The sequence below is a fragment of the Mustelus asterias genome, chromosome 10, assembly GCF_964213995.1.
Source record: "Mustelus asterias chromosome 10, sMusAst1.hap1.1, whole genome shotgun sequence".
Classification (NCBI taxonomy): domain Eukaryota; kingdom Metazoa; phylum Chordata; class Chondrichthyes; order Carcharhiniformes; family Triakidae; genus Mustelus; species Mustelus asterias.
In genome coordinates this window covers 89,087,419-89,331,211 of record NC_135810.1, presented here as the reverse complement: position 1 = coordinate 89,331,211, position 243,793 = coordinate 89,087,419, and the positions used below count along the sequence as shown (strand labels likewise).

The 243,793-nt window shown below is 41.0% G+C and overlaps 3 protein-coding genes across 6 annotated transcripts; 2 read left to right on the top strand and 1 right to left on the bottom strand.

Annotated features, from left to right (window-relative positions):
* Positions 1–328: 328 nt before the first annotated feature.
* nup58 (nucleoporin 58) lies at positions 329–48,426 on the bottom strand. Of its 4 annotated transcripts, none has more exons than XM_078222147.1 (16): positions 48,030–48,426; positions 41,781–41,932; positions 40,390–40,425; positions 40,070–40,213; positions 37,651–37,785; positions 35,031–35,141; positions 34,038–34,068; positions 29,278–29,343; positions 29,007–29,181; positions 27,601–27,680; positions 24,215–24,333; positions 20,239–20,321; positions 17,292–17,490; positions 13,885–13,983; positions 7,832–7,927; positions 329–1,454 (listed from the first exon to the last, which is right to left on the bottom strand). In XM_078222147.1, the coding sequence occupies exons 1-16, from the start codon at positions 48,095–48,097 to the stop codon at positions 1,279–1,281; spliced, it is 1,770 nt and encodes a 589-aa protein (XP_078078273.1). In that variant the 5' UTR covers positions 48,098–48,426; the 3' UTR covers positions 329–1,278. The 4 variants fall into 4 exon arrangements, with proteins under 4 accessions (XP_078078273.1, XP_078078274.1, XP_078078275.1 ...); XM_078222149.1 differs by lacking the exon at positions 329–1,454 and adding an exon at positions 4,268–4,438; XM_078222148.1 differs by lacking the exon at positions 7,832–7,927.
* Positions 48,427–52,995: 4,569 nt separating this feature from the next.
* On the top strand, positions 52,996–101,075 carry mtmr6 (myotubularin related protein 6). Its single transcript, XM_078222146.1, has 14 exons — positions 52,996–53,091; positions 57,965–58,087; positions 68,617–68,779; positions 71,970–72,127; positions 73,040–73,168; positions 78,599–78,733; positions 80,522–80,654; positions 83,711–83,820; positions 86,462–86,587; positions 90,947–90,996; positions 91,863–92,063; positions 93,581–93,715; positions 93,803–93,929; positions 95,079–101,075. The coding sequence occupies exons 1-14, from the start codon at positions 53,068–53,070 to the stop codon at positions 95,340–95,342; spliced, it is 1,878 nt and encodes a 625-aa protein (XP_078078272.1). The 5' UTR covers positions 52,996–53,067; the 3' UTR covers positions 95,343–101,075.
* Positions 101,076–129,346: 28,271 nt separating this feature from the next.
* On the top strand, positions 129,347–131,364 carry amer2 (APC membrane recruitment protein 2). Its single transcript, XM_078221448.1, is given in 2 exon segments — positions 129,347–131,177; positions 131,180–131,364. Coding segments are annotated over 2 exon segments (2,016 nt in total).
* The last annotated feature ends 112,429 nt before the right edge of the window (positions 131,365–243,793 follow it).

The following is a 243,793-nucleotide window of genomic DNA, read 5'->3' as shown; positions in this document are numbered from 1 at the left end:
AAAAGGATATAATTCAGTGATTTCAAACTGATCCAAGATTAATGTTGCAGAATTGAAATAATTTTGACTGTTTCCTGGGAAATACATTTTTATATTGGTCTGCATGTGGAGAAAGATGTGTCAAAGCCTTTGACAGCATGTACTGGAGTTCTGACAAACATTAAACAACCCAAGTGGCAATTTTCCTTTTCTTAAAGCAATATGCTGAAAGGGGTAAAATGCAAGTGAACTTGCACAAGACCACTATTATTATAATGACTGGGTGTCTAGTCAGTATCATTATCCCCAGTTTTAGCAGGAGGCCCAAAAAAGTACAGCAAGACAAGACTTGTGAAAGACATTTTATTTTAACCAAATTACCATTTTCCCCAAATACATTTCAATTTTCTTTGAAGCCAAAACTTACAACAGTCTTCAAATACATTGTCATATTAGTGACTATTTCACTACACAGTTCTTGAAACAAATGTATAAATAATGTGAAATCACAAAGAAAACAATTTTCAAAAGATCTGGCCTTCAAAAGTCACTGAAAGATGAATCACAGGTCAAGTCTGCACAATGAAGGTCCTCATGCAAACACGTACATAATGAAATTCAGGACAGTGACATTCCCTAACAACTTCATTCAATCCAACAAATCTCAACTTCCTTGCTGTTTCCTCCAATCTTATAAAAATAGACATGAACTATGTGTTAAAGGAAAGTCACCACTACTAAAGCTTTCATCCAAAGTACCTTGACAACTCATCATCAAAAGTATGACATTCTATTTTCTTCTCAACTGCAGACAAATATTGGGCAGTACCTATTGTATAAAAAGTGCAATGTTTAAAGGCTATGATAGCTGTGAATTTCCATATTAAAACTTGTACATCACTGACTTTACACAAATGAGTTTTGCAGTTATGCAGACATCTGCAGCACCCATGGTTCAAACTCACTTACATAGCAGCTGTTCTTAGATAAATTTGTAACCAATTCCTGAAGTAGAAAACAGATACACTATGCATTTATGTATTTATGAAATTATCCAGGTACACGATCCACCTTGCTTTACTTTCAAAAATATAATCTTCAATTGTTAAAACTGATCACTATCAGAATCCTTTCGGAAACTGAGGAATTTCTAATTAAAGCTCACCTGCTGAAATATAAACGTTCTATTTGTCGGTAGTTTTGTATCTACAACTAGTAAAAAAAATATTTAGGACATAGAACCACATGAGTCATGCCTAATTTAAGAAAATATATCCCCCTTCCCACGTTGACAGTTCCCTATCTTTTGCCTCGCTTGTTTCCAGCTGGAGGTTTCTTCAGTTGCAGAAGCTGTCCCCCTAGATTATTGGCAAAGCCTGATGTTGAAGGATTGGACACACCAAAGGTCAGGCCAGCAGATGCTGTGATCCCAGGGTTATTGAAGTTAAATCCAGATGTAGATGAGCTGCCAAAGCCTTGCACAAGAAAATAAAAACAAAAAACTACTCATGAAGTATTTGACAACATCGAAGCAAATCATTGTGATTGTGAAATATTAACAGGTTAAGGTCCATTTAGGGATTTTCCATACTACTACACATTAAAGATCTAAAAATGAAATCATAGAACTGAATAAGCTTGGCTCAAGAATACAAAATGTTTAAAGCAAATACATTACAAATGCATTCTAAAAAGCACACAGATACATTGGGTGAAATTTTCTCCAAAAATGGCAAACTGTCGGGTTTTGACAAAGAATCGGTATGTTTCTCCCCAGAGAAGCAACTAGGTTTTTTTCAGATCTTCTGACATTGTCAAAAAAAAAGCATGGGGGGTGCAGGGGCATGTTCTGTACCTTCAATCTTGAGGGCAGGGCCGACTCCATAGAAGTTGGGGCGCCAATTTTAAAGGGCACCTCAATCTCGACTTATAGACAGGCCCTACTCACCTCCCCCAACAGATATCAGCACTGCCAGGACACCATACTGGCCTCTCTGCCCCCAGAGTGATCATCTCAACTGCTGCATAGCAGTAGTGATTCCCACCAGCATGACATCACGTTGGTGGGCAGAGCATCTGACCTCCGGGAGATACAGCGATACAGCGTAAAGCTGGGGTTGGGGGGGGGGGGGGTGACACATCTGACGGCCCTGGAAATTACAATGTGAAATGTATTAAAATTGATGGTGATCATGTTTGTGCTCCAACTGGGTGTGAACCTGATTACGCCACTGGCGGGAGGCAAGGAAGATTTCTTTCTGAGATCTCCCAGTGTAAATCCTATTATGGCCCTCGAGTGGCCAGAACAGGGCTCGTGTCCAGGCATAGAGAATCCCGACCATTATCTTTCAGTATTCTATGGATCTGGTTTCATTTCAATTTTTGAATACTTGACATAATGACCTGGAATTTGCTGTCAACAAGTTTATCGAATGTATAACTAAGCCACACAGGCCAGGAAGGTCTGATCTCTTTACCCTTTTTTTGGGTTTTCATTCAGACCAGGGAGGTGCCAGTTATGTGCCGAGTTAGTTGGTCTTAGCCAAAGGGATGGCCGAAATGCTACCATGGATGAGGGAGGTGAAATAAATCAGCCAAGGTTCCCCTCCAGTTCTGCTGATTCAGATTCCTGCTGAATCTGCATGTGTGATCACAGGCAGGGTGAGGGTCAAATATGTGGCTGACAAACATCGCCTGGGCGTGCAATGAAAATGACACCAAAAGCTCATGGAGCTGTATAGCAAGACTAAAAAAATCAACTCCTTTGGGAACAACAGGGGAAAATAAGTTTGTGAAAAACAAATTAAAAATAGACCCTCAGTCACACGAGTATCTTCAATATCAGCGTTTGCTGCTAAATCTAAAATTCAACTAAAAAAAAGGAAATCGTACTGTTAATCATAATATGTTGAATCCCAATAAGATCCCTGATAAGTATTTTTCAATCTATTGTTTTTGATCAACATACACACTACTCAAGAAACAAAAGGTTAATTTTATCCCAATGAACAACTTGAAAGAAAACATGCCTTTCCTAACCGGAAGAAAATTTGTAAAAATTGTTATGGTGTGTGGGAACAAATAGAAAATTTAGCATAAATTTTGTTCATAGATAGATGGTCTATAAAGCTCTGAACTACTATGGTAAACTGTCCAGACTTTTTCTGCTATAAGTATAGCAGTTTCCAGTTTAATATATCCGAAGTGTTCCTCAAAAGAATATTTCAGTGTCAAGAAAATGGCTGTCCAATTAGTAACTTTTGGCTGAAGATGAAAATGAAACCAATCACTGAAAAAACATCTACTCTGAGGAATATTTCTGAACTATAATGGACTAATCAACTTTCAACAATGCCTCTTGAGGAATATAACCCAGATTGGATGTACTAAATAAGAAGACAAATAGGGCCTTTTGTGAGTAATGTTATAGGATGCTGAATATGCTTGTACAAAATTACCATGTCATTTTGGGATGGGGATGCTAACATGTTTATTTGAAAGAGTTTAATAACTTGGTAAAGTACTAGAGAGGGAAACAACTGCAAAATAGGAGTCAAAGAAATTTGGTACAAATCTGGTAAGCATTCATATAACATTGTTCACAATTTTCAAACTCAAGTCTTCTGCCTCACTTTCTGCTTTTCCATCACATTCTGCCCCACGCCATTAGTTCTCATTGTGCTGGAGATAACTTTATTTATTCTGGCTTGCTATTGCTACATGAGCTGTCAGATACCTTTCTTAGACCCGTTTCATATACAAATTTGCATTAGATTTGATCTGTTATATGTTATTGTCATGCATCGTTATTCTGGCTTTGACTGGATAAAAGTTGCTAGAAATGTGGATTTTAAGCAAATCAAACCCACATTTTTGAAAGTTACTCCCTTTTTAAATGAGAGGATACAGATAAGGAGAAAATGTGATAAAGAAGTTAGAAAGTTTAAAGAACAGATCTAAGATGTATTAAAAATTGCACAGAGTATTTATTTGTAGTTTGGTATAAAGAATAATAGCAATAATAAGCAATTGAACAGAGGTACCTCTGACATTTGACTAGTTTTATTACAGTAGCTGTTTGTTTCAGACTAACAGCACAAGCTGAAAACTATCTTCTTTAAAAAGTAAAGAGACCCGTGGGATTTCACTGCACATATTAGCAATGAGGGTTAAGAGTTAAAAGCAAAAATTACAGAAAACAGCGATTTTGAGCAGTAAGGTTTCCTCAAAAATTCATGGAAAGATGATCTTTTCCACCTCCAAGCTAAAAAGTTGTAAAATCCTGCACGTTTGTTAGTCTCCGAATTTCAGTGACTGAGCCGCCCAAAGCGGAAAGCAATAACCAGCAAGCAATGCTGGGAAACCACTTATCAACATTTCTTTTACTGTAGAAAAACACCTGACCAGGAGGCTAGGCATATGGTGATGAACCTTCAATCATAGATGAGTGTTTGCTGAGCTGAATCAAGAAGAAAATCAAGGGCTTCAAATTCTCAAATGGAAGACGACAAAGCAATAGCACAACTTAGAAGCTGTCAGAATAAAACTCTGATACAGGATACTTACCAAACTCCAGATATTGCAAAGAAAAGTAACACCTAAACTCTTCTATACATTAAAAATATTACCAATTACAAGAACAAACAAGTGTACAACTCGGGATAGATATTAAATGAATCTCCAGGATACACCCTCCATTTAAAAGGCTGACATTTCGCTAACAATAAACAGAGGAAAACATATTTCAGTAGTTAGAAATTTTATTGGTCAGCTTGGTGCGTAGCACCAATATAAACCCATCACCATGCTTAATTATGTGGAATTATATAGAAATTACAACACAGAAATAGACTCTTTGTACAAACAGTTATGGTTTGCATTTATTTGCCACATCAGCAGCAATCCTAATCCCATTTGCAAAATCTGTTCCTATATTCTTTTATTTCTCCTTGTCGCCACCAAATCTAAACAAGAAATCCACACAGAAGACTTTTTCTTGCCTGACGTGTATATATATATTATATATATATTATATAAATAAATGTCTTGCCTCAGAAATATATATTCCATGGTTGAGGGCCAACAACAGCAGCAGAATTGTATACAACCACAATCTGTATCTTATGGCCAAGCACATCCCCCACTCTTACCACTACCACTAAGACAGCGGATCAACCCTAGTTCAATGAAGAGTTCAGGTGGGCATGCCAGGAACAGCACCAGGAATACCTATGAGGCATTAACCTAGTGAAGCTGAAACACAGGACTACTTGCATGCTAAACAATATAAGCAGCATGCAATAGACAGAGCTAAGCATTCCTACAATCAATTAGATCTTAGGTTTGCCGTCATGCCAGATCCAGTTGTGAATGGTGGTGGACAATGAAACAACTAACTGAGGAAGAGGCTCCACAAATATCCTCATCCTCAATGATGGGGGAGCCCATCACATCAGTGCAAAAGATAAGGCTGAAGCATTTGCAACAAACTTCAGCCACAAGGGCTGAGTGGATGATCCATCTGTGTGCCCTCCTGAGGTCTCCAGCATCACAGATGCTAGTCTTCAGCCAATTCAATTCATTCCATGTGATCTCAAGAAATGGCAGAATGCACTGGATACTGCAAAGGCTTAGGGCCATGACAGCATTGTAGCAATAGTACTGAAAACTTGTACTCCAGATCCAGCCAAATCCTTAACTAAGCCTCTATAGATAGTTAAATGGGTACGATGGGTATAGAGGGATATGGGCCAAATGCAGGCAATTGGGATTAGCTTAGGGGTTTTAAAAAAAAAGGCGGCATGGACAAGTTGGGCCGAAGGGCCTATTTCCGTGCTGTAAACCTCTATGACTCTAAGGCGTTCCAGTACAGCTACAACATTGGCATCTACTCACCAAGTGAGCAATTGCCCAGGTATGTCCCGACTGTGAAAAGCTGGACAAATCCAATTACTATCCCATCAGTTTACTCTCAATTGAAAGGTGATGGAAATTGTCATCAACAGTGCTATCAAGTGGCACTTAGACAGCAATAGCCTGCTCACTGATGTTCAGCTTGCATTCTGCCAGGGTCACTCAGCTCCTGATCTCATTACAGCTTTGGTGCAAACGTGGACAAAAGAGTTGAACTCAAGATAAGGTTAGAGTTACTTTCCTTGACATCAAGGCAGCATTTAACTGAATGTGGCATCAAGGAGCCCTGGCAAAACTGGAGTCAATGGAAATCAGGGGGTAAACTCTCTGCTGGTTGGAGTCGTGCTTAACACAAAGGAAGATGGTTATGATAGTGAGGTCAGCCAGCTCAATCCCGGACATCGCTTCAGAGTTCCTCAGGGCAGTGTCCTGGGTCCAACTATCTTCAACTGCTTCATTATTGACATTCCCTTAATATGGTTAGAAGTGGGGATGTTTGCTCATGATTACACAATGTTCAGCATCATTTGTGACTCCTAAAAGGCTGGTTCAGTCTGTGTCCTTATAAAGCAAGACTTGGACAAAATTCTAGCTTGGGCTAATGAGTGGCAAGTTACATTCACTTCAAGAGTGCCAGGCACTGACCATCTCCAATGAGAGAGAATCTAACTCTCTCTCCTTGACGTTTATTACCATTGCTGAATTCCCCACTATCAACATCCGGAGGGTTACTCTTCACCCTGAAACTGAACTGGACTAGCCACATAAACGCTGTGGCTACAAGATCAAGTCTGAGACTAGGAATCTTGCGAAGAGTAACTCATCGCCCGACTCCCAAAGCCTGTCCAGCATCTACAAGGCACACTTGCCTGGATGAGTGCATCTCCAACAACACTAAGAAACTTGACACCATGCTGAACAAAACAGCCCACTTGATTGGCACCCCATTTACTAACCTCAAAATTCACTCCCTCCACCACCGACACAGTGGCAGCAGTGTGCACCATCTACAAAATGCACTGCAACAACTCACCAAGGTTCCTTCAACAGCACTTTCCAAATACACAACCTTTATCACCTAGATGCACAACATCAGCAGATGCCTGGGAACACCAAAACCTGCAAGCTCCCCTGCAAGTCACACACCATCCTGACTTGGAACTATATCAACCTTCCTTCATTATTACGAGGTCAAAATCCAGGGACTCCCTTCATTTCTGTCCTGTGGGTGTGTCTATACCAAACAGACTGCAGCTATTCAAGAAAGCACCGCATCACCATCTTCACAAGGGCAATTATGAATGGGCAATAAATGCTGCCTTAGCCAGGGATGCCTACACCCATGAAATAATAAATAATTAAAAAAGCTCAGAGAATTTAGATGCAGGTGTGCAAATGCCAAGAGGTTAGGAGCCCCAAGAGTACAAAGGGGCAGTGGTGGAAACCCAAATTCTGACCAGAAGAGAATTGGTAAAGTTATCATTTCTTATCCAGCCATGACCACCCTACCAATTAGGACACTAAAGCCAAGTGGAAGAATTCTAGTCCTCAACAAAAGGTTTTATCCATCAGATAGGCTGTTTGGTCAATTGACAGGTTCGCAAATACCACCATGTCATTTTTGAGACAACTTACCCCAAAGGGCAAGCAGTTTTATTTTAAATGACAATGTCCAATATTTTCAGGATAGGGCAAATCTACAAGCTAGTTAATCTGTATATTTAGTTTCATTGCGATGCAATTTTGCTATTGTGCAAAATGTTTAGTACAACTACAGCTAGGCCACGAGATCAGGATTCAGGATTTGTATTTCTTTCATCAATGCATTTGAAAGCTCAAACATTTCCTGCTATACCGTGCAAGAATGAGTTACTTCAAATCAATTCCTGACCATCCTATCCACAGCTGAGCATTGACAGATACAAAATTACAAACAAACCTGCACTGAGGCTTCCTGAGGGTTTAGTGGCTGATCCAAATCCAAATGAGGTGGTGCCTGAAGTATTACTTCCAAAGCCAGAAGTACTTCCAAATCCTACAAGAAAGTACTGAACACTTAATATAATTTGTGCTAAAGAAGTCACAACATGAAAGATCATCTAATATGTAACCAAATAGGAATGAACCAATTTTACTTTACAAAATTCCATTAAGAATTGCAGCCGCAACAAATAACTCAAATACCATTTCATGTGGTGTATTTCCCAGTAAATTCAAAATTTAAGAGGCTTAAAAAAAGCTTTCCTAAGACTTCGTAAAACACACAATAGCACACCACAACATATATTAAAAGGGAGTTAAAAACTAAAATGAGAAATTTGTGCACCTTTAATCAAGTGTTTGTGCCAAAGCGTTTGCAACAATGACCCCAATTTGGCATGGTATTGGGCAATGTGTTGGTGGAAAAGGAGGGGGGGAAAAAATCTGAATGCGGGCAAAAAAATTACAGAAACTTGGCATTTTTACAATACATGAATGAAATTATAATAATGCTATGAGGCAAGATTTACAGACGAGGAGAGTTTGTATCCCGATCATACTTGATTCTTTCTCATTATTAAAAAGTGTGTATATCTATATTTAATATATATTTACATCCTTGTGTAACTTTATTATTAGATGTACATGACAAAAAATATGAAAGCAAATGTCATAGTTTTAACACAATACAGTTCAAATTTTTAGATTTAAATATAACCTCCATCTTTTGTGATTTGTTGTTGAGTTTGATTTTTCTCGAAGTTTTCTTTCTACTGCTATCATTTTCAGTTTCAGCATTATTAACAGATGAAACCGATTGAAAGTTTCAAAAGATGATGATGAACTGCTGGAAAAATGATGCAGCAAAAGATGCTGATTACCACCCGGAAATTTGAACTGTGCTGTGGTTTAAACCTTATGAATTACGCTTTCGCATGCTGTTTATAATTTGCTGTCATGTGTACATCCAAAGGTATTAAAGGTTAAAATTGCACAATGACTTAATAAACATATGTACACACACTACTTTAAAAAAAATTAATGCTTCCTCTTTCAGCACCTCACTTTCCATTGATATCAGCGGAAAAAAGACATTGGGTGGGATTTTCCAGCCATGCTCGCCCCAAGGCTGAAAATTCCTGCCCAAGGTCAATGGACCTTTGCATGGTCTGCCCCCGCACACTACGATTCCCATGGCAGGCGGAACAGGAAAATTCCACTTATTGTCTTGCGGCTCGGTAGGCACGTTCTAGGTTCAAGTCCCACTCAGCCTGAACCTGCTGGCCACAGGAGGAGCATTCATGACACCATTCAAATAGGTTAAAAAAAGTGTGCAAAGACATGAAACAAAAATGAATGTATTTATTTCCCATTGTAATTTATTTTCTCTACTGTAGATTTGGATTTTTTTCACTAAGCCTCTTCTATTTGAGAACTGAGTGCATGATGACATCTAACAGCTCCTTCTTTAAGGTCTAAGGCTGAATGACTTCAAAATAAACCTGAGCTTTGCCATCTTGTTTTTCTCTCAATTTCAGTTTTAAATTTTCTCTCGTTTTTGGCTTTTTTTCCTCTAGTCCATTTATATTGGAATCGGGTATTTTCAATGATTATTTAATTGTTCTCTACTGAATACCAGATAATTCACAATCAACACATATATACTGAATGAATGATGATCACTCATGTGCCAATATAAATTGAAGAAATTGCACAATTTAGTAAAAAAATCAACTTATTTGATAGCACTTCGCTATCAAATAATATTACAAGTGCTTTTAGGAGATTCAAATGGCTATTTATTTGATCAATTACAATTTTGGCCAAAGAAAAACTTAAAGATCATTCATGCGGTGGCACAGCGGTTAGCACTGCTGCTTCACAGCGTCAGGGACCCGGATTCAATTCCTGTCTTAGGTCACTGTCTGTGTGGAGTTTGCACATTCCCCCTCGGGTCTCTGTGGGTTTCCTCCGGGTGCTCCGGTTTCCTCCCACAGTCTGAAAGACGTGCTGGTTAGGTGCATTGACCCGAACAGGCGCCAGAGTGTGGCGACTAGGGGAATTTCATTGTAACTTCATAGCAGTGTTGATATAAGTCTTACTTGATAATAATAAATAAACGTTTTACTTTTGCTTTATTGTGAACAGAAACTAGTCTGCATCTCACGGTAAGATGATAAACTGAAGCAGAGATGCCCTAGATTTTCTGATCAACTGCTGTTAACTCAGATTTGGAGTCAGAGTTGACAAATGTAATGCGCAATTGCTTCATGATCCAGTGTGTCACCCGAAGCTGTGCTCATCTTGACTTGGCATTTTCAAGTGACCCTAACAATATACAGAAAATGGAAATAGTGATCTCTTTGGGGGACAGCAGCCACAGAAAGAAAACAGTTCAACATGGGCTACAGTTCAGAAATACCAAAGAGCAGAAACCAAGTTTAAAATGTCCAACTTCACCAAAATATGGTACAACTTATGCAAAGGCCCAGATTTTTGCCAAGTTGGGATCCTCTAAAAACAGCAACCAGAATCTGGATGTAGAAGTCCCACCCCCAATTCCAGCAGATCCTATTTTTGGCAGGAGGGGGAAGGGGCAAGGGTATGAATTTCACAGACAGAAAACCCAATTCTGCTGGGCCATTTGAAATTAGTGCGGAGTTCAAACAGACCCCATTTTGGCTGTTCCAAGGGCCTAAATGCAAAGTTTGAGAAGTATGATCTTATGAAGATATAAACCTATGTGAAGAGTGGATTTAAGATCCGTCCAAGTGTCATGATCTGAAGTGATTTAATTCCCCAGCCAGTTCAGTTTCTGGTCAATGGTAACCCGCAGGTAGTGGAGGATTCAGTGATGGTGATGCCATTGAATGTCAAGGTGTGATAGCTAGATCCTCTCTTGTTGGAGATGGTCATTGCCTGGCACTTGTGTGACATGAATGTTACTTGCCAATTGCCAGCCCAAGCCTGGATATTGTCTAGGTCTTGATGCATTTGGAGATGGATTGCTTCTGTATCTGAGGAGTAGCGAATGATGAACAGTGTGCTGTCATCAGCAAACATTCCCACCTAAGGCCTTATGATGGAGAGACGGTCATTGGACACTGAGGAATTCCTGCAGTGATGTCATGGAATTGAGAAGATTGACCTTCAACCACCACAAGCATAGAGTGGTGATGTTGGGGAGCTTTTTAATTACACAAATGGCAATTGGGATAAGAATGGAATGAAGAGAGGACTTTCCGAAATATGTTTGGAACTTTCTAGATCTGTATGTTCTTGGTGCAGCTAGGAAGGAGGCATGGAGGTGTTGCTGGATCTGGCACTGGGAATGAGTTGGGCAAAGTGTTGGTGAGGGGAGATTTGAATAGACAATCAATCACTTCAAAAGGAAAATGGATAGACAGAATGGAAATAACATTTTCAAGCTGCATGGATATAGTTGGGGATGGGAATGACTAGATGGCTCTACAACATGCCATAATGGATTTGTCGCCCTCTTGCGCCAATATGATTTTATTATACAAATGGGAAAAGAAAAAGCTTCAAATAATTAGGGGCAAATTTCTGCAAGGCATGGCATTTAACGTGGAGAAATGTACAAGGAAATTCATCCCCATAAATGTTTGAAACAGAAACTGTGCAGAATAGTTAATATTCTGAATGATTAATTCCTCTAAGTGTTCACAAGGGACAATATGCCTCTGAAAATAGGAATAACCCAAAGATAAAAATATTGGCTGATACTGATCAAGTGAAAGCCCTACGCAGTGTAAAAGGGCTCAAAAACCAATAAATCTGAAGCAACAGTTGGTGTCTATTCCTGACAATTAGAGAGATTGGATTGTTGATTTGTGTGGCATTGATAATCATTGTAAGGGACATAGGGAGATACTGGTCAATTGGAATTAGGTTAACACGATGCCCATATTTTAAAAAAGGTAAAACAGATCCAGGCAACTAGATATCCATTAGTTTTACTTAAATCTGGTGTAAAAATAGTGAAACCAAGAGTAAACGGTATAATTATTTATACAATAATAACTTAGCATGGAACAGTCAACTTATATTCAGAGCTGGAGGATCTGTTTTGAGAAAGAGACAGCCTAACAGGATTGTGTAAAGATCTATTACATGTTGCATGCACCTTGACTTCCAAAGGACATTTGGGAGGTCTCCACATAAAGTTATTAGAAACATATGAAAATGTCAGGCAGGAAAAGATCAACTGGTCCATTTTAACCTGTTCAAACACTTGTAATGTATTTTGTTATAGTTAATAGTTATGATTAAAGCTGTAGAAATTGAGTTGAAACCTTGGAAAGGTTGAAGCATAGAAACCAAGCCCACTTATTTAGAATAATTATGCTGCTGTGGGAGATGGAGAAAGAGTACTAAGTGGTGTCTTCTGGGATCATTTGAGCCATTGCTATTCCTAATATACATCAGTAGTCGTGAATGGATCTTTAAACTAGAGGAAGTGTGCAATGGTCACCCAGGGGCTGGGACCACTGCTGTTTTTAATATATGTTATTAATTTGGGCAACATAGACAGAACCTAATTTAAAGGTTTGCAAATGACACAATCAGAAATATAGTAACAATTGAGAATAGTAGCAGACTTCAGGAGGTCACAGACAAACTGCTGAAATGGACAGATGAAATTAAATGCAGACAAGTGTGAAGTAATCAATTTTGATAGAATGAGAGGTAATATGAACTAAAATTGTACATTCCAAAGAAGACGCAGGAACAGAGATCCAGTGGTGTGTACACACAATTCCCTGCAGAGGTTAACTTGAGAAGGTTATTAAAAAACACAAGGGATCCTTGGCTTATACATATAGGTATAGAATGCAGCAGCGAGGAAGTCATGCTGAACTTTTATAAAACACTGGTTAGACCCTGGCTGAATTACTCTAATGAATTCTGGGCACCATACTTTAGGAAGGACGTCAAGCCTTTAGACAGGATGCAGAGGAAAATTACCAGAATGGTGCCAGGGATGAAAGAATTTAAGTTATGTGGAGAGACTAAATAAACAGTGGTTGTTCTCCTTAGATAGCGCAAGGCTTTCAGGAGAGATTTAATAGAGACATTCAAAATTATGAAAATTATGAACAACAAAAATAAATAGTGGACCAATCATCAAATGATGATGTTAAGTTGTTTTTATCCCTCGGTTCAAATATTGACAGACCGTTGTATATTTCTATTGTTTTCAGCTTTTATTTCAGTTGGCTGGTCAGCTCTAATGTTGGTTATTTGTGATTGTAATGTTTTTCAGAAAAGAAATAAGGAATAAGGAGAAGATATAAAGATTGCAATTGCCTTAGAGTTAGAAAGCAATTTTAAATGACTAAAAAGCCAATTCCACCATATCAGATTTCTTAAATAAATTCTGCATCTGTTGAAAGTACTTCAAAAAAATGTTTAAAACTAAATTAAGTATAATTAATGAAATCACAAATTTGTAATGGGTACAGAAATGATCAAGTAATTTTCAAATTGCCCTGATAATGGAGGGCCAAATTGTGAAAATCACAAAAATATATAGATATTTTTTTTAATTGAGTTGTGCGATTGTGCCCAAATATGGTCAATTAACAATTACAAAGCCTATGATATTGATAGTTCTCATTGACTTGTGCACAATACAAAGGGGAGATTACTCGTCAAATTTAGTGAAAGCCTTAAAAAAAATGGTTAAGGTGACACCCATTTTAAAAATGACATGGAAATAAGGCAGTTCCATACCCAAATTCTAGATATGCTACATATCAAGCCAGTTTAAACATTTAATGTTACTATTGTGATAATCAAGTTCTCACAGAACAAACATAACTAACACCCCTTTAAAGAAAAAGGATTTTTAAAAAAATGTTCTACAGAAGGAATCTTTGTATTTTGGATCTATTTCGTCGTCACCAATTGATCAGTGCATTTGAAAACTGACATTTTCAAAGCATTAAAATGGAAAATTATACATTAAAAAGGGTTTTAAAATGGTACCTCCAAGGGTTGAAGAACCTAAGCCACTTGACTGCAAGCCTGTTCCAATACCTGAGACAAACGGTGTTCCAAAATTAACGCCCAGAGGTTGTTGCGGTCCTAGTACAGAAAGATCAGAAAATTTGCCTTACTCTTAGATATAGCTTTATTGAATATATAAAACTCTCCAGTATGAGAACTTTTCACACCTGCTATTCTTAAACAATGGACAAGTGCATCAAACAGTAATGTTCAGACTTAAAATCTAAAAATAATCAGTTTAAAACTGAACCAAAAATTGTTAACCAAAAAGATGTTAAAAATAGATTGATCCATATTCATGCTATTTAAGTTTTAACTCAACTCTTTGTCTAGGCCAATTAATCTACTTTAACGGTATACAAACTGAATATAAAACCCTATCAAAACTATTCTACCAACTACTTTCTCCCTACGATTTCATAAGATGTGTTAGTACTATAGCACACAAATGGTCAGCATAAGCTAATGGTGTGTTCTAAACGTTACTTTTTAAAATCAGCAGCTTAGATCCAGTGACAAACCCCAATAGATTTTACACATGCATTACGCTTTGTGAATCAATTTAGTAATATTTTTTAAATGAACAAAATACATAAAGAAGCAAGACAATAAGATCTTTCATGGCTCAATTTATTGTTTAGTTTTGAAACATCTCAATTACATGGCAACATAACAATGCAATTTTCATTTTTTTAAAAATCATAACTGCTATAATCTCAATTTTAGTGCACTACAGTTTGAAATTAGGCAACCTTTTATAAACTGAGGGAATAAATCATCCATGTTCTCAAGGCAGTTACAAATGAGAAGTGAATTTCTTTGCGTGCGCAGTTCGAAAAGGCACCACTGATTTTACACTCCAAATGTAGGTTTAAACACATCCATACTTTCACAGTTCAAACACACTACTTATTTTGCCCTGCTTAAAGGTAGAACATAATATTGCTTTTGTAGTCTGATATTCTAGAAGACTTTTAAGTGTCAAAGAGAGAATTTGGTGCGGAGAACTAGAAAATTGTAAATTAAGCCAAAAGAAAAGCCAGGAAACATAAGCAAATTATGGATCAAATCCTAAAGTAAAGAGACAGCATCATTTTATGTGCCTATTTAGGCTTCATCTTAACACTTCTGACAATTCTTACACAACTATAAACTTTATATTATATACAAAATACTTTTTTAAAATTGCTGTGGCTAGCAAAAAATATTTTAAGTTAAAAATGGAGTTCATATGCAGGAAAACATTTTTGAATATTCAAATAAGGAATACTAGTATCTACTTTTTTTTAGATATTTGTTAGTACGCTAATTAAAAGATGGTTCAAGTTGAAGAATTTTAAGCAAATTTGATCTTTCCCATTATTCAGCCCCCATATTAGGTCAAGTAAACTGAAACTGTCTCTTTGTATCATATAGATTTCAATGAACAACGATAAGAGCCAAACGCACAAATGATTTTAACATAACAATTTTACAGATATTGCAGTATTGTATAATATATAATTTACAAAGACTGATTTCATAATCAAACCAGCGTCATAATCTAGTGTTATACGGAAGGCAACTGTGGCACTGTATGTTTGTATATAAAAGAAATAGTGTCGCATAGTGCGTTTGTAACATTACAATACCAGGCAGATGTGGATTTTTTTTGGCCATTAAGACACCTTACTTTTCAGTAGAACAACAATTTTATTACTGCTTCATCAGAAAGCAAAAGTTATAAAAATTGTATTTACTGATTAAAATTTAGCACGTTAAGTGCACGAACTTACCTGCACATTATTCTAGCAGCCTCATTTTGTAAATACCTTAGCAACTTAAATTAAATGTTTATATTGCTGTTAACTCCAGTTAATAACAGCAAATACTCTATGATTACTTTTCACATTTGATTAAAGAACCTTAATTTTGATTTATCACACATACTAAACGCCCAGTTTTACTGGTGGGGGATGGGGTTAACAAGTTAATAAATATTTAAAACTGTACAAAACTGAAAGATTAAGTGGTTGAGATTGGCAAATTCAGTTACTTGCATTTTAAATGCTGCTTTGGAATATGTTAAACAAGGCAGAATCTTATTGGTGCAAGTATAAGAAAATGCAGCATGTTAATACTGATTAATTACTCCTTTACCTCCTTTCTTTTGTAAACATAATTTACTTTCTGTTGTGCCTAATTACATTTTATTTTAAAAAACACCTACATGTATTAATACTATTGTAGAACCTGCCTGGTATAAACTTCTGTTGCACCTTCACAGAAGATATACACAAGGTATTTTTATTCACTGTACTTTCTTAAAATTATATCCCTGAAACTTCAATTTAAAGAAAAAAATGCCAGTTTAATTTTGTACCTCTGGCACCTATTTGTACTTGGAATAGGACCTGCAACGGGTATTGAGGAGTATTTTACTCAAACACAAACACAGCCGTTTTAAAATTCCCGGTCAACCCAGTGTGCCACTGACAATAAAAGAAGATGGGCATCTGATCTGCCATGGCCTGTGACAAGTTTTCCATGCTGTCGACTGGGTTGCAGGAGCAGTTAGGTTGGAATGAACCACTCCTCAAAATGATATCCTTGTGGAAAAGTGCCCAGCCTCTGCTCGTCACCTTTCACCTCAGATCAGGAATATATACCAAGTGGGAATCCAAGCACAAATCCATATCTTGCAGAGAACATTGTTATACCAATATATTATACAACACTCTTTTTGAATAAATGGGGAAAAAAATACCTCATTGTATAAATATAATGGATATGGTATGTAATATTGTCCTTCAGTAGTATGAAGCATATGGGTTAAAGCAAAATCAAACCCAAAACAACTCGGGACTAAAGATGTCCGAAATTCACCCATTAGCCAACCTTTAAATTTATATTTTGATCAAGTTTTTTTGAACAAAAACATTAATTATAATAAATATTCTAAATTTTCTGCAATTCGTCAGAATTTGGCGACTCGACAATTCAACACTCAAAAGCCTCACTGGTCACTTCAAACTAAATTCTTAGTCATGTTTACAGTATAAAAAGTCACTTCACATTTTCTAAATTACTGTAGTAATGATCTTCGAAACATCAATTTAAGAGATTAAGTACTTTGTAGCTTTAAGATTATTGCTTTGTATACCCTGCATAATCATAATCTAGTAGTTTTATATGCAGGTATCAATATTTAATTTTATCTCAATCATTTTATTTAAATACAAAAAAAAGTACAAAGTCTTAGTTGCTTTCTAATACAGCAGTAAGACCACGGAGATGTATCCAGGAAGACAAGAAAGAGCAATATACTTGTTCACTATAGGGTATGACCCATTGTAACCAGATATTTGTCTCAACACTATTCATCTATAACTTGAAGACATTCAGACCTGTAGCAGGCTGTTGCTGCTGTGATAATGTTGCAGCCATGGCAACTGCCGCTGCATTTGGTATGCTGAAGGGAGTTGGCCCAGTTGTGACACGTGGAGCGTTTTGCCATTTCTTAGTTTCAGCACGCCTTGCTTCAAAGACATCAGTAGCATCTCCAAGGAATGTTTTCCGATAGCCAAGATACTGTTCTCTTAGAATCTGAAGAAAAATAAGTTTCACCATTGCATAACTCCAAACAATATTACAAGTAAAACAAGAAGCTTACTTTGTTGTTGAGGATAATAGAATGAAAGCAATAGATTACTTATTGCTGAGCTAACAAATAAAGGATATTACAATACTTGATCACTCTTAAATACATCTATTCCATCATTGAAAACAACTACATTATGACATCAATCACAAGTCTTTAATAGTATTTCACTACAAAATAACAAACTGGGAATTTGGTGCGCAAAGAAACAACCAACCACACTGCATCACCATTCATATCATGACTAGTTGATCTTCCATGGCATTGAACATAGCTAGAAAAGACCAAGTGCAATGTACAGGCCAAGATGAGTTATTTGGAGAGGAAAACTGGAGTAAGAGGAACGAGTGTAGGAGAGAGATGAGAGGGGAGAATGAGAAACAAGGGGAGGGTGAGGGAGCAAATGGAAGATGCAAAGGAGCAATGAGAGGGTAAAAGAGTAGATGGGAGGAGGGAAAGCAGCAAGTGAGGGACTCAGTCGGGATAGTTTGTAAATGTATTACAGCAGAGGTGGTTAGGGAAGTCCCCAAATGGGATATGTGCATTTAGAAAAGTGAGTGTTGGAGTACCTCTGTGGGTGGAAATGGGGCAATTGCACATCAGGTGAAGAGTTCCTAATTTTAGCAAAAATTGCATGGTCTCCAATTATAATTAAAGATCGTGATCTCATAACTTTTAAGTAGCGTCTTCTCCTCTCCCTTTCACTCCATTCCTCCTTCCCAACCCCATACTCTCCAAACCAGTTTCTCCCTCCACACCCTCTAATGCTGCTTGACCTGCATAAGCACTTGGTCTTGACGAATCATGTGTAATACCATAGAAGACTAATTAATCACGACTGTGAATGATGGTGCTGTGGGTTTGTTATGTGCAGATTCAGTTTCTCCCTTCCCAAATGGAATATAACCAAATGTAGAAAATCATAAAATGATACAGCACAGAAAATGGCCATTTGGCCCATTGTACCTATGCTGGCTCTTTGAAAGAGTTATCCAATGAGTCTCACTTCCCTGTTCTTTCCATCATTCTGCAAGTTTTCTTCAAGTATTTGTCAAATTTCCTTTTGAAAATTATTAATTTGCTTCCAGTGGATTCCTAATCCTAACAACTTCGTGCAGATAAGTTTTTCCCTCATGTTGCCTTTATTTCTTTTACCATTTACCTCAAATCGGTTACTGATCTTTATGTCACTGGAAACCATTTCTCCTTATTTGCTCGGGTGCCTATTCATTAAGATGGATCCTCAAAAGTTCTCATGGCTGCTTTTTAGAAGTGTAATTGACTATCATTTTAGGAACATTAGTCCTTCAACGAGGCCTTGCATAGTTCAGTGCCAAGGAGGCTCAATTGTACAAGCACTGGCTTTTTCAAAACCCAAGAGATTCCGTTTTTAACAGGACTGCAATCATTTTGATAATGAAACATCCAAATTTATTTATAAAAAACTGAAAGCCGTGAAACACTAAACAATGAGTATTCCTTGCACAGCAGCTGATACCCAAGGAGCAAGGCAAATATTTTCTGTAGAGCCACTCAATAGCAAGGATGTGAATAGGGCTTACAAACTGAGACCCATTCCATATCATGGCTGTTATTACTGTCATGATGTGGAGATGCCGGTGTTGGACTGGGGTAAGCACAGTAAGAAGTCTCACAACACCAGGTTAAAGTCCAACAGGTTTATTTGGTAGCAAATACCATAAGCTTTTGGAGCACTGCTCCTTCGTCAGATGGAGTGGATATCTGCTCTCAAACAGTGCACAGACACAGAAATCAAGTTACAGAATACTGATTAGAATGCGAATCTCTAAAGCCAGCCAGGCCTTAAATGTACAGACAATGTGGGTGGAGGAAGCATTCAACACAGGTTAAAGAGATGTGTATTGTCTCCAGACAGAACAGCTAGTGAGATTCTACAAGCCCAGGAGGCAAGCTGTGGGGGTTACTGATAATGTGACATAAATCCAACATCCCAGTTTAGGCCGTCCTCATGTGTGTGGAACTTGGCTATCAGTTTCTGTAACCCCCACAGCTTGCCTCCTGGGCTTGTAGAATCTCATTAGCTGTTCTGTCTGGAGACAATACACATCTCTTTAACCTGTGTTGAATGCTCCCTCCACCCACATGGTCTGTACCTTTAAGACCTGGCTGGCTTTAGAGATTCGCATTCTAATTAGTATTCTGTAACTTGATTTCTGTGTCTGTGCACTGTTTGAGAGCAGATATCCACTCCATCTGACGAAGGATCAGTGCTCCGAAAGCTTATGGTATTTGCTACCAAATAAACCTGTTGGACTTTAACCTGGTGTTGTGAGACTTCTTACTGTTATTACTGTGGCATTACAGCACCACCTTCAGGCATTGGTTTTTAGTGACACAAAGTAGTTGCTATAGGGTTTTTAAAAATGTATTTTTAAATGGAATATGGTGACATAACCATTGATTTTAATACACAAACACATTAAATCAAAGCTCAGCAATATTTTCTTCTGAGGCAACATAACTTCCTGTGATAGATTTTTCACATATCTCGGTTGTGTTCACGAACACATGCTAAAAACAGAAGTTAGCACACTATCCCTTTCTATCCTACTAAATATTATCAGTAGCTACTACATATTGCTAGTCCTCAAAAGTATGAGCTGTTTTAGGATTTTTGAGACTATAAGCAAATACTCAAACTCAAGCCCTACCTTTGCACTTTCATGTATTGACTGGAGTTGGGCAGCCAGGGCAACAAACGTCTGATATACTTTCTGCATTGCAAGAGACAAGTCTGTAGGAATGACAAAAATGGTTAAACAGCAAAAATCAATAAAATCTTTTGTTCATCTAATGCTTATTACCGTATGTCCTCCTATCCTCTCCAAAGGTGCCAATTTCTTGCTGAGTCATGGTTCATGGGAACACTCCAAATGATTCATTGGTCATTATTCAGGTCCAAACATTGCTAGCTATTTTATCGTGACAGGAATGGTAGCCAAATACAACTCTATTTTAATCAACATCCATACATTTCACAAGAATGACACCAACTAATTATTATACTGATTTCTTTTTCTATTCAAGGAGAAAGTAACTTACAAATAATTGGTCGCTACCTACTGAGAGCTTCTCTCGTCTCAAATCTTCACTAGTATATATTATTTTATATTTGCTAAAATAGCTCCTTTGTGAAGTTAGGCCAAACCATTGGATTCTCCTGTTCAGGGTGTTAGTTTCCCATCTACTGACACAGCGAAGTTTTATTTTCCCCTCAGTTCCTGACAGAAATCGACACAAGGCACTATATTGGGAAAATGGAAGGTTTACTCTTGTAAACACACTCCTACCTCTGACCGGGCACGACCTGATATTGATAATGGAAACAGGAGTAAACGTATACAAACCTTAGCATTGATTTCCCTCAAATTCAACAAATAGCTTTTTTCTCAAATTATAAAATTTGTCTCTGACAAAACCAATGTGCAGGTCTCCATTTGAACAACTGTTCTAAATAAATTCTCTATCTGGAAAATACATTCTACAAGCTGCTATCCAAGAAAATTTCCAAGACTTTATAAAGGAGTCAAACAATTAAAGAAATTTACTGCTCAGAAGGAAGCCACTTGGGCCATCACGTCCGTGTCAGCCAGAAGAGAGCTATGTCTCTTCTCATTTCCAGCTCTTAGTCTTTCACCCCACTAGCCCATGGGTTAAAAAGTTTTCAACTTCCCTTTAATCCTTCTACCAATTACTTTCATTCTACACTGTTCCTATTGACTTCTCTAAGGGAAATAGATCTATTGAGGCTTTTCATAACTTAATACAATTATATCTTCCCTTTTATTTTTGGTCTCCTTACTTGAGAAAGGGTATACTGGCAATGGGGAGGGTACAGAGGAGATTCACTAGGTTGATTCTGCAGTTGAGAGGGTTGGGGCTTATGAGGAAAGACTGGGATTATACTCATTGGAATTTAGAAGAATGGGGGGATTTTATAGAAACAGATACATTTATGAAGGGAATAGATAAGATAGAAGCAGGGAGGTTGTTTCTACTGGTGGGTGATATCAGAACTAGGGGGCATAGCCTTAAAATAAGGGGGGAGCAGATTTAGGATGGCGTTGAGGAGGAACTTCTTCACCCAAAGGGTTGTGAATCTGTGGAATTCTCTGCCCAGTGGAGCAGTTGAGGCTACCTTGTTGAGAAAATGCTGGAAAATCTCAGCAGGTCTGGCAGCATCTGTAAGGAGAGAAAACAGCTGATGTTTCGAGTCAAAGCTTTTAGCTTTGGCAAAGGGTCGTCTGGACTCGAAACATCAACTCTTTTCTCTCCTTACAGATGCTGCCAGACCTGCTGAGATTTTCCAGCATTTTCTCTTTTGGTTTCAGATTCCAGCATCCGCAATAATTTGCTTTTATCCAGAGGCTACCTTGTTGATTGTTTTTAAAGCAAAAATAGATAGATTGTTGAACAGTAAAGGAATGAAGGGTTATGGATAGTGGGCAGGTAAGTAGAACCGAGTCCATGAAAAGATCAGCCATGATCTTATTGAATGGCGGAACAGGCTTGAGGGGCCAAATGGCTTACTCCTGCTCCTTGCCTTCTCAACCCATCCAATATTTCCTCACAACAATCTCCAGTCTTGAAAACATTCTTGTAAACCCTCTGTAACACAGTGATCAGAACTCCACACAGTATTCAAATTATGGTCTAACTAGTGCTTTATACAGTTCCAGCATAACATCCCTGTTTTTTATATTCTATGTCTTGGTTAAAAATATCCAGTATGCCTTCTTAACCTTTTTGAATTTTTTCCAACATGACAATTAAATTACCCCTCAACCTTCTAAACTCAAGGAAATGCAAGCCAATCCTCATAATTTAAGCTCTGGTATCATTCTGGTGAATCTACATTGTGCCACTTCCAAGGCTGGGATGACTATCCTGATGTATGATACCTAAAATTGAATGCAATATGTCAGCTCGATGTAATCAAAGCTCTTCATACAGGAGTCATCACTTTGTCACCTTTGAATTCCAACCCCCTTGAGATAAAGGCTAACATTCTATTAGCCTTTTAGATTATCAGCCTTTAATGATGCGCACATGAACACGAAACCTCTCCGCTCATAGTCCCTAGTCTCTCAGCATTAAGAAAATATTTCACCCCACCTTTTCTAGATTTAAAATGGATAATAACATTTCCATAGCTTTGCACACTCATCTAGTCTGACCATGTCCCTTCCTGTTCCCATCCACACAACTTACTGCACCTCTCAACCTAGTGCTATCTGAAAACTAGAATGTAAATCTCTGTATGTTCATTCAAAACACTAATAAATAGTGAAATTCTGAGACACAAGTACAGACTTGTACAAACGGCCAATCGGAGCTGAATAGGTTCCTTCTGCTGCAAAAAGGTTTGTGGTCCTATAAGGAGCATTAAATACTACTGACAAGCTGTCCTTAAATGTACAAATGCTAAACAATTATTTTTCTTCTGCTCCCCAACACCAACTCCATTGAGAAAGAGCATTTGATTAAAAATTCGAACAGAAGCAAGGATACTTTGGAGAAGAATGAGAGCAATTCTGAGACTTAAGATTTTAAATTATAATGACAACTGAAAACGTTTTCAGGAGAAAAAACATCGAGAGGCTGCCAAATTTAACTGAATGATAAAAGTGATGGACACGATCAATACAACGATGTTTTAAAACTGTCACTGCAAGGTAAAAACATAAATACAAAATAGGGCCAATTGTTATGCAAGGCTAAAGCTTTTTTCTTCCAAGGGTGGCTGTGTATACTTGGACACAAATTACAAGGATATGTTGCATGGATGATCAACAGGTTCCGATGAAGGATCAGAAACCTGTAATGTTAACTCGATCATCTTCTCTCCACAGGTGAGACCTGATCACTGGAGTGCTTCCAGCATTTCATTTTTTATTTTAGATTTCCAGTTTCATAGTATCTGACATTTCATTCAGGATTTGACAAAATCTGGAGCTCGTTTGTTGTGTGGTTTTTGAAGTTTTATCTGAAAAGTCTCCCTCTGGAAACTGAAATATCATAGAGGAAATACAAATTGCACTTGTCAGAGGGGTGGGGGTGGAATGAGGAAAGGGGTTCAATGCCCTGAATTTCCTTTTTGCATTTGACGCTGCTCTTTCTTAATCACAATTCCAGGTTACTTAATGTGTGTTTCAACTTAACCCTTGATGAGGGAAAACAGTATCTAACTCCACTACTGCAAACAAACCTGGTTACATATGAACCTGCACTGCTTCCTCAAAGAGCCAGGGACCCAGGTTTGATTCCTGGCTTGGGTCACTCGATGCGTAGTCTGCATGGTCTCCCATGTCTGTGTGGGTTTCCTCCGGGTTCCTCCCACAGTATGAAAGATGTGCTGGTTAAGTGCATTGGCCATGCTAAATTCTCCCTCAATGTACCCGAACAGGCCCTGGCGTGTGGCAACTAGGGGATTTTCACAGTAACTTCATTGCAGTATTAATGTAAGCCTATTCGAGACACTAATAAATAAACTAAACTAAAACTAAACCTATCCATTGCGGAATTCAGATACCGTATTGTAAAATAGTAGAACATATTGCTTTGTGAACATTCATCACTATGCTACCCTGTACTGCAAAACATTTGAACTTTTTTAATAATCCAAACCTTGGGGAGTCATATGAGAACTGTTAGCCTGAGTAGCGAGGTGATTTTCCAATTCCTCTATTTGTTGTCGGTACTGCTGTAACTGAACCTCAAACTGTTCAACCAGTTGTCTGAAATAGCTGTCAAAATATAATTCAGAATTAGGTGAGGTTCGATGATATTCACTATAGTATGACCATATTCACATACATGACTATTTGTCTACACAAGTTTGAAAGGCTACTTGGCAAATGGAGAACCTTGGTGAGATACTAACTGCATCCATAATGTTATTTAAGAGAAACAAATAATTTCTAAAGGGTGAAGGGATGGGCTGAGGTTGAAGAAACAAGGTGAAGGAACAAAATTACAGGAAACAATTGATGGTGCTTACTCAAAGATCTCAAAAGTTTACTCTGAATTTTTTCGGAGTCTGTGAATAATCCTGGTAAGGCCAGATGTCGTGTCCATTGATAGTTTCCATAAGGACACCAAGGTCTGATTTTAATACTGCAAATGTTTTGAAGGAGTTAAAATCTTGCTCCAAGAGACAACCAGTAATTTTCCACCAAATTACCATAATTAAGTCCACAGTTTGCTAGTCCTGTATCTTAACTACTGTGCTATGATATCTGAAGAAAATTGTGTCCCGAATTTGTGCATGACTTCAAAGGCTTTATGGATGCTGTTGAAGAGGTGACCAAAAATGTTGTCGAAAATGGACGAAAAACTCAAATGAGACAGTGCATCAGAGGGTGATGATGAGTTGCTGGCACCACATTCTGAAGAATTAGCTGATGAGGATCTCATTGAATTGGAACAGCAAAAAGTGGCAGAGGAAGATGATGTACCCACAGCTGAAGAGATTCATCCTCATAAGGCTTAACAGCACCCGTGTTGATGAGGCATTTCAACATTTGAAAGTTGCCATGTCCTGTTTGAGGAACATCACCCCAACATTGAATGCAGTGCATCAGTAAATGGGGACATAAACAGAGAAATTTACAAGGAAAACAGGAAAAGATTTGTCCAAACCTCCTTGGGTACTTACTTTAAGAAAGCCGAGAAGAATCCAGAAAAATCTGAAGCCAAGAATCCCAAGAAGATTCCAGCCAATGACCCTTCAAAATCTTCAACCAAAGTCCAGACCCACTCACGAGCCCAGTAATGAAGACAACAAATTACTGTAAGGTTTCAAAAGCTTGTCTGTACTTTTTAGATCATTTGCAGTTAATGTACAGCAGACGGTACTGTATATACCTATACATTTGTTTTTTTATATCAATATGTTACAGTTGATATATTACTCATCTATAATTGACCGAGTACAAAATTATGGGTTATTTGGTTGAAATTAGGGTATTGAGCCTTGGTTCAGGAACAATCCTCCATTTATAACAAGGGAAAATCAGTTCTAACTTAATGTTTTGACTTGTGATGCATTTTTCAGTAGTGTTGCCAGTTCAAGGACTGCCAGTACTTAAGTTCGAAGCAATTCCGTTCACTAGACTGATTCCTGGGAAGGGTCTGTCTCATGAGGTTGGGCCGATATATGAGGAAAGGTTAAACAGGTTGTACCGATATTCATTGGAGCTTAAGAGAATGAGAGGCGACCTTATTGAAACATGTAGATTCAGAGGGAGTTAAATAGGATAGATGCTGAGAAGATGCTTCCCCCTTGTGGAGGAATCTAGAACAAGGGGATACATTTTCAAAGTAAAGGTATTCCATTTAAAACGGAAATGAAGAGGAATTTCTTCTCTCAGATGGTTGCTTGTTTTTCAAATTCTGTTCCAAAGTGGCGGAGGCCGTGTTACTGAATATATTCAAAGCGGAGTTAGACAGATTTTTATCCCCAAAAAGGACTCAGAGTACAGGGGCAGACAGAAAAGTGGAATTAAGGCCACAAACACATCAGCTATATTATTGAATTGGGGAGCAGACCAAAAGGGGCGAATGGCCTATTCATTCTCCTATTTCTTTCAAGATCAACTAGCAATTCTTTACTAAGTTACAAATTTAAACTGCACTTGCTATGTTATTAGTGCTGCTAAAAGAGGAAAGAAATAGTTGGATACCAAGCACAAACTTGAGCATTTTAAAAAAATCTCTTTAGCACCACTGTATATTCAGAATATTTTAATTACTACTTTATGGCTTAGTTGGTGCTAATAAATAATGTAGAGGCCTGAATGAAAAGGTAAAATTATATTTAACTGGACTAGGCCAGAATTTAGCAAATAAATTTGTAGGCTCCCTTATTCTTAAAACCTGGTATCGAAATTAGCCCATTACTTAACCGATATTGCATTGTATCAAATTGTATTTAGGTGAAACGTTTATCAAAATGAGATTTTAAACAAAATAGAACGTATTGAGGGCACAATCATTTTGTAAAAGTTAACAAAACTTAGAACATGATTCATTATCTACAAAATAGAATAGATTTAAATTGAAGACCCAATAGAAACATTTGGTTTTAACCATTGCTTGGGATCCCTGATCAGTATATTTTGTTAAAAGTTGCAGTTTTTCCCCAATAGAGTCTGCTCCGAAAAATGTAGTTGATATAAAACATAATCCAAGGGACTCATTTCAAAATCTATAACGTTAGAGTACAACATGTTTTATCAGTATTTCATATTCAAACTGAATGCAAGTCCCCAAGACCATTTAGAAATGAAGCTTCTCTTTAGTAAATAATCATGTAATTTTAAAAGCAAAACAGAGGCTTAGAATGGATCTGGAATGAACAGGACCAGACAACAGCTTAAGGATGCACTGAGCAATTTTTCTCCCTTCTCAATCCGATTTGTATGCATGCTGTGATACCTGCCATTTGGCATATTGAATGCAGAACATCAAAGAAGCCTGCAAAGACCCAGGTCCGGAATTCAAAGGTCAGCAGAAAAGGTGCTGTAGTTTTTTTCTGGAAAAAGCTCTTCGGAACCCTCTTCCCCAGCATGTCTCTGGTCCCAGTTCTGCAGGTCTTCACAATGAAGGCTAGGAGATATTATGTGCAAGTGACCACAGGATAGGAAATTTACTGGGGATCAGGCAGCCATCTCCATGGAAGTCAAAAAACTCTCCCCTTGCTCCAGAGCCACACACAATCAGATAGAAAGCCTAGGTTGTGATTTCTTACCATGGTATTTTCCTAATGTACAAAGTCTCATCTCCTCATCAGCTGAAGTGACATAGGCAGCTTATTGCTTCTGTCACTTCACTTTGCACTGACAGTGAAACTGGACTATGCAACAAAGAGCAGACTGTGGCCAATTAGTCAATTTATCTGCAAAGCAGTAACATTACTACCGATGTATCATTAAGCACGCTTTACCACAAACATCATTTCAGTTGAAAATTGTTCAATCATATCCTAGTTGATAAGAAATTCACGAACTTACTCTGCTGGTGCTGTATTTTCATGCTGAAGTCCTGGTGGTATTTTCTGTGTTCTTAGCGCTATTTCAGCATTTTTAAGCTCCTACAAGTAAATTCAAAAGATTGACAAATTTAAAGTTGCTTTCCTCTGACCTTCGGTTCTCCAATCTATGCTAGTTTCAGAAATTTTTCATTTTGCCATTAAGTACTTCTGGAAATATGATTGAGAATTTTCTGTTTGGTGACTATGTGAGGAAGGCACTTACACCCACCCAAAGAATATGCTGCTCATGCTGGCAAATTTCTTAGGGGCAGTAAGAAGTCTCACAACACCAGGTTAAAGTCCAACAGGTTTATTTGGTAGCAAATACCATAAGCTTTCGGAGCTTGCTGCTCCTTCGTCAGATGGAGTGGTCTCTGTTCTCCAACAGTGCACAGACACAGAAATCAAGTTGTCTGTGCACTGTTGGAGAACAGAGACCACTCCATCTGACGAAGGAGCAGCAAGCTCCGAAAGCTTATGGTATTTGCTACCAAATAAACCTGTTGGACTTTAACCTGGTGTTGTGAGACTTCTTACTGTGCTTACCCCAGTCCAATGCCGGCATCTCCACATCAAATTTCTTAGGGCCAGGATAATTTAGTATTTCTTGGCGGACCCAAGTAGACTTTCCACCTACATACAGCAGCTTAAGTGTTTTTCACCAGACCAGGATAAAGCATCTGACATCTGCATTATCCCACATAGTGGTCATAGGAGATATCACTCAACTGTTCCTCTGCGGGGAGTCATTCTTTAAATTTTCAAAAGGACGCCAGTTTTTGTGGCAATACTAGATAACTGTTGGAGACAGGTATTCTTACACCCCATGTTGCTATAACTATTAATATAGCATAGTATACCATTCCATTATGATTACATTACCTGGATAAGGAATGAAATCACAAGATTACTATGGGACAGAATGGTTTGGAAGCTTTGTGAAACAGATGTCTATTTAATATTTCACCCATCTTAAGTCACAACAAATATCTGTGTAACTGAAGAGGAAAACCTTCCCTATGGTATTTCTAAGTATTGTCAAGAGAGATCAATGACTGCCTTCTGTGCTGGACCTTTCAAAAATACAATTAATGTTATTAGAGAATAAAAGGTACTTCTCAACGTCAGCATGCTAAAATTATTTTCACAATTATTTTAATGGAAGCATTTACCCAGTTAAAATCATGCTTCCATTAAAATAGAGAAAAAAACGAATACAGCTCAATAGTCATTTGCAAAGTATTACTGACTGGAATCAGTAATTGAAGTTGTAAATGCATCAGCTTTCACCTCTTTGGCAGCTTAAATGATAGTGAGTATACTTTCTTTCTTCAAACTGATCCTATTACATTCCTACATGAAAAAATTCTGGCAATTCTCATCTACCTGTGCAGATTCAATCTTGAGTTTGTCAATGGCAAGTGAATCTCTCTGAAGTCCACTGGCAACTACTGTTAACAATTGTTTCAATGCCTTAATATCCTCTTGTACTTTCAGCATAGCTTTAAACGACATTCGACTAATTTCTTCTTGGACCTGCTTTTGTTCTTTTACAAACTTCCTGCAGATGTGTAAACAGAATGCACAACATTAAATGCTGATACATTACAAAATGGTGAATTAATGATTGCTTGGATGTCAAATCTGGCACACTCACTGAAATTGCTCCACATCTTGACAGATAACAGGTGGCAGATTTTCATCCTTCAGGGCCTTGCTATCACTGTGAAACAAAGAGGGACTAAAATATTAACATCTTCGCAAAAGAATGCTCCACATGTCCATGTTTATATCAACATTTGAACACTATACATATATTAAAAGTAGAATCACAGTCAACCTACATCCTACAGTTGTACTTGTACTTGAAAGTTCATCAGCCATGCTACAATAAATTTGTCACACATATTTTTCAGCAAAACTCGGAGTGTCAGTCAGACAATATTATTTCACTGTGCTGTGTGAATCCTTATTTAGCAGACGTAGCATCAAGTTAAATACAAAGTATGCTTTGTAATCAAAATTATAGTTCTGAGCCAGACTTGCAAAATATTTAGAAACTGTGGCAAGATGTGCATGGTCTATCCATTCCATGAAAAGACCTTTTCTATAATTTTATGTAATGCAGCAGTGTGACTTTTGCACCATGTTAAAACTACAGCTGTTACTAAACTGTTATTGCAATACCGAAAACACTGCATTAGTTTACACAGGTACTTTGATGACATCCAGCTCTACCTTGCCATCACTTTTGACTCCTCCACTGCTTGTCTGACATGCAGAATTTGATTTGATTTGTTTCTTGCACGCTATACAGATAAAGCATACCATTCATTGAGAAGGAAAGAAGAGGGTGCAGAATTTAGTGTCACAGCCATAGCTAGGGTGTAGAGAAAGATCAACTTAATATAAGGTGTGTCTATTCAAAAGTCAGACGTTTGTATCTTTTTCCTGACTAAAGGTGGAAGAGAAAATGCCCGGGTTGCGTGGGGTCCTCGATTACGCTGGCTGCTTTTCCGAGGCAACGGGAATCATTGAATCCCTACAGTGCAGAAGGAGGCCATTCACCCACCGAGACTGCACCAACCTCAATCCCACCCAGGCCCTATTCCCATAGCCTGACATATTTACCCTGCTAATCCCCCTGACACTAAGAGGCAATTTCGTATAGCCAATCAACCTAACCCGCACATCTTTGGACTGTGGGAGGAAACTGGAGCACCCGGAGGAAACCCACGCAGGGAGAACGTGCAAACTCCACACAGACTGTCACCCAAGGCTGGAATTGAACCCGGGTCCCTGGCATTGTGAGACAGCAGTGCTAACCACTGTGCCATCGTGCTGCCGGAAGTGTAGACAGAGTCAGTGGATAGGAGGCTGGTTTGAGTGATGGACTGTGCTTTGTTCACAACTCTTTGTAGTTTCTTGCGGTCTTGGTCAGAGCAGGAGTCATACCAAGCTGTGATACTACCAGAAAGGACGTTTTCTACGGTGTATCTGTAAAAGTTGGAGAGAGTCGTAGTGGACGTTCCAAGTTTGCTCAGCCTCCTGAGAAAGTAGAGGCGTTGGTGGGCTTAAGTATAGTGTCAGCGTGCAGCGACCAGGACAAGTTATTGGTGATCAGAAATTTATTCCAATTAAATATCAAGAAAATGGAAGCCATTCTATTTTGATTGTTGCTATAAACCCCACTCCCCCTCTCTGACAGATGAATAAGGCTAACTCAGACTTTTGCAACCTTGGTCTTGGATGTGTCTCCAGGATGAATTTCTGACTACATATCTGCAACAACTGTGTCCCTGCCTCAGCTCACTCGTTACCGAAACCTCCAATGGTAGCTTTGTTTCCTTTAGAGTGGACACTTTTGTCCAGCCTCCCCCATTCTACTCTCCGTAAACTTGAGGTCATCCAAAGCCCTGCTGCCCACATCCTAACTTAGCGTTCACCTAGCACCCCTATGCTCACTGACCTACAGTGGCTCCTGTTTAAAGAAATACCTCGATATTACAATTTTCATTTTGGTCTTCAAATCCCACCATGATCTCACCTCTCATCTCCTTAGTCCCACAACATTCCAAAGATATTAAGGGGAACAGATAAGGTTGAGACAGAAACTATTGTTGCTGGTTTTGAAATCTATGACAGAAGGGCAATCTAAAGGTTAGAGCCAGGCCTTTCAGGAGTGGAATTAGGAAGAGAAGTTTGTTCTAACGCCTCAAGACCATATCCCTAAACCCTTTCATCTCTCTTTCCTCTTAAGATGCTCCTTAAAATCTAGCTCTTTGATCAAGCTTCTGGTTCCCTGCCCTATTATCTCCTTATATGGTTCAGCATCAAAATGCTACTTTATGACGCTCTTCTGAAGCACCTTGGGAATTTTTCATCGTAATAGAGGTGCCAAGTGAATACTGTACAAGTCATCCCTAGTTCTTAAGATAGTGGTGAGCTTCTTCCTTGAAGCACTGCAGTCCTCAAGCCAGTAAGGAATTGTAGGCTATCAAACCAGTGACAAAGCAACAATGTATTCCAAAGTCACAACATACGAGTGTTTCCATATTACTATGCTTATCGTTCACCATAGGAGAGCTCAAGGGAATAACTGTCAAAATAAACTTCTAAAGAAGAGCCCTTGGAATTCCTTTCTATGGCAGATTCTCAGATTTACAATATATTTCCAGCGTTTCTTTATTTTAACTGTCCTAATGCATTTCTCAGGCATAAGTCATAACTAAATAAATGCCAACTCAGAAGGATTTAAGATCAAAAGTCTAGATGAAGCTATTCACTTTAAAGGAAATCTTAAATGAAGAGAGGAAAATTGAGAGGTTGCGGGTTTAGGCAGAGAATTTGAGAGCCAGAAGGCTGTGAGCTTGTGGACATAGCTGCCAATGGCAAGGAGGTGTGGGTGGGACATGGAGGGCCATGAAAATGCAGAGATGGTCAGAATCAGAGAAACAGAGTTCGGGAGCAAGCATCAAGGTTTCAAGGACTGGAGGTTACACAAATAGGCAGGGGCAAGGCCACAGAAATAATTTAAACAGGAGAATGAGACTATAAATTAGGGCTGATAGAGGGCCAGGAGTCAATGTAGGTCATCAACCAGTGAGCAGGACTTGAGCACAACATGGCCATCAGAGTTTTGGATGAACTAAAGGATGCAACGCAAGCAAGGAGAGCTATTGGCTGGTATTTTACGACCTCACTTGGGTGAGGCTCATAACACCCTGCCCAAGGCCAACGGAGAATTCTGTTCTGCGAGCCACGCCCGCCCCAGAATCTGGTAAAATTCTGGCCATTGTGTGAGATGTTACAGAATTGGAATTAAACAGTCTTTGTGATGGGGACGATATTCTTATATTTCAGAAGGCCAGGTAGTGGAGGACAGAACTGGAACAAATTTTAAAAACATTTTATAAGCATTTATAAATAAAAGTACAAAGATACATTGCTTAATCCAACCACCACAGTTTGGTTGTTCCCATTAATAGGAGCACAAGTGAATCTGGAATTAACACCCACCAACTGCATTCAACAGATATGGAGTCAGAAATTCTACTTGGGGTGTGAAGAAATATTCACCACTTTCTTGGATGGGTGAAGTTACAAGAATGCAAAAAATCTGGGACTGCCAGGATGGAGCAGTTTGTTTCAGCAGCCCCATGCTATTGAACAGTTATTCTCTGACACAGCGTGGATATGATATATATTACCTGCAGGAAGCGGTGCAACAACTCATCAAGATGACTTCAATAGATTGCGAACAGTTTGAACCAATCTGAGATAGTGGTGGGTGAGGGGTTGGGTGGAATCAGCAGCAGGCGAATGGAGTTTTTGGCAGAGACCGAAGTTATCACATCTCATTGCCCTTTTAAAGCATCTGGCTTTCGTCTTTATGAAAATTCCAGAACTTTAAACTTTATTTATTAGTGTCACAAGTAGGATTACACTAACACTGCAATGAAGTCACTGTGAAAATCCCCTTGTCGCCACACTCCAGTGCCTGTTCGGGTACACAGAGGGAGAATTTAGCATGGCCAATGCACCTAATCTGGAGCACCTGGAGAAAACCCACATGAACACAGGGAGATTGTGCAGATTCCACACAGACAGTGACCCAAGCTGGGAACGGAATTCGGGTCCCTGGAGCTGTGAGCCAGCAGTGCTAACCACTGTGGCACCCCCCTGCTGGCTGCAGGGAAGAAGCGGTTTTGTAACATTCATATCACATAACAGAATGTTTTAATTTTGCTTTATTGAAATTAACAAGACCAAAAGAATGCACAATGAAGACATGGGAAAGCCTTCATCTTAATTTTACTTCTTTCAAATATCACCCTTTCAGTCTTGTTTCGCCCATTTGCGTAAACTTAATTACCTCTGGTGCTTCCCTTTAATTTTCTTGCCTCCTGTGTACACTTGATTTTTTACTCCTTTTGAGTATTTTTTTTAAATAATTGGTTTGCCTCAGCAATCTCCTTCATTAGTTTTACTTACAGGTGATATTTTGCAGCTTTGCACCTCTCCCCATATAATTTACATTTCAACTCCATGGAATGCGCATATATCTGATTTATTATTGTCACATGTATTGGGATACAGTGAAAAGTATTGTTTCTTGTGCGCTATACAGACAAAACATACCATTCATAGAATACATAGGGGAGAAGGAAAGGATGGGCGCAGAATCTAGTCTTGCAGTTACAGATAGAGTGAAGAGAAAGATCAGCTTAACATGGGACCGTTTAAAAATCTGATGGCGGCAAGGAAGAAGCTGTTTAGTAACTCATAATAATGTTTCAATTTTGTTTCACTGAAATTAACAAGGTCAAAAGAATGCATGAGTTTTAGAAGTAAATTAACTGCAGCATTTTACAAGATGCTCAAGATCTTAAAAAATAAATACACAAATATACTTACTCAGGCCTAACTCCAGCTGAACATTTATCGTCTGTAAAGGATAAATATACAATTAATGCATCCAAATGCAATTGTAAAAAATGATAAATAAAACTAATGTAGAGAACACAGCAATCCATTTTTCTTCCAAAGGAATCAAAAACATCCACGCAATTTCATTAATACTGGGGACAGCAATCAATGGAATGCAAAGCCAATAGCTGGTTGCTCCTTGAGCCTGATTGGAAGTTAAAATGCAGAAATTACACAGGTATGTTTTGTATTTACCTGTTTCACCTCACAAGATGCATCAAAAATCCCTCATTTGCATGATTTACACCTCCACAATACACTTTTCATTTGTCTACAGCAATTTTACATTTTTAAAATGTCCCCATTCATAGTTGTTTTCCTGTGCTTTTTCATTGCTGTTCATCCCTTTAAAATCTCAGTTATATGAGCATGGACAGCACTAAACAAACATCTCTCTCTCCCACCAATTGGTTTCTAAATACTTTTGCAACTATGCTGAGCGGGAATACAGTTGCTACTGTGATGTAATCTTTGGGAATATTGACTAAAGAATTTCGGGAGCACTCGCTCACCTCCCACAATAATCAATCATGAGCAGCACTGAAAATGTAATTTTGACGAGGGGTTGGTGGTGCTCCCCAGATCAGAGTGTGTGTGTGTATATGTATGTGAGGGGGGGGGGGAATCTTTTTAAGGCTGAGGTAGAAAGATTCTTGACAAACAAGGGGGTGGAGGTTTATCGGGGATAGGCAGAATGTGGAGTTGAGGTTACAGTCAGAACAGCCTTGATCTTACTGAATGACAGAGCAAGCTCAAGGGCCTTAGTAGTCTACTCCTAAATTTATATGTTCATATGAATCTTCCATCTGATATTCAAGACATACACATATAAAGATCTTATCCCAGAACTGCTATTTCATCTCAGATTAATTTAGCTGTTGTGCAATTAAAAAGATATGATGCAATTCAGTTATTACTCACTTTTCTTATCAGACGATCCACTGAAATCTATTCCACCAAGTCCTTCACTAGCTGTAGTGGTTGGGACAGCTGTAGTTACTCCAAGGTTCAATCCCAGTGACTGACCAATTCCTAAATTTGAGCAAATCATTTGATTACTGTCAAAGCTTAGAACTGTTTAACTTAATTATGAAAGCTTCAAAAATTGAGAGTTAGGATCTAAAAACACAAAATGAAACATGCTACCCAAATCTGATCAATGCACTTCCCATTATTCTAATCACCCGATAGCTACTGCAGGATACTAATTACCATGAGGAAGCAAATCCAGTTACAATACTTCTGAAGTTATTCTAACCAGACTCTCATCTTTGTAATTAATGCTCATGCTCCTTAGTAGATTCCAGACTCCCTTCCATCATGGTCGTTGCCCTGGTATGGTCTCTACTTTTGCTCCATAAACTCCAAAGGGCACAAACTTCAATGTATATGGCACACAGTTAGCTTTCCCATTTATCTCTGCTAAAACTACTCATTGCTCCATTATCCTGGAATGCCAGGATAATCTTGGGCTTCTTGGCTCCATTAACAATGATTTCTTTAAACATCTCTTCCCTGCCCCTTTCACTCTCTCCTCAAGCAACAAAGCAGCTGTGTACTTTGACATTAAGATTGAAACTATCCATTCAACTGCCTCTGCCACATTCCTCCCTTCCTGTTGCCTACCAAACCAAAGATTCCTCCCCAGCCTCCCTCAAGCTCTGAATTTGCATCATTCTCTGGTTTCTCTCTTAATTCCTCGCGTCTTCTTCAAACTCAGCCATGAAATCCATCTCCTACTCCTTGATCGCCCTTTCATAGGGACACTAATCCTCTGCTATCTCTCAATCAAGTTACCACTCTTCACACCTGTGCTTCTACATGACTGCCAATAAATTATTTTCTCCAAGACAGTTGACAGCTGAACCTAGCTTTCAAGTTCCACTAACCTGGGTACAAGCACACCTTTAGCAAAGCCAGTAGTGGGATGAGCAGAAAATACATAAGGATCAGTATGAACCTACCACAAGATCGAATTCAGTGTCACAACATTCCATATACCTACCATTAAGTCACAGTCTATAGCATTCTACTTTTTTTTTAAAAATGAAAGAACTGGTTTGTTTTAATACTGTGCTATCAGGACATCCCAAAAGTTAGTAAGGAAGTAGTCACTTGACGTTAATGCATTCTGAAGCCAGTTGGTAAAGTAGGAAACCCGACACCAATCTTTTACTTAATACTAGATTTATTTACAGAATTCAACATTACAAAATGTCAACCCAACCAACAGTGTCTCAGAAATCTCTCTTTTCATGCTCTTTTGAAAATGTCTCTCTTTATATGTGCTCAAGGTCCTTAAAATCAATGCTCTCCACCTGTATATTCGTAACAATACTATTAACATACTATTAATACTTGATGTGCAGGCAAGTTTTCACAAGGTCCCACAAATAGTAAATTAAATTAATGATCAGTTAATAAGTTTTTGATAGTATTGATTGAGCAACAGCACTGGTCAGGAAATTAGGACAACTATTTTTTCTTTGAAAAGTGTCATGTGATCTTTCATATCCATCAGAAAAGGCAAATTGCACCTTGTTTTAACATCTAATACGAAAGACAGCGCCATGGGAAATGCAGGACTTCCTCAGTCCAACTACAAGCAACAACTGTGTCTTGCATTTATACAGTACATTTATGCAGTGAAACAATCTCAAGTGCTTCACAGCAGTGTTGTCAAACAAGATTTGACACCAATCTACATGGAGATATTAGGGTAGGTGGCCAAAAAGGTAGGCTTTGAGGGACTGTCTTAAAGGAGAGGACTTGGTTAGAGAGGCAGTGAGGAGTAGGGAAGGAATGGTCACCAGTGATGTTCAAGATAAAGTTATCAATGTGCAAGAGACCAAAATTGAAGGAGCACGTGGATCTCCAAGGTTTGTAGGACAGAGAGAGGTTACAGGGGATAGGGAAGAGTGAGGCCATAGTGGGGATTTGAGAACAAGAAAGAGAATTTTAAAATTGAGGTGCTGTCAGAACGAGAGTCAATGTAGGACAGTGAGCACAGGGTTGATGGGCGAATGGGACCTAGTGTCAATTAGGATGCGAGCATTTGGGTTTTCGCTGAGTTTGAGATCATGGAGAATGGATAACGAGAGACTGACCAGGTGAGGGTTGGAATTGTCAAGTTTAAAGCTATTTCAGCACTGTGGCAGAGATGAATGCTGATTGGAGGTAACTTCCAAAACTTGATTATGTACGTTCAAGACCTGGAGTGGAGTTTCTGCCAACAATCGTGTGTCTCAGGGGTCATGCCATCAAATAAAATGTAACAAACTTCTATGCGAAGACCAATTACCACGTAGCATGAAATGGTTATTAACTGAAATGTGTGAAAACAGTAAAAGTAACATTAAAAGCACAAATTTCACATTGTGAAATTTCCAAACTGTGGATTGAAACTAACTTCAAATCCCATCTCTCTGAACAAAGTAGAAAATGGTTCAACAGTTTAGAAATTCATTTTCAGCTACAACTGATATATTTGACAAGTAAAATGCACACGCAAAGCTCTGTCAATCTATTATAGCATACTGACCTGTAGTGGAGGTGCCTACACCCTGAAAGAGGCTGCCACCTAAACCAGTCAAAGCTCCTCCCAATGTTAGGCCTGTTGGCACTGATGCAGCGGATGTGGGCACTCCACCTAAATTTAATGCAAATCCTGTAGGACCTGCAAAGAATAAGTTATTGCTAAATTCAGAAGGACAATAAGTAAAAGTAACCAAGTTGGCTTTTAGAACCTTTTCTCCAAAGACAATTACTTGTGAACATTTTCAATGGTGCAAAACCAAAATTTAATGCAAAGCTATCAGCAATCGATGTTTATGACTTAAATTTATATTGGCCCAGATCTTCCAATCAGCAATGCTACAGTGATTTCTACTCACTACAGTTAAAAGCATGCCCTCCTTCCAGCCGAGCCTTCCTGTCCAGGCAAGGTAGCAAAGGGATTCAACAGGGTGACTGTGAGAAGGAGTAGCAAGTTCGCTCCCCCTTCTGATATCACCAGATGAGATAACTTGCCTTAAGGTCAGCAAGATTGCAATGTTTTTCTTAAAGTCAAGTTTCATTTAACTACTTTTAATACTTAAGACAATTAATTGTTGATGTGCTTGCTGTAGAGGGAATGAAGTCAGAAAGAGTGCAGGGAGCACTGTCAGGAGGAGCAGGCAGTGTTTTTTTTTAGGCTTTTCCTATACAGCTGCTACAGGGAGGGCTAAATATCTAGGTTTACCACATCAAGCACAAGTCTCCAACACTATGCTAAGCATTGAAGACATCCTCAGAGGGACCTGGTCAACGTAATTCTACCCATTGAAAGTTTAAGCTTACCGATTAAATATTACATATGCAGTGGTCAGAAGTTCCTCCAGATACACATTCATCTAATTCTTAACATCTGCTGTTGCCTTTGGAAGATCCAAGCCATTTTTAAAAAAAAACTTTTCCACGATTTATATTTTTGTGCTTTCAATTTAAATTTACTCCCAGACTTGCTCATTAGTGTACTCTTTGTGCTTTGTGTATGGGTAAACCAAACTTTTGTGCCATACTGCACAACAAATGAATGTGTGACCAACTTTGGCAACCCATCCAATACGGAATTACGTGATAATTGGGTTAACAGCATTCTAACTATAATGCATACTGGCATGATAGTCACTGGTAAGGTTGCTCCAGTTGCCAAGTCCAATAGGTTGGGCGGCATTGTGGCACAGTGGTACAGTGGTTAGCACCTGGGACCCGGGTTCGATTCCTGACTTGGGTCACTGTCCGTGCGGAGTTTGCACGTTCTCCCCGCGTCTGCATGGGTTTCCTCCAGTTTCCTCCCACAGTCCAAAGATGTGCAGGTTAGGTGAATTGGTCATGCTAAATTCTCCCTCAGTGTACCCGAACAGGCGCCGGAGTGTGGTGACTAGGGGATTTTCACAGTAACTTTATTGCAGTGTGAATGTAAGCCTACTTGTGACTAATAAAACTTTAAACATGTGTTTGGTCACGATTGTGTGCAATCAGACCAACTAAACAATTGTTGCTACTTGGTATAGAGTAATGTAAGCATGGAAGATCATGTTACTTTATGCACAACGTGTCTGGATTATTGAAGGTGACCTAGTAGTACAATTTCCAGATTACAAATGTGAAAGAACCTGCAAAGATGAACATGTTAACACCAAGGAAATCAGGTGTGACAAGTGGAATTGCCTTTAAGCATTTTACAACCTACCTTCATAGGGAGAAGTAAGGCACATTAAAGAGTCTATTATTTTTGGAATGCATGCTTGTACCTGTTGGTATTTTATTACATGTTGCTTTATAAAGTTCAAATTTCAGTTAATTATAAATGAATTGAAACTGCTGACAAATAAGAGGTCCAATAAGTGTCCAAATTACACAACTAAAATTTGTGTGCACTGCAATTTATATGAAAAAACTAGATATCCTGACTTCTTTCCAGAAACATTTTACCAGAAGTTTCAGCAAAAGAAATCTACTGATATCGTCTACTAGGACTAGGGTGGCACCATGGCACAAGTTAGTACTGCTGCCTCACAGAGCCAGGGACCTGGGTTCAATTTCGGCCTCAGTAACTTGCCTGCATGGATGGAGTTTGCACATTTTTCCCATGTCTATGTGGGTTTCCTCCGGATGCTCCGGTTTCCTCCCACAAAGATGTGCAGGTTAGGTTGATTGGCCACACTCAATTGCCCCTTGGTGTCAGGGAGGTTAGCTGGGTAAATATGTGGGATTATGGGGAAAAAGCCTGGGTGGGATTGTTGTCGGTGCAGTTTGATGGGCGGAATGGCCTCTTTCTGCACTGTAGGGATTCTATGATTCTATGACTCACCTTTTTTTCTAAAAGCACTCAGCCTGGGAAGATAAAGGAGGAACAAGAGTGTAAACACAAGCTTGACGACCAGGAAGAATGAAGTTTAACATCTGCAAATCTTTACCTGCTGTAGATGTTGGCAGTACAGACGAAAGGCACAGTCCTCCTGCTGTAGAAGGTGCAATAGGCATTGCAAAAGGTGTTGCTGAACCAGCTGGTTTGTTGAATCCTAAACTAAAACCAGTTGAAGTTGTAGTTGCAGGTGCTCCTGGAAGATAAATTGATTAAAACCTAGTATCAAATAGAGCAATTAACATTAGAATACATCAAGTCATTAGGATGACTAGATTACAAATTGTCATATTAAATCAAGAAATGTACTGAAAGCATTTATCAAAATAATTTCTTAACCAGCTTATCATTTTGCCACTTGATTGAACTTACCCAAAGTTAGTCCTGTCGATGCTGTTGTTGTAGTTCCTGCAATTTAAAACAAATGTCACACGGCAGAAGTAATCAGAGGCAGGAAACTTTTGCTCTCCCTAATCTAAAGATACAAAGATCAAATCACAGTCACCCAGACAGATCAGATAATCTAGCACAGACCAAGAGTGGAATGTGAAGTCTTCCAATCCATGCAGTTCAGCAACCAATAATTATTTTACGGTTGAACTCTTCAGTTATGTTTTTCTTTCAATATATTATGACATAATAATTCAGAGGATTTTATCTGCAGCAACATTAAATATAAAACAAGGTAGTAATGAAGATTTGTACAGGACATTGATTTGACATCAGCAAAGTGCTCACATGTAGATTTTGGAACCTACATTATGGAAAGTTTGTTAACAATATTATGACATTATAATATTATAACATAATTATGGAAAGGGTAGAATGTAGAATCATTAAAGAGGATTTAACCATTCAAGAAATTTCAAAAACTGTGGTTGTACTGTTGAAGTGAAGAAAGTTCCAGGATAGTGTAGCTTTTCAGAAGGTAAAAAAACAAAAGATTATTTCCACTTGTCCATGGTGTTGGGTAGAATAACTAGTTTTCATGTAGAGAACTGCCATAACATGGAATGCATTCAGCATTCTGAAGGGGTTCCCTCCATGACAACATGGTACATTCCCCCATCACTACATCTCCTCCTCTCTGGCCACTATTTTCTGAAGTCATGCCATTCATTTCTTCCCATACTACCATCTTGGACCCCAGCCACTTTCTTTAGTAAAAGATCAGGAATAAAAAGCTCAAACTTAATGTCATTAAACCCAAGTTCCTCTCTCCACAGATGTTTCCTGATTGACTGTTTCCAGTTTTTTTTGTGTCAAAATTCTAGAACCTGCAATATTTTGCTTCCCATTTGGTTCTAAATGACATGATGAGCCAAATGGCCTCTTACTCTGCTGAAATTTCTAAAATCACAAGATGTGATTTGCCCTCAAACCTTTTGTTCACCAATCTACTTCCAGAATATGCAATTGCAGAATGTATGTTATTCCATCCAGTTGTTTCTTCTTTGAGTCAATGTCTTGGCTTCAAACACACTATCCAGCTATGGAAGAAATTTGCAAGCAAATGTACGGGGTTTGAAGGCAGAGCGTAGACAGAGCACTAGGATAATAAAATTCATTCAGCAAAGGGCTCCCAGACTAATTTTTGAATAAAACCAATTTACATGTTCCGATCAACGCTCTGCTGCTATAGCATGCATTTGCCACATTAGCGATAATCTTGCTAGGCCTATTTCTGTGGTATAAAAATTACATCAGTAATACAGCTGAGCATTAATTTGGGGTCTAAAGCTACAATAATAATCCTATCCTACCTGCTGAGGTAGCTCCAAATGAAAATCCTGTAGCTTGCTTCTGCCCAAACAGTCCGCCACCAAGGCCCCCAAATGGTGATGCAGTTGCGGTTGTGGTTGGTGCTGTGGCGCCAAGATTTCCAAAACTAAATCCTCCTGTACCACCAGGATTACTGTAATAAAATGGATGGTAAACTGTTATTCATCGGAAGGTCACCTACTTTTGTGACCAGCCAGTAAATGTCTCTACATCCAGTTTATACCCTTCTGGCAGTAAGCATTTCGACAGCTGTTTGCAGTATGGATTAGAAAAAATAATCTCCATTTCCTGGTTTCAGTCATTCAGATCAAATTTTGAGAGAAACGAGTAAAAGCTTTTCATTAGCTCTACCAGCAATCTTTGAATTCTAAAACTGACAAGGCATTTCCCAACAACATAAAGAATGAATGGATATTCTGCAGCCATCATGGTATTTTATGATGCATCTTCTTCTGTTTATACAAGTTGGACGAGGAGAAAAAATTATATCATGTAGCAAACAGCTGCAAACGCTGAGTATCTGAAACAAAACCAGAAAATGCCAGAAATATACAGGAAGTCAGTATGCAGCTGTTGTGAGAAAAGACAGGTTTTAATTTCAGGAAGAACCCTTCTTCGGAAGTGAAAGGTTCTGAACACCAGATGAAACAACACCAATGAAAATTAAAATTCAAATGAGGGGAAATTAAAATGTGGCCTGCAACATGCTTAAACAAAGAGCAAGGCATTTTTCAATTGTATAAAAGAACACCACAGACAGGAAAACATTAAAGGAAACAAAGGAAAGTGGAAAGGGACAAAAAAAAAGAAAAGCATATAAACAAGCGCAGGAAAAAGAAAATGGGTTGGAGCAGGGTGGAATCTACGAAGAGGAGAAATGAAAATGCAACAAATCAGTTATCGTCTCTGAATTAGCAAAATGTTAGAATGGTCACGAAAGGTAGCCATTAACTAAGACATATTTTACAAATAAACCAAGGATATTGAGGGAAGTGACAGTGGAAATTGCAGAGGAACTTGGCCATTATTTTTCAGTTTTCCTTAGTCTCGGGTGGTGTCTGGAGAATTTAAAATATCACGCCCTTGTTCAAAAAAATTGTATAAAGAGAAATCTAGATATCAAACCTGTCAAACTTTGGTGGTGGGAGGAACTTCTAAAGAAAGGATAATCCTGAACAAAATTAAATCATGTGGACAAATGCGGGCTCATTAAGGAAAACCAGCATGGGTTCCTTAAAGGAAAATCATGTTCAATTAACTCGCTGGAGTAGTTTGAAGAGGTAACCGAAGGTTGATGAAGTCAACGCCATTGATGCTTTGCTACATTTCTGAAGAAGGGTTCTTCCTGAAATTAAAACCTGTCTTTTCTCACAACAGCTGCATACTGACTTCCTGTATATTTCTGGCGTTTTCTGATTTTGTTTCAGATACTCAGCATTTGCAGCTGTTTGCTACATGATATAATATTTTTCTCCTTGTACAACTTATATAAACAGAAGATGATGCATCATAAAATACCATGGTAGCTGCAGAATATCCATTCATTCTTTATGTTGTTGGGAAATGCCTTGTCAGTTTTAGAATTCAAAGATTGGTTAATGGATGCTCTTTCAAGCAGGAGGGAGATTTGTAATCAAGTTCCCCTGGGGCTGGTGTTGGGACCCTTGCTTTTCCTGGTACATATTAATGATCCAGACTGTTCAGTTCAGGGCACAATTTCAAGGTTTGTGAATAATACAAAACTTGGAAGAGTTGTAAACTGTGAAGAAGACCGTGTAGAACTTCAAAAGGACAGAAGTTGGTGGAATGGGCAGACAGGTGGCAGATGAAAATTAACGTGGAGAAATGTGAAGTGATTCATTTGGGAGGAAAAACATGGACAGACAATATGAAATAAAGGGCATAACTCTAAAGGGGGTGCGGGAGCATAGGAACCTGGATGCATATGGGCATAAATCAATGAAGGTGGAAAACAGGTTGATAGGGCTTTATTAATAGGGTCATGGAGTACAAGAGCAAGGAGGTATGAGATATTCAAAATCTTGTGGGGTCAGGATAGATAGGGAGAAACTGTTCCCACTTGTGAAAGGATTGAGAACGAGAAGGCAAAGGCAAATGGCAGCGAATGATTAAGCTTTAGAAAGCACTGTCTAAGATTGTAGTTGAGGCAGATTCGATCAAAGTATTCAAAAGAGAATTAGACCGTTATCTGAAAAGGCAGAACACAGGGTTTCAGGGAGAAGACAGGAAAATGACAATAGGTGAATTGCTCTTTCGGACAGCCAATGCAGATACAATGTGCAAAATGGCCTCCTTCTGTGCTGTAACAACTGAGTGAATTCTATGATTACTCAATGGGAGCACACATCAATATCTTCCACCTGAATTAAAATAATTCATACTTATTCAGGAAAATATTTTGCAACAGCTGCTGAAACTCTCCACATTACTATTTGGTAATGCAAAATATTATAAAGCACAGTGATGTTGGATTAATGGGAAAAGCTTCCACCTCCACAGTCATAAAGACACAATGGATGATGGTCATTGCTAACACAAACCAATCACTGCAATCCAAGTCATGCTGCAGGAGTTTAAAGGAAACCTATTCAGTCCAACCTCCAACTGTTTCATCTATCACCTTTCCTTCGACATAAAGTCAGGAGTGGGGCTGTTGGTGGTAACGTGCAGTTCCATGCACAACTCCAATAATTAAGTCGTGGTAGTTTTCAGCAAGACCTGGACGACGTCTAATCTAGAGCTGACACCAAACAAGTGGGAGGTCATCTCCAAAAACAAATGGCCAACCAACCACTATCCTCTGACTTTCAATATTGTCCAATCCCTGTACCCCACATTGTACAAACCTTACCCCACCTCCATCACCACTTTCTGTATGCCAGAGGTTATCAATGATCAGAGATTAAGTGAGACAGCCAAGCAATGCATGGTTATAAGACCAGAAAAGGGGCTGGTTACCAGTCATCTGAATAAGGGAGCAGGAATGAGCAAATAACACCAGGAAAGTGGGATTTGATTAACAGGAACCTTGAGAGCTGGAGATGAAAAAAATTGAAGAACAACAACATGGAGAAAACCTAGGCAAACAGAATCAAAGAGAGGAAGCCAACTATCATTACCATGTAAACACAAACCAGGCAAATCACATTTATCAGCATTGATTCAAAGTCCTGCCAAGCAAACACACATCAGTCACAATCCTATCTGTAGCCAATGAGATTGCTGGAAAAATAAAGCAGCAGGATGCAGACTGACCAACAATTCATGTAAAAATTTGAGAGTTCATCCTTGCTGACCAATGAGAAGTGATGAAAGTTTGAAAAGATGACAATCATTACTGACTAATAAGATTAGTCAAATTAAACCAGTTTTATATTTTCTTTGAAATTTTAAGATTGAAAGTAATTACTAATTTGCAAAAATAGCATTACTTTGTGGTACTCACCAATATATATGATTTTCACTTGTATACATTACTTAAATAGATAGATCTTGCATTTACAATTATCTAAAATTCTTTATTCAAACTACTGCCACATTTCAAAACTGGCAGAACTCTTAAAGGAAGAGCTTTTTATATAACCTGTAAAGCCTAGTTAGACCATGAACAAACATTTGTTTTACAATTATAATACTTCTGATCAACTGGAACGATAAAGCTTAGTCAAAGAGGCAAGTTTAAAGGAGCATCTTAAAAGAGGAGATGGAGAACTTTAAAAAGATTGGACTTTTGCAATGCTCTTCTGGGTCATCTCCCATCTTCTATCTTTCTGAGCTCATCCAAAACCCTGCTGCCTGTATTATAACTCGCACCAAGTCTTGCTCACTTATCTCCTGTATGCCTACTGACCTATACTGGCAACTGGATCACCACCACCACGGATTTTAAAATCCTCATCTTTGTGTTCAAATCCCTCCAAAGACTCATCCCTTCCTGTCTCTAGAACCCCCTCCTGATCTACAACATTGAGAATTTTGCAATCTTCCAATTCTGGCCCCTTGTGCATCCCACATTCCCATTACCCTATCTTTGGCGGCTACGCCATCAGTGCTAAACTTTAATTCCTGCCTAAACCTCGCCTCAAAATTTTACTCTTTAGGGGCGACAGTGGCATAGTGGTAATATCACTGGACTGGTAATCTAGGGGCCCATGTTAATGCTCTAGGAACATAGGCTGAAATCCCACCATGGCAATGGGTAATAATATTAAATTCAATTAATAAAATCTGGAATTGAAAGTTAACCATCAGTAATGGTCACCATGAAACCATCATCGCTGTAAACATATCGGAAAAACAGGTTGTCTGTTATGGCATAATAAAGTCCACACAGCAGGATTGAGTTATACTAAACTATTGCTTCTAGTGTTTCGGATTCCAATAATACCATCACAGAACACAAACCATTGAAGAAAACTGCGGACTGGACTAGATGGGGAAAAAATTCCAAAACCAAAAGTCACTTCAAATGCTGAAAATATACAGCAGTGTTGGCAGCACTAGTAAAAAGATGCTTGACAATCTCTTTAGTGGCTAATTAGCTTGCTGTGTACTTGTAACATTTTCTCTTTTTTATTTCAGATCATTTCATTTGTTTCTTTTCTGACTTCTGTGTGGCATGGATTAAGATAGATTCCATTGTTTCATCTGCTTTAAATCAGAATAAGGCAAAGCAGAACCTTTTGCAAATGCAATATCAACAAATTTAAATAATCTATATGCTTTAGGAAGGATGTAAAGGCATTGGAAAGGGGTGCAGAAAGGATTTACAAGAAAGGTTCCCTAGGGATGTGACACTTTAGTTACATGGTTAGATTGGCAAAGCTAGAGTTGTTCTCCTTAGAGAAGCAAAGATTGACAGGAAGTGTGATAAGAGGGATATCATGAGGGATCAGGACAGAACAGATAGTGAGAAACTATTCACATTAGCAAGAAGATTGAGAACCGGGGGCTGATGTAAAGAACCAAGGGCTACTAAGAAAACACATTTATAAACAATGAGTGGTTAGGATCTCATAAAAGAATGGTGGAAGCAACTTCAATCGTGACTTTAAAAAGGAATTGGAAAATTATTTGTGGAAACAAAATTGTAGATGGAACTACTGTACCACCAGGGGCTTGGGGGGGTGCAGAAGTTAGATGAGCTGAGTTTTACTTGTAGGGAGCCAAGAATACAAGGGGTCAAATGGCCTGCTTCTGTGCTGTAGCGTTTTATGGTCATTTTTATTCAATATGGGACATGGGCATCATTAGATGGACAGCATTTCTCACTTATCCCCTAGTGGCCTTCAAGAAGGTGGTGGTGAGCTGCCTTCTTGAAACACTGCAGTCCATGTGCTGTGGGTTGACCCACGATGCCTTACAGAGGGAATTCCAGGATTTTGACCCAGCGACTGCAAAGGAATGGCAATATGTAGGCAGCACGGTAGCACAGTGGTTAGCACTGCTGCTTCACAGCTCCAGGGACCTGGGTTCGATTCCCGGCTTGGGTCACTGTCTGTGTGGAGTTTGCACATTCTCCTCGTGTCTGCTTGGGTTTCCTCCAGGTGCTCCGGTTTCCTCCCACAGTCCAAAGATGTGCGGGTTAGGTTGATTGGCTATGCTAAAAAATTGCCCCTTAGTGTCCTGGGATACGCAGATTAGAGGGATTAGCGGGTAAAATATGGGGGTAGGGTCTAGGTGGGATTGTGGTCAGTGCAGACTCGATGGGCCGAATGGCCTCTTTCTGTACTGTAGGGGTTTCTATGATATTTCCAAGTCAACGTGGCGAGTGACTTGGAGAGGAACTTGCAGGTGGCAGTGTTCCCATGCAGCTATTGCCCCTGTCCTTCTAGATGTAAGTGGTCAAGGGTTTGGGAAGGTGCTGCCTAAGGATCTTTGGTGAATTTCTTTCATCCATCTGCCAAACCTCATAAGAAAGCTTTGCCAATTTAATGCACAGGAGCAAGTCTGGTGTATCAGTTCATAATGTGTACAAAATTTAAAAATAAAAGTAAGACGATCAGCGAGGTGGTGGGATAAGATGATTTAAAAACTCATCAATGCTTTGCATGCGCCTACTTACTGGAATGCTGTTTATTTTCCTGTCAAATGCACGTGTTGGTTAATTTATTTACTCAGAAAACCCAAATTGGCTCTCAGCCTCAACCCGCCAGCTTAATCCCGTTTAGAAATCTAACAGAACAAAGCCCTGCACCGCCATTAATCACCTGGAAGCTCCGAGGGTGAAGCTGCCGGCGTTAGCGGCCGGAGTACCGAAACCAAACCCAGTTGTCATCCTGTCTTGATGGACGAGTTGAAGCTAAGGTGCGTGGCCTTGATTTCCGCTCGCCCCGCTCCGGGCGGCGCCGCTTTCTCCCCGGTTACAACCGCACTCAAAAAAAGCCGCAGGCCTGCCCGCCCGCCCGCCTCCCTCAGGGGGAGAGGGAATGCAATCCAACCGCCAAAAGAAACCCCCCGCTCAAAGGACAAAATATCCGCCGGCCAACCGGAATACTTAATGGGACACACAAGCCGCCGATTAGTCCGTTTAAATGCAGCATCCAGTCCGCGGCTTTCCTCGAGCTCAGATCAGGCGGCGCGGAAGCTACTGCGGCATGTCGGGATACTGGAGGACTGAACAGGAGTCGCCGCTCCTGGAGTGGGTGTGACATGTCATGGGGGGGCGGGGCTATGACGCAAGGCCTTGTGAGCAGGCAATGGCAAGCATGACCTGTTGGGGATGGATGAGGAGCAGTTGTGGGCAAATACAGTAAAGGACCAAGTTAGGACAGCAGGGGGTAATACCAGTGCAATAAAGTCGTGCAATGTTGGTCTGAGAAATCGGGTGCTCTCCTACGGTGCTGATTGGAGTCAGTGGACTGGTCAGTATTTTAAAACTCTGCAATCAGCCTGAACCAGTACGCCACTACAGTAACTGACTTCACTAGTAAGTGTGTAGAAGACTGTGTGCCAAACAAGCAAATCCGTATGTTCCCCAACCGGAAACCATGGATAAACAGGGATATCCACTGCTTGCTTGAAGTCCAAGTCTGAGGCGTTCCAGGCGTCAGGTGACACTGACCAAGAAAGCCAGATACGATCTAAGAAGATCCATCAAAGATGCCAAAAGACAGTACTGGACCAAGCTAGAGTCCCAGGCTAGCCACACCGACCCCCACTGACTATGGCAAGGTCCGCAAGACATAACAGGCTACAAGAGGAAGGCATGTAAAATCACTGGCTCCAACACACCCTTCCCTGATCAGCTCAATGCATTCTACGCCCGTTTTGAGCAAGACGTCAGTGAGAGAATACCCTCCACCCTGGAAGCCCTGGATGAACCTGTATCTGGGGTCACCATTGCAGATGTCAGAGCAGCCTTCTCGAAGGTCAACCCACGGAAAGAGACTAGCCCGGATAGGGTACCAGGACGAGCCACTCAGATCCTGCAACCCTGGAACACCTAGATAACAAGGACACCTATGTCAGTCTCCTATTTATTGACTATAGCTCAGCCTTCAACACTATTATTTCCACGAAAGTCATCTCCAAACTCCGTGACTTGGACCTCGGCACCTCCCTCTGCGACTGGATCTTGAACTTCCTAACTCACAGACCACAATCAGTAAGGATAGGCAACCTTCTCCACGATCATCCTCAACACTGATGCCCCACAAAGCTGTGTTCTCAGCCCCCTATTATACTCCCTATACACATCAACTGTGGCCAAATTCCCTTCCAATTTGATTTTCAAGTTTGCTGATGACACCACTGTAGTGGTTCGGATCTCAAACAATGATGAGACAGAGTACAGGAATGAGATAGAGAATCTGGTGAACTGGTGCAGCAACAATAATCTCTCCCACAATGTCAACAAAACAAAGGAGATTGCCATCGACTTCAGGAAGCGTAAAGGAGAACATGCCCCTGTCTACATCAACAGGGACGAAGTAGAAAGGGTTAAGAACTTCAAGCTTTTAGGTGTCCAGATCACCAACAACTCGGCCTGGTTCCCCTATGCCGACACTATAGTTAAGAAAGCCCACCAATGCCTCTACTTTCTCAGAAGACTAATGAAATTAGACATGTCAGCTACGACTCTCACCAACTTTTACAGATGCACCATAGAAAGCATTCTTTCTGGTTGTATCACAGCTTGGTATGGCTCCTGCTCTGCCCAAGATCGCAAGGAACTACAAAAGGTCGTGAATGTAGCCTAATCCATCACACAAACCAGCCTCCTATCTATTGACTCTGTCTACACTTCCTGCTGCCTCAGCAAAGCAGCCAGCATAATTAAGGACCCCACGCACCCAGACATTCTCTCTTTCACCTTCTTCCGTCGGGAAAAGATACAAGTCTGAGGTCACGTACCAACTGATTCAAGAACAGCTTCTTCCCTGCTGCTGTCAGACTTTTGAATGGACTTACCTTGCATTAAGTTGATCTTTCTCTGTACCCTAGCTATGACTGTAACACTACATTCTGCACTCTCTCGTTTCCTTTTCTATGAACGGTATGTTTTATCTGTATAGCATGCAAGAAACAATACTTTTCACTGTATGTTAATACATGTGTTGACAATAATAAATCAAATCAAATCAAATAAAGACAGAAAATGCTGGAAAAACACAAGACCAAGTCAGGATATTGTGGGACTTGCAGAGGAACTTACAGGTGGTGGTGTTCCCATGTGCCTCCTATCTGTGTTCTTTTGGGTTCAATGGCCACAGGTTTGGAATGTGCTGTCAAAGAATCCTTGACAAGTTCCTGCAGTGCATTTTGTAAATGGTACCTACTTTAGGCATGATGCATCTGCGGTAGAAGGAGTGAATGTTTCAGGTGGGGATGGGGTGCCAATCAAATGGGCTCTTTTTTCCTGGTTGGTGTCAACCTTCTTTGAGTGATGTTTGAACTGCACTCATCCAGGAAAATGGAAAGTATTGCCTTGTAGATGTTAGAAAGATTTTGGGGAGTCAGGACATAAGTTGCTTGCTGCAGAATTCTCAGCATTTGACCTTTTTCAGCTACAGTGTTTATATGGCAGCTCCAGTTAAGTTCCTAGTCAATGATGACCCGAAGGATGTTGATGGTGGGGCATTCAGTAATAACAATCTTGTTGAATGTCATGGGAAAGCGCTTAGAATCTCTCTTGTTGAAGATGGTCATTATCTGGCACTGAGTGGTGCGAATATTACTTATCGCTATCAGCCCAAATCAGAATGTTGTCCATGTCTTTCTGCATGCAGCTACAGACTGCTTCATTATCTGAGGAGTTGCAAATGGAACTAAACAATGTGTAAACATTGGCGATCATCCTCACTTCTAACATTATGATGGAGGGAAGGCCATTGATAAAGCAGCTGAAGATGGTTGAGAATAGGCCACTTGTTACAAATATGCAGTTGATAAGATTGTGCTTCAGGCACGTTTATTTAATTTAGAGCAAAATTAGAAATAAAAGGGGATCACGTGATCTGTTCTGAATTGTGCTGACAATTGTGGGCGTTCATACAGATTAGGTGGAGTGAATTACTGTGGATATTTTTAAAGATTGGAAGATTTGCCTAGCTTTGGTTAGAGGGGAGAATCTCCAAAAAATTATGAGAAATCTTTTCTCTCAATATGCGGAATTATTTTCCCCAGAAAGAATTGGAGCTGGATTATTGAATTTATTCAGGGCAGTGTTGGCCAAAGCTTTGATAAACAGGGGAGTCAAGGGTTATTGGGGACAGACAGCAGTGTAGAGTTGAGAAAACAGCCAGATCTGCCATAATATTTTATAATATTGACTGGCAGAGCAGGCTTGATGGGCTGAATGGCCTATTCCTGCTCCCATGCCCAATGTTGCTCACTGTGAAACAATGGTAGCCATGATGTGGAGATGCCAGTGTTGGACTGGGGTGGGCACAGTAAGAAGTCTCTCAACACCAGGTTCAAGTCCAACAAGTTTATTTGGAATTGCGAGCTTTCGGAGCGCTGCTCCTTCATCAGGTGAGTGGGGCCATTCTTACTATGCTGTGTCTGGGACACTACACAGTGTGCTCAGTCTGAATGCCAGTTGTGGGATTAGGAGCTACCTGACTGAGAGCAAAAAAGGGAGGAAACCCTTGGGAGCTAAGAATCACTTTGGACTGATCCCAGGAAAATAGGGTGTCTCCTTAAGGTTAGAGTAAAGTATGGGGCTTCTTGGTCATTTTAAAAGTTAATGGGGACCAACTAGTCACTGGAGAGGGGGCTCAGTTCCAGCCTATCGGTCACTGGAGAAGGGGCTCAAGCTCCAGCCTATTGGTCACTGGAGAGGGGGATCAGTTCCAGTCTACTGGTCATTTGGGAGGAGGGGGGGGGGTGGTGTTCAGCTCCAGCAAAGAGCCTATTGGTCACTGGTGAGGTGGCTCAGCTCCCTATTGGACACTGCGGAGGGGGCTTAGGACATATTGGTCACTGGGGAGTGGGCTATTGGTCAGTGGAGGGGGCGTGGTGTTCAGCTCCCTATTGGTCACTGGGGAGTGGGCGCCTAGTGGTCACTGGAGAGGGTGCTGCTATTGGTCACTGGGGAGGAGGCTCCTATTGGTCACTGGAGAGGGGGTTCAGCTTCCTATTGGCCAATGGAGAGGGGGCTCCTATTGGTCAGTGGAGAGGGGGTTCAGCTCCTTATTGGTCACTGGAGAGAGAGTTCAGCTCCCTATTGGTCAGTGGAGAGGGGGCTCCTATTGGTCAGTGGAGAGGGGACTCCTGTTGGGCCAGTGGAGAGGGGGCTCCTATTGGTCACTGGAGAGGGGGTTCAGCTTCCTATTGGTCAATGGAGAGGGGGCTCCTATTGGTCAGTGGAGAGGGGTATCAGCTCCTTATTGGTCACTGGAGAGGGAGTTCAGCTCCCTATTGCTCAGTGGAGAGGGGGCTCCTATTGGTCAGTGGAGAGGGGGCTCCTGTTGGCCAGTGGGGAGTGGGCTCCTATTAGTCACTGGGGGGAAGGGGGCTCCTATTGGTCACTGGGGAGTGGGCTCCTATTGGTCACTGGGGGAAGGGGGCTCCTATTGGTCACTGGGGAGTGGGCTCCTATTGGTCACTGGGGGAAGGGGGCTCCTATTGGTCATTGGGGAGGGGGCTCCTATTGGTCACAGGCTGTAGGGGACGTGGTTGAGCAACAGCGACCGGAACCGGAAAGGTTATCTGTCAGGGGGTTGGCGCAGGCGCCGTGGGTTTCGGGGAGGCGGTGTTTGCCGAAAGGACAAGTTTCATCTGCCTGTGTTTACCGCAATTAAAATGGAGCACATCAGGACCCCCAAGGTGGGTGACTGAAGCAGTGTTTTAAGTTATATGGTGTTTTACAGCGGTTTTTCTCAGTGATAGTTTATTCTGGGCCCTGTCAAGAATGTCAGGTTTAAGGTGAATAAATCGGTGTAATGGTGACAGAGAGAGAGAGAGAGGCAGCCAGGGCGTTACTGACTGCATCTGGGAACTTGTTGAACAGGCAATTCAGAAAAGACTGTAGAGGCAGCAATTACAATCAGGCAGTGCATATTTCAGCTCCCTGTGCGACTTCACTTCAGGTAAGGTGGTGACATGAGGGCATAGTCTGTGTTGTATACATCAGCTCTGCGTCTGTACTGGTTAATGTGTTACTGATAGATACATATTGTGTATTGGAAATGTATTGTGGAGCTGGCAGAATTGACAAATTTGTAGTTGCTTTGTAACTTGAGCTAAGCTGGTTTTATGTGTGGCATGGTGGACACAGTGGTCAGCACTGCTGCCTCTCAGTGCCAGGGACCTGGGTTTGATTCCTAGGTTGGGTCACTGTCTGTGCGGAGTCTGCACATTCTCCCTGTGTCTGCATGGGTTTCCTCTGAGTGCTCCAGTTTCCTCCCACAGTCTGAAAGATGTGCTGGTTAGGTGCATTGGCCTTGCTAAATTCTCCCGAACAGGTGCTGGAGTGTGGCAACTGGGGGATTTTTGCAGTAACTTCATTGCAGTGTTAATGTAAGCCTACTGTGACATTAATAAGTAAACTTAAAACGTTTGCTGTTTTTAGAGTTGAACAGTTTATGCAAACCAGATTTGTGAAGTAACTTATTCCTTTCAGTTATCTCTCTGTTTTTATTTGTACTTTCATCACTTGTCATGTTCCAAGTTTTCTGTTAGCACCTTTCCCCTTTGCTTCCTACAAATTGACAATAAATGGGAACAAGTGCCGCACAACAAACTTGTGAGCAAAGTTATAACTCATGGACATGGATACAAAATTGGCTGAATAACAGGGAATATAATAATTACAGGATTTTTTTGGACCAGTGTGAAGTTTATAATAGAGTTTTTAAACTGTAGAAACCCTATAGTGCAGAAGGAGGCCATTCGGCCCATTGAGTCTGCACTGACAACAATCCCTCCCCATGCTCTATCCCCACAACCCCACACGTTTACCCTGCCAATCCCTCCAACCTACACATCCTGGGACATATGGGGCAATTAAGCATGGCCAATCAACCTAACCCCCTGCACATCTTTGGACTGTGGGAGGAAACTGGAGCACCCGGAGGAAACCCACGCAGACAATGTGAAAACTCAATACAGGCAGTGACCCAAGCCAGGAGTCAAACCCAGGTCCCTGAAGCTGTGAGGCAGGAGTGCTGACCATTGTGCTACCGTGATCTATATGAATGAGTTAGACCTTTGTACAGGGCACAATTTTGTGGATGATACAAATCTTGTGAACGGTGAGGTGGATAGTGTAGAATTTCAAAACAATATAGACAAGTTGGTAGACTGAGTGGACAAGTGGCAGATGAAGTTCAATGTGGAAAAGTGTGAAGTGGATCATATTGATAGGAAGAATATGGAGTGACAATATAAGATAAAGGGCACAATTCTAAAGGGGTTGCAGGAACAGAGGGACCTGGATATGCGTAAGTCTTTGAAAGTGGCAGGACTGGTTGAGAAAACAGTTAATAAAGTATACAGTATCCTTGGCTTTGTTAAGCTGGCCATTGAGTACAAAAGCAAGAAGGTAATGCTAAACTTTTATGAACACTGGTTAGGCCTCAACTGGAGTATTATACACAGTTTTGGGTGCCACATATTAGGAAAGATATGACGGCATTAGCGGAGAGTGCAAATTTACAGCGTATTTTCAGGGATGACAAACTTCAGTTACATAGCTATATTGGAGAAGTTGGAGCTGTTTTCTTCAAGGAGAAGTTTGAGAGAAGATTTGATTGAGGTAGATAATGAGGGGTCTGGATAGAATAGATAGGGAAACACTGTTCCCATTGTTGGAAGGATTGAAACAGGGCACAAATGAAAAATAATTGGCAAAAGGAACAATGGCGACATGAGGAAAAATGTTTTCTCACAGCTAGTAGTTTCAATCTGGAATGCACTGCTTGAGAAAATTGTGGCGGCAGATTCAGTTGAGGCAATTAAGAGGGAATTGGATTATTATCTGAAAGGAGAGAATAAGCAGGGGAATGGCAGTAGGTAACTTGTTCCTTTGGAGAGCCAGCACAGACATGATGGGCTGAATTGCCTCCTTCTGTTCTGTGATTCTGTCGTTTTGAAGTAACCTATCAAACCAGCCTATTTTGAGAAGGACTAGGCAAAGAGTGGACTCCTCTCTGAATATAGTGATACCTGTCTTAAAGTAACATCATATTATACAGTCCCAAAGTGCCTCACAGGATTATACAGTCCCAAAGTGCCTCACTGTAAAGATACTTTATTGTTTTTGAACACCATAGGCTGAATATAATTGAAGAACTATCAACAAATGGAGTTAGTAAATAGTGAACTGAAATAATGTCCAACTCATGCAAGATCTTGGATATCTTAAATTCCCTTTGCCTCTAATTAGTCTTTGTATTTTAATGCCATATTAGATGCAGGTCTCTTTTAGGATTATTCAAAATACTTGTCTTCCTTTTGTGTTGACGTGTGACACTGCACTGAGTCACCAAGAATGGGAGAGTGGGTTATGATCACAACATGAATAAAACTTGAGTAATTTTTGTAACGTTACAACTTTTGGATCTACATGTGTAATTCTTAAAATAATATGTCTCTATTTTCCTCCTTTTTTAAGCTTTTCTGTTAGAATCCGTATCTCATCTTGGAAATGCAGTCATAGAATTAGGGAAAGATTAGAGTAGGAGGTCTTTCAGCCTGTGTCTGTGCAAGCACTCTGTCGTGCAATCCAGTCAGTCCCATTCCTCATTCTATCCTTGTAACCCTGCAAGTTTATTTCTCTCAAGTGCTTATCAAATTTCCTTTTGAAATCATGGCCTCAAATTTCTATATATTAAATTCTATCTGCCCTATGTCTGTCCTTGCTGCGAGTCTATCTACACCTTGTTGTAATCGATTGGTATCGTCCTCTCATTTTGCTATACCTTCACATTTGATAGCATGGGCAAATTTTTATTTTGTATTCCAGTATCCTGACCCTGGGTGGGTTGCAAAACACCATTGTCTACTATACTCCAGTCTGGAAAAACAAACATTTACCATGATTTGCTAGTTTTTATTCTTGAGCCAATTTTATTTTATCCAAGATGACGTAGACCGTACTATTCAAGAAGGTCAATTTTGTTTCTAGCCTTTTATTTGGTACTTTGTCAAATATTTTTCTCTAAAATCCATATAAACAACACCCACTGCGTTATCTAAAGGACATTAATGAACCAGATGGGTTTTTATGACAATCAATGTTAGTTTTGTGGTCACCATTACTGAGAATGTATTAATTGAACTTAAATTCCACCAGCTGATTTGAACCTAGGTAGCAAGAGCTTGCCAGGGCCTCTGGATTATTAGATGTACTACACTATGTCTCCTTAGACTCTTAAAACAAAAGTATTTACCTAACTACTTCTACAGAACAGTTGCTAAGCTTTACACAATATTTTCAATGTTATCTTTTTGACATGATAATGTTATTGTTCATATTGAATATTTTACAATTCTGATACTGTTACATTTTTACGGCCACAGGCTGAGATGTGGTGGTTGTTTGGTGAAACTAGCTTTTTAAGTGTGTGTACATACCTCCAAGAATAGCACATAATTTCTTCCTTCAAGATATTTTTGTCCTGCTTCTCATCTGTTAATTATAACAATCAGTATGTTTGTGCGCTGTTACCACTCTTGGTTGCATGTTCCTTCAGCTCTGAGGTAGATGGTGCTGTGTCCTTCAGTCCTGCTGCTTTCAGTTTACACAGTAACTGATACTATGCTCTTAGCACTGTTATACCGCTGACCCATTCAGTTTCAGACATCGCTGCAGGAATTCCCTAGTGTATTGTTCTTGACCCAGCCATCCAGAACTGCTTCATCAGTGGCCTTTCCTACATCATAAGGTCAGAAGTGGGAACTTGGCACATTTCGAAATGTAATATTTTTAGAAAATCTTACAAGGATTATGTGTTTTTAAACTGGGTGGCAAGATCCCCTTTAGTGCTTTCTAATGCTCTTCTACTTTCTGTCCATATCTGAGTTATGGAACACTGACAACTGAACGGTGTTTATGCCATTCACGATTCCTTGGATACTGAAGCAGTCTGTGTCCACAGGCAGCAAGTACTGGACAACATCCAAGCCTGAGCTGATAAGAAGCAAGCAGCATTCCTGCCAAAAATGCCAGCACTCCATTTTATCTGTTGATATATTTGGAAGGTTAAAATACATAAAACTGCATATTACAAATTGGATTTTAATATTGCGTGACTGATGGGACCTACCACACAAATGGCACCATTTGCTATTGAAGTAAAATGGGACTTTTCAACATGTTATTGAAGGCACTGGAGACTTTTAAATTTGAGAGTTGGAGAGAAAGACGTCTCAATCAACCGTCACCACGTCTCAAATGAGTTGCCTGGCACAGCCATCTGTTCTCTTTTACCTTTTCCTAGTTCCACCCTGAGTACTTGGTCTCATCCACTCTCTTGTAATTCCCATCACTGATACTTTGAGTGTGTAATATTTCTTAATCTTTGTGATAGTTTTGCTACCCAGAATTAAAACATCATAGAATTCCACACACTGAAGTCCATCTGGCCCATCATACCTGGTTGTACTGCATTGTGGGGTGACTGTCTAGTACTTAATCCTATATTTCCATACTACCATGCTTCATATGTCATATTTGTTTCTCAAATTGTTCTTGCAGGTGGAGCAGGTGAAGTGCTTAGATCGCTTCAGCAGTAACAAGTCAACAACTGGAACCTTGCATCTTACCACAACCCACTTAATTTATAGGGAGTCAACCACAGTCAACCCTAAGGAAATTTGGGTTTGTATTTAATTTGTAAATACACAGTTGTGCCACATTATGTTTAAAATTTGCATTTTAGGAAGAGTGAAGGACACGTGGTGGAACATATGGCCTGAGCATGTTGCAAGCTTGGGATGTGCAAGGTTGTGGAGTGGCCTGTACATGTGGACAACGTTTTAATGTTTGAAGTTCAAATTACAAGCAAAGAGGACATTGAGATCTTGTTGAACTGAGGAAGTAATTAGCAGGATAATGAAATTGGGAGCTTGGGTGTAGAAGCTTTGATAACTTTTTTAAAAATTTATTCATTCGTGGGACATGGCCAGCATTTATTGCCCATCCCAAGTTGCCCTTGAGACGATGGTGGTGAGCCACCGCCTTGAATTGCTGCAGTTCATGTGCTGTGGGTTGACCCACAATGCCATTAGAGAGGAAATTCCAGGATTTTGACCCAGTGACTGTGAAGGAACAGCGATATATTTTCGAGTCAGGATGGTGAGTGGTTTGGAGGGGAACTTGCAGGTGGTGGTGTTCCCATGTATCTGCTGCCCTTGTCCTTCCAGATGAAAGTGATTGTGGGTTTGGAAAGTGCTGTCTAAGGATCTTTGGTGAATTGCTGCAGTGCATCTTGTAGAAAGAAGACATTGCTGCTACCGGGTGTCGGTAGTGGAAGGAATGGATGTTTGTAGATGTGGTGCCAATCAGGCCGGCTGCTTTGTCTTGGATGGTGTCAAGCTTCTTGAGTGTTGTTGGAACTGCATCCATCCAGACAAGTGGAGAGAATTCCATTACACTCCTGACTTGTGCCTTGTAGATGGTGGATAAGCTTTCGGGAGTCAGGAGGTGAGTTACTCGCTGCAGTATTCCTAGCTTCTGAACTGCTCTTGTAGTCAGTGTTTATGTGGTGAGTCCAGTTGAGCATCTTGGTAACTCCTAGGATGTTGACGGAGGATTCCGTGATGCTAACACCATTGAATGTCAAAGGACACTGTCGTTGCCTGGCATTTGTGTGGTGCGAATGTTACTTGCCATTTGTCAGCCCAAATCTGGATATTGTCCAGATCTTGTTGCATTTGAACATCGACTGCTTCAATATCTGAAAAGTCATGAATGGTGCTGAACATTGTGCAATCATCGGCGAATATCCCCACTTCTGACCTTATGACGGAGGGAAGGTCATTGATGAAGCAGCTGAAGATGGTTGGGCCTAGGACACTCCCCTGAAGGACTCCTGCTGAGATGACTGACCCTCCACTATCACAACCATCTTCCTACGTATCAGGTATGACTCCAACCAGCTTAGAGTTTGCCCCTTGATACCCATTGATTCCAGTTTTGCTCCTTGATGCCACACTCAGTGGAATGCGGCCTTGAGGTCAAGGGCTGTCACTCTCACCTCACCTGGAATTCAGCTCTTTCGTCCATGTTTGAACCAAGGCTGAATGAGGTTAGGAGCTGAGTGACCCTGGCGAAACCCAAACTGGGTATCAGTGAGCAGGTGCTGCTTGATAGCATTGTTGATGACCCCCTCCATCACTTTACTGATGATCAAGAGTAGACTGATTGGGCGGTAATTGGCCGGGTTGTCCTGCCTTTTGTGTACAGGACATACCTGGGCAATTTTCCACATTGTTGGATAGATGCCAGCGTTATAACTGGACTGGAAGAGCTTGGCTTGGGGAGCGGCAAGTTCTGGAGCACAAGTCTTCAGTACTATTGCCAGAATGTTATCAGGGCCCATTGTCTTTGCAGTATCCAGTGCCTCCAACTGTTTCCTGATATCATGTGGAGTGAATCAAATTGGCTGGAGATTGGCATCTGTGATGCTGGGGACCACTGAAGGAGACTGAGATAGATCATCCACTTGCGTTCTGGCTAAAGATTGCTGCGAATGCTTCAGCCTTATCTTTTGCACTGATGTGCTGGGCTCCTCCATCATTGAGGTTGGGGATAGTTGTGGAGCCTCCATCTCCAGTGAGTTGTTTAGTTGTCCACCACCATTCACGACTGGATGTGGCAGGACTGCAGAGCTTAGATCTGTTCTGTTGGTTGAGGGATCGCTTAGCTCTGTCTATCACTTGCCGTTTCTGCTGTTTGGCATGCAAGTAGTCCTGTTTGGCAGTTTCACCTTATTTTTAGGTATGCCTGGTGCTGCTCCTGGCATGCCCTCCTGCACTCTCCATTGAACAAGGATTGATCCCCTGGCTTCGTGGTAATAGCTGAGTGGGGGATATACCGGTCCATGAGGTTGCAGATTGTGGTGGAGTACAGTTCCGCGCCTATTGATGGTCCACAGAGCCTCAGTGTCTTGAGTTGCTAGATCAGTTCTAAGTCTGTCCCATTTAGCACGGTGATAGTGCCAACCTGATGGAAGTTATTCTCTATGTGAAGGCGGGACTTTGTCTCCACAAGGATTGTGTGGTGGTCACTCTTACCAATACTGTTGTGGACAGATGCATCTGTAGCTGGCAGATTGGCAAGGATGAGATCACGTATGTTTTTTCCTCTTGTTGGTTCCTTCACCACCTGCTGCAGACCCAGTCTAGCAGTTATACCCTTTAGGCCCGATCAGTAGTGCTGCCGCCGAGCCATTCTTGGTGGTGGACATTGAAATCCCCCACCCAGGATACATTTTGTGCACTTGCCACCTTCAGTGCTTCCTCCAGGTGTTGTTCAACATGGAGGAATACTGATTCTTCAGCTGAAGGAGGACGGAATGTGGTAACCAGTAGGAGGTTTCCTTGCCCATGTTTAACCTGAAGCCATGAGACTTCATGCAGTCCAGAGTCGATGTTGAGGACTTCCAGGGCAACTCCCACCTGACTGTGTACCAGTGTGCCGCCACCTCTGCTGGGTCTGTCCTGCCAGTGGGATTGGACATATCCAGGGATGGTCATGGTGGTGTCTGGGGTGTTATCTTTAAGGTATGATTCTCTGAGGGCAATTATGTCAGGCTGTTGCTTGACTAGTCTGTGAGATAGCTCTCCCAATTTTGGCACTAGTCCCCAGATGTTAGTAAGGAGGACTTTGCAGGGTCGACAGGGCTGTTTGTTTGGTCGTTGTCTTTTCCGGTGCCTAGATCGATGCCAAGTGGTCGGTCTGGTTTCATTTCTTTGTTGAGACTTTGTAGCGATTGATACAACTGAGTGGCTTGCTAGGCCATTTCAGAGGGCAGTTGAGAGGCAACCACATTGCTGTGGTTCTGGAGTCACATGTAGGCCAGGCCAGGTAAGGACAGCAGTTTTCCTTCCCTAAAGGACATTAGTGAACCAGATGGGTTTTTCTGACAATCAACAATGGTTTCATGATCATCAGTAAACTCCTAATTCCAAATATTTTTTATTGAATTCAAATTCCACCATCTGCCGTGGCAGGATTTGAATTTGGGTACCCAGAACATGAGCTGGGTTTCTGGATTAATAATCTGGCGATAATACCACTAGGCCATCGACTCCCCTGAACAGAACAGAATGCAGAGAACCTAAATTTGTTCCTGGCTTTAGCATTACTACAGGGAGTAGAGGGGCATTAAGTATTTAATAAGATCATAAGTAATGGGAGCAGAAGTAGGCCAGTTGGCTCCTGGAGCCAGCTCCATTCAGTAATTAGTCATAACTACTCTTTCCTGCCTGTTCCCCATTAACCGTTGGCTCCCTTGTAAATAAATCTGGTTAACTCAGCCTTGAATGCATTCAATAACTTAGCATCTATTTCTCTCTGTGGAAGAGAATTGTGAAGACTAGCAACCCTGAAAGAAGAAAATCTGCCTCATCTCCATTTTAAATTAAAGATTTTTTTTTAAAAAACTATGCTCCCAGTATCTACTCATTCAGAATCTTATGATTCACATCACCCGTTATTCTTCTAAACTCCAATGAGTATAGGCCCAAAATGCTGAACCTTTCAATTTTAAAATATTTTATGGTATATAGGTGTCGCTGGCTAGGACAGCGTCAGTTGCCCATCCCTAATTGCCCTTGTACTGAGTGGCTTGCTAGGCCATTTCAAAGAGTCCACCACATTGCTGTGGGCCTGGAGTTGCGTGTAGGTCAGATCAGGTGAGGACGGCAGATTTCCTTCTCAAGGGCATTCGTGACAATAGACAATGGATTTCATAGAAATCCTACAGTACAGAAAGAGGCCATTCGGCCCATCGAGTCTGCACCGACCACAATCCCACCCAGGCCTTACCCACGTGTCCCTGCATATTTTACCCACTAATCCCTCTAATCTACGCATCCCAGGACACTTTTCTATCTTTCCTGCCAAAGTGGACAATCTCACATTTTTGCACATTATACTCCCGTGTGCCAGATTTTTGTTAATTCACTTACCCTATCAATATCCCTTTGTAGACTCTTTGTATCCTCCTCACAATTTCCTTTCCTATTTATTCTTGCATCATCAGCAAATCTGGCTACAATATAGCTTGTCCCTTCAAGTCATTAATATAGATCGGAATAGTTTTGTTTCAACACTAATCCTTGTAGCAGTCCATTGGTTACTAATTTGCCAACCTGAAAATGTTCCATTTATCCCAACTCTGGTTCCTGTTAGTGAACCAATCCTCTAATGTATCATTCGAATATATCACCACTAGTACTTGAGCTCTTGTGTAGTAACCTTATCGAATGCTTTTTGAAAATCCAAGTACAGTGGGGCAGTTTTTACGGCCTCACTCGAGTGAGATGGGATTCTGGGGGGGGGGGGGGATGGGATTCTGGCCACTATATTTACTGGTTCCCCCTTATCCACTCTGCTTATTGCACTCTCAAAGAACTCTAATAAATTGGTCAAATACAATTTCTCTTTCATACAATCAGGCAAAGTCAACATGATATTATGATTTTCTACATGTCCTGCTATTATCTCCCTAATAATGGATTCCAGCCCATGACCGATGTTAAGCTAACATTGCAAAAAAGGCTCAAATCCATTATCAATGGTCAAGAAGCTTGTGCACTTGATCAAATAGACAACATAGCGATGGCATCAGATTTAAAATGCAAAATTTATATTTTCCTTTACACGGTAACATGGAAACTGCCTACCAGACTATTGTGGGTAGGTCTCAAGCCTGTTGCAATAAAATTCACCTGCTACCCCCGCCCTCCAACTCCAATCTGTTGGAATGCCTGGTGGAGGCCAGAAAATTACCCAACTTCAGAAAGCATTCTTACATTAGGTGAAGTCCCACTCTCTACATTTCCACTGACATAACATTTGAACAAAGATTTAGGCCCAATTTCTTTCAGTTTTAGTTCAGATTTAAAGCTAACCCCCTTTAAATTTCTAAAATACAACTTATTAAGGCTTGATTAGAAATGCTTTTCAAATCCTGTGTTAATTGTATTGAATATTTATGGTGCTGAATACCATATATAATGGATGGATACTATGATGACGCCATTCAGTAACTGTTGCTGAGCAGGTCGTCAACCTGCTCTCAAGCTTGAAATACTGCTATAAGGAAGTGAACAAACATTTTCTCATAGAATCATAGAAACCCTACAGTGCAGAAGGAGGCCATTCGGCCCATCGAGTCTGCACCGACCACAATCCCACCCAGGCCCTACCCCCACATATTTACCCGCTAATCCCTCTAACCTACACATCTCAGGACACTAAGGGCAATTTTTTTTTTTAACCTGGCCAATCAACATAACCCACACATCTTTGGACTGTGGGAGGAAACCGGAGCACCCGGAAGAAACCCTCGCAGAGACGAGGAGAATGTGCAAACTCCACACAGACAGTGACCCGAGCCGGGAATCGAACCCGGGACCCTGGAGCTGTGAAGAGGCAGTGCTAACCACTGTGCTACCGTGCCGTAATTCTGTGTATAATTACATTATTTCTTCATTAAATTTATTCTCTGTAGAAAAATGCCTGATTTATATTTGGCAATAAAGCAGCTGCCACTGATCTTGGCACATCCAACCACTCCATAACAGAATACATAGGTGCGGCCTATAATAATTACATTTAGTAATTACAACTGTAACTGCAGAAAGAATGTAGCCCTATGAGTTCCTTGAACACATTTCAGAAGGACTGCTGTGATGTCAAAACTGGAGAGTGCCATAATAATTTTATTTTTGGAAAGCACTGTATTTACTCTTAAAAGGCATTTATTAGCCCATGCTGAGGATCATGGGCTATGTCGTGGACCACACTCACGGTCTTCTCCACAATGTGAGTTCATGAAGTATTTATTACCCTTGTCTAAAATTTTTTGTGGCAACAATTTCTGTTGTCATTCTGATTTAAAGTATGATCTCATTTGTTAGCTTTCAGCAGGTTCCCTTGACATTTGGGATGTGTGCAGCTCTCACAGGAATAAATCATTCCTGATGACTGTTGCAGAGTTTCAGCACCAACTTTAAATTGTCTTTTGCTCAATTCCGTTCTCGATTCTAATCTGAACAAATTAATGTGGCACTCTACTGCTGTCACATTTGATTAATTGCAAATTTGAGATCATACCTGTTAATCATTTTAACTATATTAGTGTTTGTTGTAACAATGATTGGCTGTTGGGACACAGATGTCATCGCTCAATGTATTGTTGACACTGATGCCTCCAATCTCAGCCCTGCATGAGCCTACCCCAAAGGCATATTGAAGCTGCAACAAATCTCAGGGTAGTGTTTGGCACCATTTGTATGTTAACGAAAATAGATTGGAGCAGATGCTGTGTTTTTACTGGCACCATGCTGAAACTCGTTGTATCTCATGCCCAACCCTCTATTGAGGAGTGGCTGCTTCAACACACATTAGCAAAGAGATCCTGATGGATAAGGTAATTATCATTGTGGTGTGTGTACATTGCCCGCATTAAAAGCATTGAGACTTGTAACTAATTTCATTTATTGACTCATTTGGTTCATTTAGGAACTTGGGAAAATGAGTTGACCATTCAATTTCTGTCCCACTGTTTTATTCATTACATCTGATCTACACATCAATTCTATTTATCTGTCATTGCTTCATAATCCTTTTTATTGTTAGCAAACAAAAATCTAGCAATCCCAGTCTTAAAAATTTCAGTTAATTTCATACCCAGTCTTTTTGGAAGACACCAAATTTCCACCCCAAGTCGTTGCAGAAAAATGCTTCCTGATTATGCTCTTAAATAATCTTGCTCTAACTTTGAGATTGTGCCGTTCTGTTCTGGGATCCTTTGTCAGAGGAAGTAGTCACTTGGTATCAAATCCCAATTAAACACACAAATTAAATTGTCTCTAGGAAATACAAACATAGCAGGAGTAGGCCATTTAACCCCTGGAGCGTGCTCCACCATTCAATAAGATCATGGCTGAATTTGACATTCCACCTACTCCTGATAACCTTTGGCTCCCTTGTTAATCAAGGATCGATCTACCTCTACTGTAAAAATGCTCATTGACTCTGCCTCCACTGCTCTCCGGGGAAGAGAGCACTAAAGATTCATGACCCTCTGAGGGGAAAACAAAAACTTCTAATTTCCTTAAATTGGAGACGCCTTGCTTTTTATACTGTCCTCTAGTTTTATGATTTCCCACAAAGGAGATACTAGAACCCTTTCATTCTTTCGGTATCCAAAACAAACTAACTTAATGCAACCTGTAATCAATTTAACTCTTTCAGCCTGAATGTCATCCTGATGAATCTGAGCTGTACCCTCTCTAAAATTAATATATCCTTCTTGAGATTTGGTGCCTAAAATCAACATAATACTCCTGATGCCTGAAGTGTGACTTTCTGCCCTTTTTTGTATTTTCGTCCCTGGAGATAAAAAGCCAATGTTGCAGTAGCCTTTTTGATTACTTTATGCCCCTGTGCGCTAACTTTCAGTGATTTGTTTGCATGGGCACCCAAATCCCTTTGAACTTACACAGTTTAACTGTTAAGAAAAATATTTGTGATTTGTACATCTCGGAACTAAAGTGGATGATCTTGCATTTCCTGACATTAACTTCTGTCTACCATAGTTTTGTATATTTGCTTTGTCTATCTGTCCTAATTTAATGTCATCTGCAAACTTATATGGACATCACTCTATCCAAGCCATTGATACATTTGGTGAAAAGCTTTGGCCCCGATCCAGATCGACAGAGAATATCACTTGTCATGTCCTTGTCATGTCATATCCAAATCTGATTACGTTTCTCTTATTTCTATATTTTCTACCTACCAACTGATATTTGTCAGTGATTTCTATGCCTGATGTACTTCTAACGCTGCTTTGTTGAGAAATATTTTGGCCTGCGATTTCCCGAAGGCATACTTAAGATCTTAGTTTGTAAGACTTTTTCTTGACACAAAAATCAAAAGCAACCTCATCTACATATTTCTGCCAGACTAATGATGTAGTTGTATAGAGGGTTGTCAGTTAAGTGTTGGAAGGGATGCAGCTTCTGATGTGCTTTTTATCTTGTAGAAAAAATTGATGGAAACTTGCAGGTACTTTAAATATGCACAATACTACCTTTTTAATATTTGAAAATTTCATTTTCAGTATTTAGGGATGGAGTAACTTGAAGAATGAAAAGATTGAGTCATAGAGGTTTACAGCATGGAAACAGGCCCTTCGGCCCAACATGTCCAATGCCGCCCTTTATTTTAAAACCCTAAGCTAGTCCCAATTGCCCGCATTTAGCCTATCTCCCTCGATACCCATCGTACCCATGTAACTGTCTAAATGCTTTTTAAAAGACAAAATTGTACCCGCCTCTACTACTACCTCTGGCAGCTTGTTCCAGACACTCCACCCTGTTTGTGAAAAAATTGCCCCTCTGGACCCTTTTGTATCTCTCCCCCCCCCCCCCCACCTTAAACCTATGCCCTCTAGTTTTAGACTCCCCTATCTTTGGGAAAAGATATTGACTATCGAGCTGATCTATGCCCCTTATTATTTTATAGACCTCTATAAGATCACTCCTCCAGAGAAAAAAGTCCCAGTCTATCCAGCCTTTCCTTATAACTCAAACCATCAAGTCCCGGTAGTATGCTAGTAAATCTTTTCTGCATTCTTTCTAGTTTAATAATATCCTTTCTATAATAGGGTGACCAGAACTGTACATAGTATCCCAAGTGTGGCCTTACCAATGTCTCGTACAACTTCAATAAGACATCCCAACTCCTGTATTCAATGTTCTGACCAATGAAACCAAGCACTTTGAATGCCTTCCTCGCCACTTTGTCCGCCTGTGACTCCACTTTCAAGGAGCTATGGACATGTACCCGTAGATCTCTTTGTTCTGTAACTCTCCCCAATGCCCTACCATTAACTGAGCAAGTCCTGCCCTGGTTCAATCTACCAAAATGCATCACCTTGCATTTATCTAAATTAAACTCCATCTGCCATTCGTCAGCCCACTGGCCCAATTGATCAAGATCCCGTTGCAATTGGAGATAACTTTTTTCACTGTCCACTATGCCACCAATCTTGGTGTCATCTGCAAATTTACTAACCATGCCTCCTAAATTCTCATCCAAATCAGTAATATAAATGACTCGGATGAGCACTGATCCCTGAGGCACAGCGCAGGTCACAGGCCTCCAGTTTGAAAAACAACCCTCTACAACTACTTTCTGGCTTCTGTCATCAAGCCAATTTTGTGTCCATTTAACTACCTCCCCCTGGATCCTGTGCGATTTAACCTTATGCAACAACCTACCATGCGGTACCTTGTTAAAGGCCTTGCTGAAGTCCATGTAGACAACATGAACTGCACTGCCCTCATCTACCTTCTTGGTTACCCCTTCAAAAAAACTCAAATTAAATTTGTGAGACATGATTTTCCACTCATAAAGCCATGCTGACTGTCCCTAATTAGTCCTTGTGTCTCTAAATGCATGTAGAACCTGTCTCTCAAAATATCTTCGAACAACTGACCCACCACAGATGTGAGGCTCACTGGCCTGTAGTTCCCCAAGCTTTGCCCTGCAGCCCTGTTTAACAAAGGCACTACATTTGTCACCCTCTAATCTTCAGGCAACTCACCTGTGACTATCGATGATTCAAATATCTCTGCTAGGGGACCTGTAATTTCCTCCCTAGCCTCCCACAATGTCCTGGGATACACGTCTTTAGGTTCAGAGGATTTATCTACCTTGATGCGCTTTAAGACTTCCAGCATCTCCTTCTCTGTAACACATACAAGATGTTTAGAATATACTGATAAATTGAATACCCATTGGTTTGCACAACTCAGCAATGTAAATGACAGCAAAAGTGTTAAGGGCACTGCCTATTAGTGCAATATTTTGCAAGCTTAGATCACAAGATTTAAGTGCAGAAAGAGGCTCTTTATATTTCTGCAGATGTGAGCTCTTTAACTGGTGTCATCTATGGCAATCCTATTTCATTTGCATCCCATCGTATTTTCTTTACAAATGTATCCTACTGTAATGATGTATTCAATAAGTGAACATTCTAAGTACCTTTGAATTGTTTTTCCCTGTTCCTTCTCCTTCCTCCAAATGGTTAGACAACATAAATTAATTGCATATTGCAATGTTTGAACATTTAAACGATTCTATGTTTAATTGCTATTCTTTAGATAATGCATCATCACATTGCCGTAGTAGAAAAACTTTCCCTGACAGCAGTTGGATGTCCGCTAGTAATACAGTGCAAGAATTTTCGGGTCATTCACTTCATCATTCCCAGAGAAAGGGACTGTCATGACATTTACAACTCCTTACTCAAGCTCTCGCGACCAGGTAAGCAATGCATGTTGGTAAATAAAGATCTTCAAAAAAAATGTTTTTAAATTTAACTCGACACAGTTATTGCCACTTACTACATATCCTATCTTAGAAATAAAAATACATGTACTCACCTGCTTGGTATGATGCTCTGCATCTAAGATTTATATGTAAATTCTGTTAAGTTGGGCAATAATAACTTTTAATAGCTCTGACCTGAAACAGTTTGCAATTAGAATGTGGCCATTGTCTCATATGACTATTTCTAATCGTCTGTAGCTGACTTGCATCCAGTCCTGTGTCAGTGCACCACTACAAGGCTCCAGCTAAAGAAACCCTGAAACTATTTGCTCTGAACTGTAATATGTTAATCAACTTGTTGAAAAGAACAGTTTGTAATGCATAGAGCACTTAAGAAAATCTTCCTGTCTCCTTACTTTTGTTAACTATTTTTGTGAATGGGCTAGAAAGTTAGTCATCCTTGGGTGCAAACTCACTTTTTAAATCTAAAGTATTTAACTCGATGGACCTGCACAATGGTCAGTATGGGTTAGATGAAACCTACTGCTCAATGGTGCAAAGTGGTAATGGGAATGAGAGCAGTTGGGTGTATTCCTCCAACCCCTCCCAGTGTACCAGTTAAAGCTGAGTGATGCAGTTGATTAACTCATTGCCATTTCATACTTGGGACCTATTACTTAATTTAGACCAGTGTTAGGAAAACAAAAGTAGTTTTAAGGGAGTTATATTTGTATTGGTAAACATTTGAAATAAGGTATAGTTTTAAGTGAGTTTAATTTAATGTTTCTGTGCCTGGAAAGGTAAAATCTATTGTTGGATTCATGCTGGCCAAAGGTGTTTGCATGTATGGGGGTTGGTTCAGTTCCAACTGCATTTCTATCGTGTTAGAGAGGGCTGCTGCATGAAGGGTAAATAAACTAGCAGTGGTTGCTTAGCAACTGTAAAGCAGAAAAGCTTTTAGGTTGTAGTTTTAGCTGGATATATTGCAGTTGAAGACAGGACACCAGGGAGTGAACATCTGTCAACTCTGCCAGGAGAAAAACAGTAAGAAGTCTCACAACACCAGGTTAAAGTCCAACAGGTTTATTTGGTAGCAAATACCATAAGCTTTCGGAGCGCTGCCCCTTCGTCAGATGGAGTGAAAATCTGTTCTCCAACAGTGCACAGAGACACAGAAATCAAGTTACAGAATACTAATTAGAATGCAAATCTCTACAGCCAGCCAGGTCTTAAAGGTACAGATAATGTGGGTGGAGGGAACATTAAACACAGGTTAAAGAGATGTGTATTGTCTCCAGACAGAACAGCTGTTGGAGAACAGATTTTCACTCCATCTGATGAAGGGGCAGCGCTCCGAAAGCTTATGGTATTTGCTACCAAATAAACCTGTTGGACTTTAACCTGGTGTTGTGAGACTTCTTACTGTGCTTACCCCAGTCCAACGCCGGCATCTCCACATCATGACTACCATCAACGGAGAAAAACTGGACAGGATGGGAGCTACAAAGAGGCAGGCTTCCCAAAGTACCAGTTACTGTCCAGTTAACCAGGGAATTGGGATATAATGTCTTAATACAACTGAAATAAAGTTTGATACTCTTTTAATAGAGACTGAAAATCAAGAGTTAAAGCAATTGTGAACAGTTTGTACAGCGGTCAAGACATCCTAAAGGGAAGGTGTAAAAACAGGATTCTGGATTCAGTGTTAAAAGTGGAGTGAAAGCTTTGTTTAAAGGAGTCATCTGGAAAACCTGAACTGGGTTTCTGGATGCAAACTGCTGATGGTGTGAAAGATTTTTGTGTGTTTTGAGGGTGGAGTTTGGAAACACTCATGTGAGTCATCTGGGGGAATTCTGAGGGGAAATTCGTAAACATATACTCTGAACCTGAAGTGAATTTGATCACAGTGATCTTGTGTGTTTAAAGTGACGTTTTACTGCTGTAGCTGAAGATATACTTGGTAATCCATGTTAATCTTAAAACCTGTGTATTTAAATTAAGAGGGGAGTAGAAGGAGTATCGTATCATAGTCCAATTCTTTCATGTCTAATAAATGTTGTTTTTCTTCAAATGTTATGGGGAGAAAGCAGGATTAGGCTATTGAGTTGGATGATCAACCATGATCGTAATGAATGGCAGAGCAGGCTCGAAGAGCCATATGGCCTCCTCCTGCTACTATCTTCTATGTTCTATGTTTCTGTGTTCTTGTTATTGACACTAATTAGCAGTCCTGTGACTCTTCTCCATGTTTTATAACAAAAGCCAGGGTTCCATTCTGGAATCTTCCCATCAAGTCATAACATCAACTAGGATCGTAAAACCAGACAGATTGAGTTGAGCAATGTGAAAACAGTTAGGATAGTCTCAGCTGGGTTCCTAGATGCTTTGAACCCAAATCATTGAAATGTTCATAATTCTGAATCTCAAAGAGAGCTGCCATAGGAAATGAGATTCTTCATGCCAATACAAGCAGGGGTGCTTTTTTTTCTAAAGAGTGGAGTGGGTTTTATTATACTGAAGTTTGTACTAAATGCGATTTGATTGTACTTAACGAACATCCAAAATGTAATGAGCTGAAAATCTTTTTTTCTGTTAAACCACATGAATGCCTTTATGCACTTTTTTAAAATTCCCCCCCTCGGACATTCATCAAATGGTCAGCTGGGTTAACAGCTTCTGTTCTTCTACAAATGCAGCTCTTGAACAACCACTGGGTGGTGTGCAAGAGCAGCCCATTGTATTTAGGTCTTTGTCTCTTATTACTTCATCCTTATCTGTAGGAGAAACACTTGGTTTCAGTTCTGCTTCTTGCAGCAACAAACCTGTCATTTTGAACTCGCCATGTTGGAAAGGAAATAATGTAATTTAAAATGTTGTCACTGTTTGGCATAATGGTGGATACGGCTCTTGCGATTCTTGGATGTATCTATACTTATTGTATTCATGATCTCTAATTGCAATTTTGATTCTGCAGTATTGTAATTTTGTAATTGAATATTGCACATCATTTTTCCAGTTATTTTAAATGTATAGTTTAATTTTCTTTAAAAAAGACCAATGCTTTTATGTTTTGCCAAATTATCGCTTGGATTGAGTGCATGTGAATATAAGTTAGAAATAAAAGGCAAAAAACTAACAAGTACTTGTAGATTTCATAAACATTTAAATGTATTCTCTATTTCAGTTACATTTAATGACCTGTATGCATTCTCATATACCCCTAAGAAGACTGAATATGAGAGGGCTTTGGGGTGGAATGTCATTAATTTAAGTGATGAATATCAACGTATGAAAATCCCAAATAATACCTGGCAGTTAACTGATGTAAACAGAGGTTACAAGGTAAGAGAGAATTGGAAAAGATAGTGTGTATAACATTTATTGGAACTGTTCCTACAAAGAGGAACATTTACTCATTCATTAGCTTTCTGTCCTCTTACAGAATATCTTTCTGGGCATATTTCACTAACAGGAACACTGAGGTGAAAAAAGCTTGTGTACACATACTTGCTTCATTGTGGTCTGGTTGGTTCCAGTAACCTCTGCCTCAAGTGTCTGCCTATAGTGGTCATTTGCAAAAAGGCGACGAGACGATGTACCTATTTCTCTGACAGTGCTGGCCTTGAACTCACCACCCAGGAGTGCACAATGACAACTGGATGAGATACTCTTATTCTTGCTTGTGATTATTTTGTATCATCATTTTCCTACAGGAGATGTTTATTCTTTGTTCTGCTCTTCTCTTTCCTCAACACCAAAGTGCAGCCAGGATTGGAAGTTTTTTATTTTGGGTATTTGCATGCATATATTCCAGGACTACTTATTGTCTCACCTGAATAGTTTTTTTTTTAAGTGTCTGTAGTTCACTTTTTCATTTTGCATAATATGTAATTATTCCATTAAGAGACTGTGTACGTATTTGATACACAATTAAAAACACTTTTTCCTAATTAATAATTTGCATAGCAATTCCCCTTTGGAAGGTGAGCCAACAATATTGAATATTCATTGTAACACTTTTGTGATGTTTTCTTTTTTTAGATGAATTTGATACTGACATGCATTATAACATGTTTGTTTTCAGAAGTAAATAAAAATGCTATTTCTACTTGTTTAAAATATTTTATTATTTGATAAAATTAAATTTCATGTTGCCAAATATTTATTTTAATGATGTGGATAGTGGACATTTCTTTACATGGGTGTCTTTAGCATTTTTATTTCATTAATATTCATGTTCTCTTCTACCAATAGATTTGTGATACATATCCAATAGACTTGTATGTTCCCAGAAGTGTGAGCAAGCCCATTATAGTTGGGAGTTCCAAGTTCAGGAGCAAAGGAAGATTCCCCACGTTGTCCTACTTTTTCCACCAAAAGCAGGTATGGTTATTCAAGTGTATCCATGTTCGTTGTCATTATGTCTCTAGCATGCATACTATTGACAAGGTTACCTTTTTTTTTAAGAACTGGCTGATTAACAGATTTGTTAATAGATTAACAAAACAGTGCAAGAAAAAAAGCAAATTCTACAAATATATGCAGAGAATGGTGAGAGAAGCAACAGAGAATTATATAGGGTATATTTTCTTTTAGAAATCAAAAAGAACAAAGAGGAAACTGAAAATAAGCTGAACTGCAGAAGTCAAATGATCTTGTCCAGCTAAATCTGATATTGGGTGGTTAAATAATTTGCATGCTTGATTATATTAAGTGTTGCCTGTTTGACTTGAAGGTGGGGCTGTACCATGGGTAACAACCAGGATGGGAGAGAGTAAGTGTTTTACTGAGGGCATGGTGTCAGAGGTGAGGATGTGCTCAAGCAGATTGATAGCTGTAGACTTATGATGGTGACTGGGAAAGCTAGACAGGCCAAAGCTAGATAGTTGGCAGCTTGAAAATGCAAGTGATTTGGGAAGGTATGTTTCCAGATGGACATAGAACCTGAATGGAAGTGGGGAAAAGGGAATATAGATAGTGATGTGTACAAGGAAGTGTTTGGAGATGGCCTTGGTTATGATTGTGGATATGTCAAACTCGGGTGAAAGCCAATGTCTGCTTTGGTTTAGTGATGGCATTGTCGTCTGAGTCAAAAAGTCATCAGATTAGTGCCTTTGCAGCATTTGATTGCATTCATTAAAGTGACACATTGCAATCAGGCAGGGGAGTGCTACATAATGGGAGGAGCCATCTTTTGAATGAGATTTTTACTGCATTAAAGATGATATGTAAATGCAAGTTATTGTTCAGTGTTATACTTGTGGACTTGAGATATCCCTTGATGCTACTTGAAGAAGAAATACGATACTCTCCCTGTGTCTGTCCTGCATGTCATTGAGCCAACACTAATGATTACATCACCAGTCCTCCTCTTTGCGGTTTGTGGGACCTCGTTATGTGCAAATTGGCTGCCTTGTTTGCTTTTTGAACATTGACTATGCTTTAAAAGTAATTCATTGCCTGTGAAGTGCTTTGGAATGTCTGGAGGACATGTAAAGCATATATAAAATGTGGTGTTTTAAGAAGATAGGAAATAGGAGCAGGAGTAAGCCAATTTGACCCTCAAGCCTACTCTGCCATTCAGTATCATCTGATTATGATTGTGGCCTTGCCTGTCCCTATACTCTTCAACACCCTTGTAACCAAAAATCTGTCCAACTCCACCTTGGATATGTTCAGTGACCCATTCTCTACTGGTCTCTGCAGTAGAGAATTCTTTGAGAGCAGAAATTATTCAACTCCATATAAAATGGGAGACCCCTTATTTTTAAACTGTGCCCCCTAGTTCCAGATTTCCCCATGAGAGAAACATCCTCTTAGCATTCACCCTGTCAAGAGTTGCAGTAAGATCACTCCTCATTCTTCTGAACTCCAATGAGTATAGCCCAACTTTCTCAACCTTTCCTCATGAGGCAACCTTTTCATCTTGGGAATCAATCTAGTGAAAAATCTTCTCGACTGTCCCCAATGTAAGCAAATCGTTCCTTAAATCAGGAGACCAAAACTATGCACACTACTCTAGGTGCTGTCTTACCACTACCCTGCACAGTTATAGCAAGACATCACTACTTTCATACTCCACCTCTGTGGTCCATGATCTAAGAATGTGTGTATGTGTTTGTGTTATGAGTTCAATTTTAAAATAACCCAGCAGACGAGCTTTAGTTTTAAATGAGGTAAAAGTTAATTTATTACAAAAACTACTGCTGAAAGTTACTTGGGTAAAAGTGATAGTTATTAATGAAAATACAGATATGATTAAATGCAGATAAAGATATACATAAAAGGTAAGATCTCAAACTTCTTTCCTAAATGAAGAGGTTGAATCTTGAGGTTTGGTTTAGCTGTAATGGGTTCTGTGGTCAACTATTCTGAAGTTTACCCGTTCAAGCGGACTTCGTAAATCAGGAGGGTACAAAATGAAAAAAGCAGAATATTATTTAAATAGAGAGAGACTGCAGAAAGCTGTGGTACAGAGAGATTTGTGTGTTCTGGTACACAAATCGCAGTCATAAAGCAGGTACACCCAGTAGTTAGAAAGAAAAAATAAAATGCTGGCCATTAATGAAAGGGGGATTACCAAGTATAATTATGATGAGGGGATTGCCTACTGAGGTAATATGAGCTGAAGTTAGAAATAGGAAAGGAGCGGTCATGTTGTTAGGAGTTTTCTATAGGCCCCCAAATAGTAATAGAGATGTGGAGGAAGAAATTGCAAAGCAGATTATGGATAGGTGTGGAGGTCTCAGGGTAGTTGTCATGGGTGACATTAACTTTCCAAATACTGATTGGAACCTTTTATAGGTCGAATAGTTCAGATGGGGCAGTTTTTGTACAGTGTGTGCAGGAGGGTTTCCTGACACAATATGTGGATGGGCCGACAAGAGGTGGGGCCACATTGGACTTGGTACTGGGTAATGAACCGGGCCAAGTGTTAGATTTGTTTGTGGGAGAGCACTTTGGAGATAGTGACCACAATTCGGTGTCTTTCATTATTGCAATGGAGAGGGATAGGGCCATACGGCAGGGCAAGGTTTATAATTGGGGGAGGGGTAATTATGATGCGATTAGGGAACATAAGATGGGAACAGAAACTGTCAGGGAAAGGCACAAATGAAAAGTGGAGCTTGTTGAAGGAACAAATAGTGCGTGTCCTTGATAGGTATGTCCCTGTCAAGCCGGGAGGAAATGGCTGAGTGAGGGAACCATGGTTCACAAAAGAGGTTGAATGTCTTGTCAAGAGGAAAAAGGAAGCGTATGTAAGGATGAGAAAACAAGGTTCAGTTGGGTTGCTTGAGGGTTACAAGGTAGCAAGGAATGAGCTAAAAAAAAGGGCTTAGGAGAGCTAGGAGGGGGCATGAAGTCCTTGGCGGGTCGGATCAAGGAAAACCCCAAGGCTTTTTACTCTTATGTGAGAAATAAAAGAATGACCAGGGTGAGGTTAGGGCCGGTCAAGGACAGTAGTAGGAACTTGTGCATGGAGTCAGAAGAGATAGGAGAGGCGATGAATGAATACTTTTCTTCAGTGTTCACCAAGGAGAGGGGCCATGCTTTTGAGGATGAGAGTGTGATACAGGCTGATAGGCTGGAGGAGGCAGTTGTTCAGAGGGAAGATTCTTTAGCAATTTTGAAAAATCTGAGGGTCGATAAGTCCCCTGGGCCAGATGGGATATATCCTAGGATTCTTTGGGAGGCAAGGGATGAGATTGCAGAGCCTTTGGCTTTGATCTTTGGGTCTTCACTGTCCACGGGGATAGTGCCAGAGGACTGGAGAGTGGCGAATGTTGTTCCTCTGTTCAAGAAAGGAAATAGGAATGATCCTGGTAATTATAGGCCGGTTAGTCTTTCTTCGGTGGTCGGTAAGTTAATGGAAAAGGTCCTGAGGGATAGGATTTATGACCATTTGGAAAGATGCAGCTTAATCTGGGATAGTCAACACGGATTCGTGAAGGGAAAGTCTTGCCTCACAAATTTGATTGAATTCTTTGAGGAGGTAACTAAGTGTGTCGATGAAGGTTGATGTCGTATACATGGATTTTAGTAAGGCGTTTGATAAGGTTCCCCATGGTCGGCTCATGAAGAAAGTAAGGAGCTGTGGGATAGAGGGAAATTTGGCCGATTGGATAAGTAACTGGCTATCTCATAGAAGACAGAGGGTGGTGGTGGATGGAAAATTTTCAGACTGGAGACCAGTTACCAGCGGTGTACCACAGGGATCAGTGCTGGGTCCTCTGCTATTTGTGATTTTTATCAATGACTTGGAGGAGGGGGCTGAAGGGTGGGTCAGTAAATTTGCTGATGACACCAAGATTGGTGGAGTAGTGGATGAGGTGGAGGGCTGTTGTAGGCTGCAAAGAGACATTGATAGGATGCAGAGCTGGGCCGAAAAATGCCAGATGGAGTTTAACCCTGATAAGTGCGAGGTGATTCATTTTGGTAGGACAAATTTGAATGCGGATTACAGTATTTACCAGGATGCTGCCTGGTTTGGAGGGTAGGTCTTATGAGGAAAGGTTGAGGGAGCTGCGACTTTTCTCTTTAGAGCGGTTGAGAGGTGACTTAATAGAGGTTTATAAGATGATGAGGGGGATAGATAGAGTGGACATTCAGAGACAATTCCTCGGGTGGATGTAGCTGTTACTAGGGGGCATAACTATAAGGTTCATGGTGGGAGATATAGGCGGGATGTACGAGGTAGGTTCTTTACTCAGAGAGTGGTTGGGGTGTGGAATGGACTGCCTGCTGTGATAGTGGAGTCGGACACTTTAGGAACTTTCAAGCGGTTATTGGATAGGCACATGGAGCACACCAGAATGATAGGGAGTGGGATAGCTTGATCTTGGTTTCGGACAAAGCTCGGCACAACATCGAGGGCCAAAGGGCCTGTTCTGTGCTGTACTGTTCTATGTTCTATGAATGTATAAATTTATATTATAGATTTTAAGGACAACTGTTTCCAAGGTACATTTCAGATTTAAAATCTTGTTTAAAAGTCTCTTTCAAAATGGAAGTGTAGGCAATCAACATGGCACCTTTGTGTTTATTCAAACCTTTTTAGACTCGTATTTCTAGAGCTCACTATGAAGAGTCATTAAAATGCAAAAGACTCCTCCAGTGACATCCACTGTATTCTCCGAAAAGGTGGAAAACACCTTGGCTTCTGACTGATCAGGAGAAAAGAAGGGACTTCAAAGGACAAAAATGTAATTAACTCCTTTGGTTGGTGAAACAATGACTCCTTGAAAATTAACATAGCAACAATTTTTGTGTTTCTGAACTGTATAAAGGAAGCGGTAGGAAGCCATCTTTTTGTGGCAGTGCGAGGCACACAGCTCTTGGCTGAACCAGCTAGGAATCCCCCGAGGAGATCTGAGACATCAGAGAAATTACTCTCTGCCACCGGGAGTCAACTTTTTTTTATTCATGGGACATGGGTGTCGCTGGCCAGCCAGCATTTATTGCCCATACCTAGTTGCCCGAGTGCACATCTTTGGACATTAAGGAGCAATTTAGTGTGGCCAGTTAACCTAACCTGCACATCTTTGGACTGTGGGAGGAAACTGGAGTGCCAGGAGGAAACTCACGTAGACGTTTGGAGAACAAGCAAACTCCATACAGACACCAAGTCCAGAATCGAACCAGAGTCCCTGGTGCTGTGAGGCAGCAGAGATAACCATTGTGCCACCTTTGTGCTCAACAGCTCCCTATGGAAATGTGAATGAGATCAGATATACAGCAAAGTAATGATGATTGCTGCAGGTGTTTAAAGAAAAAAGTTAAAGTTACTTCATCAACCTTTTGTTCTCTTTCCAGGCTGCCATTTGTCGATGCAGCCAACCATTGTCTGGCTTTAGCGCTAGGTGTCTGGAAGATGAGCATATGCTGCAAGCTATAAGCAGAACCAATACCAACAGCTACTTCATGTATGTAATGGATACAAGGCCAAAGGTAAGTCTGCAGCTTACCTTTAATATTTGTCAGTTCTCATTTATTGCAAGACATACTTTATGAAAGACCTTTAACAGAAAGATACTGCATTTCTATTAGTTTTATATGAATTATCTCAATAGCTACTGCAGTGGGACTTACCTGGCAATGTGAAAACTTTACAGATGTCTTGTTTACAAAAGGCAGGACCAATCCAACTCGGCCAGTTACCGGCTCATCAGTTTATTCTTGTTCATCAGTAAAGTGATCGAAGGGGTTGGTGACAGTGCTGTCAAGCAGCACCGACTCAGCAATAACCTGCTCGTTGACACTCAGTTGGCATCCAACAAAACCGCTCAGCTCCTGACTTCATTGCAGCCTTGGTTCAAACATGGACAGAAGAGCTGAATTCCAGGTGTGAGGTGGAAGTGACTGTCCTCAACATCAAGGCAGCATTTGACCAAATATGGCATCAAGGAGCCCTAGCAAAATGACTTAGTGAGAATCTGGGAAAACTCTGTACTGGCTGGAGTCGTACCTAGCACAAAGGAAGATGGTTATGGTTATTATAGATCAATTCTAGATGTCCGAGGCCCAACCATCTTTAGTTGCTTCATTTATGACCTTCCTTCTATCATAAGGATAGAAATCATAGAAACCCTGCAGTACAGAAAGAGGCCATTCGGCCCATCGAGTCTGCACCGACCACAATCCCACCCAGGCCCTACCCCCATATTCTGACATATTTACCCACTAATCCCTCTAACCTACACATCTCAGGACACTAAGGGCAATTTTTAGCATGGCCGATCAACCTAACCTGCACATCTTTGGACTGTGGGAGGAAACCAGAGCACCCGGAGGAAACCCACGCAGACACGAGGAGAATGTGCAAACTCCACACAGACAGTGACCCAAGCCAGGAATCTAACCCAGATCCCTGGAGCTGTGAAGCAGCAGTGCTAACCACTGTGCTACCGTGCCGTTAGAAGTGGCAATGTTTACAGATGATCGCATCATTTGCAACTCCTCAAATGCTGAAAGTCTGCCCATATGCACTATGACCTGAACAACATTCAAACTTGAGCTGAAAAACGGCAAGTAACATTCGTGCCTCACAATGACAACCTTCAACAAGAGAGTATCCAACCATGTCTTTCTGACATTACCATCATTGAATTCCTCACTATCAACATCTTGGGGTTACCATTGACCCAGAAAATGAACTAGATCAGCCATATAAATACTGTGACCTCAAGAGTAAGTTAAAGGCTGGGAATTCTGCAGAGCGTGAGTTACTTTGTTTCCCCAAAGCCTGTCCACCATCTACAAGGCACAAATTAGCAGAATGATAGAATGCTCTTCACTTGCCGGGATGAATGTAGTTCCAACAACACTGTCCAGGACAACACAACCCGTTTGATTGGCACCCCTTTCAGAGCCTTCTATATCCACTCCCTCCACCACCGATGCACAGTGGCATCACTGTGTCCCATCTACAAGATGCACTGCATAAACTCACCAGGGCTCCTTCGATAGCACCTTCCAAATCCGTGACCTTTACCACCGAGAAGGACAATGGCAGCAGATGCATAGGAGCACCTCCTACATGTTCCCCTCCAAACCCCTCACAATCCTGACTTGGAACTATATTGCTGTTCCTCGATTGTTGCTGGGTCAAAATCCTGGAACTCCCTCCCCCACCTTCTCGGGGACAATTGGGGATGGACAATAAAAATGCTGACCTCACTAGCGATGCCCATATCCCATGAAAGAAATTTAAACAAGATTTGTGTTTATATTTTTCAGCTAAATGCAATGGCAAACCGAGCTGCAGGTAAAGGGTATGAAAATGAAGACAACTATTCCAATATTAGGTTCCAGTTTGTTGGGATTGAAAATATTCATGTAATGAGAGCGAGCTTGCAGAAAGTCAACGAAGGTATGTTTCAATATGCAGTTCCTATAGTAAGATATGGAAATCTTTCAGGACTCAGTGCTTTCTCCTTACCTGTTTGAAAGCAATGAAATTTGCTGAACTACATTTCCTTAACAACATGAGAACTAGGAGCAGGAGTAGGCCATCTGGCCCCTCAAGCCTGCTCCACCATTCAATAAGATCATGGCTAATTTTTTTTGTGGACTCTGCTCCATTTACCCGCCCGCTCACCATAACTCTTAATTCCTTTACTGTTCAAAAATTTATCTATCCGTGCTTTAAAAACATTCAACAAGGTAGCCTCAACTGCCTCACTGGACAGGGAATTCCACAGATTCACAACCCTTTGTGTGAAGAGGTTTCTCCTCAACTCAATCCTAAATCTGCTCCCCTTTATTTTGAGGCTATGCCCCTTAGCTCTAGTTTCACCTGCCAGTGGAAACAACTTGCCTGCTTCTATCTTATCAATTTCTTTCATAATCTTATGTTTCTATAAAAGCAGAAAATGCTGGGAAATCTCAGCAGATGTGACAGCATCTATGGAGAGAGAATAGAGCCAACATTTCGAGTCAGGATGACCCTTCATCTTTATCGCCTTACCAAGATTCTCTGTGCGTAAGCCGAGATGATAAGTGTTAGCAGGTTTTTTGTTTCCAATCTTGCCTTGCCTGCCCTCTGCTTGTGAGTTTTCCAGCAGGGGTCACTGCTCATCAGTCAGGAGATGGTAATGTGGCTAATAATCTGTTCATTATTTCAAATTCCCTGACCCAGTCTTGGAATTCTGAGACCAATTAAAATGTCCCCATAGTTGTCCTCACTGAGCTCAACATAGAACAAGAATGGGCATTGGGATTGCTCATTTTCATTATACCATCTGGCAGTTTAGGTCATTTTGATATTTTGTGGGATCTTTCCATCAGTAAGGAATGTTGCATTATTCTATCTGTCTAACGTTATTGCTGGTACAAGGATAGTTGCTATCCTGACCTGCCTTCTGCCATTTGCAGATTTGATTATTTGAGGTGGAGTATGAGTACTATACAGTCCTGTAGTGGTTATGTTACTAGGTTTGTAATCCAGAAACCTGACTATCAATCCAGGGACGTGCGATCCAATGAAGAATTTAAATTCAATCAGTGAAATAATTCTGTTTATTTACTTTTTGTAGTGATTTACTAAGCCATTTCAGAAGGGAGTTGAAAGTTAACTACATTAGTTAACTACTAAGCTGTGGGTTAGGAGTGACCATGAAACTTCTGAATTGTTATTACATCTTGTTCACTAGTGTCCTTTAGGGAAGGAAATCTACCATCTCTTCACAGTCTGTCTTTGTGTCTCCAGCTTCTAAGTTCTATCAAACAGTTATGGAAAACATTTAATAATAAAACAGGAGGGCTACCTAGCATAGATATAGGCAGTGGTGGATGTAACAAAAGCACACAGTTCAGTTGACCCTGCAAAGTCGTCCTCACTAACATTGGGACCTGCGCAAGAAATCAGAGTTGGCCTACAATCTGGCATTGTGTCCCAGATTCCTCCATCACCATCACTGGGTATGTACTCTCCCATTAACAGGACAGTCCCAGCAGAGGTGGCGGCACAGTGGTATGTAGTCGGGAGGACACGATCTGAAAGTCTGCAGCATTGATTCTGGATCCCATAAGGTCTCATGGAATCAGGTTAATCATGGCAAGGAAACCTTCTGCTGATGGTCACTTACCACTTTCCTTCAGGTAACGTCTGTATTCCTCCACTTGGACAAAGCACAGGGTACAGATTGTACTTTGGATTGAGGTCTTCAATGACTGTCACTGCTGTGCTAAACAGGATAGATTAGAACAAACCTAGCAGCTCATAGCTGGCATGCGTGGTCCGGCATGCGTGGTCCAGCATACTCCCCACTTGACCATTACCTTCAGGTTAAGAATCAATTCTGGTTCAAGTAAGAAATGTAATAGAACATGCCAGTAGCAGCACAAAGCAAATCTTAAAAATACATGAGGTACTAACCTGGTGAAGTTACAACACAGGACTTTGTGTATGATTAGCAGCATGCCAAGCAATCCCAGAACCAATGAATCAGGCCAAAGATCAGTTGCCGTGCCACATCTGGATGTAAATGGTGATGGAAAATTAAACAATAACAAGACTAGGAGTCTCCACAAACAACCCCATCCTCAGTAATGGTGAAACATTTTCAGTCCGAAGTATCAAGTGGATGATCCAGCTCAGTGTTCTAAGGGCTCACCATTGCAGAAGTGTATCTTTAGCCAATTGAATGAGATACAGCCTGACCTTTAGAGTGTTTCTAGCACTTTGTTTGTTTGTTTCAGCTTTCTAGCATCTGGATTGTAAAAACGAGTCAAATGTTACTCCTGCAGTGTTACAGCAAGGGAACTGAAATACTGTAGTGGAGTTCTTCAACTTGATACAGAAATTAAACAATCTTCTAAGGATTAATACTTCTGCAATGTTAACCTTGTTAATTTATTTCCGGCAGAATGAGTGACAGAGTTGTGAAAATCAGGTGACAAATTTCAAACATTTAATAAAAGATATTTATCATAGAATCCCTACGGAGCAGAAGGAGGCCATTCGGCCCATTGATTCTGCAACGACTGTGCGATAAGAGCATCTTACCCAGGCCCTAATCCCCATAACCCCATGTATTTAGCCTGCTAATCCCCCTAACTTGCACCTCTTAGGATACCTAAGGGGCAATTTAGCATGACCAATCCACCTTACCTGCACATCTTTGTACTGTGTGAGGTAACAGGAGCACCCGGAGGAAACGTATGCAGACACTGGGAGAATGTATAAACTCCAGTCAGTCACCCAGGCTGGAATCAAACCGGGTCCCTGGCACTGAGAGGCAGCAATGTTAACCACTGTGCCACCATGCCGCCAGGAGAAACCTTTTTGTTTCTTCCTGAGTAACAGATGGGAAACTTGTTCACTCATCTGTAGTTGTGGAAGCTAGAAACGGGTTATTTTTAACAAATATATGAGCTAAAACAATTATTTGAATCTTGCTGAATATGTATTTTCTTTTTTATTAGTGTGTGGAACCAAAGCTTTGGCTCTGAATGACTTCTTAAGTGGTTTGGAGAGTTCGGGATGGCTTCGCCACATAAAAGCTGTGTTGGATGCTGCTGTATTTCTTGCTAAAGTACATGTTCTTTCATTATATATGTTTTTAAACTTAAATGATTATATGCAAAAAAGGAGATTACCTAATTATATAAAGAGAAAACATTGTTTTATTAGCGGGCATAGTACCAAAGTTTAGTCTGTATTACACAGTTGGGATAGTCTTTACTGGATTTGAAGCTTTTTTTTTTCCAGCTTTGCTGGTAATTTTCTTCCCTCTCCACTCTGTCCTGAAATAATGTCCTCCTCGTTGGGATGTGGTTCAACTGACCTGGGTCACCTTCAGTACCTTACCTGTGATCACTTTTCATCTTTGAGCTTATGTCATGAATGCACTATTCCATCAGAAGGTGCATCACAGCTAAGCTTGATTTATTATTTCATGGGATGTGGTGTTGCTGGCAAGGCCAGCATTTGTTGCTCATCCCTAATTGTCCTTGAGCTGAATGGCTTACTACGTGTCCTGATCCAACAATGAGGCTATATGTGAAAGATACAAATCGGGAGCAAAAAGCTGTATTGTCCTCCAAAATTGCCAAATCCAGACCACAGAGCCGACTGTTTTTTGATTTCTTCCTTTCGTGAGATCAACTGACAGCACAGACTGGATATCCAGTCTTAAACGTTCCTTGCTGAGCTCCTTATTTTCCTGATCAGCTGACTTTTCTTTCCTGAGTATAACATTGTTTTGGAATCTAGGAATACTCCGAAGATACATTTTAGCACAACTAAGATTTCATTTCTGACTAACAGTATTTCTACAAAAAAAGATAGATGAACAAAAAATTACTGACCAGTTCCCATACTATATATTATATATATATAAAACCAGCATGGTGCCATACTGTTGTCTGAAGGATTAAATGCAAGTGGAATGGTCAGACACAGGAAGTAGAAGAATGTTTTTTCTCCACGTGGTTAATGTGGACGAAATGAATGATCCAGACCCTACTCGTGCCAACTATAAAAATTCACGTTCTTGGGCTCAGTTCATATGAGTTGAAATGTGAGTTTGCTACACAGTATCTAATATGCACATCGGAAAAGGAATGAGCCATTTTACTCTCAGCTTGTACACTGAAACATTTAGTTTCTTATGTAACTACTGAGCTCTCCAAATTTGACAGTGAAAAAATGAAAGTTTGTGCAATTTGGGCTGAAAACTACTGATTAGTTTTTAATGGTTCATCTTGCTTCTGATTTCTGCCTTACTAGAAGTTACAGTAAACTTTCACATTAGTACTTTAAAACAATTTCAAAATCAGAAAATTCAAAAATTATTTCCAATTTTCCACCGTAACAAGTAAGTTGTATCTCTTGACCTTGATGAAATCTTTTTGTGAGAAATAGACATATTAGAGTTCTTTATTAGTCTGTGATTTGAATAAAAATTCAATGGGAAGGTAATCAGCCAGCAATGGCTGGTCCCAGTTATCATTAAAAATAATTATTATAGAACAACCCTTGCAGTGGAAAAAACATCTAGCCAGGCTTTTGCAGGAGTAGTCTTTCGTGCACCATAATAACAGTTCCTTGCCTTCAAGTCTGGTAAGCAAGAACTCCCTGTTGAGACAAACAAGCATTTTGCATGATGGAATGCAGAGAAAACGCTGAACGTGTTCTGATCAGGTAGCATCTGTGGGGAAAAAACAGACAAGTTAATGTTTCAGTTGTCAGTTCTTCACCTCGATTGTTAACTTGTCTGTTCTCTTCAAAGATGTTTCCTGACAGGCTGAGTATCTACAATGTTTTCTGTCTCTGATTCAAATTTCCAGCATCTGCCTTTTTTTTTGCTTTTATGTAGGCGAGACAATGGCCCTGACACTCTCTGAATAGCTAACACACGAGGAAAGGATCAATCTATTGTCCTCCTAAAGAGACTGCTTACCAGCAATTAATATAATAATCGGGAATGTGAATTTCTCCACTTTCTAACAATATAAAGAAATAACAGCACCAAAACTCTCAATGCAGATACAGAAATACATTGTTTTTTCTCCAAATAGTTTAAATTGAACACGTTTGATATCTGAAATAAGATATGATCTTTTAGGTCCATAACACTCCTGTTAAAAGCAATTAATCAACATAGTATTCAGTATTAATGGTGAACAAAGTGGTGAGCTGAAGTTTCAATTGAATGAATGTGTATTGAAGATAATCTGAAAATAGTTATATTTTTTAATCTCTAGCCCTTATGAGGTTGGTGGTGTACATTTAAAGCATTTGATCCACTACAGCTAAAAGTACTGATAGCACTGAATGGATATTTAATCTCCTGTTTTAAATAGTGCATGTGTGCTTGAATCAGGCTGCAAGCTTGCCTCCTTCCATAGAATAGCCTGCACATCAAAGCTCCTGATGTTGAGATGCTGGTGTTAGACTGGGGTGGGCACAGTAAGAAGTCTCACAACACCAGGTTAAAGTCCAACAGGTTTATTTGGAATCACGAGCTTTCGGAGCGCTGCTCCTTCATCAGGTGAATGAGCAGCACTCCAAAAGCTCGTGGATACCAAATAAACCTGTTGGACTTTAACCTGGTGTTGTGAGACTTCTTACTGGGGTCAAAGCTCCTTTAAGAACTGTAGATTGTATTTTATTCTGAAGAAATAAGTTTGTCTGAACGGTTCCATGACACACACTTTTTATATTTTGAACAGACAGTAGGATGTGATGGTGTCAGTGTTTTAGTCCATTGCTCTGATGGCTGGGATCGTACAGCCCAGGTCTGTTCCTTGGGTTCTCTGCTGTTGGATCCATACTACAGAACAATAAAAGGGTTTATGGTAAGAAAAGTTTTTTTTTGTTTTTACGAATAATTTCAGCATTTCCTTTAGCTATATGTAGATCAAGTTCAATTTTATAAATGACAATTCAGGATATGGGTTGGAGTTCTCCCAAAAAAATCGAAGTGCCCAACAGGCAGGAAAATAGGAGATTTTACCACCTGTTGTTTGGGCATACCTAGTGGAATGAATCTCCGGCATTCTGTGCTCCACAGAGTGCCTCAAGGAGATTCAGGCCGGTATGTGGGGATGGAGCCTCATCCCGCTAGAGAGGCCGGCATCAGCGCGCTGAGCCAGCCACTGTCAGTGGGGAAATCGGCGCATGTGCACTGGCCTCCCGATCGCCGGCCTATATGGCCAGCCGCGATCTCTCCCATCATGAATTACTGCCTTGGGGAGAGGAAGATCAAAAAGCGAAGGAAAATGGAACAGGGGAAAATTAGTAATTACCCTATAAATCACATGTTAATCTATGTGGGGAACCTGGTGGAAAAATGAGAAGTTAAAAGAAACGCATGATGATAAGCAGAATACAAGTTCAATCCCTTGGGGAAAACAGTAGTGGAGCAGGTTTAATTACTTTAGACTAGAGAATGAATCCTGTTGGTTGATTGTGTTTGTAGTGTGTTAGCTTCAATTCCAGTGACTCGGGTAGTAATGTTCAGCTCTTCTGTATGATGCAAAGACCCAGAGTGGAAAAAAATAAAGCTCTGTTTTTAGAAACTAGTCCCTTTAATCAGGCCCAGTTTTTGTAGACCATCTTTGTGAGTCTCTAATTCTGTTGGCTTCCAGAAGCTTGGCTGCTTCACTCAATGGAATGTAGCTGATTGAGGGATAAACAAGGCTTCTGTCTCTCCCTGCATTCCTATTATATAAAAGTACCTCAGAAGCCAGGCTACTCATTTTTATTAATCATAATATTATCCATACTTTAATGAGATTTTAATCATTTAACAGCTTGGACACAATAGCCTCCTTCTGTGCTTTAATGACTGACTCTAATTTAAACTTTAGAGGTAGGATGTGGATCCTAATGAGGCATAACTGATTTGTTGGTAAGTGTGACATCAGACAGATCATTAAGAAAATGTATAGATGAGTGAAAGTGTTATCAGCATCATCATGGGTACTTCATCACCATGATTCCTATCTTCACAAAGATGAGGGTCTACAAACGCTGTGCCTGATTAAAGGGTCCAGTTTCTCTAAACACAGCTTTATTTTTCACCCTGGACGTTATACAGCAGGGCCCGACATTGCTGCATAGCCCAGTTCCTAACTTTCAGCTGACGAGGAAGTGAAATGTGGGCCATGACCAAGACACACTCGAAGCAAGTTTCCAGAACAAATGTAAAAGTGGAATAATCTAACAACCAGTTCAGCAGCCTGAGTTACTAGAATTGTGGCTAACATTACAACAAAGTATAAACACAAATCAGCCAACAGGATTCATTCTCTAGTCTAAAGTAATTAAACCTGCTCCACTACGGTTTTCCCTAAGGGATTGAACTTGTATTCTTTTTATTATTATAATGTTTCAGAAGTATGCTGATAAAATCTAATTTGTGTGTGGGGACTGAATTAATTAAATTTGACTCTCCCCAATGATGAATCTTTTCATCGAGAGCTGCTGAATCATTGAATTTACTCAGTACAGTAATCTAAGTTCAATCAATAATATATTGCTCAAAAAGGGAGAAGCAGAAAGTAGGAAACCATAGACCCTGTTAATTTAATGCCTGTCATTGGAAAACTGTTGAAATCCATTATTAAGGAAGTAGTAACGGGATTTGGAAAGTCAAAACGCAATCCATCAGAATCAGCATTGTTTTATGAAGTGTTTGACAAATGTACTAGAGTTTTTCAAGCAAAGTGGATAATGGTGATCCTGTAGATATAGTGTATCTGGACTTCTAGAAAGCATTTGATAAGGTGCTGCGCTAAAGGTTAATACCACAAGGTAAGATCCCACAGAGTTAGAGCTTGGATAGAGGATTGACTAATCAACAAAGCAGAGAGTGGGGATAAATGTGTAATTTTCTGGATGGCAAGCTGTAACAAGTGGTGTGCCCCAGGGTTCAATCCTCAGGCCCAGCAATTTACAATCTATATTAATGACTTCAGACTGAAGGGATAGAATAGCCAAATTTGCAGGTTACACTAAAATAGGTGGGAAAGTAAGTTCCAATGAGGAAATAAGAAATTTACAAATGGATATGGATAAGTTAGGTGAGTGGGCCAAAAGCTGGCAGGTGGAATTTAATGTGGATAAATGTGAGGTTATCTATTTTGGTTGGAGGAATAAAAAGGCAACTTATTACCTAAGTGGAGAGAAACGTCAAAAAGTTTGGATGCAGGGGGATCTGGGTGTCCTTGTGCATGAATCGCAGAAAGTTAGTATGCAAGTGCAGCACGTAATAAAGAAGGCAAATGGAATTTTGACATTAATTACGCTATTCAATCAGCATAAAAGTAGGATAGTGTTGTTACAACTGTATGGGGCATTGATGAGACTGCAGCTGGAGTACTGTGCACGGTTTTGGGGCTCTTACTTGAAGGATGTATATGCATTAGAGGCAGTTCAGAGAAGGTTCATTAGATTGATTTCACAGACAAAGGACTTGTCATATGAAGAGAGATTGAGTAGTTTAGGCATAAACTCACTGGGGATTAGAAAAATGAGAGGCAATGTGATGCTAAAAGGGGATTGACAGGATAGATGCAGGGCAATGCAGTTGATATTGTCTACATAGACTTTAGCAAGGCCTTTGAGAAGGTACTGCATAGCTGGTTGTTGCATAAGGTTAAATCTCTCAGGATCCAGGGTGAGGTAGCCAATTGGATACAAAAAATGGCTTGACCGAAGACAGAGGGTGTTGTAGAGGGTTGTTTTTCGAACTGGAGGCCTGTGACCAGTGGTGTGCCTCAGGTATTGATGCTGGGACCACTGTTATTTGTTATTTATATAAATGATTTGGATGAGAATTTAGGAGGCATGGTTACTAAGTTTGCAGATGACAGTGGACAGTGAAGAAGGTTATCTAGGATTGCAATGAGATCTGGATCAATTGGGCCAGTGGGCCAATGAATGGCAGATGGAGTTTAATTTAGCTAAATGTGAGGTGAAGCATTTTGGTAGATCAAATTGGGGCAGGATCTATTCAGTTAATGGTTGGGGAGAGTTACAGAACAAAGAGATCTAGGGGTACATGTTCATAGCTCCTTGAAAGTGGAGTCACAGGTGGACAGGGTGATGAAGAAGGCATTTGGCATGCTTGGTTTCATTGGTCAGAACATTGCATACAGGAGTTGGGGTGTCTTGTTGAAGTTGTACAAGACATTGGTAATGCCACACTGGGAATACTGTGTACAGTTCTGGTCACCTATTATAGAAAGGATATTAAACTAGAAAGAGTGCTGAAAAGATTTACTAGGATGCCACTGGGACTTGATGGTTTGAGTTAAGGAGAGGCTGGATCGACTGGGACTTTTTTCCCTGGAGCGTAGGAGGCTTGAGGGTGATCTTATAGAGGTCTATAAAATAATGAGGAGCATAGATAAGGTAGATAGTCAATATCTTTTCCCAAAGGTAGGGGAATCTAAAACTAGAGGGCATAGGGGAGAGATACAAATGGGTCCAGAGGGGCATTTCTTTCACTTAGAGGGTAGTGAGTGTTCTTTCACTTAGAGGGTAGTAAGTGTCTGGAACGAGCTGCCAGAGGCAGTAGTAGAGGCGAGTACAATTTTTTTTTTTTAAAAACCTTTAGAAAGTAACATGGGTATAGAGGGATATGGGCCAAATGTGGGCAATTGGGACTAACTTAGTGGTTAAACTGCGCAGCATGGACAAGTTGGGCCGAATGACCTGTTTCCATGCTGTAAACCTCGGATGTAGAGTGGATGTTTCTCTTTGTTGGACATTTTAGAATGAGAGGCCATAGTTTTAGGCTAAGGAGTGGCAGATTTAAAACAGAAATGAGGGGGAATTGCTTCACTCAAAGGGTCATGAATCTGTGGAATTCTGTAAACCAGAGTGCAATGGACACCGGACCATTAAACACATTTGAGGAGGAGATAGATACGTTTTTATTAGTGGCGGGATGAAGGGTTATGGGGAGTGGGCAGGAAGGTGGAGATGAGGCCGTGATGGGATCAGCCATGATCAAATTGAATGGCAGAGCTGTCTTGAGGGACTGAATTGCCTACCTCTGCTCCTAGTTCTTATGTTCTTGTGTATAAAGGAACATTCAAATCCTACCCTAATTGAGGAAGTTTTAGGTGTTGCTTTGACAAAGGTGTTGCATGTACTAATGATATGTTTTAATGTTTTCTTGTAACTTGTATCTTTTCTTTTATAAGGTTTTGATAGAAAAAGACTGGATTTCATTTGGGCATAAGTTTGCTGACAGGTAATGTGAACACAACTTGAGTGAGAAAGATATAATTCTTAACTAGATATTTGAAAGAAAAAAAGAGACTTGCATTTATATAATGTTTCCATAACTGCTAAATGTCTCAAAGCACTTTACTGTCAGTGATACTTTTGGAAGTGTTGTAATGTGGCGTCAACTTGCACAGAGCGAACTCTAACAAATAACAATGTTGCAGCCGGTAAGGCTTGTTGTGTTCAAGCCCCGCAGTCGGATTTGAAACCAGAACTGTGTAACTTAGAGGCATAAGCTGAGCCACAGATGTTATAGATAAATTGACATAACAGTTAAGTTACTGCGAAAGCAATACTTTAGATTGATGGTTTAGGCTCAGTAAATTGGAGGCTTGAATTTTACATTCTCCTAATGTTTCATCCTGATGGTGATGGTGTTCCCAGGTGTCTGCTGCTCTTGTCCTTTCAGATGGTACTGGTCATAACTAATTGATTATACTTTAAAAATAGTTTTTGTTATGAAGGCAAATACCAAAAGTAATTTAGCACACAATAAGGTTATATAAAATGAATCACTAGATCATCCTTTTTGGTTGTGCTAATAGTGACAAAGTTGGCTCGGATACCGCGATAATTGAATGCACCACTTTGTACAATGCCTTGAGTCTTTTACATTCATCGGAACTTGCAGACAGTTTGATGTTTTGTATGAATATGACACTCTGACAACCCAGCAATTTATAAAGTAGCATTAACGTGTCAAAGTCAGAAATACATAATGCAATTTGGGAGCACGTGGCCACTTGAGAATGGCTCCGTATATCCAACTAAACTGGGAAGTAAAAGGTTTAATTTAATGCTGTTTTCCCTTCCACCTTATCTGTTGTGTAGATGTGGCCAGCTTGATGGGGACCCGAAAGAAATATCTCCAGTGTTCACACAGTTCATCGAATGTGTTTGGCACCTGACTGAACAGTTTCCGCGTGTTTTTGAGTACAGTGAAGCTTACTTACTTGAGATTCATGAACACGTTCATTCCTGCCAGTTTGGGAACTTCATTGGAAACTGCCAAAAAGAACGGGAAGAAATGAAGTAAGGATTATTACACAGAAGAATGGTAGAATTGGTGAAGTAAAAGGAGCATTCGGGTTCTGGCGAGCATGTGGGATGTGCAGATCATCCAAAATGAAAAGAGAATGATTGCTTCGGATCACAGTGGCTTTGAGATTAGAACGTTGCGGTTCGCAAAACTCATTCATATTTGTATTTTATTAAAAAGTACTATAATGCAATGAGTTCCATCATGGAGCAATACCATCAATGTAGAACTTTGATCATGCATGATTCTGAATAACCACTTGATCAACTGGTTGAAAAATCATGATTGTATATAATATGCATCATTTTATTAGAATTAGGGAATTCTATTTTGAAAACTGAACTGAAATGTAATTTTTGAAATCTTTGGAAATTGGATATGGTAGCATAATGTGTTATTGGATGACTAATTCAAAGGCCCAGATTAATGATCCAAAGAAATGCTCCAAGCTTACCATGGAATTTAAATGTAATTAGATAAGTCTGGAATATAAAGCTAGTATCAATACTGATGACCATGAAAGTATTGAATTGTTGTAAAAACCTATCTGGTACACTGATGTCCTTTATGGATGGAAATCTACCAAATTTACCCAGTGTGACCTACATGTGCCACCAGACCCTTAGCAATGTATTGAACTGTGTCTTCTGAAATAGTCTAGGAAGCCAGTCAGTCTTAATCAAGAAGACAGTTGTTGAAGGACAATTAGAAATGGGTAATGAATGCTGGCCTTGCTTGTAATACTCACACCTCATAAATTAATTTAAAAATATTACAACCAACTTTGGTCATGCTGATCAACCAGAGATGTAAATGGAATATGAGAGGAATAGTAAATTATTGTATGTATTCTGCTTGTTTTGACAACACAGCATGATGGCACAATGGTTAGCACTGCTGCCTCACAGCGCCAGGGACCAGGGTTCAATTCTTGGCTTGGGTCACTGTCTGTGTGGAGTCTGAAAGTCATTCTCCTCCTTCTCCCCACCCCCCCCCCCCCACCCATATCTATGGGTTTCCTCCAGTTGCTCCGGTTTCCTCCCACAGTCCGAAAGACGTGCTGGTTAGGTGCATTGGCCATGCTAAATTCTCCCTCTCGAACAGGTACCAGCCAGAGTGTGGCGTCTAGGGGATTTTCACAGTAATCTCATTGTAATGTTAATGTAAGCCTAATTGTAACGCCAACTTTAAACTGGTTCACTATTATTATTAACATTTCATTTCATATGATAAGCATTGCTTTAGAAAGTTGTGGAAGGGCAATGCTATTGTATTTGGTAGCAGGTAATAGGTTGTGAACTGGCAACAAGTCACTTAATTGTTTATGTGAATGTTACCACATAGTTCTTTCTGACTTATTGTTTTCCATCATTTTGAAATTAATTGTTGGTGGTTGACTTAGAATTTTTAAATTTTGGGGGAAATAATCGATGTTTTGAGTCTGAAACTGAGCTTTTTAAACACTAGCATTCTTGCAAAAGTAATATTTCCAACAATTTATTTTTGACAGAATTCAACAGAAAACCCATTCCTTGTGGCCATTCCTTTTGGAAAATCAGCACAAGTATTTGAACCCCCTCTATGACCCTAATCTTCCCTGCGCACAAGAAATGCTTCAGCCAAACACTGTTTCCTTCAATTTCAAGTAAGTTTAAGTTATTCTTCAAATTCTGTACCATACTTTGCAGCTGATCATGTTTCTCTAATTTTTAATTCTTAATTGCGACTTCAGGTTTTGGCGCTGTATGTATCATCAATTTGACGTAACAATACAACCCAGGCAGTCACAACTCAGCAGAGTCTTGTCCTTCAGTGAGCAGAATAAACAACTGGAAGTGGAAGCCAAATGTCTGGAGGAGGTGAGTTGAACATTAACTATGTAAGATAGATATGAAGTTCCACCATATAGTCCTACTTGATGCTTTTCATAGTACAATAAGACTTATTTGACTCTAACTTAGAATAAACTTCCAGTTTGTTTGTCAGCCGTTGCTTGCATGGTCACCCTTAAGTCAGAAGATTGTGGGTTCAAATCCCGTTCCAGGACTTGAGCACAATGATGTAAGCTGACTCAGTACTGTGGTACTGCATGAGCACTGGATTCTTGGAAGGCTCAGATGAGATATTAAACCAAGTCCAACCTGTACCCTAAGTGGGTGTGAAAGATACCGTGGCACATGAGAAGAGCAGGGAGTTATTCCTATTGTTTTGACTAATACTTTTCCTTCAATCAACATCACAAAAGAAGATTATCTGGCCATTATCACATTGCTTTTCCAAGAACTTACTGTGTGCAAATTGGCTGCCATATTTCCTACATTATATCAGTAACTACACATCAACAAGTATTTTTGTCCATTGGTTATAAATGGTGCTATATAAAATCAAATATTTTTCATTCAAAACAATAACACAAATAGCTCATGGCATTCATGTAAAAACAGTGTTGTGCCACAAAATCCTGGGATATTGGCTGTACTTTTTTTGCATATGGTCTGTTCCAATCTCGCAATAGCCTTGGGGGAACAGAGGGCAATCACCTGAAGCTGTCATCTTTGGTTGTCTGCACATAAGTAAAGTACTCACTTATTCAACGTATAAAATAATGTACTTTCTTTAAATTAGTTCATTGAAAAGTAAAAAAACTAAAGCTTGTATCACTAATGAAGCTACACGCTGGGGTTGCCAACTCTGGAAACCCTGGAGGTTTCATCGTATGACCCTCCTGTCAAATAGCTTTTATTTCCCATCTCCAATATTTTGGAATAAATAAATGAAAGTGGTTGCTTAAAATGAAAGCTTTTTTTAAATGGCCCTGTGATTTTATTCCCAGATTGCTTGCAGCAGTCTCTAAGAAATCTTCAATTCCTAAAGACGCCAAAGCAATCCTGCTAGATGTTAAATTATGCCTTTGAAAATGTGACCTTTAACCTAATTGTTTCGACTAAGCCGAAGACTTGCTAATTAATTTGAGTTTTAATGTGGTTAACTTTGTCTTTCTGTTGCAGCAAATAATAAAATTGGGTCAAAAACCACATGCAGTCCACAATAAGGAATCTTTTCAGCCTGTTAGCCGATTGTCAGAGATGCTCAAGGCATCTGAAAATGTATGTAAAGAGAGACAGCAAACAACTGTGGAAAACAACTCTATGAGAACGCTCGAAGATGGTAACATTTCTGGAGATGGATGCAAAGAACTAAAAGCTGCTTTCTCCAAAGCTGAGCCTACGTTGGTTAATTTGGAGCTTGGAATGGCAAAGATGACCTGCTGAGTCAGAATGGAACAGAGTTCTTTCAACACCAGGAAAAGTGTTTGTGGGTATCGCAAGGAGCCACTAATCAATCAAGTGTTCAGTAATATAGAAAAAGATACATGGCTTACAATTAGCCAATTAGATTGGTGGTTAATGGCATAGCTTTGCACTTCATTTGACTTTTCTCTCATTACTAAAGTAAATTTCTTAATTCAAGTAGTCATCAGATTTGTAACAGCAGAATGTAGTATTTCAGAAATTTCAATCTAAAGATATGTGCTATCCTTGATCCAAATCTGCAAGATTTGCACTAAATTTGTTGATGATCCATCTTGTAAATGATGCATAATAATCAAAACTTGTGGAGTTGAGAAAACAGTTGGACAGGGATCCTTTGACTAAGCCGATGAAACATGTAAAAAAAAACAGGTGCTGGCAGAGGTTGCACTTGATGGTGTTGATGCTTTGAAATTAAGAAATATTTATGAAACGGTGACATCGCTGTAACTCCCTTATTGGGAAAATTCATACTTATGGCTGGCTTGCAGAATTATGTCACCATATTTTATGCTATTAACACTGAGTTCAGCAGAAATCCTGCTGTGGAGTAGCTACCTCGTACTTAAACTTTATTGTTCAGTTATCGAAGTATGGATGCTGCTACTGGATAACCTTCCTGTTAATTCCAGTTAATAGACATGACAAACTGACACTTACTTTGTTTCCAATTGGAATAACCCACTGATCACTTAATAGAAGCAGACTGAATTTCTCTCTCTGCTACCCCCTGCTGGTCTATAAAATGTTTATTGACTTGCCCTGCAAAGGAGGTTTTAAAAAGGGAAGTTGTCTACTATCACTAGGCTTCATGATTTGCTGAATATTTGGTGCAATGCTACATATGTGCATGTATTTGAAATGAATCACCCAGAGGAAACTGGGTAGCGTAAGCTCGCTGATGTGATTTAAGCAAGATTGTTTAAAGCACGTCACTTGCAGTCGAGCCTTGGGGGAGCAAAGATGTTAGTTGCAAGGGTGTTGGTCACAAGTGTAAGAGCAGTTGCTCTTGAATACTGGTGTGTTCATTTCTAGTCCTGAAATTGAGCTGGTTAAAGTTATTTGTTAAAGATGGAAATTTAGTATAAGTGTATTTAGAAAAAAAAAAGATTTTTTAAAACTGTATTTTGTTCCTCAAGTTGCACCCTTAGCAAATGTGGAGCTGATCTGATCCTGTTTCTGGGGCAAGAAATGAAGTGACAGAACTTGAGAGCAATTGTACTATGATTCTTATCACTTTTTAAAAATTTTTAAATGTTTTCTTTCACCCTTTTTTTCCCCCCTCACCTGCATCTTCATGGAGAACGGAGGCAACACACTCCTAATACTCCTCCCTGACTGGTAAAAGTTTAGAGTTGTTCTCTCACTACAAAAAACTGGGTGGAAGAAAAGTCTTTCCATTGGGCATCTCTGTGGGATGAGTGAAATGTCTAATTCTACCAAGTATGGCCTGAATTTATCACTACTCAGTGAGTAAAGTGGACATATAGGTATATTGCACCACCTTGTCACTGTAATCTCCGGAAGTAGTATACCCAAATTGGCCTGCTCTTGGGTTTGTTGAAATCTGCGATACATTTTCCAATAGTACGCCACATGATCTTGTTGTCGTGTTGTATTCTAAAGTTCAGTGCTTTTTTTTTTACAGCGATAGCAAAGCATGTAGAAAAGGGACAAAACGGTAATTCAACAATGTGAAATATACAGACTATTTCTAGAAATTATTCTTATATTGAAAGCTCTTCGTATTTTTCCGGTTTGTGCCTTTTTCTTGCACTGTTGATATTGAGTTTGACATGTGGAAGCTGAGACACACTTTTCAAATAATTCTTGTGAGAAATTACAGATTTAGAATGATCAAAAAAGCTATTTAAATTGATATATTCTGTGTGATCACTGTGCAGATACAAAACTTATTGACCACTAGCCTTGTATTTGGCTATTTAAAAACCTTTGCTTTTATTATCCTGATAAAAGCTCCTGAAGTAAGTCTGCCAAAATTTCAGAATAGTGCAAATAGCTGTGCAATGTAAAGCAAGGTTTCAGAGGCTTTGTTCCAAGTCGATATGGCAGCACATCTGGTAGTTTTACATGACACAAGTTGGAGATGGGTGTAAGAAGTTCTGTTGTTGTACATGCTTTTTCTTAATGAGGTATTTGCTGTTTATTGTAGTAAAAGGTTTTATTCGCTTAAAAAAAATAATGTTTTAGAATATTGGCAGTTCACGGTAGAGGAGACGTGTATTAAGAGTACTAATGGGGACGTATTAGAGCAGAGTTGACAAAGACACAATGCAGACATGGATCTCACCTACTGGGAACACATCATGAGATTACTGACATCATATAATTTTCCAACCATTAATTTTAAATCATGGGGGTTGTGCCTTTAATTTTCCAATATACTCTGGCAGCAGACCAGGCTTCATGCCAGAAACAAATATTTGGAGGTTTGTTTTGAGCAAATATTTGGAGACTGTCTTCTGAAGCATAAAAGTACACTCTTGACTATCTCTAACAAAATGCCAGTGAAGTGCCATTAATGGGTAGCATCCTATAGATTTACTATTAAGTACCCTAAATCTTGCAAGGCTTGGGATTTTAAAGCCATGATTATTTAAGCTGCACTGAACACTTAGAATTGATAAACATTTGAGATAATTGTCCGCACAGCAATTATTTTAGCATTCCATTCTTTCGATGTATTTTTGTTTCATTACAGAATACAAGTAGACATTTGGAAAAAGTATATTGTGGGCTCAAAAATGAATATACATACATTTTAAAATTATAGTGCTCTTTATATTTTCAATATCTACGGCCACCTTAGACAAGTCACCTATGCTTTAAAAGCGAATGGGAGGGTGTGTGTGTTTTATTATATAATATGTAACTGGTACCACTGTAGGTATAGGAGTGTGAAAAGATAGAAATGAAAGAAGACATTCAATTCATCTAAATCACTTCCTCCCACTTTCCATCTAAATAGGTGATTTCCATGTTCTTTCACCTGTTGCACCAAATGGTTCATAGATGGAGATTAGTAAGTGGATTTTTGATTGGTGGAGTAATGAGGACTATGCTTTAAAAGTAGCAACAGACAAGTATGAATTTTGCTTTGTGAATAGGGAAGTAGCTTGTGATGGTTCAACATTTTCTTTGAAAATATTAATTTACAGACTAATCAACTATCCATGTAACATTCAACCATATTGTGTACAATTTCTAAATACATCTTCTGCTGTACCAAATTGAGGTGCAAGTGGTGGCACAGGAAGAACATTTTAAAAATGTGGTTTTTCACTAGATTAATTCCTTTGACTATGGTTTAAACATTCTGCATAATCCTCATAAAATATTGAAATATGGTAAGCATTCTAGCTTGCTATTGTGGTAGATGAGGTGGGTTCACATCATTCGGCACTATAACTTGCATACAAGATGTTTTTGTATTTAAAAGCAAAACTGTATATCTGTATATTGCTCATCAAGTGGTATGCTTCCTCCTTTTGTTTGGTGAAAACTTCAGTGTCTAAAGTTGGCTCCTTCCTATCTTTAATACCATTAATAAAGGGAAGAAACTAGGTGCACATAGCTATGCATTGATAACAACTCTCTCCAATCATCCTCGAGCCATTGCACTTATTAGTGACATTATTCAAAAATTGCTTGCATACTCACAAGTGCACGATAACACACTTTTTTTGCTACCCTTTGTAATTTTGTGCAAGACAAATGTGGGTTATTATCTATTTGTTTTGTACTTGTGAGCTTCATTTGAATGAATTTGTATTTAAACTTGTAAATTATGTATAACCTGTTGATGGTATAAACTTGCTATACTTTTTTAAAGTTCAAGCCTAAGTGGGAACTACTGAAATAGGCCTTATAGGCTCCACTGCAGAATTTATTTGGTGAGATAATGGTGTGGGAGACTTTATTTATCATAGTAAACTTTGGGTCAGTAAATTAGCAAAGTATATGTTGCTTTTGAATTTTGTTTTTAACATCACCCACATTGATACGCAGTGTTGCCAGTCCATTTCAAAATAAACTCAACCAATTATTATAGAATTGTGTATAAATTGTTTACTGTATACAGAAACATACTGAATTATGGTTGGTTGTATTTTTCCCCCATGAGCACTGTGGTTATACATACTGTCAGCAGAATTTTATATATTTAGATGCAAGAGTTATTGAAAATAATTTTTTAACTTTTTGAAATATAGTTGCTTGAAATAATTAACATGATTTTTGTACGCAGTTTTAAATGTTAAATCAGGTACACAATATGCATTTGCACGCACATGAACTTTTCCATTAGTATGATCTTTCACTTTAACATTCCTATTTTTCTAGCTGCCAAGTGTGATCTCTTCAGATTGGAATAGATTCATACCTTAGGTTGCTTCAAACATTTTATTCCATAATGATCTTTAAGGTTCTTCAGCGAAAACAGGTGTTTTATGCTGAGAAGATTTGAATCTTAACTCCTAAGCGTGAAAGGACTGTAGTTTTGATGTGGTGTGCTATATGATCCTTCCAAACAAAGAGAGATTGATGCAAGGGCCCATTTAGTACTGTCTAGTGGAGGCTGAGAGTCCCATAGTCAGTTACACTGACTTCACTTTGGATTTTGGAATGAAAACAAAATGGTTGTTGCGGGATTGAAAATTTTGGGAGTTTAGAATTTGCAGCTACTGGCGCAGGTCTGTTAATGGCTGCAGTAAATTGGTAATAAATAACCCACAATAGTGATCCAGTGATTAATTCGTAAGTTACAAGTGCATTAAAGAAAAGTACTTATTTATTTGAAATATCTCTAATGTTTCATGCCTTAGATATATAATGAAAATTCCAAGAGCTTTGGAGGGACCATGCAATGGAAAGCACTCCAGAAATTATAAGTAACAAATATCACTGGAAAAATGATTAAGTGATATCATCTCAGACTCTGCTCCAGGTTTGCTGCCTAATTTTCATGTACAATAATACTTTTTTGTGTAAATAAAATATAGGTGAATTTGCGAAGCAGAGTATTGTACTCCTGCTAAGCAACATAATGGAGGTATTCAGGGAAAATGTTATGTAGATCTATAAATTAGGAATAAGATCAGTTTTTAATTCCGTGATACTAAAAGATATTCCTACCTCTTTTTAGAAGGTTATTTCTGTGTTTTGCCCAGTAACTAGCATAGCCCCAATTTGAATTTCTGGAGCTTTGCTTATTGCCCTTCTGCAAGGTTACACATGCTGCAAAACACTGAGAATTACTTAAAAGATATTGGTGGGTGGCTAGGGAAGGAAGAAGTCATGTGATTCTGCTGTTATTCAGAAACGCTTACAAGAATGGTTGGAGCCTTTTGCAATTTCTTTTTAAATCCGTGCACTAAGAAGTTCAATATTCAGCTTTGATGTTTCACTATCAACTGCCTTAGGATTAATCCTAATCTCTCATCCTGCTGAGAGTTCAGCATGTAATCATGGGTAGGGCAGAATCTGTTGTAATTAGTGTACTGAACTGTTTAATGTGAGGTGGTAATGTAGCTAAATGCCTAGGAAGATGGTTACATTTTACAAATGATGTGGACACAATGTTGCCTTATTGTAAATCTAAAAATAGAATAAAAAATAAACTTTGTTCTTTGTGTAAATGTTTATTCTGTAAATAAAGATTTTTCTTTGGAGGTTTGACCATGTATCCTAATCCATGTTCTCTTTAAAATGTGGCTGTATGAGTGCCTTGTTTAGTCACCAAGTGATTCCTTTAAATATTTTTGCACAACCACACACACATTATTTATCATGGAACAAGGCTTGCATGACCATACCTGCACAGCATAGTGGCGTTACGATCCCAGTTGAAATAACTGGATGGGAAGATCCCAGAATGGAACGGTGGCTCGAAAGACCTTAACTTTTTTTCTTTAAAAACATGGAGGAACAAAATTACAGGGCCACTAACTAATTTTTAAAACAAGAAGAAAAATTACTAAATGTGAAAAATTTTAGGGTATAATTCTCCTTTACTCCCCCTTCGCTTCACAAGTTCCATCTATTTTAAGATTAATACGGGTTACAAAGTATATCTTAGCTGAGCACCCCACATCATGTAAGGACTCCATCTCTCTCTCAACTCCTTCACCTCCGTCGCATTTGTTCTGAAGATGCCACTTTGCAAAGTGGTGCTTCTAATATGTGCTCCTTTTTCCTCAACCGTGGATTCCCATCTACACTTGTTGACAGGGCCCTCAGCAGCAAGCAATCCATCTCCCGTGCAGCGACCCTCACCCCTTCCCTCCCTCCCAGAACAAGGATAGAGTCCCCCCTTGTTCTCACATTTCGCCCCGCGAGCCTCCACATGCAAAGCATAATCCTCCACCATTTTCGCCAACTCCAGCGTGATGCCACCACCAAACACATCTTCCCTTCACTCACTCTGTCAGCATTCCATAGAGACTGTTCCCTCCAGGATAACCTAATCCACTCCTCCACAATACCCAACACCTCTCCCGTCACTCATGGCACCTTCCCATGCAATCGCAGAAGGTGTAACACATGTCCCTTTACCTCTTCTATGCTCATCATCCAAGGTCCAAAACATTAATTCCAGGTTAAGCAGCGTTTCACTTGCACCTCTTTTTCTATTTGGGAGCAGTGAATGCAATAGACCAATGTGTCTCCTCTAAATCGGAGAGACCAAGTGTAGACTAGGTGATTGCGCACAGACCGAAGGTGCTCAGCAAAGCAATAAGGACCCTGACTTTCTGGTTGCTTGCCATTTTAACACACGATCCTACTCCCATGCCCACATGTCTGTCCTTGGCTTGCTGCAATGTTCCAGTGAAGCTCAACGCAAACTGGAGGAACAGCATCTCATCTTCCGGCTAGGCACGTTACAGCCTTCTGCTCTCAACATGGAATTCAACAACTTCAGATGATTTGCTCTACCCCACCTCGGCCCCCTTTGATTTCATTTTATTTTGTTTAATTTTTTTACTGTTCTCTACCTTTTATTTCTTTGTCTTCATTTTTCTTCTCTTCTCTCCCCCCCCCCCCCCACTCTTTCCCCTTACTTCATCCCCCCTCCCTTGCCTTTTCTCCCCCCCCCCCCCACTTCCCCTTTTCTACATTCTACCTCTGTCCCATCTCCCCCCCCCCCCCCCCCCCCCCCGCTCCCCCAACATCTTCATCTGTCACAGTTTGCAGCTTCTCTGCCATTTGGCCATTCACACCATTTATTCTCTCTGTGGACAGCTATTAGCAGTCTTTTCCCCTGGTTTCTATGGCTATGACTCATCTTTCATTCCCTCACCCTGCAGTATAAATATCTCCCACTTTTTCTATGCCTTTTAGCTTTGACAAAGGCTCACCTGGACTCGCAACGTCAGCTCTTTTCTCTCCTTACAGATGCTGCCAGACCTGCTGAGATTTTCCAGCGTTTTCTCTTTTGGTTTCAGGCTCCACTCTGAACCCGAGTGAATTTCTGTGCGTTTTGCCTCAAAATCCCCCCAGATGATTCTTATACTGTAAACCACCTTGTCTCACTGAACTCCAACTTCCATCTGAGTGATTTTCAAATTCTGCTTTCAAAAAGACACACTTTCAAATCTTTTAAATAATGCTTTCCCTTGATGGGCCAAATGACCTAATTCTGCTCCTATATCTTATGAATTCAATTGTTTCCATCATGATTTTGCTTCCAGGTTTTACATCTCCCCTTTCAGGATTCCTTTGTATGGACTGCTGCACAACCTCTTCACAATTGCTTTAACTACCAATTCCTGGACTAGTAAAATGGCACCAAACTTTTAATTTACCAATGAAGGCTGCTTCCCCACTTTAAATCTAGTTACTGCAGCTGTCTCTTTAACTCGGAACATATTATTGGCTTTTCTCTTGAATTCTACTGAGCAGTCCCTTGGTCAACTTCTTAATCTGTGTTCCCTTAACTTCAGTCTTTCTCAGACATTCTTTCTGGTTGCCTGGACTTTATCTGGTTCTTTGGGAAATCTGCCTTTTTGCTCTCCCTTGTCCTGTCCAGCTTTTCTGGCAGATGTGAGATGTTCGCTCCTCAGCTTCCTATCTTTAACTGTTTAATCTCCAGCCTAAACTAAACTCTCAAAGCCTTCCTACCTTAAAGGTGCCCCCAGTTGCTAAGTGACAACATTATGCTTCTGCCAGCTTGTTTACTTTCCATGCCATAACTCTGAGCACAATAGAAGCACAGTTTGAACTGAGCAAATCCCCATAAAGCAAACATCTTGGTTTAGCATGAATTTAACTATAGGTATATCCTTCCTTGCACAGAAACATTAAATTGAACTCAAAATTATACCTTATTTCTAATAATACAAGTATAAATCCCTTTAAACTACCTTTGTTTTCCTGACAGTAATAACATTGACCATTCATCATTTGTGCTACTTTATATGTATGTCTCCGATATATTCTAACAGTGAATAAAAGGATCAACTTGTTGAATCATGGAATCGTGCAGGAGGCCACTTGCCCAATTGTGCTTCAAAAGAACTGTTCAGTTTAGACCCATAACCCAGCTTTTTCCTTAACACTGCAAATTAGTTCTCTTCAAATACATGTCCAATTGCTTTTTGAAAATTCCTTTGGAATTTTTTTCCACCATCCATCTTAATCTTCCATGTGAAACAATTTTTTATTTTCCCTTCAATCCCTCAACAAATTATTTTAGATCTGAGTTCTGGTTACCTTGATGTGGAGATGCTGGCGTTGGACTGGGGTAAGCACAATAAGAAGTCTCACAACACCAGGTTAAAGTCCAAACAGGTTTATTTGGTAGCACAGCTTTCGGAGTACTGCCCCTTCAAGTGAGTGGGAGTTGTGTTCACAAACAGGGCATATATATATATATATATATAGAGACACAAACTCAATTTACAAGATAATGGTTGGAATGCGAGTCTTTACAGGTAATCAAGTCTTAAAGGTACAGACGATGTGAGTGGAGAGAGGGTTAAACACGGGTTAAAGAGATGTGTATTGTCTCCAGCCAGGACAGTTAGTGAGATTTTGCAAGCCCAGATAAGTCGTGGAAGTTACAGATAGTGTGACATGAACCCAAGATCCTGGTTGAGGCCATCCTCATATGTGCGGAACTTGGCTATCAGTTTCTGCTCAGCGATTCTGCGTTGTCATGTGTCGTGAAGGCCGCCTTGGAGAATGCTTACCCGAAGATCAGAGGCTGAATGCCCGTGACTGCTGAAGTGTTCCCCGACAGGAAGGGAACACTCCTGCCTGGTGATTGTCGAGCGGTGTTTATTCATCCATTGTCGTAGTGTCTGCATAGTCTCCCCAATGTACCATGCCTCGGGACATCCTTTCCTGCAGCGTATCAGGTAGTATACGTTGGCTGAGTTGCAAGTGTATGTACCGTGTACCTGGTAGATGGTGATCTCACGTGAGATGATGGCATCCGTGTCGATGATCCGGCACGTCTTGCAGAGGTTGCTGTGGCAGGGTTGTGTGGTGTCGTGGTCACTGTTCTCCTGAAGGCTGGGTAGTTTGCTGCGGACAATGGTCTGTTTGAGGTTGTGCAGTTGTTTGAAGGCAAGAAGTGGGGTGTGGGGACGGCCTTTGCGAGATGTTCATCTTCATCGATGACACGTCAACGTGTCATTGAAGACTAACATCTTGCAAACCATCAGTTCTGTTTACACAAATGCCACTTTCCATTGCATGATTAGTCGTATTTTTTTTCAGCTCATGGACGTGACAAATTTCTGCAATGAATTGATTGAACTGATGAATAATACTAGAAGCAATTATGAGTATACTAATTTCCCAAAAAATAGGGTTTGGATGGCGGCATAGTTAATTGCAGAAGGAAAAGAAAGAATACTAACAATGCACTGAAATGAAGGAAAAATATTGCCTTTACAAATTAATTCCTCTATGACTGCTGTTCATTTTTGTTCAGTATTCAGCTTTTGTATTACCGAGTTTACAAGCTTGTGTTAAATATAGGCTAATCAGGATTGATTGCACCCAAACACACTAATAAAACATTTCTTAGAATATAATTGTAATTACAGTAAATTTACTATAGAAACTGTTAGTACAATTAGATAAATGCATTTTTTTCTATGAAATAGTGTAGACTGCAGATGCAAATAAAAAGGCTGAGATTTTAACTCCTGGCAAGTTGGGGCCAGGACAAGGAGGGCAGAACTGGTGGAGCTGAAACACGCACAAGTGGAAATTTTAGCTTTTGATTCATAATGAAGGAGTTGTAGAAAACTCTTGGAAAATATTTACAGGTTTATGAAGAAACTGAGGGAATTCGAAGCTTCAAATTGCAATTTTTATTGAAATTGTATGCAAGGACAATTGTGTAAATTTATCAGCAATAAGAAATAATTCCTCTTAGTAACTTCAGTTTAATTTTTTAAAGTGTGTTTTTATTGAAGCTTTTTCTAACTTTTACAAACAATACAATATGGGCAGCACGGTGGCACAGTGGTTAGCGCTGCTGCCTCACAGTGCCAGAGACCCAGGTTTGATTCCGGCCTTGGGTGACTGTATGTGTGGAGTTTGCACATTCTCCCCGTGTCTGCATGGGTTTCCGCCGGGTGCTCTGGTTTCTTCCAACGGTCCAAAAGATGTGCTGGTTAGGTGCATTGGCCATGCTAAATTTTCCCTCAAGTGTCCAAAGCTGTGTAGATTGGGTAGATTAGCCATGGTAAATGTGTCAGGTACAGGGATAGGGTGGGGGGTTTGGGCTTGGTTAAGATGCTCTTTCGAAGAGTCGGTGCAGATTTGATAGACCAAATGGCTTCCTTCTACACTGTAGGGATTCTAGTCTATATAATGCAACAAACCCTCAAGGATTTGTATGATACAGCATAATCATTTTCCACACACATCTACAGAAAGAAACACGAGCACCAATGCAGTTGGTTCGGATTATTTATTGCAAATAACGCCTCCAAAGATACAAGATAAAGCCATGAATACATGGCATAATGGTGCACGCCATGTGCAGGATTTTCAAAGTAGCTACTGCCATTGAGTATTCAGCTGAGGAGAATATAGGATAAATTTAAGTGACCGAAGCTGGGAATTGAACCCTGGTGCTGTGAGGCAGCAGTGCGAACCACTGTGCCACCATATTGGCACAGGTATTGAAAAGGCTGATCAGCCACAGATTCCCGCATTACTCTTGGGTGCGCACCAAAGCATACTTCCCCCATCTCCTATATCAGGGGCACCGTTGACACAAAACAATATATTTTCCCAGGATATTTGCTCTGTCTGCACCTTTACAGGAACACGTCAGAGATTTTTGGACCCCAAAGTAACAAAAATACAGGAAGAAACTACAAAACGCCAATAGTTCTAAAGGGGATTTCCTCAGCAGCTCTGAGGATTCATTGGGCCAAACCCGCAACCTCTGTACCAAACCGTTCACTCACCTTCCACAGTGGTGCTATTCATATCAGCTATGACAAGTTAAAGAATATCACATAGTCTATATTGCTATTATATATGCAAGGATTATTTTTAAAAACATGCATATTGCACAGCCTTTGTGCCATACAACACACCCAGTGTGCTCCCCAACACCCTCAAACATTTTAAGGATAACAAACCCCTAGGATTCAATTTTGACACATGACTAGAAGCAATGCAAGTAGTCCCCATGCCACCTTGCACCCCTGGGCACAACAAGGATATAGTAGAATGCATTCTATTATAAACAAATGGATGTCCCTGGTTTTCAAAGGATAACAGGTGAAAACTCGCCTCCGTGCTCATATACTAGATCCCCCTTGTCAACATGATCAGTCTTTGTGCTATTAATTTCAGAACCTTTCAATTTGTTTGGTTAAGGAGACCCAGTGTTGTTTTTCTTGTCCACTCAGATCTCAGAGGCCACCTCACTGTACCCATTTCCCTTTTGTCACGCAAAAAGTCACCTTAAATGAATACAGACAACTCTAACAGCAGTTCATCATCTTGCCCATAACAATATTTGAGCCATTGTTACATGTTTCTATGCATTTAATTTGAATCAAAGTATGATAAGTTCAGAACAGGGCATTGCTTTTAAGACCTTAATGTGTGATTGGTGGACCATGTGCAAGTCAGTGATGAGCGTGAAGAAAATCTGACACACAACAGAATAAATTGTTTTACTTTAATGCAAAGATCCTGCTATACATGAGACAGAGCGGTCTTGTGTTACTTCTAGTGCATTAATTGATTGACAATATCCTTTACAGAAACCTTCTCAGCACAATTTGTTATTTTTTAAAAGAGACTTGATAAATTTACAAGCTAAATCAAGGCTTTCCACTCTGATTTGTAGTTCTGTGTGCCTATTTATCTTGTATGAACCTTGTTCTTTTCCAGTGATTGGAGTGTATATGAAAAGCTGTTTCTAACTGGAGAGACCAATTTCTTCTAGCATGCAGAGTACCGACTATTCACTTTGTCCACAGATTACATACTCTTAATCTATTTTTCTGCTATTTATACTCTTGGCTGGTTCAAAAGGAGGAAACAACTAAACGCTGAAAAATCATTAGCAATTTGAAGGTGTTTCTGAAATTTTCAAACAACAGTATGGAAATATTCAGAAGCTGTCAGACCTGCTGAGATTTTACAGCATCTTCCTGTTTTCATTATTATATTGAAATATTCAGTCTTGGCTTTATAAACACATTGTCAGAATGCTTGCTGAAAGATACTGCGATACTTAACCAGTTAAAAGAAAAATCCCATCTAGGGCTTGCAGGCCTCGAGTTTAATCCTTATTGACTCATGGAATATTGAGGTTCAGATCCTCAAAGAAGTTCAGTTAATTGTGAAACCATAATTAGCAAATCCTCTGAGCACATATTCCCTAAGAGAAACACAAGGAATGAAAAGCAAAGAGCTATTGAAATGTATTCTGTCTATGTGCTGGAGTGTGAACTGTAATAGAAAACTAATTGCCAATGCCCAATTTAGCTTTCCTACAGCTGGAAGAACAGCATTAGATAAGCGGACGTGTGATAATTAATATTAGACGCATATGATATTTTTGGGCAGATGTAATTCTCCACAAATAAGAGTGAGACTATTATTTACAGGTGCAAACATGATGAGATAACATCTACAATTCTACTTAATATTTACTATTAAATTAGAAGCAAGAGTCGTAATTTGTGTGAATGAACATATTTATATCTGTTTAAACTAAGCTTGTGACGATCTTCTTTAAATATTCATTGAGTATTTGAATAGCGTAATGCTTTATTACAGTATCATCACTTATTGAGGGGAAAAACTTAAATGAAACGGCATGAACCTTGGGCAAGCTATTCATGGTGGAACAATGATTAGGAAATTTAGTTCGATTTACTCCTGTGATGCACCATCAATCAAGCAAAGACTAGTTTGTATGCAAGAACAAATAGGCTTTTATTAACCAGAACATGGAGCCATCCCTGTCGGAGATCTAGTCCGTACTAAAGGCTAGGGGGAGCAGCCATCGCCTTTATAGCCGGACCAGGGGGAGGAGTCTTGGGCGGAGCCGGCAGGGATGTGCCACATATACAGATAATAACAGATACTAACTAACAGTGGTTAACCACAACAGATAACAGCTAACAGCGGTTTACCATATTCTGATAGGCTTGAGAAAAATGGGCTAGAATGCGGCAGGTTTTATAACATTATTTAAAATGTTAGCATAATCTGATGTTCTGAAAAATCCATCTACGATGAACCAAAAGTTTACATTGAAATTTGAAGAGATGCACTAACTTCCTTGTTAACATTTTTAGAGATATGTTTTGTTTCTCAGATTTTTGTTACGCACCTAAATAAGATGTATTCTGGTGCGCTGGTTCCGTACTGAGTTTCTGACATCTGTGGGGTGGCTTCAAGTTTTTTTTGACTGAGGTCACAAAAGTAACTCAGGGTAATTGGGATCTGACAAACAGTCGGGCATTCATTCCGAGCACAGGATAAGTCTTTCACGTACAATTATCAACTGTACTCATGAAAGCCTTTCTAGAAACTCGATAGGTGGTCGACCTTGTGCCCTCAACGTAGTAGTCAGCCTGGCATTTGGAGGCTGATTAAGATAAAGAAAAGCGAGCCGATGCCCCCTTTCCCTAAACAATGTGACAGCAGATCATTCCTGCCTGATAGGAGAACAGGAAGGGCCCCTCAGTCAAGTGAAAATTCAGCTCTCTCCTTCCCTGATACTGGTGCTTTTAAAATGTATCTCCATGGTAACAAGTAGCAGTTCTTGAATCTAGCTGCACTGCACAAAATGGAATAAGAATTCAGGAGGGTATGAATTATATAATGTTCGAAGAAATATTAGATGTTTTAATGAGTTCTGCTTAAAAACAATACTACTACTGTGGTTGAACTTGTTAGGAGGTATATGTTCAGAATTTATTTGTGTTGAAATTTGAGGGAATTTAACATAACCCTGGAGGTCGTGTCAGATTTATAGATGCGGATACTGGGTTTATTAGAGCTTATTTACTCTCCACATACCAGATCCAACCGTTGCATAGTTGCAGCTATACACACCTTATATTTCCACTGCAACCTGACTATTCGTTTGCTACTGAGGAAGACCATGGCCTTGTTAATCTTTAATGTTTAAAGCTGCAACAATGGGCTCAGTTTTGCTGTAAAAATAACAATTGAGGCTAACTGCATTCACCGTTATTTATGTGCACAAAAATCCAGACATTATTGTTCGAGATGTCTCGTTCCTCCGAAAGCTTCTGAAAAATAACATCTCATCATCTGACTCCAGTATTGGAAACAGATAGGGAAATGGAGTTGAGGCCATGATCAGATCAGCCATGATCCTATTGAATGGCGAAGCAGGCTAAAGAGACCGATGGCCTACTCCTGCCCTATTTCTTATGTTTGTATTGCTTATGTGAGGTCCTTCAACTTATCCCATAGATACAGACTAAACTCACCAATAAAAGCAAGGTTTGTCCATTCCAGTCTAAGTACCTTTGAATGATATGATAGTTCTTAACTACTGCCAAATAACCTCTATGACACTGAAAATTAACTTTTAGAAGTGTGGTGTGTCATTCCTTCAGCTTTTAATTATTGTTGAAGATTTAAAAACAACTGGGGCAGCACAGTGACACTGTGGTCAGCATTGTTGCCTCACAGTGCCAGGGACCCAGGTTTGATTCCAGCCTTGAGTGACTGTGTGGAGTTTGCACATTCTCCCCTTGTCAGCGTGGGTTTCGTCCAGGTTCTCCGGTTTCCTCCCACAGTCCAAAGATGTGCAGGTTAGGTGGACTGGCTGTGCTAAATTGCACCTTAGTGTTAAAAGATGTGTAGGTTAAGGGATTAGTGGGGTAAATCTGTGGGGTTATAGGGATAAGATGGGGGGGGGGGGGGTGGGTGGGCCTGGATAAGATACTGACAGAGGGTCGGTGCAGATTCAATGGGCTGAAAGGCCTCCATCTGCACTGTAGGGATTCTATGAAACATTCTTATTATTTTTCTTTCTGTCTTGGTAATCTCTTTTTTATTCCAATTTTTTCTTTCCCCCTCCTTATTTTGCTTTCTGTACCATTTGACCTTGAAATCATTGCTCCAACTGAAACTTCTTAATTTGTACTCTGCATTGCTCCTTAATGTTTCTTCAATCTGGCTAGACAGAGAGAGATGGTGTTACTTCCCCTGTTCGCATCAGTCCAAAAGGCTCTGTAGAGTCCACTATGCCATTTAGAATCATAGAAACCTACAGTGCAGAAAGCGGCCATCTGGCCCATCGAGTCTGCACCAACCACAATCCCACCCAGGCCCTACCCCCATATCCCTACACACTTACCTGCTGATCCCTCTAACCTACGCATCTCGGGACACTAAGGGGCAATTTTAGTATGGCCAATCAACCTAACCCACACATCTTTGGACTGTGGGAGGAAACCGGAGCACCCGGAGGAAACCCACGCAGACACGAGGAGAATGTGCAAACTTCGCAAAAACAGTGACCCAAGCCGGGAATCGAACCCAGGTCCCTGGATCTGTGTAGAAGCAGTGCTAACCACTGTGCTACCGTGCCGCCCTGACAGGCTGACAGGAATTTGCCATGCAAAGCCCAAATGCAAGTTTAATGAACAGCTGGCATGATTTGTTCACCACTCGCAGCAAAATCTAGCCCTTCACAATCATAGAAATCATAGAAACCCTACAGTGCAGAAGGAGGCCATTCGGCCCATCGAGTCTGCACCGACCACAATGTTTAATCGTGTTTATCATAACTCAAAAAAAGGGAGATAATTTTGAATGATGGTGTATTTCCACTTTTAGTTGAAGTCATGCTTCCGTTTTCAATTAAGTTAATGGATTTAAAAATTGGCAACTATGTATTCTGAATTCTGGTATTTTCCTGCACATTGAAGATGAGCAAAAATATATGGATGCCAAATTGTACTGATCCCATGTAAGCAGCAAAAATATCATTGCAAATGAAAGGTTTTGGCTAATGCTGTCTGGGAGGTACATGGCTGAATCTAAATATAATTTGAGCCAGAAAAAGGTTTACTGCGCACGATTAATAGTTCTAACCACATCGCTAGGTAATTTGGAAAAATGGGATTTTCCACAGTTAAAGGTCGCTTATCAAATACAACTTCAAAATTTTTTGCAATGTTTATGTCAGATGTGCTTAAACACAGATATAAATACATCTAGATTATAAGGATGTTCATTGTAGCATTGATAAAGGAGAACCATGGTGGTGTATTTGGATTTTTATAAGGTTTTTGACACAGGAGATTAATAAATGAAATTAGAGCACATTAGATTGAGGGAAGCATATTAGTATGGATTGAGAATTGGTTAATAGACAGAAAACAGAAAGTAGGAATAAATGGATTATTCTCAGGATGGTAGGTTGTTACTAGAGGGGTACTGCAAGGATCCATGCTAGGTCCATAGCTGTTCATAACCTATGTAAATAATTCAGATGTAGGGACTGATTGTAATATTTCCAAATTTGTTGATGACCCCAAACTAGGTGAGGAACTATGCAAGGAACTTCAAGAGGATTTGCACGGGCTAAATGAATGGGCTAGAACATGGGAGGTGGAATATATTGTGAATAAATGTAAGAAGGCAGAGTATTTCTTAAATGGTGAGAGGTTGGCAAATGTGGGTAGACAAGGAGACCTTGTTGTTCCTGTTCATGAGTCATTTAAAGCTAGCATGCAGGTGCAGCAAGCAAATAGGAGGGCAAATCATATGTTGGCCATCATCGTGAGGGAATTTGAGTACAGGAGTATAGATGTCTCGCTGCAGTTAATGGAGCCGTGGTGAGACCTCATTTGGAGTATTGCACACAGTTTTATTCCCCTTATCTACGAAAGGATATACTTGCCATAGAAGGAGTGCAATGGAGGTTCACCAGATTAATCCTTGGGATAGCAGGGTTGTTTTACGAGGAAACATTGAGGAGACTCGGTTAAGAATGAAGGGTGACCCCATTGAAAGATACAAAATCCTCACAGGGTGTGACAGGGTAGATGTGGATAGGGTGTTTTCCCCTAGCTGGTGAGTCTAAAACAAAGGGACGTAATCCCAAGATAAGAGGTAGACCATTTAAGATTGAGGGGTGGAGAATTTCTTCACTCAAAATGGTGAATCTTTGGAATTCTCTACTCGGAGGCCTGTGAAATCTCAATCACTGAGTGTATTCAAAACAGGAATCAGTAGATTTCTGGAGATCAAGGACATCAAGGGATACAAACATAACAAACTAAGAGCTGGAGTAGGTCACTCAGCTCCTCAAGCCTACTCCAACATTTAATTAATGGCTGATCGGATTATGACCTCAACTCCACATTCCTGCCTACCCCCAATAACCTTTCACCCTCTTGCTTATTAAGAATCTATCTAGCTCTTCCTTAAAGATAGTCAAATACTCTGCTTCCACTACCTTTTGAGGAAGAGAGCTCTAAAGGACTTTGGATACAGAACAATCTATTTCATCTATACAAACAATTCTTCAAAAATCACCATTGAATTAACCAAACATGACTTGTATTTAACACATCCAAGCTGGTTTTCCTTGATTATTCCATAAATTTCTAAATGCTCACTATTTTGATTCCCGGTTATGGATTCTAAGCCAGTTCCCACAGTTATAATATCATGCACAGTAATTTATCCAATTACCTGGTTCACCTCTTCTTTCTTTAACAGAGTTCTTTTATCCTACATCTTTTATTTTCAGCATGGGAAGGATTGCAAAATTGTGTCCAGACACTTGTTATCTCCTTGCATCTCTTTCAATTTGGAGTATTGCATTTGCTGCTCCCAATGTTGTCTCCTCCATATCAGAGAGGCCAAACGTAAACTGGGTGATCGCTTTGCTGAGCACCTTCAGTCTGTGCGCAATCTGGACCCTGACCTTCCTGTAGCTTGCCATTTTAACACACCATCTGCTCCCATGCCCACATGTCTGTCCTTGGCCTGCTTGTGAAGCCAGTGAAGCTCAACGCAAACTGGAGGAACAGCATCTCATCTTCCGGCTAGGCACGTTACAGCCTTCTGACTTCAACATCAAATTCAACAACTTCAGATGAATAGCTCGACCCCAACTCGACCCCTTTGTTTTCACTTTATGCACTTCTATGCCTTTTAGCTTTGGCAAAGGGTCATCTGGACTTGAAACGTCAGCTCTTTTCTCTCCTTACAGATGCTGCCAGGCCTGCTGAGATTTTCCAGCTTTTTCTCTCTGTTGTCTCCTGTCTTGTATTGATTAGCAGGGGTATCAGGGTGTGATGACCTCTGTCTGATGATTTACAACATTGATATATAGCAATATTGTTGCACTTACCATAATATTTCACTCGTGTTTATATTTATTGTGCATGTATATATTATATATGTGTGGAATTATTGATAGTGAATGGTGGGATGTTTAGATCAGTTCACAGATTAAGATAGGCTTACTTGCTAGCAACTTCTGTGCTTCCCAAAGCATTAAGATTATGATTACTTTCTATAGTTCCACTGCTTCCAATCAGTCACCACAATTATAACACACGCTAAATAAATCATTCTAAAATTACTGTTGCTGAATTAAAGCTACACAATCTCCTTAGCATTAATTCTGGCTTCCGAAGCAATCCATTGCCTTCATACTGTACGTTTGCTATCAATTATCAACTATTTTCTCTGTTTTCTTAAGGGGAAGTGAATTACATTGTTTAGATGAGATATTATTATCCTCAGGATGCAGTGTTGTGATTTTCATACTACTTTTGTAAGTCTCATCAATAAAATCCCAATGATAAGTAATACATTGCTAATCTAGTTTTAATATAAAAAGATGAGAGAACATGACAAATGAATAAAAGAATCAAATGATGGTAATTATAATCCATGCACAGTGATTAATCGTCATGTTAAATTGATATAAAGATTTTTACAATTTTGTATCTTTTATGTGACTCATCTCAACCCTAAATTAATTTTGGATTATTCTTCTGAGAACAGGCAATGAAACCAGCCTGTCTATCTCCCAGTGCTGCTTTCGAGACTGAGCCCATTATCTGACAGCTTCTACTCTATGCACAAAGCATTGCCATTCTTTAATCCAAAGCAGTATCTCCCACAAAAAAACATACTGCTGTATTAGGATGTAACTTAAGGACATATCAGACTAGAGGATTAAGCATTTTGAATCACAAATACGGGAATCAGTTTTGCTTGTGTGTGTTGATATTGCTGACTTCTATTCAAATCTCTATGTGCAATGAATACATATATAATTGAAGCCAAATTAATAGTAACAATATCACGGAAATTGGAGTCGATTGGTTTGCCACGTAAGAAATGACAATTAAAGTGCATCATGCTAACTTTTCCTTTGTGCCCAACATACTGCTTGATGCAGAATCATGCTTCTATCTGACGTTAGTTAATTTGAATAACGTCTCACTTTTACAATCCTGATGCATCCTTTTGGCACAAAATTAACAATCCTATTCCCATATCCTACATGCATACCGAACAACAACCTTGCATTTATGTAGGACCTTTAACATAGTCCCAAGGCCCTTCACAGGAATGAGTATCAACAACATTCTACACAGATGTTAGGACAAGTGACCAAAACTTGCTCAAACGGGTAGGTTTGAGAAGCACCTTAAAGGATAACATGGTAAAGTGGCAGAGAGGGTGAAGGAAGGAATTTCAGAGCTTAGAACCCAGGTACCTCAAAGCATAGCTCACCAATGATGAAGTAAAGAAATTGGGGTGGTACAAGAGGCTAGAATTGGGTCAGGAGGGCTGGAGGGAGATTGGGAGAGGTGAGGTCATGGAGGGACTTGAAAATAAGGATGAGCATTTTCAAAGTTTGGTTGCCAGATTTTTTTGCTTAGATCTATTTTGTCAATGGCTCAATGTTTATTTGTACAAGATTAAGAGGTATTAATGGCTTATAGTTTCAACTATTGATATTTTAAAGGCATGGCTGATACTTTTATGTGTGTAGTACCAGCAGATTATAAATGGGTGTTTTTAAGCCGCATGGCAATGATACTATAGAGTTCATTAGTTCTATACAGAGTATATACAGGGTGAATGGACATGTAAGTGCTACGTGCTGGCATGGAGGGTATGATGAGCCATTGAGGGTAGTTAACATTGGTTGCAATGGAGCATATGAGAGGCCCTTGGAGGTGGGTGGAGGGCATGAGCTGGCATGGATGGAACATGGGGATTGGGTGGAGGTGTAAAGGGATGTGAAGAGTGAGGGCTAGAGGGCCTAATATTGAATGAAACATTAGGACCAAGTCCTAGAGAACTGAGATGTGCCTTTTAACCAGTCTACCTTGGCATTCAGCAGCCCCTGTGGCCACCTCCAAACTGTTTTTGGGGGAAGCCAACCTGTCTCCACCACGCACAATCACCTCCACCCTCCCATCCCCCCAACGGAACTAAAATCATAACTTTCCAGGCACTTTTTCCCCCAGGTAGGCATGCTGAACTGGGAAATTTCCCAACTCTCACTACCCATCTCTCGCATGAAAATCTATCCCGACAATCCCATTCCTTCACTATCATTAAATCCTGGAATTTTCCTTCCAACAGCATTGTGGGTATATTTACACCACATGGACTGCAGCGATTTAAGAAGATGGCTCATCGCTGCCTTCTCAAGGGCAATTAGAGATGGGTAACAAATACTAGCTTCGCCAGCGACAATGAAGAAAGAGTGAGATAATTCTAAATCGGGATGGTCACTGACTTGGAGGGAAACCCACAGGTGGCTGTGTTCCTATCCACCTGCTGTGGTAAAGGTTATGGGTTTGATGAAGTGTTGTCAGCTTTGTCGAAGGAACCTTGCATCTGATAAATGGTGCATGGGGTGCCAATCAAATGGGCTGCTCAAATGAATGGTGTTGAGCTTCTTGAGCATTGTTGGAGCTGTGCTCATTCAGGCAAGGGGGGGGGGGAGTATTCCATCACTATCCTGACTTGTGCCTTGTAGCTGGTGTGCTGTGTGATGATTCTCAATTTTATTTTAACTTGTTCAGAAGTAAGAAATGTTCTGTGGTGTAAATTTCCCTCATTCTGCTATACAAAAAAAAACTTGGAGTGAAAGGATATTGTAAGCCAGTAAATTCTGGACAAAATGGTCAAAGTCCGTGGTGGCTGATTGAATGCTTACATTCTATAATGCATTTGGACGGTGTTTCCAGTTTGCTCCATGCTCTCTTGATAATGCAATCTTAGGCTCCAGCAGTCATCCAAATGGTCATTCTTGGTGTGCGTGGCTGGATTATAAATGCTCACAGGTTATTCAAGCACGGAGTGCTTCACAGTTGAATGATTCAACCTTTCACTCGATGCTCAAGCGTCTGCATCTGTGCCACTGGATTGCAGTCCAACTGGGAACCATGCCCAGTGCTGCTGAAACCAATTGTAGTGTCCACTGCTACCCTATCTGAACTTAGCTAACACAATACAGACTTGTGAGTATTCCTATGATCTTAAATGTATATGGCTCAGGACTAACCTAGTGCCTTGTTGTTGCTTCAGAAGTTCTATTTTCATGCAAAAGCACAAATATCTGTAAACATAACTCAGCCCCTTGACTTGGAAATATATTGCTGTTCCTTCATTGTCGCTGGGTTAAAATCCTGGAACTCCTTCCTGAACAGCACTGCAAGTGTATCACATGGGCGGCAGAAGTTCAAGATGAATGGACCCTGACAATTCGTGGGCTGCTGGAGACCAGGCCCACACTGATAGGTTGATACAGACCTCATGGTGTCACCCACATGGAATGTGATGGAGTTGCAATGTGCCTGTAAAAAGGAAGGATAGGAAAGATAGGATTCGAGAGCCGTGGATAACCAGGGAAATTGAGGATCTGATCACAAAGAAAAGAGAGGCGTACGTTAGGTCCAGGCAACTGAAAACAGATGGAGCTCTGGAGGAATACAGAGAGAGTAGAAAAGAACTCAAACGGGGAGTTAGAAGGACAAAAAGAGGTTACGAAATGTTCTTGGCAGAGAGGATTAAGGAGAATCCTAAGGCATTTTATTCATATGTTAGGAACAAAAGAGTTGTCAGGGAAAAAGTCGGACCTCTCGGACAAAGGAGGGGAATTATGCTTAGAACCCAAGGGAATAGGGGAGATCCTAAATGAATACTTTGCATCGGTATTCACAAAGGAGAGGGACTTGTTGACTGGGAGTGTCTCAGAGGGAGGTGTTGGCCCGTTAGAGAGAATCTCCATTACAAGGGAGGAAGTGTTAGGTTTTTTAGGTAACATTAAAACTGACAAATCCCCAGGGCCTGATGGCATCTATCCTAGACTGCTCAGGGAGACAAGAGATGTAATTTCTGGGCCTCTGACGGAAATCTTTGTCTCTTCATTGGACACAGGTGAGGTCCCTGAGGATTGGAGGATAGCGAATGTGGTACCGTTGTTTAAGAAGGGTAGCAGGGATGATCCGGGTAATTATAGGCCAGTGAGCTTGACGTCCGTGGTAGGGAAGTTGTTGGAGAGGATTCTTAGAGACAGGATGTATGCGCATTTAGAACGGAACAATCTCATTAGTGACAGACAGCATGGTTTTGTAAGAGGGAGGTCGTGCCTTACAAATTTGGTGGAGTTTTTTGAGAAAGTGACAAAAACGGTTGACGAAGGAAGGGCCATGGATGTCATCTATATGGATTTCAGTAAGGCATTTGACAAAGTCCCTCATGGCAGGTTGGTTAAGAAGGTTAAGGCTCATGGGATACAAGGAGAGGTGGCTCGATGGGTAGAAAACTGGTTTGGCCACAGGAGACAGAGGGTAGCAGTCGAAGGGTCTTTTTCCGGCTGGAGGTCTGTGACCAGTGGTGTTCCACAGGGCTCTGTACTGGGAGCTCTGCTATTTGTGATATATATAAATGATTTGGAAGAAGGTGTAACTGGTATTATCAGCAAGTTTGCAGATGACACGAAGATGGCTGGACTTGCGGATAGCGATGAACATTGTCGGGCAATACAGCAGGATATAGATAGGCTGGAAAATTGGACAGAGAAATGGCAGATGGAATTTAATCCAGATAAATGCGTAGTGATGCATTTTGGAAGAACTAATGTGGGGGGAGTTATACAATAAATGGCAGAGCTATCAAGAGTATAGAAACACAGAGGAACCTAGGTGTGCAAGTCCACAAATCCTTGAAGGTGGCAGCACAGGTGGAGAAGGTGGTGAAGAAGGCATATGGTATGCTTGCCTTTATAGGATGGGGTATAGAGTATAAAAGCTGAAGTCTGATGTTGCAGCTGTATAGAACGCTGGTTAGGCCACATTTGGAGTACTGCGTCCAGTTCTGGTCGCCGCACTACCAGAAGGACGTGGAGGCTTTAGAGAGAGTGCAGAGAAGGTTTACCAGGATGTTGCCTGGTATGGAGGGTCTTAGCTATGAGGAGAGATTGGGTAAACTGGGGTTGTTCTCCCTGGAAAGACAGAGAATGAGGGGAGACCTAATAGAGGTGTACAAAATTATGAATGGTATAGAAAGGGTGAACAGTGGAAAGCTTTTTCCCAGGTCGGAGGTGACGGTCACGGGCTCAAGGTGAGAGGGGCGAGGTATAACTCAGATATCAGAGGGAAAAAGTTTTTTACACAGAGAGTGGTGGGGGCCTGGAATGCACTGCTAAGTAGGGTGGTGGAGGCAGACACGCTAGCATCGTTTAAGACTTACCTGGATAGGCACATGAGCAGTCTGGGAATGGAGGGATACAAACGAATGGTCCAGTTGACCAATGAGCAGTACAGGCTTGGAGGGCCGAAGGGCCTGTTTCCTGTGCTGTACTGTTCTTTGTTCTTTGACAGACAGGGGTCAATTTGCTAGAGCTGCCCGAGGAACTGGAGGAGGCCACACAGGCCATGAGTTCTTCCATGTCTCTTGTGTGTAAGAAATTGGTTTCCTCCATGGAAACGTTGGTGACCTTCACGGAGATAGGATGATCAGATGTCCCACGTTGGCTGGGATAGTCTGGATATTTCCCGAAGTTTTTTCCAGGTTCCTCAAATGTCTGTGTTTTCAGCCTCACTGAGGCCCCACCTATTTAGCCTACCTGTTTCATTCCATCTGGGTATTAACAGAAGTTTGACAGCGCTGTCCACAAATCAGATGCTGCATTTATAGAGGTATAATCCCCTCACCATGTCTCCCACCCCCATCTTTCCATAGAAGAAGAACTGACCCAACTAGAAAGTCAGTTTGGAGCAGCAAGGTGGCACAGTGGTTAGCACTGCTGCTTCACAGCGCCAGGGACCGGGGTTCGATTCTGGCCTCGGGTCACTGTCTGTGTGGAGTTTGCACATTCTCCCCGTGTCTGCATGGGTCTCCTCCGGGTGCTCCAGTTTCCTCCCACAGTCCAAAGATGTGCGGGTTAGGTGGATTGGCCATGCTAAATTGCCCCTTAGTGTCAGGAGGACTAGTAAAGGGTAAATGCTTGGGGTTATGGAGATAGGGCCTGGGTGGGATTATGGTCGGTGCAGACCCGATGGACCGAATGGCCTCTTTCTGCACTGTAGGATTCTATGATTCTAAAAGCAAGATTCACGAAGCTGAGGATATTAGAAAGGATATTATTAAACTAGAAAGAGTGCAGACAAGATTTACTCGGATGATATCAGGACTTGATGGTTTTAGTTATAAGGAAAGGCTGGATAGACTGGGTCCCTGGAGCGTAGGAGACTTATGGGTGATCTTATAGAAGTCTATAAAATAATGAGGGGCATAGATGAGCTAGATAGTCAACATCTTTTCCGAGAGAGGAGAGATACAAAAGGGTCCAGAGGGGCAATTTTTTCACACAGAGGGTAGTGAGTGTCTGGAACAAGCTGCCAGAGGCAGTAGTAGAGGCAGGTGCAATTTTGTCTTTTAAAAAGCATTTAGATAGTGACGTGGGTAAGATGGGTATAGAGGGATATGAGCCAAACTTTGGACAATTGGAACTATCTTAATGGTTTAAAAAAAGGATGGCATGGACAAGTAGGGCCGAAGGGTCTGTTTCCATGCTGTAAACCTCTATGACTTAATGACTCTATGATAGGAAATTACAATCAGAGGTCAGGAGATAAGGTCAAGACAACTTGAGAGAGTAAAATCTAGTCCTTAAATAATTAGGAAAGAACTACAGTCAAATAATTAATAAGAAAAATGGAGATGGACTCGACAACCCATTTAATTTTAAACATGGCCCTGGTCATCACAGCGAATCATAGTTCTCATGAGTATGGTCTATAATTCTAATTTATATAAAACACCAATGCTACTCAGCAACTCCATTTAACATCAGAAGTTTGAACTCACTTTTGAAATGACTCTGTTTAATTAGTGAAAAGTTGCAAGCAGTGGGATTGTAATTCTGCAGAGTTTGGCCACTCATCCGTTTTCATAGAAATCATAGAAACTCTACAGTACAGAAAGAGGCCATTCGGCCCATCGAGTCTGCACCGACCACAATCCCACCCCCATATCCCACCCGCTAATCCACGCATCCCAGGACACTAAGGGGCAATTTTAGCATAGCCAATCAACCTAACCCGCACATCTTTGGACTGTTCCTGTTTTCTGTTCCTCTTGAAACCCAACCTTATCACTTGCATTTGTCTCCTTCAAATTTTATGCTTTAATGTTGCGAATGCAGTTAGAAGTCAAAACTAGCTCAGAGCAAAGGAATATTTGGTACTAAGTGTTAATTTTAAGGGGAGGACATTGTCCTGCTGAGTAAAGAGAGGATTTGTGTTAATTTTGGACTGAGGTTTTGGGTTTAACTTGTGAGAGAAGCCCAGTTCTTTGTCTTGGTTGAAGTGTGACTTGGGAAAAGGGCAGAGGTTTTTTTAAAGAGGCGCTTAGAGGACTTTGGCCTGGACTGGGAAAACTGTCAATTGTCACAACAGTGTTTCAGCAGTTATTTACATTCTAGCTACAGGATATCTTCCAGACTGAGCCTTTCACACTCAATCATTACCAGGCATCATAATGGCAATTGACAGTGAAAGGTTCAGTCTAGAAGATATTTTGCATGTAGAAAGGAGAAGTGATGACATAATGGCACTGTCACTGTACTAGTAATCCAGGACCTGGGTTCAAATCCCACTACGGCAGATAGTGACATTTTATTTCAATAGAAATCTGGAATTAAAAGCCTAATGATGACCATAAAATCATTGTTAATTGTCATAAAAACCTGCTTTGTTCACTAATGGGAAGTAAGCTGCCAACCTTACCAGGTCTGGCCTACATGTGACTCTAGATCCACAGCCTCTGAAATGGCCTGACACGTCACTCAGTTCAAGGGCAATTTGGGATGGGAAAATGCTGACCCAGCCAGCGATGCCCATACCTTATGACTGAATAAGAAAAATGTAGACTGTAAATAACTGCTGGAACAGTAGATTAATTTAGAGGTCAACAACAGTCAATTTGATCAGTCTCCAATCAACTATGTAATCTTAGCTGACAGCAATGGCATCAGTAGTGTAGAAAGACTGTGGTTGTTAAGTGCTGTCTTCAATGTTTGGGTGCCTTAATAAAGTTGCCAACTGTGGCTGGGTACATTCTGTGAGATGTCGTCACAAGACCTTCTCAGTACATACTTTTGCCATTGGTTGTCCAACCAGTCAATCATCAGGAAGCCGCGCCTTCCCAATACTTTTCAATGTGTCCCGGTTTTGACTCTTTGAAAATCTGGCCACCTTACAAGGCAAACCAGATCCAGTAGACCACTCAGTGGCTGCTGGCTATGCATGTAGGCCTTCACTTTGGCCACGAACTCAATGCAGCCGTGGCCAAGTAAGAGGGGAACAAGGCACCTAACACTCCTCCAGCTGCTTCTCTATCTCTGGTAGACAGTAAGGTGTCATCTGGGGGCCTCTGTTCAACATGCTTTGAGTGTGGACAGGCGCCTATCAGCCTCTACCAGTGTCTTGTGTAGCAGCCACAGAGGAGCCAGCTGCACATTTACAGAAGCCCCTCAGCATGTTGGGGCCTCCAGGCCTCGGGCACACAGAGGATTGTTGGCAAGATCATCTCAGGCCTAGGGGCATCACAATCATAAGAACATAAGAACATAAGAAATAGGAGCAGGAGTAGGCCATCTAGCCCCTCGAGCCTGCCCCGCCATTCAATAAGATCATGGCTGATCTGACGTGGATCAGTACCACTTACCCGCCTGATCCCCATAACCCTTAATTCCCTTACCGATCAGGAATCCATCCATCCGCGCTTTAAACATATTCAGCGAGGTAGCCTCCACCACCTCAGTGGGCAGAGAATTCCAGAGATTCACCACCCTCTGGGAGAAGAAGTTCCTCCTCAACTCTGTCTTAAACCGACCCCCCTTTATTTTGAGGCTGTGTCCTCTAGTTTTAACTTCCTTACTAAGTGGAAAGAATCTCTCCGCCTCCACCCTATCCAGCCCCCGCATTATCTTATAAGTCTCCATAAGATCCCCCCTCATCCTTCTAAACTCCAACGAGTACAAACCCAATCTCCTCAGCCTCTCCTCATAATCCAAACCCCTCATCTCCGGTATCAACCTGGTGAACCTTCTCTGCACTCCCTCCAATGCCAATATATCCTTCCTCATATAAGGGGACCAATACTGCACACAGTATTCCAGCTGCGGCCTCACCAATGCCCTGTACAGGTGCATCAAGACATCCCTGCTTTTATATTCTATCCCCCTCGCGATATAGGCCAACATCCCATTTGCCTTCTTGATCACCTGTTGTACCTGCAGACTGGGCTTTTGCGTCTCATGCACAAGGACCCCCAGGTCCCTTTGCACGGTAGCATGTTTTAATTTGTTTCCATTGAGATAGTAATCCCATTTGTTATTATTTCCTCCAAAGTGTATAACCTCGCATTTATCAACGTTATACTCCATTTGCCATATCCTCGCCCACTCACTCAGCCTGTCCAAATCTCTCTGCAGATCTTCTCCGTCCTCCACACGATTCACTTTTCCACTTATCTTTGTGTCGTCTGCAAACTTCGTTACCCTACACTCCGTCCCCTCCTCCAGATCATCTAGATGCAGATGTCATCTCTGCATCTTGTCAGAACACCTGCAAGTTCATTAGAAAAGGCATAGAAATGCAGTAAGGTATTACAGGTGGTTATACTTTACATATTGCTAATTTGCCTTTATATTGTGCATATGGTCCTCCAACCTTTATTTATTCCCTGCTCTCGTTTCACTTCCTGGTTGCTGGTCTACCCTTCCTCTGTGTCGTTCCTCTTTCAGTGGGTCTAGGAGAACTGGGTAATTGAGTTTTGTATCTGTTTTATTCCCCCTTTTTACCAGCTGCTATCCTGGTACAGAATGTCCTACATTGATACTAGGCCTTGCCGATATAGCTGACACCTGAGGCACAGCACTTCTGCTCCTCTGAGCTGCCCCTCAGCTTGAAGACTTTGCTTGATTTCTCGCGTGAAAGTTTCATTCCAGTGGAAGGCATATCCATGATGGCTAACCTTCCCCTCAAACTCTGAGGTCAATCCCCCATCTCCCAGATACCACCATTGTTGAATGGTAAGAGATCAGATGGCCCATGATCCCATGTACTGCATATTTAATTAAAAAGGTAACACTTAATTCCATTCAGAGGCATGCAAATGCAATATAAGTACCTCTGCAACACTCTCAATTGCCTCCTCGCTGCTTCCATGTGGTATTGCCATCTCATTCTCTCCTCATCACCAGCATAATGTGGTCCAGAGTTCCAGTGTTGGTGTATGAAATAACACTTCACTCACAATTCTGTGCCACCCTACCTCACATTTTGCTCCCCACTCTATTGGGAACCATTAAATTCCACCTGTTAACTCTGTTTCTCTCTCCACAAACGCTGCCAGGCCTGCTGAGATTATTCAGCGTTTTCTGTTTTTACGCTTGCCGTTAGTTGTTACGTATCAAGCCACTAAATGGTACTCCAATGTTAAATGACACTACTAATCAGTAATGATTATCTGTCATATCACCAGGTGTTGCTGCATAATCCTTTCCCCAAAAATCACTCGAAAGCTTCCCAATAAAAAATAGTTCACCACTTCTTCTCAGTAACTGAAACCTTGAATCTCTAAATAAGGTTTTAAACAAAATAAACAAAAACAGAAATTATGTCTATCTTTTATCTCAGCTTTATAAATGGAGGCATAAGAGCATGAAAGCAAAGTAGTTTTGAAAAACCTTTTAAAAGTAGTTTTGAAGGCCTTGGAGAGACTGCAGAGGAGATTTACTAAAATGGTGCCAGAAATGACAAACTTTGGTTACATGAAGAAAATAGAGAAAGCGGGGTTGTTCCCCTTGGAGTCGAGAAGGTTATGGGGAGATTTGATAATATTCAAAATTATGGAGGGTTTGAATAGAGTAAAGAAGGAGAAATTGTTTCCAACGACAGAGGGTTGGTAACCAGATGACACAGATTTTATATAATTGACAAAATAAAAGAGGCAACATGGTGAAAAATAATTTATGTGCTGGAGCGCACTGCCTAAAAGGGTGATGGATGCAGATTCAACAATAACTTTCAGGGGGATAAATATACCTTTGTATATTTGTACCTTTTAATCCCACTTTTTACTTCAAGGTTTCCTGTTGTCTTTGTGCTGCATGGATGGCACAGTGACCTCCTTCAGCTGAAGATAACAGATCCAATTAAAACACATACCATTTCTTCTGATTACCTGGGAGCATTCATGGGTAAATCTACAAAAGTCTTGTGTGGCTTTTACTTTCCAGACATTAAATTTATTTGCTGAAGCAAAACAATCTTAAAAAGAAAGCTATTTGGAGTAATTTCCATCATTTGGGTGATAGTGGAGTGGAACCCACCTTGTATAGAACCTATATAAAGATTATGTTGCCTTCTATTCCAATGGATATTTAGAAGCAGTTGGCTTCTGATTGATCTGAGCAATTTATAAATCATAGAATGATACACATCACAAAAGGAGGCCATTTGGCCCATTGTGCCTATGTTTGCTCTTTGAAAGAGCTATCAATTAAGCCCACAAGTAAGCCTACTTGTGACTAATAAATAAACTTTAACTTTAACAATTAATTCCACTTTTCTGGATGTTTCCCTTAGCTCTGCACAGCTCTCCACTTCAAATATTTATCCCCCTGAAAGTTATTATTGAATCTGCATCCATCACCCTTTTAGGCAGTGCGCTCCAGCACATAAATTATTTTTCACCATGTTGCCTCTTTTATTTTGTCAATTATATAAAATCTGTGTCATCTGGTTACCAACCCTCTGTCGTTGGAAACAATTTCTCCTTCTTTACTCTATTAAAACCCTCCATAATTTTGAATATTATCAGATCTCCCCATAACCTTCTCGACTCCAAGGGGAACAACCCCGCTTTCTCTATTTTCTTCATGTAACCAAAGTTTGTCATTTCTGGCACCATTTTAGTAAATCTCCTCTGCAGTCTCTCCAGGGCCTTCATATCTTTCTTAAAGTGTGGTGCCCAGAATGAACCAAAATACTCCAGCTGAGGCCTAATTAATGTTTTATAAAGGTTTTTCAAAACTACTTTGCTTTCATGCTCTTATGCCTCCATTTATAAAGCTGAGATTACAAACGCCCTTTTACAATCTTCTCAGCTTGTCCTGTCACAATAAAGGACCTGTGTACCTGTACTCCAGGTCTCATTGTTCCTGTATCCACTTTCATGTTGCACCACTTAGTTCATATTTCCTCTCCTAATTCTTGCTACTAAAATCAATAATTTCATACAATAGCTCCTTTTTAAAAAAAATGCCTGTTTAGAGCAGGAGCCTTAAATGCCAGGAACAATTTAGTTATGTCTCATTACTCTTCTCTGAATCCTTACCAATACATCTACAATTGTGCTGTGTTAACCACAATTGTTCATAATAGTTAATGTATGGTGTCATGTTGAGGGTGGCACAGTGCAGAGTGGTTAGCACTGCTGCCTCACAGCAGCAGGGATCTGGATTTGGGTGACTATGGAGGTTGCAAGTTCTCCCCATGTCTGCATAGGTTTCTTCCAGGTGATCTGGTTTCCCCCCACAGTCCAAAGATGTGCAGGTTTGATGGATTGACCATGATAAATTGCTCCTAGTGTCCCAAGATGTGTAGGTTAGATGGATTAGCCATGGTAAATATATATGTGGGATTATGGGAATAGGTTGGGGGAGAGGACCTATTATTCTCCTAAACTCCAGTGAATACAGGTCCAATCTGCTCAACAATTCTTCATAAGGCAACCCCTTCATCTCCAAAATCGATCCAATTAAATAGTGCCATGGAATCTTTTACAGCCACCAAATCAGATAGATAGAACTTCAGTTTAAAATTTCATTCAAATAGCAGCATCTCTAACAGTGTTGTACTCCCTCAGTCGAGCACTGGAGTGTCAGCATTGATTTTTTTTGCTCAAGCCAAAAGTGGGATTTGAAACAGGGACCTTCTAACTAAGAAATTAGAATGTAACCAACTGAACCATGGCTGACACTAATAGTCACAATGGAATTATTGCAGTTCCATATTTTCTATGATTTTAATAATCATTGTTTACAAAATAGATTGTTTCTAAGGGCAGAATTCTCTATTTTTAAGGCTAAGTGCAGTGCCAAGTGCCTTTCCCACTGACCAGAATAGCGGGATTCCATGCCAGATTCTGTGCTTGGAAACCTCATTAATTATGCACAGGTGAGTTCCCCTCCAAATCTCCTGCTGGGCTGGCAGCTAAGTCATCCACCCGTTGTCAGCTGATGGGTTTGAAGATCCCGGTGCCACATTTAAAACCAGCCCAGCACACTCATATTACCCTCTCCAGCCCACCTGTCCTCTCCAGAAAATGCAGAGTGTCAGTATCCCTGCCTAAAGAAGTCTATTCCTGAATTCCTCCCCCTGAGCCCAAGCTCCACTTAGAAATCTACCAACTGCATCTCAAGTCTCTGTGCACCTCCCTTCCGGTACATGATGCGACCCTTTTATTTATGAGCTTTTCATGCAACCTTTACAGGGTAGGGTCTAGCTTCCCTCCCCTTGGTCTTCCCACTGCCTTCCATTGTTCGTCTTCTTCATCCACCTCCTTGTCCCTCTGCCTGCCATTGTGAACCCTTGCCCTTCCCCTCCTTCTTGCACAACCCTCTTTCCAAGTTACCCCCGCCTTGTCTTTGTCAGGCCACCACTACCCCCCACCCTGCCTCTACCCCCGTTTAAACTTTAGACTTTTGTTGCCATGGTTGCAGCACAGTTCTGTCCAGATAGCCACTGGTGTATGGCACTGGAGGGGAAGAAACCCCTACACCCTCCCCAACCCCAGGCGCTGTACTGATCCCACTCAATGACACAAGAGGGTCCAACAGCACGGTGATGTCCGTGAAGACCAGCTCGGCATGGAGATGAAAGGCAGGAACTGGCCAGCCCTGGCAGAGTGGAGTACAGCGCACCAGGCGTGCAGCTCTATGGCAGAAATGTTGTTGCACTGACCTCAAAGTCTCTTGCGAACTGAGGACTGCCTTCTGCACACCATTCTTTCACAATTGGATATTAGACCAAAGTAATTTCCCGCTGGTGTGATGCAAAATTGAAAGGCCTGATGGGATGTCAGCAAACAGTTGTTTTAGTGAGCATTCATGAGAAGCAAATCAATGCAAATGGCTGCCTGCCAGTGGGTGACCAACCGTCATTGGGAGCATTGCAATGTGTTTAACACTAGCAGGATTCTGACATTTTGGCTCCCACTAGATTCTCCGCCTGCCACCAAACTCGCTGTGGGTGGGATGGGAGAATTCCACCCTAATTGTCATTATATTTTCTTCCTGTTCAGTTCTACATTTTTTGACTAACAGGGAGAGCAGGCAATCTGTTCCCAAAACTCTTGGCAGTTCTACCAACTAACGAGTCATTGGGAGTGAAAGGGATTCAGAAAGTGACCTTCCATTTTCCCCCTTTCTCCCTGTGAGGATTAACGAGTCTTTACACTGATAATTCGCCTAAAGTTGAAACACCCTCCAGAGAGGAACCAACCCAATAAACAACGGTTCACCCTATGTAAATCATTGAATGCGTACATTTACCATCGAGTATCTGCACCGATTATTGCGTGTATATGAAAATGTGTCCATTTGTTCATTTCTATTAATCAAAAGGAAATATAATTTTCTACATTCACGAAAATAGAAACTTTATTTTAATGCATGAATTTTTCAGAACGCTAATTATTTCCAGCGCCTTGCCGAAATTCAGGTTCATTTACTGTCGCTGACAGTGGACTGGCTCTACTCCACAGATGACGAAAGCTGCTTATCCTCTTGGTTGCCATGGAGTCGAATTTGAGCAGCACTGAGGCTGCTAGAGGGAAAGTCAGCATCAGGCAGCTGCAGTGGTCTACAGGAAGAAGACAGGAACAAGATCGTGGCAGACATGGACTTGCATTGTGATTGCAATGATATTCCGGCATCTGAACAGCAATCTGGCAAGATAAGTAAAACAGCATTTAAATTATTTGGGAGGAAAAAGTCGGGGGGCACCATGCCTAGTATTTTTAGTGTGAAAAACAAAGGGGATAGGAAAAGCTCCTTGAAAATGGGGCTTGTTAGAAGCAAAACGCATGATGGAATTGCTGATATGGGACTGGAAGTGAGCAACAAGGAAGAATCTTTGAGTAATTATCAATTGGACAGTGATTCCAGTGCAAAAATAGTCAGCAGCATGAGCTTTGCTGCCGGTGGCTGTGGACCCATTGCTAAGTCTCACAGCTTTTTTTCTTTACTGAAAAGGAACAGTAGATTAGAAAATGGCAAGGGAGAGTCAGTGCATTCAAACTCTGAGCAGGTGAAAGATAAGAGTTGCAACAGACAAAAGAAAGGACTGAAAGGGTTATTCAGCAGCATGAGATGGCATAAAAAGGACAAAATCAGTAAAGAGGAAAAAGCCGAGTACCTGGAAATTCATGGCACTATTACATTGCCCAGTTCCTTGACTGCCAGCTTGGAATGTGTGAAAGAAGAGACACAGAAATCTTGTTTTGAACCTGGAAGTACTGCAGTGGAAATGCAAAGCAAGTTATCCTCTGAAATGCAGAATGATAATGAGGACACCTCCGCTGAGGAACCAAAACAAGCAAACAGTGGGAAGTGCCTTCCAGAATTATGTAAGGATTTGGAGAAAGCTGCCACTGACAATCAGTTATTGGATCAAGATGCCAATGTCAAAACATTAGAACAGCGAGAGGAAAAACAGGATGAAGGATTAACTAACGTGGGGCAAGATGCACAAGAAGAAGAAAGTGTTCCTGTAACTGGATCCGAATCATGCCACGTTCCTGAAACTGCAGCACCCAGTGCACCCAATAATGATCCACCCTCTGAACAATCAATCGATCGAATTTGCTTAATGTTTTCTGATGTTACATCTTTAAAGAGCTTTGATTCATTTACAGGGTGTGGGGACATTATTGCTGACCAGGACGATGAAGGGAATGTCTGTGAGAAAGGAGCGCCTGCAGAAAAGGGAAAGGGTGGTGTAAAAAAACGCTCAAACATTCTAAGTTATCAAGGTGGAGGAGAAGAGATGGCAAGCCCAGATGAAGTTGATGATGAATATCTGAAAGAATTTTGGGACACACCACCGTCAACTGCTGAGCCTCTGAAAGATAAGCAGGAACAAGTTTTAGCTGACCAAACATCATGGATTGCTTCAGGAATTACAACTTGCCTTGATGAAACAGCAGATGGTACATTAGTCAAACAGCTTACTCTGAATGATATTTCCATAAATAAAAATGATAATGAAGACCCGATGACCACTAAGAGTGATCAACAAGAATGTGTCCCAAATAGCGATGAGGGATACTGGGACTCCACGACCCCTGGACCCGATGATGAAAGTGGGAAAACCCTTGCCACCAAGGCAAGTATTCCCAGAGACAGTTACAGTGGGGATGCGCTGTATGATCTGTTTGCGGATCCAGATGAAAGTCTGACAAGTATTGTTTCGGATGAAGAAATGTCTTCTGTGTCTGAATCTAAAATACGGTCTCCAAAAAATCTTATGTCTGCATCCAACATTGCTGCAATCTCCAAGGACAAGAATGTATCTGCCATCCCCAGACACAGGGCCACATTAACTGTACGTCAGGGCGAAGCAAACCATACTCATTTGCCTCAGGCACATCAACAGTTGGCAGGATATGAGCCAACAAGAACCAAAATCCCTGTTGCCAAGACTTCAATTCCTAGACCCAGTAACAAGGTCAAGGTCAAGCCTCAGCAACCAAGGGAAATGCAAAGGAAATAGCAGAATTAAAATGTGCATGTTACATCAGTCCAGAACCACATATATGTAAGGTTAAGCACAATGGATCGAGATTCTGCTTGCACTCGTACAGTTTACACTGTACAACAGAACTTTTATCACTTGGCAAGAAGAGTCTCCTATGATGTAATGGAATTGTGCCTAAAGAAAAGTAAAGTACTGCAAAACTTTAAGAAGCACAGATGCAACACACAAAATTTATAGCTCACAAATACTACTTAGGAAAAAAAAGTAAATTATGTGGCACATAAGCTTTAAATGGAACAACGGATGTGGACAAAAACTGTGATTGTGAGAGACTACAAAATATATTTGTGAAATAATGACCAAGAGCTTTAACTGAATCATATATGATTTTTTTATGACAAGAAACAGATGGTATGTTTTTGTTAGGACATGATCATTAATTGCCATCAATATAAACTACAGCAACGAAAAAGCTACACTGTGATTGTGCCTAAAGCCAATCCATTCTGGGATCCGATTCTGTTGAACCATTGGATGTTTGTGATCTACAGAAGAAGAAAGGAGACTGATATGTAAGATGGTTACATAACTATGATCAGGGAATGATTGCATAACTGGACCAGCTTGCATTCTTGTCGCAGAGGAGCCACACAACGTTAACCTATCGAAAGCTGATAAATAAGTACAGCATTTATTCCCTTGGAACTATTTTTTGAAAGGGAGAGAGAACTGCCATTCTCCATAATTTGAATGCCTTCATGATGTATCCTTTTGAATTTTCAATCTGCCAATGTTTTTGTGAATTGCTAAATCCCAGTGCTCTTATTTTCCACATATGAGTGAGCACAGAACTCAGAACGTGGAGATAAAACACAATAGAGTAAATAACCACCAGAAATGGTCTCACGAACGAGGGCAAATAAGACTGTAAGAGTGTATATAACTTGCACTGTTCTTTCCAGAATCTTCTGTACAGTTTTTGCTTTAACTCTATATAGACAGAGTAAGTGATAGTCATATGAACTCCACTTTTTATATTAAATCTCTGCGTAGTGTATCCATTGTTTGTAAAGATTGATTGTGACAGAGACCAGCTTATGCAGAGGAAGACAAAAATGGATAATATTTATAATATATTTGTATTGTAGTCTCCAGCACAACTGCTTAAAATGATTCTTAATTTATTTGCAGGAAACATATTTGCTGATCACCTGTTTTGTCAAATTAGTCCCTTTTCCTGTTTTGATATCTTTCTCACATGAGACACTGGCCCAGGGAATGATTCCTGTGCCTGAACAGATCCCAGTATTTGATCTTAGGCCTCAGCTACCTGATGTGCATAAGCTGCAGACACCTGCTGGGGCCCTCAGGCAACTTACTGGCACAGAGGGTATTATTTTTGGGTTGCTCCAATTTTTGGGCTAGTCCTGAGAGGGGAATGATTTTATGGGGGTGGAGGATGGTTGGATGGGGTGAGTGAGATGAGGGGGTGATCGAGGTGGGGCGGAGGCAGGGGGGAATGCAGTGAGAACCACTACAGTCTAAGTATCTCCAGGTAAATAAAGCACGTAAGCACCTCATCTGACAGATTGGACACTTAAGTGTCCATTTTGTGCAACAAAAATGAAGACAGCACCATCTATTCTCGGAGGCCATTAACTTTAATAAAACATACACATGCACATAGCAACAAGAAAAGAACAGAACAGCTCTAAAGTAGCAGGAGAATGCATTGCAAGACACCTTAGAACAAAAATCTTCAAGGGTAAAGGTGGGAATAAGATGATGCTGTCCTTTCATAGTTAATATAGGAGGACAACAACGTTAGTCTGCTGTGAGATGCACATGTTACAGAGTAACATAGACAGAGGCAGGGAAGAGGGTCACCTGCCAATCATCACAATCTGGGAATGGTTTGTATGGTGAGCTTTAAAAGAGAAAAGATCAAATAATATGAAAAAGTAGTTCTCAAGTCATCCACTGTATGACTTTGTTCCTATGAAATGCAATGCTCTGTCTATAATGTTGCCTGCTGAGATGTTTGGCAGACTGACACGTTATTGATTATTAGGCAAGCGGTTGTATCCAGGAGAACTAAAGCTGAAGCCAGATGGTCTTGGCGAATCAGTCAGGTTACCCTGTGACCAGAGTTTTAGTTTAGATTGCTTCTAAAAATGACAAACTAAATTATTCTACAAAATCTCTTCACATAAATGGATTAACTAGCTGTAGCTGATTTTTTTAAACTTATGTTACTAGCTTTGTTACTGAGTTGTCATTGGTTGGATCCGATTTTGATTGAGTGGACACTGGCCAGCTGTATCAAAAGAAAATAAAAATAACCAGCATTTATATCATGCCTTATTACATCTGTCAGAAATATCTCAAAGTATTTGCATACAATTTATTAATTTGAAAGACTGTTCTTATATAGGTGACCGCAACACCCATTTACATGCAGCAAGATCCCACAAGTAGCATTTGGATGGATAGTCAGTTAATCTATTTTTGGGGATTTTGGTTGTGGGAGGGATGTTTAGGAGGATGCTGAAATAACCTCTTGCTTTTCTTTGAATAATGTCACACGATAGCTAATGACTACCTATAGAGACAGATAAGCCTTGGTTTAACATCTGGTGTAAGTGATTGCATTTCCAACAGTCAGTGCTACTTCTGTCACACACAATCCATAACTTTTGACCTTGAGACAAAAGTGCTACCTACTGATTCTCATCCCTATTGTGCTCTTACATCAAGAAACAACTATTTGTGAACTTGGCTTGACTCCTGAACAGCCTTGACTGCTTTCCTTTGTAGACATTAAGTTCTTTTCTTGTGTACAATGCATCTAATGTTTAAGGTGCCTATCTTCATGCTTGAGTTCTAGCAGCCTGTTTACCATTAATATGCTGTACTATGTTAGGACTCATCAGTTGATGGTCATCAGCCAGTTTCTTCTATCTATCTACCATCAGATATTAGTTTTAATCATCCAATCCAGCGCTTTTGGCTTCTCTCAGACTTAGTATTTGTATTTGCATTTAAAGGATTTTGAAATTCAACCTCTCTAAATTTAAAATAAATCTTGTATAAATTTTGTTCTTAATTTTTGCCTTTTTTCATTTATTTTTCTCTTTTTTTTTAGAACCTCATTAATCAAGCGTTGTCCTAGCTACTACATTTTGCTGATGTTACTCTGTATCTGAGTACTTAGAAATGCATGGGTGCACCCCGGGGTTTATTCATTTTTTTTCTCTCTTCTCCCTACTTTAAGGAAACGCCTTCCCTTAACAATTTTCCCTTGACAAACTAATTTCCTTCTGAAATCTAAAAAAAAGGGCAATTCTTTTTTATTCTCCTTAGTGTAAATTAAGCATTATAGGTTGATGTTAATAAGCTTAAAATAGGATCAACCAGGTTGTCTCTCTGCCCTATTACACTATGAAGGATTGTGTGGACAGATGGGCCCACCATGGGGCAAGAAAGCTCATACATACTGTCAAAAAAAAAGTTTTCAATATTTTTAGAAAATGATGCAATTGGCACGTACTTTGCAGGTATTGCCAAGTGTCATATAATGATACTGCATCAATAGAAATTATTTTATCTATCAATCAAGCACCAACTATAATATTTGAGCAAATGCCGAATAATTAGTTAAAGGACTTCACAGTGGCCTAATCATTAATATTAACAGCACAGATAACAGAATCTGAAAGTATTTGTTTGAGGACAAATTTGTTTATTTGAACAATAACATTTTGCACATGTATTATTCGGGTCACTTTAGATTTAACGTGTTGCTGTGTGTATGAGGGAGCACTTTCAAGCTATGTCCTTACGGAAAGGGTAGATAGGACAATGGGAAAAGATTTAAACTAAAAAAGTGGTTGGGGGAGTTCAAACAGTTGTTCATAAGTGTTAGAAAAAAGACTACAAAATGAATATAAGCATTGTGGCAATAGTTAATCAAATACAAAAACAAATGGAAAATATTGAAAATACACAGTGAGTCAGGTAGCAACTGTAGAGAGAGAAAGAGTTAACCAGCAGAATCATAACTGCCAAGAGGAGGTGGGTTTAGGTGCATTTGGGCAGTTAAATCCCCTGAAATTGATGTCGGGTTGGGATCATGACATCATCCCACTCACTTCTAGGTTTTAGCCAGGTGGGTTCATGGGTGAGCAAGGAACCCCCTTGGAGTTGTTGGACAAGCAATTGTAATATGCAAATAAATAGTCACTTGGTAGTACAGAACTTGAATATTGCTGAAAAAAGAGACAGGCTGTCAAAACCTTTCATTTTGCACTTATCAGGACAGACACAAGAATACCAAATTTCAAAGGCAACAACAATTTAAATTGCGTGAGAAAAGGATGCTGATTGATTGCCATGGAGAATGCACAGGGGAATAGTTATCCCCTAAATTTGTTTAAATTCAAAAAAGGCAAGTTGTTTCTGCTTGGTCGAGGCATTGCCATTGGAAATGCAGCAAGCAGATTACTGACAGTACTCAACCAACCTATACTTGCAAAACTCAGAACATAGTGTCCAACATACCACAATTGGATGGCATTTACTGAACACTGAGTGTGCTAAGAATTGCATTGACAACCAATTTAAGATTATCAGTAGAGCTTGCAATGTGGTTCAATTACACTTGTTAGAAGTTACATATATTCATGCACAGTGCCCTGTCCTTTGAAAGCAAAAAGAAAATGTCCAGAAAGTGCACCTTTTTCAATTAAACAAAAGCATGGGAGACAACTGCTCCCTGGTGCATTCCCCTTAGCAACACTTCAATTAATCAGAGTCAACTTGCCGACCTACCAGCAATGTTTTCTCATGCAATGTAAGTTGATGTTTCCTTTGAAATTTGGTATTCTTGCATTTCTGTCCTGATGTGTGCAAAACAAACAGTTTCCACAGCATGTCTCTTTTTTCAGCAATATGTAAATAGGTAATTAACTCCTATATCAACCAAGCATTATGACTTTAACACTAACTTCCCCAGAAGTTTAGGGGCAGCACAGGGGCACAGTGGCTAGCACTGCTGCCTCACAGCACCAGGGACCCGGGTTCAATTCCGGCCTCAGGTCACTGTCTGTATGGAGTTTGCACATTCTCCCCGTGTCTGCGTGGGTTTCCTCCCACAGTCCAAAGATGTGCGGGCTAGGTTGATTGGCCATGCTAAATTGACCCTAGTATCAGGAGCATTAGCAGGGTAAATATGTAGGGTTCCACGAATAGGGCCTGGATGGGATTGTGGTCAGTGCAGACTCTATGTGCCAAATGGCCTCTTTCTGCACTGTAGGGATTCTATTCTATGATGTCAGCAACTTGCCAGGGTGAAGCAGTGAATGCACAGATAGTGCTTCTTCAGTGAAACTGACAGGTCGGGAAAGTTTTGAACATTGAACATGGAGGAAAATGTAACTGGTTTGATTAGTAAGTTTGCAGATGTCACAAAAGCTAGTGGAATTGCGGATAGCGATGAGGACCATCAGAGGATACAGCAGGATATAGATTGGTTGGAGACTTGGGCGGAGAGATGGCAGATGGAGTTTAATCCAGACAAATGTGAGGTAATGCATTTTGGAAGGTCTAATACAGATAGGAAATATACAGTAAATGGCAGAACCCTTAAGAGTATTGATAGGCAGAAGGATCTGGGTGTACACAGGTCACTGAAAGTGGCAATGCAGTTGGAGAAGGTAGTCAAGAAGACAAACGATATGCTTGCCTTCATCGGCCGGGGCATTGAATTTAAAAATTGGCAAGTCATGTTGCAGCTTTATAGAATCGCACTTGGAACGTAGTGTTCAATTCTGGTCGCCGCACTACCAGAAGGATGTGGAGGCTTTGGAGAGGGTACAGAAAATATTTACCAGGATGTTGCCTGGTATGGAGGGCATTAGTTAAGAGGAGAGGTTGGAGAAACTTGGCTTGTTCTCACTCGAACAACAGAGGTTGAGGGGCGACCTGATAGAAGTCTGAAAGATTATGAGGGGCATGGACAGAGTGGATAGTCAGAAGCTTTTTCCCAGGGTGGAAGAGTCAATTACTAGGGGGCATAAGTTTAAGGTGTGAGGGGCAAGGTTTAAAGGAAACGTACGAGGCGTGTTTTTTACACAGAGGGAGGTGGGTGCCTGGAACTCATTGCCGGAGGAGATAGTGGAAGCAGATACGATAGTGATTTTTAAGGGGCGTCTTGACAAATACATGAATAGGATGGGAAAGAGGGATATGGTCCCCGGAAGGATAGGGGGTTTTACTTCAGTAGGGCAGCATGGTCGGTGCAGGCTTGGTACAGCCTGTGCCTGTGCTGTAATGTTCTTTGTTCTTTGAAATCGAAGAGCTGTATCCCTACCTAGGTGAGAGGCTGATGCTCACAGCACTTCTTGAGTGTGCCCTTTCTACTTGACAGTTGACTTCTAACTTGGAAGTCAGTGAAATTGTCTTGCACTTCACTCATCTACAGCTGTACTTCCCATGCTGTCAATCTTCATTGCAGCATGGCAACAGCTTATGCAGTTCTCCCTTGCACCTCTGATGAAGAACAGGAGGAGCAGTAACGCCAAATGGAGCAGCAGGAGTAATGTGAGCAGCAGTGCTAGCTTCCTCCTCAGCCACATATTACTATATCGGGCCGAGTAGTTGAACACAGATCCAGATTAAAGGAGACAAGAACCCCAGAGGATTAGCTCTTGACATGTGTGAGCGCCAGTGCCTTAGGAGATTCAGGCTCTTGTAAGCATGTTGTAGCTGACATCTGCAGCTGCCTAGAACAATCTCTTCCCAGTGGATCAGGTGGGCAGGCATTGCCCGTGGCCATCAATGTGCCTATCATGGGTGGCCATCAGCATCTGCACACCTGCTCCCCTCCGGTCCCCGTTCCCCCAGCCCCTGATCCTGGGTCTCTGCCTCTCCTTAAGGGTGTGTGCTCTCTTCTTCAGATAGAGAAAGCAGATGGAGTTCAGTGTTAGAAACTGTTTGTTTGGAGAAAATGATAGTGGAGGGTGACCGTCAGGCATGGATGAAAGAGGACAACAGCATGCTTGCCAGCAATGTGATTAATTTATTCACGGAATAAAATGGAGAGTAGCAACACAAATAAGAAATTGACTGAGTGTCAGGAAACAGAGTATAGTGGTGGACAGTTGTTTTTGGACTGGATGAAAGTATATAGTGGGCTTCCTCAGGGGTCAGTGTGTGGACCCCTGCTTTCTTGATACATATTATCATCTAGTCTTCAGTGTACAGGTCACAATTTCAAAATTTGTGGATGACATGAAAGTTGGAACCATTGTGAGGGTAGCATTAATCTTCAAAAGGACATAGACCAGCTTGTGAAATGGGTACGGAAGTGGCAAATGAAATTTAATGCAGAGAAGTGTGAAGTGATTCATTTTGGTAGGAAGAGTGAGGATGGGCAATATAAAATAAAGGGCACAATTCTAAAGAAGGTGCAGGAACAGAGAGACCTGGGAGTATATATGCATTGACGGTGGCAGGGCAGGTTTTGAGAAAGAGGCTAATAAAGAAAAAAGGATCCTGGGCTTTATAAATAGGGGCATAGAGTACACAAACAAGGAAGTTTTGATAAAACTATATAAATAATTGGTTCACTCTCAACTGGAGTATTGTGTCCAGTTCGAAGCACCACATTTTAGAAAGGATTTGAAGGCATTTGAGATGGTGCAATAAAGATTCATGAGAACAATTTCAGGGATGAGGAATTTCAGTTGGATGAATAGATTGGTGAAGCTGGGACTTTCCCCCTTGGAGCAAAAAAAAATTAATAGGAATAATAGAATGATTTGATAGATGTGTTTAAAATAATGAAAGGTCTGGACAGATAGTGAGAAACTGTTCCTGTTGGCAGAGGAATCAAGTACCAGAGAACACCAATTTCAGGAGATTGGCAAAAGAAGCAACATGAGGAAATATTTTCAGGCAATGAGCGATAAGGACCTGGAATGCACAACCTGGCAGATTCAAGCAAGGCCTTCAAAAGGAAATTGGATAATTATCTGAAAAGAAAAATGCACGGCTATGGGGAAAAGGCAGGGCAGTGGGCCTCAGCGAGCTGTTCTTGCAGGGGGCCAGCAGGGACATGATGGGCTGAGTGACCTCCTTATGTGCCGTAACCATTCAATACTTCTATGCTTCTATGAGGGTGAGTGGGATTATTTCTCTTTCAGGAGGGATGAAGAGGTGAAATTTCCATCCAATGTGTCTAGAAAAGCCTTTTGTCTTGCATTCATCAGGACAGCTTGCAAGAAATTAGCCCAATCTGAATCCACGTCGTCTCAGTCAGTAGAAATTGTCGTGCCCCAATTACAGTTTGGCCATTTCTGGTGAGCTATCCTGATGAATGCAAGATGTAATTCTTTGATGTCACTTTTTTCAGCAATTTAATGGTAATGGGGAATCTTGCAGATAGTGATGCAATTGAACTTTACAATCGGTTGGTAGACAAATGTGTCACACACCAAGGTTTCAAATTTAAATAAAGCAAAGTAAACTGGCTGAGCTCCTGATGGTCAAATCTATAGGCGCATAGTAGGAAGTATTCAAAGAAATATTTTGAATAATACAAAACTAGTGCATACTCCTAAAAGGCAAAGTCTCCACTCATGTAGTTAAGCAACTTTGGGCAGCAAATTAAGATGGTCTATTGAATCATAGAATTATTACAGCAAAAATGGCAAAATGGATAGAAGAGATGAAAGAAATGAAATAAACTTGCATTAATAAAGCACCTTTCATGATTTCCGAAAAAACTTTCCAGTCAATTAAACACTTTTGAAGTGTCCTCACTGTTGTAATGCAGGAAGCATGGCAATAAATGTGCATACAGCAGGGTCTCACCACAATGTCATAAAGATGAGGGGCAGAATTCTTCCAACCTGCCTGTAGCAGGTTTGGTGATAGATAGGCACGGTGAATCTGGCGGGAACCAAAAAGTCAGAAACCCGTTAGCATTCAATTATGTTGCAATTCTCCCAAAGGCGAATTAATGGTGAGTCGGTCATCCTGCTGGCAGGTGGCATGAATGCCATTTGCATTTACTTGCATCTTATGAATGCTCTTAAAACAACAGACCGCCAGCATCCCAAAAGTCTTTCCAATCTTGCGTCACATCAGTGGGAAATAATGTTGCATCAAATCGAATTAATAAAGGCTAGAGTGCGCAAGATGGCAGCCGCCACAACAAAGGTCTGAAGTTCAACCAGGGGTGGAGTGCGAGATGAGGCCAGCATGGGAGGGTGGGTGACTTAACAAAGACAAAGAGAGCAATGTGGAAAGAGGGTTATGCAAGGGGGGAGGATGAGGGCTCTCGGTGGCCGACAGAGGGGCAAGGAGGTGGCTGAGGATGATGAGCAATGGAAGGCAGAGGGAAGACCTAGGGGAGGGAAGCTAGACCCTGGCAAGGCTGCATGAAAAACTCACAAACAAGGGGGGGTCAAAGGGATATCACATTGTTTACTGGAAGGGGATGCACAGATGCGGTGGGTAGAGGTCCAATTGGAGCATGGGCACCTCACAGGTGATATGAGGAGAGCTGTGACTGAATTGAGGGAGAGACTCCTTGAGGCTGATAGCTTTTTCCCTTTGGGTTACTGTCATCCTGCACAGTCTGATGTAGACAGGTGGGCTGGAGAGAGTGATATGAGTGTGCTGGACTGGTATTTAAATCTGAGGCGGATGAATCAGTTGCCGGCCCACTGGGAGAGTTGGAGGGGAGCTTGCTGTGCATAATCAATAAGGTTCCAAACACGGAATCTGACATGGGAACCCCCCATTCTGGCCAGTCGGATAGGCATCGCCACCCATCACACTTGGTCTCAAAATAAGAGAAATCCGCCCAAGATCATTTTTTGTTTTTACAAGTTGTGGAAAAGGATAAACATTTGTCAGGACAAACTTCCCTGTTCTCCTTTGAGGGAGTGAAATGGATTTTGTCACTTCTACTTAACAAAGCCGATGGGGCCTCAGTTTAATGTCACATCTGAAAGTCAGAATCTCTGACTGTTCAACATCCTTCAGTACTCCACTGGAGTATCAGCCTAGATCTTGTTCCTTAACCCACGATCTTCTGATAGGTGAGAAAACTGCTCAATAGCCAGGGCAGACATCAGAGAGAAGGCAGACATCAGAGAGAAAGCAAAGTGGGAATTCCACAGGCCTGGGAGATTTGAGTAACAAAAGGGTACAAATAAAATAAAAAAGGTGCAAAAAGGAATATAAAAAGAAACTTCCAAAGAATTTTAAAGTTAACAGCAAAAGTTTAATAAATATATTAAGAAAAGCATGGTAAAGGGGAATATGGTCCCATTAAAAGCAGGTTCAGTCAAAACAATAATTGAAATGCTAGACTTGCTAAGTTAGTACTTTATATCTGTTTTTACTCTTGAGAAAGAGAACAAAATACCAAGGGACCTTAAAATAAATAAAAAGATGGTAATGGCAATATGTCTTGAGATAAACACATTTCCAGGACCTGACATAAAAAGATTGCAGAAGTATTTTTCAAGCTCTCTAGATTCAATCATTGGACTTTTGGATAGGAAAATTGCAAATGTTATTCCATTATTTTAACAGGGAGGGAGGGATTGAAATCAAATTGCTTTATACCTGTCAGTTTAACAACATTTGTGGTTGCATTATGGGAAATTGTTATCAAGAACAGAGTCACTGATCACTTGGATAAACATGAGCTGATCAAAGAGAGTCAGCATGGATTTGTGAAGGATGGTCATGTCTGACCAATCTAGTTAAATGTTTTGAGGAAGTCAGTTTAATGATGGATTGAGAAATGTATGTTTGTGTTGTCAATATGGACTTTTAGAGTTTTAAACTTTATTATTAGTGTCACAAGTAGGCTTACATTAACACTGCAATGAAGTTACTGTGAAAATCCCCTAGTCGCCACGCTCTGGTGACTCTTCAGGTACACTGAGGGAGAATTTAGCATGGCCAATGGACCTAACCAGCACATCTTTCGGAGTCTGGGAGGAAACTGGAGCACCCGGAGGAAACCCACGCAGACACATGGAGCGTGCAGACTCCGCACAGACAGTGACCCAAGCCGGGAATCGAACCCGGGTCCCTGATGCTGTGAGGCAGCAGTACTACCAACTGCGCCACTGTGCCACCCTAGAAGGCATCTGATAAGTTTCTAGTTAAGCAGTCATTAGCAAATCACATGTTCAGAAATTGATACAAATGAAATTAGAGCTAAAGTTATGATGGGTTGGAAAATAGGAGGTAGAGAGTAGGAATAAAGAAAGCATTGTCTGATGGAGTATATGAAAATGATGGTCAGAGAAAGACCAGCTAGTGCATCAAGCCTGCCCCATGGGAATGAAATCTCCCTATATTAGAGGAATGTGACAACTGATGTTCCCCAGGAAACTATGCCGAATCCTTAGCTTTTCACCTTATACATTTATGATTTGCAAGAAGGAGTAGAGTATGTCAGTGATCAGATGAAACTAATTTAGGAGGCACAACAATTTGTGTACACTGGAGCAGGAATTTGCAAAAGACGTAAACAGACAAAATGAATTGGCAAATCAATGGCAGACATAGTCAAAGTAGGGAAGTGAATCTGAAAAGAAAAAGCTAAATATTTTCTAAATACTAAGGAATTAGGAGTTGAGGAAGAGGTAAAATATTTAGATGTCCATGTACACAAGTTACTAAAACAAGTTACAGATGTTTCAAAAAGGCAAATGGCATGTTGGCCTTTATTTCAATGGTGTTGAAAAAATGAGAAAGGAAAAAGAGTTTATATTGCAGTGGGGTCTGGAGTCACATGCGGGGCGACTGATTTGAGGAACAGACTCTTTCTTGAGGCTGCTAGCCTTTTTGCCCCAGGCAATTTTCCTTTCCTAAAGGACATTAATGAAACAGATGGGTTTTTACAATAATTGACAACAGTTTCATGGTCACTATTATTTTATTAATTGAACTAGAATTCCACCAGCTGCCATGGTGGGATTTGAACCTGTGCCCCAGAGTATTAGCCTATTCCAATGACTTTAACCACTACTGCTGCCACCAACAGAACATCAGTCAGACCTCCTTGTAGAGTACCACATTCAGGTTCAGGCACTGAACTTCAGGTAGGATAAGTTGGCTACAGAGAAATGCAATACAGATTAATCAGAATTATATAAATTATATAACTATAAAAACAGAAAATGCCAGAAATGCTTGGCAGATTTTTACTTGGTTGAGCATTTCCAACACTTTCTGTTTTTATTTCAGATTTCCAGTATTTAAACCAGAATAACTCGGGCTGAAAAGGTTAAATTTTGATGACAGGTTGCATAAACTTGACTCATATTTCTTTGGGTTTAGAAGGTGAATTAATTGAGATAATTTAAATGATAAAGGGATGTGATAGGGTAAATACAGAGTAATTATTTCCTCTGGTGGAGGAATCCAGAACAAGGGGGCACAATCTTAAAATTAGAGCTAGGATTGAAATCAGTAAGCACCTTTTCACACCAAGACTAATGGATTCTTGAAAGCTCTTCCCAAAAGCTGTGGATCCTGGGTCAATTGAAATTTTCAAGATGGAGATTGACAGATTTTTGTTAGAGTATCAAGGGAAATGTTGCAAAAGCTAGTAAATAGAATTGAGGTACAGTCATGAGCGGGTTGGGCAGGTTGAATGGATGAATGGCCTACTATTGTTCAAATATTCCTTACTCACAATACAGATTAGAAAATAGTGGAGCAACTGCAATTCTATTCATTTGCCTATCTCAGTTGTGCTGCTGTGAGAAGTCTCTAATTGTGTAGCAGTATTTTTCTACATAGGCTGAATATTAAAGATTCCTTTCGCATTCTTCCCAACAGTTGACTTGGAGCAGTATTAATGAAGGACTCAGAAAAGATTGCAAATTCTCCCCTTTTATTATGGTGAGAAGGAAGGCATATGCATACATTACTTGTTTGTTGAAGGGATATATAGGAATTCATGTCCTTGCAAAAAGGGTATGATATGGTCCAAGGTTTGATTCCTGGGATGTATTGAGACAAATGGCCTCAACCGTGGCTACGGTTGATGTGACACAATTGCCTACAGCATATCAGATTTGGGAGAAAGAATGTAACACTTGGTGGCTACTCAGGGATTCCTGCCTGTATGTGGTTGCCTGGTGAGAACAAGATTAGGGTTAGGTGATAATGCCGTCTGTTGCATTTGCCTCTAAGCAATAGCAACATGCCATTGTAGTGTAAAGATGTTCAGCAGAGCAATATAAAACTGGAGAACAGTACTGCCCACAGTATGATGTAGAGTCACATGAAAGACTAGTGGAGTAGAAGCTGGAAGGAGCTAGCATGAAGGCAGCACCCATACATAGGGTAGTACCTGCGATTTGTACGTTGTTATGGATTAACAATAAATGGTTTATGTTTAAGCATACAGGTCTCAAGATCTCTTAGTGAGAGACCAAACAAACCTTTACAACACTATGTCAAATTGCTTCCTGGCTCATGATGAATGGCTTCTTGGGTAGTGAATAAATGGGTTGACAATGTTCATGGAAACATATCCCAGTATGAGAGAGAGAATACAAAAGCAAACAATAAAATCAGTTAATGAGATGTTGAGAATAGCATTCATCGTATTTATGCCGTCTCTACACACACACACACACAAACACAGACACAGGAATGATAAAAGGCCACGGGACAAACCAGATGTTGTGTATTATGTGGATGAAACTGTCATTGCATTTAATTTGTTCATTATAGTAAGATAAACAGATAATAAAAACACAGCACATTAGGTTAAAACAGTCATTGGATCAATTAACTTGTTAAACCTCAGTTTCCAAATCAGTGCAAGTCTCTTCTAAGTAAAGGATTGATTTTATGTATTTTTCCTGCTAGTAATTTCACAGTGCACTCACAGATCACAACAACTGATGTAGTCTATTAAAGGATAACAAATGTGACTTAAGCAGACAAGTGACTACTTGTTTCAGATGGTTGCGTCTCCCCATATTTTGTGATGTGTTGCAGTTGATGAATTAATCAATAATAATCAATTCATCAATCCTTGGTTGATGAAGAATTAGGACAGGTTTTTGTGACTATGTTCAATTATTGTCTCAGAAATCAACAAGGCTGAAAAGAGTTTTTTAAAAATTAGCTTGCCCACCTTTAGAAAATGTAATTGAAACAAAGTACTGTCAGTGCTTTAAAATGCTATTCATCACTTGGACTTGCACCATCTGGCTTCTCATCGCGTGCCAAAAGATGACAAAAATAGGCAATAAGCACAGCTTTATACATTGCTTCTACCGTGTAGGACAAACTCCCTGTGAAAATAACTGGTCTGTGTTTTGGATAAAAATGTGAAAATATTTCGATAGAAAGGTATCACTAGTAAAACAAAAACGTTTTTTTTTAAAATGGTGTTTTTCACAATACAACTAACAGCAATATGTGAGATTTCCTGCAGTTTAAACTGCCGGAAAAGGCAGTAAACTAAATAATCAATGTACAACATTTTGTTTTAATCTGAACAAATCCATTTTGGTTAATGTGTTTGGTTTTTTGTTCTGTCTGTTAATGCTTGTACCAATCTGTGCACTTGCTTGCTATCAAGAATGGAAGGAGGAAGAGAGAGGGTACTGTGGAATTTTACCTTTTATGCAATACTGTAAAATGGCTGATTGCAAATCGGCAGCTCATTTTGAACTTCTCCTGATTTTTATTCCCCCTGCCATCAATAGAAATGATAATTGGGAGAGATAAAGTTGCCTGCTAATTTGCTATCGTGCATTTTACATTAACGCTCACAGTCCAAATTACCCCCAAGGCGTCTTAATGCACACCACATTTTCATTATCACTTTTTTGGAATGTAAGCTTACAGCACTTCCCTTGGATGCATAAGCAAATCTAAAATGGATCTAAACAGTTGTCATTTTCACTTGTAATACTGGATGTGATTAATAAAATCTATGTTTTGGATGTTTATTTTATGCTAATATGTGTGTTCCTGTGATAAAGCTAATATAGCCTTCAGAGGTAAAATATTAGAGTATGTTTATTTGAACAAAACATTACACATGTTGAAAATAAGGATCTGATATGGAGTTGTTACTCTTCAGTACAGTACTGCTCACAAAATTGCAATCTACTGTACAATGCAGTGAGCAATGCTTTTAAAGGAAAGCATCCCTATGGTAAAGTCTGCTTTGGTCTGTTCAAATAGGAAAGCAGATGAACAAGAAATGATTTTTTTCAGTTTGTTTGACTGGACCCAAAAATTCATATTCTTCAGTCATCCCACTCCCTCAAATGTCTATCCAATTCTCCCTCAAATGATTCATTTGAGCTTTAGGTCACTGTCTGTGGAGAGTTTGCACGTTCTCCCCATGACTGCGTGAGTTTCCTCCAGGTACTCCGATTTCCTCCCGTAGTTCAAAGATGTGTAGGTTAGACGGATTAGCCATGGTAAATGCATAGGGTTATGGGGATAGGGCAGAGGGGAGGTCCTGGATGGGATTGCTCTTTTGGAGAGTTGGTGCAGATTTGATGGGCCAAATGGCCTCTTTCTATTCTGTAAAGATGCTCTGATTACCTCTCTCCACTGTTTCTCTGGGCCTTCCACAACACATGTTCACCACTACCTGCAATAGGTAATTAAATCTGAACTGTGCATTTCCTCACTTCCAAGTTAACATTCCCTGATTCTAGGCGTGGTAGCAATTTTGAACATATCATTCAGATTACATTTATCTAATCCTTTAAGTACCTTGAATACTTCAGTAATATTTCCCTAAACCTTCTCTTCTGTAGTGTAAATCACCCCCATATCACAGAGTAGAAATCAGGAGAAGCGATGGCCTAGGAGGCCATCTCCTAGATGGCCTATCGCTAGACTATTAATCCAGAAACTCAACTAATGTTCTGGGGATCCGGGTTCGAATCCCGCCACGGCAGATGGTGGAATTTAAATTCAATAAAAATATCTGGAATGAAGAATCTACTGATGACCATGAAATCATTGTCAATTGAAAGGAAAAAAACCCTATCTAGTTCACTAATATTCTTTAGGGAAGGAAATCTGCCATCCTTAACCGGTCTGGCCTACATGTGACTCCAGAGCCACAGTAATGTGGTTGACTTGCAACTGCCCTCTCAAATGGCCAAGCAAGCCACACAGTTCAAGGGCAACTCCGGATGTGCAATAAATGCTGGCCAGCCAGCGATGCCCATGTCACACAAATGAATAAAAAAAGATTGTTTGTACTTTGTTGTACTGACTCCAATGTCTGGAAATTCCTGCTTAAGTACCATGACCATACTTGTGCATAACCATTATTAACTCCTCAGATTTGTGTCCATTTCCATTGGCTATACAACTAATGGACTAGAATCTTATGGCGGTAACAAGGGTATCAATCGCTGGTTAGAGCTGCTGAGAGCCCAGCATTGCCTCTTTCCAGGAATGCCCTTCATTTCATGTGCCACTCAGGCATGCGAAAGGCTAACTGCAAGCTTTTCCCTGAGATCAAGGCCCCCAGAGGGAAGAGGTCATGATCACTGAGAGCTGCCGACCAATCAGAGGCCAGTAGATCTATTGAACAGCAGCACCGCTGGGGAGGCAGTAGCTGCTGTCATTACAACTCCCACTCGAGGCCTAGGATCAGCACTAGTTCCCAGGCCACTGGTACGTGAGGGGGGTAAGCGGGGGAGGTCACAGGGTTGGGACCATGGGGAGGTATCAGCAGTAAGGGAAGGAGATGGCTTTTAGTGGATCCTCCATCTCCCGATGCCCAGTCCCTTGATCAGACACTGAGAGGCACAGATTTGCTTGTTGCACTCCCTCCATGGTGAGTCCCTGCTTCTGGACGCTATGTTATCACTAATGGTGGTGGGATGAAGCCCTTAGTGGACATTAATTAGCCATTTAAGCACCTCAAGTGGTGGTGATGTGAGAAGGCTCTTCATAGGCCTTTTCTTTCATGGATAAAATAGGGGTGGTGGCAGGAAGATGGAGAAATGCCTACTTGATTAAATGCCCTGATGCCACCAAAACCACCATGGGGAAGGTCAGAAGATTTTGACCAAGATCCTGATAGCTTTTCTTACTACTGGCATGGGCAGCATGGTGGCACAGTGGTTAGCACTGCTGCCTCACAGCGCCAAGGATCTGGGTTCAATTCCGGCCTTGGATGACAGTCTGTGGACTTTTGTTAAGTTTATATTCACAACCACACTTATTCTAATTTAATCAGATTTCAATTGACCTCAGAAGCTTTCCAACCTATTCCATGGTTTCCCACCTGGAAACCAATTACTTTTGTGGTACAGTATCAATTGTCACATTGGTGATGTGTCACATGTCTGACAGTGTCACATTGTCAATGCTGCTAGATGGCAGTGTGGCAACATCCTGGACCATATCATTTATGTTACTGCTGCTGGTGCTCAGACCAAAGTCATTGAAGATGTGAAAGTTGAGGGGCAAATGGGAGAACACATTCTGAACCATTTGTGAAAGGCTTTATCATTGAGAGTAGTGGATTCCTTTCAGCAAAGCCTACACCTTGATCATGCATTTTCTCAGATTTTTCCCCTCCCAGATGAAAGTGTATTTTTTTTTAGTGACCCACTTTCGTTGAGCCTGGTGTCCTGTAGGGAAGCCTATCAACGTTCTGCCAGTCAAGTTCCAAGTTGATCAAAGCTGTCTTGTGTGCATTATTGATCAGCTGCTAGTCGTCTGTCAGTGCACATGGGCCTGATGTTCCAACTCACCAATCGAAGATTTGGCACCTTCTTTCTGCTCATTTGTTTGCCTAATGCAATGGATTCTGTCCCGTTGTTGAACAAAGACTCTAAGCATCCATTGAAACAGATGGATTGTGGTAGGTCAGCGTCTTACTAGTTGGGGACTACCTACTTTGAGGTGGGTGGTGGACCACAATTGTGTTGAACACAATTGTTCCTCCCACCATTGGAGAAAGCCCACAGAAATAGTTCTCTATGTCAGTTGATTTGGGCTTATCATTTGTAACTGTGTTGTGTTAATGCTCTGCAGTGTTCTCTCCAGGACACAAGCCTGGGAAAAAAATTATGGAAACACTGCATTATATAATCTGCATGTCATTTTACAGGTATATGTATGTTATTTATAGATGAAAACAGAATCAAAGCATCTTGGACATCAACAGGTATCTGAAATAGCTACCCAATTATCTTCTGCTGCCTATTTTTCAAGTGAGACATGTATTGCCAGCATTTGAAATCACCTCCACAGTTTATTCTATGCTTGAACTTCCATCCTTAAGCAAATGCCTCCTGCGATATCATCCATTGAGCAGTGTTGTCTGTAGATCTGGTGGGTCGATCTTCTGTTCTGGTTCAACTTTGTATGTCTCTGCCATTTCCCATTCCTGCTACACCTGCTCTGCTTCCAGTATAAGGGCCACTAAGGGAATTTTTCACCCTATGGTAATTCCTCCGTGACAGAATGGGGGAGAAGAAAGAGGTTTGCTTGCCTGAAATGCTGAAAGGCAAATTGCAAAACCTTTCCATGGATGCACAGTGGAAAAAAAAACATTGTAATTGTTTCAGCCAAAGCTGGCAATTTAGGCAAAGTTTGTGGAGATGTAAAGCCTGTGATGTGAGCTAACCATTTCTCGATTCGGCAAGTGTAGCCCTCTTCGCTACAAGCTTAATTCAAATCAAGTCCAATTCCCATGTAACTGGTGATGTTTCAGGGATGACAGTTTTGGTGCTTATTACTCTGTCATTAACAGACATGTACCACTTTGGCAGAGACACATGTTCTGCCAGTAATAGATACCAAAGTTTAGTGTGTATTTTAGAATGGATATAGCTCTGATTTATCCGAATTACTATTCCACCTGCCCCTGTGCTCCACTGCCCCCCCCCCCCCGCCCCCCACCACCACCACCCCCACCCCCAACAACACTAACCAAACAAAAATCAAATTCTGTTCCCCAAAGCCAGGATTGCTCTGATTTAGCTCCAAAAAAATATATGTTGACCCAGTTTCTTCTGAAAAAAGCTCAAGTATTCACAGGCTGGATTTTGTAGAATTCTAACTTTAAATAAGCACAGTAGGGAATTCAACTGGTTGTATCTATGATAATATCAACAATACAATTGACCAACATTTAAGTTATTTCTGTTTCTTTGCTGACTCCAAGTTTATTTCTGTATTTATAGAGCGGATAATATGCTAAAGAAGTCTTATCCTGGTGGTTTTACTTGCTTTTATTTTCAGGTACTGATAAGGGCAAATTTATAAAATTCCAGCCCTGATAACATTTCTCTAACGTATGAGATCTCACGGTGCAAAGCTCTTTAAATTCTGAAAACTCATCATTTACAGCGCTTGCACAGGATTGGCGCCTTTCCCAGCCAGTTGCCATGGAGACGAATGCCAATGACAATTGTTACTGCCAGCTGTACAATGCAGTGTGGAACAGATCTATGGGTAGCTTGCTAATGAGACTGTTATTGTGCTGCTGTCTGCAGAGGATAATTACCAATGCAGTGTTAACCAGGAAAACTGACCTTTAATACTTCCTTCTATTGATTGCATGCAATACTTTTAAGTTAATGTCACTGTCATAGCAGAATGTTCAGTATTGAAGTAGTGTCTTTTGAAGGATTATGGTTCTTTGTTGGCAGTTGGGACTTTACACTAGTGTGGTAAGAGTCTGGAACGATCTTGGCACGTTACTACAACAATGTCATGCCGACGCAAAGTAGCATCAGTAAACAAAGGGGGAGGAAGACAGATTTTCATTTGGAAATGACACATCCAGAATAACTTCAATATATATCCAGCTGAAGTGATCGTCTGTCTTTCAAGCTTGATAATAAAAAATAATTCCATGTAATTATTACCACTTTTTAATGACTGCTGATTGAGTGCTTTTCTCTTACTTTTCCCCCAATAAAATGTTGAATAGTTGAATTATGGGGGTGTTTCTATCTTCTGCTTAGTCTGCAAAACACACACAAGTATCAATGCCGACTGGCTCAGAGTGACATTGTAAATCAGTTCTCTATGGGACAAGTTAACTTTCTTTCTTTTGGGCAAGATAAAAACTCGGATTGACACAAGGGAGGAAGGCTCGGGGAATTTTTCTGTAGCAGTTGCAGTGACCTAATTTTAAACCAGGCCATAATCCACGTATATTACTTCTGCTTGGTTTCTGGTTTTCTTTCATTGCGAGTGTAAGGAGCACACTGGGGGGTTTGGATTACATGGTTGTTTTCCTTGTGGGCCATTCAAAATTTATTTTGATTGACTTGCTTTATCATGACATGTTAATTTGAAATTTAAAATTTTGTAAGGAAAGTGCAGACATTCACAGTGTTCTGAAGAAAAACCCCATCATGTATAGTTGATTAAGCTGTTCACAGCCACTGGAGACCACTATTTAATTTAGTATTATATTAAAATGGTGATCAATACAAAATAGATGATTAGAAATGTTTCTAATAAAATTATATTTGATACTTGAGAGAGGTCTAAGTGTACATTATGTTAGTGCTGTTAGTCTCTCTTCCCTACGGTTGATGCAGTTATTTTCCTGATGCCAGATAAGAAGCTAACTGGCCCATAGTTCCTCGTTTTATCTCTCCATCCCTTTTTAAATAATGGTGCAGCACTTATTAACTTCCAACCTGCTCGGACTGTTCTAGAATTTAGGGAATTTTGGAAATCGTAATGAGCACGTTCACCATCTCTGCAGCCCACCCCCTGTTAAAACCCGAGGATGTAGACTATCAGTTTTTGGGGCATAAACAGAAAATGCTGGACAATCTCAGCAAGGCTAACAGCACCTGTGGAGAGAGAACAGAGTTAAAATGTTTCGCATCTGGATGACAGAACCCTGACAAAGGGTTATCCACACTCGAAACGTTAGCTCTATTCTCTCTCCACAGATGCTGTCAGACCTGCTGAGATTTTCCAGCGTTTTCTGTTTTTGTTTCAGATTCCAGCATCTGCAGTAACTTGCTTTTATCAGCTCCAGGGGATTTGTCAGATTTTAGTCCATTAAGGTTTCAGGTACTCAGCTGTGGAGTACAAAGGTCATCGTTGGTGTCCAAAGTACTGGTCTCCCCACCTTGTATTATTGTGATCCAGTATCGAGCAGTATGGCAAAGTTTTTTTTCCACAGATCCCTATGTAGAATCATCAGGGTATAAATCTATTCTAGTAAAATTTGCAACCTTCACTGTAGATTTTCCAATTCAGAGACCTGGAATTAGGTTACTTTCCATGTTCTCATGGCTGGGGAATGAAATGTGAAATACAGGCCCTTGGAAGATATTGGATAAAGGGATGCAATGCATATGGTGCATATAGATTTTCAGAAAATTTGGTAGTACAGAATTTGAATATTGCTGAAAAGAGACATGTTGCCAAAGCTTTTCATCTTGCACTCATCAAGACAATTGCAAAAATGCCAAATTTCGAACTGTTATAAGGGCCAGGCAGGATCATCAATTGATCTCCCCTTGTAGACTCCGAGCACCCCATTAGGCGAGTGGGGGCTCACCCAATAGGGAAGGAGCAATGGGGGGGGAGGGGGGGGTGGTTTAAAACCAGCTGGCTTCACTCAGGCTGGCAGTTGAAAGACTTTGGGGCTGACCTGTACACTGCGGCTGCTGAGTGGTACTTTGAGCACTTTGTAAATAAAGGGTGATGGTGACGAAAGACTGGCCTCGTAAGATTATTAACAAGGAGTAAAGTTAGTTTTTTTCTTCCCTCCAGACCATCTTTACTGTTGAGACAAGTAACCCTCCGGTAAGAAAAATGCTTCTTTTTGATAAACTTGATGCAAGCATAGAAGACTGGGCTCAATATGCAGAGCGTGTGCGTTACTTTTTTTGGGCCCACAATATTGAGGGGAAAGAGAAGCTGAAAGTTGTCCTGTGGATGGTATGCGGGGTCCTGACCTTCAGTGTAATAAAAGATCTGACCTACGTGGATGCCCCCGGGCTCCAAAATCTTTAATAAACTGTAGACTCGGTCAAAGGCTGATTGGTTGGCAATTCATATCTGATTGGCCGAGGCATTGGCATGGAAGAAGCAAAGGGGAACTAAAGGTTCACCAAGGTCCCAGGTAATGCAAATAAGGCACAAGGCATTTTATTTTTACAGAAAACAAGCACCTGAATATGAACAAATGTCACTTCCAGCAAACATAAATGAGCCACGTTTTGAGTTTGACTGATTATCTTAATGTTTATATTGTTACATGTAATTCTGCAATTGGGCAGTACTTGCTGAATAATCCTGAATACCTGAATAGCTACTCTAACAATCAATTTAAGATTTTCAGTTGAACTTACAGCATGGTTCATTTACACTTGCTAGAAGCAACATTCACACACAGGGACCAGTCTCTGCCAACAAAAGAATATCTTCAAGCCTTGTGCCTTTGTTGAATTATCCAGGAGCTTGGAGAGCCCAGTTCCCCGTTGCTTTTTCCATGGCAATGCCACAGCCAATTAGAATCAGCTTGCCAATCAATCAGCATCTTTTTCTTCTGTGGCATAAATTGTTGTGATTTTTGAAATTTGACATTTTTGCATTTGTCCTGATGAGTGCAAGATGAAATGCTTTGTCAACGTGACTCTTTTTTCAGTAATTTTCAGAAAGCTTTCAATAAGGTATCTCACAAGAAGCTTGCGTTGGAAGAGGAAATGGAGCAGTATGGATAGAAAAATGATTTGACACACAAGAAACAAAGTCTGAAGATATTGCTTGGGAGTGTGGTATATCCCAGGGTCACTCTTGGATCCTGTTTTCAGGGGATATGGATGACTTGGAAAACCTTTGAAAACACCTCCAAATTTTGCCTTGTATGGAAAATATCCTTGGTTGAGACTGGTTTAGAAATATCACATCAAGTAAAAGACCGTGTTGTTGCTTTTATTTCAAAAACAGAAATATTTAAAAAATTAATGTGGAGATTAATATTTTGTACTGCAGGTGGCGCTAACATACCATATTTTTGAGTTTTGTTCGCAATATATTCAAAGGATGGTTTGTAAAGTATTTCAGATGTACATCAAAACAAAAATATTTTTAAAGATAAAGTTAGATAATGCACTTTTCAATGTCACCAAACAGTAATACTTACTGAAAGGTATAAATATTTGACAGGGTGTGAACCAAATTCACAAATTATCACATTTCTTTAAAATGTGTTAAAAAGGTTAGATTGTGATTTTTTTTCAAGATAAACTTAAAGCTACACTAAAATCACAAACTAGCACAATCCCTTATTTTATTATTCAGTTCTGCTCTCTGAAATGTCGGGTTTGGTGATGTGAGGGCTGATTGTCCTGCAGGACAAGAACAGTGATATTAAATTCAAAATTTGCACTCCTTGCTCCCTTCCCACTCCATCCTGCCCCTGACACTTTGCCCAGGGAGAAAAATAGGCATTACAGACGGGAATCATAATTAATGATGCAATTGTGACCTATTTTGTTAGTATTAGTTGAGAGATAAATGTTGGACAGGAAAAATGGGAGAGCTACCTTTAACCCAAATAAAAGTTAGTAAAGCAAATGTGCAATAATTGTGTCTTCATCAGTATTATTTGAACTACATTTTCTTAACCCTATGGTTCTGTAATGGTTAAATTTAGTATTTGCTTCAACCATAAACTAGTTGGGCGGGTTACCATAGTAAATTGGGATGTTAATTAAGAAAACAAAGGGTAGATTGTTGCGTATAATCCCAACCATATCACACCATTGTGATGAAATAGTTCCTTTGTGATACCCAAGTGACCAGGAATTTTCTTAATTCATTCACTCAGTGGGGAGAGCGGGAGGTAGCTTAGCTAAATCAGATACTTGGGAGTCTCATATTCCAACATCAAAGAAAAGACATTTCAATCAGGGTACCAACCCTGAATAATGGCTTGGTGGGTTGAAACCAGATCAGATAGTTAAAGGAAAGTGAGAGAGTGTTTTCTCTCTCAATGACTGAGTGGGTGAGTGAATCCTAGTAGCCAGTGGCTCTGATATTTACTCAGAGTCGGGAAGAGAATAGGGGGGAGGATTTTCAGATAGGAAACCCGGAAGTAAGGGTTTCCCACACATTCTTTTACATTGAGTGAGACAATTTTACGATTAGAATCATAGAATCCCTACAGTACAGAAGGAGGCCATTCGACCAATTGAGTCTGTACCGACCACTATCCTACTCAGGTCTTATTCCGTAACTCCAGACATTTACTCCACTAATCCCCCTGACACTAAGAACTATAAATATGTGAAGAGAAAAGGATGACAGTCAGAATATGTGGAAATTATAGAATAGAATTTATAGAATCGCAACAGTGCAGAAGGAGGCTATTCCACCCATCAAGCCTGCACCACAACAATCCCACCCAGGCCCTATCTCTGTAACCCCACATATTCACCTTGCCAGTCCCTCTGACACTAAGGATCAATTTAGCATAGTCAATCAACCTAACCCGCACATCTTTGGACTGTTGGAAGAAACCGGAGCACCTGGAGGAAACCCACGCAGACACGGGGAGAAAGTGTAAACTCCACACAGACAGCTACCCGAGACTGGAATTGAACCAGGGTCCCTGGCATAGTGAGGCAGAAGTGCTAACCACTGTGCCACCGTGCTGCCCACAATGTTAAAATTACTTTTAAAACACAGTTGCTAACAATGGAAGGTAAAGTATACTGCCCAAACTATCAAGGATCACAATTCCTTCCATGGAACTCTTTTAAGTAATAAATGTTTTTTTCAGAGAATGTTTTACATGGGTGTAACTGTAAAATTGTTTTACTCAATGTTACTGCTCAATTAAAATCTTTAATCAACTTTTCATATTTTAAACTCTTCTAAAGGTTTTCTGCCCAAAAGCCAGCCAGATTGATAGACCTTTTGAGTGGGAAGGAATCAGGGAGTGGGTGTCAGGTAAGTTGGATATCATAGAGGTGAGGGTTGGATATCACAAGGAAGAGCTGGCCAATTGCAGGTGGGTCAGACACAATGGAAGAGATGGAGGCTAGCCAATCGTAGGAACTTGATCGTGTATATGATTGTTGGGCCAGGGAGAAATGCCCCTGTTCCTCAATTCCACAAGCAGTGCCAAGGTATCATAGCTTCCAAATATTAAATAAAATTTCAGTTTAAATGGATGCAAACAGTTTCCTTAAAAATTTTCATGACCTACCCACCACCTGAGAATGGGTTGATCACCTGCCCTCCAACTGCCCACTGTTAAAACCTGAAGTGGGCAGGTTGGAGGAGCTAGATGTCAGATTTGAGCATTTAAAATTACCCCAAAGGACCAGTTAGCTTTGGAATAGTTAAATTTGAAAGTAGACTTACACCTAGGGTGTCAATTATGTTCTATCTTGATTGTTCTTCATAAAACAAACATCATAGAACATTGACTGATCTCACCATGAAAATGGTTTGTTTTTACATTTTAGATTAAGATAATGTAAAACAGTTTGTTGTTTTAATGCCATGCCACATGTCGATGGAATCCTTCTCAGTTTATCTTCCATTAAAATAGAGTGGCCATGTGTGATATTTCAATTCCATGTTACAATTCCCAGATCATCAATCTTTCAGGTGGATATTGGACAGTAAAATATGCACGCCAATTCATTTTACAGATGCAACTGGTGACCTAAAGTAATGTCCAGCATACAACCCCAAAATTGTGATGTTATAAAAAAGCTGAAATAACTGAGAAGACCTTTGAACCAGATAGGAAGCAGCTTAGAATCTTCAAAGAAGTGACTGAGAAAATAGACTAGATGAGGTTATTATTTTTACGAACTCTATTTCACATAAAAGGCTATACCTTGAGGATTGTTCAATAGCAAATGCTATCTCAATAATCAAAAAAAGCACAGAAAAGAACATAACCATTCTGAAATGCAATCACTGCTCATCCAAGGAGTTGATGGATGACAAAGTGCAGACTGAATGGATTAGACTAAAAGCAACCTGTGGCACGCTAAACTTAGAAATGTTCCCATTGAAGTCGATGTAAAGGGAAGTCCAGCCCAGTGTATGATGAGCAGTTAATGCTGACTTTTCTGCTTGCCAGTGAAAGTTGAAATCTACTCTTATGTTTCTGTACAGCTTTCAAATAGCTTAGGAATTAATAGTGAATTGGTATCTAATTTGAGATAGCCTTGTAAAGCCACTAGAAGATGTTAGGCTGAATTTTCAGAGGCCTGTCGTGATGGACCTGGAGGTGGGGGGGAGGAGGTGAGGAAATGGGCAAGACCAATCAACGCCATTAAAGTCTCAATTTGAGATGATTTTGCAGCCTTGGTAGCATTTTGTTGGAGCTGCAGGCTGGAGGGGGCACACTCATAGCTTAAACCAGCCACCCGAAGGGGTTTTCCCCTCTTCCGACAGGCCTGCTACCATTCCTCCTCTGATTTTTACATTTATTTGAATGTCTCCAAAGGCATCTCCATGTTGAGCTGGCCTCGTGGTCTCTGACTTACCTCGGCAGTGCCCACCTCTCCAAGTGGGACTGCCAAGGCTTCAGCCCAGCTTGCCTTTTGATTGAGCCAGCAGCATCAGAAGTCCACCTAGCATTCTTAATTGGACATGAGAGCTCAGAGGTAGTCAATTAGTTCTCGTCTGGGAAGATTGTGCTGCTGATCTCAGCATGTGGGCTCAGGACACCCATTTGGTCCCAAATCTGAAGCCCATGGGGAAACCCAGGCTAATAATGAATACATTTTTTGCACATTGGGAATGATACAGTGCCAGGCACCCAGGTTTGATTCCTGCCTTGGATCACTGTCTGTGTGGAGTTTGCACATTCTCCTGTGTCTGTGTGGGTTTCCTCCAGGTGCTCCGGTTCCTCTCAGTGTCCAAGATGTGCAGGTTAGGTGGATTAACTGTGGTCAATGTGTAGGGTTACGGGGTTAGGGTGGAGGATTGGGCCTAGGTAGGATGCTCTTTCAGAGGGCTGGTGCAGACTCGATGAGTTGAATGTCCTCTTCTGTACTGATTCTATGATGTTAGTAAGCAATGTGATATGGCACCAAGTACAAGAAAGATAAAGAGCATGTGGGGGATGTTCTGCCAGTATTCGGAGACTCCTCAGGGTCCTTTAAATAGTACAGAATCCTGCCCTAGCCTCCAGAAGACTATGTTAGCTACCCAAAGGACAATTATTTCTTACAAAATAGCTATTTCACAGTATAGGACAAGGATAAAATATCAGGGTTACAAGGAAAACTATAAATAAGGAAGAAACTAACGAGATTCAATGTAAATTTTAAAAGGTTGATGGACAAAATAATGCGATTTAACATAGGCAAATCTCCAGAACCCAATAATTTCCACTCTAGGGTACTAAAAAAAGTGGGTGAGGAAATTGTTAGTCACTCCATTATTTATGAAGAGATTAACTAAGAATCCAAAAGAGTGAGCAAAACTGTGACAGAATATGTTCAAAAAGTGAGGTCAATCTTGGAGGAGGGGGCTGAAGGGTGGATCAGTAAATTTGCAGATGACACCAAGATTGGTGGAGTAGTGGATGAGGTGGAGGGCTGTTGTAGGCTGCAAAGAGACATTGATAGGATGCAGAGCTGAGCCGAGAAATGGCAGATGGAGTTTACCCTGATAAGTGCGAGGTGATTCATTTTGGTAGGACAGGGTCAAAGGTAGGGTTCTGATGAATGTGGAGGAACAGCGAGATCTTGCGGTTCATATCCACAGATCTCTAAAGGTTGCCACTCAAGTGGATAGAGCCGTGAAGAAGGCCTATAGTGTATTAGCTTTTATTAACAGGAGGTTTGAGTTTAAGAACCCTGGGGTTATGCTGCAACCGTACAGGACCTTGGTGAGACCACATTTGGAATATTGTGTGCAATTCTGGTCACCTCACTATAAGAAGGATGTGAAAACACTGGAAAGACTGCAAAGGAGATTTACCAGGATGCTGCCTGGTTTGGAGGGTAGGTCTTATGAGGAAAGGTTAAGGGAGCTAGGGCTTTTCTCTTTAGAGCGGAGGAGGTTGAGAGGTGACTTAATAGAGGTTTATAAGATGATGAGGGGGATAGATAGAGTGGATGTTCAGAGACTATTTCCTCGGGTGGATGTAACTGTTACTAGGGGGCATAACTATAAAGTTCGTGGTGGAAGATATAGGAGGGATGTATGAGGTAGGTTCTTTACTCAGAGTGGTTGGGGTGTGGGATGGACTGCGTGTTGTGATAGTGGAGTCGGACACTTTAGGAACTTTCAAGCGGTTATTGGATAGGCAGATGGAGCACACTAGAATGATAGGGAGTGGGATAGCTTGATCTTGGTTTCGGAAAAGGTTCGGCACAACATCATGGGCCGAAGGGCCTGTACTTGCTGTACTGTTCTATGTTCTATGTTCAATCGCATTGGACCTAAGATAGGTAAAGCAGAGCATTTTCCAAATGGCAAGAAACTGTAGAGAATCGGAGAGATTTAATACCGAAGTACACAAATCGCTAAAAGTTAAAGACAAGTACAAAACATAATTTAAAAGGCATGTGGAATCTTTATCTCAATGGGGCCTGCCTGAATACAATCGGATAGAAGTTACATTTAATCTCTACAGAGCTCTAGTTAGTCCCTATCTGAAGTACTGTGATCAGTTTTAGGCACCACATCTTAGAAAAGGATGTATTATCCTTGGAGGGGATGTAGCTCAGATCCACAAGAATAGGAGGGCTAAAAAAGGGTTAAATTCTGAGAAGATTGCATAGACCAGACTGGTAATCCCTTTAATATAGAAGATTAAAGGATGATCTAATTCAAGATGATCAAAGGAGTTGATAGGGTAGATTAGAGTGAAATTATTTCCTCTGGTAGGGGAGCCCAGCACAATGGGGCACGGACTTAAAATTAGAGCTGGAATGTTCAGGACGCTGTCAGAAAGTATATGTTCACACAAAGTGTATCAGAAATTTGAAAAGCTCTCCCCCAAAAAACTGTCGAGGCTTGGTTAATTGAAAATTTAAAAACTGAGATTTACAGATTTTTGTTAGCTACGGTTATTAAATATAATGAAACCAAGGTGGGTAGATGGACTTAGAGTGCAGATCAATTATCATCCAATTTGGATGGCAGAAGAGGCTTGGGAGCTTAATTCCACCCCTGCCCCCCCATCCCGACCTATGTTCTAATGTTTTTATTGTATAAAGTAATATAATGGGCAATATGATGTGATAATTATGTTGCTGAACTAGTAAACTACAGGCCTGGATTAATAATCCAGCGAGAGTCAAATTCCATCGTCCTAGTTGGAGAATTTGAAATCAGGTTTTTGAAAACTTGGAAGAAAAAGCTTATACCAGTAAAAGTGACAGACTGCAATAAAAATCAACTGATTCACGAATATCCTTTTCAGAAGGCAATCTTCTGTCCTTATTATGTTTGGTCTACATATAACTCCAGACTCTCAGCAATGTGGTTGCCTCTTAACCGCTTATTGAAGTGGCCAAGCAGGCCATCAAGATCGAGTAAATGCTGGCCTTTCCAGTAAATCCACATTTTATATACTAACAAATGATGTAACTAACTAAAGTAGCAGGTGGAAGTTAAGTTACCTAAATGTAGTATCTTGCTTTACAGAATAAAAAATATTTGTACTTGATGAAAGGGTGTTCATTACCAAAAGAGTTTCACTTGAAACTATTGGAGATAAGGAAGTATTTACAAAGAACTGTTTTGATCATTGTCCTGTGAATTGTAATGTTAAAGCTGGAGGTAAGGTATGCTTCAGTGGTTATATTTTCTTTGTTCAACAAAACAGCAACGAAACTAATTTATTAGTGGGTGGGTCTCATCCACATAAGCATGAATGTTATAATTGAAGTTTCTCTGTGCTGAGCGCAGCCTATTGACGTCAAATTCGAAGCTGGACTCCATAACATTTACTTACTCACTTTCTCTTATAAATTCTTAATTTAATTCTACTATACTCCTTATACACCTATGACTGTTTGGCCAAATTCCCCTCCAACTCGATTTTCAAGTTTGCTGATGACACCACCATAGTGGGTCAGATTTCAAACAATGATGAGACGAAGTACAGGAAAGAGATAGAGAATCTGGTGAACTGGTGTGATGACAATAATCTATCCCTCAATGTCAATAAAACAAAGGAGATAGTCATCGACTTCAGGAAACGTAGTGGAGAACATGCCCCTGACTACATCAATGGGGATGAAGTAGAAATGGTTGAGAGCTTCAAGTTTTTAGGTGTCCAGATCACCAACAACCTGTCCTGGTCCCCTCATGCTGACACTATAGTTAAAAAAGCCTCCAGTTTCTCAGAAGAGTGAGGAAATTTTGCATGTCAGCTATGACTCTCACCAACTTTTACAGATGCACCATAGAAAGCATTCTTTCTGGTTGTATCACAGTAAGAAGTCTCACAACACCAGGTTAAAGTCCAACAGGTTTATTTGGTATCACGAGCTTTCGGAGCTCACAGGTTAAAGAGATGTGAATTGTCTCAAGCCAGGGCAGTTAGTAGGATTTTGCAAGCCCAGGCCAAATGGTGGGGTTACACGTAATGTGACATGAATCCAAGATCCCACTTGAGACCATCCTCATGCGTGCAGAACTTGGCCATCAGTTTCTGCTTGGCAATTCTGCGTTGTCGTGTGTCTTGAAGGCTGCCTTGGAGAACGCTTACCCGAAGATTGGAGCCTGAATGCCCTTGACTGCTGAAGTGTTCCCTGACAGAAAGGGAACACTCCTGCTTGGTGATTGTCGCGCAGTGTCCGTTCATCCATTGTCATAGCATCTGCCTAGTCTTGCCAATGTATCATGCCTCGGGACATCCTGTCCTTCCTCTTTAACCTGTGATTATCCCTCTCTTCACTCGCATTGTCTGTACCTGTAAAGACTTGATTACCTGTAAAGACTCGCATTCCAACCATTATCTTGCAATTGAGTCTCTGTCTATATATGCCATGTTTGTGAACCCAACTCTCCACTCACCTGATGAAGGAGCAGTGCTCCGAAAGCTCGTGATATCAGATAAACTTGTTGGACTTTAAACTGGTGTTGTGAGACTTCTTACTGTGCCCACCCCAGCCCAATGCCAGCATCTCCACATCATGGTTGTATCACAGGTTGTTATGGCCCCAAGACTGCAAAAAACTACAAAGGGTTGTGAATGAAGCCCAATCCATCACACAAACCAGCCTCCCATCCATTGACTCTGTCTACACTTTCTGCTGCCTCGGAAAAGCAGCCAGCATAATTAAGGACCCCACGTACTTCAGACATACTCTCTTCCACCTTCCTCCGTTGGGAAAAAGATACAAAAGTCTGAGGTCACGTACCAGTTGACTCAAGAACAGCTTCTTCCCTGCTGCCATCAGACTTTTGAATGGACCTACCTCGCACTAAGTTGATCTTTCTCTGCGACCTAGCTATGACTGTAACACTATATTCTGCACTCCCTCCTTTCCTTCTCTATGAATGGTATGTTTTGTCTGTATAGCATGCAAGAAACAAAACTTTTCACTGAATACTAATACATGTGACAATAATAAATCAAATCAAATCAAAATTTAATACCATAAATGTTCATTCAATCTTAAACATCCAAGAACATGGCATGATTGACCTTCAGAATATAGCGCCATATTTAAAAAATTATTGTTATGTTCCTAAGACATGAAAGACATCATAAACTGTTAAATCAAATGTTACCTTTTTGCTTATTTAAAAAGTGGACCTAGTTGAACCAAAAGATGGCTCTACAGGTCACATGATTCACAAATTAGCTAGAGTTTATGGAAATTTCCAACAGCCGTTACAGGACCAAAGCTTCATCCTTATGGGATTTCACACCACTCACTGTGAGGACACATTACAATCCAGGAAACTATGGCCGTCTCCCTTGCCTGGTCCTATGACACAAGAGAAGCCATCAAAACTCATTAGACCTGCAGAAGCATTAAAACCACTTATTTCCTAAGGAGAACAATGAATTTTGACCAGAAGTATAGAAACTGCATGTTAGCCTGCAACTGACTCATTAATGGGCAATATCACTTGACCTAAATGTCTGGTCTTTGGAAAGTTTTAATATTACATGTCCACTGAACTGAAGGTTACCAGCTGGGAAATGTAGAGCAAAGGCAATAAACTCCGAAGCTGTCAAAATCACATCCAAAGCACTGAAAACACTCTCTGATCCTCAGGTAGCAACTTGGCACAATGTCAAGCTAGTCCTCCATAGTAGCTAGCATCCGGTACAACTGGAATATAATGCATGTTTTCAAATGGATGTTACTCTGCACCATTTGATTAATGTCCCAAATTCTATATTCCTCTGCTGGATCTGCATCACAAAGATTGCACATCTTCAGGTCCACTACATTTTAATTGATCTCTTCAATCTCTACAATCAGCAAGAATGGTAACACACCAGAACACAGATACAGCTGATGAGAGTACAGCAAAAAGGAACTTTCATTTCATCAGACCTTTTATGTCCTCAAGGCTTCCCGAAGTGTTTCACAGCCAAAAGAAAACCTAGTGAGGACAAAGAACCTTGTATAAAAGAAAGACAAGTGCATACTTTCGAAACTAGAATAGATTGAGAAAAAACCGGTATTACTAGACTTAACTACAATTATTTTACAGAGCATTTATTGAAAAGAACAAGTAGAAGGTAAATGGATACAGGAATTATCTTATTGAATGTGTAAAAAATATTATGATGTACTCCTCCTGCAAGGCAGCATATTATGAGTTTTCACAAAGTTGTTGATCCCTGTCGGGGATTCAGAGAGAGGCTCAGGTCTTGTTGTAGTTTGTCTGTGGAAATGTAATGGCTGTCCACTTCCATCTGCCCTACCATTGACCTAAGGTTTTTCCAACATTAGCTAATTTGCATTATCTTCAACGGGGCTTTCAGACCCAATAATCTGAAACCCAAAAGTTCTCAGATCAATCATGCAAAGCCAAAACAAAAATAATAACTTGACCAGGATGAAAAAAATAAGCCTAGCACTTCATTAAGGGAATTACTGGCACCACCTTATCTATTGTCCATTTGGCACAATCATTGAAATAATTAGGTGAAGGATGCATTATTGAGCATCTTTCAAAGGCAGGAATGGGAATCGGTGATCCACCCATAGCGGATTGGACTCTTGCCCATGCCGAGTAATGTAAATTCACCCCTACATTAAACAAGCGAATACATAGAATGCAGACATTCAATGAGATACATCTATCTTCTGTTTTTTAAAACATGAAAAATAGTCTCAGCTGTTGGTCAAATTCACTTTCCATTCGCATGTTTTGGTGTTGACTGACATCTGATTTTTTTTCTGTTACAGGCTGCGTGCATTCATACCTATGCCTACTGGAACCTAAATTAAACAGCACCCAATAATGGGTGTAAAATAATCAGTGTGTTAAGTTTTGTGAAGTGTCTGAGAACTTCTAAATTTCCTTTGTTTGGTCCCATTGAAATAAATAGAAATAGAAAGAAGAGTAGCTCTGATAGTAAAAGGTGACATAAGGATAACAATGAGAAAGGATCTTGCTTAGAAAATCAAGAATTAGAATCAGTGTGGGTGGAGATTAGGAATAACAAGGGTCAGTAAATTCTAGTTCAAGTGATCTATAGGTTATACAGTTGGACAAGGCATTAAATATAAAATAATTGGAGATTGTAACAAAGGCAGTGTAATAATTGTGGGGGATTTTAAACTTCATATAGACTGGACAAATAAATTTAACAAATGCAGAGCTGGAGTCCTGAGACATCTGTCCCTATCTCCGGAGGAACTCCTGCCTTAGAGACTTGCCAACCCATCAGATTGACTGACAGCTCTAGTCCCACCCGCGCCAGCGAGATTGCTGGTCATTGCTGGGAGTACAGCCAGTTCCATCATGTCAACGAGCGCATGTTAATCAAGAGTTGTGTGTCTCGGTGAGGTCAGTGAGGAAGGAGGGGATGTGAGGAGCCAGGAACGTGAGGCGAGGAGAATATTAAAAAGTGGGTAACCTTTGCTAGAGTGGTGCCTCCGATAGATGCAGGGGGCCCACAAAGAAGGTTCTCCCATCTTGCTCAACACCAGCTGGTGCAGAAAAGTTACCAGGCTTCTTGCAGGGCCTGGGCCAACCCCTCCATGGGGAAAATATCGGCAGTGGCAGGATGAGGTCTTTAAGTGACAAGTTGCCTATCACCTTCCCCGGCCCTGGTAAAATTTCAGACAATACGAGGATGAACGTGTGGACGCCAGGAAGTCCAACCACTGGATTTTACATGCCCCCCTACCCCCTCCCCAATGTACTGTTCAATGTTTACAAGTGATATTTAAATTTGAAAAACACCTGTATCACATTTGTGCTCTCAATAAGTCTTATGTTGATGGCTCTGGAGTTGTTGGCAGGAAAGTTATGGCCATGATGCAGAGCAACCCTATTTGTCCAGGAGACTTTTTTATAACCAACCCATACCTGCTGCATTGATAGCTGATGCTGAGTTTATCAGTAAAATGCTTTCCCCACTGTGGAGTACCCGTGTCTCCTATGCCCACTGCCAGCACTTTAAATTTTAACTCGAAACACGTGGGAACTGGCAAAAAGGGAATGGAAGTGCTGCCCACTTCCACTCATCAGGAATGGGTGCCATGGATACCATCCTCCCCTTGGTGGTGTGGTACTTGTCAAGTTTAGTGTTTTGCTCTTAATGCATTTTTTTCTTTTAGATCTCTTACTGCTGTGATTCCCCCAATACTACTTCCTTTACTTAAAGAGAACACAGTCTAGGCCGTAAACACTCACACAGTTTAAGCTGCTGTGATACTCAGATTAATCAACCAATGGAAACTGTGTTATTCTGCAAAGTGCTTTAGTAGCCTAGGTTTCCTTTCCATACACTCCCACAATTTTCCAACTATATCCAACTCATTAAGCTGTTACATTAAGGTTTTACTGTCAGTCAGGGCGGGAATTGAAACTCAGAACATGTTTAAATATATAATTAAAATGGACAGTAAATACTATTTTGCTTGTTAAATGAAATGTACAAATATTGTAATAGTGTATAAAAATATGAAGCTAAACAAAATAGAATGATAAAGTGTTTGGAGAATCAATTGAGTAGTTTTTTTTTGCATGCCAGCACATTTTAGGACAATTGAAGGCGTTTTATTAGAATTGTAGAGTCATAATATGCAGAAGAAGACTGCTCAGCCCACTACTCTTATGCTGGCTCTTAGAAAGAGCTGTTCAAGTAGTCCTACACCCCTTCTCCTTGCCCTTGCTCTGCAAATTTTTCTTTGTCAAAGCAGAGTTGAAATCACAGAGTTAACGTCGATCACCCAAGTCTACGTTTCATTTAACTAATACAAATATACTCTGTGATAAAGGCAGATAAATGGAAGAATTTTTCAAGGTATTTTCTTAAAACTTGGCTTTGAACTTTAGTTATATATTAAATAGTTAATCATACATATCACTGTGATAGTTTGATACATAAATAGCTCGTGAAAGATTACTCCATAAATATCTTGGGAACCACATTATCTTCCCATGTTGAGGCTGAGTTTCATCCCTCCAGGCTCCACTACATACACACTGATTACTTTATTTACCAGTAGAATATGAACAGGAATGCTGTCGGTCCTACTTAGTAAATTGATAGGTTAATACTCGGCAGTTTATTGAGAAAAGTATTTTCTCCAGTAGCCCTGCCATGAAGCCATGAAGGCACCTCTGTGCTTACAAGTTGGCAGATAATCCAGACTGTCTACTGAGTCATGACAAATGTTCCAGTTGAGACGGGAAGAAAAATATAAATACGTATTTATGTCGACTTTGTAAAATTATCATTTTTATTTTAAAAATGGACAAGGCTTTACCCTGTTTAACCATGACTCATACCAGATGAATTCTTAACCTTCAGAAAACCAGAAGAGTCTCGTTATCTTTTAAAAATAAAAGTGTGAATACCCCTTCCTGGGACTGCATAAAGCTTCTTTGCACTTTTAAAGAAATTTTCTGCCCACCAGAGATGCTGTGTCTCCAAGAACAAAGGCAGCTATTTGTGACTCTGAATATCTTCTGTAGGGTTAATGGCCCGACTGTTACCTGCTCCAAAACAGAATGGGTTTCAACCATGTATCTCATTAGTCCACCCGAAACCACACTGCCACATGATTGAGACTTGGGCTGTCTGAATTCATTTAATTAACAATCTTATCTTCAGTCTCTGTTTGACCTCCAAAGGCAATAGGACTCCAGGCAGCAGCCTGTGTCTGTCCACTATACTCCCTTCAAACAGGTATCAGCAGAAAGAGCTCTGTCCAGGTATAATCACCTGGCCGTCATCTACATTACGAACTACTAGACTATTGGAGCTGGTGCCTTCAAGCCTAATTCAACTCTACTTGCCTTCTCCCCTCATGGAAGTCACTCTGGAAAGATGAATCACGATGCCAACCCACCCTCTGAAGAAACATTAAACTTTTGACTCTGGACTCGCTTAAAATCATAACTTGTATTTTTATTGTGGTCTGGACCTGTACCCTTTTCCTTCCTTACCCCTCTCTTATTGTGAAATTCCTTTCCCACATTTTGTGTGCGTGTGAAATAAACCAACCCTTTTATTTTATCGTATCATGCATTTGGTGCGTAGGTTATTCATAGAGTAACATTCCAAATTTAAGGGTTGAGGAAAAATATAGCACACTTATAAAGGGGGAAATCAAAAACACAGTCACAAAGGATATTGTTTATATTTATAAGTGCCACTTTGATATATGGGCAGAAAGATGTTTGGTGGAATTCAAATGTGGAATTCAAAGAAAGATAAAAACAGATTTGGAAGATAAAAACACATTCAAGGACTTTGAAGAGGAAAGGGAAGTCAGAGATGGGGTGGTAGTTACCAAGGATGGTGGAGCCAAAGGTTGTCATTTGAGAAGTGGGGTAAAGACGATAGTTTTAAGGCAGAGTAGGTCAATACCTGAAGAGAAAGAAATGCTAACAATATCAGTTAACATGGAGACCAGGAGAGGAAGTTGTGATGTTAGAAGTTTCGTGGAAATAGGATTGAGGGATCAGGAGATATGTTTCATGGGCAAGATGTGCTCGGAGAGGCATATGGGCAGATAGGAAAGAAAATAGTGAAATATATAAGTTCAGTACTAGGGCACAGGGGTAGCGTTAGAGGAAGTTTGGCCCAATGGGCTAATCAAAGGGAGGAGAGCGACAGAGGCAGCTGATTGTATGGTCTAGATCTTAATGACAAAATTGTCCATGGCTCCTAACACTGATTGATGGAGATGAGGTTGGAGGAGACAGAGAAGAGGAATTTAAGAAGACACTTTGCATTACCGAAACAAAGCTGGAGATTATCTTTGCATTCCAGGATGATGCTGGAATAGTGAACAGTTTTAGTGGACAACTACAGTGTTTTATGTGATCCAGCCTGATAAAAGATCTGAAGTTTTCTGTTATATCCGTTCACGTTTAGTCCCTGCGACTTACAGGAGAGGAAAATGAGAGAGGGTAATGATTTTATTGGAGACTAGAGCATTAAAGATGGATGTGAGTAAATCAGTAGCTGCAGAAATGCTGTGGCGAACGTAAAGTCAAAGACTAGGCCATTGGAACTTTCAAAGTGAAGGTCATGTGAATTGGGGAATAGTTTTTCTAGGCGCAGATAAATGGAGAGGTAAGGTTGAGGCATGGAAAAGAAATGTGGGTGTCGGGTGATGCAAGGAAGTGATCAATCTTATTTGTGACTGATACAATGGGAATATTGAGATCACAAATGAGGGAAAGGTTAAGGGGTGGCTTTGAATATGGAGTTTATATGGAGGGAGAAACAAGGGAGACTAAGAGGGTAATGAACTCAGAGGAAAGAGAGCATGATGAGTTGAGGTGGAGATTGAAATCACTGAGGACAAGAAAAGCTTCAGTGCAGAGGCTGAGGGAGGAAAGCAGTGAAATATCCTTCAGAATATTTTTATTGTACTTGGGAGATTGATAGAGAACAATGATTTTAAATGAGTGGTGAGAGGGGTAGAACAAGGTGAGAGGCTCAAAGGAAGTGTCAGGGGAGTCAGGGTTCAGACCAAAATGAGGATCAGTGATAAATGCCACACCGCCACTGTGATAGAATTGATGGGATAAGTGGTGGAAGGCATAGCTAGATCGGAAGGTTTCATTTAGGGGGATGGTGTTATTCCCTTTCAACCAGGTTTCTGTTACGGCCATGATGCCAATGAAATTCCCTGGATGGGAAAGTTTTGTTCACAAGTGAATAAGCATTCTGGTCGGAGATGTGGAGAAGGGCACTGGCAAGAGTGCAAAAGGGTTAGGAGATAGAGGGTTGGATGGAAAGATTGAAGATGGAGATAATTAGCCATCAGCAGGTGCGCAAAGTGCAAATTTAGGTGAACTGTAGAATGGGGGAATTGAACTTGCTGCTGTAGGAAAAGGTAACATGAACAGATTTCCATAGGTTCATCTATACTAATCCACGAGTACTAAGATAAAGAGTTCACGATGAAGAACCTGAAACACCCAAAACTTCAGTGTTATATATTCAGATCCCAACATTTTCAGCAAGTGAAAGAGGAAAAGGATTTATTTCTTTTCTATCAAATAAACCTAAAAAACCCAAGCTAGTGAGGGGCAAGAGATATACTTTTCCTTCACCTTCGCTATCTACATTTGAAGCTTTTATGCTTTGACGGGTTTCTTGCTGTTATCTTTAGTTTTCTTTCACTGGGTGTGAAATTGGCCTTTGGTGGTCATGCAAAACATTCAAGAACAAACAAGAACCAATTTTCCACATCGCTCCACAGGTGCTGAACGACTTGTGAAGTATTTCCAATATTCTCTGTTTTAAATGTTATAATTTAAATTTTCATAGTTATAACCCCACTCTCAATGACCATGGTTCCAAAGTAGAAGAATTAATTTCCAGGATGTGGGTGTCACTGGCTAGGCCAGCATTTATTCCCCTTGAGCAGGTCGTGGTAAGCTGCCTTCTTTAAGCTGCAGTCCATGTGGTGTAGATACACCCACGGTGCTGGGAGGAAGGGGGTTCCAGGATTTTGGCCCAGCAGTAGTGAAGTAACAGTAACATATTCAAGAAGCGGTTCAAGAAGGCAGCTCACCACTACCTTCCGAAGGGTTTAGCCAGTGATGCCCGCATCCCATAAATGAATTTTAAAAAGTTTTATATCAACAGAAGCAAAACTGCTGAGCAATATAATGTGAAGCCAATACGAGATAGCAAAGTGAAAGCCAGCTTTCAGCTAACCCTCAGCAAAGAATAAGAAATTCCTAAAAAACCTATTGAAGGCAGAGGTCTTGGCTCTCGAACAAACATGGCAACAAATAAAGAAGGCATGGAAAGAAACACGAGGAAATCAGATTAAGCGAGTTGATCACTGGAGAAACATGGGGGGAAAAGCTTAACAATGGAAGAGAGAAAAAGGAAGCCTTAAATAATATTTAAACAACAGTTAACATTTGGAATATTGTGTGCAGTTCTGATCTCTATATTACAAAATGGATATGGGACGGCTGAGAAATGTGCTAAAAATAATTAGAAGGGTAATAGAATGCTATTAATTGTCAGGAAAAATTAAATAGACTGGAGTTCTTTACTCTAGAAAAATGAAGGCTGAGAGGTATCCGAAGTAGAAGGCCTTAAAATTATGAAGGCGTTTAATGAGCTTGATGTACAGAAGATGTTGGGAGTCCAAACATTGGGGCGACGTGGTTAGCACTGATGCCTCAGCGCCAGGGACCCGGGTTCAATTCCAGCCTTGGGTCACCGACTGTGTGGAACTTGCACGTTCTCCCCATGCCTGCGTGGGTTTCCTCTGGTTTCCTCCCACAGTCCAAGGTTGTGCGGGTTAGGTTGATTGGCTATGCTAAATTGCCCCTTAGTGTCAGGGGGTTAGCAGGGTAAATAAGTGGGCTTATGGAGATAGAGCCTGGGTGGGATTGTGGTCGGTGCAGACTTGATGGGCTGAATGGCCTCCTTCTGCATTGTAAGATTCTATGATTCTATGATTCTATATTTCAAAGTCATGATAGTGAGTGGCATGGAGGAGACCCTACAGGTGGTGGTGTTCCCAGATATCTGCTGTTCTTGTCCTTCTAGATAATAGCAGTTGTGGATTTGGAAGGTGCTGCCTAAGGAGCCTTGGTAAGTTCCTGCAAAACATTTGTACATGGTACACACTGCTGCCACTGATTGTCAGTGGTGGAAGGATTGAATGTTTGTGGACTGGGTAGCAATAAAGTGGGCTGCTTTGTTCTAGATGGTATCAATTTTACCAGTGTTGTTGAAGCTGCACTCATCCAGGCAAATGGAGAGTATTCCATTACTGTCCTGACTTGTACCTTGTGGACAGCCTTTGAGTTACTCACCACAGAATTCCTATCCTCAGGATTGCTCTTTTAACCACAGTATTTACATGGCTATCCCAGTTCAGTGCCTAGTCAATGGTAACTCCCAGCATGCTGACAGTGGGAGATTCAATGATGGTAATGACACTGAATGTCAAGGGGTGATGGTTAGATCCTCTCTTATTGGAGACGGTCATTGCCTGGATTTTTGTGGTGCAAAAGTTACTTGTCACTTATCAGTCCAAGCTTGGATATTGTCCAGATCTTGTTGCATTTGAACATGGATGTTTCAGTATCTGAGGAGTCGCATATGATGCTCAACATTGTGCAGTCATCAGCGAACCCACTTCTGACCCTATGATGGAAAGAAGGTCATTGATGAAACAGATGAAGATGGTTGGATCTAGAAAATTACCCTAGGGGCTCCTGCAGTGATGTCCTGGAACTAAGGTGATTGCCCTCCCAGCCACCACAACCATCTTCCTTTGTACCTGTTATAACTCCAATCAGTGGAGGGTTCCCCCCCATTCCCATTGATTTCAGTTTTGCTCGGGCTCCTTGATAGAATCCCTACAGTACAGAAGGAGGCCATTTAGCCCATCGAGTCTGTACCAACCACAATCCTACCCAGGCCCTATTCTCATAACCCCACATGTTTACCCTGCTAATCCCCCAGACATCAGGGTCAATTTAGCATGGCCAATCCACCTAACCCGCACATTTTTGGACTGTGGGAGGAAACCGGAGCACCCGGAGGAAACCCACGCAGACACAGGGAGAAAGTGCAAACTCCATATAGACAGTGACCCGCGGAATTGAACCTGGGTCCCTGGCACTGTGAGGCAGCAGTGCTGACCACTGTGCCTCCATGCCACAATCAGTCAAATGCTACCTTGATGTCAAGGGCAGTCACTCTCACCTCTGGAATTCAGCTCTTTTCTCTATGTTTGAAAAAAAGGAGCTGAGTGACTCTGGCAGAAACCAAACTGAGCATCTGTGAGCAGATTATTACTGAGTAAGTGCAGCTTGATAGCATTGTTAGTGACCCCTTCCATCACTTCACTGATGATCGAGAGTAGGCTGATGGGGCGATAATTGGCCGGGTTAGATTTGTCCTGTTTCTTGTGTACAGGATTTGCTGGGCAATTTTCCACATTTTGCCTGGTAGTTGCCAGTGCTGTAGCTGTAGTGGAAGAGCTTGGCTAGGGGCATGGTGAGTTCTGGAACACGTCTTCAGTACTATTTCCAGTGCTACTTCCATACAGAGTATGATGTTAGTGTCCCTTTAAGAGACTTTTTAAAAAAAATCATGATCTCTGCAACTCACAACCTTAGGTGGTGTCTTTGGTGAGAGGAGAAATAGAAAAAAAAATGTGCCGGACATGTGACAAGGGTTGTTTTTAGTTTTGTTTTGGCTGCAGTATTAGAAGCATAGCTGAAAGAAGTCTCTCTCCCTTTTTATTTTGGAAGTTTTACCAGTTAGCTGAAAGCACATCTTGTTTGCTATCCTGCAGTAAATAATCTATATTCTGGTGCTTTGGAAAGCTGTCTTGTCTTCAAACTGCTCTGAGTCACAGTAGTATTTGACTGCAGCCTCGTAAGGAAAAGAATCGATCCCAGTATCAAGTGAGTGACGCTGTGTTAAACCTGTGAAAAAGATTTTTTTTTGTTGTCTACGGGTTTTGGTTTTAATTGGAACACATTAGAGATATTAAGAGTTATACATTATAGTGGTTGTTTTGTTTCTTGTTTGTAATTGATAAAAGTTCTTGCTAAATTGATAAAAGTTCTTACTTTTATCAATTTAGCGGGCGGCACGGTAGCACAGTGGTTAGCACTGCTGCTTCACAGTTCCAGGGACCTGGGTTCGATTCCCGGCTTGGGTCACTGTCTGTGTGGAGTTTGCACATTCTCCTCGTGTCTGCGTGGGTTTTCTCCGGGTGCTCCGGTTTCCTCCCACAGTCCAAAGATGTGCGGGTTAGGTTGATTGGCTATGCTAAAGTTGCCCCTTAGTGTCCTGAGATGCATAGGCTAGAGGGATTAGCGGGTAAATGTGTAGGGATATGGGGGTAGGGCCTGGGTGGGATTGTGGTCAGTGCAGACTCGATGGGCCAGATGGCCTCTTTCTGCACTGTAGGGATTCTATGATTCTATACATGTTAACTATATTCTTGAATAAATTTTGTTTGATAAAAGCTCCCTACTGGGTCATTTGAATCACACCTGAAGTGAAGCATCTCATGCTTATCCTCACCAAATTCAAAATGCAAAACTTATGATTCAGGCAGGCTTCATAAAACACTTAAGTTTCTAACCTGAACCATAACAATAGCCTTTGCTCTGTCCAGTGCCTTCTGCTGTTTCTTGATATCACTTGGAGTGAATCAAATTGGATGAAGACTGATATTTGTGATACTGGGAACCTCCAGAAGAGGCCAAGATGGATCATCCACTTGACACTTCAGGCTGAAGATTGTTGCGAATGCTTCAGCATTTCTTTTTGTACTGATGTGCTGGGTTCCTCCATCTTTGAAGATGGAGATATTTGTGGAATCCCCTCATCCAGTGGGTTGTTTAATTGTCCAGCATCATTCATGGCTTGATATGGCAGAACTCCAAAACTTTGATCTGATCTGTTGATTGTGGAATTGATTAGCTCTATTTCTTGCTTATGCCATTCGGCACACAAGTTGTCCTGCGCTGTAGTTTCACTAGGTTGATGCATATTTAGTTCTGCCTGGTATTGCTCCTGGCATGCATTCCCGCACTCGTCATTGAACCAGGGTTGATCCCCTGGCTTAGTGGTAATGGTAGAGTGGGGGATATGCCAGGCCATGAAGTTACAAATTGTGAGTGAGTACAATTCTGATACTACTACTACTGATGGCTCACAGTGCCTCATCAATGACCAGTCTTGACTTGCTACATCTGTTTGAAGTCTATCCATTTAGCGCAGTGGCAGTGCCACACACGATGGAGGGTATCCTCAATGTGAAGGTCTTGACTTTGTCTCCACAAGGATTGTGCAGTGGTCACTCCTACCAATACTGATATGGATAGGTGCAGCTGTGGCAAGCAAATTGGTGAGGATGAGGTCAAGTACATTTTTTCCCCTTATTTGTTCTATCACCACCTGCTGCAGATCCAATCTAGCAGCTATATCCTTTAGGGCCTGGCCAGTTTGATCTGTGGTGGTACTACTGAGTCACACTTCGTGATGGACATTTATGTCTCATTATTCTGCACCCTTACCACCCTCAGTGCTTCCTCCAAGTGGTGTTCAACTAAGGAATACTGATTCATAAGCTGAGGGGAGGGAACGGTAAGTGGTAATCAAGAGGAGGTTTCCTTGCCCATATTTGACCTGGTGCCATGAGACTTCATGAATTCCACAGCCAATGTTAAAACTTCATGGGTTCCAGAGCCGATGTTGAGTGCTCTCAGGGCAACTCCCTCCTGACTGTATACCACTGTGCTGCTACGTCAGCTGGATCTGTCCTGCTGGTGGGACAGGACATAGCCAGGGATGGTGATGGTGGTGTCTGGGACATTGTCATTCTCACAGAATCTATCCTTAGAGATAATGTTAGGCTGTTGCTTGACTAGTTTGTGGGACAGATCTCCCAATTTTGGCACAAGCCCACAGGTGTTAGTAAGGAGGACTTTGCAGGGTTAACAGGGTTGGGTTTGCCATTGTTGTTTCCGGTGCTTAGGTCGACGTGGGTGGTCCATCCTGTTTCATTCCTTTCTGTTTTCTTTATAGCAGTTGGATACAAATGAGTGGCTTGCTAAGCCATTTCAGAGGGCAGTTAAGAGTCAATGGTCTGGAGTCGCATGACAGGCAGGCTTCCTTTTCGAAAGAGCATTAGTGAACCAGTAGAGATTTTTTGTCAATTGACAATACTTTCATTAGATTTTTAATTCCAGATATTTTAATCAATTCACTGGGATTTAAACCCGGCTCCTGAGAGCATTACCCTAGGTCTCTGGATTGCTAGTCCAGCAACAATACCACTGTTCACTGCCTCCCAAAATTGGCAGTTTTTGGATGACTTATTGATGCAGGAATGGGTGCTCTTCTGAAGCTGGTTTTACTTTGAAATTGACTATAATAAACGCAATAAATGTGGTCTATCTTTCCTTACTGCTTTTATGTGTCAGTTCAAAAAGCACTGTGTTCTTATTACTAACATCCCTCAAGCAAATGAGCACAAACAAACAAGGGAACACAAGAATTAAGAGTCCTCTTACTGAGATACATTAATCATTATCATATTTCATCATGTTTGTTGACCACAATTCCATTGAACATATCAAGTTGACCAAGTATACATGGCAGAAAATTAGACTACTTTCACTGACCAGAGTGTATGTATACAGTGAAGATATATAAGCCATGGCATCTTATTGCTGAATTCTATGTCATGTGTCAAATTATTCAGGTTGTCTGGGTGAGTTAGAGCATAAAATACATTAATCTGGAGAGTCACCGATGATTACTAGAAGAGCAACAACCGCTTAGAGCAAGTTATATCCAACAGGAACCTTTCAATCTTGATAAAAATAGCAGAACGAATGAGTCACATCATGTAAATCAAATCAGACTTAAAACTGTCAAACAAGCTACAGTCCAGAGTGGCTAACAATGACATGTTATTATAAGGTTTTATCTGTACAGTTATTTTTGATCATCTATCTGTTCTTGGGAAAAATGTATTGTGAGAGCAGAAGCAGTCATTCGTCTGTATGTCAATTTCACACCTCAATGACCAGGAACATTAATTTCCCTTTGCTTGAACTGAAGGGATGAGAAATAAGTGAACAGCTAATTCTTTATTAGCTCAATACCCAAGCTTTTATGAGTCTTTAACACTTCTGAACCACTTTGACAAATGTCATTGTTGCAGTACTGGTCGTTGCCGCGCCACGAAAGTCAATTGAGGTTAGAAATGGAGGGGGAGCTTCTCCTGACCACATCTGCCAAAGCTCGCATTGATTGCCATTTTGTGGAGGACAGGAGTTCTGTGCATGTGCCATTAGTATGCAGAATGAGCAGTTTGTAAGGGGTACCGCTCACTCAACAAGCAACCACCTTATGGAGAGGAAGAAGGGCAAGGGAGAAAGCAGCTGGCGTATTTGCAGTCCAGGCATGTTGTCTGTGACTCTGTCATCAGGCATGGTTCCCCTAAAAGAATCCCCAAATTTGCATTGCGAAACACTTCCCCACCTTACATTTCCTCTGTAATGGACTATCATTCTCAGCCACTGTCCTGAAATAAATTACACCAAAGAACAATCACTATTTAAAAAACAACTTCAACCAACAACACATCCAATACTCCATACAATATGTTACAAATTATGTTTTTGCATTCCTTTTGTGCCTGTTTTGTCAGTGCCTTTGCCTGACCTAGTGCTACTCTGCAGTGCAACCCCATTGGCGACGGCAAGACTGGTAGAAGGCTTCAGATTGTAAATGATCTTGCATGATGCCCTTGAGCAGCTTTCGACTGTAGCACCTCGGCACAGATGGCAGAAGTCTGGGCAAGCTGACTGAGAGGCAACTGGCGGAGTGGCAGTGGTGAGAGCACAAATGCTGACATCCTGCTAGAGGACAGCAGTTCATGCTCCACACAGAGCCATTGACAATCACACTCGCAGCCACCAGCTTTTACCATTTGGACTGCACACTATTATTTGAAGTTTGCTTGCTGCCTACATTAGAAAGCATTCTTTCTGGTTGTATCAAGCTTGGTATGGCTCCTGCTCTGCCCAAGACTGCAAGAAACTACAAAAGGTCATGAATGTAGCCCAATCCATCATGCAAACTATCCATTGACTCTGTCATAACTTCCCACTACCTTGGAAAAACAGCCAGCATAATTTAAGGACCCCACATACCCCAGATAAATATTTATCCATAAACGTATTTTTATCATGTTATGAATTACATTATTTTGTGAAGTATCTAATTTTGAATAATTTCTGATTTTAATGTATATCATCATTAGGGAAACTTCACTTTTTAAATTCAGTAATTTGTTAGAAACTTTACCATAAGATGGCAAAGAAATCCAATCACACAAATCTTCTATCCCACAGTCCTTTTGTGAGCAGTTCTCACCATAAGCTAAATAAATCATTTTTTGATTTGACTTATTATTGTCACATGTATTAGTATACAGTGTTGTTTCTTGTGTGCTATACAGACAAAGCATACCATACATAGAGAAGGAAAGGAGAGAGTGCAGAATGTAGTGTTACAGTCATAGCTAGTAGAGAAAGATCAACTTAATAGGAGATAGGCCCATTCAAATGTCTGATGGAAGCTGGGAAGAAGCTGTTCTTGAGTCAGTTGGTACTTGTCCTCAGACTTTTATATCTTTTTCCTGATGGAAGAAGGTGGAAGAGATAGTACGTCCAGGGTGTGTGTGGTCCTTGGTTATGCTGGCTGCTTTTCCGAGGCAGCAGGAAGTGTAGACAGTGTCAATGGAATGGGAGGCGAGTTTGCGTGATGGACTGGGCTTCGTTCATGACACTTTGTAGTTTTTGCAGTCTTGGACAGAGCAGGAGCCATACCAAGCTGTGATACAACCAGAAAGAATGCTTTCTATGGTGCATCTGTAAAAATTGGTGAGAGTTGTAGTGGACATGCCAAATTTCCTTAGTCTCCTGAAAAAGTAGAAGCATTGGTGGGCTTTCATAACTATAGCGTCGGCATGGAGGGACCAGGACAGGTTGTTGGTGATCTGAACACCTAAAAACTTGAAGCGCTCGGACCATTTCCACTTCGTCCCTATTGATGTAGGCAGGAGCATGTTCTCCACTATGATTCCTGAAGTCAATGACTATCTCCCTCGTTTTGTTGACATTGAGGGAGAGATTATTGTCGTTAGACCAGTTCACCAGATTCTCTATCTCTTTCCTGTACTCTGTCTCATCATTGTTTGAGATCTGACCCATTATGGTGGCGTCATCAGCAAGCTTCAAAATCGAGTTGTAAGGGAATTTGACCACACAGCCATTGGTGTATAAGGAGCATAGTAGGGGGCTGCTGACACAGCCTTGTGGGACATTGGTGTTGAGGATGATCGTGGAGGAGGTTACCTACCCTTACTGATTGCGGTTTGTGGGTTAGAAAGTCTAGGATCCAATCACAGAGGGAGGAGCTGAGCCCCAGGCCATGGAGTTCAGAGATGAGTTTTGTAGGAATAATGGGATTGTAGTCAATAAATGGGAGTCTGGCATAGGTGTCTTTGTTATCTAGGTGTTCCAGAGTTGAGTGTAGGGAGAAGGAGATGGCATCTGCTGTGGAGCTGACGTGGTGATAGGTGACAATAGTGGATCCAGGCAATCTGGGAGCCCAGAATTGATTCATGCCATGACTAACCTTTCAAAGCACTTCATAATGATGGATGTCAGAACCATCGGGCGATAGTCATTAAGGCACAGTGCCTGGCTTTTATTTGGTACTGGGATGATGGTCATCTTCTTGAAGCAGATAGGGACCTCAGATTTGTGTAAAGAGAGGTTAAAGATGTCTGCAAATACACCAGCCAGCTGGTCTGCCGGGATCTGAGTGCTCATTTGGGTACCCCATCCGGGTCAGTCGCTTTCTGTGGGTTGACTTTCGAGAAGTCTGCTCTGACGTCTGCGATGGTGACCTCGAATACAGGTTCATCCAAGGCTTCTGAGATGGAGGACGTGCTCTCGCTGACCTCTTACTCAAAACAAGCATAGAATGCATTGAGCTCATTGGAGATGGGTGCATTGGTGCGAGCAATTTTACATGCCTGTTATCTCTTGCAGACCTTGCCATAGTCGATGGGACTCTGTGTGGCTAGACTGGGACTCGAGCTTGGTCTGGTACTGTCTTTAGGCATCTTTGATGGACCTCCTTAGATCATATCTGGCTTTCTTGTATAGATCAGGGCCGTCTGACTTGAACGCCTCAGGCCTGGACTTCAGCAAGCAGTGGATATCCTTGCTCATCCATGGTTTTGCTTGGGAAACACAGACTTGCTTCTTTGGCACACAGTCTTCTACACACTTACTAATGAAGTCTGTTACTGTAGTGGCGTATTCATTCAGGTTGGTCACAAAGATTTTAAATACTGACCAGTCCACTGACTTGAAGTAGTCCCGTAGGAGATCATCTGATTCCTCAGACCAATATTGCATGACTTTCTTTAACGGATTCACACGTTTCACTTTTGGCCTGTAAGCCAGGAGCAGGAATACAGTCTTGTGGTCTGATTTGTCGAAGTGTGGGCGGGTGACAGAGCGGTAGGCATGTTTTTTATTTGTGTAGCAGTGTCTAGAATGTTTGGGCCTCTGGTGGAACAGGAGACGTGTTGGTGGTATCTTAGTAGGACACTCTTGAGCTTGGCCTGATTGAAGTCCCTGGTCACAGTGAACAAGGCTTTGAGATGTTTTGTCTCAAGGCTATTTGTGGTGGTGTATATTTCATCCAACAAGATCTTCACACCCACATTGGGACATCGATAATTATTTTACCAATTTTTTTCCATGTCTAATATTGCAAATCAGTTCCAAAGGTTTTTGTTTTACAAAGTTGGAAACATTACTACTTCTTGAACAAAGACAAAGGATCATATCCTTTCAAAATGTTAAATAAAATGTTAGGAGTGGCTATTAAAATGCCCAAATATATACCCATCATAGTAATGCAAGTAATACAGTCACTGAACCAGATTATTGGGTAAGGATGTTTTTGTTCTAGTGGAATTCCATTCATCCATTCTTATGTTTCTACTTTGTCACTATTGGTAAAATGGTTACATTTTCTGTAAATTAACTCCACCCTCATTCTTCATCAGTGTGTGCATGGAATAGAATGAGCAAAGTCATTCTCCCTTCTCACTAATGAGTTCAGTTTATTTTCTGGATCATTCTATTTGAACACAGCAATTATATATGTTTCTTTTTCTTAACCACAGCTGAAACAACTGCAGATTTTGCCTTACAAACTGCAGTTTTTTTTCTCAAATAGCCACATTTATCAATGTTATTCCTGGAAGAACGGACTGAATGCAAGTAAAGATCCATAATGAGAAAATATCTTCAGTGGACCCATTATATTTACACAATTCTTCATCAATGATAAACTCATAGGTCAATCTTCATGAGATCACCATCATTGACAAATGCAGTGATGCAATTCCCTCATTATACTCAGGAGAATACTAGATCAGAGTCTCTCATTGTTTCATTGTTGCTGCTGCATTTAAATCTTGTCTCCTAGCATTCATTTGCTCCAATAAACGATCCTTACACAATAACATGTTAATTAAAATAACGTGTGCTGCAAAGACGTCATCCATTTTGCAACTTTTCAAATCCATACAACTTAATAAATCTGTCTAAACGTTTCCCCAATAAAATTTAAAGGAAGTGATTAAAAAAAACAAGTAATTTATGTATTAGGGTCTTTAACATGGCTGAAATTATTTCCTTGTGTCAAAGCTATGGTAAATCTCACAATATTTATTTGTATCTTAGTCATTATGGGGATACATTTCTTCAGATGTCTCCTGCTGCACCACAGGAATTTTATCAGAAATTCTATGACAAAGGAGAAGGCTGAACATCCACTCACATGCCTACTTTTATCCTGTTAATAAAAATCCTTATATGTAGCCATTTGATGCAGAGGAACAGTTTCATTTAAATTCACTTTAAATGAAACTGACTAAAAATTTAAAAACCCATCCATCAAAAAATAATCAGATGAAGGAACACAAGCTCCAAGTACCCCTCACCTGCAATTTTGTGACAATACTTGCTTTCTGTCAGTCAAATAGGACTAAAGTAGGGCCTTTGTCTTCTGAGGAATGACATTTATAATGAACAAAAATAGCACATTGTAACCATGATCAAGAGGATTTGAAGACATCGTAAACCACAAAAGCAATCAGGATTCAAGATTGTGTTACTATGTGTAATGCGTTCTCAGCCATTGCTTATTTCACATGCGTCACTTGCAACACACTTGCCTGTGGGTCTGAAAGTTTTGGCTTCATGTATCACTGCAGAACTTAAGCACATAATAATCTATATGGAGGTGTACTACATTGTTTGAATGAGACATTAAGCTACTTTCATATTTGTTTATTCATAGGAATCTTAAAGATGCAGTAAGATTACTTGAAAATTATAAAGTATTCTTTGTGTCAATGTTTTCTCACTCAACCAAGACCACCAGAAGTAGATTCGTTCATCATTCTGCTCATGACTCTCCTTGAGATGTTACTGAGATATTATTGTGGAAAATTGTTGCCACATTTGCTTGCATTTTCATGCAGTTCTTGTTACGTAAAATTCCTCACAACATTTTTGAAAGTCATCAGGCAGAATGCAAATTAAAGTATTTTTAAAAATATATGAATATATTAACATTTCACTGTTTCCTATTGACAAGCTTTGGGGTTTGCTTTTTGACTTTGCGGCTTTCTACTATCACGCATTTCCTCATTCTAGTTTCTGTGTTATATTGCTGGAAGCCTGGGAGTAGACCATCTGTCAAGCTTTTTATCCAGGTCATGGCATATACTTTGTGGAAATAATTTGCATTTTAGTTTGATACGTTCATTTTTTTAAAAATGGAGACTAGGAAAAATAAAAGGGGACACAATGAACAATGCAAAATAATAATATAAGTTTAGTGTTTAATTGATCTGTTTTTGATAATATTAGTGTGTGGACTGATCTATGTTCACTGCACTTGATTAAGCCTAGGAGTAGCCTCTGCAAGCAAAATGAAACAGAAGCTTCCAGAAAGACCTGAGAAATCTGAGCTATAAACATGTGTAGAGAATGTGTTTGAAGAGATATTTTAGTGTCCTCTGCATTCCTCTGTGGTAAATAAAAATATATAAAATATACAACAGGTGAATACAGAACAAGAAAGCATATGAAAAAAAGCATATATATGGTATAATTGGTATTGGCAAAACCTTTTACAAGTAAAAAGGTGTGAAAAAGAAAGAAACCAATTAATTAAAAAGGCATGATGGAGTTAGTGATTAAAGACGCATTGAAAAGGAACATTGGAATGTTTTGATTAGGTTTTGAGAGAGGACTACCAGAAGTACAAACAAGGCTTTTGTTTGTGCTCCTTCTTTAAGGTGAAGATGACCATCTGGAATGTATGGTAGGGTTCCAGTGGAAATGTAGGTGACTGCTAAAACCAATCTGCACCCGGCAGGTTCGGCTGCAAGTAGCTCAGGATACTACAGATGAGTGAGTTTTAAGTGAGCTGCTGGCTCAGGATTTCCTCTCTGAAAATCCACTGTCTATGCCATTGATATGCACTTGCTCTTGAAGAATGTTGCAATTTTTTTATTTGGTTGCACCTGATGCCACAATCCTGGGCAAGCTTCTCCCAGGCCATGGAATCAATATCAAAAATCTTAAGTTAAGTTTCAGTGTCCTTTTACCACCATGAGAGCACACCCCAGAATCAAGCTATCCATAGAAGATTTATTTTGGTAAGCGAGTGCCAGGGACTTTGGTTACATGACTAGCCCAACTCTGCTGTGACTGTCTTAATATTGTGTGGGTGCTTAGTATGTCAGCTTGGGTGAGCACCTCAGTATTTGGCATTTTGTCCTGCCATCTGATCTTCAGAAACTTCTCAAAGTAACTCAAGTGAAAGGAGTTGAGCTTCTTGGCATGACACTGGTAAATAGTCAAAGTTTCACATGAGTAGAGCAGAATGGGCAGGGTTATTGGTCTATAGACTTTCAGTTTGGATGGCAGAGTCATCATTCCCAGACTGATTTTCAAAGTCTGATGAAGGCTATTTCCTGCTTTGGCAATTCTTGCATGTACCATCAATATTGAAAGTTCGAAAGAATGTGCTACCAAGTTAAGTAAACTTATCCACAACTGACGAGTTCTAGTAACAGCATGAAACCTTGGACTTGAGATAGGGCTTTCCTGAAGCATACTGGTACATTACTTCAGTGTTGAATACTTTGTATCTGTCTTTACCACAGAGGAAGATGCTGTCCAGGTCATGGTGAAAGAGGAGGTAATTGAGATTCTTGAAGGGTTTAAAATTGACAAAGAGTAGGTATTGGATAGGCTGTCTGTGCTCAAAGTTGATATACACATATACCTCAGTCCTAGTGCCATAAGTCATTGAGCTGGCAAGGTAAGTTGACCAGTGCCCCTGCAATTTCCACTCTCACTTCCTTTAAAATCCTTGGATGTATCTCATTTGGTCCTGGTGCCTTGTCAACTTTGAATAACCACAGTATATCCAATATCACTTCCTCATCAATTTTGAACCTTTCTCGTGACAAAGTTTCCTCTCTGTCATCATGCCCTGGTTAGCATCTGCTTCCTTGGTAAAGACATGCAAAGTATTCTTATAACACCATATCTCCATGTGTAAATCCCCTTTTTAGTCCCTCCTCGCTTAACAAATCTTCTATGGAGAACTTGATTCTGGAGTGTGCTCTCACGATGGTCAAAGCACAGTCTGAAAGCTACTCCTTTTATTATCATTTTACAATTAATGTACCTATAACTTTGTGATTCACTTTTATGTTGAATTCTCACATTCTCATATCATTATTTTTCATAATCTCTTTGCTTTTTTTAACCTCTCTTCTGAATCTTCTGTATTCAGCCTGGTTCCCAATTGAATTTTCTACATGACATTTTCCCAAGTACTTTTTAAAAATCTTAATTTCTATCTCCTTCTTCATGCAGGGAGCTCTGATTTGTTTGCTGTACTTTTCCATTTTGAGGGAATATACCCTAATTGTTCAAGAACCATTTAAAAAAAATAACCCATTGTTCAGCTGTAGTTTTTCCTGCCAATGTTTGGTTCCGGTCTATCTGGTCCACTTCCATTCTTGCTCCATTGAAGCCAGTTCTCCCCCAGTTAATTATTCTTACTCCAAAGTGCCCATTGTCCTTTTCTACAGTCATCCCAAACGTTGGGATATAATGATCACTGCACCCTAAATGTTCCCCCATTGACACTTGATCCACCTGCTTCACCTCATTACCAAGAACCAGCTCCAGCAGTGTCTCCCCCTATCTCCAGTGTGCCATCATCTCCTGAGAACAGGATAATGATGATTTGAGGGCCACCCACTGTTTCTTGTCTGCACCTGTTGGTTCCGAGCTTTCTTCCCTGCAAGAAGAGAAAGAAGAGTCATGAGTCTGAGAGATTGAACTTGTTGAGTGGGCGAAAAAGCAAACTTTGTGGAGGGTCAGTGTGGGGGACAGGAATGAACTGATAATAAGATGAGGATGAGTGTCAATGGTGGCTGATCAAATGTGCGGAGAGCCATGAAAGAGAGGAATGGGCACACCTGCAAGGTATGCTGAGGAAGGTTGTGCAGGAGAAGGCTGGGAAATTCAGAGTGAAGGAATTTGCACTTGAATGTGGCATGCCATTCACCTTTCCTGCCCTGATGAGGTCATTGAAACGACTGTGACATTTTATCTATGAGGAGTGACAAACCAGATTTGTGCTGCTCACTTCTTCAGCCAATTCTACTTGATTTCCAAGGCAGGATTCTTCCTCTTGTCTTCTGAAAATAAAACATCTCTGCAGGCTCTTATAGCTAACAGAATGATGTCTGGGGTGCCTCAGAGAACTGTGGGACAACCTTGCCTCATTGAGACTCCACCTGTCTCATACGTACCAGATGTAAAATAGTTCCATTTTGTGCTTTGCTGGGCCCCCTTTAAGTACAGAAACTTCAACATCGAGGTACGGTTGCCATTATATTCATTCACAACAAATGAAATGAGAAACCCCAAATTGGGATGTTAATGCAAGTGGTTCAGTTAAAATGCACAGAAGCAAATGCTGCTCAAATATGTCACTCTGTCGGTATGTGCCACAGCAAGTGGGTCAAAATCATTAAAATTACATCCATTATTTCAGTGAGACAGGAACAGGCTCTCAAAGGAGACAATGGAAGGAGACGGTATTGATTTAGTCAGTTGCAAATTCGGTGGATTTCTTTCAGAAAGTAACATTCTGAAATACAGTATATCAGTAACTTGAGACATGCCATAGGGTAAGTGTATCATGTTTGGGAGGAACAGGTGACTTTAAATCAATGGTTCCCAAAGCTCTCCACCACTGGTGTTTTTCTTGTCTCATATCTGGGTCTATTGCAGCCTCATTTATAGGGATTGATTGCATTAATTAATCGACAACTCCATTACCATGGATCATGTGACTACCAGGATCGTAGTAGGCAAACTGGATGGACCTCGAGTCATCTCACAAATTTTATGTTTATATGTGGAACATTACCCAGGTAGATCCCATCCACAAAAAATCTTACCGGGCTAATTACCGATCTTTCAGGTTCCTCCAATTATCAAAGTGATGGAAAGGGTCATCAATAATACCATTAAGCAAACCCTGTTCAGGAATCATTGCATCAGCCCGGATCCAATGCTGGGCACTGCCATTAGTTGCCTATGAATATACCTTAAAACATTGTCCAGGGAGACATATAGCCAACACAGTTGCCTTGAGCCACCTGCCACTGCCCATCAGCCTATCTTCTCCCAGATAGATGAAGTCGTCATGACCCTGAACTTCATGGACACTCTCCCAGTATCTGCCAAGCAAAACAAGCATGGACCCAAAAGAACCCTACTTTGGTGAAATTAATTCAGATTGTCCTAAATGGTGGACAAAGGTGTCCTACGAAATATTTGAAATCTTGTTATGTATGTAGTTGAGGTGTTAAGTCCCTTTAAGAGTGGGTCAGGTGACTCAGGGGAACAAGCTCTTAGGGGGAGTCAGTCTTAGACTGACAGTGGACTTTAAGACAATAAACTGTTCCTCGTTCGAATTATACTGATCTACCTCATGATCTTTTAATAGTTATTAATTAGGCCCATAGATAACAACTGGCGATGAGACTTAGTCACAGATGGCAGACTGCATGTTACTGCCATTTTTTGGAAAAGAGGGGAGAAAATCAGATGTCGCTCGGACTTCAAAAATGGGGCAGTTGGAGATGGTGTTAAGACCCAGACCAGAAACTCCAACATGTTTTATGAAGATTGCCTAGACCATAAGTTTTTACATTTGAATTTGGCGTGGGTGAGCATAAGGTGTTTCACTCCAGGTATGATTCAAGTGACCCACTAGGAAGCTTTTATCATAAAGTTTATTTAAGAGCACAATTAAAATATAATAAGATTTAGCATGACTCTTATCAATTACAAGAATCAAACATGATACAATATACACCTTAACAGCTCGCTACCTATGATGTTCTAAGTCAAACAACACCCCACAAACATACACCCCTTCCTAGACTTGACACAAAAAGCAAGTATGTTCACGTGATGCTGGATTTTGCAGCTTTTTAATACCTGTTGTGAATTGGTTCTTTGAATGTTGGATTAAATCTCTGAGGCTTCCCAGTCCTCGAACTTTCCAAAAAGTCTCTGGAAAGAGACAGAGAGACACACACACACACATAGGTTCACTGCCTGCCTCCACCAGCTTTGAACAGCAACTTACCAACAGCAGAATTTGCAACTCTAGAGAGAGGGGAAAACAAGAGACACTGCATTCTGTCTCAAGTCCAAACAGCATCTGAAAAAAAATGGAACTAAAACCTTGGGCCCCTCCATGGAAAAAACTGTCCCCAGGCATCACCCGACCTGTCAACCACGTTCCACTCAGCAACCCCAAAAGGACCACAAAACCCCAGGTCACCGCACGAGCCCAGACCAAAAGCAAACAAGATGTCCACCATAATGCCCTAGCAACAACCAGAGGCACTGGCCTCAGGCAAATTGGCACCAAAATAAAATGCCAGGAGCTGCCCAAAAAACCTGCAAAGAAACATGATCAAAAAACATCTTTCAAAGGCACAGTGTCATCACAATAGCACGGTAGACTTGCAGGGAAAAGGCCTAAGCATCGAAGGAAGTGGTCACGAGGGGACTCGGGCTACAGGTGACACCTAAATAAAAGGTACTTGCTAGGGGATGAACCAAAAGCGGTGGTCATGAGGGGACTAACTCGAGAACACCGGAATCGTCATGGAGAGCGGTCGTGAGGGGACTCGGGCTGCAGTAGACAGGATCACTAGTATAATCAGTGAGGAGTGGCTGACATGAAGAGAATGAAACGAGAGGACTCAGGCTGTGATCAGCCTCTAAAATGCAAGTGGTGGGTAAAACTCAGTCTAAGACTGACTGCGCCCCATTAAGATGTTCAATACACTGTTCCTTGTTTGAATTTTACTGACTCACCTCGTGGTCTTTTAATAATTATTAATTAATTATTAAAAGGACTGGAGAGTGGCAAATGTTGTTCCTCTGTTTAAGAAAGGGAATAGAAATGACCCTGGTAATTATAGACCGGTTAGTCTGACTTCGGTGGTTGGTAAATTGATGGAAAAGGTCCTTAGGGATGGGATTTACGACCATTTAGAAAGATGCGGATTAATCCGGGATAGTCAGCACGGATTTGTGAAGGGCAAATCGTGCCTCACAAATTTGATAGAATTTTTTGAGGAGGTAACTAGGTGTGTTGATGAAGGTAGGGCGGTTGATGTCATATACATGGATTTTAGTAAGGCGTTTGATAAGGTCCCCCATGGTCGGCTTATGATGAAAGTAAGGAGGTGTGGGATAGAGGGAAAGTTGGCCGATTGGATAGGTAACTGGCTATCTGATCGAAGACAGAGGGTGGTGGTGGATGGAAATCTTTCGGACTGGAGGCAGGTTGCTAGCGGAGTGCCGCAGGGATCGGTGCTTGGTCCTCTGCTCTTTGTGATTTTTATTAATGACTTAGAGGAGGGGGCTGAAGGGTGGATCAGTAAATTTGCTGATGACACCAAGATTGGTGGAGTAGTGGATGAGGTGGAGGGCTGTTGTAGGCTGCAAAGAGACATAGATAGGATGCAAAGCTGGGCTGAAAAATGGCAAATGGAGTTTAACCCTGATAAATGTGAGGTGATTCATTTTGGTAGGACTAATTTAAATGTGGATTACAGGGTCAAAGGTAGGGTTCTGAAGACTGTGGAGGAACAGAGAGATCTTGGGGTCCATATCCACAGATCTCTAAAGGTTGCCACTCAAGTGGATAGAGCTGTGAAGAAGGCATATAGTGTGTTAGCTTTTATTAACAGGGGGTTGGAGTTTAAGAGCCGTGGGGTTATGCTGCAACTGTACAGGACCTTGGTGAGACCGCATTTGGAATATTGCGTGCAGTTCTGGTCACCTCACTATAAGAAGGATGTGGAAGCGCTGGAAAGAGTGCAGAGGAGATTTACCAGGATGCTGCCTGGTTTGGAGTGTCGGTCTTATGAGGAAAGGTTGAGGGAGCTGGGGCTGTTCTCTCTGGAGCGGAGGAGATTGAGGGGAGACTTAATAGAGGTTTATAAAATGATGAAGGGGATAGATCGAGTGAACGTTCAAAGACTATTTCCTCGGGTGGATGGAGCTATTACAAGGGGGCATAACTATAGGGTTCATGGTGGGAGATATAGGAAGGATATCAGAGGTAGGTTCTTCACGCAGAGAGTGGTTGGGGTGTGGAATGGACTGCCTGCAGTGATAGTGGAGTCAGACACTTTAGGAACATTTAAGCGGTTATTGGATAGGCACATGGAGCACACCAGGATGGTAGGGAGTGGGATGGCTTGATCTTGGTTTCAGATGAAGGTCGGCACAACATCGTGGGCCGAAGGGCCTGTTCTGTGCTGTAATGTTCTATGTTCTAATTAAACCCATACATAACACTTATCTCTAAATATCAGGTGTTGAGTACAGAAGATGGCATCGTCTTGTGGGGAGCCCGGGTGGTTGTCCCGCATCCAGGCCAGCGAGCAATAATTCAAGAATTGCACAATGGCCACCCAGGAATTTCTAAGATGAAAATGCTCGCATGGAGTGATGTTTGGTGGCCTGGCATAGACAATGATATCAAAAACCTGGTCAAGTGGTGCAAAACCTGCCAAGAAAACCAGAAGGCACCACCAGCAGCCTCACTGCACCCTTTGGAATGGTTGGGGAGACCCTGGGTGCGAGTACGTGCAGACTTCACAGGGCCATTTATGAGCTCCATGTTTTTAATTCTCATCAACACCCATTCAAAATGGATTGATGTGCACCAGATGGCCTCTACTACCTCTTACAATACCATAGAGAAACTCTGTCAATCTTTTCATACACATGGTATACCCAAGGTCCTCGTGACAGACAACAGGACCCCATTTACCAGTGGGGAGTTTCAGACCTTCACGAGTACGAACGGAGTAAGGCACATCCACATGACACCCTACTAACTGTTCTCAAATGGCTTGACTGAGTGAGCAGTCCAGGCTTTCAAAACTGGCATGAAGAAACAAACCTCAAGTTCTCTAGAAACAAAGCTTGCACATTTCCTTTTTAACTACAGGACTGTGCCACATATGATGGGAATAGCCCTGGCACCTGATGTTCCCAAATTTGGTTGGCAACGTCGAGTTAAAACAGAAAGCCCAGAAAAGAGGCCATGATGGTTAGAGCGGTTAGGGACTTCAGATCAGGGGATATGATCCACGTGAGGAACTTCAGCGACAGTCTCCGTGGATTCCGCGAGTTATTGTTGAGAAAACAGGACCGGTGTCTTATAAGGTAAACCCAGAGAGATTACCTTAAAGAAGCATGTAAATCACTTCTGTCACAGGGAACCCGCTGCAGAAACAACTGTTTTTATGGATGTGCCACTGCCATTGTCCTTCACACCAAACTGGGGAGAGGAAACTCCGCCCTCTTAAAGCTCAGGAATCAGTCATTTGGACAATAAAGCTTCTGGCTCAGACAGGAGCAGTGGACACCCAGTCAGAGGTCTCCACCGAGGACGAGTCCCTGTAGTGGCTCTTTGAGGAAGAGACTTGACCTATCACTTACACACCCCCCACCCTCCAGACCAGACCCTACAAGTGATGGAGAGGAGGCCACGGGCAAAGAGATGGAGAAGGCACCATTGTCATGGGAGGAAGAGGAACCCTTTAACTGTTGTATGTGTAACTCCTATGAGATCCATGATGAATTACTGATCGATCTCCCTGTGAGGTTCGTTGAGCGGGAGTTCCCCTGGTCATATGCAGTGGCCTACCCAGCTGTAACTCATTACCTGACCTTTTATGTCCCACACAGGGACTACTGCGTACACCATGGTAGTGGTTTAGTTTGCATTCTGTAATAAACTATGTTCCTCTCCAGTCAGGTTTCCTGAGTCATTACAGGACTGAAGCCAGTGGATTCATGTATTGAATCTCTGATAGCAAATAGGAGGAATCCCTGCCCTTTATCCCCATCACTGGTTAACAGGTAGCAGTATGCCTAGATCATCATTTTTGGATAAAGGCAAAATACCATGAATGCCAGAATCTGAAACAAAAACAGAATATTCTGGAGAAACTCAGCAGGTCTGATGGCATCTAAGAAGAGAGAATAGAGCCAAAGTTTCAATGCTCCAAAGCCCCTTTGTGACTGTGTGCGATATTCAGAGGGCTTTTGTCGATGTTATGCTCAGGTTACTCATGACCATTTGAAAAATACAGGACATAACATTTGTGCCTTGATTTGGTTGGATCTCAGTAGACTGTCTGTATTAGGTAAAGCATTGCGATTGCCCCTCAATCACTACTGTGACTGAGATTAATCTCAAGGAATGAGCTTCTGGAAATCAACTTCCCAACTAGCATAATAGCTTGTAATTGGCTCCCGTAATGTTCCCTGAGCTTCAATACTGTAGGATTGCTTTTTATATCCCCATTCCCAACTATTTTTGATCTGTTCTAGTCTTAAAAATGTTTCAATTACAGTTGGATTAATTTGATTCATTAATATTCAGCTACCTCTGTTACCATCCACTACAAATAGGTACGTAAGAGCTCCCACAATGGTTTTTTTTTACCCAAAAGATATAAGATTGATTTACATTATTTTGAAATAATTTTACTATTTCAATAAAGTTCTTGCATGAAGATTGCTAAAGGCCAGCTAATGTTCCACCAAAAGAGATCCCCACCCAACTCATTTGCATGTTCCACACTGACAAGATCAGACCTCCAAAGGAAGAGCCCGAACTGGCAGTGAGCCAGTGGACCCCTGATACACAGACTCAGCCGTGACCTCATCCATTTACCGGCCTTCGACTTGTACACGCCGGAGCGTGGTCTAGACATCCACCGACCAGCGAAGCCAAAAGGCAGCCCTGACAGCGACCCAGAACACCCGACCACGCAGACCTATCTACCGACGCAGGAACTGCAAGCAAGGCAACAAATCCTCCATCCGCACACCAACCAGAGCGAAGAACCTCATTGACCCAACCATACCCTTTACACCGCAAACCACTCTCACCGTCTCCCAGGCTCGTAAAGAGGCAGACACTCCAGGAAGCGTGGAAAACGTGCAGACCTGCAGGTGAGAGTGAAACAACGCGGTCCCAAGGCCCCCCTCCCCAGCTTACTCCTTGCAAATGTCCAGTCTCTGGAAAACAAGCGAGACGAACTTAGAGCCAGACTCACTTTCCAAAGAGAACGGAGGGACTGCTGTGTACTCAGTTCCACAGGGACGTAGCTCACTCCTGCTTTACCGCACAGTACCCTACAACCAGAGGGCTTCTCAATCCATTGAATGGACCGTACAGCGGCCTCAGTATTGCTACATCTAAGCACCTCGTGGTGCTTAGATGTAGCAATACTGGCAACTTTCTGCTCTCCAGACCGAGAATACCTGACGCCAAAATGCCGTCCCTACTACCTTCCGGAGTTCACCTCCGTTATCCTAATGGCAGTTTACATCTCACCTCATGCGGACATGAAGATCGCGCTGGACAAAATATACACCACTACGAATAGCCTTGAGACGAAACATCCCGAGGCCTTGTTCACTGTAGCCGGGGTCTTCAAATCGGGCCAACCTTAAGAGCGTATTACCAAGTTACCACCAATACGTCTCCGGCTCCACCAGAGGCCCAAACATCCTAGACCACTGCTACACAAATATCAAACATGCCTACCGCTCTATCGCCCACCCACACTTTGGCAAATTAGACCACAAGGCTGTGCTCCTGCTCCCAGCTTACAAGCAAAAACTGAAGCAGGAGAATCCATCAAAGAGAGTCATGCAATGTTGGTCTGAGGAATCGGATGATCTCCTATGGGGCTGCTTGGAGTCAGTGGACTGGTCAATATTTAAAAACTCTGACCAGCCTGATTGAGTAGGCCACTACAGTAACTGACTTCATTAGTAAGTAAATGTGTAGAAGACTGTGTGCCAAAGAAGCAAATCCGTGTGTTCCCCAATTGGAAACCATGGGATGAACAGGATATCCACTGCTTGCTGAAGTTCAGGTCTGAGGCATTCAAGTCAGGCAACACTGACCTATACAAGAAAGCCAGATACGATCTAAGATGCCAAAAGACAATACCGGACCAAGCTAGAGTTCCAGGCTAGCCACACTGACCCCCCACCAACTATGGCAAGGTCTGCAAGACATAACAGGCTACAAGTTGAAGGCATGTAAAATCGCCGGCTCCAATGCACCCCTCCCTGATAAGCTCAATGCATTCTATGCCCATTTTGAGCAAGAGGTCAGCGAGAGCATGCCCTCCACCCTGGAAGTCCCAGATGAACCTGTACCTAGGGTCACCACTGCAGATGTCAGAGCAGCTTTCTTGAAGGTCAACCCACGGAAAGCAACTGGCCCAGATTGGGTACCCAGACGTGCACTCAGATCTTGCGTGGATCAGCTGGCAGAGGTATTACAGACATATTCAACCTCTCTTTACCACAATCTGAGGTCCCTATTTGCTTCAAGAAGATGACCATCATCCCAATACCCAAGAAAAACCAAGCAGTGTGCCTTAATGACTATCGGCCGGTGGCTCTGACATCCATCATTATGAAGTGCTTCGAAGGTTAGCCACGGCACAAATCAATTCCAGCCTCCCAGACTACCTGGATCCACTACAGTTTGCCTACTGCCGCAACAGGTCCATAGCAGACGCCATTTCCCTGGCCCTGCATTCAACCCTGGAACACCTAGATAACAAGGACGCCTATGTCAGACTCCTATTTATTGACTACAGCTCATCCTTCAACACTATTATTTCCACGAAACACATCTCCAAACTCCGTGGCCTGGGCCTCGGCACCTCCCTCTGCGACTGGATCTTGAACTTCCTAACTCACAGACCACAAGCAAGGATAGGCAACAACACCTTCTCCACGATCATCCTCAACACCAGTGCCCCACAAGGCTGCGTTCTCTTCTCAGCCCCCTACTATCTCCTTATACACCTATGACTGTGTGGCCAAATTCCCCTCCAATTTGATTTTCAAGTTTGCTGATGACACCACCATAGTGGGTCGGATCTCAAACAATGATGAGACAGAGTACAGGAATGAGATAGAGAATCTGGTGAACTGTGCGGCAACAATAATCTCTCCCTCAATGTCAACAAATTGAAGGAGATTGTCATCGACTTCAGAAAGCGTAAAGGAGAACATGCCCCTGTCTACATCAATGGGGATGAAGTAGAAAGGGTCGAGAGCTTCAAGTTTTTAGGTGTCCAGATCACCAACAACCTGTCCTGGTCCCCCCATGCTGACACTATAGTTAAGAAAGCCCACCCATGCCTCTACTTTCTCAGAAGACTAAGGAAATTTGGTATGTCAGCTACGACTCTCACCAACTGTTACAGATGCACCATAGAAAGCATTCTTTCTGGTTGTATCACAGCTTGGTATGGCTCCTGCTCTGCCCAAGACCACAAAGAACTACAAAAGGTCGTGAGTGTAACCCAATCCATCACGCAAACCAGCCTCCCATTCATTGACTCTGTCTACACTTCCCGCTGCCTTGGCAAAGCAGCCAGCATAATTAAGGACCCCACCCACCCCGGTCATTCTCTCTTCCACCTTCTTACTTTGGGAAAAAGATACAAAAGTCTCAGGTCACGTACCAACCGACTCAAGAACAGCTTCTTCCCTGCTGCTATCAAACTTTTGAATGGACTTACCTTGCATTAAGTTGATCGTTCTCTACACCCTAGCTATGAATGTAGCACTATAGTCTGCACTCTTGTTTCCTTCTCTATGAACGGTATGTTTTGTCTGTATAGCACGCAAGAAACGATACTTTTCACTGTATGTTAATACATGTGACAAGGATAAATCAAATCAAAAAGATCTTTCCCTCTAGACAGAATTTTTCCTTTATGATTTTCACCATCCTTTTCAGGGAAGAGGATATCCCGGTTCCCCCTCAGTATTTTTAAATAAACCCATTCACACAATACATTTATAACCTAATTACGTAATACAAATCTCTATGTTATGCTAACATAGCTTGTTTAACCAGCTATACCAAATATTTCTTCAATCAATATGCATCAAACCAGGTGGGAAACTTGGGCTGGATTTACCAATGTTATTGAAGTTCTCTGTATCAAAATTATTGATATATACACACAGCTGTCAAAACATCCACAACTGAAAATCTATACAAAGCAAATTACTGCAGTGGTATTTGGCCCTGAGTGTACAAGAAATTTAGTTTTATATCAGATATATACTTCCAGTATTAGACTTACAAATCGGTGTTTATCATTTTAAGTGAAAAACATAATCTTCATTTGTATCCTTTCAAAATGAACAGGAACAAGCCAATTTGAGGAATATTATTAAGAATAAACCTGCCATTTTTGCTATAGTGCAGTTGTACTGAAGAGCGTCTTAACCAGGTCCAACCACCCATCCTGTCCCCATAACCTCACACATTTACCATGGTTAATCCCACTTAACCTGCACATTCTGGCCACTAAGGGGCAATTTAGCACGGCCCATCCACCAAACATGCATATCTTTGGTGCATCTCCACATCATGACTGTGGGAGGGAACCAGAGCGCTCAGAGAAAACCCACACAGGCTGGGAAAAACGTGCAAACTCCGTAGTCACCCAAGGTCAGAATCGAACCTGCGTCCCTGGCACTGACTGACAACTGGCGTTTGCGACCAAATAAACCTGTTGGACTTTAACCTGGTGTTGTTAGACTCCTTACTGTGTTTACCCCAGTCTAACGCCGGCATCTCCACATCACTGAGAGACTTGGAAGAGTCAGAAATCTAGAAGATTCATGTTCTGCAACAAATTGTAGCCCCACCTGACCTCCAGCCAGAATTGTGCTGGTTTCACCCACTCTGAATTTCTAACCTACTGATGGGAAAAAAAACTAACGCAGTCTTATCCGAAAAATATTATCAAGCAAAATAAATATTTGCTTAAACTCGGAAAATGTTTAACTATTCACGTGACTCTGAGGACTGAACGTAAAGCAGTTTTTTTTTAAAAAACTGGAGAACACAAAGAGGTGAGAAGGATTAAATCTGCCCATTTCCTCAATACAAAGAAGCTGATAATACTCCCGATCGCCCTTTATACAATGATACTAATCACATTTTGAGTGGAAAATAGTCTCCACCCTCTGATGAAACACAGGGGGGAGGGAGGTGGCAGGAGGACATTTCATTTATCGACCACTTACTAACAACCTGTCAATTGCATACTTAAAGGAATCAAAGAAAGTGAGTTTTGGTTTTTAAAAAATCAAAGCAGTTTGGGGGGGAAGGAGGGGTTAGACAACAGCAAAAAGCAGAGAGGTGAGTGTTCCTGAAGTCCTTCCCGCGAGCAAACTTTTCACCCTGGAAACATGCAGTGCCCAGGCTGACTCTCCACCCACCAGCGGGGCGGCTCCTGTCACCGAGCCGTGGGAAGGGCAGTCAGCGCCTTTTGAATCACTTCAATTAAATCGCACGTGAAGGAGGAAAGAGACGGTCATGTGTGGCGGGGCGTCAAGAGCCCGGGATTGAGGCGAGTCCTGTCCGTCCGTCTCCGGGGATGTGGAGGCGCAAAGTAAGTTTGTTAAAGAGGGCGATATCAGTGAGCAGGTGGATGAAGGGGGGAGGGGATTGGGAGGGAAGATCCGGGGGAGGGGGTGAGGTGAGGTCGACTGCCCTTAGCTGCCGGCTGAGGCCTGTTCGGTGCTGGGTCAGGACCCCCCCGGCGATCACCCAAACCGCCCTCACACCACTTGCGGGTGTACTTTAACGGGAGACTGTTGGGAAGCCACAAAAGTTGTTGCGGTTGCTGGGTGGGGGTGGTGTGCCTCTGCTCCATCTCTCAAACTCACCTGCTGCGGCCCTGAGAGCGGCAGGCTGGCGGCTTTTTTTCCGTTAACGGTCACCATGGCAACGCCAACTGCCAGCCCGGCTATTCATGTGCTCAAACACAGCAGCTAGTCTGGCCCTTTGAACCGGCCTTGTCTCTGTTGTGTTTTAAAAATCTGTGACAAACTCTCAAGTCAGCAAAGCACTTAAATTCGATGCTACAGTTTAAAAAAAAATCTATTTAAACAGCCTACAGTATTGTAGGTTGCTCAAGGACATTGCAAACTTGGGGAATGCATCCATGAAAACACAAATCAAAAAACATTTACTTACATTTGTGTTGGTGCATTTTTAATGTAGAAAAAAAGTGGTGCTTCAAAGGTGGAAGGGAAGTGATGGCAAGTCGAAGAGTAGCCTTGTCTAAAAGTTTTTAAAGTTTATTTGTTAAGGTCACAAGTAGACTTAGATTGACACTGCAATGAAGTTACTGTGCCAATCCCCTATTCGGCACATTCCGGCCCTGTTCGGATATACTAAGGGAGAATTTCGCATGGCCAATACACCTCCAATGCACCTAGCCAGCACGTCTTTCGGATTGTGGGAGGAAACTGGAGAACCCGGAGTGAACCCACGCAGACACGGGCAGAACGTGCAGACTGCACTGGAAGGTGGCAGAAGTAGTGAAATTTAGTGAATGGGATTTTGGTGACTGATTGTCCACTACAATATTGGTTGTGGTGCCATCATTGGAGGATGTATTCAGAAAAAAAATAGGGTTAGTAGCAGAGTCATTGGGCTGGAGGGAAGGTGAAATAATGAAGGGATTTAAACAGTAGGTTAAAGTGCTTTATTTTGAAGCATGGGGCAGACTGAGCTATTGTAGGTCAGTGAATACATAATAAACACCAGTTTGACTGCATTTGTTGCCTATAACAAAGTGAAGCTGGCAGCGATGGGAGGTTTGAACAAAGAAAATTACAGCACAGGAACAGGCCCTTCGGCCCTCTAAGCCTGCACCGACTATGCTGCCCGACTGAACGAAAACCACCTACCCTTCCGGGGACCATATCCCTCCATTTCCATCCTATTCATGTATTTGTCAAGATGCCCCTTAAAAGTCGCTATCGCTTCCACTACCTCCCCCGACAGAGTTCCAGGCACCCATCACCATCTGTGTAAAAAATCTGTTTTAATCTAGGGGTTCCAGTAGTTCAAAATAATTTGAACTTTCAAATTAGGTTCTTGTCTTGTATTCAATTCCTATGTACTTTTGAACAAATATATATGTTTATTGAGGTTTTATTCGATTTTATGTTTGCTGCTTCTTGAATCAGTGTCTTTAGGATTGAATGCTGACCAGTGATGCTCACACTGCTATTGACACATGGTAGGTTGAGAAAGCAACGTGATGCAGTGTCAACATATTTTGTTCTGGCACTAAAAACATTTTACTTTATTTATAAACATGAAAATCACAATGCCGTTTGCATCAAAAAAAATGTAATGTTTACTCTATGGCAAACTTTCGCAAGTGGCAATAACCAAAACACAGCCTTCTTAAAAATCTAACCTTTTATGACATCCATTTGTACTTTCATTATAAATTGAATCATTTGCTGTTAATTATTGAGGAAATTATATTGCCCGTATAAATATATATTAGTTACTTTGTATTGTATTGTGTTACGAGAGAACAATCCAACCTCAGATTTTGAAACATCACAAACTGCAAGAATGAAGCGCAAGTGGGTTGTGACAAGTCATAAACCATTGGGGATTAAGTTACTTATCTTCGGCATTCATTCTGAGTATCAGTGATATTTTATAAGACACAATCCCTAATAAAACACTGATGGAAGCTAAGATAAATAATTGGATGAAAGCATAATAATCAGGATTATGTAGCAATAGGAAATGAAATCGTATGACCATTTTATTGAATTATGTTGAGAATAGCTTACTGGAACAATATCATATAGTATGTAAGCTACCAAAGTCATTTGACATCCACTGTCAGTGAGTATAATGCAGTAAGTATCCTTTTTCAACTTTTGACCTTATTGACGATACCATTCTCCTCCAAAGTCATTAACCGAATCAGTGGAACTGACCTTTGCTAGTTCCAGTCTTTTTATTGTACCCCAGAATTTGGCTTCTCTTCCTGTTTCTGCACAGTTACTTCTGGAATACCCAGGATCCATCTTTGGCTCCCTTCTCTATTACATGCTGCCTTTAGGTGAAAGCATACATAAACATGGGGTCAGCTTCCACATACAGGTGGATGACACTCACCACTATTTCTTCATCTTTTCTGACCCTTCCATTGCCTGTGCATTCTCAGACTACTTATCCAGCAAACAGATTTGGATGAGCCACAATTTCCCTCAGTTAAACATCAGGAAGCCCAAAACCATTTTCATCAGCCCTGCACAAAACCTGTACCTCTTGCCAACAATTCCATCCATCTCCCCAGTTTCCTTGGGCTGAGTAAGACTGTTGATGACATTAATATTGCAAAAACTTCTTGCATTTATAAGGGATCTTTCACATAAAATGTCTCAAGGCAGTTCACAGGATCATAATTGGTCAAACAAGTTGACAACATATTTGATCAATCCACTTGAAACCATATATAAAGTAATTTCAGTTTGAGTTTTTTGCAAGTTTGGTTAAATATGATTTTTATCCATATAAGGATCCAGTTTTCACTTAATCAGCCATCTGGACATGCGTTGCATGACTGATTCTGCTTTTTAATAAGTAAAGTTATGGTTCTAATTTCCAAATAAACCAAATGTATTCCATTAACTGTGCAATTGGTCATCATAATGAAGCATTATAAGCTATCCTTATCATAACTGAGGCAATGATTTTGGTGCAACAAGTTAAAGGAATTTATTAAGTAAATGATTGAACAGAAATACTTAATAGGTGATAGTAAACAAGCTGCTATCAACCCTGTTCCTTGACGCTGTCTGTAGATAGATAATGTTGTCTTTGGTTCTCCTTGATGTTTTGTTTTCTTCTGGCTCCTCTTGCTTTGATGCTGTGTGTCTTGAGGTTTCTACTATTATATTCTCCAAAGTGGCTGCCTATGTGCAGTTTTGCATATCACACACTGCCTATGTGCAACTTAGCCACCTGACCCATTGACTGCATGAAGCGTGGCATCTAACTCCAGACCTGCTGGTGCTATTTCCACCCTGTTTGATCACATGACACCAAGGTCTGGTTTTGGCACCAAACCGACAAGCAGCAACTTTCTACGGTCAGCCCTTTTGCCCCCTTGTAGCTATAAACCGTTCAATCAGTCATTATAACGGTTAGAACTTTTCCATAAACAAACAACATATTAGCCAGGGCGAGTATCCTTTATCTGAAACGTATGGCAACTTATTGCATTTCGGTATTCAGATATTTTTGGTTTTCAGATGTGATGTACCCTACTGCATTGGGTATAATTAGGATGAATATGTCGTGACTGTTGAAACCTAGGTAGTAATGAGGAGTTGGAGAATAGGCTTTGTGTACCTTTTGTGTACTTGGAATTCGTATGTGTACTTCCAAGGACTGGCTAATTCCTTATGAATCAGTTATCTTTCTGTGCAGTAACATTTTCTTGGTTGAACTTGGTTGCCATGACAGGGTTTGGGTTAGAAGCACCTGGGGCAAGGTAAAGGTTGGGTATGGTTGACGAGGTTTGTGTTGGCTTGGGAAATGTTGGCTCGGATCATGGACTTCCCATTCTAAAGATTGATGGACATGTTCAGTTTTCATATTTACGGATAAAAAATACATGACCTCTAACAACATTTTTACAATTTCCTACAGCACACAGAATTCTTATTCATGCAAATAGCGGTAACCTGATGGATTTTATTAATACCACTAAAAATGAATTTAATATGAAATGTAATAAAATGTTTATATAAAAATGCCAGCATTTTTAAAAGGTGTCTAATCCTTCACCTGCACATGACCTGATTTTAAATTATTGAAAACAACTTTTAGAAAAAGCTATGGAGAACCATTTATTAGTTTCAGTAGTGTACACTAATCAGATTAGTAGTGATGTGCCTACTGGTTCCTGTCCACCCCCAAAAAAGCTCAATTTTAAGAGGCTCCTTAGGTGGTTGCAATTGGTGGAAACATGCCTATTGTTTCAATTGAGGATTTGGCCAATTTTGTGGGCGAGCTGGATTATAAAATTTATTTTTATATTTGATTGCTGAAACTTAATTTTATATTTCACATAACTTGTTTAAATTTCTATGATCCTTCGGGTTGGTTTGATTGATTTCAGCCAGATTGCGCTATAATGTAAGACCCATTAGCCCAACTTCGAGAATTAGAACAATGTCAATCGAGAGGAAGATATAACAGAAATTATATGAAAAGGATTATATGAGGCATGATGGTCCACATTGCTTCGAAATGATAGATCTTTGCTATTCAACCATAGTCTTTTTAGCTCTGACATGTGAAGACCATTGACTTCATAGACTTTTTAAAGAACCTCATGATCCCTCTACCAAACAGTGATTGGTGGGGCTATGACATGGATGTGAATAAACTATGTAGATTGACTTGATAAGCTAGGGACATTTGTAAATGTTGTGAAACATTAAGCTGACTGAAAATGTAACTATGGAACACTCCTTTTGAAATATGCTAAGGTAGCAGGTCAGGGAAGTAATGGTTGTGAAAGGCATGTTAACATAAATGGGAGTAATTTATTTACAGAGAGTTGTTGTCCGTTGGAATGGGTTGCTAGGAAAAATGATTGAGGGCATGACACTGCATTCATTTACAGCTACACAGCAGGATTGGTAATCTGGAAAGAGGAGATCAAATAGGATGAATGGCCTTCTTTATCCAAACCTGTTTTGCACAGTTTATTTTGTGGTGTCTCAGTTGCATAATTTCTTTAATTTGGAAATGGTGTCAACATCACCACATTGTCAGAGAGGTCTCAGTGGATTGATATATTACTTTGCAGTTTTAAGTTTTTAATCAGAGTGCCTCGTTGGTTCTACAAATAGTTTTGTTGATTGTTTTTAAGTATTTTAAATCAGCACTTTGGAAGATGGTTATTGTGCCACTGTAATAGTAGTTATTAGTAAGGATATAATGCATTATGATCCACGCATTCATACATTCAAATCTCGTAATGGCCATACCGCTCTTCATCTCTGTAATCTCCTCCAGCCCTGCAACTCTCTAATATCTGCACTCATCTAATTCTGGCTACTTGAGCATGCAGGTGCAGCAAACAATTAAGAAGACCAAATGGCATGTTGAACTTTACTGTAAGGGGACTGGAATACAAGAATAAGGAAGTCTTTCTACCACTAAATAGGGCTTTGGTGAGACGAGTCTGGGCAGCACAGTGGTTAGCACTGCTGTCTCACAGACCTGGGTTCGATTCCTGGCTTGGGTGACTGTTTGTGTGGAGCTTGCACGTTCTCCTTGTGTCTGTGTGGGTTTCCTCCCAGGTGCTCCGGTTTCCTCCCACATTCCAAAAATGTGCGGGTTAGGTTGATTGGCCATGCTAAATTGCTCCTTAGTGTTAAGGGGATATCGGGGGGGATTAGTAGGGTAAATGTGTGAGGTTACGGGGATAGGGCCAGGGTGGGATTGTTGTCAGTGCGGGCTCAATGGGCCGAATGTCCTCCTTCTGCACTGTAGATATTCTGTGATTCAACTGTGTACAGTTTTGACCTTCATATTGAAGGAAGGATATATTTGCATTGGAGGTGGGGTTGCTAATTGTGATTAATTGTATTCCTGACGGTCTCATCATATGACTTGCTCCCATGCTCCAGTCATTTTTTGTTAAGCAGCCATCCATATGTTGCACTGCCTTTCTATGTCAGTTGGAAAGCAAAAAGACTTGTTATTCAATTGGCTGATATTTGCCATTATCCAAGTAGCTTTTTGCTCCTGATTTCAATATTTTCATATCTGGCAAAGAAAGTGACCAAAAAAATTCCTTTTTAACGTCTGGATGATTTATCTCCAAGGTTGCACACAGCTGTGACCTGAGATTGATCTTCAATTCCTGGAGGGTTGGCAACCCTCACTGGAGGTAGTACAGCAAAGGTTCGCTAGATAGGACAACCCTGTCATTCCAGTGACCAATGATAAGGGGCCAAATAAATTGGGACTATATCTTCTGGAGTTTAGATGATGGAGAGGTGATCTCATTGAAACATACAAGACCATGAACAGGCTTGACAGTGTAAACTCTGAGAGGTTGTCTCCCCTGGCTGGGGAATCTAGGACACATGAGAATTCTTTTCACTGAAGGGGTATGAACCTTGGGAATTATGGTCCCCAGAGAGTTGTAGATCATTGATTTATATTTAAGGTTAGGCCAGACAAATTTTTGATCTCTGAATTTAGGGGGATATGGGGTGCGGGCAGGCAACTGGGCTGAAGCCCAAGATCAACAATGATCACATTGAAAGATAGAGCTTGTACTGTATGGTCTACTCCTTCTGTCTTTTATGATATTGTACACATGGCTGCCACTGTGATCTGGCGGTGGATGGGATGTCAAAATATTGTCTAGAATGTTGTTGCGCTTCTTGAATGTTGTTGGCACTTCATTCATCCAGGCAATTATGGTGTATTGCATTACATTCCTAATGTGCCTTGTAGAAAGTAGGCAGGCCTTGGGGTAGTATCTTGGATCCAATCATCTTCAGTTTCCTCATCAATGACTTTCCCTCCATCATAAGGAGAGACAATAGAGGCCGTTTAGTGGACTCCCCACTGGGAGCCATGGCCTCTGCGAGTCTCTGGCAGCCGGATTTCTGGCGCTGTCAACTTTGCACCAGAGATCGAGGTGGGCTGGGTGGGTGGGGTGGGGGGGGGGGGGGGGGGCAGTCAAGGCTTGCCCGGACATGTTTGGAGTGCCAGTGATGGGGGCGGGCGCATGGCCAGCGATGGGAGAATTGCAGGGCTGTTCAGCAATCAGGAGGCTGGTAGTGCAGGGCTACTGCGCAAATGGGCACATGCGTAGTGGCCCGCTCAGTGTTATGCTACCGGCCTCTCTGGTGGGAATAGACCATAATTGCTGCAGAATTCCCAACATCTGACTTCCTCTTATAGCCATAGTATTTATGTGGCTGGTCTAGGTATGTTTCTGGTCAATGGTAATCTCCTAGGATGTAAATGCTAGGGGGATTCAGCAATGCTAATGTCATTAATTTGTCAAGGGAAGATAGATATTCTCTCTTTGAAAGTGGCAATTTTCTGGCAATTGTGTGATACAAAAGCTATTTAGCATTTATCAGCCCAAGCCTAAATGTTGCCCAAGTCTTGCTGGCATGGACTGCTTTGTTATTTGAGGAATAATGAATGGACCTGAATGTTGTGCAAACATTAGTGAACATCTCCACTTCTGACCTTGTGATGGAGGGAAGGCCATTGATGAAGCAGCTGAAGATGGTTGGGCCTAGGGCACCAGCCTGAGGAACTCTTGCAATGATGTCCTGGTGCCGAGATGATTAGCTGCCGAGATGATTAGCTTCCAACAACCACAAGCACCTTACTTTATATTAGCTATGGCTTCAACCAGTGGAGAGTTTTCCCCCCGATTTCTGTTTACTTCAAATTTATTTTGGCTCCTTGATGCGCTAAATGTGTTCTTGATGTCAAGGACGGTTAACATTGCCTCTAGAATTGATCCCTTTTATAAATATTTGAACTAAGGCTATAATGGGGGCTGGAGCCCATGTGGCTTTGGCTAAATATTGATAATTTAGACAAATATTCATTTTAACAATGTACCTATGACTTGCATTTAGGCATTTGATGCAATTATAATATTTGAATAAAGTTGTTTGTTGCGGTTAGTAGCAAAGTATAGCGCTGCCCAGCAAGATTTGGTTATCTCCTCTACTGTCAATTCTCACCTTTCCTGATATTAATTTGAAACTGGCTCCAAGTCGAGGGAATCTCCAGGCCTCCAGCAACAATGATGTCATCAAGTAGGGCAAATAGCCAACCACATTAAGGTATTCTCAGGGCAAAGCAGGAAGTAAAATGTACTGATCAACTGTTACTATTTATACATTTTCTAAAGAGCAAAATAAATGATTGAGATATGAAAATTACGAGCTGAAATATAATAAATATTTTTTTGAATCATATTAAATTTGAAATTTATCAGAATGGAGAAATTAATATTACACACATTAGTTCCCCAGTCCTGAGAAGTTCTTCAGTAGTAATCACCTCTGAAAAAATTACACCTGGTAATGCACAGCCTTTTCAGGAATTTTTAAACATTACTGTTAAAAGGTTAAAGTTGAAGTCTGGAATTTTCTGGGCCTTCCCACCGGTAGGATCATCCACTGAAGTGAATGGAAGTTTGAATGGCTTGCCACATCCGCCATGGGTGAACCCGCCGTGCTGGGGTCGGAAAATGCTGGCTGAATTCCTGGTCAGTTTAGTGATTTCTAATTATTTGCAGTTTGTAGGGATCTCAATTTCCCTGTGGAAAAGTGTAGAATTGCTAATAAATTCTGGATTTCTAAAGTTAGTTAATTTATTAGTGTCACAAGTAGGCTTACATTAACACTGCAATGAAGTTCCTGTGAAAATCCCCTAGTTGCCACAGTCCGGAGCCTGTTCGGGTACATTGAGGGAGAATTTAGCATGGCCAATGCACCTAACCAGCATGCCTTTCGGTCTGTGGGAGGAAACCAGAGCACCCGGAGGAAACCCACACAGACACTGGGAGAACGTGCAAACTCTGCACAGGCAGTGACCCAAGCCGGGAATTGAACCCAGATCCCTGGTGCTGTGAGGCAGCAATGCTAACCATTTCTATGTTGAAATGTGCATGTGGAGATTCCAGATGTTGCTGTCAGTTTCAGAAAAGTAATGATAGTGATTGCTGAGAATTTTGCTGTCATTACTGCCTGTCTTTGTTTCAATACAACAGGGGTTCCTGTGTATCGTGACCTCCATTGGGATCATGGATTGATCATTTGGTGTTGTGAGCTTCGAAGCAGCAATGGTGACTATTGAGCGTAGACTGTGGTTGGGAGATTTCTTTTTGTCAATGGGATAACCTTTCACTGCCCTGCTTGCTCTGATTGGCTAATCAGTGACTTGTATGTTCTACATACCTTGCGTGGGCCATCTGAATACTTCTTCCTATGTTTGCTTCAGCTCCAATTCCACAGTCTGAGAAGGGTGGCACTGCCACACAATAGGACCTTGAAAGCAGGCCGGAGCCTCCAGGTCTTGACCCTCCGGAGGATGCCTGCCAAGGTAATCATAGGCAACAGGATTTGACAGACAGCAGGCTGCCTCCATCTCCATTGCGGATGTTGGGAATGCACCATGATGTAATCATAGAAACCCTACAGTGCAGAAAGAGGCCATTCGGCCCATCGAGTCTGCACCGACCACAATCCCACCCAGGCCCTACCCCCATATCCCTACATATTTTACCCGCTAATCCCTCTAACCTACGCATCTCAGGACACTAAGGGGCAATTTTAGCATGGCCAATCAACCTAACCCCGCACATCTTTGGACTGTGGGAGGAAACCGGAGCACCCGGAGGAAACCCACGCAGACACGAGGAGAATGTGCAAACTCCACACAGACAGTGACCCGAGCCGGGAATCGACCCCAGGTCCCTGGAGCTGTGAAGCAGCAGTGCTAAACACTGTGCTACTGTGCCGCACGTAATGGCAGGGTTAGAAAGATTAAGAAGCAAAAGCTCACAGCATGGGCATGGGTGTTAAGCACTTCTAGATAGCATTCACCTCTAAGTAAAATCTCACTGATTGTACCTCTTCTATGGCTCCTTGTTCTGATGAGCTGTGTTCCTGCAAACTCCATCTGAAAACTTGATTCCTTCACCAGAAAAAAAACCAAGGCAATCAGTTCAGAGCTTCCTCCAGGTGCTTTGTACAAGTTGCCAGGACATTGGTGGCATTCCTTCACAGTGACTGAACACATCAGCCATGCCTGTTTCTTGTAGGGAATGAGGCTACATCCCACAATGTACAGGACTCCATTACTCATTCTAGTAATTGTCCATTTGTGCTCCCTCCATCTCTTGTCCAGTTGGCTCCCATGTTTCATTTTCCTCAGCCTCCGGTTGCACTGAACTTTGGTACAGATCGCCAAGCATGATGACCTTAGATCAGGAGAGGTGAAGCTATGTGCAAAACTATGGCATCATCAGCCATGTCCTCAGGGGTTAGCCCTTGTTCCTGAGGAACCAACCCTGTATCCTCTGTGGACCCTCAAACATGTCAGGGATTTGAATGGCTCAGTATGTAGGAGTTGTGCACGGTCCCAGGGAACCAAGCACACACTTGGAGGGTTTGCTTCATGTGGTTGCAGTCCAGTTGAACATTCAGTGAATGGAAGCTCTTGTGGTTGATGAAGTGCACTCTTCTCACCTGATCCCAGTTGAAGTGGGCAAAGTTGTTTGCCCTCGCAAGGATTGTTTTCGTCACCACCTGTTGATGCACTTGTGTGTGTGTGGAGGCTCGTGAGATGCCACAAAAGTCACTCGTGTAACCTTCTGGCACGATAACATAACAGAAATGGAAGTGCTCACCTGAGCTGACATGTTAAGCATCCACACTGTATTGATTTATATGAAATTGGGCTGGTTTGTGGCCAGAATGCCTGACACTCTATTAACAAGACATATCTTCTATGGAGAACTTGAGTTTTGGTTCCACGCCCATGCCAGTCAAAGGACACTTACAGCTTCATTTAGGAGTTTGATGGTGCCTTCAGAGTCCTGCGAGAAACTTGCCCAGGGTCACTGCACCTGGCACAACCAAAAATAGTACGGCCGCCATCAAAAGTGAGCACATCAGAAGCAGAGAGAAACAGGAAATTGTAATCCAACAACTCGAGCAAAGCTCTTCACACTATTCTTTTACCCTCCCGAACAATATCTTTAAAGACACGTAGACGTCCAAGTTACCATTGGCTTGACACAAAAGCTTTGTGCTTTGGACTGGCACAGTTGCAAACAGTTTTCTTCTGGTGAATTCCTGAATATTCACTCGATGCATTTTCACCCACCTCGTTTCTCTATCCAAAAACCGCACTCTAAATTCACTGTTCCTTCAAATTCAGCACAAACCATGAACTCCCTAAACTCAGGCTAGGAATTTCCCCATCTGTTTTCATCAGACGGGAGTGGCAATAGAAGCGAAAAATCTCATGAGAAGCCAAAGCTCTGCATTTTACCTCGGCAGGAAAGCATGCTGCAATCGCCCCCTCCCTCATCAGCGGCAGGCCACATTTCGTGCCATGCAATGTTGGGAATCTCGTTTCAATAGATTTGCATCTCATTATCAGACCTTTATGCAGGAATCATATGTCCCCCGCCTCCCAACCTCCAGTCAATAAGTTCAATCTTGGGGGTGGGGGGTGGATGATCTTTAGAAGCTTCCAAAGGCAGTTCAAGTGAAAGTGGTTGAGCTTCTTGGCATGGTGGTGGTATGTAGTCCAAATCTTATATTCGTAGAGCACCATGGGCATCGTGTATCTCTCCCCAATTGCTGCCTGAATTGCAGAAATATTCTCACATTTTTCTGTTGTTATTTCAGATTCTCAGTGTTTGCAATATTTTGCTTTTGCATTAACTTGCCTTTTCTTATCACTGCATGCAGACACACTGAAGCTAATTATAATATTCTCACTGCTGCCACACCTCTCACCTAACTCCTGAAACTGTCATTGAATCTGAAAGCCTTAATTGAGCAGTTCTGAGCTACCATTTGTACAATTGTTTTTCAAGGCGTGTGATCGAACTGCAAGGTAACAACATGAATGGAATTGAGTTCTTTTGCTCAGCAAATTGTTCAGATTTCTCTTGCGGAGCGGATGTTCTGAAGGTATATTATGAATCTGCCGCCTCTACTTTTTGTAATTTAGTATGTGAAGAAAATGTATGGTACCTATCTATTGGCATGAACTATATCCCATGGTTCATTCTATTCCAAGTTAGAGGGCTGAAGATTTTGAAGGGGAAGGGGTGTGAGACGGGGGAAGAAAATAAATGTGTCGATATATGGAGGCTGCATTTGCAAAAAGCATGAGGATTGGTTTGTGCCATATGTGTTTGGCAAGTGTGATAAGGTGCTAGATTCATCTTTGGATGGAATGTGATGTATCAGGTTTTTACTTTGGGTCGTTAGAAACTATAATATTGTATCCAGAACAGATTATGATCAATTTACATGAACATTGGCTCAGGTTGTTCAAAACAGTAGCTGCCTGTTTAAAATATGTTAATCTCTGCCAGAGCACCAAACATTTACTTAGGCCTGAATTGATATGTGTGAGACTTGGAACATTTTGAGGCCAAGAACAATATACATTTACAAGTCTGCAGAATCTAAACACTACACTTAGACAAAAACTTCTTGCACGTTCTTGGGAAAATAATTTATGTACAAATCTGTGGCAGAAATCTTGTAAAGGAATTTTTACAAGACTTGAGAGTAAAATGATTTATGCATTGTTTACAAAGTGCCAAGGGCATGTGCAGACCAATCCACGAATGGGAATCTCGTGCAGTTTTTTAACATTTCATATGTCATTAAGATGAAAGCAAAATACTGCAGATGTTGGAATCTGAAACAAAAATGGAAAATCTCAGCAGGTCTGACAGCTTCTGAGGAGAGAGAGAATAGAGCCAGCGTTTCGAGTCAGAATGACCCTTTGTCAGAGCTTTGTGTCATCAGCAAATTTGTCAAACATACCTTTGTTCCCTTCATTCAAGTCAGTTATATAAATTGAAAAAAGTTGAGAACTCCGCACTGATCACTGAGGCACATTACTTGTCACACCCTACCATCCAAAAAAAAGCCCCTTTATGCCAACTCTGTTTCCTGTTACCTCAATTAAGTCACCTATAAGCCTCTTCTGGTCTAAGGGAAACATGATGTGGAGATGCCGGCGTTGGACTGGTGTGAACACAGTGAGTTTTAACAACAGCAGGTTAAAGTCCAACAGGTTTATTTGGTAGCAAATACCATTAGCTTTCGGAGCGCTGCTCCTTTGTCAGATGGAGTGGAAATCTGCTCTCAAACAGGACACAGAGACACAAAATCAGGTTACAGAATACTGATTAGAATGTGATTCCCTACAGCCAACCAGGTCTTAAAGAGACAGATAATGTGAGTGGAGGGAACATTAAGCACAGGTTACAGAGATGTGTATCGTCTCCAGACAGGACAGCCAGTGAGATTCTGCAAGTCCAGGAGGCAAGCTGTGGGGGTTACTGATAGTGTGACATAAATCCAACATCAGTAATCCCCACAGCTTGCCTCCTGGACTTGCAGAATCTCACTGGCTGTCCTGTCTGGAGACGATACACATCTCTGTAACCTGTGCTTAATGCTCCCTCCACTCACATTATCTGTCTCTTTAAGACCTGGTTGGTTGTAGGGATTCACATTCTAATCAGTATTCTGTAACTTGATTTTGTGTCTCTGTGCCCTGTTTGAGCGCAGATTTCCACTCCATCTGACGAAAGAACAGCGCTCCGAAAGCTAATGGTATTTGCTACCAAATAAACCTGTTGGACTTTAACCTGGTGTTGTTAAAACTCTTACTAAGGGAAACAACCATTGTGTACCTAATCTTCCCTTATAGCTGCAATTTTCCAGCCTTGGCAACATCTCTCCTGTACTTTCTCCATATCAATTATGTCCTTTATTGTAGTGTGACCAGAACTGTACGCAAAGTTCAGCTGTGGCCTCACCAGCATTTTATACAGTTGCAGCATTGCATCCCTGCTTATATATGCTATACCTCATGCAGTGAAATAAAGCATTCCATATGCTGTGTTTACCACCTTATCTACCTGTCCTGCCACTTTCGGGAACCAGTGAATGTGCACACCAAGATCTCTCACTGCCTCTACTCCTCTCAGTATCCTCCCATTTAATGAGTATTCCTTTGCTTTGTTTTCCCTCCCAAAATGCATAACCTCACATTTCTCCATTTGCCACTTTTCTGCCCAGTCAACAAAACCATTGATATAATTCTGGAGTCCACAGCTATCCTCTTCACTATCAGCTGCAGGGTTGATTTTTGTGTCATCTGCAAATTTCCCAATCATGCTTCCCACATGATGGGTCCAAATCATGGTACAATATTTGCAGACCTTCAATCATCTGGCACCTCATGTATCTAGTGAGGATTGCAAAATGGCCCTTGGCATCTGCTAATTCCTCCCTGGCTTCCTCCAACAGCCTGGGACACAATCCACCTGGTCCTGGTGATTTATCTGCCTTCAACATTTCCCTCCAGTACTTCTCTCTCGTTCTGCTTATTTTATCTAATATTTCATACTGCTCATTAATTAAATTCCTCTTTTATTTCTGAATTATCCCTCTCTTTAGTGAAGACAGAGACAAAGCACTAATTGAGAATCCTGCGCACACTTTCTGGCATCAATGGATAAATTGCCACATACATCTTTGGGTCCTACTCTTTCCTTCGTTATCGTCTTGTTTTTAATTTACTGATAAAACATCTTTGCGTTTTCCTTGATATTACCTTCCAATATTTTTTTTATATGCTCTCTTGGCTTTCCTGATTTCATTTTTTTCTTCACCCTGTATTTTCTATACTCCTTTGCCTTTCTAATCGATTACTTTTTTTCATTTTCTGCTTTATCTTGCCCTGCATACTTCTAGATAACCTAGGGGTTCTAGATTTGGCAGTACCATCCTTTTTTCTTTATGGGGACATGTCTCTACACTGTTCCCATCAAAACATATTTTTGAATGCTTCCCATTCTGTTACTGATTTCCCTTCAAGTAGCTGTAACCAGTCCATTGTCGTCAGACCATTTGCAGCTTTGTAAAATTAGATTTTCTTCAATCTAGAACTTTTGCTCCTGTTTTATCTTTATCCTTTTCCATAATGATGCTGAATCTAACTGTATAGTGGTCACTATCATGAAAATGGTCATCCACTGCTATTTCACCCACTTGCCTAGCTTCATTTCCGAAGACTAACTCTAGAAATTGCACTCCCTCTCATTGGGCTTGTTAGGTGCTGGCTAAAAACGTTCTCTAGAATGCAGTTTAAGAATTTTGTGCCCTCTTTGCCCTTCATGCAGTTCGTATCCTGGTTGATATTGGGGTAGTTGAAATTGTTAAGAGGTGGTAATGTGACTGCAGGCCAACATACCATTTACCTTCCTAATTGCTTGCTGCACCTGCCTCTCCACTTTCATCGACTGGTGTGCAAGGACACCCAGATCCCTTTGTACATCCACACTTTCCAGTATATCACTATTTAAGTAACATTTAACCATGTTGTACTGTCTCTGCCATATATTTGCCCACTCCCTCAACTTGTCTAAATCACACAATACCAGGTTAAAGTCCAACAGGTTTATTTGGTAACACAAGCTTTCAAAGCACTGCTCCTTCATCAGTTGAGTGAATAGTTGTGTTCACAAACAGGGCACATATAGGCACAGACTCAATTTACAAGATAATGGTTGGAATGTGATTCTTAACAGGTAATCCGTTCTATACAGGTACAAACAATGCAAGTGGAGACAGGGTTAAGCACATGTTAAAGAGGTGTAAATTGTCTCAAGTCAGGCCAGTTAGTGAGATTTTGCAAGCCCAGGCAAGTCGTGGGGGGTTACATATAGTGTGGCATGATCCCAGTTGAGACCATCCTCATGTGTGCGGAACTTGGCTATCAGTCTTTACTCCATGATTCTGCATTGTCGTGTGTTGTGAAGGCCACCTTGGAGAACGTTTACCCGAAGATCAGAGGCTGAATGCCCTTGACTGCTGAAGTGTTCCCCGACAGGAAGAGAACACTCTTGCCTGGTAATTGTTGAGCGGTGTCCATTCATCCATTGTTGTAGCGTCTGCATGGTCTCGCCAATGTACCATGCCTCAGCACATCCTTTCCTGCAGTGTATTAGGTAGACAACATTGGCTGAGTCACAAGAGCGTGCACTGTGTACCTGGTAGATGGTGTTCTCACGTGAGATGATGGCACCTGTGTCGATGATCCGGCATATCTTGCAGAGGTTGTTGTGGCAGAGTTGTGTGGTGTCGTGGTCACTGTTCTCGTGAAGGCTGGGTAGTTTGCGTACAATGGTCTGTTTGAGGTTGCGCGGTTGTTTGAAGGCAAGTAGTGGGGGTGTGGGGATGGCCTTGGCGAGATGCTCATCTTCATTAAGACTTCTTACTATGCCTACCCCAGTTCAACGTCGGCACCACCACATGTCTAAATCCCCTGAAGTCTCCTTGTATCCTCTTCACAACTCTCAACTCCACCCAGTTTTGTGTCACCAGTAAACTTGGAAATGTTACATTTGGTTCCCTCATCCTGGTCATTTATATATACTGTGAACAATTGGGGCCCAAGCACTGATCCCTGCAGTCTCCCACTAGTCACTGCCTGCCACTCGGAAAAGGTCCATTTATTTCCTGTTTCATGTCTGTCAAGCAATTCTCAATCCATGCCAATACATTACCCCTATCCCATGTGCTTTAATTTTACCCACTAACCTCTTATGAGGGACCTGAGCAAAACCTTCTGAAAGTCCAGATATACCATATCCACTGGTTTTCCAAACATGATTTCCATTTCATTAACTCATGCTGGCTTTGTCCAATTCTGTTAATGCTTTCTAAATGTTCTGTTATCACGTCTTTTATAATAGACTCCAGCATCTTCCCCAATACTGATGTCAGGCTAACTGGTCTGTAATTTTCCCTTTTTCCTCTCCCCTTTTTAAACAGTGTGGTTATATTTGCCACCCTCCAATTGTAGGAAGTGCTCCAGAGACTACAGAATTTTGGAAGATGACCACCAATATTTCCAGGGCCACTTCCTTTAATGCTCTGGGATGTAGATTATCAGGCCCTGGTAATTTGTCAGCCTTTAACCCCATTAATATTCCCAGCACCATTTTCTTGCTAATATTGATTTCCTCCAATTCCAGCCTCTCACTAGATCTTTATTGCCCTGTCATAAAGGTTTACACAGTAAGAAGTTTAACAACACCAGGTTAAAGTCCAACAGGTTTATTTGGTAGCAAAAGCCACACAAGCTTTTGGAGCCCCAAGCCCCTACTTCAGGTGAGGGGAATTCTGTTCACAAACAGGGCATATAAAGACACAAACTCAATTTACATGAATAATGGTTGGAATGCAAATACTTGCAGCTAATCAAGTCTTTAAGATACAAACAATGAGAGTGGAGAGAGCATCAAGACAGGCTAAAGTGACGTGTATTGTCTCCAGACAGGGCAGCCAGTGAGACTCTGCAGGTCCAGGCAAGCTGTGGGGATTACAAATAGTGTGACATGAACCCAATATCGGGATATTGGGTTCATGTCACACTATTTGTAATCTCCACAGCTTGCCTGGACCTGCAGAGTCTCACTGGCTGCCCTGTCTGGAGACAATACACGTCACTTTAGCCTGTCTTGATGCTCTCTCCACTCTCATTGTTTGTATCTTAAAGACTTGATTAGCTGTAAGTATTCACATTCCAACCATTATGCATGTAAATTGAGTTTGTGTCTTTATATGCCCTGTTTGTGAACAGAATTCCCCTCACCTGAAGAAGGGGCTTGGGGCTCCAAAAGCTTGTGTGGCTTTTGCTACCAAATAAACCTGTTGGACTTTAACCTGGTGTTGTTAAACTTCTTACTGTGTTTACCCCAGTCCAATGCCGGCATCTCCACATCATAAAGGTTTACAGCATGGAAACAGGCCCTTCGGCCCAACTTGTCCATGCCGTCCTTTTTTAAAAAAACCCACTAAGCTAGTCCCAATTGCCTGCATTTGGCCCGTATCCCTCTATACCTATCTTACCCATGTAACTGTCTAAATGCTTTTTAAAAGACAAAATTGTACCCTTCTCTATTACTACCTCTGGCAACTTGTTCCAGATGCTCACCACCCTCTGTGTGAAAAAATTGCCTCTCTGGACCCTTTTGTGTATCTCCCCTCTCACCTTAAACCTATGCCCTCTAGTTTTTAGACTCCCCTACCTTTTGGGAAAAGATGTTGACTATCTAACTGATCTATGCCCCTCATTATTTTATAGACTACTATAAGATCACCCCCAAGCCTCCTACACTCCAGGGGAAAACAATTTCAGTTTCTCCTTAACTCAAACCATCAAGTCCCGTTGGCATCCTAGTAAATCTTTTCTGCACTCTTTCTAGTTTAATAATATCCTTTCTATAATCATTTATCTAAATTAAACTCCATCTGCCATTCATCAGACCACTGGCCCAATTGATCAAGATCCCATTGCAATCCTAGATAATCGCCTTCACTATCCACTATGCCACCAGTTTTGGTGTCATCTGCAAACTTACTAACCATGCCTCCTAAATTCTCATCCTAATCATTAATATCAATGACAAATGACAGTGGACCCAGCACCGATCCCTGAGGTGCACTGCTGATCACAGACCTCCAGTTTGAAAAACGACCCTCTGTCTTCTGTTGACAAGCCGATTTCTGGGAGGTTATTTGTGCCCTCTTTTGTGAAGGCAGAACTAAAGTATGTGTTCAACTCTTCTGCCGTTTCTTTATCCCCCATTTGGGTGGCCCAGTGGTTAGCACTGCTGCCACACAGCGCCAGGGACCCGGGTTCAACTCTGGTCTCTGGACACAGTCTGGGTGGAGTTTGCACATTCTCCCTGTGTCTGCGTGGGTTTCTTCTGGGTGCTCCGGTTTCCTCCCACAGTCCAAAGATGTGTGGGTTAGATTGATTGACCATGCTAAATTGATCCTTGGTATCAGGGGGACTGGCAGGGTGAATACATGGGGTTACGGGGATAGGGCCTGGGTGAGATTGTTGTCAGTGCAAGCTTGATGGGCAGAATGGCCTCCTACACTGTAGGAATTAAATAATTCCTATTCTATAATTTCCCCATCTTCTGACTGTAAGGGACCTACGATTGTTTTTTGTAATCTTTTTGTCTTCATATATTTATAGAATATGATCAGTTTCTGTGTTCCCTGCAATTTTATACTTGTACCCTATTTTTCCCCTCTATCAAGTTTTGTGTCTTTTGTTGAATTCTAAAATGCTCTCAACCTTGATTTAGAGTGATTTTGACCCTGTCAATCATTCTAATCAGAAATCCCAGGGGAACTTTTTGTTTACCTAAACACTTGAAAGGTTGAAATTATTTTTGTTTTTGATTTATTATTGTCACATGTATTCGTCTACAATGAAAAATTTTGCTTCTTGCGCGCTATACAGACAAAACATACCTTACCTAGAGAAGGAAAGGAGAGAGTGCAGAATGTAGTGTTACAGTCATAACAAGGGTGTAGAGAAAGATCAACTTAATATGAGTAATTATCCTGCTGTCCCAACATCTGAGCTGCATTCCCTCCAAACATACTGACTGCCTGTAGCTGAATTTTTAAACATTCCCCTTAAACACCTGAGGGTACAATCTTACTGCCTGCTCCCGCTGCAGCGAAGACAGAGATTTTGGCGACAAGTCAAATCTCTGTTCACTACGCGGGAAAGGAAAATTTCACTGGCGTCAACGGTCGGAAAACTTTGGCCAAAAATCATATATCCACTTCAATTGTACTGACCATCACAGTATCCAAGTGGTGATACACTGCCATTGTGTAATTCAGTGTGTTATAATTTCACGTGTTGAAAATAAACACCAAAATGATGGTGATAACCAAGTGTTTTCTAGACAAATAATTTTGGTCCTATCAGATCTTATCCTGTTACAGGAGGGATTCTGTGGTTTGGAAGTGGCAAAAGGGTTCACTGCTCCACCTGAGATGACAAAGTAACGGAGGACTATTATTGGCCTATCCTTATTGCTGTCCTGCCTCTCCTGGGCACTTGTGAATTTGAAGATGGGGAAATTTTCAAAGTAGTGCGAATAACATTTTACAGATTTAAAACATTATTAATCGTGATTAATAAAAGCAGCAGAGCATGAAATTTAAGGTGAAGAAAGAAAACACTGAAGATATAGGCACTTTAATTTGAAAATTGAATAGTGTCTGTTGTCCATCCTTGTGTCTCTTGTTGATCAGCTGAGTTGCTAATAAAAAAAAATTGAAGACACTTTGTGAAGCCTTTTGAGAACCTGTTTTGAGTGATGGGAGCATTCAGGAGGTGCTGTGGTGGAACAGATATTTAAAGATCAGGGAGTTGGTTAACAAAATAACTGAATTGGGAATGAAACTTTAAAGAATTAAATTATGTAATCTGGGGTAGACTTTCTTTTGGGAAAATATTGAATACTTAATGTGGAGAGCAACTCACAGTTGTAATTGTGGCATAGAGTAAGTTTTGGCCTGGTGAATTGGCCATTTATTTACTAGCTAGTTTACCAAGGTGTCTTGCTTGGGTACCTTACTAGGTACCGTTTAAAAGTAATACCTGTTTCACAGTTTCTGAGCAGAACTCTGGCAGATCGCTTAAAAACAATGTTTTAAAACTTTACAATGGAGATTTCCAACATTTTTCCCTACCACCCTGCAATCTTACCTAGCAGCAGTATACCTAAACCCTGATTCACATTAATCAGGAAAGAATAAGGATATTGTATAACTAGATTTGAAGCAAAATAAACCGTGCATGAGCCAAAATATCATTCTTGGTCCTGTTGTAGCCCAAACTTTTTTAAAAACCAGCCATCAGTCACTATCCACATTTGTACATGTGTTGTCCAAAACTAAAGCCTCTGAACTGGGGCTCCTATTTGCTGATTCCTTGGTCCTTGTTTCCATCACAAAAAAAAGCACTTCTAAGTTGTCATGGACTGTTTCTCAGATGTTCCCCACGAGTCTGAAGACAGTGCAGGTTTTTTACATGCATGCTACCCAATTTCACCATTTGAAGAGCACCTACATAATTGCATCTATCTAGGAAGCACCATGTTATGTGAACCAGAGATTGGTTAAAACCTATATGATTTCCCCCCAGTCAATCAAGTCTGTTGGTGTAATGCAGTTTGCCAAAATGTGGTGGCCACTAAGTGAAAATTAGAGTGCTGACATTAACTTGAATCTTGTATTGGGCACCTGAAGTTACTCTGGGCATGCTGAATATTAAGATACAGAGGTTGGATTGACCTAGGTGCTGAAAATCGTTGGCTGTGAGTCCACTCCACAGGTTAGAATTTTAGCACATAGTCTGGCGGCTGACTTGGTTCTTGGTGGAGGATAGAATTTGGAACAGATCGAATGGGTATTCCAGGTTAGCACCTTTCAGCACAGGCTATCTCTGCTGGAGGAATGGAGATGGAGAGCTCTGTATTCTCTAGGGTCCTAGTCTTTTCATGTTTAATCTTCTTCAATAATTTAAAGCCCCAGAATTGTTTAAGAAGCAGTCAGATTGTGAATGGGGTGGATGAGGAAGTGTCTGGCTGTGTTTGCTTTTGTTTTGTCATGGTGGTTTTATAATCGTGTATGGCTGTAATTTGAAACGGGGCATGTAGGAATTTGAAACCACAAGGAATTGAGATTTTAATGAAGGATAAGCTGGTTGAAGTGCCCAAAATAGCCTACAAGTGTAATATGTTTGTAATTAATACCTATGTCAGTGGCAAATTTTTCCAATATAGAAGGTTGTCCGATCATGTCATGCTTTTTAAAAAAAAAAAATTTGAGATGTGGGCATCTCATAAAAGCTAGTGTTTATTGTGCATCCCTAGTTGCCCTTGAGAAGGTTGTGGTGAGCTGTCTTCTTGAACCACTGAACTTCCTGAGGTGTAGGTATAAAGTCGCCATCCCAGGTGACCATGGGTTGTTGTCCCCTTTTTGAGGGGGAGAGCTGACTGGTGGTGATTTAACCTGAGGATTACCACATCTCAGGTGAGGGGCAAGATTGAGAAGAATATCAGCTAGTACAAGAATTGAACTCATGCTATTGCCATCACACTGCATCATGAACCAGCTGTTCAGCCAACTGAGCTAAACTGACCCCCCACATCATGGTCAGCTCAAAGGGTATATGGATCGGCTGGTGACCAATCTCAAACTGATACATGGGCACGTGCTAATTGTGGTGGTAATGAATCATAGGCTGTCATAATTGACAATGATGGACAAACCATCATCATCATACATACAAAGAAAAAGCAATTGTTCAGATGGAAGCATAAAAAGACTTGTTGTTTTGTGTTGTATTAAAATCTTCAGTTAGTCTGGCCAACAAAAATGGGCATTGTGTCTCTTTTGTCAACTGAATAACTGGCATCCTGCAATGATAACATTGCATTTAGAAAGAGTTTATTGTTTTCTGTATACTGCATGTTGCTTTTTTCTGTTATTTTTACAATCATAGAAATGCAGAGCTGTGTCTCTGAAGGAAAATACAACTAATTGTTAAGTTCTTGCTTGGTTTTTTTTGAGATATGGATAAATAGTTGGTGACTGTTGTGACATTGTTCAAACTAACAAAGTTTCATTACCTTTGTGGTGCAGGAAAAATGCTCAAAAGGGTGTTGACGACTTTGTTGGGTCAGCAACTGAAATGAGTTGACATTCACAAGTTTAACAAGATTTTTAGTGTTTCACTGTTTCCTAATTGGTTGGACTGTGATTTATTTAACATACTCTTCAAACATGCTTGTATGAAATCCAGAACGCAGTGTAACCATAATAAGAGTATTTAGCACGTATCCTTTTAATTAGGTGTCTGATTCACAATCAGCCTTGTGTGTTTTTGATTTTTTTTGTTACAATCCCAGCTGATGGTACTGGACAGTCAGATCCAAGAATGGACCCTGGCTGGACAGATCCTAAGTTTTATTTTTTGGGAAGAATAGAGCCACAGGACTGCCAATGAACTTTTAACAAAAGAATAAAACATTTATTAAACAAGAAAAAATTAACTATAATACACTACTCCTTCATCCCAACTATACCATTGCAGGTATACACAGATTTGTAAGGATAACCCAAATTACAAACTTACTCTAATGTTCTCAGTAAGTACACAGTCCATGTATACCAATAAGTGAAATGTGGTCAGACACCACACTCTGAAACCAAGTGACAGATGCCTCTCAGTGCAACATTTTGTGGATTTCTCATCAAATCCCCCCCCCCCCCAGATGCTTGTCACATTGAGCCAACTGGTCTCACTGGAACTCTGAAAGTGGTGATTGGAAACCCTCATGTGGGAGTCAAAGGACACACTTTGAAATCTTCTCCCACGCAGGGTTTTCTCTCTGCCTTCACTAAGAATCTGCATTCAGAATTTCAACCTCTCCTTTCAGTATTCCTCTGCCTTGGATTGCCATATGCATTGAAGTTTCCATGCAATCTCTCAGGTACCGACACCAACAGAACACCGGCTGTAATTAATATGTCACCAACCTTAGGATTACTTCAGATCTGGCTTCTCGCTAGCTGACTTCTCTAGGTCTGGACCTTGCAACTCTGTTTTTAACTGGGATCCTCTCTCTGCTCTTTTAACTTCAATTGTATCTTGTTCAGATTCTGGTTCTTTGTTCCTCTAACTTCAGTCTTCCTGGGACTTTATTTTCCATTCCCTGGTTTTTGAAACTACCTGTTCCTTCGCTTCTATGACTTGCTTACTTCCCCTTACTTTATTGTCTTTTCTGTACTGGTACCTTTTGTGAATAGCATCTTGCTTCTGGGTGACCTATTTCCAGACTGAACTCTAAAATGTTTCTGCTGTTCAGTGTGTGAACCACTATTCAAGAATATCTATCACAGAATGCTCCTAAAGCAAGCATCCAACTCTATGACACTAAGGCATAGAGGAAGGGCTTCTAAGCACTCTTCAAAGAAATTGTATTAAGGAGACATCACTTGCTTCTTCACTCCTAGGCACCAGTTCAGATACTTACACCTGGAAGCAGTTGCATTACAGTTACAAATAAGGCTGAGGGAAAGGTGCTTATTGATTTTGAATCACGGGAACAGAACTTGAATGCCCGAGTAGAACAGGAAAAGAAAATGCTGGAACCTGTTGGGTGGTTCCTGGAGCAGAATGTCGAAGTCATTTAGCAGAATACCTCCTTTTGAGAATTTTCAAACAAGCTGTAACTTGGCTAGTGAGGAGAAAGGCTCTCGCTGTCAGATCTTTCCTGCAAACCCGTAGTCTCACCACCACTGCTCATTGCCTTCTAAAAATGGCTGTGATGGGGAGGAGTCTGCCATCTTGATGCAGGACTTTTGAACGAACCTATCTCATGTTAAGCTGATCTTTCTCTATACTCCAGACATGACTGTAACATTACATTCTGCACCCTCTCCTTTCCTTCTCTATGTATGGTATGCTTTGTATAGCATGCAAGTAACAATCTTCACTGTATACTAATACATGTGACAATAATAAATCAAATCAAAGGACTCTGCTCTACAGCCTGTTTTCGGGGATGCCCACCTAAATAAACATCAACTGTGGCTGGGGGACCATTAATTCTGAAAGACACTCCTTGGTCTGCCAGGAACCTGTTGGCCTTCCAGTGTAAAGACTTGTCCACAATCAAGTTGCAGCCTGATATTTTCCAAGGTCCAGGACTACATGCTGAGGGACGCATTTGGGTAACTGCCGCAAAGGCACAATGGGAAAATGCTGCTAAGACTTTCCAGTCATAGTAAAAGAGCTGAAAACCTCTTGGGCTTTCTGTTTGACATGTAATGAACATAATAAGCAACATACAATATTGGAAGAAATTGAATTGTTTTTCACTTTACATAGTCCAACTTGACATTTCATAACATACTTGATAAAATTAATTGCATTATTGGGAAACAAAATAGAAACATGAATCACATTTTTGTGCAGGCTCTGAGGTTAATCTCTGAAGAGATGTGGCAATTAATAAATGTGACTCTCTGGTCTAAAGTTCTTGTCACAGCATTGCAGAAGCTTTGTCTTTGCAAGAGCCAATAAAGTGGGTCGCAGGTTCAATGGGATTTGTTGGCGCATCTTGCCCAAGAAGTTGCCAGGGACTAGTTGGTGCTTCCATCTTCCATACATGCACATTTGTTTTGAAACAATTGGGGAAGAGAGTACAAAATATCCTTTGAATTCAGATCATTGTAGCCACTGTGTTTCTGTTGCTGTCTCTTGGGGCTTTCAGGATCTGTTGGTTAAAATTATCTGTGTCATTTCACTGGTCAGTGGGGCCACAGTTCCAGGGCCCAATGGAGTGGAGTCTAGCTGCCACATATGATAGTACCTTGCTTAATGCTGATCATTTGAATGGGTTCTCGTTATAACATTACAAATGCAGTAGTGGGGATATATATCCTTTAAAAGTCATGATGTTCACTGTAATGTCTCTCCAGATCATCATGACAACCAAACCATGTCCTGCTCCTACCTTGCCTCCTTGTTCAAAATGCCCGAAAGAACTATTGATGTGCTGTTTTTTCCCCATCCAGGTAACAGAAATTGGAGAAAGAGATGCTGGGGATCAGAGTTGGGGGAGGCACTGTGAAATCTAACTTCAGTTTATACATTCATTCATCTGGGAGAATTTGATTTACCTACTGTTGTTTCATTTAAAGAATACAACTAGGACATTAGGTAAGGAATTACTGGACTGCTGTCTTTCAGGATAGCAGCACATGCCATGTCTCCAGCTATTTCCCTCTGAACATGACGTTAGTGGAATGTAGAAGGTGATGTAAATCTGTCCAAGATAAAGCTTCGGATTATACATTCAGTAGTCTCACTCCCATAGAATCCCTACCATGCAGAAAGAGGCCATTTGGCCCATTGAGTCTGCACCGACTCTCTGAAAGAGCATCCCTACCAGGCCCTCCCCTTTGCCCTATCTCCTTAACCCTGCGCATTTACCATGGCTCCCAGGAACAAGCTGCCGTAAAAAGTCGATTACTTCCGTCCCATGACTTTTTCTTGGTAGAACATATAGAGCTGATTGCCTGTTTCTGTCTTGTCCTTTGGATGTGGAAGAATATTTTTGAAAGCATATGTAGACACCCAGGGAAGCCGTGTTAAACAGTAGGTTGATTTTGTCCACTTTGGAATTTAAAGGTGGTGGTTGGGAATTGCAGAGCTTGGGGCTTGGGCAACTAAATCCACTGTCACCAATGGTGGGGTGATTAAAATTGGGGATGCTGAAGAGGCCAGAATTAGAGGAGTGCAGAGGGTTCTGGGACTGGAGGAAATTACAGATATGGGGGCAGACAAGGCCATTACAAGGATTCGAAAATGAAGATAATTTTAAAATCAAGACCTTGCTTGACGGGGAGCCAGTGTGAACAAATAAAATTACAGCACAGGAACAGGCCCTCAGCCCTCCAAACCTAGATCAACCATGCTGCCTGACTGAACTAAAGCCCCCTACCCTTCCAGGGACCATATCCTTCTATTCCCATCCTATTCATGTATTTGTCAAGATGCCCCTTAAAAGTCACTATCGTATCTGCTTCCACTACCTCCCCTGGCAGCAAGTTCCAGGCACCCACCACCCTCTATGTAAAAAAAAAAAACTTGCCTTGTACATCTCCTTTCAACCTTGCCCCTTGTACCTTAAACCTATGTCCCTGAGTAATTGACTCTTCCGCCTTGGGGGGGAAAAAGCTTTTGACTATCCACTCTGTCAATGCCCCTCATAATCTTGTAGACTTCTATCAGGTCGCCCCTCAACCTGCGTCGTTCCAGTTTCTCCAACCTCTCCTCTTAGCTAATGCCCTCCATGCCAGGCAACGTCCTGGTAAATCTTTTTTGTACCCTCTCCAAAGCCTCCACATCCTTCTGGTAGTGTGGCGACCAGAATTGAACACTATTTTCCAAGTGCGGCCTAACTAAGGTTCTATAAAGCTGCCACATGACTTGCCAATTTTTAAATTCAATGCCCTGGCCAAGAAGGCATACGTATGCCTTCTTGAGCATGCCGTATGCCTTCTTGGGGCAACAATACTTGGTGTGAGTTAAGACATGGGCAGCAAAGTTTTAGATGACTTCAAATGTATGGTGCAAAAGGTAAAATGTGGAAGACCAGCCAGGGGTAACTTTATTATTTCAAAGGCTTGGAAGGGAATTTTAAAGGCAGCTGGTCTGAAACCAGGGTTATGAAGGTGAAAATAAATACACATGATGAATAGCTCTGCACTACACCCAGCAGCTAACAGTCTCCTTTGTGGTTCGGGGTCCAGAACTGAATGCAGTATTGTGGTTTATTGTACATGAAATTAAAATAAAGTGTTGGAGATACTCAGCAGGTCTGGCAGCATCTCTGTGGAGAAAAGAACAGAATGAACATTTCAAATTGAATATGATTCTGGTCAGAACACACTTTCAATACTGCGAGTTCATGACTCTGAGGCACAGCTGCAGAGAGAAGCCATCAGGAATCTAAGTTATGAGGAAATACTACGAAACCTAGACTTTTCAGCCTAGAAAGGAGGCATATGAGAGATAATCTTAGAGGTACATTAAAAAGCTTAGATAATGAAAAAAATGCAGCAATATATTTACGATTAAAGAAATGATTAATTTCAGATATACTTTTCCTCTATCTCATGAAATCAAACCATTTGACTTCCAACATCCACTTTGTTTTGCTGTCGTTCATTTATTCTTGGAAGTAGCGTACAGTTACAGACCCTCAATATGTATTCACAACAGTAAAAGTCAAGTATTTTACAACTGTGAATAGCCTGTCTTTGAATTCAAGATGGTAGCTGTTAGTAGTATTTTGCTTTTACATCCGAGCATTACACGACTTGTCTAAGCTGCAATCTGTTTTTGAGGTTAGGACTGCTCTGCTTTAGTTGGACATGTTGAGTCTACAAAGATTTCTTAGCTATTCCACCTATCAAACGTCTTGCAATGTATTTGATGCTAATGGAGCAAAATGAATTTGACCATGTCAAGTTTTATTGCACGGTTCATGCAGTTGTCCGTCTACCTCGTTTATTCCCAGAGTTTAAGAACTATTGTTTAGTTCTGGGTTCATTTTTGATCTACGTAAGAGGATTAAAAACACCAAAAACTAGTGACCTGAAAAAAAAGTATATAAAGCTGTCGAAGTGCGTGTCACTATTAGTTACAATCAATGTGATCCACCATTTTAGAATATAACTTTAGAACCGTTAAAAGCAAAGTTTTAAAAAAATCTCCCTTATCTTGTTACCCCTCCCAATTCATTGGGAAAGGTTAAGCTCAAATCTTTTAGCTTAAATGTTTTATCACATCTTTTATCTCAATTTCCCTAAAGAATGCCCTGTAGATATGTAAATTTCCTTGTTGCTGTTCTGCCAAGTTTTTGTGAAAGCTTGGAAAAGAAGAATCCAGCTGATACAAAGCGACTCAATTTTGTATTGTTGCAGATTTAAAATTTGCACCATTTTAAATTGCATAGAAAATAGTGCACGACTCACTTTGATGTAAAATCTGTCCAACTCTTCTCAAAACATCAGCTTAGTTTAGATTGTAAATATCTACAACAAAATCAGCACTTTATATGACAACTTTTATGTTTAAAAAGATTGAAGATGCTTTACAAAACAAAATTTGACACCGAGCAACATAAAATTTATTTGACCAATAATGTCTTATGAAGAAATATCTTAAAGGAGGGAAGAGAGACTGAAAAGGTTTATGGAATCATAGAATAGTTACAGTGCAGGTGGAGGTCACTGGACTGTCGCATTGTGCCAGCTTTTCTGAGAGCTGCTCAGACAGTCCCGCATCCCTGCCTGTTCCCTTAGCCCTGTGATTTTTTTTTTTCCTTTTTAGATAAATGTCTAATTCCCCTTTGAAAGCCCTGATTGAATCTTCCTCCACCAAACTTTCGGGCAGTGCATTCTAGATCCTAATGACTTGCTGTGGAACAAAGTTTTTTCCTTCTGTTGTGTTAGTTCTTTTGCCCATCACCTTTTTAAATGTGTCCTCTGGTTCTCAGCACTTTTCTTACAATGGGGATAATTTCTCTCTACCTATTTGTCTAGATCTCTCATGACTTTGATCATGTCTAGCAAACCTCTTCCCAGGCTGCACTCCCCTCTAAGAAGAGCAGCCCAGCTTCAGCAATCTATCCACCTAATAAGTCTCTTATTCCTGGAATGAATGAGAGGTGATTTAAATGAAACATGCAAAATTCTTAGAGCTTGACAAGGTAGGTGAAGAGAGATGTTGCCCCAGGCTGGGGTGTCTAGAACCAGGAGACAGTCTCAGAAAGGGGTAGGCTGTTGAGGGATGAGATGACGAGGAATTTCTTCACTGAGGGTGGGAAATCTTCGGAATTCTGTCCTCGGAGGGCTGTGGAGACTCAGTTATGAGTATGTTCAAGGCAGAGACTGATAAATGTCTACATAGCAAACGTTGAGAGATAGAAGATCAACCATGATCTACCTGAATGGCAGAGCAGGCTTTAAAGGGTCAAAAGGCCTACACCTTTATTTTCTATGCTATGAACCATTCTTGTAAATCTTTCCTGCAGTCTCTCCAACGCCTTCACATCTTTTCCTAAAGTGTAGTGCCCAGAATTGGACGCACTAATTCAGTGGAAACAGAGCTAGTGTTTTGAGCTTTTGAGCTCTCTGCCTCTATTTATAAAGCCCAAGATCCCATGTGCCTTGTTAATTGCTTTCTTAATCTGCCCGGCAGCAACAGCTTGTCCACAAGTAGCCCTTGCTCCTGCAACCTCTTTAGAATAGTATAATTTATTTTATGGTGCCTTTCCTCAGTACTGCTATTAAAATTGTATAATTTCATAATTCTCTATATTACATTTCATTAGTCCGTTCATTCCACCAGCCTGTCTATGTCCTCTTGAATAGAGATTAAGAAGAGCAGTGATCCTAATACCAACCCTTTGGGAACCCCAGTATAAAACCTCTTCCAGTCTGAAAAACAAACCATTCACCACTACTGTTTCCTGTCCTTAGCCAATTTTGTATTCATGCTGCAAATGTCCCTTTTATGACATGTGCTTTGTAGATAAACTTGTTATGTGGCATTTTATCAAATACTTTTTGGAAGACCATGTACACCACATCAACCACTTTACCTAATTGAAAACCTCAATCAAGTTGGTGAGCATTGTTTCTAGAAACTTTCACATCACTGAAGTGAGCACTGACTGACTGGTCTGTAGTTTTGATTTGATTTATTGTCACATGTATTAGTATACATGAAACGTATTGTTTCTTGTGCGTTACACAGACAAAGCATACTGTACATAAGGAAAGGAGAGAGTGCAGAATATAGTGTTACAGTCATAGCTAGGGTGTAGAGAAAGATAAACTTAATGCGAGGTAGGTCCATTCAAAAGTCTGAAGTTGTTCTTGAGTCAGTTGGTACATGTCCTCAGACTTTTGTATCTTTTTCAAAACGAGGAAGGTGGAAGAGAGCATGTCCAGGATGCATGCGGTCCTTAATTATGCTGGCTGCTTTTCCGAGGCAGTGGGAAGTGTAGACAGTATCAATGGGTGGGAGGCTGGTTTGAGTGATGGACTGCACTTCATTCATGACGCTTTGTAGTTTCTTGCGGTCTTGGACAGAGCAGGAGCCATACTAAGCTGTGATGCAACCAGAAAGAATGCTTTCTTTGGTTTATCTGTAAAAGCTGGTGAGAGTTGTAGCGGACATGCCAAATTTTCTTAGTCTTCTGAGAAAGTAGAGCCATTGGTGTGCTTACTTAACTATAGTGTTGACATGGAGGGACCAGGACAGATTGTTGGTGGTCTGGACACTGAAAATTTCAAAGCGCTCGACAATTTCTACTTCATTCCCATTGATGTAGATAGGGGCATGTCCTCCATTATGCTTCTTGAAGTTGCAGGGTTTATTCCTACACTTTTTTGAACAAGGGTGAAACATTTGCAGTTTTCTAGCCCTTTGACCCTATCCTTGTATCTAAGAAGGATTGAAAGATTATGGCCTGTGCCTCTACAATTGCCACCCTTCCTTTCCTCCGTATCCTTGGATGTGTCTATTCAGGTCCCTGGCAATTTATCAATTTAAGTTTGCTTTTGAAAGAGTTAGATTTTCTTTTGTAGCAAACCATTGAAACTAACTTTTATATAATTTAAATCCCAACTAGTCGCACATTCTCCCCATTTTTCAGCTTTTCCCTTTTATCAAGCAGATATGGTCAAGCAAAAATGACTTATTCTCTGGAATGAGATATTAGTGATAAATAATTAAATGATGTTGTACTTGTTTGTTTTGAATTTTAAAACCCCTTCTCTTTCAATGAATGGAAAACAGATGTGCTATTTTTTGATGTAAAAATATTTCATACCTTGTGCTGCCTGTCGGCCAATTTCATAGGTGACTATATGGAACCACTGACCACTTCCAAATTACAGTTTTCAAATGTTCATCTGTATGTTGTCCATTATTCTGCATTTAGTTTTTGTGCAACTAAACTTAATACTGATCTAACAAACTACTTATTTTCATTTTCAGGGTTTCACTGGTCGTGCTGTCAGTGCTCCAGACTTGGTAAGGTGAACTTGAATTTGAGAATTATTGACAACTAGGTATATGTAATGGATTTGTTTTCCATTTTAAAGCAGGGAAAACTGCTTTATCCAGACTGTTTTGTAATTCTCTTTTTGTGGCTCACCTGATGGTTCAATGTGTAGAAAACAGTGGTTGGCATGCTACAATTGGTCAGGGCAAGAGAAACAACATTAGCATAGTCCCTACTCCTGATGATTCAATGATGCCCTCCTCCACTCCAGCCTAGAAAAATAAACATGAGTAAGGTGTGAATGTAATGGCCAATATTCACCAGATTGTTAAAATAAACCAAATATGTTCACACTTAACGGTCCTTTGGGCAAGTTACTGAACATATGATGGGTGGAGATGGTGATGTAGTGGTAAAGTCACTGGGCAAATAATTCAAAGGCTCAGGCTAATGCTCTGGCGACATGGGTTCAAATCCCACCATGGCAGCTAGTGAAATTTAAATTCAACTCATACACCTGAAATTGAAAGTTGGTTTCGATAATGGTGGCTATGAAACTATCATTGATTATCGAGAAAAAAAATTTGGTTCACTAACGCCCTTTAGGGAAGGACATTGGCCATCCTTATCTGATCTAGCCTACATGTGATTCCAGGACCTCAGCAATGTGGTTAAAGCTTAACTGCTCTCTGAAATAGCTGAGCGTGCCATTCAAAATCAGTCCGGGCAGAGGAATCTGGGTGTCAATGTTTGTGAATTGCAGAAAGTCGGCATGCGTTATAAAAAAAGCAAATGGGATGTTGGCATTTATTGCAAAAGGACTGGAGTATAAAAGTAGAGAAGTGTTGTTGCAATTGTGTAGGGTGTTGGTGAAAGCACATCTGGAGTAGTGTGTCTAGTTTTAATCTCCTTATTTGAGGAAGGATGTGGTAACATTAGAGGCCGTTCACCAGATTGATTCTGGGAATGAAGGGGTTGACGTACGAGAAGAGATAAAAGGCTTGTACTCACTGGGGTTTAGAAGGATGAGAGAGGATCTGATTGAGGCATATAACATTTTAAAAGGGATTGATAGAGTAAATGTAGACCAAATGTTTCCTCTTATGGGGCATCTAGAACAGGAGATCATAGGTACAGGCTGCAAAGCAGTAGATTTAAAGCTGAGATGAGGAGGAACTACTTCTCGCAGAGGGTGGTGAATTTGTGGAGCTCACTGCCCTATAGCGCAGTGGAATCTGAGTCGTTGAATGGTTTCAAGAGGGAGGTAAACATGTTTCCAGTTTTTTTTAAAAAGGGGAAAGAGGGATAGGGGGAAATTGGTGGATTTCAGACCAGCGGGAGATCAGCTATGATTTAATTGAATGGCAGAGCAGGCTCAAAGGGCTGAATTTGCCTACTTCTCCTAATTTCTAAGTTCTTATGTTTGTTCCATTCAATTCAAGGACAAATTAGGGATGGGCAACAAATGCTGGCCCTGCCAGTATTGCTCGCATTCCAGGAAAGAATTTGCAAAACCTTCTGGTATTTTGGACCCTGTATTTCAACAAGGACCGAGGTCCACCAAAGATGTGGAGGGAGGACAATTACTGTGAAGAAGTACCTTGATTTTGAAAAATGATTGAGCTCTAGCTCTTCCTTAGCAGGTAAATATGCTGCATGGTGTGTTACACCATTATGCAGAGGGGTAACTATCAAAAACAATTCCTGTGCTGTCCTCATTTCAACTGAGTGGAAGAATGCACTTGGAGGAGTAAATGGGACTACATTTTGGAAATGGCTCAGTGGCATGTGCTTTCCAAGCTGTTCAGGGAGTTTGACAAAATCTCAGCACACTGTAAAATAAAATAACCATTAGTTGGCGATCTTTGTGTTCAATTGGTTATACAGTACATGGCCTTTATTTGCCACTCTGTACTTCTAAGTATTGTATTTGACCGATGTCACCAGTGGGTTTCAGTGATGAGCATATTTGTTCGAGTATGAGCTATCAGATTGCTGTTTTCACGTTTTTCAAATTGATGCATCTTTAAAACTAAATCACTTAAACTTGAAGATGTATTGAATTATGGTACAACAGTTTTTGGTTTTAATTTACAAATCTGGCAAAATAAGAGTTACCACATTCTTTATGCCTGCTCTATATCTTAAAAACATTTTTCCTGTTGACTCTACATACCTCTGTTCAGTACTGCGTACTAATTGAAGTAACCAAGGGCACCATTATTTGTCTTTCTGTGAATGGCTGACTTGGGGAAAATGTTACTCAGGAAGCTAATAAGTAACTTACTTTGAAAAAAGGAAGCCAAAAGTTCACTGTTTTGGGTTTAGTGAGTTGCTTATTGACATGTTTTAAATGTGGCAAACGTGTTTCTGATACTGCAGTAAGAGGATAGTTCTGTTGCATTAAATGCACCCATCTGAATATAGGACTGAGTGCCTGTAGCAGCTGGTGGTGAGCTGTCTTTGTACGATGATTACAAGTGAAGTGAACTATCCTGCTAAATAATTTGGTTGTCACAATACATTGAAGTGACTGAAAACCGCAGAGATGGACTACACTGGGCTGAATAGCTTGTTTCTGTCCTGTAACTGCTATGTAAACGCTTTATTTTGAAAGTTTCAGTTTTCTCTTATTGTTTGAAATTCCAAGATACAATCTTTATCTATTGTTACTCTGGCACGTTGGTTAGCACTGCTGCCTCACAGCACCAGGGACCTGGGATCAGTTCCGGCCTCGGGTCTGTGTGGAGTTTGCACATTCTCCCTGTGTCTGCGTGGGTTTCCTCTGGGTGCTCTGGTTTCCTCCCACACTCCAAAAATGTGCGGGTTCGGTTGATTGGCCATGCTAAAATTGTCCCTTTGTGTCAGGGGGATTAGCAAAGTAAATACGTGGGGTTATGGGGATAGGGCCTGGGTGAGATTATGCTCTGTGGGTTGAATGGCCTCCTGTACTGTAGGGATTCTATCTGTTTACACTTTTACTACCTTGTGTGTTATTGAATTTAAAATCTCTAAGTTTCTTAGAATCCTACATTGCAGAATGAGGCTGTTCAGCCCATCGAGTCTGCACCAACCACAATCTCACCCGGGATTGTTAGTCTACATTTGTTTGAGTCTATGCCACCAATTAGAGTTTGTGGTTAGGTCAAGTAATTTATTAAGATTTAGATAGAACATAGAACAGTACAGCACAGAACAGGCCCTTCGGCCCACGATGTTGTGCCGAGCTTTATCTGAAACCAAGATCAAGCTATCCCACTCCCTATCATCCTGGTGTGCTCCATGTGCCTATCCAATAACCGCTTAAATGTTTCTAAAGTGTCTGACTCCACTATCACTGCAGGCAGTCCATTCCACACCCCAACCACTCTCTGCGTAAAGAACCTACCTCTGATATCCGTCCTGTATCTCCCACCACGAACCCTATAGTTATGCCCCCTTGTAATAGCTCCATCCACCCGAGGAAATAGTCTTTGAACGTTCACTCGATCTATCCCCTTCATCATTTTATAAACCTCTATTAAGTCTCCCCTCAATCTCCTCCGCTCCAGAGAGAACAGCCCCAGCTCCCTCAACCTTTCCTCATAAGACCGACACTCCAAACCAGGCAGCATCCTGGTAAATCTCCTCTGCACTCTTTCCAGCGCTTCCACATCCTTCTTATAGTGAGGTGACCAGAACTGCACACAATATTCCAAATGTGGTCTCACCAAGGTCCTGTACAGTTGCAGCATAACCCCACGGCTCTTAAACTCCAACCCTCTGTTAATAAAAGCTAACACACTATAGGCCTTCTTCACAGCTCTATCCACTTGACTGGCAACCTTTAGAGATTTGTGGATATGGACCCCAAGATCTCTCTGTTCCTCCACAGTCTTCAGAACCCTACCTTTGACCCTGTAATCCACATTTAAATTTGTCCTACCAAAATGAATCACCTCACATTTATCAGGGTTAAACTCCATTTGCCATTTTTCAGCCCAGCTTTGCATCCTATCTATGTCTCTTTGCAGCCTACAACAGCCCTCCACCTCATCCACTACTCCACCAATCTTGGTGTCATCAGCAAATTTACTGATCCACCCTTCAGCCCCCTCCTCTAAGTCATTAATAAAAATCACAAAGAGCAGAGGACCAAGCACTGATCCCTGCGGCACACCGCTAGCAACCTGCCTCCAATCCGAAAATTTTCCATCGACCACCACCCTCTGTCTTCGGTCAGACAGCCAGTTACCTATCCAATCGGCCAACTTTCCCTCTATCCCACACCTCCTCACTTTCATCATAAGCCGACCATGGGGGACCTTATCAAACGCCTTACTAAAATCCATGTATATGACATCAACTGCCCTACCTTCATCAACACACTTAGTTACCTCCTCAAAAAATTCTATCAAATTTGTGAGGCACGACTTGCCCTTCACGAATCCGTGCTGACTATCTCGGATTAATCCGCATCTTTCTAAATGGTCGTAAATCCCATCCCTAAGGACCCTTTCCATCAATTTACCAACCACCGAAGTAAGACTAACTGGTCTATAATTACCAGGGTCATTTCTATTCCCTTTCTTAAACAGAGGAACAACATTCGCCATTCTCCAGTCCTCTGGCACCATCCCCGTGGACAGCGAGGACCCAAAGATCAACGCCAAAGGCTCTGCAATCTCATCCCTTGCCTCCCACAGAATCCTAGGATACATTTCATCAGGCCCAGGGGACTTATCGACCTTCAGTTTATTCAAAACTGCCAAGACATCCTCCCTCCGAACATCTATTTCCTCCAGCCTATTAGCCTGTAACACCTTCTCTTCCTCAAAAACATGGCCCCTCTCCTTGGTGAACACTGAAGAAAAGTATTCATTCATCACCTCGCCTATCTCTACTGACTCCATACACAAGTTCCCACTACTGTCCTTGACCGGCCCTAACCTCACCCTGGTCATTCTTTTATTCCTCACATAAGAGTAAAAAGCCTTGGGGTTTTCCTTGATCCGACCCGCCAAGGACTTCTCATGTCCCCTCCTAGCTCTCCTAAGCCCCTTTTTCAGCTCATTCCTTGCTAACTTGTAACCCTCAATCGAGCCATCTGAACCTTGTTTCCTCATCCCTACATAAGCTTCCCTCTTCCTTTTCACAAGACATTCCACCTCTTTTGTGAACCATGGTTCCCTCACTCGGCCATTTCCTCCCTGCCTGACAGGGACATACCTATCAAGGACATCCAGTATTTGTTCCTTGAAAAAGTTCCACTTTTCATTAGTTCCTTTCTCTGACAGTTTCTGTTCCCAACTTATGCCCCCTAATTCTTGCCTAATCGCATCATAATTACCCCTCCCCCAATTGTAAACCTTGCCCTGCCGTACGGCCCTATCCCTCTCCATTGCAATAACAAAAGACACTGAATTGTGGTCACTATCTCCAAATTGCTCTCCCACAACCAAATCTAACACTTGGCCCGGTTCATTTCCCAGTACCAAATCCAATGTGGCCTCACCTCTAGTCGGCCCATCCACATATTGTGTCAGGAAACCCTCCCGCACACACTGCACAAAAACTGCCCCATCCAAACTATTTGACCTACAAAGGTTCCAATCAATATTTGGAAAGTTAAAGTCCCCCATGACAACTACCCTGTGACCCCCACACATATCCATAATCTGCTTAGCAATTTCTTCCTCCACATCTCTATTACTATTTGGGGGCCTATAGTAAACTCCTAGCAACGTGACCGCTCCTTTCCTATTTCTAACTTCAGCCCATATTACCTCAGTGTGCAGATCCCCCACGAAGTGCCTTTCCGCAGCCGTTAAACTATCCTTGATTAACAATGCCACTCCTCCACCTCTTTTACCAGCTTCCCTACACTTAGTGAAACATCTATACCCCGGAACGTCCAACAACCATTCCTGTCCTTGTTCTACCCACGTCTCCGTAATGGCCACAACATCGTAGTCCCAAGTACCAATCCACGCCCCAAGTTCATCTACCTTGTTCCGGATGCTCCTTGCATTGAAGTAGACACACTTCAACCCACCTTCCTGTCTACCAGTACCCACCCTTGACCCTGATACCTTCCCCAATACCTCACCACCCTCACTGACTTCTGGACTACAACTCCCTTTCCCACTCCCCTGACAAATTAGTTTAAACCCCCCTGAAGAGCCGTAACAAATTTCCCTCCGAGGATATTGGTGCCCCTCTGGTTCAGGTGCACCCCGTCCTGTTTGTACAGGTCCCACCTTCCCCAGAACGTGTTCCAATTATCCACGTATCTGAAACCCTCCCTCCTACACCATCCCTGCAACCACATATTTAACTGCACTCTCTCCCTGTTCCTCAACTCGCTATCACGTGGTACCGGCAACGTACCAGAGATGACCACATGTTTCGTCTTGGCTCTCAGCTTCCAGCCCAGCTCCAGAAATTCCTGCTTTAAATCCCCGTCCCTTCTCTTACCTATGTCATTGGTACCAATGTGCACCACGACTTGTGACTGTTTCCCCTCCCCCTTCAGAATCTGGAAAACACGGTCTGAGACATCACGGACCTTGGCATCCGGTAGGCAACATACCATCGGTGAGTCTCTTTTGCTGCCACAGAACCTCCTATCTATCCTCTAACTAACGAGTCCCCAATAACTATCGCCCTCCCGCTCTCCCCCTTTCCCTCCCGAGCCACAGAGACGGACACAGTGCTGGAGATCCTCTCACTGCGGCTCCCCACTGGTATGTCATCCCCCTCAACCGTATCCAAAGCGGAATACTTGTTGCTAAGGGGAACGACCACCGGGGATCCCTGCACGGACTGCTTCCTCCCAGCCCCTCTCACCGTCACCCATCTGTTTTCAATCCTCGGAGTAACTGTATTCCTAAAGCTTGTGTCTATGGCCATCTCTGCGTCCCTGATGATCCTAAGTTCATCCAACTCCAGCTCCAGTTCCCTAACACGGTTTTGGAGGAGCTGCAGATGGGTGCACTTCCCACAGGTGTAATCAGTAGGGACACTGTCGTCGTCCCTCACCTCAAACATAGTGCAAGAGGAACATTGCACTGCCTGCACACCCATCCCCTCTAGATACCTTGCCAGTACCAGGTAGAAAGTGCAAAAATGAATTCAACTCACCCCTGCTCGCCCTTTCAGCCTAAGCCCTGTGAGCCAAAGTCTTATAGCTCACACTCTGCTTCCCACACAAACCCTGTGAGCCAAAGTCTTATAGCTCACACTCTGCTTCCCACACAAACCCTGTGAGCCAAAGTCTTATAGCTCACACTCTGCTTCCCACACACTCCACTGCCCGCTCCCGACGCTGCCCGCTGTATACTGCAGCCTACCTTTTATACTTCACGCGCTTAAAAAACCCTTCCCAGACTCCTTTGCTGCCCACTTCTAGTTTTCACTTTAAACTTGAAAAACTGCTGTTAAAGTAAAGGCCAAAAAAATACACACACTAGCTGACTAATTAAATAAATAAACAATTCAATTAATCTCTCACCAGCACTGCTGCCTTCAATCACCCCTCTCAGCTTGCTCCAGTGGATCAATGAGGGGGAACCTCCCAGGTAACTGACTTTTAAAGTTAAAATAAAAACCCTTCCCAGACTCCTTTGCTGCCCACTTCTAGTTTTCACTTTAAACTTGAAAAACTGCTGTTAAAGTAAAGGCCAAAAAAATACACACACTAGCTGACTAATTAAATAAATAAACAATTCAATTAATCTCTCACCAGCACTGCTGCCTTCAATCACCCCTCTCAGCTTGCTCCAGTGGATCAATGATTGTATTGGGAACAATTCATCTGATTCTATAATTTGGTATAACAGAACAGCATATGGTTTGTCCATTATATGCAGCACTTTTAGAGATTCTGATGTTGAATTTCGACTGAGGTTCTCCTGATCATCACCTGTAACTTTGGTGTTAACACCAATTCTCCACAGATTCTGTGGATTTCCTGCCAAAGTTGCAGTGGACAATCAACCCTTGTTTTATTGTTTGCTTTATAAAGCCATTTTTAATACATTTTGTGGAGCAACGGTGTTGCAAGTGACCCCTAATTTTTGGGGAAAATATTCCTTTTGACACAATGACACAGATTTGAATGATGAAGTAATTCTGCTCTGAAATTACAAGCTAAGAATAGCATGGATGTTTCCTTCACTTGTTGCGATGCTTACATAATGAAGATGGTCGGATAAAAACATAGTCTCTGGTTGCAGGGTATGACAAAGGTGCAATTCAAAAAAAAATTCAGTTATTGCCCATCCCTCGTTGCCCTCGAAGGTGGTGGTGAGCTGTCTTCTTGAACCTCTTCAGTCCCTGAGGTGTAAGTACATCCACAGTGCTGTTAGGGAGGGAATTCCAGGATTTTGACCCAGTGACAGTGAAGGAACGGTGATATATTTCCAAATCGGGATGGTGAGTGACTTGGAGGTGTACCTCCAAGTGGTAGTGTTCCCAGGTATCTGATTCGTTTGTCCTTCTAGATGGTAGTGGTTGTGGGTTGGAAAGGTTCTGCCTAAGGAACCTTGGTGAGTTCCTGCAGTGCATTTGTAGATGGTACACATGGCTGCCGTTGTTTCAGTGGTGGAGGGGATTGTATGTTTGTGGAAGGGGTAGCAATCAAGCAGGCTGCTTTGGGCTGGATGGTAAAAACCTCTTGAGTGTGGAGCTGCACTCATCCAGATAAGTGAAGAGTATTCCATCACAATCTTGACCTGTGCCTTGCAGATGGTGGACAGGCTTGGGGAGTCAGGAGGTGAGTTATTTGCTACAGGATTCCTAGCCTTTGACCTGCTGGTAGCCACAGTATTTATATGGCTATTCCAGTTCAGTTTCTGGTTGGCAGTAACTCCAGGCTGTTGAAAGTGGTAGATACAGTGATGGTAATGCCATTGGATGTGAAGGGATGATGGTTAGATCCTCTTGTTGGAGATGATCATAGCCTGGCACTTGTGTGGCACGAATGCTCCTTGCCACTTGTCAGCCTAAGCCTGGATATTATCCAGGTCTTGCTGCATTTGGAGATGAACTACTTCAGTGTCTGAGGAGTTGTGAATGATGCTTAACACTTTATAACACTTTGCATGCTATTGCCCTCTTTAATTTTGTTATGGAAGTCAAATTTTCCAGCTGTAATAGCCCAGAAACATCAAATGAGAAAAAAGTATCAAGCATAGACTAAGTAAACAACAATGAGAAAGAGAGCGAATGCTACAAATGTGATCAAACCAAAGAACATTACAGATTTGATGCTTATAAACATTAGCTTAAGACAAATGAGAAAGAGGTAACACAATTTCATTAAATTGTGTTCAATAACAACTTCAAAGAAAAGTACAGTATAGTTTCATCAAAGCTTTCATCAAAGTTTCAGCAAAAATTGGTAGCATACTAATAAGTGAAACAAATTTGATTTGATGCTAGGAGTTATAACTCTAGTAAGTACTGAATTCAAGAAAAGTGAAGCAAAAGGTGAAGCATTTTTGTTTTAATGTTTAGCTTGATATTGGTTTCTTCAATTCTGTCATGGTATAAAAGGGTTGAAAGAAAGAAATGAGATGGTTTATTTTGTGAGGCAGAATAAGGAGGTGACTTCATTCAAAAATAAGAATTAAATTAAGTGAAGGAGGTCTGGGAATACATGTGCATAAAATCCAACTACTAAATGTAGCAACACAGTTAATAAAGCTATGCAAAAGAGGGGTTCATGGCTGGAGGACTGAAATGCAAACAAGCTGAGGTAATGTTGAATGCATAAACCACACTTGAAGTACTTCACATATTTGTGGTCTGTGTACTACAAAAATGGGTATTGAAGTACGGTGCAAAACAGATTTACCAGAATTGAGAGGATGCACCAGGAAAGGTTGAATAGGCTGCTATTCCTTATTTGGGAATGTGAGAATATCTGATGAGAGCCTTTAAAATTGTAAAGAGCTTGAATGTGAAGAAACCATTTACACTTGTAGATTAATTTTGAACAAAGGGACATAATTATTAGATGGCCACTAATCGATCAACTAAATAATTTAAGAGGCATTTATTTACACAGTGTGCAGAATGTGAAAATGGTAGCTCCAGCAAATCCCTGTCGACAACCTTCCATCTGCGTCAGGTGATGGTCATGTAGGAAATCAAATCTATTCAGGATGGGGTAGCTGAAGCAGATCACATTCACATTTAAAGGGAGCTTGATGCGTACATGAGGCAAAAGTTATTTGGGGAATGAGACAGGATGAGAAGACTTGAGTAGAGGACTAGTTGTTTCTATACATTCTATGTGAGAGAGGACTGTATATCTGGAACTTCTGAAGTGAATTTATTAAACTAGCTAACCTCTGGCTGAAGAAAGGAAAAGAGAATTGTCAAAGCAATATTTTAGCTCAAGTCATAAATTATTTTCTACAGAATCAAAAGATCCTAACTTGTTGTAAAAATGTAACATTATTGCCTCTAATTGCTCATTTTGTTGCTGTTTAGTCATGAGAGCCTATTTGATGAAGGGTCTGAAAGTTCTGATGAAAGGTTGCTGACCAGAAATGTTAACTGTCTCTTTCTCCACAGATGCTGCCTGACCTCCTGAGTATTTTAGCATTTTCTGTTTCTTGTTTCAGATTTTCAGTATCCGCAGTATTTTGCTTTTGCACTTGTTGGCCATTTAAATCCAAACAGGGTTGAGTACAGTGTTGGTTCCTCAGAATAGTTGAAATCAATTCAACGTTAACTCTGTTATGCTTTCCACAGATGCTGCCAACATTTTTCCAGCACTTTGCTTTTATTTCAGAACTTCAGCATTTCAGTACTTTGCTTTTATTTGGATATAGAACTATTTTTCTGCTTTCAAAATGAGAAGGATCAATTGAAGGAATAAGCAGATGAAATAATTTCAGCAACAAAGAAGTGTTTTATTCCGAACATGCTACAATATTTTAATCTGATTACAAGGCAAGTCATCCCCTAAGGATGTAGGAGCCAAGTTTCTGAAAGTAGTCTTGAGACCCGAATGAAAAGTATCTAGTTAAGAGAAAAATAGCCTATAAAGATAGCAATAATTGCAACCTGTTTTTCCACTCATCAGTATTCAGAATTAATTGTTTAAATCTTACGTTTCTGATATTGTGCATTTATGGCCTGTGTTTAGTTGCCCTAACGTGACTTGTAAGGCAGCTGCTGTGTGAATGACAGGTTCCTAGTTGATTAATGGCCTTCAAGAAAATGTTTTTTTTCTCCACCTAATAGCCAAATACTCAAACATAAGTGTATATACCAAACTAAGGACTTAAAAATTGTCTTAGTTCTTGTTTGGTACAAAATTTATCAAAGCTATTATAACCAGAAGGGATCTGCTTTTTTTTAAAGCTTATGTCATGAAGAAACCACTATCAGTAACAGATGGTGTAACTGACAAATGCCTGAGTGATGCATGTGGAAAGAAGCTGCCTTTGGAGATGTCTCATTTATTATATGTGTTGCTTAGTTGTGATGAGTGCATTAACCAAGTAAATACTAAGTTGCATCAATATTTGTTTGTTTTAATTGAACTTTATCATCATGGAATTTTCATGTTGGTCTCTATAGAAAATGCAAAATGTTGTATAACTTGAACTGTATGTGTGTTGTGTCTGTCAACATTTTTTTCAATGTCTTCATCTTGTTTTTCCAATTAAAAATAAAATGTAGCGCTCATTATTGTTAGCTATGCCTACCTCTTTAATGTGTGAAAAGAGCTATTAGGTTTCAAAAGCTCATTCTTTCTTATAATTATAAGATCAATGTGGTTGATGAAGGCCAACTTAGCTCATTCATCCAGAAAGTCGGCAGTTCCCCATCACTGCTTCCAGCTGTAACTTAAATGATTCCAGGGTTTTATCTTTAATGTATCTGGAAGCTATTCCAAGTGTGGTTCCCTTTTTGTGTGAATAAGTTTCTAAGATCAGTTTTAAGTTTTTCTTCACCAGTTTGAGTCTCGGCCACCCCGATCATCCCCAATCCTTCTTCAAGATTTCATCCTGGACAAACCTTTTGATATTTACCACTTAATATAGGGTATGCTTCTGAGGTTCTCTTGATCATCTCCTTTTCAACTTTCTCTCATTTTGCTTAAAAGATCTTGCCTTCAGAGCTTCAATCATGAACAGAGTCTGACACAGAACTCAAGTTAATATCTGAGCAGATCACTCATCATGAATAAATGATGTAGAGAAGTGTCCGAGTAAAGATGGGCTCCAAAACTCCTTCACCAACTGGCTTTCTTGAATCTAACACTGAGGATTTTTTTTTTTTAAAGATACACCACCATAACTAGTTGCCCTTCACTTGCAAACAAGCATTCTAAGACAGACTGGTTGCTATGCTATTAATGGCATTTCTATTAAGAAACCCATAATGTTCTACATGATGTCAGAAGTTGACAGTATAGCACAAGGACTTCACCATGTTGACCCACTTGTCTTTGATGAAAATATTGCAAATAGCTGGGAAATGTTCAAGATGGAGTGGCGTATATACTGTGGTGCTGCACTTTGAGTTAAAGATACAGGCTTATACCCTATTAACCCTTGTGGGCCTTGAGGTCATTAGAAAAATTGAAGTTTTTTGTTTTCCAGACAGAGGAAAAAGAAGACCCCACAATCCTGAAACAATTCAAGAACAATTGTCTCCCAGTAAAAAACATAACTCTTGATAGACATGCATTCAATTCAACGAACCAAAGAGCAGAGGAGTCAATACAATCTTGCACAGCCACCCTAAAGATTTTGGCAAAGAAATGTGTGTTCGGAACTCTCACTGAAGACCTAATTAGGGATTGAGTAGTTGTGGAATCTATAGCGATTTAATCCGCAAATAGCTGCTGTGAGAAAAAGACTTAACATTATGAGCAGCTATCAATATCTGTATGTTAAAAGAAGCAGAGATTTAAGGTATTTGCAGTGGGTGGCCTGTTCTAACTGCAGCAGCTAGCACCCACCAAACAGAACAGCTTGTTTTGCATTTGGCAAAAGATGCAACAAAGGCAGTAAATGGAACCACTTTGATAAATGCTACAGATCCAAACCACAACAAACCTTCTCTGTCATCAACAGCATGATAAGAAGTCTCACAACACCAGGTTAAAGTCCAACAGGTTTATTTGGTAGCACAAGCTACTTGCTTTCAGAGCACTGCCCCTTCATCAGGTGAATGGGAGTTCTGTTCACAGGCAGGGCATATAAAGACACAAACTCAATTTACAAAATAATGGTTGGAATGCGAGTCTTTACAGGTAATCAAGTCTTAAAGGTACAGACAATGTGAGTGGAGAGAGGGTCAAACACAGGTTAAAGAAGTGTGTATTGTCTCCAGCCAGGACAGTTAGTGAGATTTTGCAAGCCCAGGCAAGTCGTGGGGGTTACAGATAGTGTGACAAGAACCCAAAATCCTGGTTGAGGCCGTCCTCGTGTGCGGAACTTGGCTATCAGTCTCTGCTCAGCGTCTCTGCGTTGTTGTGTGTCATGAAGGCCACCTTGGAGAACGCTTACGCGAAGATCAGAGGCCAAATGCCCGTGACCCAACAGGAAGGGAACACTCTTGCCTGGTGACCACATCAGCAGCATGGCCAGGGATAGGAGTATCAGTGAGGTGAATGAATTGGAGTTCAACCAAAACTCTGAAGCTACGGAACCTCCACCAATACTCAATCGTTAGTGTTGACAACATCACAGGAAAGAGTGAGATCTTTACCACTCAACAGTGACGCACAGTTAGATAGGAGCGAAGGATAATGTACTATCCAGCCAAAGGTTACAGTATGCAGCACCACACCCTAGCACCCAGATGTCCCTTGTGGCTTATGGTAGACACACAATCTGCACTAAAGGTGTAGCAACCCTCCACTGCATACAGGAAAATTTCAATTTTCACATAGTTGACCAGAACATGAAGCCATTATTAGGGCTCATTCAACTTGATCCAGAAATGCATGCTGTACAACTCCAAGTACCATAGATGACAGCATATGGAGACAGCTTCAACTGTGCCATCATTGGTAAGCTACCAGTTGTATGCCACATGAGATTAGATGATTTAGTATCACCAACAGTCTGTATTCCGTGAAGAATGCCAGTAGCCATGAAACAGAAAGTTATGAATATGTTGCATTGGCTGATGGCACTGGGTGTCATAACTCCTATATACAAGGCCATAGAATGGTTTCAGCAAGGTGGTTGCAGGAAAGAAATCTGGATAGTTTGAACTCTACTACTTGCCAAATGTGATGAGTAAAACAGTAATCTTCAAGCTTAAGATGACACAGCATCCCACAAAGACTCATGACGAGCAACACTTACCAATTCATGTCTGCTGAATTTCACATCTTTGCATGCATGTGTGACTTTGATCATATCATGAGCAGACCCCACTATATCCACAGCCAAACGGTTTGGTAGACCGGGTGGTTTGCTCAGCCAAACACTTTCTTGAGAAATGTGCATGAGATTGCACAGACTTCTATGCAGCACTCCTCAGCCTGCAAAATCTATCATGATGGGGCCTGCCCTTATCTGCCAAGGCTCTGTTGCAGCCTAAGCTTGAAACCAACATGAATGAAGCCCTCCAGCAATGCAGATCAGAAAGCAAAATGCATTGTCATCAAGACACCCCATAGACTCAGCCCTCTAACTCCAAGTCAAATGGTCAGTATTCGACCACACGTGGCCATGACCAGTTGGTAGTAGTACGCAGTAATGCCCCGCAATCAAATAGCTCTGTGGTAGACTCATATGGTGCAGACTATAATGCAATTGCCATCACCTCCTGTTAATAGCAGAACCAGCACCAACGGACAATGAAGCACTTCAGTCATTTGGCCTATGGCACAAGCCACCTGCACCAGTGGACATGCAGACTTCTACAGAGGCCAAAGCAGCAAATCCTGCATCTGATGAACACACAGATGAAACGTCCCATATTGCTAACAATGAGAACACTGGTCACAGACTACAATACCACCAACTGGTGTAATCCCATGCTCAGGACATCTGAGCAGGCTGAACAGAAGATTCCAGGACTTTATTACCTCCTAGCCTAGAACTGACTTTAAGTTTGGCTTTTTTTCCAAACAGGGTGGGGGGGAGCAGGAAGGTTAAACAACAAAATAGATTGCATTAGTTAATGATAATAGCTGTTCCCTCTCTACTGTATTAAGCAGCAAAATGAACTACATGACCTGTCTGGAAAGCTAATTAGAACTGCTTGCAGTGTATCTATACTGAGGAGACAATGCTATTGCGTGCTTAATGAGAGCTATTAAACTGATTTATATTTAAAGGTCCAACATATCTAAACATAGCTACTGCACAAGAACAGAATCATGGGACAATAAGCCAAGATTCATGTCAATTTTAAATTGTGATGACATTTGGCAGTGGGCCTGTTTGAAAGGAAGATTCATGAAGCTTACTTCTTGAAAACTTTATCAGACGCATTTGTGAAATATGAACGCATGAAACACTGCATTAAAGACACA

Bases quoted from the DNA above. Each gene is read 5' to 3' on its own strand.
- nup58 (XM_078222147.1), bottom strand. From the start codon at position 48,097: ATGACAACTGGGTTTGGTTTCGGTACTCCGGCCGCTAACGCCGGCAGC. The intron at 17,491-20,238 runs GTAGGGCTTGAG...ATTTTTCTTCAG, and splicing joins CAATACATGAAAGTGCAAAG to ATTCTAAGAGAACAGTATCT. The intron at 13,984-17,291 runs GTCTGAATGTCT...TTTCTGTACTAG, and splicing joins GCAGCAACAGCCTGCTACAG to GACCGCAACAACCTCTGGGC.
- mtmr6 (XM_078222146.1), top strand. From the start codon at position 53,068: ATGGAGCACATCAGGACCCCCAAG. The intron at 83,821-86,461 runs GTACATGTTCTT...TATTTTGAACAG, and splicing joins CTGCTGTATTTCTTGCTAAA to ACAGTAGGATGTGATGGTGT. The intron at 93,716-93,802 runs GTAAGTTTAAGT...TTGCGACTTCAG, and splicing joins ACTGTTTCCTTCAATTTCAA to GTTTTGGCGCTGTATGTATC.